This window comes from Ranitomeya variabilis, chromosome 5, assembly GCF_051348905.1.
Source record: "Ranitomeya variabilis isolate aRanVar5 chromosome 5, aRanVar5.hap1, whole genome shotgun sequence".
In the NCBI taxonomy this organism is placed as follows: Eukaryota; Metazoa; Chordata; class Amphibia; order Anura; family Dendrobatidae; genus Ranitomeya; species Ranitomeya variabilis.
Window position 1 is genome coordinate 660,169,054 of NC_135236.1, and position 288,358 is coordinate 660,457,411.

Here is a 288,358-nt window from a genome sequence, read left to right on the forward strand (position 1 = left end):
ATCGTTGTGTCTGACACGCTACTGCGATCCGGATCCCCGCTGAGAATCGTACGTCGTAGCAGATCGTTTGAAACTTTCTTTCGTCGTCTAGTGTCCCGCTGTGGCGGCATGATTGCATCGTGTGACACAGGTTGTATACGATGTGCGCACAGTAACCAACGGCTTCTACATCGCCAATACGTCATGAAATTATCGCTCCAGCGCCGTGTATTGCAACGTGTGACCGCAGTCTACGACGCTGGAGCGATAATCATACGACGCTGCAACGTCACGAATCGTGCCGTCGTAGCGATGAAAATGGCACTGTGTGACGGTACCCTAAGATTAACATCTGGTCCACAGAACAACAAATCTTCAGTTGTATTGTTCTGCCTGAGCCAAGATTAACAGCTGTCACAGAATAATTATTAAATATATGTATTGTACTGCCTGAATCAATCAAACTGTCATAGAGTAATAATAAATATTTAGCTTATTGTACTGCTTGAACTAAGATAAACAGCTGGTCCACAGAGCAACAAATAGCTATATTGTACTGCCTGAGCCAAGATAAATAGCTGTCACAGAGTAATAGTAAATAGAAAGGTGCATTGTACTGCCTGAACTAAGATAATCAGCTGGTCCATAGAACATTAAATCTTCAGCTCTATTATACTGCCTGAGCCAAGACAAACAGCTGTCACAGAATATCATAATTATTAAATAGCTGAATTTTACTGCCTGAATCAATCAACCTGTCAGAGAGTAATAATAAATAGGGACCTTATTGTACTGCCTGAACTAAAATAATCAGATGGTCAACAGGGGGACAAATAGTTCTATTGTACTGCCTCAGCCAAGATAAGCAGCTGGTCCACAGAGCAGCAAATTTTCTGCTCTACTATACTGCTTGAGCCAAAATAATCAGCTATCACAGAGTAATAATACATAGCTCTAATGTACTGCCTGAATAAAAAAAAAACAGCTGTCACAGAGTAATAATAAATAGCTGAATAGTACTGCCTGAACTAATAAACAGGTTGTCCACAGAGCAACAAATAGCTCTATTGTACTGCGTGAGCTAAGATAAGCAGCTCTCACAGAGTAATAATAAATAGTAAGTTGCACTGTACTACCTAAACTAAGATAAACAGCTGGTTCATAGAGCAGCAAATTTCCGGCTCTACTGTACTGCCTGAGCCAAGATAATCAGCTATCACAGAGTAATAATAAATAGCTGTAATGTACTGCCTGAATCAAGAAAAACAGCTGTCACAGAGTAATAATAAATAGCTGAACTGTACTACCTGAACTAAGCTAACCAGCTGGTCCACAGAACAACAAATCTTCAGCTCTATTGTACTGCCTGAGCCAAGATAAGCTGCTGTCACAGAGTAATAATAAATAGCTCTAATATACAGCCTGAATCAAGAAAAACCGCTGTCACAGAGTAATAATAAAAAGCTGAATTGTACTACCTGAACTAAGATAACCAACTTGTCCACAGAAGAACAACAACAAATCTTCACCTCTATTGTACTGCCTGAGCCAAGATAAGCTGCTGTCACACAGTAATAAAAAATAGAAGTTTTACACAGTTGAGGAGCCAGGGCTATCTGAAAGGGTTAAAGCAGCTTCAGATAATAGACTTGGGGGGCAGAACTGTCTCTAAAACATAAAACGTAAAAAAAAAATACTTTAATAGTAATAGATAAATAAAAAGCGTCCTTGTGAAACCTAATCCTGGCACATTTACCCGGAAATTCGCACATTTTATATTTTCATAAATGACCTTTAGTTTCCCACATCAGGAAAAGTAAATTTCACATCTCCTCCGCCTTAGACATAACGCAGCCCATTTATAAGCGCAGGAGGCAGTCAGACATGAAAGAAAATATTTGGGAAGTTTCCATAAATTCGCCCATAATCCTGTGTCCACGTCCATAAATATCGTAGCTTGTGGTCCGTGGTAGCGATGGGAGAGATGATACAGAGCAGGTCTTGTTTAATACCACAAGTCTGAATATATAATTTACATGGCCCTAAGAACAAATAAACAGAATATCCCCGAAACACATATTTCCCGTAAATTTCCATAGAAGGATCTGCGGTCGTTACAGTCTTCTCCTGAAGAACATGCCCGGACACTGTTCCAGGACTTGGGCGGTCAAGATTTTGTGAACACAGTGAAGTGGTTAATACCATGACCCCTGGTGGGTTCAGAGCAGTGTAGGATCAAATCATTATTCCTGGTGGTCTAGAGATCTGAAAGGGTTAATTCCAGTATTCCTGGTGGTCTATGGGAACAAAAAAGGTTAGTATAAGTGTCCCTCAATATTAAGATCAGTGATAGGTTAATTTCAGTGCCGTTGGTTCTCTAGAAGTGGAGGTCTAAGATAATATAAAGGGTGTAAGGGTTCCTGGTGGTCTAGGGTAGTAAACAGTGTAAATGTAAGTGATCCTGGAGGTCCTGGGAAGGGAATGGTTTAGCGTAGTAGGGTAGTAAAGAAGTTAATTTCAGTGTCCTTGGAGATTTTAGAGAAGTGTAGTGAGTTTGTGGTATTTTCCCTGATGGACTAGAGAAATAAAATGATTAATCATAGTATTCCTGGAGGTCTATCGCACAAAAAGGTTAATGTTAGAATCCCTGGTTGTTTAGGTCAGTGAAGAGAGAATTTCAGTATCATTGGTTCTCTAGAAGTATTCCTGGTTGTCTAATGTATTAGACAGGTCTGTGTAAGTGTCCCTGGTGGTCTGGGGTAGTAACATGGTTAATGTAAATGTTCTTGGTTGTCTAGGGTAGAAGACATGTAAATGTAAGTGTTCCTGGTGGTCTGGAGTAGTAAGCAGGTTAATGTAAATGATATTGTTTGTTGAGGGTAGGAGACAGGTCAATGTAAGTGTTCCTAGTGGGCTAGGGTAGTAAACAGGTTAATGTAAATGTTCTGACGCTGTATTTTATGATGGAGACGCAGGAGAGGTTTTCTTCTGATGACTCTTCCATGAAGGCCATATTTGTGCAGGTATCTGAACAGTAGAACAATGTACCACAACTCCAGTCTGCTAAATCTTTCTGAAGGTCTTTTGCAATCAAGCAGGGGTTCTGATTTGCCTCTCTAACAATCCTACAAGCAGCTCTCATTGAAGTTTTGCTTGGTCTTCCAGACCTTATCTTGACCTCCACTGTTCCTGGTAACTGCCAGTTCCTAATCACATTTTGAACTGAGGAAAAGGAAACTTGAAAGCGCTTTGCTATCTTCTTACAGCCTTCTCCTGCTTTGTGGGCCTCCAAAATTTCCATTTTCTGAAAGCTAGTCAGCTGCTTAGAAGAACCCATGGCTGCTGTTTTTCGGCACAAGGTTAGAGGAGGCTGGGTTTTCTTAAAGCTGGGAAATTTTCATAACCTGGTCTTACCTAACGATGATAGTGAAGAAGCCATAACCGTAACAGGCTAATTAAGGTCTGAGTGCGTTGAGTTGCGTTGAGTTTAGGCAGTGCGCGCAGTCTCTGCAGCTCAGCAACAGTGCTAGATATGCAAATCGAAGGGCGTAACGATGCACTGAAACATTGGTGACACCAAGGGCGCACCGAAGACACCCCATTTCTATGTGGATCAAAAATGAAGTTCCCTATATAAAGACACTGCCATGCAAGTGTTCATTCTTTTTGGCGTTTCGCGCTTCCTCAGGGGAAGTTTCAGAGCGGAACCCCCTGAAAAAGACACTGTGTGCATATCCAGTTAGAAAATGAAAGAGGCATAAAATGCATCATAAAAACATCCAAAACATTATATAATCAAATAATCAATCACTGGTTTACGTCCTCTGGTGGATCAAAAACATAAATGTAAAAACTACAACTAATACAGTTAAAATAACAAATAAAAAAAACTCCTATAGACCCATCAATGCAGCAATACAAGCGACCCTTTAAAAAAAAAAAAATTTCTTCCATAAAACACAATTGTGTAAAAGCAAACAATAAAAAAAGCAAAAATTCAAAGAATTATAGCTCCCTCCCCCCTCCAACCCTTCTCCAATAAAATAATAATAATAAAAAAAAGCTTAATCAATAAATTATAAGTGCTCCAAACCTCTGTCATTAAAAAATACAATTTGTTTTATACAAGATCTTCTTTGTAAAAGTGAGGTTGAAAAAAACAAAAAAACAAAACCTGTTCGTTAACGGGTTAAATCTACATTGCGCTCGCTAATTAGTGTATTATTACAGTAGTCACCAGCAGAGGGCAGCAGAGGGATTTCATTTCTTTTAATGGTATATTATCAGGTCATTTTATTATATTTTTTCTCTATTGCTGATATTTTTTTTTTTTTTTTTTTTGGGGGGGGAGTAAACCTAAGTCCCTATTAAAAAATATCAATCATGTATTTCTGACTTCAGAATACAACAATCCTTCTTAATATTGCTAGCTGCATGCCCATTAACAGTGCCGCATCCTCTCTTAACAGCGCCGTCATACACCTACCTACACTTCTCTTTAAAAAAGTCAGTCTATTGCCCTCGATAAGTGACCCCTCTACCTTCTCTTCCCTTTCTTATGTGCTCCCGACTACAAGCAGCCACCTGATATTCTTCATAACTGGTTGTTCAGTTTTTTGAGCAGACATGCAGTGTAAAGCATGGTGGAAAGACAGAACAGGAAGCCAGCTGACCTCAGGCATAAGTTGCAATCATATGATCATAGCTGCGCCACAGAACAGATGAACTCAGTAAAACAATAGCGGGTAAGTACTGTCCGGAGGTAAGAATGGCCGCCCAATATGGACCCCATGGTGAAATTTTACGGAAGGAGGGTGGATCTGTGTAATATTTCGATTCAACTATTCAACTTTTTTTACAGTGAGATCAAACTACAGAAGAAAAAAATTTGAGAACTTAAGCAGGTAAGGACACCGTATTTATACATCATCTCCAGGGCAGATAATTGGAAGGGCTATAGAGGCAAATGCCTACTGGCCATGAACTTTGTGGGGCTCCAACTCCAAGTTCCCTTATTTCTGTTTGTCATCTGTATGGGACTTTATGGACATTGTATGGCACTTCTACAAGCACTGTATAAAAATATTCAGAGCATTCATAGGACACTGCATGGCACTAATAATATGGTCACTGTATGGCAGCACTGCTTTTGCCTCTATATACACTGTTTTGGCAGTATATGACACTAATTTGTCACTTTATGGCACTGATTATGAACATTGATGTAGCAGAGCTGGACCAAAGGTGACTGATGTGGCAGAGCTGGAACAGTGATAACCAATATAGCAGATCTGGCCCATTGATGGCTGATGTAGCAGATCTGGCCCATTGATGGCTGATGTAGCAGAGATGGAACACTGATGACCAATGTAGCAGAGCTGGCCCATCAATGACTGATGTAGCAGAGCTGGAACAGTGATGACCAATGTAGCAGAGCTGGCCCATCGATGACTGATGTAGCAGAGCTGGAACAGTGATGATCAATGTAACAGATCTGGCCCATTGATGGCTGATGTAGCAGAGATGGAACAGTGATGACCAATGTAACAGATATGGCCCATCGATGACTGATGTAGCAGAGCTGGAACAGTGATGACCAATGTAGCAGAGCTGGCCCATCGATGACTGATGTAGCAGAGCTGGAACAGTGATGATCAATGTAACAGATCTGGCCCATTGATGGCTGATGTAGCAGAGATGGAATAGTGATGACCAATGTAACAGATATGGCCCATCGATGACTGATGTAGCAGAGCTGGAACAGTGATGACCAATGTAGCAGATTTGGCCCATCGATGGCTGATGTAGCAGAGCTGGAACAGTGATGACCAATGTAACAGATCTGGCCCATTGATGACTGATGTAGCAGAGCTGGAACAGGGATGACCAATGTAACAGATCTGGCCCATTGATGGCTGATGTAGCAGAGATGGAACAGTGATGACCAATGTAGCAGAGCTGGCCCATTGATGGCTGATGTAGCAGAGATGGAACAGTGAAGACCGAAGTAGCAGAGCTAGCCCATCGATGACTGATGTAGCGGAGCTGGAACAGTGATGACTAATGTAGCAGAGCTGGCCCATCGATGACTGACATAGCAGAGCTGGAACAGTGATGACCAGTGAAGTAGAGCTGGCCCATTGATGGCTGATGTAGCAGAGCTGGAACAGTGATGACCAATGTAGCAGAGCTGGCCCATTGATGGTTGATGTAGCAGAGCTGACCAAACATTTTTTCAGTAGCGGAGCTGAACAATGATGCAGCAGACTTGAGTAGCAAGGAATTCAAGAACTAAGTAGTGAAAAGAGCCGACTTAGAGAGGATCTGTCAGTAGGCTTTTGCTATTTAATTTGAGAGCAGCATAAAATAGAGCAAGACAGCCTGATTCCAGTGATGTGTTACTTATTAGGCTGTGTGCTGTAGTTTCTATACAATCAGTGTTTAATCAGCAGGAGATTATCACTGTTGGACTAGGTCTCATGTGTACAGCAGTCCAGCTAATCTGCGTAACCCTGCCCTCATCACTGATTGGCAGCCAGTACACAGGAAGCTGCCAATTAGATGTGTGGGCGGGGTTACACACAGCTCAACATTCTGATCATTGCTGTATCTACAGCAGAGAAAACAGGGATTCTATCAAAACTGCGCCAAGCAGCTCAATAAGTGATACATCGCTGGAATCAGGGTCTCAAGCCCTATGATATGCTGCTCTCAGATTACAATGACACATACACAGAAATGTCCCCAGCAGAAGGTGTAGTGATGTCACCTCCATTATACGTGTACATTGATGCCTCCCTTGGACACCGGCCAGCTTTCTTTCCGTCCCGTGGATCCTCTCTGCGGCGCAGACTCTGTAGATGTCTGAGCTTTTCTTTCTCTCGGATTGTTCTGCATTATTTCCTGTCGTCATACACACTGGATGTATAAATGAGCTGCAGAATCCTGCGTGTCCTCCTGTCAGTGAAGCTTTACAGCGTGGTTCCCATCTCATCCAGAGCATGCGCCATAAATGTATGAATGATCCTACCGGTGTCTCAAGGTGGCCCATTGATTTCCATGGACATGCAATGCTTCAGTTCCCCTACGGGGGCGCTGTTGGAAAATCGAACACTTGTTTTCACCATAGACTAGCATTGATCTGTGTTATTAGCTAACCTTTGGAGATCCCTTATAACATAAAGAGATCTCAATAGGTTCCAAACCTAAATCTTCAGCACATTTTGTTCCTGCCAAATCGTTTTTTTTTGCTGTCTGATATTCCAGAAAAAGTTAATTAAGGATTAGAAAAAAGTTCAACTATTCCCACACCGCAGAAACAGCGCCATTCTTCTCCATAGGCCGTGCCTGGTATTGCACTTCAGCCTCATTTACCTTATGAAGAAGTGCTGCAATACCAGGCACAACCTACAGTCAAGAGTGGCGCTGTTTCCACAAAAAAACAAGACAAACTTTTTTTTTTTTTTCACTAATCCTGCGGTTTAGCCCTAACTAGATGAAAATATCCAAGCTGCAATACCAGATTCGACCTGTGGTCAAGTGTGGCGCTGTTCATGAAAAATTAAAAAATTTCAGCACCTTTAATAATTTGCCACCTGTCGTCCTCCTGACACTACTTGTACTTTGTAGACATTTTAAATTTTTTTATTTTGGCAAGAACTTTGCTGTCTGCCGCGTGACGACATTGAAGACGAGTCTTATCTTCTGCGGGTCATTGTCAGTTTCCGGTAACGTCGTCTGCCGGTAATTTGTGTAATCTGGAAACGTTGCCCAATGTGGAATGTTTTATTAATAGGAACAGAATGAAGGAAAGCGAAACCGCAGTTTACTGTTACCGCTGGCCGACCATCACCTTATTGTTATCGTCACCCCGGGGAGTTTTAGCGTCTTTTATTTTTGCTCCTAGGGAAAAGAAAATTTTATTTTTGTTTAATTTCTATAATTTTATTATTTTTCTACTTTCTAAAATATATAAAATTGTGATCACTTATATGATTACTTTTCTTCAATTGTATCCTACACCGCACAAATGAGCAATTCGCTATTAGTCTTCAAATAAACAGGTTGGGAAAACGCTTGCAGTTTCAGTGTCCACCACAAGATGGCAGTATTTAACCACAAAGTGGCGAAAAGCAAATATTTGTATTGTGAAGGCGAAACAGTATAGGTAAGCCCCCCAGATGAAGCTTTCCAAGAGAAATGCATGTGGATGCCTGATTTTTAACTTTATAGCACACTTTTACTGTGGTAGCTCTGCTTTATTTGCCTTCTTCAAGGGGTGTTTTCTACTTTTTTTCACAGTGTTATCAGCCTTTCCTGATTTTGGGACCCCACACATGTTCTTGGAGTCCATTAGCGCCTTACAAACCCGTGGTTCCACTTTTATTTTCTTTACTGTTTCTCCTTGATGGCATGCAGATATTTGCATTATTGCATTTGTAGCAAATATTTCCATACTGTGAAGGAGAAACAGGACAATAAATCACCCCCAGATAAAGCTTCATAAGCGAAACGTTCACAGGCATGATATCTCCCTGCTGTTTTACCTTGTAGCATACTTTTACTACAGTAATTCTAGTTTGTGTGCCTGCTTGACGGGGTATTTACTACTTTTTTCTGAGTGTTATCAGTCTTTCCTTATTTTGGAACCCCACACATGTTCTTGGAGTGTATTAGCACCTTACAGCCCGTGGTTCCACTTTATTTTCTTTACTTTTTCTCCTTGACAGCATGCAGATATTTGCATTATTGCATTTGTGGCAAATATTTACATACTGTCAAGGAGAAACAGAACAGTAATTCACCCCCAGATGAAGCTTTCTTAGCGAAACGTTCACAGGCATGGTATGTCCCTCCTAGTTTACACCTTATAGCATACTTTTACTATGGTAGCTCTAGTTTGCGTGCCTAAATGAAGGGATATTTACAACTTTTTCCAACTATTATCAGCCTTTCCTTATTTTGGGACCCCACACATGTTCTTGGAATCGATTATTGCAGTACATCCCTTAGCTCCATTTTATTTTCTTTACTAATTCTCCTTGACAGCATGCAAATATTTGCTTTATTGCACCTGTGGCAAATATTTACATACTGTCAAGGAGAAACAGTACAGTAATTCACCCCCAGATGAAGCTTTCCCAGCGAAACGTGTGCAGGTATGTTGGATCCCGGCTGTTCTACCTTATGTAAACCTTACTGTCGTAACTCTAGTTAATGTGCCTGCTTTAAGGGGTGTTTACTACTTTTTTTTACTAGTGTTATCAGCCCTTTTCGGAGGCTTATTTCGGGACCCTACACTTGTCTTTGGAGTCGATTACTGCCTTATATCCACATTATTTTCTTTACTCATACTCGTTTCTCCTTAACAGCATGCACATACAGTATTTGCTTTTTTTTTGCGCTTACTGCCATCTCGAAATTGCAGGGTGTACATTTTTTTTATCCAGGTGTTTTCCCATACCATTTGTCTAAATTCTTGATATCTTTTGATGTCTCTATACTTAAATTAAATATGTAGTTTTATCTCTGATATTTGTTTTTTATTTGTTTGTTTTGATATAAGTTGCCTTTAAAAAAAATTAAGATATTCAGTAAATTACACCTTAAACGGGCCATCAAAATTGATGGAAAAAATAAAACGTTATGGATGTTGGAATGTGACAAGGGAAAAAAATGATTGTATAAATCCATAAGCAATAGCTCCCCCTAGTGGTGGTTGCATGCAGATAAAATTCATGTAAAATTATGTATCAAGTCAGAAAATGAAAATCTGCAATGATTCCCTCACTTCCCATGTACCATTTATAATACTGGCGTCCTCTTATAAGATTTTTGTAGATCTTTTTACCCCAGGTCCTGTGTGTGACTTCTACCTCTGCACCCCCCCTGCCAATAATATTGAATACATAGAGTGGACATCTTTCATAGGTAGAGGACTTATATATGCAGTTTATTAGAAACCTGTAGATGTAGACCAAAGATGCATTTTAAGCAGTAGTGAGATTCCAGAAAACCGATGACTTCATCCTATTATGAGGTGCAAGGATCCGCGGTATTCCAGGCATGCAGAATTTGCTAAGCAACAATGAATAATTCCAGCGATGAACCTGACAACTGAAAGCCTAATTAGAAATCAGCAGCAGATGCAATTTCTGAACTTGACTGCTTGTCCATATGAGGCCACATATAGGTGCAGTTAAATGTGTCTGTAATTTAGGATCAATATTCAGTAAGAAAACCATTAATAACTAATAAGAATGTATATTAGTTCCCTTTAAAGGGGTCTTGCCACTTGCCATAGATGTGTAATTTTTGTACCTGATGTAAACACCGCTGTTCTCCTGAATCCGGCGTTGTTTTTCTTTTGTTTCTACACCTCTCCAATCCTGAGATATGGCCTCCTCTTCCTTGTCCTGTTATCAAGTGGGTGTGGTTTCTCAACTCATCCTCATGAGAGACTACCTGATGACCACGCCCACATAGATCCAAAGACTAGATTTATATACAGGGAAGAAGGGGTCATATCTCAGAAACGGAGAGGACTAGGAACACAAGAAAAACATTGCCGGATTCAGGAGAACAGCGGCATTTACACCAGGTAAGAAAAACACATATGTAAAGAAAATGACCAGTCTACTTTAAGAGGCTGTCCAGGATTATAAAAAAAATTATTCCAAAAACAGCACCACTCTTGTCTTTAGGTTGTATGGGACATTGCAGCTCAGCCTCATACACTTCAATAGCGCTGAAATACAATACTCAAACTGTTGAGAGCAGAGGAGCTATTTGTGTAATAAATTTTGGATAATTTCTTCAACTAGCATTGACACATAAAAAGACATTAAAGAATTCTGAGATGACCAGATATGATTTAAGTAAATCCTAAGGTGTACGTGCAATATTCTGTTCTGATTAATTTCTGGCTTCCTTATAGTGGCAGGAGGACTGTTTTTTGGGCGCAGAGCTAAAAAAAAAGTCCAGTATAAACATAGACTGAGCAGAAAACTATCTACTCTGACCTCTAGAGGGAGCTCAGGAGCTTAGTAAAAAAAAGGAGTAAGTATAGTCCTGAATCAGCTCATAGTAATACTTACCAGATCATCTGGAAGGGCCCTCAGAATAAGGAGATACCTCGTGAAAAGAGTCAGCAAATCACCTTGACCTCGTTTAAATTGGTTCCAGTAGGCATATTAATTTGAGGAGGCCGAGAATGGAGTGTGGAGAGGCGGGGATCGAAGTGTGAATGGCAATGTATGGGTTATGGTTAAAAATTGACACCAACATTTTTTGTGCTCGACAAACTTCTCCTTCCCCAGGATGATGGGATTGAGAAGTTCTATGTCAAAGGGGTCTCTTTTGATGGGAAGTGGATTAATTCAGGGGTCCTGAAGCTTAAAAGTGTTTCCAGTTTAGTAAACTCATTTTTAAATACTATTCCGAGTTAATAGAGGGGCTTTGCCTATTCAGAATCCTCATCTAGAAGTCAGAATATATAAAAAAAAGTGTCTCTTACTATGGAGGACTCAATGTGTCCCTTCATTTCAATGAGAACTATGTAATTCCTAATTTCACCTGTGGAGGAGCTGTTGTAAAATTAGACACTTGCTACACAGTTCTACTTGGATAACAGTTGATTACTAAGTTTTCCGGCAGAAGATCTGTGGTTAGTTCTCCAAGATGTTTGAAACATCCTCTCGCCGAGTTCCTTCAAAAACTGAATACCTAAAAGAATGCAAATTGTGTCTTCAGAGAGGAAAAGGACTAGAACTTTAGCGCCACCTATTGGAAGTAGCAATCCTAAAAGTCAATATCGACTCCCTAACGAGCCTTGCCACATGACTTAGGATAAACGCCAAAACTAAAATCTCAATTTGCAGTTTCAGGGTACTGCTCCTCGTCAGGGCAAAGTGTGAGATCTGGTTTGGCTGGGTGAGAGTAGTCTGACCAGGATACAACGGGTAACATTTTTGCTACCTCCAATAGATGGCACTAGAGTTCTAGTCCTATTTCTATCTGAAGAGACAATTTGCATTCTTTTAGGTATTCAGTTTTTGAAGGAACTCGGCGGGAGGATGTTTCAAACATCTTGGAGAACCAACCACAGATCTTCTGCCGGAACCCTTAGTAATCAACTGTTGTCCAAGTAGAACTGTGTAGCAAGTGTCTAATTTTACGACAGCTCCTCCACAGGTGATATTAGGAATTACACAGTTCTCATTGAAATGAAGGGACACATTGAGTCCTCCATATTTCCCAGAGGAGCACTGCAAGGCTAAAAAGCCTCCTCACCTTGGCATGTCAAGCTTGACATGTCAGCCACCGCAAGGAGAAACGTTGCCCCTTGGATACCTAAAAGAAGCGATGCTGAAGGCAAAGTGTGGTCACCAAATATTGATTTTATTTTTTGTTCATTCCCTTTGAATTGTGTTAACTGATAAAAAATAAACTATTAACACTTTTATTTTATTTCCTATTTTATTTCTTACTTTTCAGCATTTTTCTCAGACCTGCCTAAAATTTTTGCAAAGCATCTATCTATATTAAAAGGACCACGTCAAGAATGGAGAGGTGGCAGCAAATATACAGCATTCGCTCCTACTTTTCTATGGGATCCCCGTTCTGGAAATCGGTTCTGGTCCCACTGGTGGGATATCGTCATGATGACAATTCTTAATGGTTTCGGAACACCTCTTTAAGAAGCCGAACGAGGTAAGTAAAACAAGGTATTTTCTCTATAGATTTTTTGCTGATGTCGGCGAAAGTGATCCGTGTGATATGGATGATATCATAGAATGGATCTACAATTTTTTAGAGAGTCATACTCTTGATCTCAAAGAGTGTCAAAATATTTTTCTATTTTTCTCTATTTTTCCATGTTATTGAAGACTATGTCCTCCTTCGAAGAATTTTTTTTTGCAGTTGAGCATACCTTTCTTCTCCCATACTTTCGATCTAGTCAATTATTGGGTCTACAATATAAAAGAATGAATGAATGACCACAATTCTCGTGGGTCTCCTGACCCGAAATAACATCCTCATATTGACCCATAAGGTTCTTAGGACAGTAGACGCTTAGATGCACCAGAAATTTGCCAAGTGCATCACTGACCGTGAAATATATTCTCGTGAATGGGCATCTGGACACTCAGAACAATACGTTTCACAAAAATTCCAGGCTAGTGGAAGTTTAAAGGAATTGTCTCATTTTGACCACCACTTTCCGATGATTGGAAAAGAGAGATGAAAAGTGGGAACTCTGGGGGAAATTTATGGTTGACGACAAATTTTGTAAATCTCAAAAATTGCAAATTTTTTTAAAATTCTATTTTAACATTTCATTATCACAGTAGAGCATACATTTCTTCTCCCATACTCTTGATCTAGTCAATTATTGGGAAGGCGCTACCGGGTCTACAATATAAAAGAATGAATGAATGACCACAATTCTCATGGGTCTCCTGACCCGAAATAACATCCTCATATAGACCGATAGGGTTCTTAGAACAGGAGACGCTTAGTTACACCAGAAATTTGCCAAGTGTATCACTGACCGTAAAATATAGTCTCGTGAATGGACATCTGGACACTCAGAACAATACGTTCTTCCTTTTCCCAAAAATTCCAGGCGAGTGGAAGATTAAAGGAATTGTATCATTGGGGCAAAAAAATTTTTTAAATCCTATTTTGGCATTTCATTATCACAGTAGAGCATACATTTCTTCTCCCATTCTCTTGATCTAGTAATTTAATGGGATGGCACTACCGGGTCTACAATATAAAAGAATGCATGAATGACCACAATTTTCATGGGTCTCCTGACCCAAAATAACATCCTCATATAGACCCAAAAGGTTCATAGGACAGGAGAGGCTTAGTTGCGCCAGAAATTTGCCAAGCCATAAAATATATTCTCGTGAATGAGAACAATACGTTCTTCCCTTTCCCAAAAATTCCAGGCTAGTGGATACTTAAAGGAATTATCTCATTTTGACCATCACTTTCCGATGATTGGAAAAGAGAGATGAAAAGTGGGAACTCTGGGGGAAATTTATGGTTGACTACAAATTTTGTAAATCTCAAAAATTGCAAAATTTTTTAAAATTCTATTTTAACATTTCATTATCATAGTGTTTAGACGACACAGCCTGCAAAATACACGTGAAATTAATTCATTATTTCTCCTCCCCCCCTTCCTGTGGATTAGCCCCCGGTGGACGGAGGATGCTTATACAGATGTTTCTGTGATTTGCCACTGACTATGCGTTTAATCCTCACAAGCACGAAACATTCAATTGGAATCACCATCCGGAAGTCGGAGAGCTTAAACTGAAACTACGCTATCTGCTCGCTCTGAATGAGCGCGGCACATAAAACATCAAGCTGTTTTAGGATTAGGAAAGTGATGAAGTAGATTGTGCGCTGACCTGTTTCACTGCACATCTTTGTAATGAGGCGACATATCGGTGCTAAATGGAGTTGCTAATGACTGTGCCGTTTAAGCCACTATTTGATAATAGAGGGGGGGTCTCCTGATTTAATGGGAAAGTATCAGTCCAGAAAGCAAAAATTAAAAACAGAATACATTTTTGGCAAAATTTAAACAAATTACATTTCTAAAAAATAATAAAATGGGTTCTTCGGGACTTTAAAACCTATCTTTAGGATATAGTATCAATGTCTGGACAGTGGCGGTCCATTCCTTGGCACTATAGTTTATCTTATTTTTACAGATGGGCCACCAAGACAATGTTCAAAATTAGGGTATGTTACTCAGAAGAGTCTAAGGGAGAAATTCCAAGCTGGTGTAAGAAGACTTTTAGGCTATGCAATGTTCCTTTGGGAATTGAAATATGCAATAGAGGAATTTATCTCTGGCGTCACCTACTGGATGTAGCAATCGTAAATCTAAGTAAGTCTAATTCGGGCATGATGGCTCGTTAAACGGTCAATATTGATTTTTAGGATTGTTGAGTCCAATACGTGGCTACAGAGATGAAGTAGTCTTTCTTCTAAAGAGGCTACTTATTCAGCAGTATAATGGCTACTTCATTGTGAATAATTCTGACATGAAGTTAGGCATGACATTGTTCCAGACCTTCTAGTCAAAAGAAGGCACAGGCAGGTAGGAAGTATTTCAACCACCACGGACTACCGGCCAGGGTCCTGCAAATCCTTTTGCTCAGCTCTAAAATGTCACCGTACTTCTTGTTCGTAGACACTGTAGATCATGGTGGATCCTTTTCTGAGACCCTCACTGTTCTACTAATTGCAGTGAATACCAGTAAGCTTTGGACAATTTGACCAGGTGAAGCCCTCTCAAGAGAGCCTGTGTGAGGGTGCATAAGAAACTGGTTGTTTCATAGATATGACCTAACTAAAAGGGTCAAGATTAAGAAGAAAACATGACTGGTCCAATTTTTTTACAAACTTCCAAAAAATGGGATTGTGATTATACGAGTCGAACTCACAGATTGGGTGGTCCGGGAACTGGGGTTAAGTGTTCTGAAATTGCCATTCAATATTGATAACTATGAGAAACAAAGCTTATGCCACTTTATAAAAATGGGGGCTTTTTGGGTTGGTTTTGGGTAAAATTATGGAGTTAACATGTCCGATAGTTCTGGATTCAGATGTCCAGGTTTGGATGATGGGTGAACGAATGGCGATGACATACGTGTAGCTACAGGAGATAGGGTGGTAGCTGTGTACCTGGATCTTGGTGCCAAGAAGGAGACCTTGAAAGCCTCTCTGCCACATACGAAACCATCAGAATTATCAGTGACGTACGGTAGATATGGGGCACGTTACATATCATGTTATGCCTCTGCTCGACCTAGTGGATTTGTCATCAAGCCAACCACAAGAAGCCTCCTGAAATGTTGAGATTTTGTGCTGATACATGTTGCCAGTGCAGCGTCAGGCCTAGCAGACTTCACAACATACCCATGCCTGTCTGGAGTTGGGTTTCCATAGAAACCATTCAAAGTAAATGGTCTCAGAGAAGCATAAACTGAAAACCAAGGATTGTGTTTAGTTACAGATTATCACTTTTTTTTTTTTACAGAATTTTTGCATCTTTACGGGATGTTGTTATTATCAGTATTCCATATCTATGTTATTACAGCTTCACAATGTAAACCACGCAATATCTGATGAGTCCGGGGTACTTGTCTGAGATAATCCATTTCTGAAAGGCCTATAATCCTGTAAGAATGTTTAAACTCAATCTCCACTCACCAAGCCTGATTGGGAATTCCTCAGTGTGCCTCCTCCCTGCTGAGACCTCACACTACTCAGCACAAGCTGTAGCAGTCAGCTTTCCTACGTGAGTGGAGATTGCATACATTGGACACATAAAATGCTCATTCTAATGGGTTATTCCCTATTCGGGACCCCGGTGATGACCTCTGCTCCATTAATTGTCTATGGGACTAACCAAAATAGGTGAGCGCAGTGCTTGGCAGGCAATGAACAGATCGGAGGCTTCACATGTGCACCTCTGCTCCATTATAGACGGGTCTGCAGAGCCCCTATCTCGGGTTTGTTGGTGGCCTCTTAATTCAGACCTTGAGGGAAGGACTCTGCAGAGAATGGATCTCCTTGTAGGTTTTGCTCTGGTGCCTTTTCATTTCCGAGGTTACCCTTGACCACCACGGACATGCCAGGATATCATGGCAGTCAGTGGGACAACCTAACCTAGTGGGTTATACGCAAGACCATAGGGTCATCTGTTGATGGTGGGTCAACGAGGGCTGGTGATACATGTCTATTTACCACCTACTATATTTAAAGCTGTAAAACTAAACCGAGCTCACTCTGTATCGGGTGACAACTTTGTAGACACTTTGATCTGTATTTCCTTCCGTGTCCAGACAACACCGGATACCCTTTTATATCTAGGTGCGTTAGTCTCTATTTATATGCCAATTTATGTCATCTGATACCCATGCCAATTATGGATCAAATACCGACTCTTGAAATTCCATATCTGTTTCTATCTCTGGTGATTAGACAACTTCTCCCAAAATTGAGGAGTTCCGTTTTATAATAATGCCCAGGGCCCGTCTTTTTTTTCCTTCCTCTGGATTTCCCGACACCTGAGACTTCTGCTTCAAGAAAAGAAAATGTATACAGTATTGGCATTTTCCGGACTGGCAGAGTGCAAGTGGTTTACGAGAACATATACATTCGTAGGGTCTATTCCTGAAACGAGGACCTGTCCATAACTGTATATAATTAGTCAACGCTCCTTCAGCAGAAGCTCATAACAATCCCCAAGGTCATTATTCCTACCGGTTGTCTCCTTCATTCATGCCAGGGGGTGAAGAGGTAGCACTTGTACTCTGGGAGGGAAAAAAAGCTTTCTGCGCCACATATTAAAATTCTGGAATTAGAATTCTGAAAAAATGATGGATTTCCAAGTTTAGAACATCCAATACGTTTGGGATGGACTCTCGGAAATCAACTAGAAGGTGATCGCAGTGGTCAACAGAGTTGCGTCTGTGCTGGATATTTTTTTCCTGTGGTCAGTTGTGTCCCTGTTTTTGGGAAAAAAACCCTCCCTTTACTTATATTTGGAAAAATCCTGCTTTTAATGATCATCTGTCATCTGCAAAGGAACCCAGTAGCAAGAGTTTCATTTCCCTGCAGTGCCTCCACAGGAGAAGCTGGGAACTACATAATTCACATTGAAGTCAAGTCATTTTTTGGTTTTATCCAAAGCAGAGATGAGGGTCCTGAATTGTGTATCTACATTTCTTAAATTATGATTTTCTAAAAAAAATAAAAATGAATTAAATAGTTGGGAAACAATCATTATCTTGTTTATATATATATATATATATATATATATATATATTTTTTTTTTAAGGTACCCCAATCACCGCATGTTTCAGGTGACTGTGGATTAAGCATTTTTTTTTATTTGCTGGGAAATTGAAGTTGGATTTTATATTCTTGATTACAAAAGTGGACGGCTTAATCCCATGGGAATTGAAAACCTAGCTCAGGGTAACTCTCTTTCCCACGCTGATTTTCGGCATTCGATGGATGTGACATCTGTTTAGCTTTTTCCAGCTCTGCCATGCATTTACATCCAACCTATTTTTCCATAACCAACTGCAGCACCCGTCCTGCACAGAATAATTCTATGTATATTCACATATTTGGCGTCAAGTACGTTCATTTATAGGGATTTGCCTTTTGCTAATCTGGAAAATGATATTAACTCTTTCCTCCTAGAAGTCCGTTGCCTGCATGATTCCCAAAGGAGTAAGTACATGACTTCACTTGGCCTAAATTAAATATGTAATAACAAAGGATAAAAAACCTTGAATAATACAAATAATAAAGTATGATGCTAACAAAAGTGCCCCCAAACACAGTATGATACCCCCACAGTGAATTCCTCCACATGCAGGGCATGATGACCCCACTGTACTCCCCTCCCACAATACTCTCGACAAAGAATGGTGACCTCATCACAGTATGATTACAGTATAGTTGCCAGAAAAAGTGCTTCATACAGTACAATGCCCTCCTATAGTGCTCCATACAGTTCAATGGACCCCACATAGTGCTCCATTCAGTATAATGGGCACAAAAAGTGATCCATACAGTATATTGGCCCCACATAGTGCTACATACAGTATAATGGCCACAAAAGTGCTCCATACAGTATAATGTCCCCATATAGTCCACCATACAGTACAATGGCCACTAAAAGTGCTCCACACAGTGTAATGGCCCCACATAGTGCTCTATGCAGTATAATGGCCCCAAATTGTGCTCTATACAGTATAATGGCCCCACATAGTGCGCCATACAGTACAATGGCCACTAAAAGTGCTCCATACAGTGTAATGGCCCCACATAGTGCTACATACAGTATAATGGCCAAGGAAGTGCTGCGTACAGTATAACGTCCCCACACAGTCCTCCATTTAGTATAATGGCCACAAAAAGTGGTCCATCCAGTATAATGGCCCCACATAGTCCTCCATGCAGTATAATGCCCCACATAGTCCTCCATACAGTGTAATGGCCCCACATAGTGCTCCATACAGTATAATGGCCCCACATAGTGCTCCATACAGTATAGTTGCCACAAAAAGTGCTCCTTACAGTACAATGGCCCCACATAGTCCTCCATGCAGTATAATAGCCCCACATATAGTGCTCCATACAGTATAATGGCCCCACATAGTGCTCTATACAGTATAATGTCCCCACATAGAGCTCCATACAGTATAATGGCCCCACATAGTGCTCCTTACAGTATAATGGCCCCACATAGTTCTCCATGCAGTGTAATGGGCCCTATATAATGCTCCATATAGTATAATGGTCCCACATAGTGCTCTATACAGTATAATGGCCCCACATAGAGCTCCATACAGTGGCTAAATGGTTTAAAAAAAAACCTCAAAAGCAACCTATAAGGCCCAAATGTTGTAAGGTTTTTATTTTAAGTTTTAAACTCCATCTTAAAGGGATTTTCTCATCATAAACATCTACCACCTGCACCTATTTCCTAATTGCATTGCAGTTATGGGAATAATAAAAAGTTTATATTGAGCAGCCAGCGAGCAAAATGATACTGTGCAATATTAGTAAGAAAATAATATGGCACTATAGTATTAATAACACACCACTACTCATACTATAAATAATAATAATATATACTATACACATATCATCATTACTAATCCTAGTATCACTATATTACCAATATACAATACTTAATAAATCAATACTACAGCGCTTCCACCAATACCAGTATCACTATATGTAACTACTACAAAACACATTATACCACTGATATCACTAATAGTAATGTATCTACTACTATACAACCACTACTACTACTAACACCAAAACCGCTACTACTACCACTATCTCCACCACCACTACTATCACCTCAACCACTACTACCACCACTACTACTTCTACTATGACCGCTACTACCACCACTACTACTACGACCACTACTACCACCTATATTACTACTAATATTACAACTACCACCACTATTATCACCATCACTACTACCACCACTACCAATCAGTACTACTATCACTATCACCACTACTACTACTACTACTACTAACACCAAAATCACTACTACTACTAAAACCACTTCTACTACTTCCACTATCACCACCACCACTACCACTACTATCACCCCGACCACTACTGCTAACACTAGTCCTACTACTGCCACCACTATTATCACCATCACTACTACCACTACCATCAGTACTACTATCACCATTACTACTACTACCACTATTACTGCTTCCATCATAACAACTACTAATACTATCACTAATATTACTAATACCATTCATAATACTACCACTTTTACTAATACCACTGCCAATATTACTACTACTACCACCACCATAACTACCAACAAAACTATTACCACCAAAATAACAACTACTGCCACTACTACTATTTCTACTGCTACTACTACCACCACTACTAGTACTACCACTATTACTACTATCATTAAAACTACTACTACCACCACTACTATTACTACTACTACCACCACTACTACTACGACTACTACCACCACTATTACTACTACTACCACCACTACTACTACCACCACTACTACTACCACCACTATTACTACTATTACTGCCACCACTATTGCTGCTACTACCACTACAACCACTACTACTACTACTACTACTACTAACACCACTACTACTACTATTACTGCCACCACTATTACTACCACCACTACTACCACTACTACTAATACTACTACTACAACAACTATTACTACTACCACCACCACTAATACTACTACTACCACCACTATTATTACTACTACCACCACTACTACTACCACCACTACTACTACTACCACTATTACTACTATCACTACTACTACCACCACTACTAATATTACTACTACCACCACTATTACTACTACTACCACCACTACTACTGCCACCACTACTGTCACCACCACTATTACTACTACTACCACCTCTAATACTACTACCACCACTATTATTACTACTACCACTATTACTACTATCACTACTACCACCACTACTACTACCACTACTACCACCACCACTAATACTACTACCAACACTATTATTACTACTACCACCAATACTACTACCAATACTACTACTATCACTATTACTATCACTACTACTACTAATAATACTACTACTACCACTATTACTACTACTGCCACCACTACTACTACTGCCACCACTATTACTACTACTACCACCAATACTACTACCAATACTACTACTATCACTATTACTACTATCACTACTACTACTACTACCACCACTACTACTGCTGCCACCACTATTACTACTACCACCACTACTACTACCACTACCACCACCACTAATACTACTACTACCACCACTATTATTACTACTACCACCACTACTACCACCACTACCACTACTACTGCTATCACTACTACTACCACTATTAATACTAGTACCAAAACTATGACTACCACTAATATTACCACTACTACCACTATTACCACCACCAATGCTACTACTTCTACCACTCCCACTAATACTACCACTGCTACTACTATCACCATGTCCACTACTACCACTACTACTACCACTACCACTATTAATGCTACCTCCGCTACTTCTGGTATCACTAATAGTAATATATCACTACTAACAGTACCACTGTTATATATTACTACCTCCACAGAGCATATTTTACCTTTTGTGTCGCCAATAGTAATACACTACGGCTACTGCAGCTGCTGCTAGTATCAATATATTACTACTGTAAAGTACAAGAAACCACCGGATTCACTAATATATCACTACTACTAATATCACTAGCATTTTAATAACATTTTACTATTGCCACATCTAATAGTGATATATTACTACTAATATCATTCCTTATATATTAATAGTACTACAAAATACATCACACCCCTGATATCAATATTATCAATATTATTAGTATATAATCACTACGACTGCTAGTATCACTATAAAATATTATGTTACCACCAAATATATTTTGCCACTGGAATCCCTAATAGTAATATATCACTACGACTAATATTACTATGATATGTTCCTATTACATCACTCTGCTGAAATCTATAGTAAGATACCACTACTATTACTACCACTATCCTATATGACTGCTACCACAAAATAAATATTATACTACTGTGAAAACATTGCTGGACGGAGACGAGTGTGAAAAGTGGTCCCTGATGAGGCCGAGACTCCTAACTGAGCCATGGCTCCTGATAAAGAGGTGAGCCCTGATGAAGCCCTGTGCGAAACACTTCTACCACTACTAATAATATATTGCTATTATTATTATTATAGTACTACTATGACCACAACTGATATATTAGTATAATAATAATAATTAATATTATTAGTAGTAGTATTAATATTATTATTATATTGTATTATTAGTATGTATTATTATTTTGCATTATTATGTATTATCATCACTACTGTCATATTGATGCTAGTAACATAATATCAGTATAATAATAATATACTAGTAGCGATAACACTGATGATAGTAATAAAAGTAGTAGTAATAATAACAGTTGTAATAAAAATTAGTAGTAGGAGTAGTAGTAATCATAATACAATAGTAGTAATGATAATAATAACAGTAGTAGTATTGATGATAATAGCAATAATAATGATAATAATAGTAGTAATAGTAATGATAATACAACAGTGTTAATTATGATAATAATAATAATATAATAGTAGTAGTAATGATTATAATAATAGTAGTAGTAGTAATGATAAAACCTAATACCGATAGTAGCAATGATAATAACAGATGTAGTAGTAATAATAGAATAATAGTACAGCTCCTACATCTAGTAATAATAACAGTGATAAGGATAATAATAACAGTAGTAGTAAAGATAATACAATAGTAGTAATAATGATAATAATAACAGTAGTAGTAATAATAATAACAACAGTATTAATGATAATAATACAATATTAGTAGTAATGATTATAATAACAACAGTATTAATGATAATAATACAATATTAGTAGTAATGATTATAATAACAACAGTATTAATGATAATAATACAATATTAGTAGTAATGATTTTAATAACAGTAGTAATAATGATGATAATATAATAGTAGTAGTAATGATAATAGAATAGTAGTAATAATGAGAATATAATAGTTGTAATGATAATAATACAACAGTAGTAATAATGATTATAATATCAGTAGTAGTAATGATAAAACCTAACACCGATAGTATCAATGATAATAACACATGTAGCAGTGATAACACAATAACAGTCCAGCTCCTACATCTAGTAATAATGATAGCACTGATAGTAGTAATTATGCTAATGAGTACAGTAGTGCTAGTAATGATAATACCTGTAGTAATGATAATAAATCATGGATGACTATTATACTTTATTTTGTCCCTTCTCCCACTGTTACTCCCGGGGATCGCTCGATCACATAGTAACCCCCAATCTGCTGGATTCCCCAGTTTGGACACTTTGCACTTGTTGCTGACCCCCCCCAGCCCCACATTTCCCCCCTGTGCACTTGTCTGTCCTCTCCTGCCCCTCTTCCATGAGAATACTTTGCATTGCAGCACAACCACTGTGAAACACAATTCCCTCTCCTCCTCCTCCTCTCCTCCTCCTCCTCCTCCCCCCTTGTCTTTTTTACAGAATAGGCAGCATTAACTACTCTGAGGCTGGGTGACATAGAGTCAGCTGAAAATAACATCCCAGAAAGGCAGCAGTGCACCTCAGATGTGTGGACAGACAGGTGTCCTCTCCTGCTGGTACCTTCACCATCAGCCTGTTGCACAGAAGTGGCCATGAAGAGCTGTCAGTCATCAGTCCATGGGGGTCTCTGTGGTTTCCCCCCTCCCTCAGGTTAGATTAATGCACAAGCTTGGAGGATAGAGAGGGAGAGAGACAGGAACAGATTGCTCTCTGGAAAAGCCAGGCATCTGCTTCATAGAGGAGCTTGGTAACTATGGATGGAGGAAAGCAGCATCCTTGACGTCAGGATTAATGATTGCTCTCTCATCTGGGTTCCTCTCCTTGTGTTGTGAGCACAGAGGTCTGCTCTGCTTCCACTCTCTTGCATATATACTCAGTATATTCCCTTTTTTTTTTTGGAGATGATCCAGCACTAATTCCCATTGCACCCACCACCCCCTCTGTGTCTCCATCTCAGGGAGGGGAGGAGGATCTGCTGTGACATCCTGCAGAATGATTGGGGCTGATGAATATTTCATGTTTGAAGAATGGAGATTGCTTTGGTGAGTTGGGAGAACGGTGGAGCTCCAGCTGTAGCTGGGAGCACAGCAGCAGCAGAAGATGGAGCCACCACCACCACCACCACCACCACCACAATGCCAGGCAGCACAGCAAGCAGGAGGGATCTGCTCCAAATCCCCAGGGCACCATCTTGGCTGAATGATTACAGTCAAGGGAGAGAAGAAGTCGGTGGGGAAAGCTGCCAGCAACGACCACAACAACATCATCATCATCAGAAGCAGCAATATCAGCCACCAGGGACTGGGCAGGCAGGAGGAGGAGGTGGTGGTGGTGGAGGTGGATGTGGAGGAGGAGGTGTGGGCGATCGCTTGCAAAGCAACAACATGATCATGAGTTATCCTGGCAGTAACATCAAGGACTGTGACATAGACACGGTGATCAGGTTGGATGAAGAAGAAGAACCCCATGCCCACCACCTCCACCACCACCACCACAACCTGCCAGAGGAGGAGGAGGACCACCACTTTGACTTGGGTATCATGGACCACGAAAATAACCAAAGGGTCATCATCAACATCGCTGGCTTGAGGTTTGAAACCCAACTGTCCACACTCAACCAGTTTCCAGATACTTTGTTAGGTGACCCCGAGAAAAGGATGAGGTTTTTTGACCCTCTGAGGAATGAATACTTCTTTGATCGTAACAGACCCAGCTTTGATGGTATCCTCTACTTTTATCAGTCTGGTGGCAAAATCAGACGCCCAGTCAACGTTTCCATTGATGTTTTTGCAGATGAAATTCGATTCTATGAGTTGGGTGAAGAAGCCATGGAGAGATTCAGAGAAGATGAGGGCTTCCTTAAAGACGAGGAGAAACCTCTTCCAGGGAATGAGTTCCAGCGCCAGGTATGGCTTATTTTTGAGTACCCAGAGAGTTCTAGTTCTGCCAGGGGTATTGCCATAGTCAGTGTGCTTGTCATCCTCATCTCTATCATCACCTTTTGCCTGGAGACCCTACCAGAGTTCAGGGATGAGAATGAGCTGCCCCCAACACTGTCCACGGTGCTGAACGACACCCAACAGCCTACTCCCCCCAGTGGACTGACAGATCCCTTCTTCATCATAGAGACAACCTGTGTCATATGGTTCACCTTTGAATTACTGGTCAGGTTCTTTGCTTGCCCCAGCAAATCTGAGTTCTCCAAGAACATCATGAACATTATTGACATTGTGGCCATCATCCCTTACTTTATAACCCTTGGCACAGAGCTGGCTGAGCAACAGACTAACAATGGACAGCAGGCCATGTCTTTGGCCATCTTGAGGGTCATCCGGTTGGTAAGGGTCTTCAGGATATTCAAGTTGTCCAGGCATTCAAAAGGACTGCAGATCTTGGGGCAGACTTTGAAGGCCAGTATGAGAGAACTGGGGTTGCTAATATTTTTCCTTTTCATTGGAGTTATACTGTTTTCCAGTGCTGTCTACTTTGCAGAAGCTGATGATCCAGAGTCTCATTTCTCTAGTATTCCTGATGCTTTTTGGTGGGCTGTGGTTACTATGACCACAGTGGGCTATGGAGATATGAGGCCAGTGACTGTTGGGGGCAAAATTGTGGGTTCCTTGTGTGCCATTGCGGGTGTACTCACCATTGCTTTACCTGTCCCTGTCATTGTCTCAAATTTCAATTACTTCTACCATAGAGAGACTGACCATGAGGAGCAGGTCATTTTGAAGGAAGAACCTAGTAGTGCTCAGGGTAGTTGTGCTGGGGATCTCAAGAGAAGTCCCAGCAAATCTTCACTCAACAAGTCTGTAGTACACTTGGCAAATGTTGAGGGCATCAACAATGGAACTGGTACCTTAGAAAAGACTAACCTCAAAGCCAAGAGTAATGTGGACCTTAGAAAGTCCTTGTATGCTCTGTGTCTGGATACAAACAGGGAAACGGACCTGTAAGAATCCTCCTTATAATCATCATCAACCAACGCAGCCCTAGAAAAAAATCACAATGGAAGAAGGGATTTTTTTTTTTTTTTTTTTTTCTAAGGATACGTTTTACAATAGAGAATTTTGTGGTCTCTAGGTAGCACCTGGACAGTATTTGCTGTTGGAGATGCTTTTTTTTTTTTTTTACTAATTTTTTGCAGTATTTCAAGTCGCTAATCTATTTTCTAACTAATTTCATTGTTAATTGTCAAAGTGATCCCCCACCCCCCTCCTTGGAATATAAAAAAAATAATATTTTTTTAAAGCCAAATTGGGAACAAAAAAAAAACCCTTATATACATTTATGAAGACTCTTTGGATAGCGAATAATTAAAAAAAAAAGAAGAAAAATCCTGAAAAAAAAAATCTATTGTATAAATATTTATTGGACAAAATTTAATTTTTAAAATATATATTTTATTTATATTTTGTGAAAATTTTCATCACCGAGGTAAGAAAAATAACTAAAAAAAACACTAAAAATTACCTACACCTGTTGTGAACAAAGTTATGGTCGACTTAGTATGTGCAGTGCATTTTGGTGCTCTTGAATATAGCAGGAATTTTTTTTTATTTACTTTGAAAAATATTGTATGGTTATATATAAATATATATATATATATTTGTGAGCCTTAATTTATTAATTGATGTAGATTTATTTCTTTACGAAAAAAAAAACCTTTATTAAAAATGTTAACGCTACCTAATCTCGGTTTAATATTCCTTATTTTATATTAAATTTTAATTACATTTTATTTAAAAAAAATATATAATAGGGATTTTTTTCCCCCCGAAAAATAAATGCACCCACTGTTAAAAAAATAAAAAAAATTATTAAAAAATAAAAAATATTTCTAATATTTTTTTAAGCCTTTGAGACACAGAGAACAAGAAATTAAAGAAAAAAATCCAAGTTTATAGCCTACAACCAAATACAGTAGCACAATGGTCTACATCAACCTTCTTCTAGGCTGCGCTGGGTTAATTTATGGTGATCGATGCTCAGCTCGATCCATGGATCAAATCCCTCTTGTTATTTTTGTGTCATACACAGAAAGTAAAGAGAACATCATTTTGCACTTGACATCCTGCTCAGTCCCATGTGGAGAAGTATGGAAGGGATAGTAAAGGAGAAGGGGGTTGGGGGTGGTTGAGTATTGCAAAAACTCATCTCAAAGTAGTCCTTCAAGCTTCAAGACACAAGATCTCCTCCCTCTGTGATTATAAAAAAAACCTTATTCCATGGATGGAAAAAAAAAATAAAAAAAATAAATGATCTTCTAGACCAATGGAATGAATTTATCCACAAAGATCCAAGAAAGCTGCTATGGCCTTCCGAAGACTTGGAAGAAGACCACTTGAATCCAGACTGATTGAGTAGAAGGACCTGCCCAAGTCCTGAGATGTGAGACAACAGGTTGGTTCATTTGTTTTCCTCTTATGTTCCTGATGTCGTGGGTGATTATTATTATCTATTGTGTATATTAGTATATGTATGTCACATGGTGATGAGGGACAATAATGACCCCGTCTGGTACATGGGGCTAAACCCATAGCTGAAGAAGGACCACAACTGGTTAATAGACCTCATACATAAAAATACAAGAGTTGCACAGTTGAGTATTTCTGCTTATTTTTGTTTGTTTCATTGGAGTCTAATATCTTGTTTTTATTTATTTATTTTTTTCTGTAGCAAATGTAAAAATAATAGAGGAGCAGGAAGCCGTGGTGTGTGCAGTTTGTAGGGCAGATCTACTCTGGAGGCCTCCGGCGCATCAGATCTAAATCTCAGCATGATGCTGATCACTGCTCATATACAGGGGGGTCACTAGAGGGGGATCTGGGCTATTGTATTCTTATCTATCTATTATCTATCTATTATCTATCTATCTATCTATCTATCTATTATCTATTATCCATCTATCTATTATCTATCTATTATCTATCTATCTATCTATCTATTATCTATCTATTATATCTATTATTCATCTATCTATTTATCTATTATCTATCTATTATCTATCTATCTATTATCTATCTATTATCTATTATCCATCTATCTATTATCTATCTATCTATCTATCTATCTATCTATCTATCTATCTATCTATATCTATTATATATCTATTATCTGTCTATTATTTATCTATTATCTATCTATCATCTATCTATCTATTATCTATTATCCATCTATCTATTATCTATCTATTATCTATTATCCATCTATCTATCTATCTATTATCTATCTACTGTATCTATCTATCTATCTATCTATCTATCTATCTATCTATCTATCTATCTATCTATCTATTATCTGTCTTTTATCTATCTATCTATCTATCTATCTATTATCTATCTTTTATCTATCTATCTATTATCTATCTAATATCTATCTATATATTATGTATCTATCGATCTATCATCTATCTATTATCTATCTATCTAGCTATATATCTATCTGTTATCTGTCTATATATTATCTATCTATTTTCTATCTACCTATCTATTATCTATCTATTATCTATCTATCTATTATGTATCTATCTATCTATTATCTATCTATCATCTATCTATTATCTATCTATCTATTATCTATTATCCATCTATCTATCTATCTATCTATCTATCTATCTATCTATCTATCTATCTATCTATCTATTATCTATCTTTCATCTATCTATCTATCTATCTATTATCTATCTACCTATCTATTATCTATCTATCTATTATGTATCTATTGATCTATCATCTATCTATCTATTATATATCTATATATCATCTATCTATCTGTTATCTATCATCTATCTATATATCTTATCTATCTATTATCTATCTATCTATCTATCTATCTATCTATCTATCTATCTATTATCTAAACATAGAAAATTGAAACAGCACTTTACCAATAGGTGGGTGCACACCTCCCAGACAAAATATCCAAGACTTGCCTCAATCCAGCCATAGGAAGAAATGCAGGCAGCACTCCATAGCTTAAAGGTGAAAAAATGGGGTTTTATTTCAAACCCACATGCTGTGGCAATTATTATCTATCATCTATTATCTATCATCTATCTATCTATCTATCTATCTATCTATCTATCTATCTATCTGTTATCTATTTATTATCTATCTATGATCTATCTATCTATTATCTATCTATCATCTATTATCTATCATCTATTGTCTATCTATCTATCATCTATTATCTATCTATCTATCTATCTATCTATTATCTATCTATCTATCTATCTATTATCTATCTATCTATTTATTATCTATCTAGCATCTATCTATCATATATTATCTATCTATCTATCTATCTATCTATCTATCTATCTATCTATCTATCTATCTATCTATTATCTATCTATTATATATCATCTATTATCTATCTATCTATCTATTATCTATCTATCTATTATCTATGTATCTATCTATCATCTATCTATCTATTATCTATCTATCTTTCTGGAGCGCCCCCACTGCCGCAGGGCCGAGGGGTACCCGGTACCGGGCCTCTCTGTCTTGGTTCTGGGATTGTCACGGTGGCTAGGCCCGGTCCGTAACCCTGCTGAGGGGCGTCCAATGAAAGTTGAGAGTGATGATGTGTAGTGCAGGGTGCGATGAATAACGAGGACACCAGGTTGCAGTCTCTTTACCTCTTTACTGAAGGTTTGGAGGTACTCAATCCAGACCACTGTTAACAGGGCTGGCTGAGACCGGCCGGTCCAACGGCACATCCGGAGTTCCCTTAGCAGGTGGGAATCAGTGTCTACCTTCTAGCGCCTACGTGTTGTAGTCCTTCCCTGCTGAGCACCCCAGGATAGTCCTCACAACTGATTCTGTCTGTCTCTGATGTTTGTTCTCTCCGTCCCCCAGATGATATGGTTAGGACGCACCCGTATGACGGGGTAGGCCTGGAGTTCTTCCGGGACTCTAGAGTTGCCCCTCTCCCACAGCTGCCTCCGTTGTCTGCTTAGGTGTTTAAGTGAGACAGCCAACCTATAATTGGCTGTCCTGCCGTGGTTTGAAGTAATGCTTGTAGTCTCTTACTTTCTCGGCGTTCCAGCCACCGACTGTTTGCGCCTCAGAAGGATGTTGCCTCGATCTTACAGCACGACTCCTTCTGGTCCTATCGCCTCTTTGCTGTATTCCCGTTTTCTCACTTTTTGTCCTTTCTTAGGAATCTGTCAGGATCCCATCCCTGACAGGTCCTCTCTCTAGCTCTTCCCAGTTACTTCTCTCTGTCTTCCTGTCCAACCCCCAGTTTTACCAGAGTGTGAGGAGTGGCCTACTAGATAGAACCACTCCCCCTGGTGGCCGGAGTGTGAAGTGTAGTGTGAGTGTTACCTGGTCAGGTGAACTCCTTTAGTGCAATCAGACGTAACATCACTCCCCTTAGTGGCAGAGCGACATTACTGCAACGACCAGGACTCTGGGCCGCTGCACTACCCCCCGGTTAAATCCAGTACTCCCGGACTGGGAAAACAAGAACAACAATACATGTTAAGAGAAAACACACACAATTTTGAAATATCATAAACAATTAAACATAACAGTGCTTCCCTTTATGGGAGGTGAGAACTCTTGAACGTTGCGAAAGTTAGGCCATGCACAGTTTATGACTCTCAGTTCAGTGGTTGAAACAGCGGGGACCCCGGGTAAACAAAGGGGTCCCCTTCTAGAAGTTTTTGGAGCAATCACTGTCCATTACTCTGTTGTCCATTTTAAAACCTGTAACAAAAGATATGCACACAAACATTTTCAACTAAATAGCAGCCCTCATTAATACCTCCAAGTTTTGTAGCGGAGGGGAGTTTGATTCTGAGTGCTGCGTGTGGACCTTCGCAGCGCAGGGGTTGCTATTGGCCTAACAGGGCCCGCTATGCTTGCTACCGCTGGTGTAGTGCACTGTCTTCTAGCTACGCTTCTAGTGAGTCTGGGTAGCACTGGCAGGCTGGAGCTCTCAGAGCTGCTGTTACCAACAGTGGGTACGGCAGGTTCGCCAATAGCAGAGGGAGGACTTGCCGGTTCAACGATTGGCATGGCTTCTTCGGGCGGGATCTGCTGAGGTTTCGGGTCCGGACGATCTGGCACCACCGTTAGTTCTAGTGGATCCGGTTGATGGAACGTTAGGACAGGTACCACGATGGCCTGATTTATCTGAGTCCAGGACTGGGGAAAATCACCAAGAACAGTGTGTATCATCTTCTCTTCTACAGGTGGGGAGGTTCTTGGATCTGTTTCCCTCTCTCTCAAATTATCAGGGCATACTTTAAGGTGGTCTCTGGATATGACCGTTGAGGTTTCTCCCCCATCTTTGCTGATGAGACAGACCTTAGTATTGTCAAAATCAGACGGCAGGATGGTATACGGTTCCGCTTCCCATTGGTCATCAAGCTTGTGTAGCCTTCTCTTCCGCTTGAGTACTTGCTCACCAGGTGGCAAGGGAATTGCAGGAGCATGCTGGTTGTAGTCCCTTTCCTGTTTTTGCCTGGCCTGAGCGAGGCTTTTTTCCACGCACTCCTGTACCTTGCGGTACCTTTGCTGCCTCTCTGTATCCCAATCGGCATCCGGCGAGATTTCTTCGGGGGTTAGGACCCCCATGTCCAGATCAACGGGTAACTTGCTAGACCTTCCTCGCATCAGGTACGCTGGAGTGCAGTTGGGCGAATTTACTGGGATGTGATTGTATATGTCCACCAAGTCAGGCAGCTTTGTTGGCCACAGGTTCCGTTCCTCTACGGGCAAGGTCTTTAATAAGTCGATCACCACTTGGTTCATCTTTTCGCACATCCCATTGGTTTGAGGATGGTACGGTGTGGTTCTGATCTTCTTACACCCGTACAGTTGGCAGAACTCTTGGAACACTTCTGCTTCGAATGCTGGTCCCTGATCGGTCAGTACCTTCTCCGGGTAGCCATGGGGCCTACAAAAGTACTGCTGGAAGGCCTTGGCGGCCGTCCTGGCCGTTAGATCCTTGACAGGTACAACCACCAAAAATCTGGAGTAGTGATCTACGATGGTAAGAGCGTAGATATAGCCTGACCGGCTAGGTGTCAGCTTCACATGATCCAGCGCGACCAGTTCGAGCGGCCGTTTGGTGATGATAGGCCGCAGGGGAGCCCGTTGGCTGCCACGGTCCTTCCTGCGTAGGCTACATGGACCACACTCCCGACACCACTTCTCAATGGCTCTCTTCATGCCAATCCAATGGAACCTCCTTCGGAGTAGCCTCTCTAGCTTCCTCCATCCGAAGTGTCCGGCTCCATCGTGGTAGGCTCCCAGAACCATGGGCGCATCTTGCCTTGGCACCACTATCTGCCATACCAATTCATGAGTACGTGGGTCGATGCTCCTCCGGCATAGCTTGCCATCATGGACAAACAGTTTGCTTCTCCCCTTCCACAGCTGTCGTGTCTCCTTCGGGTCATCGGAGCCGGGATGCAACCCTGCCTGCGTCAGGAGCTCTTTCACCCGACGGACCGCGGGGTCACCATCCGGGGTCTCCGCCCATCCGTGATGGGGCAGGGGATTCAGCGTGGCATCCTGTTGGTTCTTGTGCCTATTCTTCACATGATGGGAGTGCTGAGCGGCTTTGGGGCGATGGAATGCAGGCAGTTCTACCTCTTCAAGTGCCTCCGGGTCCTCCCCCGTTTCTGGCAAATTGGGCATTCGAGACAAGGCATCGGCATTCGCATTCTTGCGTCCTGCCCGGTACTTGATGATGAAGTCGTAGTTGGACAGCCGGGCCATCCACCGCTGTTCCAAGGCCCCGAGTTTGGCGGTATCCATGTGCGTCAGCGGATTGTTATCCGTGAAGACGGTGAATTTCGCCGACGCCAGGTAGTGTTTGAACCTCTCTGTCACTGCCCAGACGATGGCAAGGAATTCCAGCTTAAAGGAACTGTAGTTGTCAGGGTTCCTTTCCGTGGGACGGAGCTTCCTGCTGGCGTAAGCGATTACCCTCTCCTTGCCTTTCTGGACCTGGGACAGCACGGCCCCAATCCTACATTGCTGGCATCCGTATACAGCACAAACGGTTGGTTGTATTCAGGGTAGGCCAGTACCTCTTCTCCCGTCAGTGCCCACTTCAAGCAAGTGAAGGATCCTTCCAGCCCCTCGTTCCAATCAAATGGGGTGTTCCTCCCCTTGGTCTTCTTTGATTGGCCCACCAACAGGTCTTGCAAGGGCGCTGCCTTCTTAGTGAAGTCTGTCATGATCTCTGCAGGCAGAGATCATAGCAAGCCTATAGAGGGACAAGCTCTCGGAAGATGGAACTATACTGACCATGAACTAAGCCTGCCGCGCAACTAGAAATAGCCAGGTAGCATTTCCTATTTATCGCTAGATGCCCAGCTCTGGCCTAAGACCTAAATAGCTAGCAGAGGGAAATATAAGACCTGGCTCACCTCTAGAGAAATATTCCAAAGAAGACAGTAGCCCCCCACATATAATGACGGTGAGTTCAGATGAAACAACAAACGCAGCAGGAAAATAGTCTTAGCAAATTTGAGGTCCGCTTACTAGATAGCAGAAGACAGATAGTATACTTTCATGGTCAGCAGAAAAACACTAACAAAACACCATCCAGAGATAACCTTAAACTCTGGCATTAACTCATAACGCCAGAGTAGCAATCCCTGATCAACGAGAGCTTTCCAGACACAGTAACAAAACTTCAGCTGTGAACTGGAACAAATAGGCAAAACAAAACATGGACAAAAGTCCAACTTATCTAGTAGTTGTCTAGAAGCAGGAACAAGCACTGAGAGGCATCAGATAACATTGTTGACCGGCAAGAAACCACCAGAGAAATGAGCTTAAATAGCGACACCCACTACTGATGGAACCAGGTGAAACAGGAAAGAGGATGACAAGTCCAATTCCACAAGCGGCCACCGGGGGAGCCCAGAATCCAAATTCACAACAGTACCCCCCCCTCAAGGAGGGGGCACCGAACCCTCACCAGATCCACCAGGGCGACCAGGATGAGCCCTATGGAAGGCACGAACAAGATCAGAAGCATGAACATCAGATGCATTGACCCAAGAATTATCCTCCTGGCCGTAACCCTTCCAGTTGACCAGATACTGGAGTTTCCGTCTGGAAACACGAGAGTCCAAAATTTTCTCCACAACGTACTCCAACTCACCCTCAACCAACACCGGAGCAGGAGGCTCAACTGAAGGTACAACAGGTACCTCATACCTGCGCAATAACGACCGATGAAAAACGTTATGAATGGAAAAGGACGCAGGGAGGTCCAAACGGAAAGAAACAGGATTAAGAATCTCCAATATTCTATAAGGGCCGATGAAGCGAGGTTTAAACTTAGGAGAAGAGACCCTCATAGGGACAAAACGAGAAGACAACCACACTAAATCTCCAACACAAAGCCGAGAACCAACACGACGATGACGGTTGGCAAAACGCTGAGTCTTCTCCTGAGACAACTTCAAATTGTCCATAACCTGCCCCCAGATGTGATGCAATCTCTCCACCACCGCATCCACTCCAGGACAATCCGAGGATTCCACCTGACCGGAGGAAAATCGAGGGTGAAACCCCGAATTACAGAAAAACGGGGACACCAAGGTGGAAGAACTGGCCCGATTATTGAGGGCGAACTCTGCCAATGGCAAAAAAGCAACCCAATCATCCTGGTCAGCAGAGACAAAACACCTCAGATATGTCTCAAGGGTCTGATTAGTCCGCTCGGTCTGGCCATTAGTCTGAGGGTGAAAAGCAGATGAAAAAGACAAATCTATGCCCATCCTAGCACAGAATGCCCGCCAAAATCTAGACACAAATTGGGTACCTCTGTCAGAAACAATATTCTCAGGAATACCGTGCAATCGGACAACATTCTGAAAAAACAGAGGAACCAACTCAGAAGAAGAAGGCAACTTGGGCAGAGGAACCAAATGGACCATTTTAGAGAAACGGTCACAGACCACCCAGATGACAGACATCTTCTGGGAAACAGGCAGATCTGAAATAAAATCCATCGAGATGTGTGTCCAAGGCCTCTTAGGAATAGGCAAGGGCAACAGCAGTCCGCTAGCCCGAGAACTACAAGACTTGGCCCGAGCACAAACGTCACATGACTGCACAAAGACTCGCACATCTCGTGACAGGGAAGGCCACCAGAAGGATCTTGCCACCAAATCCCTGGTACCAAAAATTCCGGGATGACCTGCCAATGCAGAAGAATGTACCTCAGAGATGACTCTGCTGGTCCAATCATCCGGAACAAACAGTCTATCAGGCGGACAACGATCCGGTCTATCCGCCTGAAACTCTTGCAAGGACCGCCGCAGATCAGGAGAAACGGCCGACAAAATTACTCCCTCCCTAAGGATACCTGTGGGTTCAGAATTACCAGGAGAGTCCGGGTCAAAACTCCTAGAAAGGGCATCTGCCTTAACATTCTTAGAACCCGGTAGGTATGACACCACAAAATTAAAGCGAGAAAAAAATAAAGACCAGCGCGCCTGTCTAGGATTCAGGCGTCTGGCAGTCTCAAGATAAATCAAATTTTTGTGGTCAGTCAATACCACCACCTGATGCCTAGCCCCCTCGAGCCAATGGCGCCACTCCTCAAACGCCCACTTCATGGCCAAAAGCTCCCGATTCCCAACATCATAATTCCGCTCTGCGGGCGAAAATTTGCGAGAAAAGAAGGCACAAGGCCTAATGACGGAGCAGTCGGAACCTTTCTGCGACAACACTGCCCCAGCTCCGATCTCCGAAGCGTCAACCTCAACCTGAAAAGGCAGATTCACATCAGGCTGACGCAACACAGGGGCAGAGGCAAAACGGCGCTTAAGCTCCTGAAAGGCCTCTACAGCATGAGGGGACCAATTAGCAACATCAGCGCCTTGTCTGGTCAAATCAGTCAGTGGTTTAACGACATCCGAAAAACCAGCAATAAATCGGCGGTAAAAGTTGGCAAAGCCCAAAAATCTCTGAAGACCCTTAAGAGAGGAGGGCTGAGTCCAGTCACAAATAGCTTGCACCTTGACGGGATCCATCTCAATGGAAGAGGGAGAAAAAATATACCCCAAAAAGGAAATTTTCTGGACCCCAAAAACGCACTTAGACCCCTTCACACATAAAGAATTAGACCGCAGAACCTGAAAAACTCTCCTGACCTGCTGGACATGAGAGTCCCAGTCATCAGAAAAAATCAGAATATCATCCAGATATATTATCATAAATTTATCCAGAAAATCGCGGAAAATATCATGCATAAAAGACTGGAAAACTGAAGGGGCATTAGAAAGACCAAAAGGCATGACCAAATACTCAAAGTGGCCCTCGGGCGTATTAAATGCGGTCTTCCACTCATCCCCCTGCCTGATCCGCACCAAATTATACGCCCCACGAAGATCAATTTTAGAGAACCACTTAGCACCCTCTATACGAGCAAACAAATCAGTAAGCAATGGCAATGGGTATTGATACTTAACAGTGATCTTATTCAGAAGCCGATAATCAATACATGGTCTCAAAGAGCCGTCTTTTTTTGAGACAAAGAAAAACCCAGCTCCCAAGGGAGAAGAAGATGGACGAATATGTCCCTTTTCCAAAGACTCCTTTATATATTCCCGCATAGCAGCATGTTCCGGCACAGACAAATTAAACAAACGACCCTTTGGATATTTACAACCCGGTATCAAATCTATGGCACAATCGCACTCACGGTGCGGAGGTAACGACCCAAGCTTGGGTTCGTCAAAGACGTCTTGATAATCAGAGAGGAACTCAGGGACTTCAGAGGGAATGGACGACGAAATAGAAACCAAAGGTACGTCCCCATGAATACCCTTACATCCCCAGCTCAACACAGACATTGCTCTCCAGTCCAAGACTGGGTTGTGAGACTGCAACCATGGCAATCCCAGTACCAAATCGTCATGTAAATTATACAGCACCAGGAAACGAATAATCTCCTGGTGATCCGGATTGATACGCATGGTTACTTGTGTCCAGTATTGTGGTTTATTATTAGCCAATGGGGTGGAGTCAATCCCCTTCAGAGGAATAAGAGTCTCCAAAGGCTCTAAATCAAAACCACAACGATTGGCAAAGGACCAATCCATAAGACTCAGAGCGGCGCCAGAGTCAACATAGGCGTCCGTGGCAATGGATGACAAAGAGCAAATCAGGGTTACAGACAAAATAAACTTAGACTGAATGGTGCCAATGGAAACAGACTTATCAAGCTTCTTTGTACGCCTAGAGCATGCTGATATAACATGAGTAGAATCCCCACAATAGAAACACAATCCATTCTTCCGTCTAAAATTCTGTCGCTCGCTCCTGGACAGAATTCTATCACACTGCATACTTTCTGGCGTCTTTTCCATAGACACCGCCAGATGGTGCACCGGTTTGCGCTCCCGCAGACGCCTATCAATCTGAATAGCCATTGTCATGGACTCATTCAGACCTGCAGGCAAAGGGAACCCCACCATAACATCCTTAACGGCATCAGAGAGACCTTCTCTGAAAGTTGCCGCCAAGGCGCACTCATTCCACTGAGTAAGCACAGACCATTTACGGAATTTTTGGCAGAAAACTTCAGCTTCGTCTTGCCCCTGAGATAGTGCCATCAAAGTTTTTTCTGCCTGAAGTTCCAAATGAGGTTCCTCATAAAGCAAGCCCAAGGCCAGAAAAAACGCATCCACATCGCGTAACGCAGGATCCCCTGCTGGCAATGAGAAGGCCCAATCTTGAGGGTCACCCCTGAGCAAGGAAATCACAATCCTAACCTGCTGAGCAGGGTCTCCAGCTGAACGAGACTTCAGGGAAAAATAAAGCTTACAATTATTTCGGAAATTCTGGAAGCTAGCTCTATTCCCTGTGAAGAACTCCGGCAAAGGAATTCTCGGCTCAGATACCGGAGCATGTACCACAAAATCTTGTAAATTTTGTACTTTCGTGATGAGATTATTCAAACCCGCAGTTACACTCTGGAGATCCATTATTGTCAGGTGCACACAGAGCATACAGAGATAGGAGGAGAGAGAGAAAAAAGACTGCAGCAAGGCAGACTGGAGGAAAAAAAAAAAAAAAAAAAATTCCAGCAGACTTCTTATAACTCTCCTTTCTCAACCTGGGTCTTTAACACTTTATTGGGCCGGTCAAACTGTCATGATCTCTGCAGGCAGAGATCATAGCAAGCCTATAGAGGGACAAGCTCTCGGAAGATGGAACTATACTGACCATGAACTAAGCCTGCCGCGCAACTAGAAATAGCCAGGTAGCATTTCCTATTTATCGCTAGATGCCCAGCTCTGGCCTAAGACCTAAATAGCTAGCAGAGGGAAATATAAGACCTGGCTCACCTCTAGAGAAATATTCCAAAGAAGACAGTAGCCCCCCACATATAATGACGGTGAGTTCAGATGAAACAACAAACGCAGCAGGAAAATAGTCTTAGCAAATTTGAGGTCCGCTTACTAGATAGCAGAAGACAGATAGTATACTTTCATGGTCAGCAGAAAAACACTAACAAAACACCATCCAGAGATAACCTTAAACTCTGGCATTAACTCATAACGCCAGAGTAGCAATCCCTGATCAACGAGAGCTTTCCAGACACAGTAACAAAACTTCAGCTGTGAACTGGAACAAATAGGCAAAACAAAACATGGACAAAAGTCCAACTTATCTAGTAGTTGTCTAGAAGCAGGAACAAGCACTGAGAGGCATCAGATAACATTGTTGACCGGCAAGAAACCACCAGAGAAATGAGCTTAAATAGCGACACCCACTACTGATGGAACCAGGTGAAACAGGAAAGAGGATGACAAGTCCAATTCCACAAGCGGCCACCGGGGGAGCCCAGAATCCAAATTCACAACAGAAGTCCTTAATGAACGTCCGGTAGTAGCCTACCAGCCCGAGGAACTGCCGGACTTCGTGGAGGTTGCTGGGCTTCGGCCAGTCCTGGATCACCGTGACCTTGTCGGGGTCTGGGGCCACTCCTGCAGCGCTCACCACATGGCCCAGGTACTGCACTTTGGGTTTCAGCAGATGACATTTGGACGGTTTCACCTTTAAGCCAAAGTTGGACAGGGCTTCAAACACTTCAGCCAGGTGTTTCAGATGGTCTTCGTAGGTCTTAGAGAAGACAATGACATCATCCAAATACAGCAGTACGGTTTCAAAGTTCTTGTGCCCCAGACAGCACTCCATCATCCTCTGGAACGTCCCCGGGGCATTGCACAATCCGAAGGGCATGTAGTTGAATTCGCAGAGACCCATCGGTGTCGTGAAGGCCGTCTTCTCTTTGTCCGCCTCCGCCACGGGGACCTGCCAGTACCCACTGGTGAGATCTAAGGTAGAGAAGTAGTTAGCAGATTTTAAGGCAGCCAGAGACTCCTCTATCCTGGGCAGTGGGTATGCATCCTTATGTGTAATGCGATTCAACTGCCTGTAATCAACGCACATCCTCATTGTGCCATCTTTCTTTTTAACAAGGACTAACGGAGCTGCCCAGGGGCTACAACTGTCTCTCACCACCCCAGCCTCCTTCATTTCTCGCAACATGTCCTTGGCACACTGGTAATGAGCTGGGGGTACAAGGCGGTATCTCTCTTTTATGGGCCGGTGATCTCCCGTGGGGATATGATGTTGGATCCCCTTCACCTGTCCAAAATCTAAGGGGTGTTTGCTAAATACCCACTCGTACTCGTGAACCACCCTGTAGGCCCCCTGTTTCTGATGGGATGGGGTGGAGTCAGTGCCCACATGCAATTCCCGACACCAATCTTTCAGTTGCCCCGCAGAACCGTTGTCCTCCACCAGGTTAGACGGGGCCAAGGGTCCAGGTGTCTGTATCACACTATTATTGACAGCGAACAGTTTGGCAAGCGTGACATACTTGGTGAGGTGGACCTCTTCCTCCCCACAATTAAGGACACGTACGGGCACCCTCCCCTGGCGGACGTCGACCACCCCCCTGGCTGTCAGGAGAGTAGGCCTATTGTCTGAATACACGGGTTCTACCAGGGCCTGGTAGTCCTTTCCCCGGAGGCCTATGGCTGCCCGACACCATAATAACATCTCACTCCTGGGGGGTATCTCAATAGGGTTTGAATCACTCACAGTGACACGACCAATTTCACCACCAGTCAGCTCTACCTGCTGTCGCTGCATCAGAGCTCTGATTTCTTTTTGCAGGGCGCGTTGTTCACTGTAGCCAGCGGTTTCTGCTACCTGTTGTAACAAGACAATAACTTCTGCAAGACAATTTTCTATAACATTGGTACCGATGGTCATCATCATGCGGGGACCGGAGCTGCCCCTGCCTCCACGGCTGCGACCGCCGCCTCCGCTCCTCCCGACTCGGACATGGCTGTCCCTTCCTCCCACTAACCTGCTGGAGGTTGGAGTTCCTCTTCCAGAGTTGGCACTTTACCGCGCTTTCTTGTCCGATTCCGCCCACGAAGCTAAGGCTCCTCCCTCCGTGCGCGGCAATGGCGAATTGTGGCGGGAGCTCTTGGCGGCAATCAGCAATTCACAGTCTTTGCAATAAGTCACAGTCCAAGTACAATAAATCACAGTTCCAAGGCACACATGACCTGATTCTTCAGGCTTAAGTAGATCCTGTTCGTGACGCCAAGTTGGAGCGCCCCCACTGCCGCAGGGCCGAGGGGTACCCGGTACCGGGCTTCTCTGTCTTGGTTCTGGGATTGTCACGGTGGCTAGACCCGGTCCGTAACCCTGCTGAGGGGCGTCCAATGAAAGTTGAGAGTGATGATGTGTAGTGCAGGGTGCGATGAATAACGAGGACACAGGGTTGCAGTCTCTTTACTGAAGGTTTGGAGGTACCCAATCCAGAGCACTGTTAACAGGGCTGGCTGATACCGGCCAGTCCAACGGCACATCCGGAGTTCCCTTAGCAGGTGGGAATCAGTGTCTACCTTCTAGCGCCTGTGTGTTGTAGTCCTTCCCTGCTGAGCACCCCAGGATAGTCCTCACAACTGATTCTGTCTGTCTCTGATGTTCGACCTCTCCGTCCCCCAGGTGATATGGTAGGACGCACCCGTATGACGGGGTAGGCCTGGAGTTCTTCCGGGACCCTAGAGTTGCCCCTCTCCCACAGCTGCCTCCGTTGTCTGCTTAGGTGTTTCAGTGAGACAGCCAACCTATAATTGGCTGTCCTGCCGTGGTTTGAAGTAATGCTTGTAGTCTCTTACTTTCTCGGCGTTCCGGCCACCGACTGTTTGCGCCTCAGAAGGATGTTGCCTCGATCTTACAGCATGACTCCTTCTGGTCCTATCGCCTCTTTGCTGTATTCCCGTTTTCTCACTATTTGTCCTTTCTTAGGAATCTGTCAGGATCCCATCCCTGACAGGTCCTCTCTCTAGCTCTTCCCAGTTACTTCTCTCTGTCTTCCTGTCCAACCCCCAGTTTTACCAGAGTGTGAGGAGTGGCCTACTAGATAGAACCACCCCCCCTGGTGGCCGGAGTGTGAGGTGTAGTGTGAGTGTTACCTGGTCAGGTGAACTCCTTTAGTGCAATCAGACGTAACATCACTCTCCCTTAGTGGCAGAGCGACGTTACTGCAACGACCAGGACTCTGGGGCGCTGCATATCTATCTATTATCTATCTATTATCTATGTATCTATCTATCTATTATCTATCCATCTATTTGCCATCAGACTGTATTGTGACTTTCTCCCACTAGTCTTCCTCGCTATTTTCTTGGTGTAGGACAGCTCGCGCTCCTCTCCTCCCCTCCCCCAGATTTGCCTATATGCTGCTGTCTACTTTAATAAATGCAGTGATGACTTGAGGGAATTATAACCAGTGACAACAGTGCAGTGGGTTATATAGACGGAAGCTGCGGAAACAAATCATTGTGACATTGCCTTGCTGTGGTCTAATCTGTTCCCAGGATGTAATCCAGCACCATATGTGATGTGTGCAATGTATTTACCAGGCCAGGTCCATTACTTACATGGGACTGCTGCCACAATGTATGGCGAGGGCCAGAATGGTGATGGCTCTGATGAATAGACCATTAATTGCCCATTTGTGGGCATCCTGAGAATGGCTCCACTGGTGTTCAGGCTGCTGGTGCTTCACTATGGTGATCTATGGGAAACCAACAATACCGCTGTTAGAGGGGCTGTCCTGGGAAGAGAAAATGGGTTTAAAATAGAATCAATGTACAACTTCCTAATATGCTGAAACAGGTGAGCCAGCCCCCTTCTCTGTCACAGCCAATTCATAGACCTACAAGGGACTGACTGCTCAATTCAACAGGTGAACCAGCCCCCTTCTCTGCCACAGCCAATGCAGAAAAATGTAAGTGGGCTGACCACTCAATTCAACAGATGGGACAGTCGCCTTCTCTGCCACATTTAATGCATAGAAACACGAGGGGGCTGGCTGCTCAATTCAAGAGGTGAGGCACCTGTCTTCTCTGTCGCAGGTAATGAAAAGACATAAGAGGGGGCTGGCTTAGCTATTGATATAAGATGATAAGTCTGTCCTCTTTAGACACAGCTTTGACACAGGGAACTCTCTCATGGTCAAGCCCAAGTTGGAAGTGGCGCAGATCGGAGCTGATATCTAGAGTTTGAGACTTTTTTAATTGAAGTATGTCAGGAAGTTGTACATTATTTTATTTCAAACACATCTAAAGATAATTTTTTTTTCCGAGGTGGAAAAGACTTTTTTTTAACTATGAAAACATTTACGATCCATTAATGGGTCATGTACCTGGGCCACAACACGCTTCCGTCCAGCCGGCTTCAAACACTCTCCCCTCTCTGCAGCACGTTCCCAAAACAAAAAGACAAAACGTGATGAATTTCTTCCAGAAACAGCGGCACGACTCTCCATAGATTGTGTCCGGCATTGCAACTCAGCTCCAATGGAATGAATGGGCCTAAACTGCAATACCGCACACATCCTGTGGCTAGAGGTGGCGCTGTTTTTGTGATCTCACTTCCTGGACTTGTCCCCTTTAAATGTGGCAATGTGTCACCCAGAGTACACATCCTAATGTTTTCCCGCATTTATTTGTTTTTGTTTTGTTCAGTAAAAAAAGAAATCTTGTTTTCGTTATGTAATTATGAAGGCAGGTGCGTAATTAACGAGTCGTTCTGTGCACAGTATGGCAAAGCAGGTGCATCGGGCACAACACCGCGGTGGGACATTGCGTCAGGGTACTGCAACAAAGGGAAAACACTATCCTAGGCACTGCATGTGTATATATATATGTATGTGTGTGTGTGTGTATATATATATATATATACAGTGGGTGCGGAAAGTATTCAGACCCCTTTACATTTTTCGCTTTTTGTTTCATTGCAGCCATTTGGTAAATTCAAAAAAGTTAATTTTTTTCTCATTACTGCGCACTCTGCACCCCTCTTGACTGAAAAAAACAGAAATGTAGAAATTTTTGCATATTTATTAAAAAAGAAAAACTGAAATATCACATGGTCATAAGTATTCAGACCCTTTGCTCAGACACTCATATTTAAGTCACATACTGTCCATTTCCTTGTGATCCTCCTTGAGATGATTCTACTCCTTCATTGGAGTCCAGTTGTGTTTAATTAAACTGATAGGACTTGATTTGGAAAGGCGCACACCTGTCTATATAAGACCTCACAGCTCACAGTGCATGTCAGACCAAATGAGAATCATGAGGCCAAAGGAACTGGCCAAGGAGCTCAGAGACACAATTGTGGCAAGGCACGGATCTGGCTAAGGTTACAACAGAATTTCTGCAGTACTCAAGGTTCCTAAGAGCACAGTGGCCTCCATAATCCTTAAATGGAAGAAGCTTGGGACCACCAGAAGTCTTCCTAGACCTGGCCGTCCAGCCAAACTGAGCAATCGTGGGAGAAGAGCCTTGGTGAGAGAGGTAAAGAAGAATCCCAAGATCACTGTGGCTGAGCTCCAGAGATGCAGTAGGGAGATTGGAGAAAGTTCCACAAAGTCAACTATCACTGCAGCCCTCCACCAGTCGGGCCTTTATGGCAGAGTGGCCCTACGGAAGCCTCTCCTCAGTGCAAGACATATGAAAGCCGCATAGAGTTTGCTAAAAAAACACATGAAGGACTCCCAGACTATGAGAAATAAAATTCTCTGGTCTGATGAGCCAAAAATAGACCTTTTTGGTGATAATTCTAAGCAGTATGGGTGGAGAAAACCAGGCACTGCTCATCACCTGCCCAATACCATCCCAACAGTGAAACATGGTGGTGGCAGCATCATGCTATGGGGGTGTTTTTCAGCTGCAGGGACAGGACGACTGGTTGTCATTGAAGGAAACATGAATGCGACCAAGTACTGAGATATCCTGGATGAAAACCTCTTCCAGAGTGCTCTGGACCTCAGACTTGGCCGAAGGTTCACCTTACAACAAGACAATGACCCTAAGCACACAGCTAAAATAAAGGAGTGGCTTCAGAACAACTCTGTGACCATTCTTGACTGGCCCAGCCACAGCCCTGACCTAAACCCAACTGAGCATCTCTGGAGAAACCTGAAAATGGCGTCCACCAACGTTCACCATCCAACCTGACGGAACTGGAGAGGATCTGCAAGGAAGAATGGCCGAGGATCCCCAAATCCAGGGGTGAAAACTTGTTGCATCATTCCCAAGAAGACTCATGGCTGTACTAGCTCAAACGGTGCTTCTACTCAATACTGAGCAAAGGGTCTGAAGACTTATGACCATGTGATATTTCAGTTTTTCTTTTTTAATAAATCTGCAAAAAAAATCTACATTTCTGTTTTTTTCAGTCAAGGTCGGGTGCAGAGAGTATATTAATGAGAAAAGGCCAACGTCACACACACTACACAATATACTCTACGATCGTCCTTTTCCAAGAGTCATTTGTCCTCTGACGTCCAGTTCTTGGTCTATAACCCCGTGCTTGTGAGCAATGTAATGGCAGACATATTGGTAATAACTAAGATTCCGAAGTACAGAACAGAAGTAAAAATTGATGGACATATTATGACAAAAAGTAGGCTATCATGAAAAAATGTTGAGCAATTTTTGATATCTGAATTTTTATTAAAACACAAAATTAGTACGGTAATCATTGTAATGTTCACACTGACCACTAAAGATGTTTTAGACTCTAACTTTCTGTCCTTTCAGCAGTTTCCTTATCATCAGAGGCAGGATGACAATGACTGATAACACCTCTATATACAGTAGATAACACAGGATCCACCATTCACAATAGGAGATGTCACAGCTCACCTCCTCCTCCTGTACAATGACTGATATAACACCTCTATATACAGTAGATGACACAGGATCCACCATTCACAATAGGTGATGTCACAGCTCACCTCCTCCTCCTGTACAATGACTGATAACACCTCTATATACAGTAGATAAGACAGGATCCATCATTCACAATAGGTGATGTCACAGCTCACCTCCTCCTCCTGTACAATGACTGATAACACCTATATATACAGTAGATAACACAGGATCCATCATTCACAATAGGTGATGTCACAGCTCACCTCCTCCTCCTGTACAATGACTGATAACACCTATATGTACAGTAGATAACACAGGATCCACCATTCACAATAGGTGATGTCACAGCTCACCTCCTCCTGTAAAATGACTGATAACACCTCTATATACAGTAGATAACACAGGATCCACCATTCACAATAGGTGATATCACAGCTCACCTCCTCCTCCTGTACAATGACTGATAACACCTCTATATACAGTAGATGACACAGGATCCACCATTCACAATAGGTGATGTCACAGCTCACCTCCTCCTCCTCCTGTACAATTACTTATAACACTTCTATATACAGTAGATAACACAGGATCCACCATTCACAATAGATGATGTCACAGCTTACCTCCTCCTCCTCCTGTACAATGACTGATGACACCTCTATATACAGTAGATAACACAGGATCCACCATTCACAATAGATGATGTCACATCTTACCTCCTCCTCCTGTACAATGACTGATAACACCTCTATATACAGTAGATAACACAGGATCCACCATTCACAATAGGTGATGTCACAGCTGACCCTGGTCCCCCTCTCTTTGCGCACTCTCATTAGCTGCTATAGTACATAATATAGTGTCTGAGTCTGTTCAATGTGGCTAATGTATGTGTGCATTTCCTGAAACAACAGGAATTTGAAGTCTATAAGAGTCTCCAGTGGTCAGTGTGAAAATTGCATGCTTTCTATTCTTTTACATACAGATTGTGATATGGGGAAAAAAAAAGTATCTTTTTTTTGTAAATACAGTGGGTTTGGAAAGTATTCAGACCTCTTTGAATTTTTCCTTTAATTGTGAAACTGTGTTTCATTGAACTGAAGAATGGTCACAGAGTTGTTCTGAAGCCTCTCCTTTGTTATTTTAGCTGTCTGCTTAGGGTCATTGTCATGTTGTAAGGTGAACCTTCGGCCAAGTCTGAGGTCCAGAGCACTCTGGAAGAGGTTTTCATCCAGGATATCTCTGTACTTGGCCGCATTCATGTTTCCTTCAATGACAACAAGTCGTCCTGTCCCCTGCAGCTGAAAAACACCCCCATAGCATGATGCTGCCACCACCATGTTTCACTGTTGGGATTGTATTGGGCAGGTGATGAGCAGTGCCTGGTTTTCTCCACACATACCGCTTAGAATTATCACCAAAAAGGTCTATCTTCGTCTCATCAGACCAGAGAATCTTATTTCTCATAATCTGGGATTCCTTCACGTGTTTTTTAGCAAACTCTGTGTGGGCTGTCATATGTTTACCACTGAGGAGAAGCTTCCGTCAGGCCACTCTGCCATAAAGGCCCTACTGGTGGAGGGCTGCAGTGATAGTTGACTTTGTGGAGCTTTCTCCCATCTCCCTACTGCATCTCTGGAGCTCGGCCACAGTGATCTTGGGGTTCTTCTTTACCTCTCTCACCAAGGCTCTTCTCCCACGATTGCTCAGTTTGGCTGGTCGGCTAGGTCTAGGAAGACTTCTGGTGGTCCCAAACTTCTTCCATTTAAGGATTCTGGAGGCTACTGTGCTCTTATGAACCTTGAGTACTGCAGAAATTCTGTTGTACCCTTGGCCAGATCTGTGCCTTGCCACAATTCTGTCTCTGAGCTCCTTGGCCAGTTCCTTTGGCCTCATGATTCTCATTTGGTCTGACATGCACTGTGAGCTGTGAGGTCTTATATAGACAGGTGTGCGCCTTTCCAAATCAAGTCCTATCAGTTTAATTACACACAGCTGGACTCCAATGAAGGAGAAGAACCATCTCACGGAGGATCACAAGGAAATGGACATCATGTGACTTACATATGAGTGTCTGAGCAAAGGGGCTGAATACTTATGACCATGTGGTTTGTCAGTTTTTCTTTTTTAATAAATTTGCAAAAATTTCCACATTTCTGTTTTTTTTCAGTCAAGATGGGGTGCAGAGTGCGCAGTAATGAGAAAAAAATGAACTTTTTTGTGTTTACCAAATGGCTGCAATGAAACAAAGAGTGAAAGATTTAAAGGGGCCTGAATACTTTCCTTCCCCCTGTATATGTTACACAAAATCCTGATTTAAACAACAGATCATGTTCTGATGATCGCTTCCGTTTAAGTCGTTCATCGCTATTTTTTTGCAACTGGCATTTTAACCGGTTCTGTTTTTCAAGTACCCTATCAGCCAACGGCCGCATTTCCCGTATGTCCAGATGTTAATTAGCACAATTAATTGAGACAGTAATTAATCAACTTGTGCTCAGAAGCAGAGATCCTTAAGGCTGTGTACACTCCCTTGCTTTTAATAATCTGTGGTTTGCACAAACCAAAGTGTATGCGGCTGTATTGGGCAGCATCCCTGCCGGTTACACTGGAAATCAACAGTTCCAATAAAGAATGTTCATGGAAATGGCTGCATCCGGTAATATCGGGGGAATCCTGCCTGTTCAGGTGTTGCGTCACGGCTAGAATTGGTGAGAACTGATTCATGGGATCCAGTCCAATCTATGGCTGCCGAACGGGAGCCCTGAGAACCACCTCCTTCCTCCCAGGATCAGCGCCTCTTCTTTAGAATAGAGGTCCTGGAGCGACGTCACAGGTCGGAAGGAGATAGGGATGCTGGGAAGTAGGAGGCGAATCTCAGGGCATCCGACTTGATGGCCAAAGCTCTCCCACATGGCCGATGGACTGGGTCTTGCGAAGTAACTTATACAACTTTACTTGGATACCATGAGAAAAAATCTATAGCCTTTCCCATCATTGCCGTATTACAGAAGTACTGTACTTTGCCTCACCGGTTCCCTATATCACGTGGTGGCACATGAAGCATCTTAGGAGGCTTCAGAAATGTCATGGCGTTACTTGAAACAAATGGGAAACCATTTCATTGACACCACCTGGATTTTCTGAAGGTCAGTTCAGAAAGGTTATGCGACCAGACGAGCGCACTGTGGTGGAAGGCAAGATTCTGTGGGGGTAGAGGGTACACAAAGAGGGCCATCTGGATAAAGTCTTCGCCCATGGTCAAGCCATCATTATAATAAAATGGGTCAATCATAAAACGGCATGATCTGGTCAACAAATAGTATCTGTCTAAGTACAGTTATTGGGGGCATGGAGGATGGTGAGACAGATACATTGAAGGGGCCGAATTCTGAGAATAATTTAAAAAGGGGAACCGTGAAGAGTTAGATTAGTGAAGTGAGGTAATAGGCCTGTCAAAAGAGATGTGTTTTTAAAGCACACTTAAAAATGTGGGTGCTAGGCATTAACCAGATTGTCTGGGATAATGCATTCCAGAAAACTGGTGCAGCACAAAAGAATTCTTGAAGTGGGAGGTTCGGTTTTTGGAGGATGTTAGTTTTAGATTAGTTAAAGATCGGAGAGCACAGTAGGGTGATAGACAATGATGAAGGAGGAGATAGGGTGGTGCAGAATTGTGGAGAGCTTTATGGTTAAAGAGATAAATTGTACTCTTTAGTGGATGGGTAACCAGTGCAATGACTGGCACATGGTGGAGGCATCAGTGTAGTGGCTGGACAGAAATACCACCCTGGCTGACACATTTAAGATGGATTGGAAAGGAGAAAGTTTACTAAGAGAGAGAACCATTAGTAGAAAATTTCAATAGTCCAGACAAGAATGATCAAGGGTGACCGTAAAAGATTTTGCCATTTCAAAGGTGCGAAAAGGTCGGATTCTGGAGATGTTTTTAAGGTTCAGGTGACATTAGCGAGTAAGTGATTAGATATAGGGAATGAAGGAAATGTCTGTGTCAACTACGACCACAAGACAGTGAGCATAATGCTTGGGGTTTATGGTTGAACCACCCAAGGAAATTGCAATATAGGGTTTAGGTAGGTTAGTAGAGGACGAAAATACGTGAAGTTTCTAGTAACACTGAGGCATGCGTGGTTCTCATCAAGGAGATATTACAGGCAATGCTTTATGGGAAAAAGGATGCAAATTATCTCTCAGAAGGAGGAATAACCTTTCTAGTGACACCTATAGGTGGCTGCCATGTAAATCAATAACTGACACATAACATGGCAAAGGATATTGGCTTTCTTCCTGCTAACTTATATACTTCACAATATGTTGAACCATAACGTTGAAAGCTATTGATGACAAAAATATGAAAAAAATGGTGGCCAGGGGTGTTATAAATATGGCACATCGCTTTTATACATACTTTTTAGAGATTTTTACGTAATATCTGGGGAGGACCATGTATTCTTGGTGCCTGGTGTAATGTTGCCTACAGGTTTGAGCTTACGAGGATAGTTGCACTAATCGGACCTCAAACTGGTTCGAGGCTTAGCAAACCCATGGACCAAAAATGTTATTTTGGATGAGTTGATAGGGTCAGGGCTTAAATGTCCTAAATTCAGTGATGGTGAACATGTTGGTGCCAGGGGTAGTTCCAATATGCCTCAGTATAGAAATGCTGGGAATGGGCACTGAACTGAATTCATGTGTCAGATGAAGGAAGGCTTAGTTATGTCTTTGTTCTCACGTATCACTGTCCTCTCCGACACCTGAAACTAGAGTTGAGTGAATGGATTTGTAACTAGTCAAATTTGTTATGAATTTCCCTAAAACTTCAGATTGGCCATACTCCAAATTTTTGGGTATTTGATTTCCAGAATTCCAGCAATTTGCCACTTATTTGTACTCCATTTTGCTGGATTCTTTATAGGGCCAACAATTCGATTGTCCTAGACCTACTTCTCACCTGTCCTACAACACAGCTCCCTGTCCTCTCCTACATTTGCTTTGGACTGGACTTCTTTTCTGTCTTTACCTTGGTTTGGATCTTTTGCCTCTGACTAGGCCTCAACTGGAGCAATGCACAAGTCACGTCAAATGATTGAGGCCTAGACACCACCAGAAGATCCAGATTGAAGACCAACTTGAAGACTGATCTGAAGTGAGTGGAGGGAGAACTAGGATTTCTCTTCTGTGTTTACCTTGGTTTGGATAATCTGCCATTGAGTAGGTCTCAACTGGAGCAATGCACTCGTCACGTCAAATGATTGAGGCCTAAACAGCACCAGAAGATCCAGACTGAAGACCAATTTGAAGACTGATCTGAAGTGAGTGGAAAGAGGACTAGGACTTCTCTTCTGTCTTTACCTTGCTTTGGATCATTTGCCTCTGACTAGGCCTCAACTGTAGCAATGCACAAGTCGCGTCAAATGATTGAGGCATAGACACCACCAGAAGATCCAGATTGAAGAGCAACTTGAAGACTGATCTGAAGTGAGTTGAGGTTGGACTGGGTGGGGAACTGCGGCAACAAGACAAATAAGGAGCGGGCCTAGAACAGGTGCTTCTACCTCAAACTAATTTCTGTAGGTATGTTCATTTCCGATTTTCCCTAAATTTTCCAAACATATCTAAAAGGCATGGCAGGTGTAACCAATATAATTCCCGCTGGTACGAGCAGTCTCAGAAAAGACATGTTGACCACAGATTAGTTGTCACCTTTCGAGGTGGAGTTTTTTGCTAAGCGACCATGTTAACTAATTAAGGCCCAGCCTAGAGAGCGCACAGCCCGTATAAGTTATTCATTAGGGTGTCTGAAGGATTCCCCGGTGAATAATTAAAATGGGAGATTCTGTAGGTTTTTATTTATTTATTTTTCTTACTTCTGTTTCCCTTTAAGAAGAAGCTAAATTCGAAAATGCACATTAGAGGAGATTAGTATTCTTACAGGATTATGACATTACCAAACATTTTAAGTCTTATATAACTTAGTAAAAGAGCATTTATGCCTAAAAATACATACAGTGACCCAGAAAATCAACCTCACTCCACTTTATATTGAGGCATATCTAAATACTGTGGGGGAGTCGGAAAAAAAGGGCGACCACCGACATGGCTTGCCATTGTGACTCGTCAGTAATATTAAGAAAAATCCAATAATATAACCAACATAACTATCTAAATATATATACAGTGGGAAGAATAAGTATGTGATACGCTGCCGATTTTGCAACTTTTCCCACCTACAAAGAATGGAATGGAGGTCCTTAATTTTTATCGTAGGTCCACTTCACCTGTGAGAGACAGAATCTTAAAGTAAATCCAGAAAATCAGATTGTAGGATTTGTGTTTTCTGATCCACGTTATGCAAATGCAAATCTGCTCCAGAAACTCAAATTTCTGCCGTGAATTTTCTTTCAAATTACCGTATGTTTTTTTTTCAGCCTGAAAGATCCATTGTCTGAACATGCCCCTTAATATATATTTTTTCAAAGTTAATTTATTTCTTTGCTATTTATTTATTATGCTTGCTTATATAATCGACATGTACCTGGAGGAAACCCACGCAAACGCATGGGGAATATAAAAAGACGGCCTGCCGATGGTAACCACAATGCTAACCACTGAGCCACCATGCTGTCCTGTCATTAATTTTGGCTTTCATTGTTTACCTTATTTGATTTTTATCCTTTACTTTATTTCATCTATTGTTTCAGATTACTTTTTCTATTACCGTAAATCTTTAATTTTTTTTTATTTCCAAGTTATGTCTGTATAATTTTTATTTTTTGCAAGTTTTATTTATTGACTGTGGCTGTGCAATATACTACGTGCTCTGTGTTATATACTACGTAGCTGTGCAATATACTATGTGGCTGTGACGGTTCTGTTATATACTACGTCGACTGTGCAATATACTACGTGGCTCTGTTATATACTATGTGGCTGAACAATATACTACGTAGCTATGCAATATACTACGTTGTATATTGCACAGTCACGTTGTATATTGCCCAGCTACATAGTATATAGCACAGAGATGTAGTATATAACAGAGCCCACGCAGTATGTAACACAGCCCACGTAGTATATAGCAATGTGGGCACTATATGCGTGGTTAAAAAAGACTTAAAATAAAAAATAAACATATACTCACCTTCCGAAGGCCCCTTGAAGTCCTGGCGCCTGTGTGCGGTGCACGCGGCAGCTTCTAGTCCCAGGGTTGGTATGAGCGCAGGACCTGTGATGACGTCGCGGTCACATGACCGTGACGTCATGGCAGGTCCTTCTCACATAGCATCCTTGGCACCGGAACTTGCCGCTTGCACTGACGAGGACAGCCGCAACATCGGAAGGTGAGAATAACCTTTTTTTAAAATTATTATTTGTAACATTACATCTTTTTACTACTGATGCTGCATACGCAGCATCAATAGTAAAAAATTGGTCACATAGGGTTAATAGCTGCGTTAACGGAGTGCGTTACGCTGGCATTAACCCTGTGTGAGCGCTCAGCGCTGACTACAGGGCAGTAAAGCAGCGGCCATTTCGCTGCCAGACTATGGCCGTCGCTGATTGGTCATGGCAATGGTCGTGGGCGTTTTGCCACGACCAATCAGCGACTTGGATTTCCATGACAGACAGAGGCCGCGACCAATGAATATCCGTGACAGACAGAAAGAAAGATAGAAGGACAGACGGAAGTGACCCTTAGACAATTATATAGTATATATATATATATATATATATATATATATATATATATATATATATATATATATACGGTATATGTAATTGTAATTCTTCATTCTACAACATAATTACATACCAAATACATTACTATTTGAGATAAGTAGCAGGTATGAACGAGTGCTAAGAATTCTTTGTGACCAGCCTATAAATATTTAATACATTTTATCTTTTATCTATACGTATAGTTCGTTTTATATTTTATATAACTTTATAGTCAGTTTTGCCGCCGACGTCCATTGGGCCCCGTGAGGTTACATCCCAGGGAGGGAATGTGATAAATCACCCCAGGTGGAGGAACGTAGCATACCTGAAATAATAACCTCATTATCACTTGTTTTTACACCTCTCTTCGCGCCTACGTAAATTCGGCTCTGTTATCCTGAATTACTCTGCATAATGGGAACGATATACAGAAGGGAAAAGTGTCGGCTGCGTGACGTCCAAATGTTTAATATGGCGGCTCCCACTCAAAAGGCAAAAAAAAACTTTTACGACTCAGCGTGTGTATTTTTAGTCAAGAACATTTTCGAAACATTTTCGAAAGTAGTAAGCATACAAAAAAAAATAGGAATACAGAGAGAGCTTCATGCACATGGTGGTGTTATTGGAAATGTCATATGGTGCCTATGGAATTCTACAGGACCATACATTGTGAGCCTCCGATTGTACAGGGAAAGTAAAATGCAGCATATTCTATCATTTGCTCCTAAAAGACAACACAGTTTATCACTGAAGTGCCGTATAGCAGCATAGATCTTGCCTAGGGGTCCTCACTATGAACCTGCAGGGATTACATATGCTATCATACTGTTGCAGTTTTCAACTTTCAGCAGAATTATGTACGGTAACTTTTTTCTCTTCTTGCTTCTTAGAGAGAGCATAGTTTATCACTGAGGCACCATATAGCAGCATAGATCGTGCCTAGGGGTCTTAAGTATAGATTTGTAGGGATTGTATATGCTGTCATACTGTTGCAGATTTCAACTTCCAGCAGAAACATTTAACTTTTTTCTCTTCTTGCTTCTCAGGGAAAACATAGTTTGTCACTGAGGCACCATATAGCGGCATAGATCGTGCCTAGGTGTCTTAAGTATGGATTTGTAGGGATTGTATATGCTATCATACTGTTGTAGATTTCAGCTTTTAGCAGAATGATTCAACTTTTTTCTCTTGTTTCAACATTATTATTCAATGTTTTTTTTCTTCTTGATTCTTGGAAAGAAGATAATTTAACACTGAGGCACCGTATAGCAGGACAGAGTTGGTCCAGGAGTCTTAAGTATGGATCTATAGGATCGCATATGCGGTCATACTGTTGTTGATTTCATCTTTCAGCAGAATGATTCAACTTTCTTCTCTTGTTTTTTTCTTGCAATTAGCATAGTTTATCACTGATGCACCATATTGCAGCACAGCGGGTACTTAGGAGCCTTTATTATGGACCATTGGGATTTACATATGCTGTCATACTGTTGCACATTTCAGCTTTTAGCAGAATGATTCAACTTTTTTTCTCTTTTTGCTTCCTAGAAACAACATAGTTTATCACTGAGGCATCATATAGCAGCACAGAGATTGTCTAGGGGTCTTTAGTATGGACCTTTAGGGATTTCATATACTGTCACACTGTTGCAGATTTTAGCTTTCAACCGAAGCATTCAGTATTCCGACAATGTGGAATAATGAACTGTTTTACTTGGGACAAATAGCACCAGCGTCGGACTGGCATGTCAAATGCCCACCAGTGACATTGACGTTGAGGGTCCACTGTTCATTTACATGCAAATATTACATTACCCTAATTCACAAATTTGCCTACTCTTCTGTTTAATGAATGATGAGATGCTGCTATTTTCTGTACATCAAGAATCAAGTGTATTGCACCAGCTACCACTCATATCGAGAGGTGGCGATCCACATGAAGATTTACCTGTTTTCCAGTAGGCCAGTCTGAGCTTGTTTATTGTAGCACCCATTATCTGATCATCAAAACAGGGATGTTTACAGGAAGAACAGCACAGAAAGGTCATAAAATACAACCTGTGACACAATGCCATTTGGTTTTTGGTAAAGTTTATCCCTCCACAGCATAAGCCTGCAGCTGTTGTATATTGCATCCCGTACATGCTATGTATTGTGCATGTAGATAAAGTTGTTCTCATCCAGAAATTCTATCAAGCTGTTGTATTTGTATCTTGAAAAACTGAGTGTCAACCAATATGGACAACTCCACAGCTCCCACAATGGTTGTTGACCAACTTGTTAGCACTCCTGTTTACCCCTGTTTGACACATCTGCTCACTGAGGACTTATAGGTCCTGCACAGCAGCATACTGCTCTATATCGACCCGCAGTAAGAATCTGGTGCCCTATGGTCATGCTTACCACATCTTGAAGAATATCAGAGAGGCTCCCAGAAAAAGGGAAAGAGCTCACTGAAGAGTTGGCAACACGCTCAACAATGAGTTTAACTTTACAAAATCCTCAATGAAATCCATGTGGCGCTAGTCACTACTTACGAACATGCTGTGAGGGGGGAAGTTAGTGAGCGGTCAAAAGCCAGAAGGGTATGTCATAAACAGAGGGGTGAGATATAGTCATAGTCAGGTCACAGTCCGGGGTCAGAATTCCAAAAAAATAGTGGATCAAGAGAAAGGGGCTAGGCAAATGGATGGTCAAAGGCAAATCTAAGGTTGTTTAATAAAAGATCAAAATACTGGAAGTCACAGCAACGAGCAAACACACACCAAACTGAGCTGAGCTACAACTGGCAGAGACAAGAGACAGACATCCAGCTAAATAGCCTCGGAATCATTTCGAACAGGAGACCCCAGGAGGAAGCCCAGCACGCCGCGACTGGACTGTCACTCACCACACTGATAGTTCAGCACGCCCAAGCCTCAGATTTGGGCAGCTTGGCTGTCTATCATGATACTCACAGCTCAGCATGCCCCTGACCCAGATTGGACGGCTGAGCTGCCACTCACCACACTGAGGGGAGGAATCAAGACAATCCATTATTACCAAGGTTTTTCGTGTGTGATTCTTGGACACACCACCATCACATGGAGCCTCAGCATTTAATAGCACACTTGGGTGGTGGTGAACAGGACATCAAGGGGAGTGGGAAAAAGTGCTGGTCTCAAAAAAGGGGCATTGCTTTAGACGCCAATTGTAAAAGTTGGCAAACATGTGTATGAAGCCTCCGTAGAGAACCATAAGCCATGTTGAAGGGAACTGTGCAAGTCCAGTAGACCTGACTACAGGAGTTTTAAGTCAATTGTTGTGTGGGTCTTCTTGGTGGGTTGGGTCAACCAGTCTAAAATAGATTTTACACTTCCTACACCACAGTTTTTGGCCATGGGTAGATCCCACTTCTGCGGAAAAAAAACATTAGGATGTTGTATGGTGCTTGATCTGGTTGTTTTTCAGAAACAGCGCCACTCTTGTCTGTTGGCTGTTTCTGGTATTGCAGCTCAGCACTGGTCAAGCAAATAAGATTGTGCCACAATACCAGACAAAAGTGGCGCTGTTTCCAGATTAAAAAATTAAACATATTTTTCTACTACTGGACAACTCCTTGGAATAAAAAAAAACGATTCTAGTATAATCCCCCAATATATTTTTTTAAATTTTGCTTTTACTTTTTTCTTGTTACATTCCTGAACAAACCCTGTCACTGGGAAATCTTGCCCTGTCAGTGTGATGAATGGATTCTCAGGTTTGTCCTTTACAGGTCAGCGGGTTACATCAGACTATTGAATGACAATGCATTGTATGTCACACACTGTGTAAGATGATAAGATCATATGAGTTTCCATTGTGACGAAAAACAAACCAGAGGAGGTTTCATTTTAATCCCGACCGGCTGGAAATAAAGCCTACAAAACAGACCGTATTTTTTATATAGGCAAAAGAGGATCATACACAGGACAGAAAAGGGCAGGGGTCATAAAAAGGTCTTAAAGGGTTCTTACCATCTTCATAGATGGATATGGTGTCTGATAGCTCTTGTAAATACAAGCATTTTTGCCATTTACTGCTCATTAAAATTTGCAGCCGTTCTTGAGATATTAACACTTTTCTTTTGTTTGCAGCTGGTTGCCTAGGAGACCGACCACCGCTGCTTTCTATCTTGTAAATACTGCGCTGAAGCTGGCTGTGAGTGGGAGATATTAGTGCTCTCTAGAGATCTTGGCCAGCTCCAAAACAGTGCTTGTAAGCTCAATAGAAAAGAGCTTGTAAGAATTGTGTGTGTTCTGCTGTTTAGCAGCGGTGGTCGGCCTCCAAGGCAACAAACTGTAAACAATAGAATAATGCTAATATCTCTTGAACGGTAACAAATTTTAAGAAGCAGTAAATTGCAAAATTGCTTGTATTTACAAGAGCTATCCGACAATACCCATTTCTGAAAATGGGGAAAAAACCCTTTAAAAATAAAAATTCATATTGTAAGATCTCACAGCTTCAGGACCTAATGGTCAATAGGGTGTGGCAGCATGACAGTGGATTCCCTTATCTGATCAACAATATTGTATGTGTGATGTCACTATTGAGTGTGGAAAAGTGTGTCATGTAGGGCCCCTCTCTGTAAGGCTGGTTTCATATGGTGCATATTCATAGACTCTGCACGGATAGGAATATCTGGCCTAACCGCCGTATCGCCTGACCTGAATTAATTGCTTCATAGGCCTATGTGATACAGTCCCGGCCTGAAGGCACACGGTTTTCATTGACGTGTAAAACCAGCCTAAATGTTTAAAACCCCATTTAGTTCACAAAAAAACATACCAAATAAAAGACAGGGAAAAGTGGAGAGGAGGGAGATGCAGCTGCAGGTTCTATCATCTTGTGTGCTTGTGAGACTGCAAGCTGTGAGAGGGAGGAGAGAGCTGCCACCAAGAAACTAGGCCTGCCCTTTCTATCTCAATGTTATGAATGTGCTGCATTCTGCTGAGACTTGTAGTACATCTGAGATTAGAAGATCGTAGCGATTAGCTGAGCACGGGTCCTCTTTAAATCTACACGGCTATTTACGAATTAACAGGTTTCTTGTGGCATGGAAAGGGTTTAGAGTTCCTCGTGGTCTACTGGCTGTGCTGTTTTTGGAACCCCACCCTTCCATTATATAAACCTATGCATGGCTTCCCTCCATGCGAGCAATAGAATCTTCATTCTGTTCCTGACTTCATTGGAGAAAGTGTTCTGGAGAGTCGTTCTTGTTGTCTTGAGATTGTTGCTTGTGGTTTGTTGCGATTACCTTCTTCTTTTCCGCCTCTTTACTGTGCACCCATTTTCCCTTTGTATTTTATCCTCTGTGTCTGTCGTTTCAATGTGCCTTGGTTTCCCAGTGTGTGTCCAGCCAGTGTTACCCTTTTACTCCTGCCCCTTTCCTCCCTGGGGGTAGGGTGAGAGCAGTGAAGGATTTCGTAGGAGCACAGAGAGGTATGAGACCCAGGCTTCTCCACCTTCAGGGGTAACCCTGGGGTTAGGAATTGTCTAGGGCTTCCCTAGATAAAGAGTCAGGATAAGGTTCCTCTTCGCCGGTGTTCCTACGGTCACAGCGTGACACTCAATGGATAAGCTGGACATCTTCTCTGTCTCAAGATTAATTAAAAAATGGCTGCTGCATTCCCTGCCTCTGCTTTTATGCTGTTTTTCCTTATTGACAGTGCTATCCCACATTATATGATACCTGCAAGGTATTATGGAAAAGTTTGTGCAGCTCTGCCTGAGGCCATGTGAGGCTTCTCTGGTTGCCACTTTTGGTGAATTGCGCTAATCGAATTGTAAATTGGGCACATTAACCAGTTTCACCAAATTCATAAAAAATCATCAAAAATTCGATAGGCTCATCTTTAGTTGATTGGCAATTGATATGTTATCAGTAAGGGATTTATTACAAGTTAGTTATACTTGTATACCAAAAGTCATCCATTCAAAATATTGGATTGCTTATAATTAAAGAGCATGGTGCTTATTTTTTTTATATTGATTATGTATTATTTTATGCAGCTTGTGTTCTATTTAAGAGATTTGGGTCTTATGTGATCGCCATGTTGCGCCCAAAATAATTTTGTGAATTCTGTTCATTATTGTGACTTTCTGCTTCAAGATATTTGTATTCTTAGTAAGAATTTCTTACACACTCTTTCAAAGAAACATAACGATCTGAGTAGTCTGGAACCCCCCTATAATATCAGTCTAGAAGTGTAGTCTGGAGCCCCCCTATAGCAGCAATCTGCATATGTAGTCTGGAGCCCCCTTATAACAATAGTCTGGAAATGTAGTCTGGGGCCCCCTTATAACAACAGTCTGGAAATGTAGTCTGGGGCCCCCCTATTACAGCAGTCTAGATATGTAGTGTGGAGCCCCTTATAACAGCAGTCTGGATGTGTAGTCTGGAGCCCCCTATAACAGCACTCTGGATGTGTAGTCTGGAGACTCCTATAACAGCAGTCTGGATGTATAGTCTGGAGCCCCCCTATAACAGCAGTCTGGATGTGTAGTCTGGAGCCCCCTATAACAGCAGTCTGGATGTGTAGTCTGGAGCCCCCCCCTATAACAGCAGTCTGGATGTGTAGTCTGGAGACTCCTATAACAGCAGTCTGGATGTGTAGTCTGGAGCCCCCCCCTATAACAGCAGTCTGGATGTATGACGGCACAACATTCTATCTTAATTAAGCAGAAGTCTATTTTCAGTAAGCTAGGAGTCATTGACTGTTATCTATATGTTTACTTTTGAATTTATGTGTTTCTTTCTGGCTGGTTAAGAAAACAGACTTCTGTTGTTATAAGCTTGTAATATTGACTTGTAAATTGACATTTGATGTAGCATATTGTGCTGTTATCCTGGATGACCAGTGATGTTTGCTGATATGCTGATTACACATTGTCCAGGCCAGCTAGTTTGTTGACTTGGAAAACAGAGGAAGAAAAATGATGCAAATAGATTACGTAATTAAACAATGTGACTTGATCTCATCACCATTCTTCCCGGTACCTGTGTATGCTGACTGGAAGGACATTTGTTAACTATAAAAAGGATAGATACCTTCATATACAGAGATACCTCCAGAAGAATACAGATCTGCTCCATTGACCATCACAAATCAATGGATACGTTTGAGGTAGTCAGGATGTGGACCCACCGTTCGCCTGAGCCCCATGGATACATTTGGCGCGTCGGTGGCCTGGCTCCATGGAGGTGTTCAGAGTAGCCAGGGTGTGAATAGAGATGTTTCAGGGCGCTTCCTTCAGAGGATTCTTAACCCAATTTCAAATAAGAGGGTTATATAGCCAAAGAACCAAGTATATCTGATGTTGAATCAGATGATATTTAATTGGCTATGTGCAGCAAATAAAAAACTTTATACAAGACAATAAGAACTTATTTAAAAAAAACACAACGCCGGATGAAGACCTACAAGGCCGAAACACATTGTATTTTTTTTAAATACGCTTTTATTGCCTTTTATAAAGGTTTTTATTTGCTGCATATAGCCAATAAAAATCATCTGATTCAACATACTTGGTTCTTTGGCTATATAACCCTCTTATTCCAAATAGGGTTAAGGATCCTCTGAAACATCTTTATTCACATTCATCCACGTGGAGGAATTTTTTTCTGTGAGAGGAAAATCAACATGTTATTACAGATGGGCAGCAAATCAGTGGAAGAATCAGCCTTGTCTGCAAACTTTTGCTAGTGTTGTTGTTGTGCCTCCTTGCACAGCCACACCTGGTGAGCAAGATTCGAATGGTACTTTTGTCACCAAGCAAGATTTACTCATTTAATACGCATAGATAGTGCTCTCCCTCTTTCCCCTTTTCAGCTCTTTCCCAGGACCTCATTCACACGGAGCAGCGAGGTTGCGACCCTCCGGTCAACTGGCCCTTGTACCTCAGTGGACTGTCATCTTCCTAAGCTTGGCGTTACCTCCTCTCTGTGTGCGTGACACAGGTGGCGTAGTCGGCCCTGGAAGCTCTGAAGTAACAGCTGCTCATATCCCGGAGAGTCAGCGGAAGGGTGAGACTATGTAATTTGCACCATCTTGGGTATTTTGCTGGGGCTGTTCTATGTGTTATCTGCCTGTTTTGTGGTTCAGTAAAATATTGCCACACTGTTTTACACTCACCCAGTGTTGTCTGAGTAGTGTTACGCCCATGAGTAAGGGAGAGCGGGTGTTCGGAGGGATGATCCCAGGTCCATAAGGTATCGGCTAGCGGATCAGGGCACCAGCTGACCCCTCATGTCTCCACATCCCCAATAACAGCAGTCTGGTGCCCCCTATAACAGCAGTCTGGGTGTGTAGTCTGGAGCCCCCTATAACAGCAGTCTGGATGTGTAGTCTGGAGCCCCCTATAACAGCAGTCTGGATGTGTAGTCTGGAGCCCCCTATAAAAGCAGTCTGGATGTGTAGTCTGGAGCCCCCTTTTCCAGCAGTCTGGATGTGTAGTGTATCTCCCCCTATCATATATTTCTCTTTTCTTCTGCATCATCCCTTGAGTAATATTACATTTCCAGTGATTTTTTTCCTGACACCATTGTTCACTGCATCAAAGTGAACTTTATTACCAGAGATCAATCCAAACTACATTTTGGAGAATTATCTTTCCCTCTTTTTATTTTTCTCAGACCTTCAGATAATGACTCATCCCCATAATTAAATCGCTGTAATAATGACGGCCCAGCATTAATTCCATAAAGCAAATATTTCCTGCTGTAAGTGGATTACATATGGTGGAAGGCAGGCAGCGCTTCCTCCTTCTGGAGACATCCAATCCAATTTGTATTATAGAAAATATTATGGTTGTAAATTTTTTTTAATAATTTTTTTTACATTTCTGATAATCTCAGTAATGGCTGGGTCTGGTTTGGCCGTTGTCCTGGTGTTTGGTGCTCACGCGTGGCGCAGAGCTTTGGTTTGTGTTGAAGCGGCAGACGGCTTTGCATAAGCTCGGGAAGACTGTAAACACGTCCCTAATTCACTGCCTTTGGCACGGTGCGGAGGATGTGTTGTGTGACAGAATGAGGAGCTGCGCTGTTTTACAACATGTTTATTTGTCAAGTCCTTGCTAAAAGTACAAAAATGCCATAAAACGGAGAATTTTATGACTGAGATCTGTTTTTTTTTAAATTTCCAAGCACACATTGGCGAGAGTATGATATTGTGCTCGGAAAAGCAAGTGTCATGGTTTGGACAGGGTTCATGCCCTGCCCTCTTAGGGTTAATTGTATGTGGCCTCCTTTTGGATCTGGGAGGGATATTTATACCCGCTCTGAACCTGGATTCCCTATCAGTTATTTTATTAGTATTATTATTATTGTACATTTTTATAGCGCCATTTATTCCATGGCGCTTTCCATGTGAAAAAGGGGGCAAATATAGACAAATACATTAAACATGAGCAAAAAACAAGGCACTAACAGGTGCAGAAGGAGGGAGGACCCTGCCCGCGAGGGCTCTCAGTCTGCAGGGGATGGGTGAGGATACACTAGGAGAGGGTAGAGCTGGTTGTGCGGCGGTTCAGTAGGTTGAGGATCATTGCAGGCTGTAGGCTTGTCGGAAGAGGTGAGCCTTGAGGTTCTTTTTGAAGATTTCTATGGTAGGCGAGAGTCTGATGTGTTTGGGTAGAGTGTTCCAGAGTATGGGGGAAGCACGGGAGAAGTCTTGGATGCGGTTGTGGAAAGAAGAGATGAGAGGGGAGTAAAGAAGGAGATCTTGAGAGGATCGGAGGTTGCGTGTAGGTAAGTACCGGGAGACCATGTCACAGATATACGGAGGAGACAGGTTGTGGATGGCTTTGTATGTCATTGTAAGGGTTTTGAACTGAAGTCTCTGGGCGATAGGAAGTCAGTGAAGGGCTTGGCATAGGGGAGAGGCTGGGGAATAGCGGGGAGACAGGTAGATTAGTCAGGCAGCAGAGTGTAGGATGGATTGGAGTGGTGCCAGAGTGCTAGAGGGGAGGCCAGAGAGTAGGAGGTTGCAGTAGTCAAGGCTGGAGATAATAAGGGCATGTTTTTGTGGTGTCACGGTCAAGGAATGCGCGGATCTGGGAAATATTTTTGAGTTTGAGACGGCAGGAGGAGGCAAGGGCTTGGATGTGTGGCTTGAAAGGGAGGGCAGAGTCGAGGATCACCCCGAAGCATCGGGCGTGTGGGACTGGGGAAAGTGAGCAGCCATTGACATTGATGGATAGGTCTGGTGGAGGGGTAGAGTGAGGTGGGGGGGAAAGATGATGAATTCTGTTTTGTCCATGTTCAGTTTTAGAAAGCGAGCAGAAAAGAAGGCCGAGATAGCAGACAGACATTGTGGGATTTTGGTGAGTAAGGAGGTGAGGTCAGGTCCGGATGAGTAGATCTGCGTGTCATCAGCATAGAGATGATACTACAAACGGTGGGATTCTATGAGCTGTCCAAGGCCAAAGGTGTAGATGGAGAAGAGTAGGGGTCCTAGAACAGAGCCTTGAGGAACACTGACAGACAAGGGGCGAAATGAGGAGGTGGTGTGGGGGAGGGAGACACTGAATGTTCGGTCTGTCAGATATACTTTCATTCTGTCTATGTGTCTGACCCTCTGGTGTGCGTGTGCATACTGCGTTTGTTTGACTGTTTCCTTGGTTCTGACCTCCCGGCCTGTCTGTTTTTACCTCCCGGTTTAGACCTTGGCACTTTTGACTATTCTCCGGCTCCGTCCGGCTACCCGGCACTCCGGCACCTGCCTCCGTCTTTGGCCACTCCCCCTCAGTCACATGGTTCAGGTATATGCTTGCTGCCCGGTGAGTTCTCTGCCTCTCTGTGTGTGTCTCTCCTACATCGGCTAGCCGCACGTCTTGCGGCAGGTACACCCGGAACCCGGGGTCCGTGACTATCACCTGGCTTCCGGGGTTCGTGACATCCCACAAATGAGACTGACACATTGCATTGATGTCCCATCATCAGATTAGATCTCCTCCAGAAGGAAGGAATCTGTCTTTCTGGTGTCATTTACAGGTAGCTAGCCTGCATGCCATAAATGAGCCTCAAATACTGGGAAACTATCCAAACCTGATCCTACTGCTAAATGAAGAGATGTCTGGATATTCAGAAAGAGAAACAGTACTTCTCTGAGCTGCTAAAGGAAGAGATGGCTAGATCTTTGGAAATAATAGCAGTACTCCTTTGAGCTGGTAAAGGAAAAGATGGCTAGATCTTCAGAAAAAGAAACAGTGCTCCTCTGACCTGCTAAAGGAAAAGACAGCTAGATCTTCAGAAGGAGAAAACAGTACTCCTCTGAGCTGCTAAAGGAAGAGATGGCTAGATCTTCAGAAGGAGAAAACGGTACTCCTCTGAGCTGCTAAAGGAAGAGATGGCTAGATCTTTGGAAAGAAAACGTACTCCTTTGAGCTGCTAAAGGAAGCAATGGCTAGATCTTCAGAAAAAGAAACAGTACTCCTCTGAGCTGTTAAAGGAAGAGATGGCTGGATCTTCATAAGGAGAAAACAATACTCCTCTGAGCTTCTAATCTAAGAGGCGGCTAGATCTTTGGAAAGAAAAGCAGTACTCCTCTGAGCTGCTAAAGGAAGAGATGGCTAGATCTTCAGAAAGAGCAGCAGTACTCCTCTGAGCTGCTAAAGGAAGAGATGGCTAGATCTTCGGAAAGAGAAACAGTATTCCTGTGAGAGCAGCATAAGGGCCTCTCATCCAGCCAATCAGTACCGCGCTCTGTACCAATAAACGGTATGAAGAGTGAAACAGTTCTCGACAAATGGGTGTTTCTTCTTGTCAGAGGAGGCTTTGTTTTGGCTAAAAACATACTTCCTATGGATGAGTAAATCAAATTTGTTACAAATTTTGGGGGATTTAGTTCCCATCTTTTGAGGGCCGGAAATATGCTTAAGAGTATAGGCACACGATCTGTAAATGCTGTGGGTTTGATGTTGTGTACTTGTGCAGCGTCTAACCCACAGTGGCCTGATTTTACAGCATAGTGAATGGGATTTCAAGTAATCCCATGCCCACTATGCGTTCACAGACGCCCGCTGCTCACCCGCGGAGATGGCAGGATAATCTCTTTGGTGTCCAAAGAAGGGGCTACTCTTCATCTCAGCCATTTATACACGTACGCCCCCATTGCTACTGAGCGGTGGGTGCCGCCGGCTTGTGCTCCTCATTGATCACCCATTTTTTTAATTAAAAGGATAGGTCTAAAAGGCTATATATGAAAAGGTTTTTTAGGCATTGCTCAATAGACCACAAGCGACACTAGACCACGAGGGACATTTACACTTTGGTTGCAGTATACTTCCAGAGATTGTGCTGTATAGCTGTCCAATACACTAGACCACTGATTATGTTGTTATTGACCCATTCAAAAATTATTAACCTTTTTTTACTAGCTAAGTGTCAACTGTGATGGTATTCGGTAAGGAACGGGGGCCTCAAACTGTCCCTGGAACTGGGACCCTAACTAACCCTGTTTCGGGGTACACTTGAAGGTAGAGAGGCATTGGTCTCCGACCTTACTATGCTCCTGATAAAAACTGATCTATCCCCCTCTTCCATCCCATGAGGCCTGGGACAGAAATGTAATGTAAACAAGACACAAAGACAAAACAGGGATAACATAAAACCTGTATCATACAAAAGCACAAACCAACAATAGTGAGGAGGATAGGGACAGGGAGGAATAAGCTAAATGGAACAGGGACCAGGAGATAAACACACACGTACTACAGCAAACCACAGAACACTTCTACAACAACTCTACTTCAACCACTTAGCTTTAGCACACAGCACAGGAAGACATCTTTCACTGGCAGGGACAAGAAGGTCTGACCAGGTTATATAGGAAGAGGTAATGACCAGATCAGAAGCAGCTGAAATGGAGCTGCCTGTTTCAGAAGCACCAGAAGAAACTAAATTAATTTAATATGAGACACAAACCACACCATCTCTAAAGAAGACCTGCGATCTAGTGATGAGCGAGTGTACTCATTGCTCGGGTTTTCCCGAGCACGCTCGGGTGGTCTCTGACTATTTGTAACTGCTCGGAGATTAAGTTTTCATCGCCTCAGCAGCATGATTTGTGGCTACTAGACAGCTGGAACACATGTGGGGATTAGCTATCAACCAGGCAACCCCCACATGTACTCAGCATGGGGAGTAGCTGTAAATCATTCAGCTGCGGCAATGAAAACGAATTCACTGTACACTAGCAAATGCTCGGAGACCACCCGAGCGTGCTGGGGAAAACCCGAGCAATGAGTACACTCGCTCATCACTACTGCGATCCCTTACCCGACGTGACCATCTAACTCAAGGTTTTCCAGGGGGACGTCACACTCTTGTGACACTAAGAACCCATCAATATTGAAGGGGTTTTCTCAAGATCATAAATAACAATTTTTGGAACTCGTCTCCACTAACAGTAGCAAATGTCGAGCCATCGTTCTGGACATGGATGTGGGTCACAGTGTTGGCACTCGTCACTACCGATCATTTTTGGCATATCCTTTGGATTTGCCATGAATGTCTCAGATGGAACAAACTGCTTAATTGGCCGAAGTGAGTGAAAACATTCCTCCATATATAGCACTATATACTGGTCCTTTGGCTTGACTGGCTTACCCAGTCTTAGCATCAGGTATATACTTGGATAACGAGCTAGTGACAGAAATCCATTCCTCTCATTAGGCATTTATATTGGGCGTAAATAGATACAGGGGATTAAAAGGGAATGTTGAGCTATATACACTTTCCATTGATCAATCACACACAAATAGTTCCACATTATTGTTCCGAGAGTCACTTTTTCAGATCTACTTCTGCAATTTTTTTTAATTATTATTTTAGACTTCTAAAATGAAAATCAAGCAACTTTTTAAATAATCTTGACTGGAAATATCCCACCGTATATACCCTACAGCTCCTATCTAAATACCCTATAGTTCCTATATAAATGTGTCTCCATGGTCACAAAGTACAAACAATTCTCTGCAGTCATGCTCCGATTCATCTGTCCCTGTACCAATATAGATCTAACAAAGGAGATGTTTCTTAGGGCCCTTCTTATACAGAGGGCCCATCAATACAGAACATGTTACATCCACTTTTACTTGCATCATCATTAATAGAAACTATTTTGGTACCTCTGAGCATCCCATAAGACCCCAGCCCTAAGCCAACTTCATAGATACCTCCAAATTGAGTCATCTTTTGGAGATTCTTTGTTGCCCAATATTTTGGATTTGGAGGGCAATCTGGGTTGGGGATGGCGTTAAAAAGCAAAGAAGAGAGAATATGGAAGAATTACTGAAATGGAGCACAATTTTCAAAAATTTCCAATTTTCAAAAATAGCTGGACAGATAATTTCCTCTCACCCTCAAGTCACCTCTAGAGGGAGCTTAGTGCAGCGCCCCAGAGTCCTGGTCGTTGCAGTAATGTCACTCTTCCACCAGGGGGAGTGATATTACGTCTGATGGTACTAAAGGAGTTCACCTGATCAGGTATCACAGTCACACATTACACTTCACACTCCAGTCCACCAGGGGGAGCCTTGCTTCTATCTATTAGGGCACTCCTCACACACGGGTAAAACTGGTGGGTTGGATAGGAAGTTAGGAGAAAGCTACCTGGGTTCGACCCAGAGAGGACCTGTCAGGCAGACAGGGGGGGAAGGAGGAACATCTGAGCTGCAGACAGAGGTCCCTGTCAGGGGTGGGATCCTGACAGAGGCCAAGCACGAGACAGAACGTTACGGAGCTGCGCCTGCACCCATTGCGGCAGCATTCTAAGAAAGGACACGAAGCGAAGTGTATTGTGGAGAGTGAGAAACGAAGTCACAGTACAAGGAGATAATACCAGGAGGAGTCCTTCCCTAAGATCGGCAGCCTCCTTCTGTAGCCGGTGGCCGGAACACCGAGGGAGTAATTAACTCTACGTATTACTTCAGAAATCGGCAGGACAGTCAATTCCAAGTTGGCTTCCCGACCTTAATACCTAAGAAGACACAGAGGCAAAATTGTGGAGAGGGGCGTCTTTAGGGTCCCTATAAAAAAGCTCCAGGCCTACCCCGTCATACGGGTTGTCCTATCCATACCATCTGGGGGACAGAGAGAGAGAAGATCAGAAACATCCGCAAAAGTTGTGAGGACTATCCCGTGGTGCTCAGCAGGGAGGTACTACAACACACAGGCGCTAGTAGGAAGGCTACTGATTTCCACCTGATTAAGGGAACTCTGGATGTGCCTTCGGACCGGCCGGACTCTGCCTGCCCTGTGATCTGTGCTCTGGACTGTGGACTCTGAAGTCTTCAGTAAAAGGTAAAGAGACTGCACCTTTGTGTCCTCGTTATTCACTGTGCCTTACATCATCCACCATCACCACCTACACATCTGGGAAGCCCTGGGGATCTACTTCACCTGTGGGAAGGTAAACCATCTAGCTGCCATTCCATCACCCCAGCGGACCCCTAAGCAGCATCTGTCACCCTGACCGAGTACCACTGGTGGCGTCACGAACACCAGACAAACTACACCTTTATTTGGGCGCCCCTCAAAGGGCCACGGACCGGCTCGGGCCACCGTGACATCCCCAGAATCCAGAGAGAGAGATAGACCCGGTACCGAGTACCCCATTGCCCTAACGTGGGGGCGCCCCACTTAGGAGCTCAATTTTTCAGCCACCGGCCACCATATACATATATATTGAAGGTGGATCTGGTCCTTACGTCTGCACCAAAGTGATCTTTGCCTTTACTTGTCCCAGTGAACATGAATGGTACAGTGTAAAAAAAATTTGTGTAAAAATTAGAGATGAGCAAAAAGATTCAAACCACCCTTGCCCAGTGTCTACTTCGGTACCCAATGGCAGCCGAAATGGGGCCGATTGAACTTCCATGGGCGACATTCAGATCCCAGAAACCTGGGCACCTATTGTGATCATGGGTGTGTCGCTCTGCATGTGGCTGCAAATGGTCTCCGTTTGGCATTATAGACGCCTCTTTAATCCTTCTGAATTTTGGACCCAGCAGCAACCTCCCTTCGGCTCTACTTGACATCCCTGGACCTGGGTGTTTATAAATCCCCAGTCCGCTGCAGAGAGTCACTGGTGATATTCACATTTGGAGCTATAGCAGTCGGCTAACTTCCTCTCTGGAGCAGTTTGAAGACGTTTGTGTTACCTCTCTGAGTCTGCTCATTTTAAGTTCATTCCCCTTTTCTGTCTACCTCTTTGTCTTTAGTTTACAGTGGGGACTGACCAGTGCCAATCCCACCCCCTCCCTATCCAGGGCTTAGCTCTAGGGAAATACAGGGCTTAGGTTTCCTGCTCGGCGATTGGTGAAGAACCAATTTAGGGACGGTAAGGCAGGTAGGGTGTGATTAGATCTGCCTAAGGGTCTCCACTCACTCTTTCCCTAGTGTCTGGGATTCCTTTCCCCTCATCCCTTTGTATTGCACTTTGTCTTTCCGACACTGTGCGTGACAGCTCCCCAATGACATTTTGGTGGCGCGCCGTGCCATACTGTGCCACATTTTATCAATGCTGTGTGTGGCTCGGAAACAGGTTCTCATGTGATGTTGCAGCGGTTTAGTGATCACAAGGTGTCCAGGATGCCGGCATTTGAATATAAAGTCATTAAAAATATAGAGTCATCCAATTACATTTTCTGAGTAGGGTAACCAGTAAAAATCTGTAAAAAAAAATAAAAAATTGAATATTACAAACACATAAAATGACCTAAAAATTATCCTAAAACAGACATGTAATGTATCAAAATTAATTATAGACGATGATAAGCATTAATAAAAAGTCAATTTTAAGGTACCGTGACACTATTTGATTTAAAAAAAACAACCAGTATGTACAAAAGCATAATTTGGATGGTTAAGCATAAAAATTCTAAAAAGGTCCATAAAAGTTTTTGTATAAAAAAAGGGAAAAGAGAATTCTATTTACAAAAATAAATACTACTGCAAAACTCACATTGACAGCCCAATAAATAAAAAAATTTGTAAAAATGGCAAATTGGTGTTATAAATCCCGCAGACCTGCATTGGATTATGCATAATGCTTATAGATTAGTCTCAATAATGAAACTGTATACGGCAAACTCTTGAGCTCCCTCTTGTGGTGCCCCAAGGTACCCTAAAATTTTTATTTTATTCTATGGCTTTTTCAATAGATGTTCTTTGTATGAGAAAAATATAGCTTTTTTAATGTTTTTTTTTAGCTTTGTGCTTTTTAGGAAATTAATCTATCTGAAAAGTGTTTTTTTTTTAGTTTTTTTTCAGAATTCAGACCATTTTCTTGTATAGTTTTGATAGACGGTTCATTTTCCTATTGCTAATAAAATGCTGTCAGGAAAGCCTGGATAATGAATGTGAAAATAATTGGAAAAATGATGCACATGGTTCTGAGATGATTTTATCTTGATTGGGTAAGTTAAATAATCCAGATACTAAAACAATGGCACGTTAATGGCTACCGAGCCGTGAGCGCCCTGGAAATACTGATCTGGATTCTCACTAATGTTTACCAATTCTGTCAATCACATCTGCCTTTTTCTAAAGAAAATAATTAGATGCACAGAGGAAAGCGGAGTAATCCGGTTGTTGATAAAACAGCGCGCCGATGCATGAGGGAAAACATCATTTACCGTTTCTTATGCCGCCAATGAATTCTAATGGCAGATCATTTCGTGAGATTGCATCTAAGAATGATGGTTGTTGTCACAGTTTAAGTAGTGAAATAAAACTTCATTATTTTTTCGGTTCATTTCCCTGAATTGATAATTGGTGTACATTTATAGCTATGGAGAAAATTCCAGCTGCACAGGATTTCCCGTGGAGCTTATTTCCATCTAATGCTGTCAGTTCTGGTTTATAATGCATACATGGCGCTTCTTATGATACTACTTGTCAATTATTCAAGCAGCACACAATAAGCTGACATTTACTGGTTTTTTTACATTTTTTTAGCTTTTCTGTGTAGAATAGGACAGAGTCAGCAGAGTCACCTCAATTATCATTAGAACCCTGGAGATTTTATGATTCATTATAGCTCTATAATACTACTGGAGAACCAATTAAGGTCCTGTACGAATTTTGTTTTTGATCTTTTGTTTTTGACTACTTGTCAAGTATTTGAGTTTTCCTACTAGTCTTTGCTGCACACAATAAGCAGACATTTACTGTTTTCTCTCCTTTTCTGTGTAGACTAGGGCATGGTCTGCAGAATGATCTCGATATCATTAGAACCCTGGAGATTTTATGATTCATTATAGCTCTATAATTCTACTGGAGAACCAAGTATGGCCATGTTCGAATTTTGTTTTTGATCTTTTGTTTTTGACTACTTGTCAAGTATTTGAGTTTTCCTACTAGTCTTTGCTGCACACAATAAGCAGACATTTACTGTTTGCTCTCCTTTTCTGTGTAGACTAGGACATGGTCTGCAGAGTCACCTCGATATCATTAGAATCCTGGAGATTTTATAATTCATTATAGCTCTACAATTCTATTGGAGAACCAAGTAAGTTCATGTTCGAATTTTTTTTTTTGACTACTTGTTAAATATTTGAGTTCTCCCACTAGTCTTTGCTGCACAAAATAAGCAGACATTTACTGTTTGCTCTCCTTTTCTGTGTAGACTAGGACATGGTCTGCAGAGTCACCTCGATATCATTAGAATCCTGGAGATTTTATAATTCATTATAGCTCTACAATTCTATTGGAGAACCAAGTAAGTTCATGTTCGAATTTTTTTTTTTGACTACTTGTTAAATATTTGAGTTCTCCCACTAGTCTTTGCTGCACACAATAAGCAGACATTTACTGTTTGCTCTCCTTTTCTGTGTAGACTAGGACATGGTCTGCAGAGTGATCTCGATACCAGTAGAACACTGGAGATTTTATGATACATTATAGCTCTGTAATTCTGCTGGAAACCCAAGTAAGATCATGTTCAAATTTTGATTTTGTTTTTGACCTTATTTTAAAGCGAAACTGTCATTTCAGATGCTTCTGCCTCAAGCTCCTCCCTCCTCTCTCTCCATAGACCTTTATGAACACCACCTGTCATCTGTTATATCACTAATGGAAAAGTCTGTATTTAATGAAGGCTTATTTTTTTCCATGAATTGGGAATATTAAGAATGAAAGATGAGTCCTGGAGGAAAAATAAGTATATTTATCTGATGTGTACTATTAATTTATGAAAAAAATAAATCTTTAAAATCACTCTTTAACTACTTCTAGACTGTCCATAGACGATAAACGCCTGGGCGGTCTGCGTTTTACTCTACAGTGACATTCTAAAACATCACTGCAAAGTAGAGCAGCCCCACACAATCATGCAAATGTGGGAGCAGGTATCCAGATGTCAGACACAGCCGGACTCCCAATAGAGAAGGCAGGGATGGTTTTCTTAATGTTTCTGCCTTCTGGATCGCTGTATATATAGTGCTTAATAATGCCTCCTCCTTCTTACCCAGAGGGTATATGATTGCTGGTTCTAGGGAGGGAGCAGGAGTTTCTCAGTCCTAGGAGACCCAGTTAGCTTGGTTTTGCAGACAAGAGGCTGAAACTCCACAGTAACTAGGGCTAATATACCCAGTTACAGGGGAAATCTGGTAAAATATAAGTAATTATATATTGAAATGGTCTTTTATGACCTTATGTGGAGGCACAATATCTGAGATAAATGAAAAATGAATAAATAAAAAAGTAGTTAAAATATAAATTTTAAAAAGCCACTGTCCATCAAAATAGCTGCTAATAGCCCCACTCCCTTTGGACAAGAAGCTGCTCCTTTGCTGACATGACATCAATGGAAGCTACTGACTCTCCAGCAGAAGCGGTCACTGTGCCGGCTGAGATTGATGCCGGGCACAACAGGTAGTAGAACCTTATGGATACCATTGACACCTATGTTGGGAGCTAATCCTGGCGCATGCGCTACGTACAAGCAAAACCATAATGTGAACACGTCCTAACACTGAATAGTATCACTATACGCAGATTTGGCTCTGGATAGCTGGATTCTCACTTCCGAAATGCTGCATTTGCACTTTTCTGTCCACTACCCCCCATTCATTGCATTTTCTATTACTTTCTGTACAGACAGTACAAATGGGAAGTCTGGGTTTCTGATATGGATCTTTTCGAAATAGCTCCACTTCTGTCCATGGGCATTCAGCCAGGGACCAGTCTTGACAGATGAGATGATAATAACAATATAATAACCATCATTGTTATTTTTACTATTAATAATAATAAGAGATCGAGTCTTAGTTAAAAATAAATGACAGCACAGGCAACCCCGGAGACCGTCTACGAGCATCTTTGTTATTTCGTCTGATGTTTTGCAACTTACAAAAGCTTTTCTTATTCTGCACTTTCAGGCAATTTACAAGACATGTCAGTTTTAAATAAAACAAAGGAATTAAAATGGCATTTAGTTACGAGCAAAATGGAGAAGAACATATCTCAGAAATTACTTATCTTCCCAGCACAACCCCAACATAACAGTTAGGATGTTTGGGTCTTTTGTGGTCCAATAGTTCATCATAATGCGCAATTCCACTTTCTTTGGAGATGGCCATGGTCCCTTCAACCTTGGGCCCCTGTGTGGCTGCACAGATTGCACCAATGGTAGGTCTGCCCCTGGAAAGAACAGTACCATTGATAGATTTATAGTCACACCTGGCACAATCATATTCTGAACATTATCAATATGATTTTCCCCTGTTCGAGGCTTTAATCTATGTACATGTCATCACAAGTCCATCACGTACTGTCAGGCAGAAGTGCAGTTTTGCAGTATGCACGGGCAATGAGGAAGATCGTATCAACCCCGACTATGTATGTGATGTCACTTATGACAACATGTACATTAGGGAAGGCTTAGTTGGGGAAAATCATGTTCATGATAAGGCTGACTGTCACTAAGGCTGGTGTCACACTTGCGAGTGCAATGCGAGAAACTCACGAGAGTCTCTTGCATCAATTCCCGGCACTGCCGCCGACGGTTCGGACTGGAGCTTTCAGCTGTATAGTAGAAATACATGCAGCCGCACACTCTGGTCCTGAGTGCTGACGGCAGCGCCAGGCATTGATGCACAAGTTTCTCGCATTGCACTCGCAAGTGTGACACCGGCCTATAAGAAGGTATCGCGCATTACATGACCCAAAGTGAGAATCCCCTTTAAGCCAAACCAGCACTTTAATGCACTTACAAATGATGCAAATGGGGGAAACCACTATTCTGTTAATAGGAGGGTCCATGACATCGGTGTTTGTAGTTAGGATATGCCCCACATTCATCCATCTATCTAATCAGGCTTTGATTCCGGGAGGGGCAAAAGGGCTAAAAACGCCAAGGACTGGTGATTATTTGAACACTATACAATTTGTTATTTGGATCCTGTTGTCCCTGTTGACTTTTTTTTATATTTGATGGATGAACTTGATTTTGAACTTGACTTGGATGAATGATCTGTAGGAAGATCGATCTTATACAAGCCTAGATAGGTCCACCAGGGTCTTCTTCGCCATCGGGTTGCTGGCCTTCTTCTTCACATTGTTCTTTCTATTCTTCTGACCATGATGTCCTTCTCCAGTGATTGCTCTCTTCGTATGATGTGTCCAAAGTAGGCAAGTCGTAGCTTGGTGATCTTTTTGTCGAGTGTCTGGCTTGATTTGCTTGAAAATTGATTGTTTGTTCTTGCCATCCATGATATTGATAACATTCTTCTCCAGCACCACATTGAAAAGCCATTGATTCTTCTTCTGTCTTGTTTATGTAATCCCAGCCCAAAAAAGACCATTTAGGAGGTGTTCCCAGGGAACGTTCTAACTCTTTTCCGACACGGTGATTTTTAGTCCTTATTTTTTCTCCCCCCCTTCTTCTTTTTCTTTTGATGGACAAGTTGTACTGTTAAATGACATCATCCATTTGAAAATTTGCTAGTACATCATATTTCGGGTCCTTTTCTTTGATGCGGGGGCAGGAGCTTAGCCTACATCTACCCAGCCTCTAACAGTAGTAAGCCCTGCCCGCTGCTGTTAAACGCTGCCCGCTGCTGTTAAACGCTGCCCGCTGCTGTCAATCTTTGACCAAAAAATGCAATTGGAAGCAATTAAAGCATCATGCCTACCTCAAAATACATAAGCTTGCCACCCAAAAAAATAAACCCTCCTTTAAATCCCTCAACCCAAATACAAAAAAAGTTTAAAAAAATAGGGAAGTAAACAAATTTTTTTTTTCAAATTTCTTAATTTTTTTTTCATTACTTAAAAATATGCATTTTTGGTATCTCTGTAATTGTACAAATCATCTTTACTGCACAATAAACGCCATAAAATAAACCCCTCAAAATTTCAAAAGTGCCTTTTTCCCCCCAATTTCGTTGCCCTTGGAATTTTTTTGTAAACTATGTAGATGGAAAAATCAACAAGTTGGAAGAAGGTAAAGAAAGTCCCCCCCCCCAAAAAAAAAATGGAAAATCACCATATTGGGAAGCCATTAGGCCCATCCTCTGGGAACACCTCCTAAAAAGGCATTTTTGAGGGCTAGATTTGCATAAGTCATGCCCAATTTCAACTCTGATCATGGGAGTATGTTGGCAAAAAATAAGTTTGCTATTGAGGTCTTTTTTTTTAGTAATGGTACAGTAGGTAAGAAAAAAATAGACTAAAAGTAAAATATGCTCATGGTACTGATATAAAGTACGTCAGATGTCGAAAGGGGGTCAAGATTTTAGGCTTTGAAACATTAGTATGTAGCAGCCTTTGTACCCATATGAAAGACACAATAGTAATCATGGTGCCCATGAAAAAAATCCAAAATGGATCCTTATAATACCAAAATACTACTTCGCTAAGCAGTAACACAGCTCCTGGACTCTAAAGCCAATTCTCCAGCAGGGCCCCCAAATTACATGGGTCTTTACAAGTATTGGTCTTCTCTCTTGGGCCAGACAGAACTTTCTCCAATGTCTGGTTTCTTCTAGTTTATGCAACCCTGATTCTACGCCTCCCCTAGCTTGGTTTCAGCCAATGTCCTTGCATACTTGCCAACAGTCCCAAATTTGATAGGACTTTCCTAATTTTTCACTGTACAATCCCATCAAACTCAGGGATGACCTTGGGGCAGACACAGTTGCCAAATGTCCCAGAGTTGCTAGGACTCATGAGTTGAAAGGGGTGTGGTTTATGTAAACCCTGCCCAAAAATGGGCATATTGGGGTGGGTCAGGGCGTTCCTCGGGGGCGGCACCTTGATGCCTATTGGCATTCTTTGAGAGGCATATACTCTATGTATACTGGGACAGGGGCAGGGCTTAAATGTTGGTGGGTGCCTATCTGTTGGTTTTTTCAAGCTAAGGGCAGGTCCACAAGTGATGAATTCTTCTGCTTTAAACGTGCAGTATATCTGCAGCAAAATCCACACCTTATAGGTGAGTTTAACCGTGGATTTTGATGCTGTTATTTCAATGGATTTCCCCCCTTCTTCGTTGAAAGGGGTTGAAAATGTGCAGCAGTAATGTCACGCTCTTACCCTTTGGTAAAGATAATAAAAGAGACAGATCGTAGACCACGGGCATAACATTTATTCTCATTCCCAAAGCAGATAATGCAGCCTGACATATTGCGCACACTTGATGAAGCTCTCCAAATGACAAATGAATGAAAAAGAACAAGTCACCATAGCAACAGTATCAAACATGTCACGTGGACTCTCCGCTGTGTACAACACTTAAATCCCGGAATGTTCTCGCAAATTCAAATATTTAAGCAAAGCGTTATGTAACTGTCACAACGGGGGAAGGCAAGACGGCAAAGAAGCATTATATCGGCTGCTTAACATCCTGATGCACAATTTCTTAAGGGAACAGCCCTTCTTACCGCTTACTTTATCAAAAAAGATAATTGAAAAAAAAAATGCTTGACTATTTACAATCCAGTATGGGAGGCGGACATCTTTCCTTACAGCTTATCCGTCATTTATAATTTTAATTATTTTAATTTAATAAATCAGTATTAAAAATAAGGAATTTTGTAACATATCTGCATCTTTCTCTGCAAAACTTGATCAGTCATTATTATCAAAATTCTCAATTTTGAAATAAAATCTGTGTTCAGTGAAGACAGATTTTCCCATTACTGAGATAGGAGATGGCAGTTGCTGTGCATACAATTTTATGTAGATAGGCAGGAGAGGAGGAAGAAGGAGCTCTGTTTCTGTGTAAATCTCTGAAATAAGTTATTCAGATGGAACCCCGGCGAAAGATTCCCTATAGTGAGGCAGATGGAGTCACTGTGGACGCCGTCTGACCTGTGATCCGGCAGAGTCCATCTTTTTAGGATTGCATAAAAGCGTGAGAGGTCACAGTTTTGTTCACTTCTGAAAAGGGCACTGCTGAATAGAGACCAGATGGAGTCCAAAGTAACTCTGCGGTCTCATTATAGTGAATGGATCCCTCAGGGGTTTCATCTGAATCACGTCACTTGGAGATTTAGATGGAAACTCCCATGTAAGTGCTCAGCGTAGCGCGCAGGATAACTGTGATTCCAAATGTTTTGTAAAATGTTATCAAAAAAGGTTCTACCCAGGTCTGACATCTGTCAATGAAAACATAGGCTTTCACGTTACTGGTAGCACAAAGTCTCAGGAAAAGCAAAATGGCCCTCGCTCCCCAAAAGAATTCCAGCAAATTCTGAGCTCTCAAATCCAAATGCCCCTCTATCTTCTGAGCTCAACAGTGTACCTAAACCACATTTAGTTTTCTCATGTTTGACATTTCTATAGCGATGAGAGGTCGTCTAATTTACGAGTGCACGTCTTCAGAAGCATGAGCTGGACATAATGTACTGGTCACTACAACGTACTGGGTACTACAGCGTTCTGGTCACTACAACGTACTGGGTACTACAGCTTTCTGGTCACTACAATGTACTGGGTACTACAGCGTTCTGGTCGCTGCAACGTACTGGGTACTATAGCGTTCTGGTCACTACAATGTACTGGGCACTACACCGTTCTGGTCACTACAACGTACTGGGTACTACACTCATAGATTTGCCATTTTCACTTGGCAACATCCACTGCTACTTGTTTCTAGAAAGAAGTCATGAAGTCAAAATCATCACTAGACCTGTAGAAAAATTCCAAGTGGGATGTAATCTCCAAAATGGGGTCACTAGAGAGGGTATTCTGATTTTATGACACTTAGGGGCTCTGTATATGGAGTCCACAAGCTATTTTATGATAATTTGTTTTCCGGGAGGCAAATGGCGCTCTGTCCCTCCCGAGTCTTGACGTGTGGTTAAGCAGTGCTGTACAGATACATATGGGGTATTTCCAAGTTCAGCAGAAATTGTTTGCCAAACTTTGGTGCCATTTTTACCCATTTCTCCATGTGAAAGTGTAAAATTTGGGACTAAAACAAATTTTTTGTGAGGTAAAAATGAAATTATTTTTTCTTCACTGCCCAATAGTATAAAATTCTGTGACACCTGTGGTGTGAAAGTGATCACTGCTCCCTTAGGTGAATTTATTGAGAGGTGTTGTTTGTAAAATGGGGTCACTTATGGGGGGTTCTGCTGTTCCCGCTCTTCCAGTGGGTCATAGCACCCGCAAACCTTAACAAAATCTGCACTAAAATATGGCGCCCATACCCTTCTAAGCTTTCCACTGTGCATGAGAAGTATTTCCTGACTACATGTAGGTTATTGGCGCACTCAGGAGAAACTTCACAACAAACCGAGAGGTCCACTTTTTCCTGTTAGACCTTATAAATTTAAAATTTGGGGCTAAAACATTTTAGTGGTAAAAATGTAGTTATTTTTCCTTCATTACCCAATGGTATAAAATTCTATGAGGCACATGTGGCATCAATAAAACCAATGCACCCCTACATGAATTCATTGGGGGTGTAGTTTATAAAATGGGGTAGCTTATGGAGGTGTTCTGCTGTTCTGGCACCTCAGGGGCTCTGCCAATGTAACTTGGCACCCTCAAACCATTCCAGCAAAATCGGAACTCCAATATGGCGCTCCTTCCCTTCTGAGCATTGCATTACGTGTACTCAAGAGAATTTTGAGTAACAAATTGTACCATTCATTGTTTTCCTATTATCCCATTTGAAAATTAAAAACTTGGGGCCAAAGTGACATTTTAGTGACAAAAATAGTAATTTTCCATTTACTCAGCCTAATGTTATACCATTCTGTGATTTGTCTGAAGGTTGAAATTGCTCACTACACCCCTAGATCAATTCCTTGAGAGGTGTAGTTTCCAAAATGGGGTAACTTGTGGGAGTTTCTGCTGTTTTGGCATGTCAGGGGCTCTTCAAATGTGACATCTATTCCAGGCAAAATTGAGCACCAGAATTCAGTTGGTGCCTCTTCCCTTTCGAGCCCTGCCGTGCGCCCAAACAGTAGTTTTCCACAACATATCTGCATTCTCAGGAGAAATTGCACAACAAACTGTATGGTCCATTTTCTCCTGTTACCCTTGTGAAAATTACACATTTTGGGGTAAAACCAACATTTTTGGGGAAAAACGTATTTTGTTAATATCATGGCTCAACACTATAACATTTTTTTAAGCACCTGTGGGTTCAAGGCGCTCATCACACTTCTAAATAACACCCTTAATGGGTGTAGTTTCCAAAATTGTGAGGGTTTTCACGTTTAGGCACATCAGGGACTCTGCAAATGCGGCAGGCGTCTTCTATCTATTCCAGCCAATTTTGCACTCCAAAAGTCAAATGTTGCTTCTTCTCTTCCGAGCCCTGCCGTGCGCCTAAAGAGTAGTTTTACACCACATATGGGATATCAGTGTACTCAGGAGAAATTGCACAATAAGTTATATGGTCTATTTTATCCTGTTGCCCTTGTGAAGTGTGATTGTGGGAAAAAGTGAAATTTTCATTTTTTCCTTCCACATTGCTTTAGTTCCTGTGAAGTTTAAGGTTTAAGTCTGGTTTAAGGGTAAAAAAATTAAAAGTTTGAAAATTGTAACATTTTCAACATTTTTTTGCCAAATTTCTGATAGCTTCACAAATTGTACCACTATCATGAAGTAGAATATGTCATGAGAAAACAGACTCAGAATCACTGGGATCCGTTGACGTGAAACAGGCTTCGGGGTGACGGGGTTAAAGGGATTTTCCAAGCCAACAGCTCGATAAGGAGCTGACAATTGGCACCCACATTGATCAGTTGGTGGCCAGATGTAAAGATCATAGCTCCTTTCACAATGTAGTTGTCACATCCTGACCCAATTAATAATGATGACCTTTACCAAGGGTAGGTCATTCAATATGCTAAGCCTGGAAAACTCATATAAAGGAGTTAAAGGTTGGGTAATAAACAGTATAAAATAGTACAACAACCCCATAGGTTCTAACAAGCCCTTCAGGATTTTACTCCCCTGCTGTCTTGCCCACGTCACTGCTGCTGCCAATCACTGGCTGCAGTGGTCTTACGCCATGCAATGCTGAGGCCAACCAATGAGCTGCAGCAATAACATGGGTAGACAAGTTGTGACCTTTACAAGGAAGCACAAATAGTCCCAAAACTGTAGGGTCTCTTTTTTTTCCCAAGGACCCCTGTCCTCCTGTAACATACACTCTTGGGGAAAAACTTTCACCAAGGTTGAGAATATAAAGTCCTCAAAAGCAAAAAAAAAGCAATAAAATAATAAATATATTTTTTATTTTTGAGGTTTTAATCGAGCATAAAAAAGTTGTTCTTAATGTCACAGTGTATGAAATAAATCACTTCTAAAAAAAAGTAACCTTGGAAGAGCTGCAGATCATTATATGATTTTGTGTTTGTATGACATGTGAAAAAAAAAAGATATATATGATATTCCATAAAACTCGCAGTCTCTGTTTTACAGCCTGTTTTGCTGTTGCCATAGCTGACAGTAAGTTTGGTTTCTACGGAAAGTCAATGTTTGTGTAAACTCCAAAAGCGTTCTCGGTATACGTGAACTTAAAGACCTCGTATGTGTCGGCTTTTCCAGCCAATTACACTTGTCAGAAGTTATTGAAGAGTCTCTGGCAAGTTTAAGAATTCGGAAACTTTCTTCGGGTCAAAACAGAGCCAAAGATGAGACATTTTTTTTCTATTTTTATATATATAAAGATACTTCTCACATAATTAGAACATCATCAAAAAGTGAATTTATTTCAGTCCTTCAATACAAAAAGTGAAACTCATATTATATAGAGTCATTACACACAGAGTGATCTATTTCAAGTGTTTATTTCTGTTAATGTTGATGATTATGGCTTACAGCCAATGAAAACCCAAAAGTCATTATCTCAGTAAATTAGAATAATTAACAAAAAACACCTGCAAAGGCTTTTAAAAAGGCCCCTTAGTCTGTTTCAGTAGCTCCACAATCATGGGGAAGACTGCTGACGTGACAGATATCCAGAAGGCGGTCACTGACACACTCCACAAGGAGGGGAAGCCACGAAAGGTCATTGCTAAAGATCTGGCTGTTCACAGAGTGCTGTATCCAAGCACATTAATGGAAAGTTGAGTGGAAGGAAAAAGTGTGGTAGAAAAAGGTGCACAAGCAACAGGGATTGATGCCCCGACCAAGTATTGAGTGCATTTACTGAACATACATTTCAGTATGACAACATTTCGCATTTTAAAAATCATTTTTCAAGCTGGTGTTATAAAGTATTCTAATTTACTGAGATAATGACTTTTGGGGTTTTGTAGTATTCAGGAAGAAAATAATTTTTGCATCACCAGGAGCGAATCAGTAGCTATGCAGTGACTTGACAACATTAACAGAAATAAAGACTAGAAATAGATCACTCTGTTTGTAATGACTCTCTCTCTCTATATATATATATATATATACTAGATGGTGGCCCGATTCTAACGCATCGGGTATTCTAGAATATGCATGTCCACGTAGTATATTGCCCAGCCACGTAGTATATTGCCCAGTCACGTAGTATATTGCCCAGCCACGTAGTATATTGCCCAGCCACGTAGTATATTGCCCAGTGGCATAGTATATTGCCCAGTGACGTAGTATATTGCCCAGTGATGTAGTGTATTGCCCAGCCACGTAGTATATTGCCCAGCCACGTAGTATATTGCCCAGCCACGTAGTATATTGCCCAGCCACGTAGTATATTGCCCAGCCACGTAGTATATTGCCTAGCCACGTAGTATATTGCCCAGTGGCATAGTATATTGCCCAGTGACGTAGTATATTGCCCAGTGATGTAGTGTATTGCCCAGCCACGTAGTATATTGCCCAGCCACGTAGTATATTGCCCAGCCACGTAGTATATTGCCCAGCCACGTAGTATATTGCCCAGTCACGTAGTATATTGCCCAGCCACGTAGTATATTGCCCAGTCACGTAGTATATTGCCCAGCCCTGTAGTATATTGCCCAGCCACGTAGTATATTGCCCAGTCACGTAGTATATTGCCCAGCCCTGTAGTATATTGCCCAGCCACGTAGTATATTGCCCAGTCACGTAGTATATTGCCCAGCCCTGTAGTATATTGCCCAGCCACGTAGTATATTGCCCAGTCACGTAGTATATTGCACAGCCCTGTAGTATATTGCCCAGTCACGTAGTATATTGCCCAGTCACGTAGTATATTGCACAGCCACGTAGTATATTGCCCAGTCACGTAGTATATTGCCCAGCCACATAGTATATTGCCCAGTCACGTAGTATATTGCCCAGCCACGTAGTATATTGCCCAACCACGTAGTATATTGCCCAGTCATGTAGTATATTGCCCAGCCACATAGTATATTGCCCAGCCCTGTATTATATTGCCCAGTCACGTAGTATATTGCCCAGCCATGTAGTATATTGCCCAGTCACGTAGTATATTGCCCAGCCACATAGTATATTGCCCAGTCACGTAGTATATTGCACAGCCCTGTAGTATATTGCCCAGTCACGTAGTATATTGCCCAGTCACGTAGTATATTGCCCAGCCACGTAGTATATTGCCCAGTCACGTAGTATATTGCCCAGCCACATAGTATATTGCCCAGTCACGTAGTATATTGCCCAGCCATGTAGTATATTGCCCAACCACGTAGTATATTGCCCAGTCATGTAGTATATTGCCCAGCCACATAGTATATTGCCCAGCCCTGTATTATATTGCCCAGTCACGTAGTATATTGCCCAGCCATGTAGTATATTGCCCAGTGACATAGTATATTGCCCAGCCACGTAGTATATTGCCCAGCCACTTAGTATATTGCCCAGCCACGTAGTATATTGCCCAGTAACATAGCATATTGCCCAGCCACGTAGTATATTGCCCAGTAACGTAGTATATTGCCCAGTGACGTAGTATATTGCTCAGCCACGTAGTATATTGCCCAGTAACGTAGTATATTGCCCAGTGACGTAGTATATTGCCCAGCCACGTAGTATATTGCCCAGTAACGTAGTATATTGCCCAGTGACGTAGTATATTGCCCAGTTACGTAGTATATTGCCCAGCCACGTAGTATATTGCCCAGTGACGTAGTATATTGCCCAGTAACGTAGTATATTGCAAAGCCCATGTAGTATATTGCCCAGCCACGTAGTATATTGCCCAGTTACGTAGTATATTGCCCAGCCACATAGTATATTGCCCAGCCACGTAGTATATTGCCCAGTAACGTAGTATATTGCCCAGTGACGTAGTATATTGCCCAGCCACATAGTATATTGCCCAGCCACGTATACGCAGCATCAATAGTAAAAAGTTGGTCACACAGGGTTAATAGCTGCGTTACCGGAGTGCGTTACACCGCGCTCTGGTAACGCTGGCATTAACCCTGTATGAGGGCTGACTGGAGGGGAGTATGGAGCGGGCACTGACTGCGGGGAGGAAAGAGCGGCAATTTTGCCGCCGGACTGTGCCCATCGCTGATTGGTCGTGGCAATGGTCGTGGGCGTTTTGCCACGACCACTCAGCAACTTGGATTTCCATGACAGACAGAGGCTGCGACCAATGAATATCCGCGACAGACAGAAGGACAGACGGAAGTGACCCTTAGACAATTATATAGTCGATATATATACTTAATATTTTATTTATTTATTTGTAGATAGAATTGGGGTTAGACAAGGGGTTGAATACTGTAGAATGTTTACTTGTCAGTTTCTAGACTTGTCTTGTACCTAAATGTGACAATTTAAATTTGTGTTAGTATTTTGTAAATCCACCTTTGGCTTTCACCACTGCCTGAATCCTTCTGGGCTGCTCTCGATCAGATTCAAACATGTCTCAACTGAAATTTGATGCAAGGTCTTTTCTAAATGTTCCCAAACTTGGTGCACACTAGTCGCCTCACTTGGGTCTGTATACAGTTTTTATTCATTTCTACCCACATGTGTTCGATTGGGTTGAGGTCTGGGGACTGTACAAATTGTCCTCCTCAAGCTTAAATCCCGGCAGTACCCAACAATCTTCTTACTGAGAGAGACTCTTTGCCTTTCCCAGAAGGCACCTGAAATATGCAAATTGTCATCCTCAAGCTTCATTCCCAGGTTTGACGATTTCTTGTTGAGGAAGACTCTTTTCTTTTCCCAGAAGGCACTTGGAATATGCAAGTTGTCCTCCACAAGCTTCAATCCCTGGTTTGGCGATGCTTTCCAAGCAGTTGGTCCCGCTGTACCTAACGATCTTCTTGCTGAGGGAGACTCTTTGCTTTTCCCAGAAGACACCTGGAATATGCAAATTGTCTTCCTCAAGGTTCAATCCCTGGTTTGGCAATGCTTTCCTAGCAGTTGATCACAGCTGTACCCAACGATCTTCTTGCTGAGAGAGACTGCTTTTCCCAGAAGGCACCTGGAATATGCAAATTGTCCTCCTCAAGCTTCAATCCCTGATTTGGTGATGCTTTCCTAGCAGCTGATCCCAGCTGTACCCAACGATCTTCTTGCTGAGAGAGACTGTTTGCTTTTCCCAGAAGGCACCTGGAATATGCAAATTGTCCTCATCAAGCTTCAATCCCTGGTTCTGCAATCATTTCCTAGCAGCTGGTCCCAGCTTTTACTAATGATCTTCTTGCTGAGGGAGACTATTTGCTCTTCCCAGAAGGCACCTGGAATATGCAAATTGTCCTCATCAAGTTTCAATCCCTGATTTGGCGATGCTTTCCTAGCAGCTGATCCCAGCTGTACCCAACTACCTTCTTGCTGAGGGAGACTCTTTGCTTTTCTGAGAAGGCACCGGGAATATGCAAATTGTCCTCATCAAGCTTCAATCCCTGGTTCTGCAATCATTTCCTAGCAGCTGGTCCCAGCTTTTACTAATGATCTTCTTGCTGAGGGAGACTATTTGCTCTTCCCAGAAGGCACCTGGAATATGCAAATTGTCCTCATCAAGCTTCAATCCCTGATTTGGCGATGCTTTCCTAGCAGCTGATCCCAGCTGTACCCAACTACCTTCTTGCTGAGGGAGACTCTTTGCTTTTCTGAGAAGGCACCGGGAATATGCAAATTGTCCTCCTCAAGCTTCCATCCCTGGTTTGGCGATGCTTTCCAAACAGTTGGACCCTGCTGTAACAAACGATCTTCTTGCTGAGTGAGACTCTTTGCTTTTCCAAGACAGCACCTGGAATATCCAAATTGCCCTCCTCAAGGTTCAATCCCTGGTTTGGCAATGCTTTCCTAGCAGTTGATCACAGCTGTACCCAACAATCTTCTTGCTGAGAGAGACTGTTTGCTTTTCCCAGGAGGCACCTGGAATATGCAAATTGTCTTCATCAAGCTTCAATCCCTGGTTCGGCAATCCTTTTCTAGCAGCTGGTCCCGGCTTTTACCCAACAATCTTCTTGCTGAGGGAGACTCTGTTTTTCCCAGAAGGCACCTGGAATATTCAAATAGTCATCCTCAAACTTCAGTCCCAGGTTTGGCGATGGTTTCCAAGCAGCTGATCCCAGCTGTATCCAACGATCTTCTTGCTGAGGGAGACTCTTTGCTCTTCCCAGAAGGCACCTGGAATATGCAAATTGTCCTCATCAAGCTTCAATCCCTGATTTGGCGATGCTTTCCTAGCAGCTGATCCCGGCTGTACCCAACTACCTTCTTGCTGAGAGAGACTCTTCGCTTTTCTGAGAAGGCATCGGGAATATGCAAATCGTCCTCCTCAAGCTTCAATCCCTGGTCCCAGCTGTACCCAACAATCTTCTTGCTGAGGGAGACTCTTTGCATTTCCCAGAAGGCACCTGGAATGTGCAAATTGTCCTCAAGCTTCCTTCCCTGGGTTGGTGATGCTTTCCAAGCAGCTGGTCCCGCCCGACTGCAACAAACGATCTTCTTGCTGAGGGAGACTCTTTGCTTTTGCCAGAAGGAACTGGAATTTGCAAATTGTCCTCCTCAAGCTTCAATCCCTGGTTTTCCATCTCCTTCTGTGTTTACTTTAGCTGCAGACACCACAGACCATGTACCCCAAGTGGCATCTGGAATAAATCAGTTACCTCAATGGTCTTGGCGATATACCCCCAACCCCACCCATCAGTCACCTGATATTGGCTGCAGAGTCAGGTGGCTGGTGGTCAGAACATCATCACTTCTTAACTTGAAGGAGATCCCTGGAGTGGCAGTGCTGTAGTAGTGGGGGGTTTCTAGTGTTAATTTTTTTTCTTTCCTTTATGAAGATCCCTACCACCTGTAAACATTTCCTTCCCAAAAAAGTGGAAAGCTCTCTAAACCATGACTACAGATATCAGTCAAACGCTCATCTGTAGAGTCAGTACTTGAGTTGGGAGGATTGATTCTCAGGACCCTGGTCCATCTGCTAGGTCAGTTGTCTCTGACCACTGATCGGGGGGGGGGGGGGGGCTCATGAATCTCTTACCTTCTGGGTTCCCATCATAGCTTTTCCGTAGCTAGGAGTGACATCATCTGCACATTACCTGCGCACCATGCCATAATCATGGCATTGCTGCGGAGAACCCAGAATGTAAGAGATTTGCAAGCTTCCTGTCCATCGGCCACAGACTACTTACCTGGTTGATGAACCACAGTCTTCTGAATCAATTTGTCCAACTCTACTAAGTACCCTACTCTACTGACGAGGGTTCACTGCCCCGAAAAAGAGACGAGCGAATCCTTACGAATTTGCCAGATTCGCTGAATATGTTCTGGAATGTCAATTCACTTTAGATCGATTTGCCATAAATTAAAAATACTACAAAGCCTCTTTTTTCCTGTAAAATATATGCATGACACTGTTGTCTTTATTTCACATACTATCTGTACAGTTTATTCAGTGTTTTATGGCTTTTTCTCCATATCTCTATGGCTAAGCTGTGAGCTGTAATGTCTTCTCAATATCCAGATTCACCACAAAAAGGCTGCTGCATTCCCTGCCTCTGCTTTTATACAGGCTCTGATAGACCTAATAGGCTGTACAACACTGTCATAGCTGCAAGGCATTTTGGGGAGTCTTACCCGGTTGTGCCCAAGGTCATGTGATCCTTCTCTGGCTGATTCAATCTTCTGCAATGTCTAAATGGCAGTGGCAAATTAATCAAATTTGCTGAGTTCAGAAAACTCTTAAAATTCAACAGAAAATTCCATTTGCATCAAATCGATTCTCTCATCTCTGGTCTCTGGTTTGTCATTTTATAGTTTGGAAAACTATTATTTTTAGGGTAACCTTTCTTAGGTGGAAACTGGGAAACTTTTTAAATTCTGGATACCTAATTTGAATATATTTCCCTTGAGACTTTGCTGGTGTCCATATTCCGACCTCAAAGGAAATAAAGCACAAAAGCCGTGAATTTTATGCGCTTTTACAACTTAGTTCCCACGGTTTGCTGCTATGTAATCTGAGAGCAGCATGATGTAGGGGCTGAGACCCAGATTCCAGAGATGTGTCACTTACTGGGCCACTTGCTGTCATTTTGCTACAATCACAGTTTTCTCTGCTGCAGATTTAGCGGTGCTCAGAATGCTGAGTTGTGTATAGCTCCACCCAAACCACTGATTGGCAGTTTCCTGTGTATACTGTGCATAGGCATAAAACCTGCTGACAGATTCACTATAAATGGAATTTAGATGCAATACCAGACATAGCCATCACCTAGAGTGGTGCTGTTTCTGAAAAAAAGAGGATCTTTGGTTTTTTTCTTTCTTCTCTCCTTTAATATATAAGAAGTCTCTTCCTGGTACTAAGGTCACGGAGCGTCTGATGTGACATTTCTCCTCTGGAGTCACAGCTCAGAGCTAATTTTATTAAATCCTACCATTTAAAGTCAATGTGTGTTTGTTCTGGGAGGGTCATTAGTGGACGTCAGACCTATCAATGATGGAAAATGTTCTTCCCCCCCCAGTTTTATTTTTAGATTGAACTGAAACATTTTTCTTAGAGTTAAATTTATTTTCACATGGCGCTGAGTGCCGCCAAATTATAGTAATTCATGGTAAAGACTACAGTCGAGAAAATAAGTTAAGCTTAATTACCATGGAAAAGTGCGTGTGCCGTTTCCTCCGCAGTCACCGTCATTCATGTGTACGGTGTCTAAGTTTTCTTTTTATTATATTCTTAAAAAAGCAAAAATATTGTGAATTTTTCTCTTCTTATGTCTAGCAGAGCGCAATAGGTTGTTTTTTTTTTCTTTAGGGGGGGGGGGTTATGACTCCATTAAAGGGGTCGGTTCATCTTATTAAATGGGTAAAATTCCAAAAAGCTTGTAAACAACCCCAGCAACTTTGCAATTTACTTCTCAAGAACGTTGGGGTTTTTAATTTTATAGTTTTTGGTCATTGTCAAGGTTACTGGACGCCTTTGTAGTCATTCCAAGGTGGTCGGTGTCCTAGGCATGGAATGCAGTGCTTACAAGCTCTTGTTTTCTATGCTTTGTAAGTGCTGCTCTGAAGGTCACCAAATCGCTCCAAAGATGGTGCAAAGGCACCATGGTGCTAGCAGCACCGACTTGTCTGCATTATCGGCTAATGATTTGAGTTGCCGAGTTATAAATCTTCATAAGTGCACAATTCCCATGCAAGCAGGAAGTTGGGAGGCAGGGGAACAGTGCGCTCCAGAACAGGGGAACAATGCACTCGGGAGGCAGGGGAACAGTGCGCTCTGGAACAGGAGAACAATGCACTCGGGAGGCAGGGGAACAGTGCGCTCTGGAACCGGAGAACAATGCACTCGGGAGGCAGGGGAACAGTGCGCTCCGGAACAGGGCAACAGTGTGCTCCGAAACAGGAGAACAGTGTGGTCGTGAGGCAGGGGAACAGTGCGCCTGGAATAGGTCAACATTGCGCTCGGGACGGAGGCAGGGGAACAGTGTGCTCCAGAACAGGGGAACAGTGCATTCGAGAGGCAGGGGAACAGTGCGCTCTGGAACAGGGCAACAGTGTGCCCCATAACAGGAGAACAGTGAGGTCATGAGGCAGGGGAACATTGTGCTCCAGAACAGGGGAGCAGTGCGCTCCGGAACAGGGGAACAATGCACTCGGGAGGCAGGGGAACAGTGCGCTCTGGAACAGGGCAACAGTGTGCTCCAAAACAGGAGAACAGTGTGGTCATGAGGCAGGGGAACAGTGCACTCTGGAATAGGTCAACAATGCGCTCGGGAGGGAGGCAGAAGAAAAGTGCACTCCAGAACAGGGGAACAGTGCGTTCGGGAGGCAGGGGAACAACATGCTCTAGAACAGGGGAACCATGCGCTCCGGAGGCCTGGGAACTGTGAGCTCCAGAAAAAGGGGACAATGCTCTTGGGAGGCAGGGGAGCAGTGCGCTTCAGAACAGGGGAACAGTGCACTCGGGAGGCAGGGGAACAGTGTGCTCCGGATCAGGGGAACAGTGCGCTCTGGAGGCAGGGGAACAGTGCGCTCCAGAAAAAGGGGACAGTGTACTTGGGAGACAGGAGAGTAGTGCGCTCCAGAACAGGGGGACAGTGCGGTCAGGAGGCAGGGGAACAGTGTGCTCCGGAACAGGGAGACAGTGTGCTCGAGAGGCAGAGGAATAGTGCGCTCCAGAACAGGGGAACAGTGTGCTCGGGAGGCAGGGGAACAGTGCGCTCCAGGACAAACAACATGATAATCCTGTTTAAAAGAGAATTTCTACTTCATGCGAATGTGTCAGGTCTTCTGACATGTCTGTTTTACTAAATATTTGCATTCCCCCTGAAATAATTCTGGAGATCATTATTTAACTTCCTCTGTTGTTTCTCATGGGAATGAATGAATTAATTGACAACTGTGAGTAGCGATTCTCTCATTCTTGTGCATGGAGGAGTCAGGAGAGATATAGGCATCTTTTGGGAAGTAAATTGACTTAACACTTAAATTAGTACCTAATCAGGGGTGGATTAAGGGTAGCCAGGGCCCCGGGCTGTTCAGACACTGTGGGGCCCCCCGGTCATGTGAAGTGGGTCATGTGACGGGGGTCATGTGATACCCGAACCAGATTATTCCATAAAAATGGCCGGGCCCTACTCTACTGTAACCTATTAAATATTTGTTAAAATCTGCAATACAATTTAGGTATATTTTGACCAATAATATCACATACAAGGAACAAATACCACCGCGCCATGACCAGACCACAAATTACAACCACAGTGATCTAATAATATCACATACAAGGAACAAATACCACCGCACCATGTCAAGACCACATATTACCACCACTTGGTGACCAAATAGCACATTCAAGGGACAAATACCACAACACCATTTCCAGACCACATATTACCACCACATAGTGACTGAATACTACAATACTGATCAGTAATAATAATAATAATAATAATAATTAAAAAAAACACAATACTATCACCATAAGTGCCAGTATTCACAGGAGATCTGTACTTAGTATGCAGTGTCTGTGTAGAGGTAATACAGAGATCACTGGTGACATTATACACAGGAGCTCTGTATATAATGTATAGGTAATACAGTGATCACTGGTGACATTATATACAGGAGCTCTGTATATAGTATACAGTGTATAGTGTCAGTGTATAGGTAACACTGACTCACCAGTGACGTCTCTAGGTGAAGTCCTCCATCTTTCATCCAGCACAGCCCGCCATCATTTCTTCCAGCCAGGACTCGTTTCTGCAGGAAATAACACAGTTATCTCGGGCTCTGCTTGCAGAACACATTACTTAATTTTTCACAACTTCTACATTACACCACATGGAGAAAAAAAGGCGATATAGTGTCACTCTACACAGTAACAGGACTGCCCCCCCCATTTAAAACAGTATACTCAAAAAATAAAATAAATACATCACTGCAGTAATAATATCCCTTAATTAGCCCCTATGGTAATAATATTCCCCACCCTGGCCCCGTGTGTCTCATTCCTGGCTCCAGCCATGTTCCCCCATCCTGCACTCATGAATATCCATTCTACACCATATGATCTCCCCATCCTGCCCCATCTGTCTCCATCATATCCATCCTGCCCCATGATCCAATCCTGCCCCATGTCTTTCATTCTGCCCTGTGTCTCCAATCATGCCCCGTGTCTACATTCTGCCCATGCCTCCAGTCCTGCCCCCAGTGTGTCCAGCAATCTGCCCCAGTGTGTCCAGCATATTACCCCCAGTGTGTCAGCATAGTACCCCCAGTGTGTCCAGCAATCTGCCCCAGTATGTCCAGCATGTTGCCCCAGTGTCCAGCAATCTGCCCCAGTGTGTCCAGCATTGCCCCCAGACAGTGTCTCCAGCAATCTGCCCCAGTGTCTGACTCCAGCATATTGCCCCCAGTGTGTCCAGCATTGCCCCCAGACAGTGTGTCCAGCAATCTGCCCCAGTGTGTCCAGCATATTACCACCGGTGTGTCCAGCAATCTGCCACAGTATGTCCAGCATTGCCCCAGTGTGTCCAGCATATTACCACCAGTGTGTCCAGCAATCTGCCCCAGTATGTCCAATTGTCCAGCATTGCCCACAGTGTGTCCAGCATTGCCCCAGTGTCTCCAGCATTGCCCCAGTGTCTCCAGCATATTGCCCCAGTGTCTCCAGCATATTGACCCAGTGTCTCCAGCATTGCCCCAGTGTCTCCAGCAATCTGCCCCAGTGTGTCCTCCAGCATTGCCCCAGTGTGTCCAGCAATCTGCCCCAGTGTGTCCTCCAGTATTGCCCCCAGTGTGTCCAGCAATCTGCCCCAGTGTCTCCAGCATTGCCCCAGTGTCTCCATCAATCTGCCCCAGTGTGTCCTCCAGCATTGCCCCAGTGTGTCCAGCAATCTGCCCCAGTGTCTCCAGCATTGCCCCAGTGTCTCCAGCAATCTGCCCCAGTATCTCCAGCAATCTGCCCCAGTGTCTCCAGCATTGCCCCCAGTGTGTCCAGCATTGCCCCAGTGTCTCCATCAATCTGCCCCAGTGTGTCCTCCAGCATTGCCCCAGTGTGTCCAGCAATCTGCCCCAGTGTCTCCAGCATTGCCCCAGTGTCCAGCAATCTGCCCCAGTGTCTCCAGCATTGCCCCAGTGTCTCCAGCATTGCCCCAGTGTGTCCAGCATATTGCCCAGGGCCCCCCGGATTGCCGTTCTCAAAAAAAAACAAACAAAAAAAAGAGTTCTCCTCACCTGACCAGCGCTCCAGGCGGCGAGCTCCCTCCAGCAGCGCACACTCGCCGGCGACTGACAATGACGTCAGACGCCGGTGACGTGTGCGCTGCGGCCAACTTCAGCTGCCAGCCTCCAATTGGCTGGCAGCTGTTGTTAACTATTGACGTGCGGGCGAGCGCCCGCACGTCAATAGGAAACCGCCGCAGCACCGGAAGGGGCCCGGTGAGCAGATGAGAAGGGGCCCGATGCGGGCCCCCTCTCTCTGCCCACCGGGTCCGGGGGCACATAAATGTCGGCGGGCATTTTGTCACACTCGGGCCCAGGGCTACCGCCCATATTGACCCCCTGATAATCCGCCCCTGCACCTACTATATTACTTAGATACTGCACATTCCCTGGGCACTGTATAGCAGTATTATGCTCCATGTGTAGTATGACTTTGTCATTACATGGTGGTTTGGTGGTATTTTGGGAATGTAGAAGGCAAACCTGTTTAAAAGTACTAATGGTTGAGAACAACTTTGCTTGTTAAATGGGAAAAATGTCCTCTTTGATTTAGGTCTAAGGGGTAAGGATTCTCCTTGTGAAGAGTGACATACCAGCTCTGGCTTGTCAAGGTAAGGAGGCTTATTTGCCGGGCATGCAGTGATTTGCACTGACGAGGGCCAACAGCCCGAAACACTGTGTCTGCGAATTGAGATACTGATTTGGCTTTTATCCTATTACAAGACTCGTTAAAGGGTTGATTGTGACTTGTAGGATCGCTACTTCCAACAGGTGGCGCTATAGAGTTCAAGTCCTCTTTTTCTCTGAAGAGGCAATTTGCTTCTTTGATTTGTAGATTATATTTAAAAGGGAACCTGACTGTCAGACAGTGGTTGCATGATTCCAGCCATGTATGTTTAAGTTTGAAATGCTGCTGCGTTTCACAGAATAGCATAATTTAATAGCCACCAGGGACTAAACCCGCCCTGGAGGCTAATCAGACAGGTATGTCCCTGGTGGTATCTCCCCACTTGTTGCCGTGGAGTAATGGGTCTTTTCCTGCCTGCATGTAGAGAGCAGAGAATGTGATTCATCAATATTCCATGGCACTTGCCACTGAATTTCATCATCTGCTGGGTGAACTCAGTAGGCAGGAACTAAAGGACGGGGGGAAGTGTTTCCGGAGGAAAGAACTTGAAATGGGGCACTGGATCAGGTGTTGGCTGTGGCACAGTTGCCAAATATTAAAGGTCGGAGTGGTGAGGCAGGAAGGCAGTCAGCGCCAGCATGAGAGACAGAGAGGATGTGTGAGCTTTGTAACGCATTAGCATCCAACCCAGAAGCAGAGCAACCGAAGAGTGACTTGATACTGAAGCAGATGAGACATTGTTGGTCAAGCACTGAAGTCCAGACTTCGCTGGTCAAGACCTGAGGACCAGATTTCGTTCGTCAAGACCCGAGGCCCAGACTTCATCAGCCAAGACCCGAGGCCCAGACTTCATCAGCCAAGACCCGACATCCAGAATCCACAGGTCAAGCACCGAAGGTCAGACTCTTGCCTTAGGACAGGACAGGGCATCTACCTTGCTGATGAGGAGACCCGAGTGGACCAGAGTGTTACTTCCAGTGTAGACATACAATACGGGGTGTGGACCGGGGCTGCACTTCAGTAAACGAAGGCGGCCAGAACAATGAACGCACATGGTACTAAGTGACTCACATCTAAGGGACTTGCGGGAAGTACCAGTGACCCCCATTAGTGCTAGAATAACAATTTAAAGAGCTTGGAGAGCATACGATAACGAAGGAAACATAGGCAAATGCGACAGCACTCACCAATCCTTGTGTGGTCTAAGTCCTTTATTAAGACACGCTAAAACAACAACATCTTCTCGGCTCGGGGTAGTGCAGATGGAAAGGAGGTGAGCAGGGATCGACGACGGCCGTTTCGCGCTAACAGCACGGGTCTAAGGTGCTGGCAGAAGTATTTCCAGATGGAATACAGGCTGATGTGTTTGATACCCTGCCCTGTGGAAATAGAACTCATGGAAACCGTCATAGTGTTTTGCAAGACATAGACATAACACAGCGCCTCTCTTGTCCACAGGCTGTGCCTGATATTGCAGCTTAGTTGTAATTTCACATACAGTCAATAGGAATGAATGTAGGAAAATATCAGATCTCTGTCAGCCTCGGGTATTTCCCTCTGGATCTACAGAACGTGACAACGATTTATACCGCAGAGAAATTCCCTTCTTTAATTTACTGCGCTGTGACGTGAACACGAACCTCATGTATTTTTCTTCCTTGCTGCGCTGTGGATCTGGGATCTGCACAATCACATTGATGGAACACATCCTTTGTGTTAGAAAAGAGCACCGTCTTCTTTATGTGGAATACATTGCACTATTATGCAAATCCCGGATTTGCCGTGTTGCAGCCCAAATCCCAAGATTTAGTGTAACTCCTCAGGATACAGGCTGCTGAGTTCAAATCCTGACATTACGGCATCAATGTCTTACTACAGAATATAGTGAATACTGATCTACAAAAAAAATCCAGCCTTAAAGAAAATGTCAACAATGTTTTTTTTACCTAATCTATATAGGATTAAACTTGTGTATTGATTAATACCTTAATATATCTGTATGGTAGTCGGAGCTTAAGCTTTCATATGAAAAGCTGTAAATCCCCTTGATAGACATAAAAGATAACATTCTAGATTCCTGCAGCCGCCACAAGAGGGCGCTTACCATATGTTCTGGTTGTAAGTAGTGATGGATGAATCTGAACAGTAAAGTTTGGGGTCTGTACCCAACACCTAGTGTCCGTGCACGGACCCCGAACACAGACTTCTCCAGGAAGTCCGTGTTACTGTTCAGGTTCGGCACCACAAACACCGGCTGTTTCCAATGCTGTCATCCATGTGACAGTGCGAGAAATACTGCAGAACTGATCGGCGATCACCAGTCAGATCGCTGCTCTTCCCACGCTGTCATCCATGTGACAATGCAGGAAACACCAGTGGAACTGGTCGGCGCTAAGATAGTGGTCAGATGTCAGCATGTGAGTCAGCAGCTGTGACCAGTGGTAAAAAGGTTACCGCCGGTCACAGGCATCAGCTGATGAGAGTATTACTCTCAACATCCTATACCCGCTCTTGCTAATAGCAGCCAGAGTAAGCAAGGCTGATGTATTCATCAGCCAACACCTATGCAATACATAAATAAATAAAATTACATGGTGTGTCTTCTATTTTTGATAACCAGCGCAGGAAAAACCAACAGCTGGGGCGGCAGCCCCCAGCTGTCAGCTTTATCATGGCTGGTTATGAAGAATAGAGGGGTCCCCATTATTATTATAATAATAATAATTATTAAATTATTTAAATAAATCATTTAAAAAAATGGATTTTTGACAACCAGCCAAGCTAAAGCAGAAAGCTAGTGCTGGTATTATCAGGCTGGTAAGGACAAGAGCTATGGATATTATTCTGGCGCTTTCAACTTGACCTGGTGCAATGTTCCACAATGATCCAGATGATTTGGATAGCGATAGTGATGCGAACGTTATCCACACCAGCCGGGTCACACTGAGACAGGAGCGTGATTACACTCTTGCAGTGTGTAGGGGTGGCGTGAGAAAGGTCACCGGAGTTCATAGCTGATCACTGAATACTCTCATGAGCCTCACCTGCTCTGGCTGCTATCAGCGTGAGGATGTGTAGGATGATGAGATTACTACTCTCATCATCTGACGCCTGTAAGTGACGATAACCTTTTTACCGCCGGTCACAGCTGGTAGCTCACACACTGTCATCTGTATGAATGGCAGCTCTCTGAATAGCGGTAACAATCAGACCGCTGATCAGAGCCTGTGTTTGCCACGCTGTCATGCAGATGACAGTGTGGCAAACAACTGATGTTCAGGCCCTCCATTCATCTGAGTGGGGTCCTTGTTCGGGTTCCAGTTCGGGTACAGTTCTGGTACCTGAACCAAACTTTTTTAATATGATCAGCTGGACCCGAACATCCATGTGTTCGCCCAGCAGTAGTTGTAAGTGCTACTGAAAGATCTCTCAAATTCAAAGGTGGAGTCACTGTGTACATACATGACATTACTGATCCTGTACTGATCCTGAGTTACATCCTGTATTATACCCGAGAGCTGCACTCACTATTCTGCTGGTGCAGTCACTGTGTACATACATTACATTACTGATCCTGAGTTACATCCTGTATTATACCCGAGAGCTGCACTCACTATTCTGCTGGTGCAGTCACTGTGTACATACATTACATTACTGATCCTGAGTTACATCCTGTATTATACCCCAGAGCTGCACTCACTATTCTGCTGGTGCAGTCACTGTGTACATACATTACATTACTGATCCTGAGTTACATCCTGTATTATACCCCAGAGCTGCACTCACTATTCTGCTGGTGCAGTCACTGTGTACATACATTACATTACTGATCCTGAGTTACATCCTGTATTAAACCCCAGAGCTGCACTCACTATTCTGCTGGTGCAGTCACTGTGTACATACATTACATTACTGATCCTGAGTTACATCCTGTATTATACCCCAGAGCTGCACTCACTATTCTGCTGGTGCAGTCCCTGTGTACATACATTACATTACTGATCCTGAGTTACATGCTGTATTATACTCCAGAGCTGCACTCACTATTCTGCTGGTGCAGTCACTGTGTACATACATTACATTACTGATCCTGAGTTACATCCTGTATTATACTCCAGAGCTGCACTCACTATTCTGCTGGTGCAGTCACTGTGTACATACATTACATTACTGATCCTGAGTTACATCCTGTATTATACCCCAGAGCTGCACTCACTATTCTGCTGGTGCAGTCACTGTGTACATACATTACATTACTGATCCTGAGTTACGTCCTGTATTATACTCCAGAGCTGAACTCACTATTCTGCTGGTGCAGTCACTGTGTACATACATTACATTACTGATCCTGAGTTACATCCTATATTATACTCCAGAGCTGCACTCATAATTGTGCCAGCTTCAGAGTAGAAATCTCCCAAGATTCCTTGTTGCCTTAATATCTGATGTAAACTTTAAATGTATAGTAATAATCTAGCACTCCCAACTTTAACTTTTAAACTTGCTAAGAAGATTTATCACTATTCCCATGGAATAATCACGCATTCAGCTATTATTGAAAGTTTACTTGTATTTGACTTTTATTAGTTCTTCTGATTTTTTTTTCTTAAAAGTAGCTTAGGAGTTCACTACAGCCAATGAATAATAATGACAGCCGGGGTCAAGCTTGACATTTAGTTTGGTCCTGGGGTCAACTACTCTTGATCTTGGATAAATCCCTTTTTTTTCTAATCTCAGTACTCACATTTGATTGTTTGATATGAGGGCAAGAACTGAGAAGTGGAGAATCAAAGTATCTACACCTCTGGGTTAAATGGAATATTGCAAACAGAAAGAGATGTAACATTAATTACCTGCTGTAGAAATTTCTGGAAGCATAATCTGAGATACAGCCATGATTGGCAGCATCTGCAAGGGAGGGGTGAAGGTGCACGCAATCAGAAAGGACTGTGAAGAATCACCAAGTTGGAGATTTCACATACTGCGCTCCAAAAGAAACAAATATGAATATCTTTGCAATGGAGCGCTGCAGCACAAAACGGAAAACAGCGGCAGAATCAGAGAAGCTGATGGATTTTTCCAAGGCATTAGACTCACTTTTTTTGGCCCAAGCGATAGATCCTTTTTAAAGAGGGATTGGAAAGGTGTTTAAAAAAATTGATGCCTGCTTTTGTCAATTGATGGTAGAAAGAATAGGCGGCACTTACCACGTGCACTACTTTCTTGATTTCAACCTATAATAGCAGCATAAAGAGGCAAAGGAAATATGCAAGGCGTAATGCAGACAACAGACGATTGGCAAAATGCCACGATTCTATACTTCTTCATGTGTCATTGCATTCCTTATGATTGGAGCCACAGCCGAACGCCATCGTAAGCACAGCAAAATCAAGACAAAGGCACCAGCGCTGCCGAGGACAATGGCAGCCCATGTGCATTGAATAATCTATTACAGATTGATCAAAATTCATCTGAAGCGCGGTAGGTGTGTGTGCACAGGCTATTACATGACCGCCGAATGGCAAACAGGTAGCTGATCGGTTGTTTAGTGCAGGGGGTTAGTTGGTGTAAGTGGATCTTTAGTTTCTTTCTGTAACAATGTTTTTATTGTGCAGTATTTTTCTCAGTGACAGTGACAGTGCGCTCCCATTTTGGCTTTGATGAGAAGCTAGCAAGAGAGTGCACTATCAGTGTGAATTGCAAAGAGGCAACCCAGCGAGCAGAGACCAGCACTGCTCTACTGCGCATGCGTTGTCAATTCTGATGTATTCTCAGTACGATCTCCATTCTTACTATGCAGTGTTCTTCTCAGTGAACAGTGACAGGGTGCTCTCTCACCGGCTCTGATGAGGAGTGACAAGCTGGCTAGAGAGCGCACCGTCAGGGCGCATTGTAAAGAGATTACCCAGCGAGAAGGAAAAGTAAAAAAACAGCCCTGCCCTCCGAAATGAACATCACTTGCGGGAGTAGGTCTGGTCTCAGCTTTTCCTGTTCGCTGGGCAATCTCTTTACAATGCGTACTGGCAGTGCGCTCTCTAGACGGCTCATTATAGAATCATAGAATGTTAGAGTTGGAAGGAACCTCAGGGGTCATCGTGTCCAACCACCTGCTCAATGCGGATTCAATGGGTCACTTCTCATCAGAGCCAGTGAGGGAGCGCACTGTCACTGTGCACTGAGAAGAATATTGAATAGTAAGAAGGGAGATCATACTGAACATATGTCAGAATTGACAACCAACACATGCTCAATAGAGCAGGGACTAGCCCAGCCTATGAAACAAATGTTGTTAATGATGCTTCGTTTCAGGGTGGTGATGGCGGCTGTGGCAGTGACTGCAGCCTCTGCTCCCTGGTGACCTCCTGTTTGAGTTTCCCAGCATGCACTGGGGTTTCTCGAACAATGCGTCTTCAAACAGAAATAGGTAAAAAAAAAAAGTAAAAAAAAAAAGCAGTTAGGTTAGAGAGGGATTGATAGGGACTTTTAATGAAAAAATGTTAGAAAAACTATTATACGATTAAAATAGAGACACATTTAGGACCACTACTTTAAATGTATTTATTTTTTTCAATTTGGCTATGTTATTATTAAACATTTAACAATTTGTATTAAACATAAAGAAAATCGAAATATAGCAATTTTCACACTGGCAACCGGGACTTTTTTAAACTCTAATTTCCTGTTGTTTTAGGAAGCAACACATGAACATTAGTTACAATGGTCAGACCACGATCCTATCTTCTGTATTGAAGCATCTAATGAGCGTGTGCAAAGGTCAGGGAGAAGGAGGAGGTGAGCTGTGACACCCCCTATTGTAAATGGTGGATCTTGTGATAACACCTCTGCATACAGGAGACAAAAGTAATTGTACAGGAGGAGGAGGTGAGCTGTGACATCACCTATTGTGAATGGTGGATCCTGTGTTATTTACTGTTTATAGAGGTGTTATCAGCCATTGCACAGGAGGAGGAGGAGGTGAGCTGTGACATCGCCTATTGTGAATGGTGGATGCTGTGTTATCTACTGTATATAGAGGTGTTATCAGTCATTGTACAGGAGGAGGAGGGGGTGAGCTGTGACATCACCTATTGTGAATGGTGGATGCTGTGTTATCTACTGTATATAGAGATGTTATCAGTCATTGTACAGGAGGAGGAGGGGGTGAGCTGTGACATCACCTATTGTGAATGGTGGATCCTGTGTTATCTACTGTATATAGAGGTGTTATCAGTCATTGTACAGGAGGAGGAGGTGGTGAGCTGTGACATCATCTATTGTGAATGGTGGATCCTGTGTTATCTACTGTATATAGAGTTGTTATCAGTCATTGGACAGGAGGAGGAGGAGGTGAGATGTGACATCACCTATTGTGAATGGTGGATCCTGTGTTATCTGCTGTATATAGAGGTGTTATCAGTAATTGTACAGGAGGAGGAGGAGGTGAGCTGAGATATCACCTATTGTGAATGGTGGATCCTGTGTTATCTACTGTATATAGAGGTGTTATCAGTAGTGTTGAGCATTCCGATGCTGCAAGTATCGGGTATCGGCCGATACTTGCTGTATCGGAATTTCCGATACCGAGATCCGATATTTTTGTGATATCGGGTATCGGTATCGAAACAACATTAATGTAAAAATGTGTAAAAGAAAGAATTAAAATAAAAAATATCGCTATACTCACCTGTCCGACGCAGCCTGGACCTCAGCGAAGGAACCGGCAGCGTTGTTTGTTTAAAATTCGCGCTTTTACTTGGTTACGTGAATTCCCGGCTTGTGATTGGTCAGGGCGGCCATGTTGCCGGGACGCGGACCAATCACAGCAAGCCGTGACGAAATTACATCACGGCTTGCTGTGATTGGTCCGCGTCCCGGCAACATGGCCGCCATTAACCAATCACAAGCCGTGACGTCACGGGAGGCTGGACTTGCGCGTTTTTTTAAAAAGCGCGCGTGTCCAGCCTCCAGTGACGTCCCGGCTTATGATTGGTCACGGCGCCATGTTGCCGGGACGCGGACCAATCACAGCAAGCCGTGACGAAATTACGTCACGGCTTGCTGTGATTGGTCCGCGTCCCGGCAACATGGCCGCCATTAACCAATCACAAGCCGTGACGTCACGGGAGGCTGGACTTGCGCACTTTTTAAAAAACGCGCGTGTCCAGCCTCCAGTGACGTCCCGGCTTGTGATTGGTCAGGGTGGCCATGTTGCCGGGACGCGGACCAATCACAGCAAGCCGTGACGAAATTACGTCACGGCTTGCTGTGATTGGTCCGCGTCCCGGCAACATGGACGCCATTAACCAATCACAAGCCGTGACGTCACGGGAGGCTGGACACGCGCGTTTTTTAAAAAGTGCGCAAGTCCAGCCTCCCGTGATGTCACGGCTTGTGATTGGTTAATGGCGGCCATGTTGCCGGGACGCGGACCAATCACAGCAAGCCGTGACGTAATTTCGTCACGGCTTGCTGTGATTGGTCCGCGTCCCGGCAACATGGCCGCCCTGACCAATCACAAGCCGGGAATTCACGTAACCAAGTAAAAGCGCGAATTTTAAACAAACAACGCTGCCGGTTCCCTCGCTGAGGTCCCGGCTGCGTCGGACAGGTGAGTATAGCGATATTTTTTATTTTAATTCTTTCTTTTACACATTTATATGGTTCCCAGGGCCTGAAGGAGAGTTTCCTCTCCTTCAGACCCTGGGAACCATCAGGAATACCGTCCGATACTTGAGTCCCATTGACTTGTATTGGTATCGGGTATCGGTATCGGATTGGATCCGATACTTTGCCGGTATCGGCCGATACTTTCCGATACCGATACTTTCAAGTATCGGACGGTATCGCTCAACACTAGTTATCAGTCATTGTACAGGAGGAGGAGGAGGTGAGCTGTGACATCACCTATTGTGAATGGTGCATCCTGTGTTATCTACTGCATATAGAGGTGTTATCAGTCATTGTACAGGAGGAGGAGGTGAGCTGTGCTATCATCTATTGTGAATGGTGGATCCTGTGTTATCTACTTTATATAGAGGTGTTATTAGTCATTGTACAGGAGGAGGAGGTGAGCTGTGCTATCATCTATTGTGAATGGTGGATCCTGTGTTATCTACTTTATATAGAGGTGTTATTAGTCATTGTACAGGAGGAGGAGGTGAGCTGTGATATCACCTATTGTGAATGATGTATCCTGTGTTATCTACTGTATATATAGGTGTTATCAGTCATTGTACAGGAGGAGGAGAAGGTGAGCTGTGCTATCATCTATTGTGAAGGGTGGCTCCTTTGTTATCTACTGTATATAGAGATGTTATCAGTCATTATACAGGAGGAGGAGGAGGTGAGCTGTGACATCACTTATTGTGAACGGTGGATCCTGTGTTATCTACTGTATATAGAGGTGTTATCAGTCATTGTACAGGAGGAGGAGGTGAGCTGTGCTATCATCTATTGTGAATGGTGGATCCTGTGTTATCTACTTTATATAGAGGTGTTATTAGTCATTGTACAGGAGGAGGAGGAGGTGAGCTGTGACATCACCTATTGTGAATGGTGGATCCTGTGTTATCTACTGTATATAGAGGTGTTATCAGTAATTGTACAGGAGGAGGAGGTGAGCTGTGATATCATCTATTGTGATTGATGGATCCTGTGTTATCTACTGTATATAGAGGTGTTATCAGTCATTGTACAGGAGGAGGGGGTGAGCTGTGACATCACCTATTGTAAATGGTGGATCCTGTGTTAACTGCTGTATATAGAGGTGTTATCAGTCATTGTACAGGAGGAGGAGGTGAGCTGTGATATCACCTATTGTGAATCTTCAATCCTGTGTTATCTACTGTATATTAATAGTGTTACCTTTCATTGTAATCCTGCCTCTGATGATGAGGAGCCTGCTGAAAACTTTTCCTGAAAGGACAGATTAGTAATTTTTTTTTTAATTGCTCTGAGCAAAAAATATTATTGCCAATTAAAAATTATTATATGTAACAGAAAAAAACAGATTTAAACAATAGGTCATTTTCTTGTAATAGCTACCCTTTAAGAGAGTACTTGGCAAAGAGCGAGACCAGCAACCACAGGACATTGCCTCCTCTTGTGTCTCCCTGGTCAAATCAAACTGTTATCTCTCGTGAGAATGATGGAACCACCAAGCTCGATGCTTCGCTGGGAGGAAAGTTGTTGAAATAACATCTGTGTGTGCGTTCTTCCATCATTGCTAAGTGGAGAAACCACTCTAATGTTAGAGAATATATATTAATATTACCGTGGAGGAAGAAGGGGTTGAGGTTGCGTGGATAAGCCTGGAGTAAAGCTCGGTTTCAATTTTTGGCAGGTGGCACTTACATCTATTGAGGTCTCTGTCAACACAATTTTACCTGATGAGTGCAAAAATAAATGCATTAATTAAACGGAATTTGTAAGTTAATCAAGTAAAGCAGGTTTTCTTTGGTGCATCTCATCATGAGGTTTAATGAATTCCCACTAATTACCAAACCTCATCAGGAGCAGAGCGAACAGTCTAATCGCTGATACGCTCGTCAAGAGGGACGAGTCGTGCGGATACACTTGTTTACAGTTCTTTATGTACTTTGAGAATCCAGACATTTTACGTATCCTTGTGAGATCCATAAAGAATGTCGCAACGGGGATAGATAAAAGATAGATTTATTGGAGAAATATTGATAGCTAGAAAGCTAGCTAGATGATAATGGATATTAGATAGTCACATGAATAAATAGATGATAGATATTAGTTTGATAATAGATAGATAGATAGATAGATAGATAGATAGATAGATAGATAGATAGATTGATAGATAGATAATAGATAGATGATAGATAGAAATAGATAGATGATAGATGATAGATAATAGATAGATAATAGATAGATAGCTAGATAGATAGATAGATGATAGATAGATAATAGATAGATGATACATAATAGATATATAATAGATAGATAGATAGATGATAGACAGATAGATAGATAATAGAGAGATAGATAAATAGATAGATAATAGCTAGATAGATGATAGATAATATATAGATAAATAATTAAAAAAAGAGATAGACAATATATAATAGACAGATAATAGATAGATAATTGATAATAGATATATAGATAATAGACAGATGATAGCATATAGATAGATAGATAGATAATAGATAGATAATAGATAGATAATAGATAGATAGATAGATAGTAGATAATAGATTGATAATAGATAGTTAGATAATAGAGAGATAATAGATAAATAGATAGATATTACATAGATAATAGATACATAGATAATAGATAGATATTACATAGATAATAGATGACATCATGGAATAATTATGACATAATTGAAAAATTATGACATCATCAATTAAGCATGACATCGTATGATTACGACATCATCGGATGATTATAACATCAGTTAATTATGAACTATTATAATTAATTTATTAGAAACATTAACATTATAAACATTTTATAATATGATTATTAAAGGGAATCTCTTAGTAGGATCAACCCTCGTAAGCTGTCTATGTGGTCATGCCAGTCATAGAACTATTAATAACATGATACCTTGATATCTGTGACCCGACGTCTTATTCCAGAAAAAAACATTTTTCTTAATATGTAAATGAGCTGTTATGATCTGTGAGTGGGACATAGATTTACCTGAGAATCAGCCACCAGAGCTTATTTTATGAAAGAGTTTTACCAAAGTGAGACATGTATTGACTGACAGTCTGCTCTCCTGATCTACATGTCTCACACTGGTAATGCCCCCTTTTCATTTACAATCAGTTCTGGAGGCAGATTCTTAGGGAAATCTATGGCCCACCCATAGATCAGAACAGCTAATTTACATATTAAGAAAAACGTGTATTTCTCTGGAATAAGACATCAGATCGCAGATATCAAGGCATCATTTTATTCAGCTTCCTATTACCTGCATTCCTATGTAGATGGCTTACGAGGGTTGATCCTACTGACAGATTCTCTTTAAGGCCAAATTAACTCTCTCTCCCTTCCTATCCGGCCTCTAGGTTAGTACAATATTTTACCTTATCTCTGATATATGAAATCCTCTGTAATGTCACTCCTTCGTGGCTTACGACTCAAGGAGATTATTTCTCCAGGACACTGACGGCTCTTATTTGCACGTTCACCATGATAACTGCATGGTTGGAAACTCTCATTGTTTTTGCCTACAACGGCATAAACTGACTGTGAAAATAATGGACAAATGTGGTGCTCTGTCTAGAAAACAAAACGCAAATATCCTGGACAACCCCTTTAAGTGAAGAATATGTCCTTGGTGAAATAGGGTATTAACTTAGGGCATAATGGTTTTTTTTTGCATTCATAGACAGTATTTTTAGCTTTATCAGAGTGAGGCTTATAGGCCAAGCTCACCATATCTTTTGCTTGTATTGAGCAGTTATTTTATTTTTTTTTTTGCACAAATCAATAGTAGGCATAGAATTTAAAAAATTTGTACTATATTTTACCAGAGAATTTTGCTTCTTTCTCCCGCTGGACTGATTATTCATTCTCAATTCACTCTATTTTTCAGTGAATACAGATTTCTCCATTACTGAGATATGAGAACACAATTGGTACTTATAACATTCCATGGAGAACTTCCACTGTAAATAGCAGCAGAATGTCTGTGTCTGCCTCTAGCTCCTCCCTAGAATGTCTGTGTCTGCCTCTAGCTCCTCCCTAGAATGCCTGTGTCTGCCTCTAGCTCCTCCCTAGAATGTCTGTCAGCCTCTAGCTCCTCCCTAGAATGTCTGTGCCAGCCTCTAGCTCCTCCCTAGAATGTCTGTCTGCCTCTAGCTCCTCCCTAGAATGTCTGTGTCCACCTCTAGTTCCTCCCTAGAATGTCTGTATCTGCCTCCAGCGCCTCCCTAGAATGTATGTGTTTCTGTCTCTAGCTCCTCACTAGAATGTCTGTGTCTGCCTCCAGTGCCTCCCTAGAATGTGTGTGCAGCGCCCCAGAGTCCTGGTCGTTGCAGTACTGTGGCTCCGCCACTATGGGGAGCTATGGTGCGTCCGATGGCACTGAAGGAGTTCATCTGATCAGGTATCACAGACACCAATACATTTCACAGCCGGGCCTCCGGGGGGAGCTAAGGGTTCTATTCATTAGGCCACTCCCCACCATAGTGGGTAAACTGGGGGTCAGGCAGGAAGTTAGATCAGAAAGCTGACTGGGTTGGAACCAGGCAACACCTTGTGGCAGAGGGTGTTGCAGGGGAAGATACAGTAGGGTCTCTGTCAGGGGTGGGATCCTGACAGAGGCTTGGCAACGAGAACGAACGTAACGGGACTGTGCCTGCTCCGGGTAGCGGCGGTGCCCAAGAAAGGATAAGAAGAGAGATAGATTGTGCTGAGTGAGAAACGGGATCACGCAAAGGAGAAATACCAGTAGGAGTCGTGCTGTAAGACCGAAGCAACATCCTACTGAGGCGCACTACCGGTGGCCGGAACGCCGAGGGAGTAGAATAACATTCAGCTTCAAGCAATACTCCAAACAGCGGCAGGGCAGTCAGTCTCAGGCGGGCTGTCTAACTCAAATCACCTATGAAGTCTTGGGAGGCAATTGCGGGAGAGGGGCGTCTCTAGGGTCCCGGAAGAACTCCAGGCCTACCCGTCAAACGGGTGCCGTTCCTACCCGAACCTCAGGGAGGGACGGAGGATTAGCAGAACATCATCTAATCGAGTTGTGAGGGAACATCAGAAACAGACACAACAGTTGTGGGGTACTTTCCGTAAGCACAGCAGGGAAGGACTACAACACATAGCGCTAGGGGGAAGGCACAGATTTCCTCCTGTGAAGAGAACTCTGGAAGTGCCATTGGACCGGCCGGACTTGCGCAGCCTGGTGAACCGTATTCTGGACTGAGGACTCAGAGATCTTCAGTAAAGAGGTAAAGAGACTGCAACCTGGTGTCCTTGTTATTTACCGCGACCTGCACCCCACAACTGCACCGTTACAACACCACTTATTGCACCGGACGTCCCCCACTGGCAGACAGGGCCACGGACCGGGTCTAGCCACCGTGACAACCCCAGGACTGAGACCCAGAGGCCCGGCTCCGGGTACCCCTCGGCCCTGCGGCGGTGTGGGGGCGCTCCAAACTTGGCGTCACGAACAGGATTTACTTAAGCCTAAAGAATCAGGTCATGTGTGCCTTGGAACTGTGATTTATTGTGCTTGGATTGTACTTTATTGCAAAGACTGTGGATTGTCACTTTCCGCCAAAAGTTCGCGCCAAAACCGCCGCCATTGCAGCGCTGAGGAGAAGCGCAGGAGAAGAGAAGGGGCGTGGAGTAGGCGTAGACAAGCTGGAGAGCGCGAAAGATAATGGCCGCCCAGTCTAAATACTTCTGCACGGTGAGGACGTGTCCGTCAGCGGCAGAGATCCGCCTCCTAATCCTCAATGGAGGGCGGAGATCGAGAAAACGACACCGCCCACGAAGGAGAGAGCGGGAAAGAGACCCGGAAGCGACCCACGTGGAGGACGCCATGGCCAGCAGCTCTGAACCCGACAGTGGGGTTGAAGTGGAAATCTCCCCCGACTACCCGGATGAGCACAGCAGCCCGTCTTCCGTGGACAACACCAGATTCCTGAGGGCCGAGATGGAGGACTTATTCAACCAACTTCTCCAACTGAATGTGGAGGTCCAGGCTCCGCACCAGGCAGCGCCGGAAGAAGGCCCTCGGGCGCTGGGTCCTGCGCCGTTACCGGAGCAGCCGCTGAGACCCTTGCTGACCCCGCCGGAGGAACCCGTTGCGGAAGAAGAACCTCCACTGGCTGGTGAGTCCGCCGACCCCGTCCCGCTGGCCGAGGGTTTGCTGGTGGGTCCCGTAGCAGCACCCCCTCCCCCAGGAACCCATCGACTCCAGCGCCTGCTGCCGTGGGAGGAAGCCACGGGCATGGAACACCGTATGCGAGCCCCAATCACCCCTACTCCCCTGCTGTGTGAGATCCACGCGGAGCGCACGGTGTGCCGCTGGGTGAACCCCGGGTCCAATCTTATGGGGTTTCCTGGGGTGGAGACCCAGGAGGGAGAGAGGGTGCAGGCCCTAAGCTGGGGAGAATATCAGGCCCAGCTACAGCAGTGGTGGAGGGAGAAGGACGAGGCGTATCAGGCCGGGCTGGAGGCTTGCCATCAGAAGGACCTGGCCGTGAAAGACCGGGCCCGCAAGGACCCCACCGCTCCCCAGGCCCCGCGCAGGCAGGGCATCGTCACCACCTTTAAGCTCCGAGGAGGCTGGGGCTTCATTAAAGAGCCGGGGCTGTATGCGGAGGTTTTTGTCAACCGCCGGGATGTGGAGTCGCACCTCAGAGAGGGTCACCCTGATCGAGACCTCTACCCGGGGGACAGCGTCATCTACACCAGGCATTTCGGGGAGAAGGGGTGGTTTGCTTTGAACGTGCGCAGGGAGAAGCTGGCCCCTGTAGCCAAAGTGCCACCGTGTGACCGACCTGTGACCACCTTGGTCACCCCCACCTGTATGCCAACGGAAACTGTGGCCTGCAGTCTGACCCCCACCACCACCACTGTGGTGGCCAAGGAGGCGCCTCCTCGAGTGACCGGTGTTCCTGCTGTGCCAGCACAGAGAGAAGTGGGAACACAGACCTTGATCACCGCACACGACCTGGTTGTGCAACAGCCCCGAACCCATGGGGTGTACCTGGCAGCAGGAGTGGACCTGGAACCTGGACTGCAGGGGTTCACCCGCCAGGTGGCGCCTCGTGGGGGATTCTGAGAATGAGTAAGCATGACTGCTTTAAAAATGTATATAGTTCTTTGCTTAACTGTTTGTTTCCTGATTGTTGCTGCTAAACCCGTCCAGGGTTAATTCTTATGGATCCCTTTGCTGACCCGGGATCCTTGTTGTTTATTTATGTTCTTCAAGTTTGCACAAGTTAAAAGAACTGCAGTAATCATGGACCGTGCATGATACAAACTCTTCCTTGTAAATAGTTTACACCTTCTCAAGGGTGTCTCCTACTGGTTCTACTTAAAGACTCTTTGCGAAGATACCATACCGGAGCTTTTGCTGAGTATGGACTGGTAGCTAGAGAACAAATGCTACCTCCTAAAGACTTGGTCCCCTTTTAAAGGGGATGTTCACGTGTTGCACTTAAAGAAATGGTATTGCTTTAAGACTGATAGATAGCAATGATGTTTGATAAGAGAAAATGATGATGCTTACATGTAAAAGTTATATGTATCCAACTGGTTAACTGTAAAGAAATGCTGATAATGTTCCTTAGAAGAAAGATTGAGAGACAGAAGGAAGGTGCAGTAGGCCCCTAGGGGTAGACAGAGTGTCCTGCATAGTCGGAAGTAAGAAAGTATTAATGAAGGTTGATGATCTAAGAAGATAGTTGATAATGTTGATAAGAAACTGGGGATAGAAGGTAAACCCTGAGTCCTCCATAGAAAGTTAAGAAGAGTTAATAATGTGCTACAGAGGACAGAAAGTGAACCCGTAGGGGTTGGGTAGTGAGTCCTCCTAGGAGCTATACGTAGATGGCTCAGTGCTTCTAAAACTGAAAGTATGTTATGTCCTATACTATGTATAGCAGTTGAAAAGGCAGTAGGTCCTGGCTGAACGGGACGGTCCTGTAATAGAAAGGAGAGGCAGTAGGTCTGGTGCCGATAGGACAGGCGGTCCTGCAGATTCAAAGAAGGAGAATGAAAAGTTGATATGCCTTATAATGTGATTATAGGAAGGTCTTTGGTGGACTTAGAGTGTGTGTCCTCTAAAGACAATGTTAATGTATTATACCAATGTTTGCACTAAGTAGAATACCCGGTTGGGTAACAGGAGTTATTTATAGCCTGTAATTTATAATGTTTTAATATTTAGCCATGTTTTGTAACGTTCAAGTGTCCTCACCTCCCATAAAGGGAAGCTTGCTCAAGTATACATATTGTTATTTGCACTCAACAAAAATTGTATGTCTTTTTGCTAAACTTGTATTGTTGTTTTCTTCCCAGTCCCGGAGTACTGTGTTTAACCAGGGGGGAGTGCAGCGCCCCAGAGTCCTGGTCGTTGCAGTACTGTGGCTCCGCCACTATGGGGAGCTATGGTGCGTCCGATGGCACTGAAGGAGTTCATCTGATCAGGTATCACAGACACCAATACATTTCACAGCCGGGCCTCCGGGGGGAGCTAAGGGTGCTATTCATTAGGCCACTCCCCACCATAGTGGGTAAACTGGGGGTCAGGCAGGAAGTTAGATCAGAAAGCTGACTGGGTTGGAACCAGGCAACACCTTGTGGCAGAGGGTGTTGCAGGGGAAGATACAGTAGGGTCTCTGTCAGGGGTGGGATCCTGACAGAGGCTTGGCAACGAGAACGAACGTAACGGGACCGTGCCTGCTCCGGGTAGCGGCGGTGCCCAAGAAAGGATAAGAAGAGAGATAGATTGTGCTGAGTGAGAAACGGGATCACGCAAAGGAGAAATACCAGTAGGAGTCGTGCTGTAAGACCGAAGCAACATCCTACTGAGGCGCACTACCGGTGGCCGGAACGCCGAGGGAGTAGAATAACATTCAGCTTCAAGCAATACTCCAAACAGCGGCAGGGCAGTCAGTCTCAGGCGGGCTGTCTAACTCAAATCACCTATGAAGTCTTGGGAGGCAATTGCGGGAGAGGGGCGTCTCTAGGGTCCCGGAAGAATTCCAGGCCTACCCGTCAAACGGGTGCCGTTCCTACCCGAACCTCAGGGAGGGACGGAGGATTAGCAGAATATCATCTAATCGAGTTGTGAGGGAACATCAGAAACAGACACAACAGTTGTGGGGTACTTTCCGTAAGCACAGCAGGGAAGGACTACAACACATAGCGCTAGGGGGAAGGCACAGATTTCCTCCTGTGAAGAGAACTCTGGAAGTGCCATTGGACCGACCGGACTTGCGCAGCCTGGTGAACCGTATTCTGGACTGAGGACTCAGAGATCTTCAGTAAAGAGGTAAAGAGACTGCAACCTGGTGTCCTCGTTATTTACCGCGACCTGCACCCCACAACTGCACCGTTACAACACCACTTATTGCACCGGACGTCCCCCACTGGCAGACAGGGCCACGGACCGGGTCTAGCCACCGTGACAACCCCAGGACTGAGACCCAGAGGCCCGGCTCCGGGTACCCCTCGGCCCTGCGGCGGTGTGGGGGCGCTCCATGTGTGTCTGCCTCTAGCTCCTCCCTAGAATGTCTGTGTCTGTCTGTCTCTAACTCCTCCCTAGAATGTCTGTGTCTGCCTCTAGTGCCTCCCTGGAATGTGTGTGTTTCTGTCTCTAGCTCCTCCCAAGAATGTATGTGTCTGCCTCCAGCTCCTCCCTAGAATGTCTGTGTCTGCCTCTAGCTCCTCCCTAGAATGTCTGTGTCTGCCTCTAGCTCCTCCCTAGAATGTCTGTGTCCACCTCTAGTTCCTCCCTAGAATGTCTGTATCTGCCTCCAGCGCCTCCCTAGAATGTGTGTCTGCCTCCAGCGCCTCCCTGGAATGTGTGTGTTTCTGTCTCTAGCTCCTCCCAAGAATGTATGTGTCTGCCTCCAGCTCCTCCCTAGAATGTCTGTGTCTGCCTCTAGCGCCTCCCTAGAATGTCTGTGTCTGCCTCTAGCGCCTCCCTAGAATGTCTGTGTCTGCCTCTAGCGCCTCCCTAGAATGTCTGTGTCTGCCTCTAGCTCCTCCCGAGAATGTCTCTATCTGCCTCCGGCGCCTCCCTAGAATGTCTGTGTCTGCCTCTAGCTCCTTCCTAGAATGTCTGTGCCTTCCTCTAGCTCCTCCCTAGAATGTATGTGTCTGCCTCCAGCTCCTCCTTAGAATGTCTGTGTCTGCCTCTAGTTCCTCCCTAGAATGTCTGTGTATGCCTCCAGCTCCAACCTAGAATGTCTGTGTTTGCCTCCAGCGCCTCCCTAGAATGTCTCTGTCTATCTCTAGCTCCTCCCTAGAATGTCTGTGTCTGCCTATAACTCCTCCCTAGAATGTCTGTGTCTGCCTCTAGCTCCTCCCTAGAATGTCTGTGTCTATCTCTAGCTCCTCCCTAGAATGTCTGTGTCCACCTCTAGCTCCTCCCTAGAATGTCTGTATCTGCCTCTAGCTCCTCCCTAGAATGTCTGTCTGCCTCTAGCTCCTCCCTAGAATGTCTGTGTCTGCCTCTAGCTCCTCCCTAGAATGTCTGTGTCCACCTCTAGTTCCTCCCTATAATGTCTGTATCTGCCTCCAGCGCCTCCCTAGAATGTGTGTCTGCCTCCAGCTCCTCCCTGGAATGTGTGTGTTTCTGTCTCTAGCTCCTCACTAGAATGTCTGTGTCTGCCTCTAGCTCCTCCCTAGAATATCTGTGTCTGTCTGTCTCTAACTCCTCCCTAGAATGTCTGTGTCTGCCTCTAGTGCCTCCCTGGAATGTGTGTATTTCTGTCTCTAGCTCCTCCCAAGAATGTATGTGTCTGCCTCCAGCTCCTCCCTAGAATGTCTGTCTGCCTCTAGCTCCTCCCTAGAATGTCTGTGTCTGCCTCTAGCTCCTCTCTAGAATGTCTGTGCCTGCCTCTATCTCCTCCCTAGAATGTCTGTATCTGCCTCCAGCGCCTCCCTAGAATGTCTGTGTCTGCCTCTAGCGCCTCCCTAGAATGTCTGTGTCTGCCTCTAGCTCCTCACTAGAATGTCTGTGTCTGCCTCCAGTGCCTCCCTAGAATGTGTGTGTCTGCCTCTAGCTCCTCCCTAGAATGTCTGTGTCTGTCTGTCTCTAACTCCTCCCTAGAATGTCTGTGTCTGCCTCTAGTGCCTCCCTGGAATGTGTGTTTCTGTCTCTAGCTCCTCCCAAGAATGTATGTGTCTGCCTCCAGCTCCTCCCTAGAATGTCTGTGTCTGCCTCCAACTCCTTCCTAGAATATCTGTGTCAGCCTCTAGCGCCTCCCTAGAATGTGTGTGTCTGCCTCTAGCGCCTCCCTAGAATGTCTGTGTCTGCCTCTAGCGCCTCCCTAGAATGTCTGTGTCTGCCTCTAGCTCCTCCCTAGAATGTCTGTATCTGCCTCCGGCGCCTCCCTAGAATGTCTGTGTCTGCCTCTAGCTCCTCCCTAGAATGTCTGTGTCTGCCTCTAGCTCCTCTCTAGAATGTCTGTGCCTGCCTCTATCTCCTCCCTAGAATGTCTGTCTGCCTCCAGCACCTCCCTAGAATGTCTGTGTCTGCCTCTAGCTCCTCCCTAGAATGTCTTTGCCTCTAGCACCTCTCTAGAATGTCTGTGTCTGACTCTAGCTCCTCCATAGAATGTTTGTCTGCCTCTAGCTCCTTCCTAGAATGTCTGTGCCTTCCTCTAGCTCCTCCCTAGAATGTATGTGTCTGCCTCCAGCTCCTCCTTAGAATGTCTGTGTCTGCCTCTAGTTCCTCCCTAGAATGTCTGTGTCTGCCTCCAGCTCCAACCTAGAATGTCTGTGTTTGCCTCCAGCGCCTCCCTAGAATGTCTGTGTCTATCTCTAGCTCCTCCCTAGAATGTCTGTGTCTGCCTCTAACTCCTCCCTAGAATGTCTGTGTCTGCCTCTAGCTCCTCCCTAGAATGTCTGTGTCTATCTCTAGCTCCTCCCTAGAATGTCTGTTTGCCTCTAGCTCCTCCCTAGAATGTCTGTGTCTGCTCTAGCTCCTCCCTAGAATGTCTGTGTCTGCCTCTAGCTCCTCACTAGAATGTCTGTGTCTGCCTCTATCTCCTCCCTAGAATGTCTGTGTCTATCTCTAGCTCCTCTCTAGAATGTCTGTGTCTGCCTCTAGCTCCTCCCTAGAATGTCTGTATCTGCCTCCGGCGCCTCCCTAGAATGTCTGTGTCTGCCTCTAGCTCCTCCCTAGAATGTCTGTGTCTGCCTCTAGCTCCTCTCTAGAATGTCTGTGCCTGCCTCTATCTCCTCCCTAGAATGTCTGTGTCTGCCTCCAGCACCTCCCTAGAATGTCTGTGTCTGCCTCTAGCTCCTCCCTAGAATGTCTTTGCCTCTAGCACCTCTCTAGAATGTCTGTGTCTGACTCTAGCTCCTCCATAGAATGTTTGTGTCTGCCTCTAGCTCCTTCCTAGAATGTCTGTGCCTTCCTCTAGCTCCTCCCTAGAATGTATGTGTCTTCCTCCAGCTCCTCCTTAGAATGTCTGTGTCTGCCTCTAGTTCCTCCCTAGAATGTCTGTGTCTGCCTCCAGCTCCAACCTAGAATGTCTGTGTTTGCCCCCAGCGCCTCCCTAGAATGTCTGTGTCTATCTCTAGCTCCTCCCTAGAATGTCTGTGTCTGCCTCTAACTCCTCCCTAGAATGTCTGTGTCTGCCTCTAGCTCCTCCCTAGAATGTCTGTGTCTATCTCTAGCTCCTCCCTAGAATGGCTGTGTCTATCTCTAGCTCCTCCCTAGAATGTCTGTGTCTGCCTCTAGCTCCTCCCTAAAATGTGTGTCTGCCTCTAGCTCCTCCCTAGAATGTGTGTTTGTGTGTCTAGCTCCTCCCTAGAATGTCTGTTTGCCTCTAGCTCCTCCCTAGAATGTCTGTGTCTGCCTCTAGCTCCTCACTAGAATGTCTGTGTCTGCCTCTAGCTCCTCACTAGAATGTCTGTGTCTGCCTCTATCTCCTCCCTAGAATGTCTGTGTCTGCATCTAGCTCCTCCCTAGAATGTCTGTGTCTGCCTCTAGCTCCTCCCTAGAATGTCTGTCTCTGCCCCTAGCTCCTCACTAGAGTGTCTGTGTCTGCCTCTAGCTCCTCCCTAGAATGTCTGTGTCTGCCTCTAGCTCCTCCCTAGAATGTCTGTATCTGCCTCTAGCTCCTTCCTAGAATGTCTCTGTCTGCCTCTAGCTCCTCCCTAGAATGTCTGTGTCTGCCTCTAGCTCCCCCCTAGAATATCTGTGTCTGCCTCTAGCTCCTCCCTAGAATGTCTGTGTCTGCCTCTAGCTCCTCCCTAAAATGTCTGTGTCTGCCTCTAGCTCTTCCCTAGAATGTCTGTGTCTGCCTCTATCTCCTCCCCTTTCCATAGAATTTTAGAAGCACCAACTGTCATCTTCTATCTCAGTAATGGGGATATCTGTCTTCATCGAGTACGGATTTCACAGCTTCTACCCATGAATTGAGCATAAATGATCATTTCTGGAGGAGAATGAAGCTGATTTTTCTGATAAGATATATTACAAAGCTTCTTATTTTCATTTGAACTATTGATTTATGAAATAAAAATGAAAATGAATGTTGCACTTTAATTCTGCCCCTTTTTGGCTCAGGACATGCTTGAATATGCCTGGATTATTTCAAAAAAATCAGAACAGTCCTGGCAAATTCAAGACTTTTGGCAACTATGGTCACATTCTGGGAACCTATGGAAGTTGTAAGATTCCGTATGGCCAAACAGTTGCACACGTCAAAGGCATCCATCAGGAAATCCAACATTTATCTCCAATGTACATGGCAAACCCTACTGTAAGTTGATCATAATACCTTTAAAGGGTTAAGAAACAAAAGAATAGCAATGTAAACCCTGGCGTTTCCTATTGTAATTAGTTAGGAGGATATCTCGTAGACTCTGTTACTTCTGCCGGTTGCTTAGCAACAGCTATTACCAGTAACGAGCATCTCTGCTTTGTCGCCTCATTTAAAGAGGTTTTTGCAAAAATTTGGTGCTTCTATTTTTTATCCTTGACCCGTAGATATGAGTAATCTCAGAAAGACTGGATGCTATGGATGTTCTGTCTGACAAAATGATACGGTTGTTAGGCAGTTTCTCCATAGCAACCATAGTTTGATTGAAATGTTTGGCTAAAGCTGACAACTGTCATGGGAAGAATGACCCATGGAAGGGGCCCAGCTACACTAGGGGTAGATGTAGAAGTCATATCCAGAAAAAATTGTCAACCGAATGGCCACCATATTGATAGATTTGTTTTAGGGATGAAAAGGGATTAACAAAAAAAAATGGCCCCCTCTTCCGGCCATCACCTGTCCCTTTGCGTAGCTCTTCGCCCAGTCCTCTATTCAGTTTGCTCCCTCTGTTGCTGTCCTCTTCATCATTTCTGGTGCTCTTTAGGTCTCACGTGACATCACGAAATGGCGTAAGGTAAAGAGAGTATTGGGACATCACACATCCTGATATACTGTGAGCACCGGATGCACTAAAGATCACTGTACGGTGGACAGGATTGTGGAGCTCCGTGAAGGTACAGGTGAGGGCCAGGATTTCATTTTTGTTTTAATCCTACGAATTTCCTGAACAAATTTGAAAGAATCTGCCGATTTCCAATTCGGTCAATCATTGACAGTCTCACCGAAGAAAAAGCCATTGGTGTTTAAGCCCCATAGGAAGAAAAATGTATGACTTAGTATTTCGGGAGAGCAGTAACTCAATTATTCGAGCGTTCCAGACCTTCACTAAGAATATGAGGCCAAAAAATCAAAATTAAGGAGCCTTTATCCTGGTCTTTTCTATTGCTTGTTTTAAAAGTCTTGTTCCTGTTCCATCTTTCTTGCGGACTCACATTTTCCCCAGTGCCCATGATTAAGGAGCCCAAGCGATGACCTCCTCCTCCTTTTTTGGTGCCCCATAGCTGGCTCCATGGTAATTATGGCCTTCTATGTGTAGCAGGCTTTGGGCAAGATGGTCTTTACAATGAGCTAAAACGTCCATGTGATGTCCAATTTACTGTTGTCAAATTCCTCCTGTGACAAGCAGCACAATGAAGGTTTCCATTAAGGGACACTTGATGCCTACTCAGCTATCAGCTTCCCTTGTGAGCTTCTGCATTGTCATACCCATCATCTTTGTATGTAACCTTTGAACGTGATAACATGGACTAGCACAAATTAATTTTTTTTAGATATGGGGTCTTAAGCACTCATTCATTTTTCATTAATGAAAATGCCAAAAAGATGTAAGCTTCACATCCAGATCTTACATAATAGCACTATACACCATTCCCATAATTCTGTTGCACAAAAAGCACAGCTCTTGAAATTGGATCGCCCCCAGAGTAGGGCAATGGGGTACTCGGTACCGGATCCTTCGGTTCGGGGGATGTCACGGTAGCCTGACCCGGTCCGTGGCACTTTGAGGGGCATCCAATAAAAGGGGATAGTTTGTAAAATGTTCGTGACGCCACCTGTGGTATTCTGTTGTGAATTCTGCTCTTGGGCTCCCTCCAATGGTTGTTGGTGGTAGTGCAGTTGTCTTGGGGTTGTAATCCGGGCAGGTGTTTCTGGTGATTGCAGCTCTATTAGGTATTTAGGTGTGCAGGATCCATGAGTCCATGCCAGTTGTCCATTGTACTTGGAGGGATTGCATCTCTCTCTGGCTCCTCATGCCCTGCTGCCAATTCAGCTAAGATAAGTGTCTGTTTTTTTGTCTCTGTGCACACATGCAGTGTGCTTTGCAATTCAGTGCAATTCATTGTGTTTTTGTCCAGCTTAGACTTTGTTTGGACTTTTCAGTCATGCTGGATTCTCAGGAGATGCAGATATACTTTCTATGTCTTTAGTTAGATGTAGAATATTTGTATTATCTGCTGTGGATATTTTTAGGATTTTAATACTGACCGCTTAGAATTCTGTCCTATCCTTTTCTATTTAGCTAGAAGTGCCTCTTTTGCTAAATCCTGTTTTTCTGCCTGCGTGTGTTTTTCCTCTTATACTCACAGTCAATATTTGTGGGGGGCTGCCTATCCTTTGGGGTTCTGCTCTGAGGCAAGATAGAATTCCCATTTCCATCTATAGGGGTATTTAGTCCTCCGGCTGTGTCGAGGTGTCTAGGACTTGTTAGGTACATCCCACGGCTACTTCTAGTTGCGGTGTTAGTTTAGGGTTTGCGGTCAGTACAGGTACCACCTACTCCTGAGAAAGTCTCTCATGCGGCTCCAAGGTCACCGGATCATAACAGTATTCGGTCAGGGTGACTGACGCTGCTTAGGGGTCCGCTGGGGTGATGTTGTGGCAGCCGGATGGTATACCTTCCCACAGGTGAAGTGTATCCCCAGGGCTTCCCAGAAGTGTAGATGGTGATGGTGGATGATGTAAGGCGCAGAGAATAATGAGGACACAAGGTTGCAGTCTCTTTACCTTGTTTACTGAAGCATCCACAGTCCAGGGTACAGACCACAGGGCAGGCAGAGTCCGGCCGGTCTGAAGGCAAATCCAGAGTTCCCTTATCCAGGTGGAAATCAGTAGCCTTCCTACTAGCGCCTGTGTGTTGTAGTACCTCCCTGCTGAGCAACTCAGTAAGGTCCTCACAACTTTCGTGGATGTTCTAGATGTTGTTTCTTCCTCTCTGTCCCCCAGATGGTATGGATAGGACAAACCCGTTTGACTGATGGCCTGAGGCTGGTTTATAGGGACCCTAGAGACGCCCCGACCCCCACAATTTGACACTGTGTCTTCATAGGTATTAAGGTCGGGCAGCCAACATGGAATTGACTGTCCTGCCGGTCTCTGAAGTAATGCGTAGAGTCAATTACTCCCTCGGTGTTCCTGCCACCGGCTACACGCCTCAGAAGGAGGCAGCCTTTACAGGGCAGAACTCCTCCCGGTGTTTTCTCCTTGTGCTGTGACTTCGTTTCTCACTCTCCACAATACAATTCCTTTCTTGTCCTTTCTTAGGATGCTGCCGCACATGGGGCAGGCGCAGCTCTGTAGCTTTCTATCCCGCTAGGCCTCTGTCAGGATCCCACCCCTGACAGGGACCCTCTGTCTGCAGCTCAGATGTTCCTCCTTTTCCCCCTGTCTGCCTGACAGGTACTCTCTGGGTCAAACCCAGGCAGCGTCTGACTAACTTTCTATCCAAACCACCAGTTTTACCCTTCTGTGAGGAGTGCCCTAGTAGATAGGAGCGTAGCTCCCCCTGGTGGATTGGAGTGTGAAGTGTGGTGTATGTTTGGTGATACCTGGAAGGATGAACTCCTTTATTACATTCAGACGTAATATCACTCCCCCTGGTGGAAGAATGACATTACTGCAACGACCAGGACTCTGGGGCGCTGCATAATGGCACTGTACTAAGCCTAAATAATACTGCCTAACAATTTCTGCACAGTTCTATCAATTCAATGCCAAGTAATTTAGTACTGAGCCTACATATTATGACCATTTAGAGACCACATAATGCTGCCATACCGAATCAACACCACCACACAGCGCCCCCATGACATCACAGTGGAGGATACTCTCAAAAGTCAGTGCATTTCATTAAAATTACAAAGACCATACTTCCCATATTGGCATTGACTTTATGAGATAGGATATCTCAAGCAGTCGCACCATATGCCCAGAAATGTTCATTCCACCTAGGCTTTTGACTAGGGTTGAGCAAAAACATCGGCCAGACCCTTGCCCGGTGGCCATGTGGGTACTCTGTGGCCGTAGAAACAGAACACCGCACCTCCTACTACCTGCAACATTCTCGGTGCTTCTTATTAGTAGGTTGCCATCATGTTGACCTGGTAATACGACTGGGCACCGGCGATTTCACTGGTAGTGGGAGATCTGAGGACTACCGACATGACCAGGATCCTTCAAATTTTGGTGCTCACCTCTGTATGATATTGCAGTGAAAGTCAGAGTACTACGAGGGTCGATATCAAATCTTTTCCTACTATTTTTCAGATGAACCGATCTTTTTTTTCACTTTTGATGTTTTCTTTTCATAACACTTTCCAAAAATCCTCTGCTTCTTCCCTCAAGAGCCTGTAGGTTTCCCAGTCACGAATAACATGATCTACCATCTAGCTGGGCGTGAACTCATTGGGGCTGTCCTCTGAGATCTGAACTCTTGAGATTTCCATGGTACAATGCTATGGAAACACAAAAACCAGGCGAAAACATTTCGTTTCACAGCTAACATCTAATTTTACCCGGTGTTTGACTGACCTAAAAATACCCTGAAATGTGCACAGTGTAGACCAAAAGTCTGGCTGGACTACACCAATTTCTTTGGATTATGACATTTTCTAAAAAAAAAACTAAAAATGTCCATACAATATATTAAAAAGCTCCTATAATTTCAGGACACATTTCAGAAAAAGTGCCATATGTGTACATGAGGAATAACACTATTTCTGCCCATTATACAGTGCCTTGAAAAAGTATTCATACCCCGTAAACTTACCTACCTTCTTTCACGCTACACCCACAAAATTAAATGTATTTTATTTGGATTTTATGTCATATAACAACACAAGGTAGCAAGTGAAGTGTAAAGAAAATGATACATGGTTTTTTAAGTATTTCTAAAATATAAATTTTAAAATTGTTACATGCATATCTATTCAGCCCCCCTGTAGTCTGATACCCCTCAATAAAATCCTGAGTGACTGATTGCCTCTAGGATACAAATAATTTGTAAATTGGGTCCACCTCTGTGTAATTTATTCTCAGTATAACTACAGCTGTTCTGTGAAGGCCTTGGAGGTTTGTTTGAGAACATTAGGGATCAAACATCATCATGAAAACCAAGGAACACACCAGACAGGTCAAGGATAAAGTTATGGAAAAGAGTAAAGCAGGGTTAGGTTATAAAAAAATAGCTCAAGATCTGAACATCTCTCAGAGCATTGTTCAAGACCTGGCCCTCCACCTAAACTGACATCCCAAGCAAGCAGAGCACTAATTAGAGAAGCAGCCAAGATGCCCATGGTCACTCTGGAGGAGCTGCAGAGATCCACAGGGCAGGTGGGAGAATCTGTCCACAGGACAATTATTAGTCATAAACTCCACAAATCTGGTATTTATAGAAGAGAGGCAAAAAGCCATTTTTGAAAGCAAGCCATAACAAATCCTGTTTGTAGTTTGGGAAAAAAAACATGTAGGGGACACAGATAGCATGTAGAAAAAAATGGTCAGATGAGACCAAAGTACAGCTTTTTAGGCTAAATGCAAAACGCTATGTGTGGAGGAAAACTAACCACTGCATATCACTCTGAAAACACCATCCCCACCATCAAACATGGTGGTTGCAGCATCATGCTGTCGGGAGGCTTGTCTTCAGTGGGGACAAGCAAGCTGGTCAAAATTGATGGATGGTGCTAAATCCAGGGAAATCTGGGGGGGAAACTTGTTAGAGGCGGCAAAACTCTTGAGACTAAGGCATAGGTTCATCTTCCAACATTGACCCTAAACATACTGTGAGAGCTACAACGTATGGTGAAGATAAAAGCATATTCATGTGTGTGAACGGCCCAGACACAGTCTAGACCGAAATCCCATTGAGAATCTGGTACAAGGCATAAAAACTGCTGTTCGCAGACGCATCAATCCAACCTCACAGAGTGAGAGAAAGTGTGCAAAGAAGAATGGGCAAAACTATCACCTCTCGATGTGCAAAGCTGGTAGAGACAGACCTCCAAAGACTTCCAACGTTAATTACTCTGGGGCTGAATACAAATGCATGCCAAAATTTTCAGATTTATATTTTTTAAATACTTAGAAAACCTTATTTAATTTCCTTTTCACTTCACAAAGACTTTATGTTGGTATCACCTAAGATCCCAATAAAAAAACATTTAAATTTCTGGGTGTAATGTGAAAATTTTTCGCCAGTTTCCCGTTCTGCAGACTTTATCTTTGACCTATTTGGTGGTGACTAGCTTGTATGACTAGCACCATATTGTCATACATAGACAATAGGGATTCATGCTGCCCGGTCTCTATGTGCACAGGTGTTTCTCTAATAATTGGATATTTTACAAAATTTCTTCTGTTGAAAATTTAGACACCATCAGCCTCATATATAGTATTGCCTTTGTGCTGTTTCCTGTTCCCCCCCCCAAAATGAAGGGTTCATATCCAAAAGCTCAAAGGGAGTGCTCTTCTTATTGGGAAAGGTGTATAACAAAGATATATATATATATATATATATATATATATATATATATATATATATATATATATATATATATATATATATATATATATATATATGGGCTGAATTACAGAGAGGGCTTGCATTTTGGGGTCTCCACCACCTCGATGACCTTGGGGACCTTTAATCTTTAACATTCTCTTCCCAATCTAGTTCTTGTAATCCCATCATGCCCATATAATTGCTTAGGCATCTCCTGTTAATATGGATAGAGTAAACACTGCTCATCATTGATAAACCCACCTGACTAAGAATTCAGGTGGTCATTTGGCAATCGTAACAACGTGGAAGGGGTTGAGGTGAGATATGTGGAACGCACCAAACCTTATTTTGGCCCAGAGATAGTGCATATGCCGCTGGATGGCAGGTGGTCAAGGGTGGAAATGTGAGATTCACCTTGAGAAGTGAACCCACTAAGCCTCAGTTCTGGGTGGGTGCACGGACAATGGGTCCCAGTGCAGCTGGCACGTGGGGAGCGAAGTTGTGGCACATTCAGCAATCTTGGGAGCAGCAGGACGGATGAGATAGTAGGCGGCAAGGAATGAAGCAAGGTAAAACATGGTTTCCATCTCAATCCTAAGACACAAGTGTGTGTCCTAATGGGACTTAAGTAGGATCATGAAGATGACGTCCCTGGGCAACCTGCAAAACTTAACGTGGGGCACAACAGAAGGCAGCTAGACCAAGGTGAAGGAAGCAGAACCCGCGAATCGATACTCGAGACAAGTGTGTAACAGGAAAACTCCTTACAATAAGAAAAGTGGAGGTAAACTAACTTATTGTGGTGCACAAATGCTGGGGTGTAACTAGAAGAGGCAAGTAGGGCATGCACCTTAGGTTTGGGAGCCATGGCATGGCACCAAAAAGCCACCCTGCTTCGATCATGATATGTAGATGAAGGAGTAGAGCAGTAAAGTGATTCTTTTCCCCTCCTGGAATGAATGCTTAGCAACATCTCTGCCTAGGATTAATGACAATTTCTACATCTGCTTGTGTTGTATCGAATTTCAAAGTGCCGAAAGTTCCTTATTCACTAATTATATCCATCTTCTGCCAACGAAGAGGATTGGGAATAACGCAAAGAATCCTAATTATCTTGTAAGTGACATGTCCCATGACAGACAAGGGGCTTTTAAGCCTCATGTTGTGGAATTTAGCTTGAAAGACATTAGGAGGACCTCAGCCTCCCCCTTCCCGACACTCGTGTGATGAGTGGTGGACTTCCAGAGAAGTCACAGTCATGGGAGATATCCTGGTTTAGGACAATAAAAGCTAATAACTGCAGAAATGAAAAGTTCTAAAACATTCTCAAATACTTCGGACCTCATTTATCAAAACTGCCTAAAAACAATAATGGGCAGTGCTACTCTTCATATCGAAATGACAGCCACCATATCAGGACTGAATGGACCCCACTAAAAGACCATGCAACCAGTCTGGCGCCGTGGATGACCATTATTTGATGGATCCAGAAAACTGTAAATTAGAGGGCATATGTGGACTCCAGACTAAGACTTGTGCAGTGGCAAAACACATAACATGGTTGGGGGGGGGGGGGGGAAAGCCACAAGGTTGGGTGCCATAAACTCAAGTTTCTTAGAGGCACAAAATAATTTTTTTTATTTTGCTTCCTAAAATGTTCTAGTGTCTAAGATCTGGGACATTGCATGCAGCGCCCCAGAGTCCTGGTCGTTGCAGTACTGTGGCTCCGCCACTAAGGGGAGCCATGGTACGTCTGATGGCACTGAAGGAGTTCATCTGACCAGGTATCACAGACACCAATACATTTCACAGCCGGGCCTCCAGGGGGAGCTAAGGGTTCTATTCATTAGGCCACTCCTCACATACTGGTAAAACTGGGGGTCAGGCAGGAAGTTAGAGAGAAAGCTGACTGGGTTGGAACCAGGCAACACCTTGTGGCAGAGGGTGATGTGGGAGAAGATTCAGTAGGGTCCCTGTCAGGGGTGGGATCCTGACAGAGGCCTGGCAACTTGAAAGAACGTAACGGGACCGTGCCTGCTCAGTATAGCGGCGGTGCCCAAGGAAGGATTAGAAGCGAGATAGATTGTGCTGAGTGAGAAACGAGATCAAAGCAAGAAGGAGAATATCAGTAGGAGTCGTGCTGTAAGACCGAGGCAACATCCTACTGAGGCGCAAACAACCAGTGGCCGGAACGCCGAGGAAGTATTTCTATATACAGCTTCAGGCAATACTTCAAACCTACGGCAGGACAGTCAGTCTCAGGCGGGCTGTCTCACCTAAATCACCTATGCAGTCTTGGGGGGCAACTTGTGGAGAGGGGCGACTCTAGGGTCCCGGAAGAGCTCCGAGCCTACCCGTCAAACGGGTGCCGTCCTAACCGTAACATCAGGGAGGGACGGAGGATTAGCAGAACATCATCTAATCGAGTTGTGAGGGAACTTAAGAAACAGACACAACAGTTGTGGGGACTTTCCGTAAGCACAGCAGGGAAGGACCGCAACACATAGCGCTAGCAGGTAGGCACAGATTTCCACCTGCAAAGAGAACTCTGGAGGTGCCATTGGACCGGCCGGACTTGCGCAGCCTGGTGAACCGTATTCCGGACTGAGGACCCAGAGACCTTCAGTAAAGAGGTAAAGAGACTGCAACCTGGTGTCCTCGTTATTTACTGCGACCGGCACTACACCGCACCACTACCACCATCCACTTCTATCATATCATTCACTGCACGTCGCCTCCCCACCAGCAGGGTCATGGACCGGGCCCAGCCACCGTGACAACCCCAGAGCAGAGACTCTAGAGGCCCGGTACCGGGTGCCCCTCGGCCCTGCGGCGGTGGGGGCGCTGCAGAACTTGGCGTCATGAACAGGATCTACTTAAGCCTGAAGAATCAGGTCATGTGTGCCTTGGAACTGTGATTTATTTTGCTTGAACTGTGACTTATTGCAAAGACTGTGGATTGCCACTTGCCGCCAAAAGTTCCCGCCAAAACCGCCGCCATTGCAGCGCCACAGGGAGCGCAGAGGGAGAAGAAGGGCGTGCCATGGGAGGAGACTACCAGAGCGGCGCCAGAAGTAGCGACCGCCCCCTCCGACTCCTGCTGCGAGAGGACGACCTACCCAGCAACCGAGGAGAACCGCCCCCTGATTTGCAACGGCGGGAACGAGGTGAAGAAGGAGCTCAACCTCGGAGAAATGGCGGAGCCAGGTGCATGCATTGCCGCCGAATGCCAGACAGCGACGATGAGCAGCAAGTGCCCGAGCAACGGCGAGGTGATCCCGGCTTGCCCTCACCCATCAGAGACGGACTCGCGTCCACCGCCCGTGAAGGACCTGAACTCCCGGGAGCTGCCAGTGGAGGAGCCGAACCTACCTATCCCAGCCACGGAGCCATGGAGGGCGGAGCCACGTCAAGAGGCCACTCCGGAAGAGCCGCAGTCCAGGCTGCAGCCGATTCCAGTGTCCTCGTCAACGGAACAGATCGACATCGGTGGAATCACATGAGGCGCAGGTATGGACGCCACCCTTACTCCCCCGGCCGATTCTGCTCTCCCGACTCATCCGGCTCCCCTGACCGATCCCGCTCCTGTGACCGCTCCTCACCCCAGCAATAATAATCGCGCCTTTACGGTGGAGCGGGTGATCCTCACCCCCGACGCGATGGGGGAGCTGGTACCTCCACTACCGACCAAGATGGGCGAGCCCATGGATGTGGGCCCAGATGGGGTGATCCTCCGGTGGGACACCCCCTGGACCGGGCCAGATGGAGCCCGGGAAGACGGCCTCACCCTTGCTGTGCTCACTTGGGAACAGTATAAACAATGTCTGATCCAACGTTGGAAAAACCGAGACAAAACAGAACAATCTGACATGCTGAAAACGCAACGCAGGAAGCCTGCGCACAACAGGAAAGATGTGGTAAAGCGGGGGACTGTGCTAGCCTTCCACCCGAAGAGGGGTTGGGGCTCCATACAGGAACCGGAATGTTGTGAATTTGGTTTTTGGGCTCCCCCGGTGGTCACTGGTGGTACTGGACTTATGTGCTTTTCTTTCTCTGTTCACCTGTTTCCATCTGGATATGGGTGTATCCTATTTAGCCTTGCTGCTCAGTCATTCTGGCGCCGGCCATCTATGTAACCAGAGTCTTTCTGTTGCATGTACCTGCTCCTGTCTTCTGATCAGCTAAGTTGGACTATTTAGTCCTTGGTTTATTTTTGCATGTTTTGTCCAGCGTGCAGTATGTGACTCTCTGCAGCTGGAAGCTCTTGTGGACTGAAATTACCACTCCGGTGTCATGAGTTGACACATGAGTTTAAGGTAATTTCAGGATGGTATTTTCTAGGGTTTTGTAGCTGACCGCGAAGCCCCCTTTTGTATTTTTCTGCTATCTAGTTAAGTGGGCCTCGCTGTGCTAAATCTGCTTTCATACTACGTGTGTCTTTTCATCTGAATTCACCGTCATTATATGTGGGGGGCTGCTATCAACTTTTGGGGTTTTCTCTGGAGGCAAGCCAGGTCTGTGTTTCTTCTACCAGGGGTAGTTAGATCTCCGGCTGGCGCGAGGCGTCTAGAGAAAACGCAGGCACGCTCCCCGGCTACTTTTAGTTGCGTTAATAGGTTTAGTATCGCGGTCAGCTCCAGTTTCCATCACCCGAGAGCTTGTCCGTTTATTCTTATGCTCCCAACGTTCCCCTGCCATTGGGAACCATGACAGTATGGCCGGCCAAGGGTTAAAACTGTTGGCAGAAGAAAGGAGAGGAAAAGAAGTCTGCAGATTTTATTTTTTTTTTCTCCACCTCTGAGCTTGCTCTATAGTTGACTCAGTTGCATTTCTGCTCTAATTTGCAGCCTTTGTCTCTCTCTCTCCTTCTAATCCTTGAATGGCTCTGATCGCACCTGATTAAAATGGATCCTCAGAGTTTGACTGCAGGTTTGAATAATCTTGCTACTAAGGTTCAGAATTTACAGGATTTTGTTGTTCATGCTCCTATGTCTGAACCTAGAATTCCTATACCAGAGTTTTTCTCCGGGGATAGATCTCGTTTTCTGAATTTCAAATATAATTGTAAATTGTTTCTTTCTCTGAGATCTCGCTCCGCTGGAGATCCCGCACAGCAGGTTAGGATTGTGATTTCCTTACTGCGGGGTGACCCTCAAGATTGGGCATTTGCATTGGCACCAGGGGACCCTGCGTTGCTCAATGTGGATGCGTTTTTTCTGGCTTTGGGGTTGCTTTATGAGGAACCTAATTTAGAGATTCAGGCTGAAAAAGCCTTGATGGCCCTATCTCAAGGGCAAGATGAAGCTGAAATATACTGCCAAAAATTTCGTAAATGGTCTGTGCTTACTCAGTGGAATGAGTGCGCCCTGGCGGCGAATTTCAGAGAGGGTCTCTCTGATGCCATTAAAGATGTTATGGTGGGGTTTCCTCCGCCGACAGGTCTGAATGAGTCCATGACAATGGCTATTCAGATTGATCAGCGTTTGCGAGAGCGCAAACCTGTGCACCATTTGGCGGTACCTTCTGAGAAGGCGCCAGAGAATATGCAATGTGATAGAATTCTGTCCAGAAGTGAATGGCAGAATCTTAGGCGAAGAAATGGGTTGTGCTTTTATTGTGGTGATTCAACTCATGTTATATCAGCATGCTCTAAACGTACAAAAAAGGTTGATAAATCTATTTCAATTTGCACTTTACAGTCTAAGTTTATTCTATCTGTGACCTTGATTTGTTCATTATCGTCATTTACCGCGGACGCCTATGTCGACTCTGGCGCCGCTTTGAGTCTTATGGATTGGTCCTTTGCCAGGCGCTGTGGGTTTAATCTAGAGCCGCTGGAAGTTCCTATACCTCTGAAGGGTATTGACTCTACGCCATTGGCTAGTAATAAACCACAATACTGGACACAAGTGACTATGCGTATGAATCCAGACCATCAGGAGACGATTCGCTTCCTTGTATTGTACAATTTACATGATGTTTTGGTGCTCGGATTGCCATGGTTACAATCTCATAACCCAGTCCTTGACTGGAAAGCAATGTCTGTGTTAAGCTGGGGATGTCAGGGGGCTCATGGGGACGTACCTTTGGTTTCCATTTCGTCATCTATTCCCTCTGAGATTCCGGAATTTTTATCTGATTATCGTGATGTTTTTGAGGAGCCTAAGCTTGGTTCACTACCTCCTCACAGAGATTGCGATTGTACCATAGATCTGATTCCGGGCAGTAAATTTCCAAAGGGTCGTTTGTTTAATCTATCTGTACCTGAACATGCTGCTATGCGAGAATATATTAAGGAGTCCCTGGAAAAGGGACATATTCGTCCTTCTTCATCTCCCTTAGGAGCCGGTTTTTTCTTTGTAGCTAAAAAAGATGGCTCTTTGAGGCCGTGTATCGATTATCGACTCTTGAATAAAATTACAGTCAAATATCAGTATCCTCTGCCACTGCTGACTGATTTGTTTGTTCGAATAAAGGGGGCTAAGTGGTTCTCTAAGATTGATCTCCGTGGGGCGTATAATTTGGTGCGAATTAAGCAGGGGGATGAGTGGAAAACCGCATTTAATACGCCCGAGGGCCATTTTGAGTATTTGGTGATGCCTTTTTGTCTTTCAAATGCCCCTTCAGTCTTTCAGTCCTTTATGCATAACATTTTCCGTGAATATTTGGATAAATTTATGATTGTGTATCTGGACGATATTTTGATTTTTTCGGATGACTGGGACTCTCATGTCCAACAGGTCAGGAGGGTTTTTCAGGTTTTGCGGGCTAATTCCTTGTGTGTGAAGGGTTCTAAGTGTGTTTTTGGGGTTCAAAAGATTTCTTTTTTGGGGTACATTTTTTCCCCCTCTTCCATCGAGATGGATCCTGTCAAGGTTCGGGCTATTTGTGATTGGACGCAACCTTCTTCTCTTAAGAGCCTTCAGAGATTTTTGGGCTTTGCTAATTTTTATCGTCGTTTTATATCTGGTTTTTCTGATGTTGCTAAACCTTTGACTGATTTGACTAAAAAGGGTGCTGATGTTGCTGATTGGTCCCCTGCTGCTGTGGAGGCCTTTCGGGAGCTTAAGCGCCGCTTTTCCTCTGCCCCTGTGTTGCGTCAGCCTGATGTTGCTCTTCCTTTTCAGGTTGAGGTCGACGCTTCCGAGATCGGAGCTGGGGCGGTTTTGTAGCAGAAAAGTTCAGACTGCTCCGTGATGAGACCTTGTGCTTTCTTTTCTCGAAAATTTTCGCCCGCCGAGCGAAATTATGATATTGGTAATCGGGAGCTTTTGGCTATGAAGTGGGCTTTTGAGGAGTGGCGTCATTTGCTTGAGGGGGCCAGACATCAGGTGGTGGTATTGACCGATCACAAGAATTTGATTTATCTTGAGTCTGCCAGGCGCCTGAATCCTAGACAGGCGCGCTGGTCGTTGTTTTTCTCTCGGTTTAATTTTGTGGTCTCATACCTACCAGGTTCTAAAAATGTGAAGGCAGATGCCCTTTCTAGGAGTTTTGAGCCTGATTCCCCTGGTGATTCTGAACCTATAGGTATCCTTAAGGATGGGGTGATATTGTCTGCTGTTTCCCCAGACCTGCGACGGGCTTTGCAGGAGTTTCAGGCGGATAGACCTGATCGTTGCCCGCCTGGTAGACTGTTTGTTCCTGATGATTGGACCAGTAGAGTCATCTCGGAGGTTCATTCTTCTGCGTTGGCAGGTCATCCTGGAATCTTTGGTACCAGGGATTTAGTGGCTAGGTCCTTCTGGTGGCCTTCCCTGTCTCGAGATGTACAAGTTTTTGTGCAGTCTTGTGATGTTTGTGCTCGGGCCAAGCCTTGTTGTTCTCGGGCTAGTGGATTGTTGTTATCCTTGCCTATTCCGAAGAGGCCTTGGACTCACATCTCTATGGATTTTATTTCTGATCTCCCTGTTTCCCAGAAAATGTCTGTCATCTGGGTGGTGTGTGACCGTTTTTCAAAGATGGTTCATTTGGTACCCTTGCCTAAGTTGCCTTCCTCATCCGAATTGGTTCCTCTGTTTTTTCAAAATGTGGTTCGCTTGCATGGTATTCCTGAGAATATCGTTTCTGATAGGGGGACCCAGTTCGTGTCTAGATTTTGGCGAGCGTTCTGTGCTAGGATGGGCATTGATTTGTCTTTTTCGTCTGCGTTCCATCCTCAGACTAATGGCCAGACTGAGCGAACTAATCAGACCTTGGAGACTTATTTGAGGTGTTTTGTGTCTGCGGATCAGGATGACTGGGTTGCCTTTTTGCCGTTGGCGGAGTTTGCCCTCAATAATCGGGCTAGTTCTGCCACTTTGGTTTCTCCTTTCTTTTGCAATTCGGGGTTTCATCCTCGTTTTTCTTCCGGTCAGGTGGAGTCTTCGGATTGTCCTGGAGTGGATACTGTGGTGGATAGGTTGCATCAGATTTGGGGACAGGTGGTGGACAATTTGGAGTTGTCCCAGGAGAAGACTCAGCGTTTTGCTAACCGCCGTCGTCGTGTTGGTCCTCGTCTTCGTGTTGGGGACTTGGTGTGGTTGTCTTCTCGTTTTGTCCCTATGAGGGTTTCTTCTCCTAAGTTTAAGCCTCGGTTCATCGGCCCGTATAAGATTTTGGAGATTCTTAACCCTGTGTCCTTTCGTTTGGACCTCCCAGCATCTTTTTCTATCCATAATGTCTTCCATCGGTCATTATTGCGCAGGTATGAGGTACCGGTTGTGCCTTCCGTTGAGCCTCCTGCTCCGGTGTTGGTTGAGGGTGAATTGGAGTACGTTGTGGAGAAGATCTTGGACTCCCGTGTTTCCAGACGGAAACTTCAGTATCTGGTCAAGTGGAAGAGCTACGGTCAGGAGGATAACTCTTGGGTGACAGCCTCTGATGTTCATGCCTCTGATTTGGTCCGTGCCTTTCATAGGGCTCATCCTGATTGCCCTGGTGGTTCTTGTGAGGGTTCGGTGCCCCCTCCTTGAGGGGGGGGTACTGTTGTGAATTTGGTTTTTGGGCTCCCCCGGTGGTCACTGGTGGTACTGGACTTATGTGCTTTTCTTTCTCTGTTCACCTGTTTCCATCTGGATATGGGTGTATCCTATTTAGCCTTGCTGCTCAGTCATTCTGGCGCCGGCCATCTATGTAACCAGAGTCTTTCTGTTGCATGTACCTGCTCCTGTCTTCTGATCAGCTAAGTTGGACTATTTAGTCCTTGGTTTATTTTTGCATGTTTTGTCCAGCGTGCAGTATGTGACTCTCTGCAGCTGGAAGCTCTTGTGGACTGAAATTACCACTCCGGTGTCATGAGTTGACACATGAGTTTAAGGTAATTTCAGGATGGTATTTTCTAGGGTTTTGTAGCTGACCGCGAAGCCCCCTTTTGTATTTTTCTGCTATCTAGTTAAGTGGGCCTCGCTGTGCTAAATCTGCTTTCATACTACGTGTGTCTTTTCATCTGAATTCACCGTCATTATATGTGGGGGGCTGCTATCAACTTTTGGGGTTTTCTCTGGAGGCAAGCCAGGTCTGTGTTTCTTCTACCAGGGGTAGTTAGATCTCCGGCTGGCGCGAGGCGTCTAGAGAAAACGCAGGCACGCTCCCCGGCTACTTTTAGTTGCGTTAATAGGTTTAGTATCGCGGTCAGCTCCAGTTTCCATCACCCGAGAGCTTGTCCGTTTATTCTTATGCTCCCAACGTTCCCCTGCCATTGGGAACCATGACACCGGGACTACCAACTGACGTCTTCGTTACCAGTTACAACGTGAAAACTCCCTGCTGCAGCCGAAATGGTGACCCATTGCAAAGGGGGGATCAGGTGACCTACACTCGCCACCGGAATGCAAAAGGATGGTGCGCTCGGAACGTCCACCGGTGTGAGCCTGAAGGAGCGTCACCTGTTGCCCCGATCATGACGGATACAGATTTGACAGATCTTGTTACTATCACCACCGTCCGCCTGGTAGCAGCCACCGAGCTTGCAAGTAGGGTTAGCCTCCAAATCCAGACACCGGCTGATCTGACGGCACCTGAGAGACCAACCACCAGCACGGACATTGCATCGGCCGGGGATCCAAGACCACCCCCTACACTATAAGACTGAGTAAGCAAGAACGCTTTACCAATGTAAATAGTTACTGTTCTACTGTTTTGCTGCTAAACCCGTCCAGGGTTAACTCTTAAAGGGATCCATTTGTTGACCCGGGATCCCTATTGCTCTTTGGTTATTTTCTATCTTTTCTATGTTATCAAGAACTGCCGCAATCATGAACAGTGCATGATACAAACTGCTTGTAAATAGTTTGCACCTTCTTAAAGGTGCTCCCTACTGGTTTTACTTAAAGAAGGACTCTTTGCGAAGATACCGCACCGGAGCCTTTGCTGAGTATGGACTGGTAGCTTGAGAAGATGCGCTACCTCATAGAGACTTGGTTGTTGTGAATTGACCTTTTGGCTCCCTCTTGTGGTCACTAGTGATATTACACTTTGATATTCCTTCCCTTGCTTGGTACCCACCTGGCCTCGTTAGTCCAGGGGTGTCGCTATTTGAACTTCCTGGATTTTCAGTCTGGTGCCTGGCATCGTTGTAATCAGATCCTTCTGTTTGCTCCTATCTGCTGGTCCTGGTTCTATGCAAAATTAAGCTAAGTCCTGCTTTCTTGTTTTTGGTTATTTTCTGTGCTCTTATTTTTGTCCAGCTTGTACTAAATGTGATTCCTGATATTGCTGGAAGCTCTAGGGTGCGGATGTTCTCCCCCCGTGCCGTTAGACGGTTCGGGGGTTCTTGAATATTCCGCATGGAGTTTTTTGTGAGGGTTTTCGCTGACCATATAAGTCATCTTCTTATATTCTGCTATTAGTTAGCGGGCCTCTCTTTGCTAAAACCTAGTTCATTTCTTGCGTTTGTCTTTTCTTCTTACCTCACCGTTATTATTTGTTGGGGGCTTGTATCCAACTTTTTGGGGTATTTCCTCTGGAGGCAAGAAAGGTCTTTCTTTTCCCTGCTAGGGTTAGTTAGTTCTCCGGCTGGCGCGAGACGTCTAGAATCAACGTAGGTACGTTCCCCGGCTGCTGTTATTTGAGTGCTAGGTTCAGGTATATGGTCAGCCCAGTTACCACTGCCCTATGAGCTGGGTTTTATGTTTGCAGACTTCGCTATTTGTCTCTGAGACCCCCTGCCATTGGGGTCATAACAGTATGCCAGGCCATAAGTGAATATTTAATGCATTGCAGAAGTGGGATTATAAGAAAGGAAATTCTGAGTTGTTTTTTTTTTTTTTTTTCCTTTCTTTCCTCCCCTTTATCTCAGAGTGGCTGGAGCCTTGCTGCAGACATGAATATCCAGACCTTGATTACTAGGGTGGATCAGCTTGCTGCTCGTGTGCAGAGTATTCAAGATTTTGTTACTAGCAGTCCAATGTCAGAACCTAAAATACCTATTCCAGAATTGTTCTCTGGAGACCGATTTAAATTTAGAAATTTCAGGAATAATTGTAAATTGTTTCTATCTCTGAGACCTCGTTCGTCTGGAGACTCAGCTCAGCAAGTAAAAATTGTTATCTCTTTCTTACGGGGCGACCCTCAGGATTGGGCTTTCTCGTTGGCGTCAGGCGATCCGACTTTGGCAGATGTTGATGCGTTTTTTCTGGCGCTTGGGTTGCTATACGAGGAGCCCAATCTTGAAATTCAGGCAGAAAAAGCTTTGCTGGCTATCTCTCAGGGCCAGGATGAAGCTGAAGTTTATTGCCAAAAATTTTGGAAATGGTCCGTGCTTACTCAGTGGAATGAGTGTGCTCTGGCCGCAAATTTCAGAAATGGCCTTTCTGAAGCCATTAAGAATGTGATGGTGGGTTTCTCCGTTCCTACAAGTCTGAATGACTCCATGGCGTTGGCTATTCAAATTGACCGGCGTTTACGGGAGCGCAAAGTCGCTAATTCCCTGGTGGTGTTGTCTGAACAGACACCTGAGTTATTGCAATGTGATAGAGTTCAGACTAGAATTGAACGGAAAAATCATAGACGTCAGAATGGGTTGTGTTTCTACTGTGGTGATTCTACACATGTTATATCAGCATGCTCTAAACGCTTAACAAAGGTGGTTAGTCCGGTCGCCATTGGTAATTTGCAACCTAAATTTATTTTGTCTGTGACTTTAATTTGCTCATTGTCTTCCTATCCTGTTATGGCGTTTGTGGAATCAGGTGCTGCCCTGAGTCTTGTGGATCTGTCGTTTGCCAAGCGCTGTGGTTTTGTTCTGGAGCCTTTGGTTAATCCTATTCCTCTGAGAGGTATTGATGCTATGCCATTGGCGGAAAATAAGCCGCAGTTTTGGACACAGGTGACCATGTGCATGTCTCCTGAACATCGAGAGGTGATTCGTTTTCTTGTTTTGCATAAAATGCATGATTTGGTCGTTCTGGGTCTGCCATGGTTACAAACTCACAATCCAGTTTTGGATTGGAAGGCTATGTCTGTGTCAAGTTGGGGCTGTCAGGGAATTCATTGCGATTCCCCGCCGGTGTCTATTGCTTCCTCTACTCCTTCGGATGTTCCTGAGTATTTGTCTGATTATCAGGATGTATTCAGCGAGTCCAGGTCCAGTGCTCTTCCTCCTCATAGGGACTGTGACTGCGCTATAGATTTGATTCCAGGTAGTAAGTTTCCTAAGGGAAGATTATTTAATCTGTCTGTACCTGAGCATACCGCAATGCGTTCGTATATTAAGGAGTCTCTGGAGAAGGGGCATATCCGTCCATCCTCTTCCCCTCTTGGTGCGGGATTTTTCTTTGTGGCCAAGAAGGACGGATCTTTGAGACCTTGTATAGACTATCGACTTCTGAATAAAATCACTGTTAAATTTCAGTATCCTTTGCCTCTGTTGTCAGACTTGTTTGCCCGGATTAAGGGTGCCAAGTGGTTCACCAAGATAGACCTTCGTGGTGCGTACAACCTTGTGCGCATTAAGCAGGGAGATGAATGGAAAACTGCATTTAATACGCCCGAAGGTCATTTTGAGTACTTGGTGATGCCTTTTGGGCTCTCTAATGCTCCTTCAGTGTTTCAGTCCTTTATGCATGACATCTTCCGGAAGTATCTGGATAAATTTATGATTGTTTATCTGGATGATATTCTGGTTTTTTCTGATGATTGGGACTCCCATGTAAGGCAGGTCAGGATGGTGTTTCAGGTTTTGCGTGAGAATGCTTTGTTTATTAAGGGCTCAAAGTGTCTCTTTGGTGTGCAGAAGGTTCCCTTTTTGGGTTTTATCTTCTCCCCTTCTGCTGTGGAGATGGACCCAGTCAAGGTCCGAGCTATTCATGATTGGACTCAGCCCACATCGGTTAAGAGTCTTCAGAAGTTCTTGGGTTTTGCTAACTTCTACCGTCGTTTTATCGCTAATTTTTCTAGCGTTGTTAAACCTTTGGTGGATATGACCAAGAAAGGTTCTGATGTTGCTAACTGGGCTCCTGCAGCCGTGGAGGCTTTTCAGGAGCTGAAGCGCCGGTTTACTTCGGCGCCTGTTTTGTGTCAGCCTGATGTCTCGCTTCCCTTTCAGGTTGAAGTGGATGCTTCTGAGATCGGTGCAGGGGCCGTTTTGTCGCAGAGAAGCCCTGGTTGCTCAGTAATGAGACCATGTGCTTTTTTTTCTAGGAAATTTTCGCCTGCTGAGCGGAATTATGATGTTGGCAATCGGGAGTTGTTGGCCATGAAGTGGGCATTTGAGGAGTGGCGTCATTGGCTCGAGGGTGCTAAGCATCGTGTGGTGGTTATGACTGATCACAAAAATCTGATGTATCTCGAGTCTGCTAAACGCCTGAATCCTAGACAGGCCCGTTGGTCATTATTTTTCTCCCGTTTTGACTTCGTGGTCTCGTACCTGCCTGGTTCGAAGAATGTTAAGGCTGATGCTCTTTCTAGGAGCTTTGTGCCTGACTCTCCTGGAGCCTCAGAGCCAGTTGGTATTCTTAAAGAGGGAGTAATCTTGTCGGCCATTTCTCCGGATTTGCGACGTGTGTTGCAGAGATTTCAGGCTGATAGACCTGACTCTTGTCCACCTGACAGACTGTTTGTTCCTGATAAATGGACCAGTAGAGTCATTTCCGAGGTTCACTCCTCGGTGTTGTCAGGGCATCCGGGTATTTTTGGCACCAGAGATTTGGTGGCTAGGTCCTTTTGGTGGCCTTCCTTGTCACGGGATGTGCGGTCATTTGTGCAGTCCTGTGGGACTTGTGCTCGGGCTAAGCCTTGCTGTTCTCGTGCCAGCGGGTTGCTTTTGCCCTTGCCTGGCCCGAAGAGGCCTTGGACACACATTTCCATGGATTTCATTTCAGATCTTCCAGTGTCTCGGGGCATGTCTGTCATCTGGGTGGTATGTGATCGCTTTTCCAAGTTGGTCCATTTGGTGCCCTTGCCTAAGCTGCCTTCCTCTTCTGATCTGGTTCCGTTATTCTTTCAGAATGTGGTTCGTTTGCAAGGCATTCCTGAGAATATCGTGTCTGACAGAGGATCCCAGTTTGTTTCCAGGTTCTGGCGATCCTTTTGTGCTAGGATGGGCATTGATTTGTCGTTTTCATCTGCCTTTCATCCTCAGACTAATGGCCAAACTGAGCGAACAAATCAGACTCTAGAGGCTTATTTGAGATGTTTTGTTTCTGCAGATCAGGATGATTGGGTGACCTTCTTGCCGTTGGCTGAGTTTGCCCTTAATAATCGGGCTAGTTCCGCTACCTTGGTTTCGCCATTTTTCTGCAACTCTGGTTTCCATCCTCGTTTTTCCTCGGGACATGTGGAGCCGTCTGACTGTCCTGGGGTGGATTCTGTGGTGGATAGGTTGCAGCGGATTTGGGATCATGTGGTGGACAACTTGAAGTTGTCACAGGAGAAGGCTCAGCGTTTTGCCAACCGCCGCCGCGGTGTGGGTCCCCGACTTCGCGTTGGGGATTTGGTGTGGCTGTCTTCTCGCTTTGTTCCTATGAAGGTCTCCTCTCCTAAATTTAAGCCTCGCTTCATCGGTCCTTATAAGATTTTGGAAATTCTTAATCCAGTGTCCTTTCGCTTGGAACTTCCTGTGTCGTTTGCCATTCACAACGTGTTCCATAGGTCCTTGTTGCGGCGGTACGTTGTGCCTGTGGTTCCTTCTGTTGAGCCTCCTGCTCCGGTGTTGGTTGGGGGCGAGTTGGAGTACGTGGTGGAAAAGATCTTGGATTCTCGTCTCTCCAGGCGGAGGCTTCAGTATCTGGTCAAGTGGAAGGGCTATGGTCAGGAGGATAATTCCTGGGTGGTCGCCTCTGATGTGCATGCGGCCGATTTGGTTCGTGCCTTTCACGCTGCTCATCCTGATCGCCCTGGTGGTCCTGGTGAGGGTTCGGTGACCCCTCCTTAAGGGGGGGGTACTGTTGTGAATTGACCTTTTGGCTCCCTCTTGTGGTCACTAGTGATATTACACTTTGATATTCCTTCCCTTGCTTGGTACCCACCTGGCCTCGTTAGTCCAGGGGTGTCGCTATTTGAACTTCCTGGATTTTCAGTCTGGTGCCTGGCATCGTTGTAATCAGATCCTTCTGTTTGCTCCTATCTGCTGGTCCTGGTTCTATGCAAAATTAAGCTAAGTCCTGCTTTCTTGTTTTTGGTTATTTTCTGTGCTCTTATTTTTGTCCAGCTTGTACTAAATGTGATTCCTGATATTGCTGGAAGCTCTAGGGTGCGGATGTTCTCCCCCCGTGCCGTTAGACGGTTCGGGGGTTCTTGAATATTCCGCGTGGAGTTTTTTGTGAGGGTTTTCGCTGACCATATAAGTCATCTTCTTATATTCTGCTATTAGTTAGCGGGCCTCTCTTTGCTAAAACCTAGTTCATTTCTTGCGTTTGTCTTTTCTTCTTACCTCACCGTTATTATTTGTTGGGGGCTTGTATCCAACTTTTTGGGGTATTTCCTCTGGAGGCAAGAAAGGTCTTTCTTTTCCCTGCTAGGGTTAGTTAGTTCTCCGGCTGGCGCGAGACGTCTAGAATCAACGTAGGTACGTTCCCCGGCTGCTGTTATTTGAGTGCTAGGTTCAGGTATATGGTCAGCCCAGTTACCACTGCCCTATGAGCTGGGTTTTATGTTTGCAGACTTCGCTATTTGTCTCTGAGACCCCCTGCCATTGGGGTCATAACAGTATGCCAGGCCATAAGTGAATATTTAATGCATTGCAGAAGTGGGATTATAAGAAAGGAAATTCTGAGTTTTTTTTTTTTTTTTTTTTCCTTTCTTTCCTCCCCTTTATCTCAGAGTGGCTGGAGCCTTGCTGCAGACATGAATGTCCAGACCTTGATTACTAGGGTGGATCAGCTTGCTGCTCGTGTGCAGAGTATTCAAGATTTTGTTACTAGCAGTCCAATGTCAGAACCTAAAATACCTATTCCAGAATTGTTCTCTGGAGACCGATTTAAATTTAGAAATTTCAGGAATAATTGTAAATTGTTTCTATCTCTGAGACCTCGTTCGTCTGGAGACTCAGCTCAGCAAGTAAAAATTGTTATCTCTTTCTTACGGGGCGACCCTCAGGATTGGGCTTTCTCGTTGGCGTCAGGCGATCCGACTTTGGCAGATGTTGATGCGTTTTTTCTGGCGCTTGGGTTGCTATACGAGGAGCCCAATCTTGAAATTCAGGCAGAAAAAGCTTTGCTGGCTATCTCTCAGGGCCAGGATGAAGCTGAAGTTTATTGCCAAAAATTTTGGAAATGGTCCGTGCTTACTCAGTGGAATGAGTGTGCTCTGGCCGCAAATTTCAGAAATGGCCTTTCTGAAGCCATTAAGAATGTGATGGTGGGTTTCTCCGTTCCTACAAGTCTGAATGACTCCATGGCGTTGGCTATTCAAATTGACCGGCGTTTACGGGAGCGCAAAGTCGCTAATTCCCTGGTGGTGTTGTCTGAACAGACACCTGAGTTATTGCAATGTGATAGAGTTCAGACTAGAATTGAACGGAAAAATCATAGACGTCAGAATGGGTTGTGTTTCTACTGTGGTGATTCTACACATGTTATATCAGCATGCTCTAAACGCTTAACAAAGGTGGTTAGTCCGGTCGCCATTGGTAATTTGCAACCTAAATTTATTTTGTCTGTGACTTTAATTTGCTCATTGTCTTCCTATCCTGTTATGGCGTTTGTGGAATCAGGTGCTGCCCTGAGTCTTGTGGATCTGTCGTTTGCCAAGCGCTGTGGTTTTGTTCTGGAGCCTTTGGTTAATCCTATTCCTCTGAGAGGTATTGATGCTATGCCATTGGCGGAAAATAAGCCGCAGTTTTGGACACAGGTGACCATGTGCATGTCTCCTGAACATCGAGAGGTGATTCGTTTTCTTGTTTTGCATAAAATGCATGATTTGGTCGTTCTGGGTCTGCCATGGTTACAAACTCACAATCCAGTTTTGGATTGGAAGGCTATGTCTGTGTCAAGTTGGGGCTGTCAGGGAATTCATTGCGATTCCCCGCCGGTGTCTATTGCTTCCTCTACTCCTTCGGATGTTCCTGAGTATTTGTCTGATTATCAGGATGTATTCAGCGAGTCCAGGTCCAGTGCTCTTCCTCCTCATAGGGACTGTGACTGCGCTATAGATTTGATTCCAGGTAGTAAGTTTCCTAAGGGAAGATTATTTAATCTGTCTGTACCTGAGCATACCGCAATGCGTTCGTATATTAAGGAGTCTCTGGAGAAGGGGCATATCCGTCCATCCTCTTCCCCTCTTGGTGCGGGATTTTTCTTTGTGGCCAAGAAGGACGGATCTTTGAGACCTTGTATAGACTATCGACTTCTGAATAAAATCACTGTTAAATTTCAGTATCCTTTGCCTCTGTTGTCAGACTTGTTTGCCCGGATTAAGGGTGCCAAGTGGTTCACCAAGATAGACCTTCGTGGTGCGTACAACCTTGTGCGCATTAAGCAGGGAGATGAATGGAAAACTGCATTTAATACGCCCGAAGGTCATTTTGAGTACTTGGTGATGCCTTTTGGGCTCTCTAATGCTCCTTCAGTGTTTCAGTCCTTTATGCATGACATCTTCCGGAAGTATCTGGATAAATTTATGATTGTTTATCTGGATGATATTCTGGTTTTTTCTGATGATTGGGACTCCCATGTAAGGCAGGTCAGGATGGTGTTTCAGGTTTTGCGTGAGAATGCTTTGTTTATTAAGGGCTCAAAGTGTCTCTTTGGTGTGCAGAAGGTTCCCTTTTTGGGTTTTATCTTCTCCCCTTCTGCTGTGGAGATGGACCCAGTCAAGGTCCGAGCTATTCATGATTGGACTCAGCCCACATCGGTTAAGAGTCTTCAGAAGTTCTTGGGTTTTGCTAACTTCTACCGTCGTTTTATCGCTAATTTTTCTAGCGTTGTTAAACCTTTGGTGGATATGACCAAGAAAGGTTCTGATGTTGCTAACTGGGCTCCTGCAGCCGTGGAGGCTTTTCAGGAGCTGAAGCGCCGGTTTACTTCGGCGCCTGTTTTGTGTCAGCCTGATGTCTCGCTTCCCTTTCAGGTTGAAGTGGATGCTTCTGAGATCGGTGCAGGGGCCGTTTTGTCGCAGAGAAGCCCTGGTTGCTCAGTAATGAGACCATGTGCTTTTTTTTCTAGGAAATTTTCGCCTGCTGAGCGGAATTATGATGTTGGCAATCGGGAGTTGTTGGCCATGAAGTGGGCATTTGAGGAGTGGCGTCATTGGCTCGAGGGTGCTAAGCATCGTGTGGTGGTTATGACTGATCACAAAAATCTGATGTATCTCGAGTCTGCTAAACGCCTGAATCCTAGACAGGCCCGTTGGTCATTATTTTTCTCCCGTTTTGACTTCGTGGTCTCGTACCTGCCTGGTTCGAAGAATGTTAAGGCTGATGCTCTTTCTAGGAGCTTTGTGCCTGACTCTCCTGGAGCCTCAGAGCCAGTTGGTATTCTTAAAGAGGGAGTAATCTTGTCGGCCATTTCTCCGGATTTGCGACGTGTGTTGCAGAGATTTCAGGCTGATAGACCTGACTCTTGTCCACCTGACAGACTGTTTGTTCCTGATAAATGGACCAGTAGAGTCATTTCCGAGGTTCACTCCTCGGTGTTGTCAGGGCATCCGGGTATTTTTGGCACCAGAGATTTGGTGGCTAGGTCCTTTTGGTGGCCTTCCTTGTCACGGGATGTGCGGTCATTTGTGCAGTCCTGTGGGACTTGTGCTCGGGCTAAGCCTTGCTGTTCTCGTGCCAGCGGGTTGCTTTTGCCCTTGCCTGGCCCGAAGAGGCCTTGGACACACATTTCCATGGATTTCATTTCAGATCTTCCAGTGTCTCGGGGCATGTCTGTCATCTGGGTGGTATGTGATCGCTTTTCCAAGTTGGTCCATTTGGTGCCCTTGCCTAAGCTGCCTTCATCTTCTGATCTGGTTCCGTTATTCTTTCAGAATGTGGTTCGTTTGCAAGGCATTCCTGAGAATATCGTGTCTGACAGAGGATCCCAGTTTGTTTCCAGGTTCTGGCGATCCTTTTGTGCTAGGATGGGCATTGATTTGTCGTTTTCATCTGCCTTTCATCCTCAGACTAATGGCCAAACTGAGCGAACAAATCAGACTCTAGAGGCTTATTTGAGATGTTTTGTTTCTGCAGATCAGGATGATTGGGTGACCTTCTTGCCGTTGGCTGAGTTTGCCCTTAATAATCGGGCTAGTTCCGCTACCTTGGTTTCGCCATTTTTCTGCAACTCTGGTTTCCATCCTCGTTTTTCCTCGGGACATGTGGAGCCGTCTGACTGTCCTGGGGTGGATTCTGTGGTGGATAGGTTGCAGCGGATTTGGGATCATGTGGTGGACAACTTGAAGTTGTCACAGGAGAAGGCTCAGCGTTTTGCCAACCGCCGCCGCGGTGTGGGTCCCCGACTTCGCGTTGGGGATTTGGTGTGGCTGTCTTCTCGCTTTGTTCCTATGAAGGTCTCCTCTCCTAAATTTAAGCCTCGCTTCATCGGTCCTTATAAGATTTTGGAAATTCTTAATCCAGTGTCCTTTCGCTTGGAACTTCCTGTGTCGTTTGCCATTCACAACGTGTTCCATAGGTCCTTGTTGCGGCGGTACGTTGTGCCTGTGGTTCCTTCTGTTGAGCCTCCTGCTCCGGTGTTGGTTGGGGGCGAGTTGGAGTACGTGGTGGAAAAGATCTTGGATTCTCGTCTCTCCAGGCGGAGGCTTCAGTATCTGGTCAAGTGGAAGGGCTATGGTCAGGAGGATAATTCCTGGGTGGTCGCCTCTGATGTGCATGCGGCCGATTTGGTTCGTGCCTTTCACGCTGCTCATCCTGATCGCCCTGGTGGTCCTGGTGAGGGTTCGGTGACCCCTCCTTAAGGGGGGGGTACTGTTGTGAATTGACCTTTTGGCTCCCTCTTGTGGTCACTAGTGATATTACACTTTGATATTCCTTCCCTTGCTTGGTACCCACCTGGCCTCGTTAGTCCAGGGGTGTCGCTATTTGAACTTCCTGGATTTTCAGTCTGGTGCCTGGCATCGTTGTAATCAGATCCTTCTGTTTGCTCCTATCTGCTGGTCCTGGTTCTATGCAAAATTAAGCTAAGTCCTGCTTTCTTGTTTTTGGTTATTTTCTGTGCTCTTATTTTTGTCCAGCTTGTACTAAATGTGATTCCTGATATTGCTGGAAGCTCTAGGGTGCGGATGTTCTCCCCCCGTGCCGTTAGACGGTTCGGGGGTTCTTGAATATTCCGCGTGGAGTTTTTTGTGAGGGTTTTCGCTGACCATATAAGTCATCTTCTTATATTCTGCTATTAGTTAGCGGGCCTCTCTTTGCTAAAACCTAGTTCATTTCTTGCGTTTGTCTTTTCTTCTTACCTCACCGTTATTATTTGTTGGGGGCTTGTATCCAACTTTTTGGGGTATTTCCTCTGGAGGCAAGAAAGGTCTTTCTTTTCCCTGCTAGGGTTAGTTAGTTCTCCGGCTGGCGCGAGACGTCTAGAATCAACGTAGGTACGTTCCCCGGCTGCTGTTATTTGAGTGCTAGGTTCAGGTATATGGTCAGCCCAGTTACCACTGCCCTATGAGCTGGGTGTTATGTTTGCAGACTTCGCTATTTGTCTCTGAGACCCCCTGCCATTGGGGTCATAACACTTGGTCCCCTCTTAAAGGGGACGTTCACATTTTTGCACTTATGAACAGTGTTGCCTTGAGATGGTTAAGATGGCAGTAATGTTTTGAAAGAAAGTTAGAAGAAAGATGCAGCAGACCCGTAGGGGTAGACATAGCGTCCTGCATATTTGTCAGTAAGAAAGTAATGATGGAAGTTTAATGTTTTAAGAAAATGTATGATGTGTTAAAGAATGAGGACAGGAAGTGAACCCGTAGGGGTTAGTGGCGAGTCCTCCTAAGAGCCATATAGAGATGGCTCAGTGATTTCAAACTGAAAGTAATGTTATGTTCTATACTGTGTATGGTAGTTGAAAAGGCAGTAGGCCCGGGCTGAAAGGGGCGGTCCTGTAAAGAAAGGAGAGGCAGCAGGCCTGGAGCAGTTAGGACAGGCGGTCCTGCAGACGTAAAGTAGGAGAATGTAGCACAGTTGCTCAAGCCTTATAATGTGTTATAAGAAGGTCTTTAGTGGATTTAGAGTGTACATCCTTAAAGGCAATGTTAAATTATTGTTCAACAATTTTGCACTAAGTAGAATACCCGGTTGGGTAACAGGAGTTGTTTATAGCCTGTAATTTATAATATTTAACCATGTTTGTAACGTTCAAGTGTCCTCACCTCCCATAAAGGGAAGCTCTGTTCAAATATGCTTATTGTTATTGCACTCAACAAAATTGTATGTCTTTTTGCTAACCTGTATTGTTGTTTTCTTCCCAGTCCAGGAGTACTGGATTTAACCGGGGGGGAGTGCAGCGCCCCAGAGTCCTGGTCGTTGCAGTACTGTGGCTCCGCCACTAAGGGGAGCCATGGTACGTCTGATGGCACTGAAGGAGTTCATCTGACCAGGTATCACAGACACCAATACATTTCACAGCCGGGCCTCCAGGGGGAGCTAAGGGTTCTATTCATTAGGCCACTCCTCACATACTGGTAAAACTGGGGGTCAGGCAGGAAGTTAGAGAGAAAGCTGACTGGGTTGGAACCAGGCAACACCTTGTGGCAGAGGGTGTTGTGGGAGAAGATTCAGTAGGGTCCCTGTCAGGGGTGGGATCCTGACAGAGGCCTGGCAACTTGAAAGAACGTAACGGGACCGTGCCTGCTCAGTATAGCGGCGGTGCCCAAGGAAGGATTAGAAGCGAGATAGATTGTGCTGAGTGAGAAACGAGATCAAAGCAAGAAGGAGAATACCAGTAGGAGTCGTGCTGTAAGACCGAGGCAACATCCTACTGAGGCGCAAACAACCGGTGGCCGGAACGCCGAGGAAGTATTTCTATATACAGCTTCAGGCAATACTTCAAACCTACGGCAGGACAGTCAGTCTCAGGCGGGCTGTCTCACCTAAATCACCTATGCAGTCTTGGGGGGCAACTTGTGGAGAGGGGCGTCTCTAGGGTCCCGGAAGAGCTCCGAGCCTACCCGTCAAACGGGTGCCGTCCTAACCGTAACATCAGGGAGGGGCGGAGGATTAGCAGAACATCATCGAATCGAGTTGTGAGGGAACTTAAGAAACAGACACAACAGTTGTGGGGACTTTCCGTAAGCACAGCAGGGAAGGACCGCAACACATAGCGCTAGCAGGTAGGCACAGATTTCCACCTGCAAAGAGAACTCTGGAGGTGCCATTGGACCGGCCGGACTTGCGCAGCCTGGTGAACCGTATTCCGGACTGAGGACCCAGAGACCTTCAGTAAAGAGGTAAAGAGACTGCAACCTGGTGTCCTCGTTATTTACTGCGATCGGCACTACACCGCACCACTACCACCATCCACTTCTATCATATCATTCACTGCACGTCGCCTCCCCACCAGCAGGGTCACGGACCGGGCCCAGCCACCGTGACAACCCCAGAGCAGAGACTCTAGAGGCCCGGTACCGGGTGCCCCTCGGCCCTGCGGCGGTGGGGGCGCTGAATTGCACATGCCCTCGATTCGTGGCCAGGTGCCCCAGATCTCCAGCGAGAGCCAAATTTAGCATTAACATTGCCCTAGGCTCTTTCCTTCCATCCTCGAAACCATTTGCTACTGTAAGTCTGCATCCTACAAGATGTCAGCATAGCGGCACAGGTGCCGTGGTCCGTCACTGCATTGTGCCGCCTGTACCAGCTCGCTCTGCATGCATGGGAGAAGAAGACTAGGACTTTTGTGTTAGATGGTTAGAAACTTTATTTTTTCGGAGAGGGGTAGCATGGAGAGGAAAATCAGGGAGCATCATTAGCTTCTAAAAGGGGGTACTACAAACAGGTTTACTGCCTCTCACCGAAACAATAGTGTATTTCACAGGAAGAATTTATCATCGACTGCGCAATAGTTTTTTTGGCACTATAAAATGTGCAAATCTTCGCGCAAGCCACACTTGTACCAAAAGTGCCAAGGACGACAATTCTTCATAACTTCATAACTGGTGTAGATTTGATTTCATTGACCTCGGAGAGCTTAAAGATGCACCAAGTTTGTTAAAAGGTTCAACCTCTTGATACATTTGGGGCTTAGTTCAGTGGATTTTTGTTCAATTTACATCAAAGTAAATCAAAGGTTGTAACTTTTCTACCATCCATTCATGAGATAGGGGATAGCTTATTGATTTCCAACAATCCCGAGAACTTGGTCCTACAGAGCCCCGCCTGCTCGGAGCCGAGCCCCATCAAGCCCCCTCTCCTGCTCTATTCATTCTACGAGATTCTTTAAGTTCAAGGCTTGGCTTCTTCTACCACTGGTTGTGTGCACGTTCGACCTCCACTAGGGCTCTGAAGAACCTTGCTTTTGGGACTCCCAAGGATCAGAACTCCATCGATCGGTAAATTATTCCTTACACACTGAATAGTTTCAAACTTACATTTTTGAGAATCTGCTAGAACTTAACCTTCTTGAAACAAAGCTCACGCTCAAATCTAAACTTCTGGAGTACTCGGCCAGGACAACTCTTCCCCAACGTCTTCTACATGGCGTAAGATGGCACACATATCACTCAGCCTTTTTAGTACCACCATGGACCTTTGCTTAGAGGGTGCATCTTGCCTTGTGAAATTGCACTAGTATTCGATTTTGTCTTACCTCCCGGTATCTAATTATGGTGAATCCCTTCGTTGCTGTGTCTCGTCTATGAACATTCATGTTTCCTTTAGGGTTTCCCTGGAGGATTGCTGGAGCTGTCACTTATATTTTACTGTATACATTGTTTGCATTTCCAGGAATCAGGTGCATAGATCTTGCAGACGTCTTTGGAATTTAGCGACATCTGTTCCATCAGCAGCTTGTAAGGAAATCTGCTTCTGTGGTTTATGTCTTCGTTATGCTCCTGTGTTTTCTTAGCTCTTGGGTTGTTGATTAGCTACCACTTCTGCGTACTGTAGAGCCACAGATTAGCTCTCTCCCAGAAGGAGGAAAGACAATCTTGTTAGCATCTTCTACTATACAGAATTAACTAGTTAGTTGACTTATGGGGCACTAGCAAGATACAGTCCCCTCTCCCGCTCTCTGACCACAACCTTCTTTCATTCTCTATCAAGAACTGCCACCTCGCTCAGGTCACCCCCACTTTCCACACTTATAGAAACATACAGGCCATTAACACCCAGAAACTTATGAAGAACTTGCAGTCCTCATTGGCCCCAATCTCCTCCATCTCATGTCCTGATTCTGCTCTGAAGCATTACAATGAAACCCTGCAAAGTGCCCTGGATGAAGCTGCACCTCCTATACATAGAACAACTCAGCACAGACGACGACAACCGTGGCACACGCTGCAAACACGTTTCCTGCAGTGGTGCTCCAGGTGCGCCGAACGTCTGTGGAGAAAATCTAATCTACCCGAAGATTTCATCCATTATAAGTTCATGCTAAAAACATACAACTCTGCCCTTCACCTCTCCAAACAAACCTATTTCAACACCCTCATCACCTCACTGTCAAATAACCCTAAACGTCTCTTTGACACTTTCCAGTCCCTACTCAACCCAAGAGAGCAGGCCCTAACCACAGATCTCCGCGCTGACGATCTGGCCAATTACTTCAAAGAAAAAATTGACCACATTCGACAGAAAATCATCTCCCAATCTCTTCATACCATGCCCTGTCCTCCCTCCCCCACTGTATCTAGTTCACTCTCTGACTTTGAACCAGTTACAGAAGAAGAAGTAAGCAGGCTCCTTGCATCTTCTCGCCCGACCACTTGCACCAGTGACCCCATTCCGTCACATCTCCTCCAGTCCCTTTTCCCGGCTGTCACCTCTCACCTAACAAAAATATTCAACCTTTCCCTCACTTCCGGTATTTTTCCCTCCTCATTTAAGCATGCCATCATACATCCATTACTTAAAAACCCTCCCTCGACCAAAATTGTGCCGCTAATTATAGACCTGTCTCTAATCTTCCCTTCATCTCTAAACTCCTCGAACGCCTGGTCCACTCCCGTCTTACCCGCTATCTCTATCTCTATCTCTTCTCGACCCTCTTCAATCTGGCTTCCGCTCTTTACACTCTACTGAAACTGCCCTCACTAAAGTCTCTAATGACCTACTAACAGCTAAATCTAATGGTCACTACTCCATGCTGATTCTCTTGGATCTCTCCGCAGCATTCGACACTGTGGATCATCAGCTCCTCCTCACTGTGCTCCGCTCCATCGGCATCAAGGACACCGTTCTCTCTTGGTTCTCCTCCTATCTCTCTGACCGATCCTTCACTGTATGTTTTGCTGGTTCCTCCTCTCACCTTCCCCTTACTGTTGGGGTTCCTCAAGGATCAGTCCTAGGCCCCCTTCTCTTCTCTTTGTATACTGCCCCTATTGGACAAACAATCAGTAGATTTGGTTTCCATTACCATCTCTATGCTGACGACACCCAATTATACACCTCTTCTCCTGTTATCACGCCGACCTTTTTTTAGAAAACACCAGTGATTGTCTTACCGCTGTCTCTAACATCATGTCCTCCCTCTATCTGAAACTGAACCTGTCAAAAACTGAACTCCTCGTGTTCTCTCCCTCTACTAACCTACCTTTGCCTGACATTGCCATCTCCGTGTGCGGTTCCACCATTACTCCCAAGCAGCATGCCCGCTGCCTTGGGGTCATCCTTGATTCTGAGCTTTCATTCACCCCCCACATCCGATCACCGGCTCGCTCTTCTTATCTGCATCTCAAAAACATTTCTAGAATTCGCCCTTTTCTTACTTTCGACTCTGCAAAAACTCTTACTGTCTCACTTATTCATTCTCGTCTGGACTATTGTAACTCTCTACTAATCGGCCTCCCGCTTACCAAACTCTCCCCGCTCCAATCTGTCCTGAATCCAGCTACCCATCCACTCCAGAATCCAGTACAAAACTACTAGCCTCATCCACAAAGCACTCCATGGCTCAGCACCACCCTACATCTCCTCTCTGGTCTCAGTCTGCCACCCTACTCTTGCCCTCCGCTCCGCTAATGACCTCAGGTTAGCATCCTCAATAATCAGAACCTCCCATTCCCGTCTCCAAGACTTTACACGTGCTGCGCCGATTCTTTGGAATGCACTACCTAGGTTAATACGATTAATCCCCAATCCCCACAGTTTTAAGCGTGCCCTAAAAACTTATTTGTTCAGACTGGCCTACCAGCCCAATGCATTGACCTAACCATCCCTGTGTGGCCCATTCCAAAAAAAAAAAAAAAAAACATAATCAGGTTCTTCATATCATGTTCTCATACACTTTATGCAGTTAATAGCCCTCTGTGTCTGTACTGCTACATACTTAGGCAGTTAACTGGTTCATGCAGCTTTACATGAACACCCGAGCCTTACACTATGGCTGGTCCAAATTACTAAAGCAATTGTTACCATCCACCTCTCGTGTCTCCCCTTTTCCTCATAGTTTGTACGCTTGCGAGCAGGGTCCTCATTCCTCCTGGTATCTGTTTTGAACTGTGATTTCTGTTATGATGTAATGTCTATTGTCTGTATAAGTCCCCTCTATAAGTTGTAAAGCGCTGCAGAATATGTTGGCGCTATATAAATAAAAATTATTATTATTATTACAGTGCGTACGGAAAGTATTCAGGCCCCTTTACATTTTTCACTTTTTGTTTCATTGCAGCCATTTGGTAAATTCAAAAAAGTTCATTTTTTTCTCACTAATGTTCACTCTGCACCCCATCTTGACTGAAAAAAACCCCAGAAATGTAGAAAGTTTTGCAAATTTATTAAAAAAGAGAAACTGAAATATCACATGGTCATAAGTCTTCAGACCCTTTGCTCAGTATTGAGTAGAAGCACCTTTTGAGCTAGTACAGCCATGAGTCTTCTTGGGAATGATGCAACAAGTTTTTCACACCTGGATTTGGGAATCCTCGGCCATTCTTCCTTGCAGATCCTCTCTAGTTCCGTCAGGTTGGATGGTGAACGTTGGTGGACGCCATTTTCAGGTCTCTCCAGAGATGCTCAATTGGGTTTAGGTCAGGGCTCTGGCTGGGCCACTCAAGAATGGTCACAGAGTTGTTCTGAAGCCACTCCTTTATTTTAGCTGTGTGCTTAGGGTCATTGTCTTGTTGGAAGGTGAAACTTCGGCCAAGTCTGAGGTCCAGAGCATTCTGGAAGAGGTTTTCATCCAGGATATCTCTGTACTTGGCCGCATTCATGTTTCCTTCAATGACAACCAGTCGTCCTGTCCCTGAAGCTGAAAAACACCCACATAGCATGATGCTGCCACCACCATGTTTCACTGTTGGGATTGTATTGGGCAGGTGATGAGCAGTGCCTGGTTTTATCTACACATACCGCTTAGAATTATCACCAAAAAGGTCTATCTTAGTCTCATCAGACCAGAGAATTTTATTTCTCATAGTCTGGGAGTCCTTCATGTGTGTTTTTAGCAAACTCTATGCGGGCTTTCATATGTCTTGCACTGAGGAGAGGCTTCCGTTGGGCCGCTCTGCAATAAAGGCCTGACTGGTGGAGGGCTGCAGTGATAGTTGACTTTGTGGAACTTTCTCCCATCTCCCTACTGCATCTCTGGAGCTCAGCCACAGTGATTTTGGGGTTCTTCTTTACCTCTCTCACCAAAGCTCTTCTCCCTCGATTGCTCAGTTTGGCTGGATGGCCAGGTCTAGGAACACGTTTGGTGGTCCCAAACTTCTTCCATTTAAGGATTGTGGAGGCCACTGTGCTCTTAGGAACCTTGAGTACTGCAGACATTCTGTTGTAACCTTGGCCAGATCTCTGCCTTGCCATAGTTCTGTCTCTGAGCTCCTTGGCCATATATACCCAGTCTCCTTAAAGGGGACTTATCACCTAGTCAAAAGTGTCCTTTTTTTGCTCTTATTTTATTCCTGCTGTTTCCCTGATTATTCCGCTTTTTTCTTTTTTTAAAATCGTGCATACAGTCCCATAGATTTTGGCCTTTTTATTTAGTTCTAATTTCCTGGGTCTTTACAAGGAGGCGTGGCTCACAGGATACTCTGGGGGCGTGTCATTAAGCTGCTCTGCATTATTACACTGTGAGCCACGCCCCCTTATTGAAGACCATAAACGGTAGCACTAAATTAAAAGGTCTATATCTCTGGAACCGTATGGCGGATTTTATAAAAATTTGAAGTGGAATACTCTGGGGAGCAGCGGGAATAATATAAGAGCAAAACAGGACACTTTTGATCTGGTCACCGGTCCCCTTTAAGTCTATAAAATTCCTTTAATATGGCATCCAGTAATCCAGAAGGTCTGATAATGTGGCTCTTAAAGTGGTATTCCAGTCTGAATCTGTTATCATAAATCTGCTGAATAGGTGATAAATTAAAGATTGATGGGGGGGACTGACTACATGGACCATCACTTACCACCATATTAGGAGACCCTAATCCCCGTTTTTCACAGCCAGGGGCACATGTGTGGCCGGCGCTCCATTCAAACTGCTCCTAGGTGCAGACTTATGATCAAAGTGAATGGGGTTAACAGTGATCACACCCCGACCAATTTGCATTTATCAACTGTTTAATGTATAGGAGATAATATTCTAAATGTTCTCAAAGCTGGGCACATTTTTAAGGCTAATTATTAAGCGCTACCCTTTAAAAGTTTCTCTACCCCTATAGGTGATGAGAAGCTCTCCTGAATTAGATAGTGCTTATGGCACACTACACAGCTTACCGAAATTCTGGTTATCAGCAGCCACCGCTAGAGGGAGCTCAGGAGGTTACTGCATACATTTATATTTTGCACCCAATATTGAAACAGTCTCTGTGATGATTTATTAAGAGACTATTAACACTAGGACTACTGGACTCGTGACCCCGCCTAGAACTACTGAAAGGAGTCATTTTGACTCCTTGCTTGTTTTCGTTTATTTTTAGAGTTTCATTTGTGGTTATTTATTAATAATTATATTTTTTGTAATGTATTATTATTGTGAGATCCAACAGTAATGCTTTTGATTGCTTTTTTTCTGCTTTTCTTATTTTTCTACAGAAAATAACAATAATTATAAGACGTTTTTCAAACTTTTTTTTTATTCAAGTGCACACATATAAACAACAACTGAAGAACAAAAAGCAGAGAAAATGTAGGTGGAGGAGCATAAAAATGAAAATATGGTGCAGAATTCACCTTCTAAACATTTGGTGTTTCGCATTTTAGGCATTGCCTTTGATTTATGGCAGTACATTGCCCACACAAAGACTTACCACAAGTCTTACAATTGCCGACAGATCTATTTTTCTTGCACTTTTCTTTGATCTGGCAAAATTTTGTTTGAACCATCACTTCTGAACATGTAGAAACTTGGGACGTGGAACCCTTTTCCCTATCTGTGACATAAGGACCACTCAACTCTCTCACAAGCGTTTGCAAAAATGCCTTGCGTGACATTTTTTGGTGGGTAATCTCCTTGAATATTATACATGCATTTATACCCGCAAAGTCTAAGGCATTTTCAAATGCATGAACAGGCCATCTCCTTGTGGATGTTCGTGTGGTATATTTTCGTGCCATCTGATCCACTACATCTACTCCATATTTTGTTTCATTGTAAAACTTTACCGTTTCTGGAGTTTTTTTAGCGGAATCAGACGCAACAACAACATCTGGATGGACGGAACTCAAAATGACAACATTTTTGTTGGGCTTTCCTTGATATACTGTAAGTGTAAAATTGTCTTCATTTCTAAACACTTTAGTGTTGTACAATTCCTCTTTCATGGATTTTATTTCTTTAGGCACTTCTCGCCTTATCTTATTCAGTGTTCCCACGATGGTTGTTCCTTTGCTTTTTAGCTGTTTAGCTAATTTTACTGAAGTAAAATAATTATCGGTTGTAACATTGCGACCTTTTTTCAAAAACGGGTCCAATAACTTAATTACCACATGGTCAGCTAAACGGTCCTCAGCACGGCGTGTGTCATCTTTGCCTAGATAAGGGAAGCCATTTGCCAGATATTTGCTCTCCTTATCAACAGCTAGCCAATATTTGTGGCCATATTTATCTGGTTTGGAAGGCATGTACTGCGTGAATGGACACCTAGTTTTGCTTGGGAAAAGTTGCTCATCCACCGTTATGTATGGGCCAGGTTTGTAACACGCAATACAATTTGCAATAAACCTGTCCCACACAGTAGAAAATAGAGCAAACTTGTCCGTTTGCAGTCTCTCCGATCGAGTAGATTTCTCATCAAATCTGAGAAACCTCATAATTTCAACAAAGCGGTCCCTAGACATTGTCGCTTTGCAAAACGGTATTCCCCAGTCATTACACCAAATACTGCTAATCGAGTGACGGTTCGTGCCAGATATTCCACGAGCATAGAATATCGCAATGAATGCATCTAGCTCCTCATCAGATAGAGTAAACTGTAAATTATTGTTCCTGCATGCTTCTGCAAGCGTACAGTTCTTTATATGTGTCAATATATATGAATCAAAAAATAAACGCCATGCGCTCAAAGGACTATCGATAATGATATTTCTTCTGGCGTATCCTGTAGGGCCAGGTGCTTCTCGAAGAATATTTTGGCTGTCACGCCTACCAGGCAAGTGTTGTCCAATTTCAACAGGTTTCCATTGAATACCATCCTCTGAAACTAGTATTCCTTCAGATTCGCCTTCTCTGGTGTTTGTTGTTGCATTACGTTCGCCGCCATCGTTATCTGTTGTTCTTTCATTTCTGGGACGTTTTGCTGATTTTTTCTGTCCACGACCAGGAGGATGGTCACGAGGCAACATAACTGCATGAGCCCGATCCCCAGTTGATGTGCTTGGAATATCTGGAAAAAAGTTGATGAATATTTAGAATTTTTGTTTTGTAAGGGTCCGTGCATACTGGCTGGATTAGCGGCGGAATATCCGACCGGATATTCTCACCACAATCCGGCCCGTACCTGCCCGCTCAGGTACAGAGCGGAGTTTCATACCTGAAGCTCCGCTCCGAACCCCGGGCTGGAGCCGCTGTCTGGGACGGAGCCGTGCTCGCGCGTAAGCAAGCGCTGCTCTGTCCCTGACAGCGGCTCCAGCCCGGGGTTCGGAGCGGAGCTTCAGGCATGAGCGGGCAGGTATGGCCTGTATTGCGGCAAGAATATCCAGATGGCTATTCAGCCAGAATTCTGCTAGTGTGCACAGGCCCTAACTCAGTGTGTGGAAGAACAAATAAATACACATAACTACTTACCTTCTGGATTTGTTCCTTCTGAGTCTTCAGATTCACTTGATATGTTCTGAGGAATGAAATCTTCATCACTGTCAGAATCAAATACATGTTCCTGCAATTCGGATTCCGATTCATCCTCCGGTATGGATTGCAAAGTAGCCAGAATATCCTGAGGCTTTATCAAACGTCTTCTCTCCATATTCCTCACAAATTCCATAATTCTATATAGTTCCCTGCTGAAAAATAGAAATGAAATGAAAACTAAAAGAAATAATAACTGTTCTGCCACCTTCAAAAGTAGGTGGGCTGAATCAGTTGACAGACAGCTAAACTATTTCATAACAATTCATACCTGTATGAGTCTTCAGAGCTCGTATGTCTGCGTCTGTTCTCTTTGTCTCTTCAGCTGAACTGAAAGTAAAGTTACTATCCAGAATACTGTCTCCTGCTAGGACCTTAGACAAACACCACCCTTCATTAGCATAAGATAAGAGCCTAGAGTAAACAAGCTATTTTGTTCAGCATTACACAGTAATACAAGCAGGTAAAACACAAGGAAAATGTGAAAAGTTGACATGTAAATTGAACTACATCTATATGAACATCAGGGTAAATAAGACAGAGTGAAAAAATTATGCACAAAACTTTATAGCAACATTTAGTGACAAAAGGACCTCAAAATATAGTAGGGAGTCAAAATGACTCCCTTCAGTAGTTCTTGGTAAATTTTGAAAAAAACGCGCAAATTTTTTACCAAAATTATTTATTCTCACAAAATCTTTTTTTACATCATATTTGAGGAAAAGTCACCGAGTTTCAAGCCGGAATTCTGAAAAATGTAGTCACAGAAGAGAAATAAAAAACGAAAGGAGTCAAAATGACTCCATCAGTAGTTCTAGTGTTAAGCAGAAAATTTTAGGGGTTTTTAAATTAAAAAAAAAAACATTTTTGCATTTTTATAGTCAAATGAAATACAAGATTGAAATCATCAAGAGGATATTACTAAAACTAACGAATACCCAATATTCCCATAATCTCCTCCCTCTGGGACTGAGTGTGAAATATACATGAGACTGAATTCCCCTAGAAGATTTCAGATGCTGAAAGCTTCACTGGAACCCGGCTCCTCGCATTAAATATTCCTTTCATATGGAAATGACTGACACGGTATAAGATGTACGGTCTACGGCTCACTTTATAACATACAGGATGCCAGCAGGGGGCGTCTTGAGGGAGCTTTTATATTTGGGTACATGGCACAAGTGCATAGACTATACATACTGTATAGATCACTCTTGCCAACTTTGGATCGTTGGCATACAGAAAATGGCTAGTGGGGGCAGCTCTCAATAGCAAATTCCATTCAAAAATCTGGAGTATTTGACCAATGTGAACAGGTGGCAATGTTTGGGCTGAAGACATTAATGCCATTGACTCGTCTTCACATGTCCCAGATCTTGACCAACTGAGAACCTCCGGGACTTTACGTATCAAGACATCTGGCACTGTTAAGTAGCGCTACGGACTGTTAAGGGGGACATTTTGGGGATAATCCAAGTAGCACTATGGATTGTCTAGGGGAACATTTTTGGGGACATTCCAAGTAGCGCTATGGACTGTTTAGGAGAACATTTTAGGGAACATTCCAAGTAGCGCTACGGACTGTCTAGGGGAACATTTTGGGGGACATTCCAAGGAGCACTACGGACTGTCTAGGGGAACATTTTTGGGGACATTCCAAGTAGCGCTATGGACTGTCTAGGAGAACATTTTTGGGGACATTCCAAGTAGCGCTATGGACTGTCTAGGGGAACATTTTAGGGAACATTCCAAGTAGCCCTACGGACTGTCTAGGGGAACATTTTGGGGGACATTCCAAGGAGCACTACGGACTGTCTAGTAGAACATTTTAGGGGACATTCCAAGTAGCGCTATGGACTGTCTAGTAGAACATTTTAGGGGACATTCCAAGTAGCGCTACGGACTGTCTAGGGGAATATTTTGGGAGACATTCCAAGTAGCGCTATGGACTGTCTACACTATGTTCCAAATTATTATGCAAATTACAATTTTATCAGATTTTCCTAAATGCTTGGTGCAAATGACAGTCAGTCCAATAAAAGTCATCACCCATTAGATTATTAATCAAATTTTATTGAAGAAACCTCCCAATGATAACAGTATAATCTCCAAAATGAATAAAAACGTAAAATGTACTGTTCCAAATTATTATGCACAATAGAATTTCTAAACATTTGATATGTTTTAAAGAACTGAAAATGCTCATTTGTGGAATTTGCAGCATTAGGAGGTCACATTCACTGAACAAAAAAGCTATTTAACGCCAAAACATCCCAACAGGCCAAGTTACATGGTAACATAGGACCCTTCTTTGATGTCACCTTCACAATTCTTGCATCCATTGAACTTGTGAATTTTTGTAGAGTTTCTGCTTGTATTTCTTTGCATGAAGTTGGAATAGCCTCCCAGAGCTGCTGTTTGGATGTGAACTGCCTCCCACCCTCATAGATCTTTTGCTTGATGATCCTCTGAAGGTTCTCTGTAGGGTTGAGGTCAGGGGAAGATGGTGGCCACACCATGAGTTTATCTCCTTTCATGCCCATAGCAGCCAATGACTCAGAGGTATTCTTTGCAGCATGAGATGGGGCATTGTCAGCATGAAGATGATTTTGCTCCTGAAGGCACGTTTCTGCTTTTTAGACCATAGAAGAAAGTTGTCAGTCAGAAACTCTATATACTTTGCAGAGGTCATTTTCACACCTTTAGGAACCTTAAAGGGCCTTACCAGCTGTTTCCCATGATCCTGGCCCAAAACATGACTCCTCCACCTCCTCGCTGACGTTGCAGCCTTGTTGGGACATGGTGGCCATCCACCAACCATCCACTACTCCATCCATCTGGACCATCCAGGGTTGCTCGACACTCATCAGTAAACAAGAATGTTTGGAAATTAGTCTTCATGTATGTGTGGGCCCAATACAATCATTTCTGCTTGTGAACACTGTTTAAGGGGTGGCCGAATAGTAGGTTTATGCACCACAGAAAGCCTTTGAAGGAGCCTACACCTTGAGGTTCGAGGGACTCCAGAGGCACCAGCAGCTTCAAATATCTGTTTGCTGCTTTGTAATGGCTTTTTAGCAGCTGCTCTCTTAATCCGATGAACTTGCCTGGCAGAAATCTTCCTCATTATGCCTTTATCGGCACAAACACATTTGTGCTCAGATACAGCCACAAATCTCTTAACAGTACGATGATCACGCTTATGTTTTTGGAAAATTTCTAATGTTTTCATCCCTTCACCAAGGCATTGCACTATTTGATGCTTTTCAGCAGCAGAGAGATCCCATGTTACTTGAAAACTGTGATCTGCTTAATAATGTGGAACATCATTTATAAGTAGTTTTCCTTTAATTAGAATCACCTGGAAAACTAATTATCACGTGTTTAAGATTGATTTCAGTGATCCATTGAGCCCTGAGACACAATACCATCCACGAGATTATTTGAAAAACAAAACAATTAAATCTTTATGACACTTAAATCCAATTTGCATAATAATTTGGAACACAGTGTAGGGGAACATTTTGGGGAACATTTCAAGTAGCGTTATGGACTGTCTAGGAGAACATTTTAGGGGACATTCCAAGTAGCGCTATGGACTGTCAAGGAGAACATTTTAGGGGACATTCCAAGTAGTGCTACGGACAGTCTAGGGGAACATTTTGGGGGACATTCCAAGTAGAGCTACGGACTGTCTAGGGGGACATTTTGGGGGACATTCCAAGTAGCAGTATGGACTGTCTGGGGGAACATTTTAGGGACATTCCAAGTAGCGCTATGGACTGTCTAGGAGAACATTTCGGGGGACATTCCAAGTAGCGCTATGGACTGTCTAGGAGAACATTTTAGGGGACATTCCAAGTAGCGCTATGGACTGTCTAGGGGAACATATTTGGGGACATTCCAAGTAGCGCTATGGACTGTCAAGGGGAACATTTTTGGGGTCATTCCAAGTAGAGCTACGGACTGTCTAGGGGGACATTTTGGGGGACATTCCAAGTAGCACTACGGACTGTCTGGGGAACATTTTGGGGGACATTCCAAATAGCGCTATGAACTGTCTAGGAGAACATTTTAGGGGACATTCCAAGTAGCGCTATGGACTGTCTAGGGGAACATTTTGGGGGACATTCCAAGTAGCGCTATGGACTGTCTAGGGGAACATTTTTGGGGACATTCCAAGTATCGCTACGGACTGTCTAGGGGAACATTTTTGGGGACATTCCAAGTAGCGCTATGGACTGTCTAGGGGAACATTTTTGGGGACATTCCAAGTAGCGCTATGGACTGTCTAGGGGAACATTTTTGGGGACATTCCAAGTAGCACTATGGACTGTCTGCGGAACATTTTAGGGGACATTCCAAGTAGTGCTATGGACTGTCTAGGAGAACATTTTAGGGGACATTCCAAGTAGCGCTATGGACTGTCTAGGGGAACATTTTTGGGGACAGTCCAAGTAGCGCTACGGACTGTCTAGCGGAACATTTTGGGGGACATTCCAAGTAGTGCTATGGACTGTCTAGGGAACAGTTTGGGGGACATTCCAAGTAGCGCTATGGACTGTCTAGGGGAACATTTTTGGGGACATTCCAAGTAGCGCTATGGACTGTCTAGGGGAACATTTTTGGGGACATTCCAAGTAGCACTATGGACTGTCTGCGGAACATTTTAGGGGACATTCCAAGTAGTGCTATGGACTGTCTGCGGAACATTTTAGGGGACATTCCAAGTAGTGCTATGGACTGTCTAGGAGAACATTTTAGGGGACATTCCAAGTAGCGCTATGGACTGTCTAGGGGAACATTTTTGGGGACAGTCCAAGTAGCGCTACGGACTGTCTAGCGGAACATTTTGGGGGACATTCCAAGTAGAGCTACGGACTGTCTAGGGGACAGTTTGGGGGACATTCCAAGTAGTGCTATGGACTTTCTAGAGGAACATTTTGGGGGACATTCCAATTAGCACCAAGGACTGTCTAGGAGAACATTTTTGGGGACATTCCAAGTAGACTACGGACTGTCTAGGGGGACATTTTGGGAGACATTCCAAGTAGCACTACGGACTGTCTGGGGGACAGTTTGAGGGACAATCCAAGTAGCGCTATGGACTTTCTAGGGGAACATTTTGGGGGACATTCCAAGTAGTGCTATGGACTGTCTAGGGAACAGTTTGGGGGACATTCCAAGTAATGCTATGGACTTTCTAGGGGAACATTTTGGGGGACATTCCAAGTAGTGCTATGGACTGTCTAGGGGACAGTTTGGGGGACATTCCAAGTAGTGCTATGGACTTTCTAGGGGAACATTTTGGGGGCCATTCCAAGTAGCGCTATGGACTGTCTAGGGAAACATTTTGGGGGACATTCGAATTCCATATTATGGGATGTCAGGAGAACGTGCAGGCACGTGGGGCCATACACACTACTGATCACATTATGGGATGTCAGGAGTACATGCAGGTATGTGGGGGCCACAAACACTGCAGATCACATTATGGGATGTCGGGAGTACATACAAACATGTGTGGGCCATGCACACTACTGATCACATTATGGGATGTCAGAAGTACATACAGACACGTGGGGGCCATTCACACTACTGATCACATTATGGGATGTCAGAAGTACATGCAAACACGTGGGGTCATATACACTACTGATCACATTATGGGATGTCAGAAGTACATACAGACACATGGGGGCCATACACACTACTGATCACATTATGGGATGTCAGAAGTACATACAAACACGTGGGGTCATACACACTACTGATCACATTATGGGATGTCAGAAGTATCTGATACATTACTGTAAGCATACATAGATGCACAATTGTTATATTTTTTTATGTCCAGGACTCAGATACACAGGGCTTTTTTTCTCCATTTTGGCCCATTTTCCTTGGAGCACACCATCAGTCTTAGGTAACATGACCTTGAGGGTGTCCACCCCCCAGTATAACATTGGCGTGTAAGGCAGAGGGTCTCCCCGGTGTCTATTTAAGGAAAGGAATATTCTCTGCAGGCCGCAGGATTAGTATGTCACTGAAATGGCACCACCGGCGTCATTATATTTCAGCTATTCCTGGAGACACACGGTGTGAGGAGTCCTCCACAGCGCCCCCAATGGCCGCCAAGAGTAATGTGCGTGCAAGGAGGCAGCCCCTCGTATTGTCATAAGCAAAAAATACCTGTAAATGCTCAGTCCTCATTGGAAACATGACTGAAATAAAGATATCTGCAGAATCAGGACTGACTGCTAACTGAGAAGGGCATTATCAAGGTCTGACCAGTTATTATTGTGTTTTCCTCTCAATTTTCCCTACTTTTCCCATTTTCCCCAATTATCTCTATAATTACATGAAGGTGAAACATTGTGGAAGCGAAATGTCAGGTTTCTGATAGATGATAGAAGCTAAAGAGAAATCTCAGTGCAAAACCCGGGAATTGTTACCATGGACACATAAATCACCGACCTATAGACTGTAACTACTGCATGTTCTCAGCGGAATGTGTGTATAATGTGTCCGGCCTGATTATAGTATGTTCTATCTATCTATCATCTATCTATTATCTATCTATCTATCTATCTATCTATCTATCTATCTATCTATCTATCTATTATCTATCTATCTATCTATCTATCTATCTATCATCTATCTATTATCTATCTATCATCTATTACTGTATCTATCTATCTATCTGTTATCGATCTATCTATTATCTATCTATCTATATATCTGTCTATTTATCTATTATCTATCTATTATCGATCTATTATCTATCTATATATATATCTGTCTATCTATTTATCTATCTATCTATTATCTATCTATCTATCTATTATCTATCTATCTATCTATCTATCTATCATTCTTTTATCTATCTATCATCTATTACTGTATCTATCTATCTGTTATCGATCTATCTATTATCTATCTATATATCTGTCTATTTATCTATTATCTATCTAGTATCTATCTATTATCGATCTATTATCTATCTATATATATATCTGTCTATCTATTTATCTATCTATGTATTATTTATCTATCATCTATCTATCATCTATTATCTGTCTATTATCTATCTATCATCTATCTATTATCTATCTATCTATCTATTATCTATCTGTCTATCTATCTATCTATCTATCTATCTATCTATTATCTATAATCTATCTATTATTTATCTATCTATTATCTATCTATCTGTCTATCTTTCTATCTATCTATTATCTATCTATCTATCTATCATCTATTATCTATCTATCTATTATCTATCTTTCTATCTATCTGTCTATCTATGTATCTATCTATCTATCTATCTATCTATCTATCTATCTATCTATCTATTATCTATCTATTATCTATATGTCTATCTATCTATCTATCTATTATTTATCTATCATCTATCTATCATCTATCTATTATCTATTATCTATCTACCATCTATTATCTATCTATCTATCTATTATCTATCTATCATCTAGTATCTATCTATCTATCTATCTATCTATCTATTATCTATCTACCATCTATTATCTATCTATCATCTATCTATTATCTATTATCTATCTACCATCTATTATCTATCTATCTATCTATCTATCTATTATCTATCTATCATCTATCTATTATCTATCTATCATCTATTATCTATCTATCTATCTATCTATCTATCTATCTATCTATTATCTATCTATCATCTATTATCTATCTATCTATTATCTATCTATCATCTATCTATTATATATCTATTATTTATCTATCTATCTATCTATTATTATATAATCTATTATCTATCTATTATTTATCTATCTATTATCTATCATCTATCTATCTGTCTATCTTTCTATCTATCTGAGCACAAAAAGAGAAAAGAAACGCTGCACTCACCGTTGTAAGTGATCAAATCTTCTTTATTGCGACATGTATTAGTACATCTTCACGGCACAGGGGAGTTTAGTGAGAGCAGGACGTGTGAGGCGGGACCCGTGAAGATGTACTAATACATGTCGCAATAAAGAAGATTTGATCACTTACAACGGTGAGTGCAGCGTTTCTTTTCTCTTTTTGTGCTCAGTACCTTGAAACTATTTTCTCACGCTAGCACCGCCGCTGTATATACGTCTATGGGTGTGCAATCTGCAAGAAACTCCGAAGTTGAGTTGTGCCACTTTACTTTTTTCTACTAATGTATTGAACCCTTTCTATCTATCTATTATCTATCTATCTATCTATCTATTATCTATCTATTATCTATCTGTCTACCTATCTATCTATCTATCTATTATTTATCTATCATCTATCTATCTATTATCTATCTATTATTTATCTATCATCTATCTATCTATCTATCATCTATTATCTATCTATCTATTATCTATCTATCTATCTATCTATCTATCTATCTATCTATCTATCTATCTATCATCTATCTATTATCTATCTATCATCTAGTATCTATCTATCTATCTATCTATCTATCTATCTATCTATCTATCATCTATCTATCTATCTATTATCTATCTATCATCTATTATCTATCTATCTATTATCTATCTTTCTATCTATCTATTATTTATCTATCTATCTATTATCTATCTATTATCTATAATCTATTATCTATCTATTATTTATCTATGTATTATCTATCATCTATCTAGCTGTCTTTCTATCTATCTATCTATCTATCTATCTATTTATCTATCTATTATCTATCTATTATCTATCTGTCTTTCTATGTATCTATGTATCTATCTATCTATCTATTATCTATCTATTATTTATCTATCATCTATCTATCATCTATCTATCTATCTATTATCTATCTATCATCTATTATCTATCTATCTATAATCTATCTATTATCTATCTATCTATCTATCTATCTATCTATCTATCTATCTATCTATCTATCTATCTATTATCTATCTATCATCTATTATCTATCTATCTATCTATCTATCTATCTATCTATCTATTATCTATCTATCTATCTATAATCTATCTATTATCTATCTATCTATCATCTAGTATCTATCTATCTATCTATCTATCTATCTATCTATCTATCTATCTATCTATCTATTATCTATCTATCTATTATCTATCTATCTATCTATCTATTATCTATCTATCTATCTATCTATCTATCTATCTATCTATCTATCTATCTATCTATCTATTATCTATCTTTCTATCTATCTATTATATATCTATTATTTATCTATCTATCTATCTATCTATCTATCTATCTATCTATCTATCTATCTATCTATCTATTATCTATCATCTATCTATCTGTCTATCTTTCTATCTATCTATTATCTATCTATCTATCTATCTATCTAGTAGCTATCTTATATCTCTATTTTTGGTAGCTATTACTGCTGCCCCCACTTCTGATCTTGTCACCCAGTTTGCCCCGTGGCTGGTGATGGGTGGGTGCTGGGGCTTTCGATCTGCTATTGTAATCGTACTCCTTCCGGAATGTTACAGTGTATTTCTCTTACACTTGTTTGGAAAGGTTAATGGCCGCACATTCCATGGACATCAGATATCACCGTGTGCCCAGGAACAGAAGAACGGTATATTTTTAGTTCTCACGCTCTTTACCCAAGCTGCCAACAATGGCAATCCTGGGAACCTGTCATCGGGTTTTTTTTATACCCCATACTAATGCCATCTATATAAAGCCGCTGATTACTCCCATACCTTTATTTTAGAAAACTGATTTTATATTTTTTCTTGTTGAATTGTTATACCGAGTGCAGTGAGGCGAACACTGCACCTACAACTCTGCTGCTTCTCGACCGTATTCCCCGCCCACCACCTGTCTCCTTTCAGTGATTGACAGGTCACTCTTGTTTCAGTGACATGCCTCTCTCTTCGGAGATCTAATGCAAGCGCCATCATTCCTTGGGGTGGTGCATACTCAGCAAGGTCCTGACTGGCCAGACATGGTCTTCTCTAACATTTTAAAGACCTTCAAGCCCATACATGTGGTTTTGGAAGGGGTTGGATGTGGGATTGATCAACAGGTATGCTGACATTTGCAATCATTGCTCTTTGCCTAATCTTTTGCAAATAATCTTGATTAATAATTTCTTATTCGCATCCACAGCTCCAGCACAGACCTATGTGTCTCCATGGTTACAGACTACAAACAAACCCTTTGTAGTCAGGTTCTGCTGTCATGTATTGCACTTTTGCTTTTTGCCAATCATTTGAATGTTGATGATATTTTTCTGATTGTTTCCCTCTTTTTTTCCAGATGCAGATTGATGTGTGGAAATTCAACTGCAATGTCCTGAAAGATAATAAGTGGTGGAAAGATGCAGGGTAAGTCAGTTCTTCTGATACACCAGCGCCCGCATGTTTACAGGGTATGATCACCTGGGAGGAAATTGCTATCTAAAAATATTTTTATCCTTCTAAGACCTTGATTTTCTATGAATCAGCCTATGTCTTATGTTCTATGTCTTTATGAGCCCTTTATCTGGTTTAGGAACCCCTTCTATTAGTCCCTAGGAACGAGCGAATCAATTCTAAACTAATCACGCTCCCTAGTGATTTCCTCAAAAATTCAGATTCATACAAATCCAAATTTTTTGGGAATTGCATTTTTCCGAATCCATCAGGTTGTAGTTTTGCACTCCAAAATGGAGTTCAAAAAATCAAACTTGTACACTCTCTTTTATTCAGCCCTACCCATACCTGTCTTTTTGCCATTGTTCTTGGCCCTTTCACCCACTCGACTCCTCCTCAGTCTTCCCCTCATTTAGGGTTATCAGGCAGGGCTCCATGTGTCCCATGGGCCATGACCCACATTTCATCCCATGTGACTGTGTGGGGCACAATGCAAAACATTAATGTGTTTATTAAAGGTCTGAGCTGGGAGCGGAGTTGGGAAAAGTATTAAGAGGGCTTTCTAACCCCTTTCTAGTAGAATTTGTTCTACGCAAATCAAATCTCCAGCTTGAGTTGAGCAACTGTGATCAAATCAAATTTTGGAGAATTATCTCAACTACCTAAGGGGGAAATTAAGGATTACAGGGAAAATTTAACAACTCCATGAACATTGTCCCCAAAATTGAAAAAGTCTCACCTTTAAAATCCCCCTTACTTTCTTGCTTTGCCAGTCACTATGGAACCAAACCAATCCATGGTGATTCTGACATGTGATCATTCAAGCAAATCAAAGCTGTAACCATTGGTAGAATGTAACATCTTTCAGAGGTCATAAGTATGTTCTGTTAAAATTATTTAATATGCAAATTGCCTCCACGGGCCACTGATCTAGTGACAGTTAGTTAGCTAGTTGCTAGTGGTCCTAACCATGGATACCTTAGGTCCTGCAAATGAGGAAACACATAGCAAATCCAAAAAACTATACTACATTTCTAATTGGAGGTATTTGCTAATTTTATTATTATTACACCTACTATATATTGGGATGGGATCTTGGAGATGGGAATACCCCTTTAAGTTAAAATAAAGGGTAAGAAAGCCACATGCAAATACATGTATTAAGAAGACATAAGAGCATATTTAGCTTCTGGGATCCAATGGGGTAGTTGTGGACCCCGTTACTGTACCATATTGATGACTAACACAAAAACACCTTTGTGTAACCTGTTAAAATATCATATAGTTTCTATTTAGGAAATTGTTAAATTATATATACACACTGTATATATATATATAGATAATAGATAGATAATAGATACACAGATAATAGATGATAGATAATAGATAAGATATAGATTAAAGATAGATAGATAGATAGATAATAGATAGATAATAGATAATAAATAGATAATAGATAGATGATAAATAATAGATAGATGATCGATTAAAGATAGATAGTTAGGTAGATAATAGATAGATAGATAGATAATAGATAGATAATAGATAATTGATAGATGATAGATAGATAAATAGATAGATTGATAATAGATAGATAATAGATAGATGATAGATAATAAATAGATTGATAATACAGTCATATGAAAAAGTTTGGGCACCCCTATTAATCTTAAGCTTAATGTTTTATAAAAATTGGTTTTTTTGCATCAGCTATTTCAGTTTCATATATCTAATAACTGTTGGACACAGTAATGTTTCTGCCTTGAAATGAGGTTTATTGTACTAACAGAAAATGTGCAATCTGCATTCAAACAAAATTTGACAGGTGCATAAGTATGGGCACCCTTATCATTTTCTTGTTTTAAATACTCGTACCTACTTTTTACTGACTTACTAAAGCACTTTTTTTGGTTTTGTAACCTCATTGAGCTTTGAACTTCATAGCTAGGTGTATGCAATCATGAGAAAAGCTACTTAAAGTGGCCACTTGCAAGTTGTTCTCCTGTTTGAATCTCCTCTGAAGAGTGGCATCATGGACTCCTCAAAACAACTGTCAAATGATCTGAAAACAAAGATTATTCAACATAGTTGTTCAGGGGAAGGATACAAAAAGCTGTCTCAGAGATTTAACCTGTCAATTTCCACTGTGAGGAACATAGTAAGGAAATGGAAGAACACAGGTACAGTTCTTGTTAAGGCCAGAAGTGGCAGGCCAAGAAAAACATCAGAAAGGCAGAGAAGAAGAATGGTGAGATCAGTCAAGGACAATCCTCAGACCACCTCCAGAGAGCTGCAGCATCAACTTGCTGCAGATGGTGTCACTGTGCATCGGTCAACTATACAACGCACTGTGTTTTTTTGCTGCCATGCATAACACCTTTTTGTATTACCAAACAACTCAATCTTGGTTTCATGAGTCCACAGGACCTTCTTCCAAAAATAAATTGGCTTCTCCAAATGTGCTTTTGCATACCTCAGCCGACTCTGTTTGTGGCGTGCTTGCAGAAACGGCTTCTTTCGCATCACTCTCCCATACAGCTTCTCCTTGTGCAAAGTGCGTTGTATAGTTGACCGATGCACAGTGACACCATCTGCAGCAAGTTGATGCTGCAGCTCTCTGGAGGTGGTCTGAGGATTGTCCTTGACTGATCTCACCATTCTTCTTCTCTGCCTTTCTGATGTTTTTCTTGGCCTGCCACTTCTGGCCTTAACAAGAACTGTACCTGTGTTCTTCCATTTCCTTACTATGTTCCTCACAGTGGAAATTGACAGGTTAAATCTCTGAGACAGCTTTTTGTATCCTTCCCCTGAACAACTATGTTGAATAATCTTTGTTTTCAGATCATTTGACAGTTGTTTTGAGGAGCCCATGATGCCACTCTTCAGAGGAGATTCAAACAGGAGAACAACTTGCAAGTGGCCACTTTAAGTAGCTTTTCTCATGATTGCATACACCTGGCTATGAAGTTCAAAGCTCAATGAGGATACAAAACCAAAAAAGTGCTTTAGTAAGTCAGTAAAAAGTAGGTAGGAGTATTTAAAACAAGAAAATGATAAGGGTGCCCATACTTATGCACCTGTCAAATTTTGTTTGAATGCAGATTGCACATTTTCTGTTAGTACAATAAACCTCATTTCAAGGCAGAAACATTACTGTGTCCAACAGTTATTAGATATATGAAACTGAAATAGCTGTTGCAAAAAAAAACAATTTTTATAAAACATTAAGCTGAAGATTAATAGGGGTGCCCAAACTTTTTCATATGACTGTAGATAGATAGAGCTTGACAAAGGCTCACTTGCTCTCGAGATTAAATAAATGGGCCAATAAATAGACATTTTTTGCATGAAATTTGCTATTGAGTGCTACTACCCATTTTTTCTGTTTGTTTATGTACCATAGGTTGATGGGTTGCATCCTATGGGCTGGCACCTATACCTGCACTTTTGCTTGTGCTGCTCCATTTTTTTTACTAGATAGATAGAAGTTACATTTTAAATTATAAGGAAAGTTGTTTGACCAGAAAGTAGTCACGCTCACTTGCTAAAGCCTTATTGGTAGCACGTAAACCAGCCATACACTAAAACGCTTCCTTACAGTGGATTACAACCAGTTGGAAATTGTTCACTAGTCCCATTGATACAGACTACTTTCTTCTTGCACATACTCAGCTGGGGAAATTGCCTCTTCAGAGAGGAAACAGACATAAACTCTAGCGCCACCTATTGGAAGTAGCTATGAATTACCGTGGTGTAAACTGTAGCAGTTTTATGGTAATGGATCGCCCTCTGGTGGATGACAGCTGTAAACTATTTCTTATATTTGTAATTTTACATTTATTTTAACCTTTTTTTTTATTTTATTTTTTTCAGGACAAAAATCCAGTCTTCACCGAGTCACCTGATCAAAGATTTTTCATTGTGCACAAAGACACTTCTGGCGACGAAGAGCGTCTGTGACATCGGCTTTGTTTGTTTTTCATGGACTGCATAATTTATATTTAATTTATTGGGATATTCCTCTACGGTGAATTTTTTTTTTTTTAATATTTAAATATCAACACGTACCTCGCCTTTTAATTTATGGAAATTGTAATTTATTAAATCTTTTTTAGGTGCCATTTTTCTTCACACGGATTTTTTTTTTTCACGGTTCGGTTTATTTTCACATTTGATCACTGTTCGCTCTAAATAAATTAAATATTGAAAACATTCAGAGTTTTAAGGTTTTTTTTTTTTTTTACTTTTCTGGTGTATTCTCCCTAGTATTTAGGATGCCGATTAGCAAAATTTGAGTGCAACTAAAATATGTTTGACATTGTCATGTCCCACGACTTGGGAAATCATTCAGTGTTTGCATTGTTTGTGTTTTATCCTTCTTTCTAGGCAGAAGTTTGCTTTTCCCTGTATTTTGTCCCAACTCTCTCACTGTAGTCCTGTGATGTATGTTTGTTCACGCCCTTATTCTCCATTTTGTCATCATCACCATATCTGTATGCATCCTACTGCATGTACTCTGTTGAATATTCCTTTTTACCTGCTACTTTCATCATAATACAAGAATTTCGGTTAAAGCAATCCTCTTTTCCTGGAGTCTTCTTACATGAGATCGTGGCTGAGTTAAGCTATCTGATAAATCGGTATGAACGTGAGTACAGGTCAATACGGAAGCGCCCAAAAGAAAGGCCTATCCAGGCACCACTGCGTTCTACATATCCATGAGTCAGAATAGTAAAAAGGAATATCCTGCCTTCAGAGACAGTAACTCAAGGTCTGTGCTGAACCCCAGTGGAAAAGGACATTTCCCAGATACACAGTAACCCAGTTCCCAGCCAGACCCCAGTGTGCATAGAAGCACACACTGCAGATAAACAGTGAGAAGTATAACCCTCATCATCCACTCTTCCTGCCTGCAAACAAATCATGTCTGAAGAGAGGTATACAATGTCCCTACCAGACTTACAAACACAGGAAAGAGACCTAGATCCCCATCCACCAGCTAGTGAAAGAGGAAAACGTACAGTTAAACCTACATGGAAAGTCATGGAGAATTTAGAGACTGAAAAATGTGTTGTATATAGTGATGTGTCTTCACTATGGGAGAAAGTGCTGAGTCACATAGACACTGTATCAAGGCCTGCTTCTCATGAGTTACCACTAGAGGGAGTCCTAGAACAATTATGCACAGCATACCAAAGGTATATGGAGAAGACTGACCAATACATTATTCTCCTGAAGAAACTGAATCTGCCAGAGACTTTAAAAGAATTGCAAAGTTTCCAGCAGCTTAATTCTGAAAGGGACTGCACCGTACGTGACATTAAAACCAAGATAGAGGCTAAAATTGCACGGACACCAGATGCATCATCTCGCTCATCCAAATCGTCTAAGCACTCAAAACGCTCATCTAGGTCAAGTTCATCAAAATATTCCACTCTCAGCCAGCAGCTTATAAGGGCACGTGCTAAGGCAGAAACGTCTAAGATACAAGCAGCCTTTGCGCAAAAGAGAGCAGAAATGGATGCAGCCACAGCACAAAAGAGAGCAGAAATAGAAGCAGCCAGAGCAGAAATGGATGCAGCCACAGCACAAAAGAGAGCAGAAATGGAGGCAGCCACAGCACAAAAGAGAGCAGAAATGGAGGCAGCCACAGCACAAAAGAGAGCAGAAATGGATGCGGACGCAGCACGCAAGGAAGCTCTGGAGAAGGAATGTGAGCACGCAACAGCCATGGCGGAGTTAAGGATCCTGGAGCGAGCTATCAGTGGGAGTCAAAGAGACAGCATCAGTTTGTGTGAAGTGGAGGCGGAGGACCCTATTGAACGCACAAGAGACTACGTGCTAAGCCAAAATGGCGAACAGCAGATCATCACTAACACTCCTGATGGCGTTCATGCTTCTCCAGGACACCAGGATGCCGATCCACTTACAGAACCCTACACTCAAGGTCAGTACAATGCTCCCAAACTTGAACTTCCTTCGTATTCCAGTATGCGCCAAGACCATGCATCTCATCAAACTCCACAGGCTATTATCTACACGCAACCCAATATACCGGCAGGTCATTATACTCTCGACAACCGCACAGTACCAGCTCCGCATGTAGCAGAGACTATACCCACCAAACCGGTTGCTGGACTAAATGCATATGCCACTCCATACTTACCCACATTTCAAGGCCAAGACGTCTCCACTCCTATGTACAACACCGCTCAGCCCACATTCGTGCATCCTAAGTCAGAAAGAACAGACATGTCCGACTTCGCAAGGTACATGATTCGCCGCGAACTTACTAAAACCGGTCTCACAAGGTTTGACGACCAACCTGAAAATTACAGAGGTTGGAAAAATGCCTTTAGAACCGTAACTAGTGACCTTGGCATCACTGCTGCCGAAGAGCTGGACCTGCTAATCAGATGGCTAGGACCACAATCCACAGAGCGTGTCAAGAGACTCAGGTCTGTATATACCAGTAATCCAATGGCTGGTCTCATGGCTGCATGGGAAAGACTAGAGAAAAACTTTGGCAGTCCAGAAGCCATAGAGGATGCACTGTTCAAGCGTCTACAGAGTTTTCCAAAGATATCAAGCAAAGACAGTTCAAAGTTCCTGGAGCTCAGTGACTTGCTGTTAGAGCTCCATCTGGCCAAGGCAGACACCCACCTACCTGGCCTCAGCTATCTGGACACTGCTCGTGGAGTAAATCCCATTATCTCCAAGCTACCGTACAACGTACAAGAAAAGTGGACTACACTAGGGTCAAAATACAAGAAAGACCATCAAGTGTCATTTCCTCCGTTCTCCTACTTCTGTGAGTTTATAAAAGATGTGGCAGAGCGCAAGAACGACCCAAGCTTTTCCTACCAAGAATCCAGTGGCCCAGCTTCACCTCCTTCTAAATACGTCAGCGCACGCTCGAACGACAGAAACCGCAGGGGTCCAGTGTCAGTGAAGAAGACGGATATTCTTCCCTTACCAACACCAGCCCCAGACAAGAGTAACAAAGGTGAAAAGATAGAGAACCCAAATCGTGAATGTCCCATCCACAAGAAGCCACATCCCTTAAAAAAGTGCATCGGCTTCAGGAAGAAACCGCTCCTAGAACGCAAGGAGCTTCTAAAGAAGTTCGGGGTATGCTACAGATGTTGTGCTTCTACTGAACACCTTGCTAAAGACTGTAAAACTACAATTAAGTGCATGGAGTGTGACAGTGAGGACCACGTACAAGCACTCCACCCATTCCGTCCTGACTCTACACTTACTCCTTCCCCCACCACGAGCCATGGCGGGGAGGACGCAGCTCAAACTGCAAGCCATACCACAATATCTTCTTCATGCACAGAAGTCTGCGGAGAAGACCTCTGGGACAAGTCCTGTGCGAAGATTTGCCTGGTGAACGTATATCCCAACGGTCACCCAGAGAAAGCCGTGAAGGTGTACGTCCTTCTGGATGATCAGAGCAACCGATCACTTGCAAGGTCAGAACTCTTTGATATGTTTAACTTAAAGGGAAATGCCTACCCTTACACCTTAGGTACCTGCAGTGGTGTTACAGAGGTTTATGGGAGAAGGGCCAGTGGTCTTACAGCGACATCTCTCGAGAACACCGTCGAGATACCGTTACCTACACTGGTCGAGTGCAACCAGATTCCATCCAATCGAGAAGAGATCCCAACGCCAGAGGCTGCTCTTCATCACCAACATCTCAAGGGGATAGCAAACAAGATACCAGCCCTCAACAACAGTGCAGATATCCTGATTCTGCTAGGCAGAGACATCCTCCGGCTGCACAAGGTGCGTCAGCAAATTAATGGACCACACGATGCACCATTTGCCCAACGCTTAGATCTAGGCTGGGTAATCATAGGCAATGTTTGCATACACAAGATGAAGAGACCTAACAACATCTCCTCTTACAAGACACACATCTTGTCAAATGGTCGCAGCACCCATTTCCAACCATGCCCACATCACTACTGGGTGAAAGAGAAAGTGAGCAACATCAAGTGGCAACAGGAATCCTTCAACAACATGAACACACTCCAGTCCTGGGAAGAAAACCTCGGGTCATCAGTGTTCGATTCCACAAGTAATGACAACAAGTTGGCACCCACAAGGGAAGATAAAGAATTTATAAAGGTTATGGATAAAGAATTTGTTCAAGACGACTCCAACAGTTGGGTAGCTCCTTTACCCTTTCGTTTCCCAAGAGTGAGGTTGCCGAACAACCTGCAGCAAGCAACTGCAAGGTTCTCATCCTTAAAGCGTACCCTAAAGAGGAAACCAGAGATGGAGAAGCATTTCATTGACTTTATGCAGAACATCTTTGACAGAAATCATGCTGAACCTGCGCCACCACTGAGGGAGGGAGAAGAATGTTGGTATCTTCCATCCTTTGGTGTCTATCACCCTCGCAAGCCTAATCAGATCAGAGTGGTGTTTGACTCCAGTGCTCAGTTTGAAGGCCTCTCTCTCAATAACCTGCTCCTAACTGGGCCCAACCTGAACAACAGCCTCCTTGGAGTATTGATCCGCTTCAGACAAGAACCTGTTGCCATAATGGCCGACATTCAGCAGATGTTTCATTGCTTCATTGTGAAAGAAGACAACAGAAACTATCTTAGGTTCCTATGGCACAAGGACAACAACGTCAACAATCAGGTCATAGACTACCGGATGAAGGTCCATGTCTTCGGCAACAGTCCCTCACCTGCTGTGGCGATCTATGGACTGAGACGGACAGCCCAGGAAGGTGAGAGAGAGTACGGTTCCGATGCTCGGCAATTTGTAGAGAAGAACTTCTACGTGGACGATGGGCTCAAGTCCTTGCCCACAAGCGAAGATGCAATTGACCTACTCTCCAGAACACAGGAAATGCTATCCACATCAAACCTCAGACTCCACAAGATTATCTCTAACAGTCAAGAGGTAATGAACGCGTTTCCATCTGAGGACCATGCCTCAAACCTAAAGGACCTCATCTTGGGTTCCGATGTTCCTCCAACACAGCGCAGCCTTGGTCTACTGTGGGATATCAAACGGGACACCTTCACTTTCCAAGTGTCACCCTATGACAAACCCTTTACCAAACGAGGAGTCCTATCTGTCATAAATAGCATCTATGATCCTCTCGGGTTCGTAGCACCCATCACTATTCAAGGCAAGATACTGTTAAGACAGCTTACGGCCGAGAACACGGATTGGGACACCCCGCTCCCAACTCAGAAACAGCAAAGGTGGGAGGCGTGGAAGAAGTCTCTGAAGTTCTTAGAGCAGCTCCAAGTCCCACGTTGTTATTCTCCAAGATCACCTTTGACTGCAATCAGAAGAGAAGTTCATATTTTCTCTGACGCATCTACAGAAGCCATAGCCGCAGTAGCTTATCTGATGACCTTAGGAGCTAACAAGGTACACTGTGGTTTCATCCTGGGTAAAGCCAAGTTAACTCCAAAGCCTGCACACTCTGTACCCAGACTCGAGCTTTGCGCTGCGGTATTGGCAGTAGAAATTGCTGAAGTTGTACAAGACGTAATGAACGCGTTTCCATCTGAGGACCACGCCACAAACCTAAAGGACCTCAACTTGGGTTCTGATGTTTCTCCAGCCACACTTCTCACACAGAAGATTGGAGCTGCTACAGTTCCGCCTGGGAACTTCGATAATAAGGACATTTACAGACGTCAGTGGAGGCAAGTACAACACCTGGCTAACGTGTTTTGGCATCGATGGAAGACCAAATATTTACACTTGCTTCAAAACCGTCACAAATGGCAGACGCCCAGTCCCAATCTCCAAGAAGGAGACCTTGTTCTCTTAAAGGATACAGAGGCTCATCGTAATGACTGGCCAATGGGACTTATCACCAAGGTCCTACCCGGTGAGGACGGAAAGACTCGTAAGATAGAAGTTAAGGTGACAAAAGGGGGCTCTACCCGAACCTTCTTCCGCCCGGTCACTGAACTCGTGCTGCTTCTACGTAAGGAGGATACCACATGAACTGAACATGCTCCTGGACGTTGTTCACGGCGGGGAGCATTCCTCCTCATTCCCCAGTTTATTGAATGTTGACATTTTCCATTGGATTGAACCCTTAACATTCCCATTGGATTCTGGGTTGGTGGAAGAGTTTGCATGTTTGCGGCTTCCCCAATCTGAAGATGGGTTTTATATACTTGAACTTATCTTTCGGTGTGATCTACGGGTCAACAACAACGAGTTGGACTTAAAAATCTTTTATGTTTTATTATTGCATGCACGTTTTTCTTCCTCTTGTTTTTTCAGGTTCGAACGACTTCGAAGAATTACGGACATCGTGAAATCCAAGGATTTCAGACGGGGAGTGTCATGTCCCACGACTTGGGAAATCATTCAGTGTTTGCATTGTTTGTGTTTTATCCTTCTTTCTAGGCAGAAGTTTGCTTTTCCCTGTATTTTGTCCCAACTCTCTCACTGTAGTCCTGTGATGTATGTTTGTTCACGCCCTTATTCTCCATTTTGTCATCATCACCATATCTGTATGCATCCTACTGCATGTACTCTGTTGAATATTCCTTTTTACCTGCTACTTTCATCATAATACAAGAATTTCGGTTAAAGCAATCCTCTTTTCCTGGAGTCTTCTTACATGAGATCGTGGCTGAGTTAAGCTATCTGATAAATCGGTATGAACGTGAGTACAGGTCAATACGGAAGCGCCCAAAAGAAAGGCCTATCCAGGCACCACTGCGTTCTACATATCCATGAGTCAGAATAGACATATATTTAATTAAATGGGTAGTATGCTATAGTCCTGTTCTGGGAGATCAATAATCAGCTCTCATTAAAGGGATTATTCCCATCTTAATAACTGGGTATTGTAAATAAAAGCACTTTTGCAATTTACTGCTTATTAAAATCTTTAGCCATTCTTGAGATATTAACACTTTTTTTCTTGTTTTACAGCTCGTTGCCTTGGAGACCGACCACCGCTGCTAGACAGAACAAGCGCAGAGTTTAAAACCTCAGCAGTGGTCGGTTTCCTAGGAAATGAGCTGTGAACAAAAGAAAAATCTTAATATCTCAAGGAGGGCTGCAAATTTTACTAAGCAGTAAATTACAAAAGTGCTTGCTATTACAAGAGCTATCCAACACGATATCCATCTATAAAGATGGGAATAACTCTTTAAAGGAACACATACAGTAATAAGCTAAAACACACAAAAAAATCATCCCAGCACCTCTTTCTTTAATGCTCTCATGTCTTTTATCCTATTTTGCCGTATTACAATTAAAACAGAAAATATATCTAAAGAAATCTTCTTTACACGTCTCCTACGTGCGGTTTTAAAACAACGGCGTCACCAGGATCCTCCCCCCTTCTGCTGTGTCTGCAGTAGGACAAAAGATCACTTCCTCGACAGACGGAGGAGCTTAAATGTTGCCATCCTGGGCACCTCTTGTGATGACCAACATCATGAGTTCCGTCATATACTCCGGACCATGGTCCTTCAAATCTTTTTGCTCTACCCTAGTGTGAAGACCTGAGGTTGTGTGATGTAATAATCACTTAGGCAGGTTCATGATACAACTATATTTTATTCCGTGCATCCATAGTTTTACAACAACTCCTGGTAGATGGCCTCCAGTCCACAAAAACCCCTCTCGGGGGCCGGTAGTCCCACTGCCCCCGTACCAGGCGACACTCACTGTCTTCCAACTTTTGGTTGACCTATAGGTTTCTTATCTCCCACCAGTTTAGTCTGTAGTCACAGTCCACGCTCCTCCAGACGACAAATATCGCAACCGATGCCCATGTATGCAGGAGGAACAATCGTCAAGAACGTTCCTTAAATCCTGACGACAGATCCCTCAACCAGCCAAGCTGATAACGGATCTCCAAACTCCATAGGCCATCCATCCATGGGCTTCAGGACCATAGCCTAGATCCTCGCCTCTCCACGACACTCCAACAACTCCTTGACTAGACGTGTGACTTCTTGTTCTCCCTCCCTGGGATCAACCCCCTGGATGGGCAGAAGTGTTCACGCCCTCCCCCATAAAGATTCACTTTTATCTCAAGGAATGAAGAATAAGCCCATCACCTGGGACTGTATGTGAGACCCCCTGTGGTGATGGCGCCATTGGGTCTACTATCCCCATCCACACAATGGGACTACTGGCTGGGAGAACAATGGAATGATTTAGTTCCTTGATGACTAGTCTTGGGCCTAGCCTTATGTTTGTAGCCTGCACGTCTTCCTCTGCTTCCACTGAATGCAAACATTGATTTCTGATGATGAACCGAGGAGCAAGGAAATCTCATGACTTTGGTCCAATAGTCTTAGAACAAGGCCAGCTCCTCCTTACAATAATTGGTGCAAAAATTAAGTGACCCATGCAGAGAGAGTGACCCATTTTTCTACCATGGCCCCATCGTCATTGTCTCCCATGTAAGAAGACAGCAGAATAATAAATGCACCATGATGGTTGGAGGCGCTGGTATTAGATTTTGCCTCGAACTTCAAATTATTTTTGCCTGGACAGGACGTTTTTGGGTAAGGAGCAGAGGCAGTGTAGACATTTATTTGCCTGTGATATATAAAACATGCAACATCTTCTATTTTAACTCACTTTAAAAAAAAAAAATAAGAACAAGTGGTGGATGCCAGGATCCTAACATTTGCCATATGCTTTATTTGCATATAGAGGAGAAACAATGACTGCTGCGTCCTGCCATGTGTAGAATAAATAACACAATGAGAAACTCTGGGACAAAAATATTGGACACGCAGCGCCATCTTCTGGTATAACATCATAGTGCAGAGGTCCAAAAACTAAATTTGTTAGTTTGTAAAAACTTTTTTTTTACTGTAATGCATATCAATGTTCAACGTTGACTTTAGAGCAAGACTTAAGAGTTTCTTAGTTCGGAATCCTCCTGTTTTCCGGCTGCAGGTGTCCAGATCACCATCGTGTCATTGAGATGCAGATCGGAGCAACGTTTCAGCCCAGTTGCCAGCATTGGAAAACAATAAAGGATTAGTCCGACTTCACAAATGAACAATCTTCATAATTAAGGGTGTCAGGAGCACCTGACATGCGTAGATATTACAAAGATTTTAACATGTTATTCATTTTTTTTCTCATATTTAAATAAATTAAGATTGTTGGAAGACCATTTCCGGTGACTACCTCTTGAAGCTCATCAAGAGAATGCCAAGAGAGTGCAAAGCAGTCATCAAAGCAAAAGGTGGCTACTTTGAAGAACCTAGAATCTAAGACATATTTTCAGTTGTTTCACACTTTTTTGTTAAGTATACAATTCCACATGTGTTAATTCATAGTTTTGATGCCTTCAGTGTGAATGTACAATTTTCATAGTCATGAAAATACAGAAAAATCTTTTAATGAGGAGGTGTGTCCAAACTTTTGGTCTGTACTGTATATACTGTCCTTGGTACTGTCACCATTAAGAAAATCTAGCTGCCGCCACCAGTCGTTTATTCAGGCTGTTTGGACACCCATGACCGGTAATGTATGACCTCACAAGGTTTCAGGGATGTGGTTTATAGAGCAAGAGGAACAGAGTTATTAATATAATTAATATAAATATATATATATATATATATATATATATATATATATATGTATATATATATATATATGTATATATATATATATATATTTATTAAATTGGAAAAGTAGGCAGTGTTTATAAAAATATACAAAAGATATTACAAAAGGAGTCAAAACAATAATGTATATACAATTATATAAAATAAAATGGGATACCAAAAGAAAAGTACTAGACTCGAAGTCACAAAAATGGCTCAGATCTTAGCAGAGGGGAGTGCTCCGATTGACATATGGAACAATCCTACAGTGAACGGTGTCTCCCAGAATCCCAGAATTCAGAATCTGCATTCATTAGGTAAGAGTCACATCCACATACCTCCCCTTGGTGAGCTCAGATCAAGGCTGGTCAATGGGATGGAGCTGGGTCACAAAAAATTATGGGATCTCCGATCTTCATTACATCTGCCCATCTGGAGGTCCCAGGTGTGAGATATTAATACCATATCTCCCATCATGATTTTAGGTTTGCATAGATAGAAAACATGGCTCCTGACTCCCAGATCACTACAGAGAACAATGGTGTCATATTTTTACTCCAGTTTAAGGAGTAACAATAAAACATTCCAAAGTGATGAGAAATTGCAATTTACAGGAAAAAAAAAATGTTAAGAAACCACAGAGTTTTTTGAGGGTTGTATACCAATGAAATGTACTCCAGACCACAGAATAGTCTATAGGTGAGCATTATAATAGAGATAAAATTTTGAGCAAGTTTTGAACAAGTTTTTGAGGCTTTTATAGCAACTAAATGTAGCAAAGAAGATGTAATACCCTATGGATGAGCAATATACTATCGATACATTTTTAACAAGTTTTTTTGAGGGTCATCTACCAATGAAATGTAGCCAGCAACATGTTTAACCCTATGGGTCAGCAATGTAATATCGATAAATTTTGTAAACAAGTTTTGAGAGGTTTATATACCAATGAAATGTACTCCAGACCACGGACTAGTCGATGGATGAGCAATATAATGCCGATAAAATTTTAAACAATTTGTTACACTTATATAGCAACAAAATTTACTCAACAAGATGTAATAATCTATGGATGAGCAATATAATACCAGTAAATTTTGAAGGTTTTTTGAGGGTTACTGTATACACCAAGAAAATGTAACCAAGAACACGTAATACTGTATGGCAAAGAAATGTAACCCAGCAAATTTGGAATTTTTTTTAGTGTTATGTATCACAAAAATGTACCCCAGAACACGGAATAGTGTATGAGTAAGAAATGTGAAGAAACAAGCAACATTTTCAAATGCTTTTTTCTACCACCAAAATGTGACAGAAAGCACGTAATACTGTATGGATGCATAATCTAATCCTAAAATTTTTTTTTTACTTTGTTTCTAAGTTTCACCTACCATCATAATGCAACAATAACTGTGTTAAAACTTTATGGATGAGTCATTGACTCCCTAAATGAAAATATTTTGAAAGTGTAATTGATGTAGTTTATACAGTCATAAAGGCTTTACAGAAAGTGCCAAGCCTTACAGAAATTATGAGGAGAGTCATTCATAGACCCTCAAAAGGCAACAACTGGCAAGCCTCATCAAAATATTGAATACTGCAAACACTTTATGTGCTGTTGTCATCTGGTGGTGTAGAAAAGTCTGGGCTAATTCAGGCTTTCTTCATTTTTATGAGAATGAGCTTATCTGCATTGTCTTTTGACAAGAGAAAGTGCAGGTCTATTATGACCCCCTCGGTGGCACTAAAAGCCCACTCAGACCAAACACTAGCTTTGAGACTCAATAGTGGAAAGTTGTAAAGAAATTAGGGAGAACGCTGGATTGGCTGGCCAGGTATTGCTTGACCATCTTTAATAACTTTTCCCTTCTTGTCAAAAATTCAAGAAGGGAATACAGCTGGTCCCTAGCTGTCACCTCACTTAACTCTGGCTAGTGCATGGTGGCAGGGGGAAGGACCCGCATAGGGCGTTAAGGGAGCTTTGGGATAGGCACAGGCTGAGTTAGGAGGTGCCCCATTCTTTTCCTACCATTAGGGCCTTCCTCCCCCTTTTCCCATCCCGTTGCTGGTGTTTGTTGTGCCGTCCGCTGTACCTTTCTGGTCGTGACATACTGCCTCCCTCTACCTCACCTAGTAACCATGCCACCCACTATTCCCCTCTAATCCCAACTAGGAGATCCTTTTACCCATTGTTTTCAATAATCATCACCAAGAGACCTTGTAATCCATGTTCTCTCTCTACTCCCCAGCACGAGCAAATGAAACCCACTTTCCTTTTCTAATACCCATCAAGAGCCTCTGCCACCCACTGTCTCGCTCTAATCCCCACCAAGAGCCCCTGCAACCCACTGTCTCCCTCTAATCCCCACAAAGAGCCCCTACCGCCCACTGTCTCCCTCTGATTTCCACCAGGAACACCTATCACCCACTGTCTCCTTCTAATCTCCTCCAGGAGCACCTGTCACCCACTGTCTCCTTCTAATCTCCACCAGGAGCACCTGTCACCCACTGTCTCCTTCTAATCTCCACCAGGAGCACCTGACACCCACTGTCTCCTTCTAATCTCCACCAGGAGCACCTGTCACCCACTGTCTCCTTCTAATCTCCACCAGGAGCACCTGTCACCCACTGTCTCCTTCTAATCTCCACCAGGAGCACCTGACACCCACTGTCTCCTTCTAATCTCCACCAGGAGCACCTGTCACCCACTGTCTCCTTCTAATCTCCACCAGGAGCACCTGTCACCCACTGTCTCCTTCTAAACTCCACCAGGAGCACCTAACACCCACTGTCTCCTTCTAATCTCCACCAGGAGCACCTAACACCCACTGTCTCCTTCTAATCTCCACCAGGAGCACCTGACACCCACTGTCTCCTTCTAATCTCCACCAGGAGCACCTGCCACCCAATCTCTCACTCTTATCCTCACCAAGAGCCCCTGCCATCCACTGGGTTCCTCTAGTCTCCACTCAAATGCCCCTGCTGCCCACTGTCCTTTAATGTCCACCAAAGGCCCCTGCAGCTACTAGAGATGGACAGGTTAATTCACGAGACTCTGTTGCATTGTTCAGGTCAGTAGTCATTGGCTGCAGGACAGGAGGATAGCAATTTCCTTACCTTCCGTGATCTCTAGCACAACTTTTGATTATCAGGGCTGGGATGATGTCATCTATGTCATACAATTCAATGACGATGCTGCTCCAGACCGGCCAATCAAATGTTGTGCCGGGAATCCTTAAAGGTAAGAGATTCTCGATCCTCCCATCCAGGTGCTAGAAACTAAAGACCTGACCAATGGGCTGGAGTCCTGAAAATCAATCTGCCCATCTTTACCTGCAACCCACCATCTCCATCTCACTGAGGTTCTACGACAGGAGCCCCTGCCTCCTACTATCTCCGTTTAATCCTTATCAAGAGCCCTAGACAACCACACTCTCCCTCTAAATGCCACCAAGAGCCCTATGCAAAGCACTGGGTGAGGTTAGGGCATACCTAAGAACTTTTGAAGAACGGAAAGAGGAATAATGTATGCGGCAAATTTTGGTCTCGCTGCTAGCCACACCCAAATCCATGCCCATGTACTATTTCTTTCTATCCTGGCAGGGGGAGATGTTAGAGTGGCCTTGGCAATGATGGCAAGAGATTCTGCACTTAAAAAAGTAACCACAGTTTTTTACATGCTCTTTTTATGCTCTCCATAGAAGCTTCTAGAGAAAAAAAGCACCAAAACCGCACAGTTCAGCAGCGTCTTTGGACGCACAGGGGGAGCAGTTTTCATGAAATCACATGTACTTTGCTCGGACAGTTAAATAAAGCAGAATTTCTGTGCCAAAAAAGCAGCAGAAAATACACAGCAATTACGCTACATGTGAACAGAACCTAAATATCTAAGCAATGCGGATGTGATTTCATGAAATTTCCACCCTCAGATGCTGCTGAACTGTGCGGTTTTGATGATGTTTTTCTCTACAGGCTTTTATGTGGAGCCTGAAAAAATCGCAAGGGAAAAAAATGATGGGGACATAGAAATACACTGTTTTATACAATATATCCCTATGACCAAGTATGATCTGCCTGTGGGTTTGGTGCCTGCAATACAGAGTAAGTATACAGAATTCTCCTCTTGACATCACTGGCGCTTGTGGCTCAACAGCTTTAGCTGTTGTCTACAATTATGAAGGTTGTGGGTTGATGTCCCAGGGAGACTTGCAAAAGAGAATATTGGCCAAAAAAATGTGACTTTTTCTTCACATCTAGAATAGAGGGATATAGAGACACACTGCTATATACAATGTATCTCCATGCACCTGTATAATCTCATTCTGGGGTCACTGTCTACAATACAGCTCAAGATTACCAAATTCCCCTACGTTTATCATTGTGGGCTGTGGCTCATTGCTAGAACTGTGCCTGCCCAAAATGAGATCTTGAGTTCAAGTATCAGGGAGACCAGAGCGGAAAATTGTTTTTTTCAACTAATGCCAATGCAGAGAGATGTGGCCCCGCCCCTGAGGAATCACGGATCGATGACGAGATTGTAGAGAACTGAATATTAAAAGTCAGGACAGTCCCTCTGAATCCAGGATGGTTGGGAGCTATAGCTTAGGGTACTGGTCTATTGTAAAATAAAAATTACCACTGCGCCGTATTTGTGCCTCTTTCTTATTCCTCAAAGTTTAGAGGTATGTGAGGGGAAACTTAACGATTGGAACATCTGTGATAATGGAAGTATATTAATATGCCGTATACCTTGCAGCTTTTGTATAATTTAGTCTATCAAGTCAACACCATCATGTAGGAATTATACAGACAGTATTGTTTTATCATACTGTCGCTATTATGCTATCGTGCATAGGGTTTGCCCCTTTTGAAAGTTCCCCTCCCTCTCTCCATGTGACTCTGATGTATTTCTGATTTAGAATAAGTTCTTTTTACCTACTGTATTTGTGCATTACTACAAGAAGTCAGCTGGAGGATAAATCTTCTTCTGGAATCTTTATATGTGCCCCTGCAGTTGAGTCAAGCTATCTGATGAAATACTAAGTGTGAGTAATGATACATAGAGACAGCCATAGAAACCGTGTCTCAAAGGTGCTACACTTGCAGGCTCGTTATTCAGTCAGAATAGTAATAGTAATAGAATTTAAGTGGTTAAGTGGATAAGTGGTTATCCAAATAGCTATAGAGCTTACCAAACAGCTGAATCAGGGACCCGGATAACCTGGAGAGCTCCCGATAAACAGCTGTTTGGTGCCGCAGCTGCATGTGTTACGGCTGTTTGACAGTCACAACACATGTATGGAGTCCAGCAAACAGGCTTGGTCAGGGCCCCTATACTTGTGATACTCACCTCTCCCCATTCCTGCGCTGCGGCTAGTGTTGAGCGACACCTTCCGATATCGGAAAGTATCGGTATCGGATTGGATCGGCCGATATCGGCAAAATATCGGATCTCGCCGATACCGATACCCGATACCAATGCAAGTCAATGGGACGAAAATATCGGAATTAAAATAAACCCTTTCTTTCCTTGTAGGTTCATTCTACATGAAGGAAAACAAATAAGAATAATGTAGGATGTATTGGGGGAGGTGGCGGAGACATTAAAGGCACAGAGGTTTAGCCCAATCAAATAGAATAGCAGGAATTTTAATTTTTTTTTAAGACGGTCGGAGTTACAAAGATATTGACTATGTTAAGATTTTTTTTATTTTGTCAGATATTGATGTTTCACTACTTCCACGCCCTTCACCTTCTTTTTTACTTCTCCCACACTTTCTTCTTCATCATCCTCAGCAGCAGCATCTTTGACATCAACTTCTTCTTCACCTTATTCATCTTCTTCTTCATCTTCTACCTATTATTTTTTTTGTTACATTGTTCATATTCTTTTTATTTAACTATTATTCTTCTTCATATTCTACTTCTTCATCATATTCTTATTTGTGACAGGCATTCCTGTAGTTGTTATCTCTAAAAGTTTGAAGATTACACCTTCCGTTCTGCCTGTCACAAAAGAGTTACAACAGGATTTGTCCGCGTTCAGTTTGGCCTGCAGCAGCAGGCTTTATCCAGGGGCACCACGAGGAGGAACGGACTCACCCCCATACACTGCTTAGTCTTCTTCTGCTTATAATTCAGATAATATCTTTTGCTCTGATGTTTAGTGTTATGCTTAATGTTCTTCTGCTCTTTGTTCTGCAGCCTCTTGTTCTTCTGCTTCTCGGTCTTCCATGTCGTCGTCTCCAGGGTCGTCGTCTCCAGGGTCGTCGTCGTCGTCATCGGGGTGGTCTTCAGAGTCATCGTCTCCAGGGTCGTCGTCATCTCAGTGGTTGTCGTCTCTGGTGTCGTCGTCATCTTAGGGGTGGTCTTCCGGGTCGTCGTCTTTAGGGTCTTGAACTTGGAAATGTAGCAGAAGGTACAAGAAGGCTGAGAAAATGCCGAGAACCAGCTGATGGAACTGGAATTCGGATGGCTACCCGAAGGTCCAAGAGCCAATGGAACTACCGAGGACCAGCTGACGTTACTGGAACCCGGTTACTAAGCAGGAGGTACCCGTGCCAGAAAGCACTACCAAGGACCACCTGACATTGGTGGAACTCGGATACCCAGAAGGAGGCACCTAAGCCAAAGGCTCTGCCCGGAACCAGCTGACGGTACTGGAACCAGGATGGGGAGCAGAAGGTACAAGAGCAAAAGACACTGCCGAGAACCAGCTGACGGTACTGGAACCCGGATGGGTAGCCGAAGGTCCAAGAGCCAATGGAACTACAGAGGACCAGCTGACGTTACTGGAACCCGGTTACTAAGCAGGAGGTACCCGTGCCTGAAAGCACTACCAAGGACCACCTGACGTTGGTGGAACTCGGATACCCAGAAGGAGGCACCTAAGCCAAAGGCTCTACCCGGAACCAGCTGACGTTACTGGAACCTGGATGGGGACCTATTCAAGATTGTCTTCCTAGAGCCCCAACTAGCGATGTTGGAGCAAAGGGTCAGCAGAAGGAGCAGAGTGTAGGCCGAAGCCTGCACTGGTGGCAGCTTTGTGTCTGCGTGGCGTTTGCAGGACACGATGCCGGCTACACAGCAGGGGAACAGCTGGCGTTGCTGAACCCCACTGACACATTGGCGGGTGTTTTTCTCTGTACAGCTAGCACTTCCGGGCACCAACTGGAGGTGTTAGAGCCCAGGGTCAGCAGGAGGAGCAGAGGAGCAGAGTGTAGGCCGAAGCCTGCACTGGCGGCAGCTTTGTCTCTGCGTGGCATTTGCAGGACACGTTGCCGGCTACACAGCAGGGGCACAGCTGGCGTTACTGAACCCCACTGACACATTGACGGGTGTTTTTCTCTGTGCAGCCAGCACTTCCGGGCACCAACTGGCGGTGTTAGAGCCCAGGGACAGCAGGAGGAGCAGAGTGTAGGCCGAAGCCTAATTGAACCAATTTTAAAGGGAACCTTTAAACCCCCCTCAGGTGTTACAAACTAGAAGAGCCACACCTTGTGCAGCAGTAATGCTGCACAAGTAAAAGGTTGCTCTTTCAATTTTGTTCCTTGCACACGCTGAATGAAACACGTTTAAAATTTAGCCCCTTATACAGTCAAACTGTCTTGGAGGCGTGACTTTCCTTCTTAATCAGATGCAGCACAGCTGTCAAAACTACCACCTTGGTGCTGGGCGCAGCCTCCTGAGCGTCGCTTTTTGCTGTACAGGAGTCTGCGCTGTTGTGTTATCCCTTGGCCCTGCGCTGTTAGCGCTGCCCGTCTTCTGACATCATTTCATGTCGGCCGGTGCGGTTCGCGATGCCCATGAATCCCAGCCCCGCAGTGTCTTTTCATTAATTCACACTGCGGGACTGGGATTCATGGCCTTGCGCAGTAAATATGGTCGCCTCTCACTCATGTCCTTACACCTGCTTCAGACTGTGCGGCGTCAGCTGATCCCTTATCGCATGCCACGGCCATGAAGCCGCACCGTCTGAAGAAGGCGGAAAGAGATGAGTGACAGGCGAAGATATACACTGCTCATGCCCATCAAACACACCCTCGCTGTCAAAATAAATAAGACACCGAGGGGCGTTGTGTCGGGCAGGGCGGCCGCACAGGCGCAGCCAGCCAACCAATGATGTCAGAAGATGGGCAGCGCTGCGAAGGGGGTTGCTGCGTGTCATTACAAAGGAAAGTCAAACCTCAGGGACAGTTTAATGGTCTCAGGGGACACATTTTATACGTGTTGAGTTCGACGTGTGCAAGGAGAATAACTTAATGAGCCACCTTGTACAAATGCAGCATTACTGCTGTACAAGGTGGCTGTTATACATACAAATGCCCAGGGGGGAAGGGTCAGGTTCCCTTCAATTTCAGTTGTTGTGTCTGCGTGGCGTTTGCAGGACACGATGCCGGCTACACAGCAGGGGAACAGCTGGCATTACTGAACCCCACTGACACATTGGCTGGTGTTTTTCTCTGTGCAGCCAGCACTTCCGGGCACCAACTGGCGGTGTTAGAGCCCAGGGACAGCAGGAGGAGAGGGAGCAGAGTGTAGGCCGAAGCCTGCACTGGAGGCAGTTTTAGGTCTGTTGTGTCTGCGTGGCGTTTGCAGGACACGATGCCGGCTACACAGCAGGGGAACAGCTGGCGTTGCTGAACCCCACTGACACATTGGCGGGTGTTTTTCTCTGTGCAGCTAGCACTTCCGGGCACCAACTGGCGGTGTTAGAGCCCAGGGTCAGCAGGAGGAGCAGAGGAGCAGAGTGTAGGCCGAAGCCTGCACTGGCGGCAGCTTTGTGTCTGTGTGGCGTTTGCAGGACACGTTGCCGGCTACACAGCAGGGGCACAGCTGACGTTACTGAACCCCACTGACACATTGGCTGGTGTTTTTCTCTGTGCAGCCAGCACTTCCAGGCACCAACTGGCGGTGTTAGAGCCCAGGGACAGCAGGAGGAGCATAGTGTAGGCCGAAGCCTGCACTGGAGCAAGTTGAAAGGGAACCTTTAACCCCCCAGGCGTTTGTTGCTGAAAGAGCCATCTTGTACAGCACTAATGCTGCAAAAGGAAAAGGTGGCTCTTTTAATTATGCTCCTTGCAAATGCTGAACTAGACACTTATGAAATGTGTCCCCTCACACCGTAAAACTGTCCCGGAGGTGGGACTTTCCTTCGTAATGGGACGCAGCACAGCCATCATTCCTACCCCCTTGGTGCCGTGTGCCGCCTCCTCAGCGTTGTTTGATTCTGTCCCGGAGCCTGCGCTGTTATGTTATCCCTTGGCCAGGCGCACTTAGCGCTGCCCGTCTTCTGACATCATTTGGTGTCAGGCTGGCTGCGCCTGTGCGGCCGCGCTGCCCGAGATCCCGCCTCGCAGTGTCGTCTAATGTAATCCCACTGCGGGCCTGGGATCCATGGGCATGCGCAGTGCATATCCTCGCCTCTCACTCCCCTCCCTCCGGCTTCTTCAGACTGTGCGGCGTCCCGGCCGTGGCATGCTATTAGGGATCAGCTGACGGCACACAGTTTGAAGAAGGCGGAGGGAGATGAGTGAGAGCCTGAGGTGAAGATATGCACTGCGCATGTCCATGGATCACAGGCCCGCAGTGGGATTAAATCCGAAGACACTACGAGGCGGGATCTCGTCCAGCGCGGCCGCACAGGCGCAGCCAGCCTGACACCAAATGATGTCAGAAGACGGGCAGCACAAAATGTGTGCATGGCCAAGGGATAACATAACAGCGCAGACTCCGGGACAGATTCAAACAACGCTGAGGAGGCACCAACTGGCGGTGTTAGAGCCCAGGGACAGCAGGAGGAGCAGATTGGAGGTATTGCCGCACACACAGCTGGGGAACAGCTGACGTTACTGAACACCAATAACAGAGGAGCGACTGTTGACTGTGCAGACAGCACTTCCAGGCACCAACTGGCGGTGTTAGAGCCCAGGGACAGCAGGAGGAGAAGGAAAAGGTGGCTCTTTTAACTATGCTCCTTGCAAACACAGAACTAAACACTTATAAAATGTGTCCCCTGATACCGTGAGACCGTCCCGGAGGTGGGACTTTCCTTCGTAATGGGACGTCATTCCTACCCCCTTGGTGCCGTGCGCCGCCTCCTCAGCGTTGTTTGATTCTGTCCCGAAGCCTGCGCTGTTATGTTATCCCTTGGCCAGGCGCACTTAGTGCTGCCCGGCTTCTGACATCATTTGGTGTCAGGCTGGCTGCGCCTGTGCAGCAGCGCTGCCCGAGATCCCGCCTCGCAGTGTCGTCTAAAGTAATCCCACTGCGGGCCTGGGATCCATGGGCATGCGCAGTGCATATCCTCGCCTCTCACTCCCCTCCCTCCGACTTCTTCAGACTGTGTGGCGTCCCGGCCGTGGCATGCTATTAGGGATCAGCTGACGGCGCACAGTCTGAAGAAGGCGGAGGGAGATGAGTGAGAGCCTGAGGTGAAGATATGCACTGCGCCTGCCCATGGATCCCAGGCCCGCAGTGTGATTAAATGAGAAGACACTGCGAGGCGGGATCTCGGGCAGCGCGGCCGCACAGGCGCAGCCAGCCTGACACCAAATGATGTCAGAAGACGGGCAGCGCTAATGTAGCGCCCCCACTGCCGCAGGGCCGAGGGGTACCCAGTACCGGGCCTCTGAGTCTCTGCTCTGGGGTTGTCACGGTGGCTAGACCCAGTCCGTGACCCTGCTGAGGGGCGCCCAATGAAAGGTGTGGGTGGTGATGCTGTAGTGGTGCGGTGCAGGTCGCAGTAAATAACGAGGACACCAGGTTGCAGTCTCTTTACCTCTTTACTGAAGGCTTCAGGATCCTCGGTCCGGAATACGGTTAACCGGGCTGTGGGAGTCCGGCCGGTCCAATGGCACCTCCAGAGTTCCCTTTGCAGGTGGAAATCTGTGCCTACCCTCTAGCGCTTGTGTGTTGTGGTCCTCCCCTGATGTGCTTACGGGATAGTCCCCACAACTGTTGTGTCTGTTTCTGAAGTTCCCTCACAACTCGATTATGATGTTCTTCTTCGTCCCCCGGATGATATGGCTAGGACGCACCCGTATGACGGGTAGGCCCGGAGCTCTTCCTGGACCCTAGTGTCGCCCCTCTCCTGTTGTTGCCCCCTATGTCTTCTTAGGTGATTTGGGTGAGACAGCCCGCCTATAACTGACTGTCCTGCCGTAGGTTTGAAGTTAGGCCTGGAGCTCTATACTTCCTCGGCGTTCCGGCCACCGGCTGCGTGCCTCAGTAGGATGTTGCCTCGTCTTCCAGCACGACTCCTACTGGTGTTTCTCCTTGTTGCGTTGATTTCGTTTCTCACTCAGCACAATAAACCTCGCTTCTTGTTCTTTCTTAGGGTACCGCCGCGATCAGGTGCAGGCGCGGTCCCTTAACGTTCTCTCAGTTCGCTAGGCCTCTGTCAGGATCCCACCCCTGACAGGGACCCCCCTGAATCTTCCCCTGCAACACCCTCTGCCACAGGATGTTGCCTGGTTCCAACCCAGTCAGCTTCTAACTAACTTCCTATCCAACCCCCAGTTTTACCAGATTGTGAGGAGTGGCCTAATACATAGCACCCTTAGCTCCCCCTGGAGGCCAGACTGTGAAGTGTATTGGTGTCTGTGATACCTGGTCAGGTGAACTCCTTCAGTGCCATCAGACGTACCATAGCCCCCCTTAGCAGCGGAGCATCAGTACTGCAACGACCAGGACTCTGGAGCACTGCACTCCCCCCCGGTTAAATCCAGTACTCCTGGACTGGGAAGAAAACAACAATACATGTCAGCAAAAAGACATACAATTTTGAAACACAGTAACAATAAGCAAATTTGAACAGAGCTTCCCTTTATGGGAGGTGAGGACACTTGAACGTTACAAACATGGTTAAATACTTTAAATAACGTACTATAAATAACTTTTTCTTACCCAACCGGGTATTCTACTAAGTGCAAATTTTTGAACAATAATTTAACGTTGCCTTTAAGGATGTACACTGTTATGACCCCAATGGCGAGGGTCTCAGAGGAACGTGGAAGTCTGCAGAATACAAAAATCCAGCTCATAGGGCAGTGGTAACTGGGTTGACCATATATCTACTCCTAACGCCAACACTAGAAGTAGCCGGGGATCATTCCTACGTTGATTCTAGATGACACGCGCCAGCCGGAGAATCTAGCTACCCCTAGTAGAGGAAAACAAAGACCTTTCTTGCCTCCAGAGAAGGGGACCCCAAAGCTGGATAGAAGCCCCCCACAAATAATGACGGTGAGGTAAGAGGAAATGACAAACACAGAAATGAATCAGGTTTAGCACAGAGAGGCCCGCTTACTGATAGCAGAATAAAGAAAGGTAACTTATATGGTCAACAAAAACCCTATCAAAATCCACACTGGAAATTCAAGAACCCCCGAACCGTCTAACGGTCCGGGGGGAGAACACCAGCCCCCTAGAGCTTCCAGCAAAGGTCAGGATATAGATTAGGAACAAGCTGGACAAAAATACAAAACCAAAACAAATAGCAAAAAGCAAAAGGCAGACTTAGCTGATATAACTGGAACCAGGATCAGTAGACAAGAGCACAGCAGACTAGCTCTGATAACTACGTTGCCAGGCATTGAACTGAAGGTCCAGGGAGCTTATATAGCAACACCCCTAACTAACGACCCAGGTGCGGATAAAAGGAATGACAGAAAAACCAGAGTCAAAAAACTAGTAACCACTAGAGGGAGCAAAAAGCAAATTCACAACAGTACCCCCCCCTTAGTGAGGGGTCACCGAACCCTCACCACGACCACCAGGGCGATCAGGATGAGCGGCATGAAAGGCACGAACTAAATCGGCCGCATGAACATCAGAGGCGACCACCCAGGAATTATCCTCCTGACCATAGCCCTTCCACTTGACCAGGTACTGAAGCCTCCGCCTGGAGAGGCGAGAATCCAAGATCTTCTCCACCACGTACTCCAACTCGCCCTCAACCAACACCGGAGCAGGAGGCTCAGCAGAAGGAACTACAGGCACAATGTACCGCCGCAACAAGGACCTATGAAATACATTGTGAATAGCAAACGACACAGGAAGATCCAGACGAAAAGATACAGGATTAAGGATTTCCAATATCTTGTAAGGCCCAATAAAACGAGGTTTAAATTTGGGAGAGGAGACCTTCATAGGAACAAAGCGGGAAGAAAGCCATACCAAATCCCCAACGCGTAGTCGGGGACCCACACCGCGGCGGCGGTTGGCAAAGCACTGAGCCTTCTCCTGTGACAACTTCAAGTTGTCCACCACATGATTCCAGATCTGCTGCAACCTATCCACCACAGAATCCACCCCAGGACAGTCAGAAGGCTCCACATGACCCGAAGAAAATCGAGGATGGAAACCAGAGTTGCAGAAAAAAGGCGAAACCAAGGTGGCGGAACTAGCCCGATTATTAAGGGCAAACTCAGCCAACGGCAAGAATGTCACCCAATCGTCCTGATCAGCAGAGACAAAACACCTCAAATAAGCCTCCAAAGTCTGATTGGTTCGCTCCGTCTGTCCATTAGTCTGAGGATGGAAAGCAGACGAAAACGACAAATCAATGCCCATCCTACTACAAAAGGATCGCCAGAACCTGGAAACGAACTGGGATCCTCTGTCTGACACAATATTCTCAGGGATGCCGTGCAAACGAACCACGTTCTGGAAAAACACAGGAACCAGATCGGAAGAGGAAGGCAGCTTAGGCAAAGGAACCAAATGGACCATCTTGGAGAAGCGATCACATATCACCCAGATAACGGACATGCCCTGAGATAGCGGAAGATCAGAAATGAAATCCATGGAGATATGTGTCCAAGGTCTCTTCGGGACAGGCAAGGGCAAGAGCAAACCGCTGGCACGAGAACAGCAAGGCTTAGCTCGAGCACAAGTCCCACAGGACTGCACAAATGACCGCACATCCCTTGACAAGGAAGGCCACCAAAAGGACCTGGCCACCAGATCTCTGGTGCCAAAAATTCCCGGGTGACCTGCCAACACCGAGGAATGAACCTCGGAAATGACTCTGCTGGTCCACTTATCCGGGACAAACAGTCTGTCAGGTGGACAAGACTCAGGCCTATCAGCCTGAAATCTCTGCAACACACGTCGCAGATCCGGAGAAATAGCTGACAAGATAACTCCATCTTTAAGAATACCAACAGGATCAGCGACTCCAGGAGCATCAGGCACAAAGCTCCTAGAAAGAGCATCGGCCTTCACATTCTTTGAACCTGGTAAATACGAGACAACAAAATCAAAGCGGGAGAAAAACAATGACCAGCGGGCCTGTCTCGGATTAAGGCGTTTAGCAGACTCGAGATACATCAGATTTTTGTGATCAGTCAAGACCACCACACGATGCTTAGCACCCTCGAGCCAATGACGCCACTCCTCAAATGCCCATTTCATGGCCAACAACTCCCGATTGCCCACATCATAATTTCGCTCGGCAGGCGAAAACTTCCTAGAGAAAAAGGCACAAGGTTTCATAACAGAGCAACCAGGGCCTCTCTGCGACAAAACGGCCCCTGCCCCAATCTCCGAAGCATCCACCTCAACCTGAAAGGGAAGTGAGACGTCAGGCTGGCACAAAACAGGCGCCGAAGTAAACCGGCGTTTCAACTCCTGGAAAGCCTCCACGGCAGCAAGAGCCCAGTTAGCTACATCGGAGCCCTTCTTGGTCATATCCGTCAAAGGTTTCACAATGCTAGAAAAATTAGCAATAAAACGACGGTAGAAGTTAGCGAAGCCCAAGAACTTCTGAAGACTCTTAACTGACGAGGGCTGAGTCCAATCAAGAATAGCTCGGACCTTGACTGGGTCCATCTCCACAGCAGAAGGGGAAAAAATGAACCCCAAAAAGGGAACCTTCTGTACACCAAAGAGACACTTTGAGCCCTTGACAAACAAAGAATTTTCACGCAAAATTTTAAAGACCAACCTGACCTGCTCCACATGCGAATCCCAATTATCAGAAAAAACCAAAATATCATCCAGATAAACAATCAAAAATTTATCCAGATACTTCCGGAAAATGTCATGCATAAAGGACTGAAAAACTGAAGGCGCATTGGAGAGCCCAAAAGGCATCACCAAGTACTCAAAATGACCTTCGGGCGTATTGAATGCGGTTTTCCATTCATCACCTTGCTTAATGCGCACAAGGTTGTACGCACCACGAAGGTCTATCTTGGTGAACCACTTGGCACCCTTAATCCGGGCAAACAAGTCAGACAACAGCGGTAAAGGATACTGAAATTTGACAGTGATCTTATTTAAAAGCCGATAATCAATACAAGGTCTCAAAGATCCGTCCTTTTTTGCCACAAAAAAGAATCCCGCACCAAGAGGGGAAGAAGACGGACGAATATGTCCTTTCTCCAGAGACTCCTTGATATATGAACGCATAGCGGTATGTTCAGGTACCGACAGATTAAACAGTCTTCCCTTAGGAAACTTACTGCCTGGGATCAAATCTATAGCACAGTCACAGTCCCTATGAGGAGGCAGTGCACTGGACTCAGACTCACTGAAGACATCCTGATAATCAGACAAATACTCCGGAACTTCCGAAGGCGTAGAAGAAGCAATAGACACAGGCAGGGAATCCCCATGAATACCACGACAGCCCCAACTTGAGACTGACATAGCCTTCCAGTCCAGGACTGGATTATGGGTCTGTAACCATGGCAGCCCTAAAACAACCAAATCATGCATTTTATGTAAAACCAGGAAACGTATCACCTCGCGGTGTTCAGGAGTCATGCACATGGTAACCTGTGTCCAATACTGCGGTTTATTTGCTGCCAATGGTGTAGCATCAATACCCCTAAGAGGAATAGGATTTTCTAATGGTTCAAGAGAAAAACCACAGCGCTTAGCAAATGAGAGATCCATGAGACTCAGGGCAGCACCTGAATCTACAAATGCCATGACAGGATAAGATGACAGTGAGCAAATCAAAGTTACAGACAGAATAAATTTAGGTTGCAAATTACCAACGGTGACAGGACTAACAACCTTAGCTATACGTTTAGAGCATGCTGAGATAACATGTGTAGCATCACCACAGTAGTAGCACAAGCCATTCCGGCGTCTATGAATTTTCCGCTCATTTCTAGTCAGGATTCTATCACATTGCATTAAATCAGGTGTCCGTTCAGACAACACCATGAGGGAATTTGCGGTTTTTCTATCACATTGCACCGAATTAGGTGTCTGTTCAGACAACACCATGAGGGAATTTGCGGTTTTGCGCTCCCGCAACCGCCGGTCAATTTGAATAGCCAGTGCCATAGTATCATTCAGACCTGTGGGAATGGGAAAACCCACCATAACATTCTTAATGGCTTCAGAAAGGCCATTTCTAAAATTAGCGGCCAGTGCACACTCGTTCCAATGTGTCAGCACGGACCATTTCCGAAATTTTTGGCAATACACTTCAGCCTCGTCCTGCCCCTGAGACATAGCCAGCAAGGCCTTTTCTGCCTGAATCTCAAGATTGGGTTCCTCATAAAGTAAACCGAGCGCCAGAAAAAACGCATCAATATCAGCCAATGCCGGATCTCCTGGCGCCAGCGAAAAAGCCCAATCCTGAGGGTCGCCCCGTAAGAACGAAATAACAATTTTTACTTGCTGAGCAGAATCTCCAGATGAACAGGGTCTCAGGGACAAAAACAATTTACAATTATTCACGAAATTCCTAAACTTAAACCTGTCTCCGGAAAACAGTTCAGGAATCGGTATTTTAGGTTCTGACCTAGGATTTCTGATAACATAGTCTTGTATGCCCTGCACACGAGTAGCCAGCTGGTCCACACTTGTAATCAAGGTCTGGACATTCATGTCTGCAGCAAGCATAGCCACTCTGAGGTAAAGGGGAAAAAGAAAAAAAAAACTCAGAATCTTCTTTCTTATAATCCCTCTTCTGCAATGCATTAAACATTTAATACTGGCCTGGCAAACTGTTATGACCCCAATGGCGAGGGTCTCAGAGGAACGTGGAAGTCTGCAGAATACAAAAATCCAGCTCATAGGGCAGTGGTAACTGGGTTGACCATATATCTACTCCTAACGCCAACACTAGAAGTAGCCGGGGATCATTCCTACGTTGATTCTAGATGACACGCGCCAGCCGGAGAATCTAGCTACCCCTAGTAGAGGAAAACAAAGACCTTTCTTGCCTCCAGAGAAGGGGACCCCAAAGCTGGATAGAAGCCCCCCACAAATAATGACGGTGAGGTAAGAGGAAATGACAAACACAGAAATGAATCAGGTTTAGCACAGAGAGGCCCGCTTACTGATAGCAGAATAAAGAAAGGTAACTTATATGGTCAACAAAAACCCTATCAAAATCCACACTGGAAATTCAAGAACCCCCGAACCGTCTAACGGTCCGGGGGGAGAACACGAGCCCCCTAGAGCTTCCAGCAAAGGTCAGGATATAGATTAGGAACAAGCTGGACAAAAATACAAAACCAAAACAAATAGCAAAAAGCAAAAGGCAGACTTAGCTGATATAACTGGAACCAGGATCAGTAGACAAGAGCACAGCAGACTAGCTCTGATAACTACGTTGCCAGGCATTGAACTGAAGGTCCAGGGAGCTTATATAGCAACACCCCTAACTAACGACCCAGGTGCGGATAAAAGGAATGACAGAAAAACCAGAGTCAAAAAACTAGTAACCACTAGAGGGAGCAAAAAGCAAATTCACAACAGTACACACTGAATCCACTAAAGACCTTCTTATAAAACACTATAAGGCTAATCAACTTTTCCTTCATTTTCCATCCTTACATCTGCAGGACCGCCTGTCTATCTGCCCCAGGCCTACTGCCTCTCGTTCTGTTGCAGGACCGCCCCTTTCTGCCCGGGCCTACTGCCTTTCTGCTACTATACACAGTATAGAACGTATAATCCATCTCTCAGTTCAAGATCACTGAGCCATCTCTGTATGGCTCCTAAGAGGACTCACCGACTAACCCCGTACGGGTCCACTTCCTGTCCTCATTCTCTGACACATCATTAAACATTTCTTACTATCAACTGTCTGACTACATATAACTTTACATGTAAGCATTATCACTATTTCTCTTAAGGCATCATTATACTTTAAGTGCTATGGGTGAACGTTCCCTTTAAGAGGGGACCAAGTCTCTATGAGGTCGTGCAACTTCTCAAGCTGCAAGTCCGTACGCAGCAAGGACTCCGGTACTGCTTCCAGGAACAGTTTCTTCACAAAGAGTCCTTTTCTTTGTAAAACCAGTAGAGGGCACCTTTAAGAAGGTGCAAACTATTTACAATGAGTTTGTAATCATGCAGTGTTCATGATCCAGCAGTTCTTTTAACAATGATAAAACAGGAAACAAAAGCAGGAGAAAGGGATCCCGGGTAAACAAAGGGATCCCTTTAAGAGTAACCCTGATCGGGTCATAGCAGCAAAACAGCAAAAAGACAAACAGTTAACTATTTACATGTTCAAAAGATTAGGACATCTACTTGAACCACTCAGGAGGCAGCACCGGCGGAGGCAACCCCTTTGGATATTGCCCGCCGCCTGGTACTGCGTAAGGGGGAGCGTTGTCCCATCTGGGTGTCTGCGTACCCACTGTCTTCAGTCCTGGGACAGCAGAGGCACCGACCACCTGAGGAGGCGCCTCCTTGGCCACAACGGTGGTTGAGGTTCCGGCCACCGGCTGCGCGCCTCAGTAGGATGTTGCCTCGTCTTACAGCACGACTCCTACTGGTGTTTCTCCTTGTTGCGTTGATCTCGTTTCTCACTCAGCACAATAAACCTCGCTTCTTGTCCTTTCTTAGGGTACCGCCGCGATCAGGTGCAGGCGTGTTCCCGTAACGTTCTCTCAGTTCGCTAGGCCTCTGTCAGGATCCCACCCCTGACAGGGACCCCCCTGAATCTTCCCCTGCAACACCCTCTGCCACAGGATGTTGCCTGGTTCCAACCCAGTCAGCTTCTAACTAACTTCCTATCCAACCCCCAGTTTTACCAGATTGTGAGGAGTGGCCTAACACATAGCACCCTTAGCTCCCCCTGGAGGCCAGACTGTGAAGTGTATTGGTGTCTGTGATACCTGGTCAGGTGAACTCCTTCAGTGCCATCAGACGTACCATAGCCCCCCTTAGCGGCGGAGCATCAGTACTGCAATGACCAGGACTCTGGGGCGCTGCACTAAGTGTGCCTGGCCAAGGGATAACATAACAACGCAGGCTCCGGGACAGAATCAAACAACGCTGAGGAGGCGGCGCACGGCACCAAGGGGGTCGGAATGACGGCTGTGCAGCGTCACATTACGAAGGAAAGTCCCACCTCTGGGACGGTTTTACGGTATCAGTGGACACATTTTATAAGTGTTAAGTTCTGCGTGTGCAAGGAGCTAAACTAAAAGAGCTACCTTTTCCTTGTGCAGCATTACTACTGCACAAGGTGGCTCTTTCAGTAACAAACGGCTGGGGGGGACAGGTTCCCTTAAATTTCAGTTGTTGTGTCAGCGTGGCGGTCGCAGGACACATTGCCGGCTACACAGCTGGGGATCAGCTGACGTTACTGAAACCCAATAACACTGGGTCGTATGTTTTGACTGTGCAGACGGCACTTCTGAGCCTCAACTGGCGGTGTTGGAGACCAGGAATTATAGTTCAGGTGGTAGAAAGATGAACACAACAGGAGACCTGGATACTGTAGACAGTCACCCAATTATTTAATCAGGAAGAGGAGTGGCAAATTCCTGCGGGATCCAGGCCTTGTTCATTTTCAGGAAAGTAAGCCGGTCAACGTTATCGGAGGATAGTCGCATGCGACGGTCTGTTAGTACACCACCTGCAGCACTAAAGACGCGTTCCGATAATACACTAGCCGCAGGGCAAGCCAGCACCTCCAATGCATACTGGCTTAGCTCTGGCCATGTATCCAGCTTAGAGACCCAAAACTTGAAAGGGGAAGAGCCGTCTGGGAGTACAGTAAGAGGGCAAGACATGTAGTCTGTCACCATCTGACGGAACCGTTGCCTCCTGCTGACTGGAGCCGCCTGTGATGGTGTAGACATTTGTGGCGGGCACACAAAACTGTGCCACAGTTGGGCCATACTGGTCTTGCCTTGGGCAGAGGCACTGCTTCTGCTCCCTCTTTGGGCAGAGCCTCCTCCACTGCCTGGACGTACTGAGCTGCTTTGTAAAGCACTAGCAGCACTGCTCTCAGTTGGACTGGAGAAGATGATGGAATTCACCAGTGTGTCTTGGTACTCCTGCATTTTACGCTCCCGGTTCAACGGTGTGATGAGGCTTTGTACATTGTCCCGGTAGCGAGGATCGAGGAGGGTGTACACCCAATAATCAGCCATGTTGAGAATGTGGGTGATGCGGCGGTCGTTTCTCAGGCACTGCAGCGTGTAATCAACCATGTGCTGCAGACTGCCAACTGGCCAAAAAACGCTGTCCCCTGCTTGAGGCGTGATTTCTGCCCGCTCTTCATCACCCCACCCTCGCTGTACACACTGACTACTGGACAATTGTGTAACTCCCTCCTCTGGACGGATGTCTTCGTCCTCCATTGACTCCTCCTCATCCTCCTCACAAAGTGTCCCCTGCCTACGCCTTTGTGAGGAATGACGTGGTGCTGACTGTCCAGAAGCTGATGGAAATGGTGACTCCTTATCCTCCACCTCTTCCACAACATCATCCCTTAGCACTTGCAGTGTTTGTTGAAGCAAGCAGATAAGGGGGACAGTCATGCTGACTAGTGCATCATCTGCACTCGCCATCCGCGTGGAATAATCGAAGGGACGCAAAACCTGGCAGACGTCCTTCATAGTGGCCCACTCTGTGGTTGTGAAGTCTGAACGGCGCGGAGTGCGACTTCTTAGCGCCTGATGCAGCTGGTACTCCATTACTGCTTGCTGCTGCTCACACAACTGCTCCAACATATGTAACGTGGAATTCCACCTGGTTGGTAGGTCACATATGATGCGATGTTCCGGAAGGCGGAATCGGCGCTGCAGAGCCGCAATGCGCGATCTTGCTGTGCTGGAACGCCGCAAGTGAGCACACTCTAGGCGGACCTTGTGCAGCAGTGCATCAAGATCCGGATAGTCCCTCAAAAAACTCTGCACGACCAAGTTGAGCACATGTGCCAGACATGGGATGTGAGTGAGGTTGCCGAGGCCCAGAGCTGCCACCAGATTTCGGCCATTATCACACACTACCAGGCCTGGCTGGAGATTCGCTGGCACAAACCACACATCGCTCTCCTGCTTGATGGCATTCCAGAGCTCCTGCGCTGTGTGGCTTCGATTCCCCAAAGAAATTAATTTCAAGACGGCCTGTTGACGTTTGGCCATGGCTGTGCTCATGTCGGTCGTAACAGGTAAACGTTCACGGGTCCATGTGGAGGTGGACTCTGACGGCTCCTGCAGCGATGATTCTGAGGAACTTGTGTATGAGGAGGAGTCAATGCGTACAGACTGGATTCCTGCAATCCTTGGAGTGGGCAGGACACGTCCTGCGCGACTCGCACGATCTGTACCCGGCTCAACAACATTAACCCAATGGGCAGTGAGGGAAAGGTATCGCCCCTGTCCATGGTGACTGGTCCACGCATCGGTGGTGAGGTGGACCTTGCTACTGACGGCGTTCAGTAGCGCGTGTTTTATGTGTCCCTCCACATGCTTGTGCAGGGGAGGGACGGCTTGCCTGCTGAAATAAAAGCGGCTAGGCACATTGTACTGTGGGACTGCCAATGCCATCAAGTCACGGAAGCTGTCAGTCTCCACCAGCCTGAATGAGAGCATTTCAAGGGACAGTAGTTTTGCAATGCCAGCATTCAGAGCCTGTGCTCGGGGGTGGTTTGCCGAGAATGGCCGCCTTTTCTCCCATGCCTGTACTACCGATGGCTGTAGACTGGGCTGGGAGTGTGAGGATGACTGGGAACGTGGTGCTGTGGGTGGAATTACAGTGGGTCTCTGGACAACAGTGCCAGAGGTTCTTCCATGGCGATCCTGGGAGGAAGCCGAACCAGCTGTGTGTGAGCTGGAGGAAGAGGCAACACGAGCTGAAGAGGTGGTAGCTGCCGCTGTTGGTTGGCCTAGGTCTTCAGTGTGTTTTTGTAACTCCAACGCGTGCCTGGTCCGCACATGTTTCCACATATTTGAGGTATTGAGGTTGCTGACATTTCTCCCTCTTTTGATTTTATGATGACACACCTTGCATTTGACAAAGCAAATGTCATCTGCAACTGTGTCAAAAAAGGACCAGGCACTGCAAGTCTTGGGAGCGCCCTTTTTGGCTTTTGGAAGAGGCATGCTCCTAACGGGTGCCGAAGTGGAGGCTACAGGCTTCGCAGTCTTCCCCCTCCCTCTCCCTCTTTGGCCCGTTCGGGGAATCTCTTCCTCAGAGCTGCTCCCACCACCTTCCTGTCCCTCACGCCACGATGGGTCAAGGACCTCATCATCTGCACTACCCTCTGCCACCAACTGCTCCTCCTGGGTAGTCTCAGCAGCACAACACGCACCTGAAAGTGGCACCTGAGTGTCATCATCGGATGCGTACTGCGGTGTGGTGACCGGAGGCACTGGCCCACCCGCCTCTTCAGAGTCAGAGAGACAAAGCTGTTGGGCATCACTGCACACTGCCTCTTCTTCCATTTCTCCAATGCTGCTTGGCTGGCCCCCTGTTTCCAAGCCAAGAGATTCAGAGAACATAAGTAGAGATGGCTCCTGTCCTGGGCTCTCTGACTGCCTGGGCAATTTGGCAGGTGGTGAAGAGACAGATGGGTGCTCTCCAGTGCTCTGTGCCTGAGAGGATGTGGCACTAATTGAAGTCGATGCATTAGCTGCCATCCATCTGACAACGGCTTCAATTTGCTCTTCACGCAGCTCTCCTACAAAGCTGCGCATGAAGGACTGTTCCCTGCTGAAACTGGGTGATGACGAGTCACCGGTGCCCGCAGCAGGCACAGAATCCCCCAGTCCTCTCCCTGCTCCGCGCCCACGCCCACGTGCCTTACTCCTTGCCTTCTTCATCTTGGTTGACTGATAAAGATAAGCAGAAAAGTACTAAGGGCTTAGTGTGCTTATTCCTGAACAGCTCCTAACAGGTATAAGAAACACTAATTTTCTAAAGTGTGGACTAGACTTTAATATGAGCTAATGTGGCCTACACAACTGTAAAGTGGTGTGTTTGGTGAACTTTATTATTATTTTTTTTTTTTTTGGCAGAACTGACTACAGAGCGAGCTGCACTCACACGGAGACCGTGCAGACAGCCGTAAACGGCGCTGCAAGGCCCAAAAAACCTCCTCTACATTATCCTATGTAGTGTTTTTCCACAATTTAGCTGGATATGGGTGGAAAGCCACTAATAGGAAATATTAGAAAAAATGTGCAGCAGGCTGCACTATTTGAAAAAAAGGACAATGTATTTTACGGTATGAGGCAGTGACGCACCCTGACCTGAATACAACCGGCTGTGGCTGCACACAGACTACAGGGCGAGCTGCACTCACACGGAGACCGTGCAGACAGCTGTAAACGGCGCTGCAAGGCCCAAAAAACCTCCTCTACGTTATCTTATGTAGTGTTTTTCCACAATTTAGCTGGATACGGGTGGAAAGCCACTAATAGGAAATATTAGAAAAAATGTGCAGCAGGCTGCACTGTTTGAAAAAAGGACAATGTATTTTACGGTATGAGGCAGTGACACACCCTGACCTGAATACAACCGGCAGTGGCTGCACACAGACTACAGGGCGAGCTGCACTCACACAGAGACCGTGCAGACAGCTGTAAACGGCGCTGCAAGGCCCAAAAAACCTCCTCTACGTTATCCTATGTAGTGTTTTTCCACAATTTAGCTGGATACAGGTGGAAAGCCACTAATAGGAAATATTTGAAAAAATGAGCAGCAGGCTGCACTATTTGAAAAAAAGGACAATGTATTTTACGGTATGAGGCAGTGACGCACCCTGACCTGAATACAACCGGCTGTGGCTGCACACAGACTACAGGGCGAGCTGCACTCACACGGAGACAGTGCAGACAGCCGTAAACGGCGCTGCAAGGCCAAAAAAACCTCCTCTACGTTATCCTATGTAGTGTTTTTCCACAATTTAGCTGGATACGGGTGGAAAGCCACTAATAGGAAATATTTGAAAAAAATGTGCAGCAGGCTGCACTAATAGCAAAAAAGGACAATGGATAGAACAGTATGAGGCAGTGAACCACCCTGAGCTGAATACAACCGGCTGTGGCTGCACACAGACTAGAGAGTGGTCTGCACTCACACACACACACACACACACAGAGACCTTGCAGATCGCTGTGAAAACAGCGCTGCAAGGCAAAAGCAAGGTTCTCATGCAGCGGTTGCTAAATTAGCCTGGGAAAAGCACAATGAAGCAAATCGCTATCTCAGCTGGCCCTCAGTCAGAACACAGCGTCCTATGCCTAACTGAATTCACAGCAGAGTGAGCCCGAAATGGCGGCAGCGTTTTTTATAGTGCATCATGACATCATTTCAGCAGGCAATCACAGCCTTGCCAGTAGTTACATGCCCACCATGCAGAACAGGGTGTGCCCACACTTGTAATCATTCCTCCCTCATTGGCTGAATTCGTGCAGTTAGAATTCTGGGAACTTCCGATTCTGGTATCTGATATGCGGTAAATATCGGAACTCGGTATCGGAATTCCGATACCGCAAATATCGGCCGATACCCGATACTTGTGGTATCGGAATGCTCAACACTAGCTGCGGCGTATTCCGCATCTTGTGACTCTGACGTTTCAGGTCAGAGGGCACGATGAGGTGACTAATGTGAGCACTCTGCCAGAGAGACAGAAGATGCTGAGGAGTCCGAAGCAGAGCAGCGGCCAGCGAGGAGAGGGGAGGATTTCATATATTTTTTTATGTTTGAAGCAATATATGAGGCCCATCACATACTGGAGCATCATATATGGGGCCCATTATATATGGAGCATTATATGGGGCCCATCATATACTAGAGCATTATATGGGCCCCATCATATACTGGAGCATCATATGGGGCCCATTATGGCGCAATATATGGGGCCCATTCTGTATAGATCCATTATATACTGGATCATTATATGGGGCCCATCATGTGCTGTATGGACTGTATAGAGCATTATATGGGGCTTAGTATGTATGGAGCAATATATGGAGCCCATTATATACTGCATGGAGCATTATATGTTCCCATTATGTATGGAGCATTATATGGGACCCTTTATACTGTATGGCGCAATATATGTGGTCCATTATTCTGTATGGAGCAATATATGGGGCTCATTATACTTTATGGAGCACTAGGTGGTGCCCATAATACTGTATGGAGCATTATATGGGGCTCATTATTCTGTATGTAGCAATATATGGGGCTCATTATACTTTATGGAGCACTAGGTGGTGCCCATAATACTGTATGGAGCATTATATGGGGCTCATTATTCTGTATGTAGCAATATATGGGGCTCATTATACTGTGTGAAGCACTATGTGATGCCCATAATACTGTATGGAGCACTATGTGGTGCCCATAAAACTGTATGGAGCAATATATGTGGGGCTCATCATTCTGTATGGAGCAATATTTGGGGCTCATTATACGGTATGGAGCACTATGTGGTGCCCATAATACTGTATGGAGCAATATATGGGGCTCATTATACTGTATGAAGCACTATGTGATGCCCATAATACTGTATGGAGCACTATGTGGTGCCCATAAAACTGTATGGAGCAATATATGTGGGGCTCATCATTCTGTATGGAGCAATATTTGGGGCTCATTATACAGTATGGAGAACTATGTGGTGCCCATAACACTGTATGGAGCAATTTATGGGGCTCATTATACTGTATGAAGCACTATGTGATGCCCATAATACTGTACGGAGCACTATGTGGTGCCCATAATACTGTATGGAGCAATATATGGGGCTCATTATACTGTATGGTGCACTAGGTGGTGCCCATAATACTGTATGTCCGGTTTCTGAGCTTTTATAAAATTTACAATAGATATCACTCATGTAATGTAAGAAGTGAAATCTTTGGCTTTGTACTATACCTATATTTCTTTGCCATATCTGTGCATCATGAATTGTGGCATGTGTTAAAGGGGCCACTGAGACTCTTTCGCCCAGGGTCCACGAAAACCTGCAGGCGGCCCTGGAGTCACCCTTACCCACTCTCATTGAATGCAAACAGATACAATCATACAGGGAGGAGATCCCAACAATAATCTCTTCATCATCCTCACCTAAAGACTATAGCCAACAAGATATCGGCCCTTGACAACAGTGCAGAAATCCTTATTCTGCTCCTAGTTATGGAGTCAGAATAACCATGGAGACAAAGTCCATGTAATTTAGTCCAACTTATTTTCTTTCCTCTGACCAGTAGGGGGCGGCATTAACACATCCACGTCCCGCTACTCTATACTGACTAATGGCAAAGAAATGAAATATGTGGATGTCATCATTGTGGTTCCTGCTGTTTTACAGCCTCAATTCAGATTTTATCTTTTTTTGGATAATAGATAAAGCTACGCATCTCCTTACACAAATCGTTTCTGGTCCATATCCAACGTTATTAAAGCAGGAAGCTGATAACTACATTGTGCGTGGATATTACATATGACAATGAATTTGGCAATAAGAGGATGTTTTTAGGGTTTGATGAAACTCCAGTAACTCTACAGATAAGTGCAATTCATATAGTGCAAAGTGCATCAGCAGACCCCAACGGGGCAATTGCTTCAGTATCTGGTCATTTCCTTGCCCCACGTGAAGGTATGAATGTGGTCAGTGTAGTCTAAATCCGCTGCTAGGGCACATGGAATAGAGGTTTTACTTAAAGGGGTTTTTCACGTTTATTTTTTCTCCATATGCCTAAGCAAGTGATATGGACCCCATGAATAGACTCCCGTCTCCATTATAAATGTAAGATGCCAAAGCAATAGCTTCCGCCCCTTGTAGTCTGAGTCCATCTTTCCCTCTAGCTTCACAGGCTGAGTGTGCCCCAGGCCCCCCACGTCCATCTCGAGGTTGCCCCAGGACCTTTAGATGGAATCACAAGGAAAAGGTATTTTCGGGAATCCACTGCCCCGAGTATTAGGCCCACGCTGTCCCTAGCAGCCTCTTGTCCCAGGCCTCCTACTTCACTCACTGCTGTCCACATACTGACTGGCCCTGTCACTTTCTGGACCTGCTATCAACTCTCAATTCACCCTCCCACACTGGGTCGGCCACTACAGTTAACCCTGTCTCAGCTAACTGAAGCCCCAGTGGGTATCATGCCTTTATCACATACATCAACATCAAATGCATTTAACTCTTGGAATGCCAGGGAGCAATCCATTAGCCCCCACCACTGCTACATAGACTCAGTAAGATGATGGATAACATGATCACCCTTTTTTTACTGGGCACCATGTCATGTCACATTTGCCAGAGTTCTGCTGCATAATGTAATAGAGCTCAATATTATGCCCCATACACATTGTTAATCAAAGTTTAAGGAGTATCTGTCAGAGATGCCGGTAAACTTTTCTTCATCCAGGTGTAGCAATGCCAGGTAGGCTAGGGTTAAATCCTAGCTCGGCAGGCTTTGAATAGAGCACCTGGCTATCCCTGCATTTAACTAGGCTAGCTGTTCTCAGGGAAGCTGACCAGAGGGGATTTGTATTGGAGCTGAAGAAAGAGACAATCCAGAATCTCTCTCTTGAGAAGAGACTGCACAGGCCGTGTGCACCAAACTACAAGTATCAGTAGTTGCTATGGACAATAGCTGTTTTGTTTGACCGGATTGGGACTAGCTCAGCTGTGTATGATTAGCTAGGGTCTATTTTGTTTAGTTAGTGCCTCAACAAGGCTAGGGTTTCATGTTTATGGTTTTGTTTGGTATTGTGCAACCAGTGGAAAATAAACATCACTATTTTTATGTAGGAACCCAGTGCCTGTGTGAACTCTACCTACTACTTACCTGAGAGCATGAAACCCGTACAATTGGTTGAAGCAATGAGGGTGTGAAGTCCCAAAGAGCAAGTGGAATTGAAAGGTAAAAATTAATGTCCTGTGTAAAGGCAGCTATAGCATTGAAATCACAGTCTGAAAGCATGGAGGAGTTTGCTAAACAATTAGTCTGGCGCAGCAGCAGACCCAACAGGAGACTAATAAACTCCTGATTCAGCAGTTTCAACAGCAGCAGAAATAGTTGTGGCAGCAGTTACAACAGCAACAGCATCAGCAGCAGTTACAACAGGTTCAGCATCAGTAGATGGCTCTCTTGGTAGAAACTGTCCAGGCCAGGGAGATGGGAACACCCACCAGCCAAAGTGAAGTTAGCCGTGTGAGGCAATCGGTACGGGAGACCTTACAGAAGATAACTCTGAAGGATGACGTTGAGGCTTTCCTGACTGTATTTGAGAGGGTGGAAGACAGAGGGAAAATCCCCCAGAGCAATAGGCAGTGGTCTTAGCTCCATACCTTACCGGGGAATCACAGAAAAAGTACTACGACCTTGCCCAGCATGATGCCAAGGAATACGACAAGCTGAAGGCAGAGATTATGGCATGTTTGGGCATTACCTTGGCAATCCAAGCACAACAGGTGCACCTTTGGTGCTACCAAACGGACAAACCAGGTTCAAAAATGGCTGCAGCCCGAGACCTGCTCTCCAGCACAGATGGTCGCAAGAGTGGTAGTGGACTGATTTATCCACTCACTCCCAAAAAGCCGTGAAAAGGTGCGTTGCCCAAGGAGATCCCCAGAACACAAAAAACCTAGTGAGCATGGTGGAAAGATACTGAGCCATGAAGAATTCCCTGAGCAATCAAGAGAGCCTGAGGTGACATTTCTTTGAGACCTAAAAGAAGGTGATTAAGGCCACGTCTGAGGGGCGCACAAAGACCCAGGAGAGGTCAGATCTGGATTTAAGAGGTACATATCATAATATTGTCTGCTGGAGATGTGGACTCCCGGGTCATATTTCTGCCAATTGTCCCTTCACCTTGGAACCTATGGACTGCAGCATAGGCCGGCGCTTCTCCTGCGTCACTTACCCTGCCAGAAGTGCTGTTGCCCATCATGGTGAGTCGCCTCAGTAATGCCAGGTGACTGTGAACAGTGTCCAACTGACAGAACTTCTGGACTCTGGGAGTTTGGTGATCCTGGCAAGGGCGACACTTTCACACGTGCTAGTTCCTGCGGAGGGGGTGAGGGCAAGTTGTATACATGGAGACGCCAATACTTATCCCATGGCTCAAATTGACGTATGCACAGACTGTGGTTCCGTGTCCTACCAAGTAGGACTGATCAAGGAGTTTTTGCATGCTATTGTTATCGGTTGAGATTTTCTTTTGTTCTGCATCTTATGGGCTATGTAGCACCCATTAATCCAGTATGCTGCCAGGAGTCGGCTATGGTAACAAAGTCACCAGATGAAAACAGTGAATTTTCAATCTCTGTATGAGCTATAAAGGAGGATAAGGAAGCATCCGCTGAAGCCAATATCCCTGACCTGGAGGAAACTCAGGACAACTATGGGATTGGCCAGCTCAGGAACTTAACAGTAAAAGGTACACTGGAAAATTTAAGTGTATTAAATGGGGTTCCCCATGAGAGGGGAGATGATAATCGGTTTCCACAATAGACCAGGCATAATGATCGGTTGGGTCATCATGAGACCGAAGTGAAGAGACAGGTAAAAGAGCGCCTCCTCAAATTCCAAGAAGAAAAATTCAGAGGGTATAATTGGTCTGCTCGAGTGAGACTATTTAATCCTGGGGATTGGGTAATTGTATTAGTGCCAACAGGGGAGAATAGGCTCTTTAACCCAGTGGCAGGGACCCTATAAGGTGGTGGAAAAGGTAGTAGAGATCAGTTATAAATTACACTGACCAGGGAAAAGGAAGCCCTTTCCCATATATTATGGCAGCCTGTTAAACCCCTGGAAGGATAGGAATCTCCTTGAAACCCCTTGCTCGTTAGCCCAGATAGAAGCTAATGTTCCAATTGTCAAAGTAGCATGAAATTTGTCACCTTCCCAAAGACAACATGACCATAATTTACCACCCATTAATAGAGGCAGGTTCACACTCGTGTCATCAAGCATGAGACTCTCGTTTGGGTCGATTTAACGCCCTGTAGAATTCCTGAGACCTACCAGGAGGCCGTCTCAGGGAAAGCAATACAGAACTGACCATGCCCCCTCACGAAGTCCGTTTTGGTAAAGTGGCCCCTGTAGGCACGGTGGGCTAGCAGATGGTGCTCAAACCTCGACTTTGGGCAGAGGGGGATGGTATGTAGCAATGCCAGGTTGGCTAAGGTTAAATCCTAGCTCTGCAGGCTTTGATTAGTACACCTGGCTAGCCCTGCATATAACCAGGCTAGCTGTTCACAGGGAAGCTGACCACAGTGGATTGGTGTTGGAGCTGAAAAGAGAGACAAGCCAGAATCTCTCTCTTGAGAAGAAACTACACAGGCCGTGTGCACCAAACTGCAAGTATCAGCAGTTGCTATGGACAATAGCTGCTTTGTTTGACCGGACTGGGACTAGCTCAGCTGTGTATGATTAGCCAGGGTCTATTTTGTTTAGTTAGCGCCTCGATAAGACCAAGGATTTATGTTTAAAAATCACTTTGTTTTGATGCAAGAATCCAGTAGTGCCTGTGTGAACGCAACCTACTGCCTACCAGACAGCGTGAAACACCTACATGCTAATGATTCAGTCCTCTGCCCGTGCTCCTTATACTGTGGCCAAAACATACAATCTTGTTGGCACTTCCATTGGCAGACAGTACTGAGAGAGCATGCCTGGCCGGTCCTCCATAACTACAGTTCTTGTGTCCAAATAGTAAGATACAGTCAGCCAGAGTGTGACCCCATATACAGTGTTGGTCAGAGAGAGTACCCTAACATACAGTGCAATACCAAACAGAAAGTGACCTCCTATACAATATACATTATCAGACAGATTGTGAACCCATATACAAATAATGCCCCTATATCCATTACTGGACATGGAGGCCTCCAATATACAGTGTTAGGCAGAGATATGAGCACCAAATACAGTATCAGACAGAAGATGTCACCATAAGTATGAATCGGAGAGTGTTCCCATATTTAGTGTCAGACAGAACGAACCCTCATATGCAATGCCAGAGAGTGCCAGACAGAGTGCTCCCATATACAGTGTCAGACAGAGGGTACTCATATACAGTGCCAGACAGAGTGCTCCCATATACAGTGCCAGACAGAGTGCTCCCATATACAGTGCCAGACAGAGGGTACTCATATACAGTGCCAGACAGAGTGCTCCCATATACAGTGCCAGACAGAGTGCTCCCATATACAGTGTCAGACAGAGGGTACTCATATACAGTGCCAGACAGAGTGCTCCCATATACAGTGCCAGACAGAGGGTACTCATATACAGTGCCAGACAGAGTGCTCCCATATACAGTGCCAGACAGAGGGTACTCATATACAGTGCCAGACAGAGTGCTCCCATATACAGTGCCAGACAGAGGGTACTCATATACAGTGCCAGACAGAGTGCTCCCATATACAGTGCCAGACAGAGTGCTCCCATATACAGTGCCAGACAGAGTGCTCCCATATACAGTGTCAGACAGAGGGTACTCATATACAGTGCCAGACAGAGTGCTCCCATATACAGTGCCAGACAGAGGGTACTCATATACAGTGCCAGACAGAGTGCTCCCATATACAGTGCCAGACAGAGGGTACTCATATACAGTGCCAGACAGAGTGCTCCCATATACAGTGCCAGACAGAGGGTACTCATATACAGTGCCAGACAGAGTGCTCCCATATACAGTGCCAGACAGAGTGCTCCCATATACAGTGCCAGACAGAGTGCTCCCATATACAGTGTCAGACAGAGGGTACTCATATACAGTGCCAGACAGAGTGCTCCCATATACAATGCCAGACAGAGTGCTCCCATATACAGTGCCAGACAGAGGGTACTCATATACAGTGCCAGACAGAGTGCTCCCATATACAGTGCCAGACAGAGGGTACTCATATACAGTGCCAGACAGAGTGCTCCCATATACAGTGCCAGACAGAGGGTACTCATATACAGTGCCAGACAGAGTGCTCCCATATACAGTGCCAGACAGAGGGTACTCATATACAGTGCCAGACAGAGTGCTCCCATATACAGTGTCAGACAGAGGGTACTCATATACAGTGCCAGACAGAGTGCTCCCATATACAGTGCCAGACAGAGGGTACTCATATACAGTGCCAGACAGAGTGCTCCCATATACAGTGCCAGACAGAGGGTACTCATATACAGTGCCAGACAGAGTGCTCCCATATACAGTGCCAGACAGAGGGTACTCATATACAGTGCCAGACAGAGTGCTCCCATATACAGTGCCAGACAGAGTGCTCCCATATACAGTGCCAGACAGAGGGTACTCATATACAGTGCCAGACAGAGTGCTCCCATATACAGTGCCAGACAGAGTGCTCCCATATACAGTGCCAGACAGAGGGTACTCATATACAGTGCCAGACAGAGGGTACTCATATACAGTGCCAGACAGAGTGCTCCCATATACAGTGCCAGACAGAGTGCTCCCATATACAGTGCCAGACAGAGGGTACTCATATACAGTGCCAGAGTGCTCCCATATACAGTGCCAGACAGAGTGCTCCCATATACAGTGCCAGACAGAGTGCTCCCATATACAGTGCCAGACAGAGTGCTCCCATATACAGTGCCAGACAGAGGGTACTCATATACAGTGCCAGACAGAGTGCTCCCATATACAGTGCCAGACAGAGGGTACTCATATACAGTGCCAGACAGAGTGCTCCCATATACAGTGCCAGACAGAGTGCTCCCATATACAGTGCCAGACAGAGGGTACTCATATACAGTGCCAGACAGAGTGCTCCCATATACAGTGCCAGACAGAGTGCTCCCATATACAGTGCCAGACAGAGGGTACTCATATACAGTGCCAGACAGAGTGCTCCCATATACAGTGCCAGACAGAGGGTACTCATATACAGTGCCAGACAGAGGGTACTCATATACAGTGCCAGACAGAGTGCTCCCATATACAGTGCCAGACAGAGTGCTCCCATATACAGTGCCAGACAGAGGGTACTCATATACAGTGCCAGAGTGCTCCCATATACAGTGCCAGACAGAGTGCTCCCATATACAGTGCCAGACAGAGGGTACTCATATACACAGTGTCAGACAGAGTGCTCCCATATACAGTGCCAGACAGAGGGTACTCATATACAGTGCCAGAGTGCTCCCATATACAGTGCCAGACAGAGTGCTCCCATATACAGTGCCAGACAGAGGGTACTCATATACACAGTGTCAGACAGAGTGCTCCCATATACAGTGCCAGACAGAGTGCTCCCATATACAGTGCCAGACAGAGGGTACTCATATACACAGTGTCACAGAGGGCTCCCGTACATGCTAGAAGACGGAGAGTACCCTATATACAATATAAGACAGAGTTTACATATATACAGTACTAAACAGGAGGTGTCGCTATATACAGTATCTGTTAGACTGCCCCATGTGAATTGTTAAGCAGTGCTCTCATATACAGTATTAGAGACAGTACCTCCATATACAATGCTATCCAGAGATTGCCCACATAAAAGTGCAAGCCAGAGAGTACCCCCAAATACAGTGTCAGGTAAGAGTACCCCTACATACAGTGCTAGTCAAAAAGTGTTTCCAGAAGAGAGTTCCCCTATATATAGTATCAGAGTGCCACAAAAATGCAAAGATACAAAGCTGGTGCCCCCATTATTACAGCACTAGACTGATGATGCCGCCATATACAACGCTAGATAGACACAATATGCCACATACAATATCAGACAGAGAGATATAACCCTAAGAGAGACTAACCCTAACCCTTATATACAGTATCAGACAGAGACCACCACCATACAGAGAGTGACCCCATATACACTGCCGGACAGATAGTGCCCCATATACAGTGTGAGATCAAGTGGCCCATATTCTAGTATCAGAGAGTGGCCCTATATACAATGTCAGGGTGCCCCATATACATGCAGCGCCCCAGAGTCCTGTTCGTTGCAGTAACGTCACTCTGCCGCTAAGGGGAGTGATGGTACGTCTGATGGCACTAAAGGAGTTCACCTGACCAGGTATCACAGTCACACATTACACTTCACACTCTGGCCACCAGGGGGAGCAAAAGGTTCTATGTATTAGGGTGACCAGAAAAATGCCCACAGGAAAATTGCCCACATGAAAAATGCCCACAGGAAAAATGCCCACAGGAAAATTCCTCACATGGAAAATTCCCCACACGGAAAATTCCCCACACGGAAAATTGCCAATTACAGCATCACAAAAGTTTCAGATCTATGATATTTCAGGTGCAAGGTGAGGATGTTCACATAATATGTGATCAACTTGTGATTTACAGTTGACCTAGTGCGAAACTGCAAAAATGATGATCTGTGGTTTGCAGCAGTCTGTCATTATCAGCACTAGATAGATCTAGTCTGCTCTCTTCTCTCACTGATTCTGCCTTACTCCTCCCACCAGCCCAAAACAGCAGCACATGCAGAACCAGCAGCAGTGTGATCCAGAGGAGCCATCACTGCTATCAGTACCCACAAAAGTATCACTGCTGCTGGCAGAGATAGTTGGTCCTGGAAGCCCAGAAGGCACCGCAGAAAGGTGAGATTCTGTCACTTGTACCACTTTGTGTTCTTGCTGAGAATGTATGATGTGCTTTTGCAGTGGAGTCCGATGGGCCCCAGTGCGAAATTTGGCCCTCCCCCCCCCACACACACATTGGTCAGATGTATGGGCCCCTGTAGTGTTCTAAATTCTATAAAGACGTATGAATTGCCCCCCCCCCCCTTCATTATGTAGTAATGTCCCCCATACTGGTATATATGCCCATCATCCTGGTGAATATGTCTGCATCCTGGTATATACGTCCTAATGCTGGTATATATGGTCCCCATCCTAGTATGTATGGTCCACATGATCTCCATCCTGGTATTTATGCCCCCTTTCTGGTATATATGCCCCTATCCTGGTTTACATGGTCCCCAATCCTAGGCTATGTGCACACGTAGGAAATGTGGTGCAGAATTTTCTGCACTAAATCTGCATCTCCTGGCAGAATCCACAGGTGCGTTTTTATGCGTTTTTTAATGTTTCCTCACACGGACAAAAACCGCATAAAAAACGCACTAAAAACGCACTAAAAAACGCACCTGTGGATTCTGCCAGGAGATGCAGATTTAGTGCAGAAAATTCTGCACCACATTTCCTACGTGTGCACATAGCCTAGGATTGGGGACCATGTAAACCAGGATAGGGGCATATATACCAGAAAGGGGGCATAAATACCAGGATGGAGATCATGTGGACCATACATACTAGGATGGGGACCATATATACCAGCATTAGGACATATATACCAGGATGCAGACATATTCACCAGGATGATGGGCATATATACCAGTATGGGGGACATTACTACATAATGAAGGGGGAGGGGGGCAATTCATAAGTCTTTATAGAATTTAGAACACTACAGGGGCCCATACATCTGACCAACGTGTGTGTGGGGGGGGGGAGGGCCAAATTTCGCACTGGGGCCCATCGGACTCCACTGCAAAAGCACATCATACATTCTCAGCAAGAACACAAAGTGGTACAAGTGACAGAATCTCACCTTTCTGCGGTGCCTTCTGGGCTTCCAGGACCAAATATCTCTGCCAGCAGCAGTGATTCTTTTGTGGGTACTGATAGCAGTGATGGCTCCTCTGGATCACACTGCTGCTGGTTCTGCATGTGCTGCTGTTCTTGGCTGGTGGGAGGAGTAAGGCAGAATCAGTGAGAGATGACAGCAGACTAGATCTATCTATTGCTGAGAATGACAGACTGCTACAAACCACAGATCATCATTTTTGCAGTTTTGCACTAGGTCAACTGTAAATCACAAGTTGATCACATATTATGTGAACATCCTCACCTTGCACCTGAAATATCATAGATCTGAAACTTTTGTGATGCTGTAATTGGCAATTTTCCGTGTGGGGAATTTTCCGTGTGGGGAATTTTCCGTGTGGGCAATTTTCCTGTGGGCATTTTTCCTGTGTGCATTTTTCATGTGGGCAATTTTCCTGTGGGCAATTTTCCTGTGGGCATTTTTCAGGGAGCCATGTATTAGGCCACTCCTCACACTCTGGTAAAACTGGGGGTTGGATAGGAAGTTAGGGAGAAGCTGACTGGGTTTTGCCCAGGTAACATCTAGTGAGAGGAGAGCGTTACTTGGGAAGATTCAGGGGGGTGTTGTGAATTCTGCCCTTGGGCTCCCTCCAGTGGTTGTAAGTGGTAGCGCTGCTGTCTCTGAATCTCAGCATTTATCAGGTGTATTCACTTTTTGTAATTCTGACTGGGCTATTTAGTCTTGCCTGCCCTTTAGTCAGTGCCAGTTGTCCATTGTTCCTGGAGGATTCACATCCCTGCCTGGTCTCTCCTGCTTTGCTGTTCATTTCAACAAAGATAAGTTCTGGCCTTGATTTTTTGCTGTCCACATGTTGTGGCCTTGTTGTTCTTTTCCATGTTTTTGTCTTGTCCAGCTTGGTCTGTATAAGGATTTGTTTAGCCAAGCTGGTATCTCTGGAGATGCAGATATACCCTCCATATCTTTAGTTAGCTGTGGAGATTTTGTATTTTCTGTGGTGGATATTTTCTAGTGTTTTAATACTGACCGCATAGTACTCTGTCCTATCCTTTCTATTTAGCTAGAAGTGGCCTCCTTTGCTAAATTCTGATTTCAGTCTGTGTATGTTTTTTCCCTCTCCTCTCACAGTCAATATTTGTGGGGGGCGCGTCTATCCTTTGGGGATTTTCTCTGAGGCAAGATAGTTTTCCCTTTTCTATCTCTAGGGGTAATTAGTCCTCCGGCTGTGTCGAGATGTCTAGGGAGTGATAGGTACATTCCACGGCTACTTCTAGTTGCGGTGTTAAGTTCAGGGTCTGCGGTCAGTACAGGTACCACCTTCTCCAGAGTACTTCTCATGCTGCTCTTAGGCCACCAGATCATAACAGTACAACTGGCCAACAATGAGTTAACTGCATCTCAAAAGAAGGGAAGGAAAGTGCTGAGCCATTTTTTTTTCTGTAGTCTGTTGTGTTTTTTTTTTTTCTTCCCTCTTTACCTCTGGGTGGCTCAGGAGTTCAGCGCTGGTATGGATGTTCAGGGATTGGCTTCTCGTGTGGATCAACTTGCTGCTAGAGTACAGGGTATTTCCGATTATATCGTTCAGACTCTGGTTTTAGAGCCTAGAATTCCAACTCCTGATTTGTTTTTTGGGGACAGGTCCTAATTTTTGAGCTTTAAAAATAACTGTAAACTGTTTTTTGCTCTGAAACCCCGTTCCTCTGGTGATCCCATCCAGCAGGTTAAAATTGTTATATCTCTGCTGCGTGGTGACCCCCAGGATTGGGCATTTGCCCTGGAACCTGGGAATCCGGCGTTGCTTAATGTAGACACCTTTTTTCAGGCGCTTGGGTTATTGTATGACGAACCTAATTCAGTGGATCATGCTGAGAAGACCTTGTTGGCCCTGTCTCAGGGTCAAGAAGCGGCAGAATCATATTGCCAGAAGTTTAGAAAATGGTCTGTACTGACTAAATGGAATGAGGATGCCTTGGCGGCAATCTTCAGAAAGGGTCTTTCTGAATCCGTTAAAGATGTTATGGTGGGGTTCCCCACGCCTGCTGGTCTGAGTGATTCTATGTCTCTGGCCATTCAGATTGATCGGCGCTTGCGCGAGCGCAGAGTTGTGCACACTATGGCATTGTCTTCCGAGCGGAGTCCTGAGCCTATGCAGTGTGATAGGATTGTGTCTAGAGCTGAACGACAAGGATTCAGACGTCAGAATAGGTTGTGTTTTTACTGCGGCGATTCTGCTCATGTTATTTCTGATTGCCCTAAGCGTATCAAGAGAATCGCTAGTTCTGTTACCATCAGTACTGTACAACCTAAATTTCTGTTATCTGTGACCCTGATCTGCTCATTATCGTCATTTTCTGTTATGGCATTTGTGGATTCAGGCACCGCTCTAAACTTAATGGACTTAGAATTTGCCAGACGTTGTGGTTTCCCCTTGCAGCCTTTGCAGAGTCCTATTCCTTTGAGGGGCATTGATGCTACACCATTGGCTAAAAATAAACCTCAGTTTTGGACACAGCTGACCATGTGCATGGCGCCAGCCCATCAGGAAGATTGTCGTTTTCTGGTGTTGCATAATTTGCATGATGCTATTGTGCTGGGTTTCCCATGGTTACAGGTGCATAATCCGGTATTAGATTGGAAAGCTATGTCTGTGACTAGTTGGGGTTGTCAGGGGGTTCATGGTGACGTTCCTTTGATGTCAATTGCCTCCTCCCCCTCTTCTGAAATTCCTGAGTTTTTGTCAGATTTCCAGGATGTATTCAATGAGCCCAAGTCCAGTTCCCTTCCACCGCATAGGGACTGTGATTGTGCTATTGACTTGATTCCAGGCTGTAAGTTCCCTAAGGGCCGACTTTTCAACTTGTCTGTGCCTGAACATACCGCCATGCGGAGTTATGTTAAGGAGTCCTTGGAGAAGGGGCATATTCGGCCATCTTCTTCACCATTGGGAGCAGGTTTTTTTTTTGTTGCCAAAAAAGATGGCTCCTTGAGACCCTGTATTGATTATCGCCTCTTGAATAAGATAACGGTCAAATTCCAATACCCTTTGCCTTTGCTTTCTGATCTGTTTGCTAGGATTAAGGGGGCTAGTTGGTTTACTAAGATTGACCTTCGAGGGGCATATAATCTTGTTCGTATTAAGCAGGGTGACGAATGGAAAACTGCGTTTAATACGCCCGAAGGCCATTTTGAATACCTTGTGATGCCATTCGGACTCTCTAATGCTCCATCTGTGTTTCAGTCCTTCATGCATGATATATTTCGGAATTATCTTGATAAATTCATGATTGTATATTTGGATGATATTTTGATTTTTTCAGATGATTGGGAGTCTCATGTGAAACAAGTCAGGATGGTATTTCAGATCCTTCGTGATAATGCCTTGTTTGTGAAGGGGTCTAAGTGCCTCTTTGGAGTACAGAAGATTTCTTTTTTGGGCTTCATTTTTTCTCCCTCATCTATAGAAATGGATCCGGTTAAGGTTCAGGCCATTCATGATTGGATCCAGCCCACATCCGTGATGAGCCTTCAGAAATTTTTGGGCTTTGCTAATTTTTATCGCCGTTTCATTGCCAACTTCTCCAGTGTGGTTAAACCCCTGACCGATTTGACGAAGAAAGGCGCTGATGTGACGAATTGGTCCTCTGTGGCTGTTTCTGCCTTTTAGGAGCTTAAATGCCGATTTACTTCTGCCCCTGTGTTGCGTCAGCCGGATGTTTCTCTTCCTTTTCAGGTTGAGGTTGACACTTCTGAGATTGGGGCAGGGGCCGTTTTGTCTCAGAGGAATTCTGATGGTTCCTTGATGAAACCGTGTGCCTTCTTTTCTCGAAAGTTTTCACCTGCAGAACGCAATTATGATGTCGGCAATTGTGAGTTGTTGGCTATGAAGTGGGCATTTGAGGAGTGGCGACATTGGCTTGAGGGGGCCAAGCACCGTATTGTGGTCTTGACCGATCATAAGAATCTGATTTACCTCGAGTCTGCCAAACGGCTGAATCCTAGACAGGCCCGATGGTCCCTGTTTTTCTCCCGTTTTGATTTTGTAGTCTCGTATCTTCTGGGTTCTAAGAATGTTAAGGCTGATGCCCTCTCTAGGAGCTTTTTGCCTGATTCTCCTGGGGTCCTTGAGCCGGTCGGCATTCTGAAGGAAGGGGTGATTCTTTCTGCCATCTCCCCTGATTTACGACGGGTTCTTCAGGAATTTCAGGCTGATAAACCTGACCGCTGTCCAGTGGGGAAACTGTTTGTTCCTGACAGATGGACTAGTAAAGTGATTTGGGAGGTTCATTGTTCTGTGTTGGCTGGTCATCCTGGGATTTTTGGTACCAGAGATTTGGTTGGTAGGTCCTTTTGGTGGCCTTCTTTGTCACGGGATGTGCGTTCTTTTGTGCAGTCCTGTGGGACTTGTGCGCGGGCCAAGCCTTGCTGTTCCCGTGCTAGTGGGTTGCTTTTGCCTTTGCCGGTCCCTGAGAGGCCTTGGACGCATATTTCTATGGATTTTATTTTGCATCTTCCGGTTTCCCAGAGGATGTCAGTTATCTGGGTGGTTTGTGACCGGTTTTCTAAGATGGTTCATTTGGTACCTTTGCCTAAGTTGCCTTCCTCTTCTGATTTGGTTCCGTTGTTTTTTCAGCATGTGGTTCGTTTGCATGGCATTCCGGAGAATATTGTGTCCGATAGAGGTTCCCAGTTTGTTTCTAGGTTTTGGCGGGCCTTTTGTGCTAGGCTGGGCATTGATTTGTCTTTTTCTTCCGCATTTCATCCTCAGACAAATGGCCAAACCGAGCGAACTAATCAGACTTTGGAAACTTATTTGAGATGCTTTGTGTCTGCTGATCAGGATGATTGGGTGGCTTTCTTGCCATTGGCCGAGATTGCCCTTAATAATCGGGCTAGTTCTGCTACCTTGGTTTCACCCTTCTTTTGTAACTCTGGTTTTCATCCTCGTTTTTCTTTGGGGCAGGTTGAGCCTTCTGATTGTCCTGGGGTGGACTCTGTAGTTGACAGGTTGCAGCAAATTTGGGCTCATGTTGACAATTTGGTGTTGTCTCAGGAGGGGGCTCAGCATTTTGCTAACCATCGTCGGTGTGTTGGTTCCCGGCTTCGGGTTGGGGATTTGGTCTGGTTGTCTTCCCGTCATGTTCCTATGAAGGTTTCTTCCCCTAAGTTTAAGCCTCGGTTTATTGGCCCTTATAGGATTTCTGAGATTATCAATCCAGTGTCTTTTCGTTTGGCCCTTCCAGCCTCTTTTTCCATCCATAATGTTTTTCATAGATCCTTGTTGCGGAAATATGTGGTGCCCGTTGTTCCCTCTGTTGATCCTCCTGCCCCGGTGTTGATTGATGGGGAGTTGGAGTATGTGGTTGAGAAGATTTTGGATTCTCGTTTTTCGAGGCGGAAGCTTCAGTATCTTGTCAAATAGAAGGGTTATGGCCAGGAGGATAATTCTTGGGTTGTTGCCTCCGATGTTCATGCTGAGGATTTGGTTCGTGCCTTTCATTTGGCTCGTCCGGATCGGCCTGGGGGCTCTGGTGAGGGTTCGGTGACCCCTCCTCAAGGGGGGGGTACTGTTGTGAATTCTGCTCTTGGGCTCCCTCCGGTGGTTGTAAGTGGTAGCGCTGCTGTCTCTGAATCTCAGCATTTATCAGGTGTGTTCACTTTTTGTAATTCTGACTGGGCTATTTAGTCTTGCCTGACCCTTTAGTCAGTGCCAGTTGTCCATTGTTCCTGGAGGATTCACATCCCTGCCTGGTCTCTCCGGCTTTGCTGTTCATTTCAACAAAGATAAGTTCTGGCCTTGATTTTTTGCTGTCCACATGTTGTGGCCTTGTTGTTCAGTTCTTTTCCATGTTTTTGTCTTGTCCAGCTTGGTCTGTATAAGGATTTTTTTTAGCCAAGCTGGTATCTCTGGAGATGCAGATATACCCTCCATATCTTTAGTTAGCTGTGGAGATTTTGTATTTTCTGTGGTGGATATTTTCTAGTGTTTTAATACCGCATAGTACTCTGTCCTATCCTTTCTATTTAGCTAGAAGTGGCCTCCTTTGCTAAATTCTGATTTCAGTCTGTGTATGTTTTTTCCCTCTCCTCTCACAGTAAATATTTGTGGGGGGCTGTCTATCCTTTGGGGATTTTCTCTGAGGCAAGATAGTTTTCCCTTTTCTATCTCTAGGGGTAATTAGTCCTCCGGCTGTGTCGAGATGTCTAGGGAGTGATAGGTACATTCCACGGCTACTTCTAGTTGCGGTGTTAAGTTCAGGGTCTGCGGTCAGTACAGGTACCACCTTCTCCAGAGTACTTCTCATACTGCTCTTAGGCCACCAGATCATAACAGGGGGGTCCCTGTCAGGGGTGGGATCCTGACAGTGGCCTAGCAAAAGGACAGATTGTTACGGAGCCATGCCTGCACTTCATTGCGGCGGCATCTTAAGAAAGGACAAGAAGCGAAGTATATTGTGGAGAAGTGAAAAATGAGATCACAGCACAAAGGCAATAGAACCAGAAGGAGTCGTGCCCCAAGATCGGCAACATCCTTCTGAGGTGCGTAGCCGGCGGCCGGAACGCCGAGGAAGTAATAGACTCTACGCATTACTTTGAACTACGGCAGGGCAGTTAACTCTAGGTTGGCTGTCTCACCTTTTACACCTAATGAAGACAACGGAGGCAATTGTGGGAGAGGGGCGTCTCTAGGGTCCCTATAAAATAACTCCAGGCCTACCCCATCATACGGGTGCGTCCTATCCATATCATCTGGGGGACGGAGAGAGAAAGAACAGAAACATACACGACAGTTGTGAGGACTATCCCGTGGTGCTTAGCAGAGAAGTACTACAACACCCAGGCGCTAGTAGGTAGGCTACTGATTTCCACCTGCAAAGGGAACTCTGGATGTGCCTTCGGACCGGCCGGTCTCAGCCAGCCCTGTTAGCAGTACTCTGGATTGCAGATGCTGAAGCCTTCAGTAAAGAGGTAAAGAGACTGCAACCCTGTGTCCTCGTTATTTACTGCGACCTACACCACCACCTACACCTTTTATTGGGCGCCCCTTAGCAGGGCCACGGACCGGGTCAGGCCACCATGACATCCCCAGAACCGAGAGACCCGGTACCGAGTACCCCGCTGCCCTGCATCTGGGGGCCGCTCCATACAGAATATAGAATTCACACAGAGTGGCCCATATACAGTATTAGACAGAGCGTTCCCCATATACAGTGTGAGGCAAAGTGCCCCATATATCGTGTCTGCTGTTGTGAATTTACCTTTTGGCTCCCTCTAGTGGCTACTAGTGATTTCACTCTGGGTATGTCATTCATCCCTTGTATGCTCACCTGGGTCGTTAGGTCAGGGGTGTTGCTATATAAGCTCCCTGGACCTTCAGTTCAATGCCTGGCAACGTTGATATCAGAGCTAATCTGTAGTGCTCTGGTCTTCTGATCCTGGTTCCTGCTTGATTAAGCTAAGTCTGCTTTCTTGCTTTTTGCTATTTGTTTTTGTTTGCATTTTTGTCCAGCTTGTATATTATCTGTTTCCTGACCTTGCTGGAAGCTCTAGGGTGGCTGGTGTTCTCCCCCCGGGCCGTTAGACGGTTCGGGGGTTCTTGAATCTCCAGCGTGGATTTTGATAGGGTTTTTGTTGACCATATAAGTTATCTTACTACATTCTGCTATTAGTAAAGTGGGCCTCTCTTTGCTAAAATCTAGTTCATCTCTGTGTTTGTCATTTCCTCTTACCTCACCGTTATTATTTGTGGGGGGCTACTATCCTACTTTTGGGGTCTATTCTCTGGAGGCAAGAGAGGTCTTTGTTTTCCTCTTCTAGGGGTAGTTAGTCCTCCGGCTGGCGCGAGACATCTAGCGACCAACGTAGGCATGTTCCCCGGCTACTGCTAGTGTTGGCGTTAGGAGTAGATATATGGTCAACCCAGTTACCACTGCCCTATGAGCTGGATTTTTGTACGTCGCAGACTTACTTGTTTCTCTGAGACCCTCGCCATTGGGGTCATAACAGTCTCCGTACCCTCATATAAAGTAATATAAAGTATTAGGCAGAGTTCCCCCATATACAGTATCAGTCAGAGAATGCCCTAAGTTACAGGAATCGTAATTCAGCACACCTCATGGTGGTCGCGCCGAGTGTGACCTGCGGCTTTACACAATACTCCACACAACCTTTTGCATTAATCTTTTATTTTTGACTCCTCCATAACAGGCCGCTACGTATCTTACCTCCGCGTGACGTGTAATTCCATCCCGGAAGAGCAATGATTATTGTAATGTGAACCCGCTAATATCAGGTGTCCTCATTTCAGAGGTCACGCCGAATCGTCTATCTGTACACAGTACGCCCATGTATACAAAGCGGAATTAGGGTCGACCACATGAAATGCTCACCTGGTGCCATCCCCTTATACGCGGTCGGTCATGCGGCACCACATTTGTTTTTTGTTTTTTTTTCCCAGTCAACTTTCTGGAGAAAAAAAGGGCATTGTTCAACATAAAACAGGAGGGCGACATCAAAACCCTGAATTATCCCAGTGTACATGGGAAGAGAATGAGCGAGGCTTGTCGGGGCTCGGCTGAGCAGATGATGGCTGTGACCTTGTCAGAGCCTCCGAATACAATGAAGGGTACACAGTGCTGACATGTCAGACCTCAGCTTCGCTGTTTAATTAATGCATGCGCCTTGTAGGACCTTTGACATTCATTAACCTTCTCAGGGCCACACAGACTACCTGTGAAACGTTTGTCAAGCTGGAATTTTTGGAGATTTTGTGTAAAAACCTCATTAGGTCTCAGATATTTAACGCTTCTCGTAACTTATTAGAATTATATTTATTTAGGTTTTGAGAAGTGTCTGGACAAAATGTTCTTCAGGTCCCTCCATTGCTTCCTTTTGTTCTTGTCGTTTAAAGCATAACTATTGCCGCCCAGTCGCGGATTATAATGAGGTCAATCTGGGTGGTAGCCCAGGGCCCAGTGGTGTGGGGGGGCCCTGGGCAACCACTGGGATTGACCGCTACCATCAGGACATTACTGCCCTGACTGGCGTATGGGGCACGGTGGGCAGGGGGGTCCGCATCTAGCTCCGTCTCATCTGCTCACCGGACCCCTACCGGCGCTGCGGCAGTTTAACGCTATTGACGTACGGCCGCACGCCCGCACATCAATAGTTAACAGCCGCCAGCCAATGGGAGGCTGGCAGCTGAAGTCAGCCGCAGCATGCACGTCGCCAGCGTCTGATGTCATTGTCAGTCGCAGGCGAGTGCGCGCTGCTGGAGGGAGCATCGCCGAAGGAGCGCGGACAGGTGAGGAGAACTAGGTTTGTTTGTTTTTTATTGGGAATGGCAATCCGGGGGGCCCACGCCAGAATGCTGGACACACTGGGGGCAATATGCTGGACACACTGGGAGCAATATGCTGGACACACTGGGAGCAATATGCTGGACACACTGGGGGCAATATGCTGGACACACTGGGGCTGAATGCTGGACACACTGGGGGCAGAATGCTGGACACACTGGGGGCAATATGCTGGACACACTGGGGGCAATATGCTGGACACACTGGGGGCTGAGTGCTGGAGAAACTGGGGGCTGAATGCTATCTCTGCCCCCAGTGTCCAACATCTCTGCCCCCATTGTCCAGCATCTTTGCCCCCAGTGTCCAGCATCTCTGCCCCAGTGTGTCCAGCATCTCTGCCCCCAGTGTCCAGCATCTCTGCCCCAGTGTCCAGCATCTCTGCCCCCAATGTCCAGCATCTCTGCCCCCAATGTGTCCAGCATCCTGCCCCCAATGTCCAGCATCTCTGCCCCCAGTGTCCAGCATCTCTGCCCCCATGTGTCCAGCATCTCTGCCCCAGTGTCCAGCATCTCTGCCCCCAATGTCCAGCATCTCTGCCCCCAATGTGTCAACATCCTGCCCCAATGTCCAGCATCTCTGCCCCAATGTGTCCAGCATCCTGCCCCCAGTGTGTCCAGCATCCTGCCCCCAGTGGGGCAGAGATGGGTGAGGAGCGAATAAGCGTGGAGGAGAGGAGGAGGTCTTTGGAGGACCGGAGATTACGTGAGGGAAGATATTGAGAGATTAGTTTGGAAATATACGAAGGAGAAAGGTGATGGATGGCTTTGTAGGTCAGTGTTAGTAATTTAAAACTGGATACGCTGGGAAATTGGGAGCCAGTGAAGGGATTTGCAAAGAGGGGAAGCAGGAGTGTAGAGAGGAGAGAGATTAATTAGTCGGGCAGCAGGGTTAAGGATGGACTGGAGGGGTGCGAGAGTGTTAGAAGGTAGGCCACAGAGGAGTATGTTGCAGTAGTTGAGGCGGGAGATGATTAGGGCATGCTCGAGCATTTTGGTAGAGTGTGGGATGAGGAAAGGACGGATTCTGGAAATATTTTTGAGCTGGAGGCGACAGGAGGTGGCGAGAGCTTGGATGTGCAGTTTGAAGGATAGGGCAGAGTCAAGGGTTACTCCGAGGCAGCGGATTTTGGGGACAGGGGAAAATGTGATTTCATTTATTTTGATAGCTAGATCAGGTAGGGAAGATATGCGTGATGGAGGAAAGATAATGAGTTCAGATTTGTCCACATTGAGCTTGAGGAAGCGAGAGGAGAAGAAGGAGGATGTAGCTGATAGACACTCAGGGATTCTGGAGAGCAGAAAGGTGACATCTGGGCCCAAGAGGTAGATCTGAGTGTCATCAGCATATAGATGGTACTGGAGGCCATAGGACCTTATGAGTTGTCCCAGGCCGAGTGTATAGATTGAGAAGAGTAAGGGTCCTAGGACAGAGCCTTGGGGGACACCAACAGAGAAGGGGCGAGATGAAGAGGGGAGTAGGAAACGCTAAATGTGCGGTTGGCAAGGTATGAGGAGATCCAAGATAGGGGAAGGTCTTTGACCCCAAAGGAAGAGAGGATCTGTAGTAGGAGGCAGTGGTCAACTGTGTCAAAGGCAGAGGACAGGTCTAGGAGGAGGAGTATAGAGAATTGTCTGTAAGCTTTGGCTGTAAGTAAGTCGTTAGTAATTTTGGTCAGGGCAGTCTCAGTGGAATGGTGGGGACGGAAGCCAGATTGTAGGCTGTCTAAGAGAGAGTTAGATGCAAAGTGAGAGGAAAGTTCAGCATGGACGTGCTGCTCAAGGAGTTTGGAAGCAAATGGGAGCAAAGATATGGGGCGATAGCTGGACATAGTGCTTGGGTCAAGAGATGGCTTTTTGAGGATAGGTGTGATTGTGGCATGTTTGAAGGCAGAGGGGAAGGTACCAAAAGTTAGTGAAAGGTTGAAGAGATGGATTAGGGATGGGATTAGTGTGGTGGTGAAGTTGGGGAGGAGGTGGGATGGGATGGGGTCAAGTGCACAAGTGGTGAGGTGTGATTTGGAGAGAAGATGAGCAAGCTCCCCTTCAGAGATTTTGGAGAGTGAAGTTATGGGGTTTGGGCATTTGTCTCTCATACAAAGGGGTTGTGGTGGTTGGACAACAAAGACTTACCTTGTTTCTATCTTATTTTTGAAGTGCGTGGCAAAGTCCTCGGAAACGATTAGGGTACTTGGAGGGGGCAGTGGTGGGCGGAGGAGGGAGTTAAAAGTGTTGAACAACTGTTTGGGGTTGTGGGATAAGGAAGATACGAGGGTTGTGAAGTAGGCCTGTTTAGCAGAGGTGAGAGCTGATTTGAATGCGAGTGTTGCTTGTTTGAGTGCTGTGAAATCATCTTGTGAATACGTTTTCTTCCAACGCCGTTCCGCAATTCTGGATACTTGCCAAAGCGTTTTAGTGATGTTATTGTGCCAGGGTTGTCTATTGGTTTGTCGCACTCTGCTATGCATGACAGGGGCGACCGTGTCAATAGCTGATGCAAGAGTGGAATTGTAGAAAGCAGTGGCAGTGTCTGTGTCGTGGAGTGAGGATATAGAGGACAGTGGTAGGATAGAGTCAGAGAGTGTGTGGGTGTCTAGGTGTGCGAGGTTCCTGCGTGGGTGCTCATGGTGCTGGACATGGGTGACAGGTGAGGGTGACAGGTGAGGAGGACAGGGATGAGAAAGTGAGTAGATGGTGGTCAGATAGAGGGAGAGGGGAGGTTGTGAAGTTAGATAGGGAGCATAAACGGGTGAAGACCAGGTCTAATATGTGTCCGTCTGTGTGGGTGGCTGAGGAGGACTACCACCATACAGTGCATCAACAATATTACTATAAGGCTATTAAATAATACCACCATACAGTGCATCAACAATATTACTATAAGGCTATTAAATAATACCACCATACAGTGCATCAACAACCTACTATATAATTTTCTAAGGGTACTTCCGTCTGTCTGTCCTTCTGTCTGTCGCGGTTATTCGTTCGCTGATTGGTCTCGCCAGCTGCCTGTCATGGCTGCCGCGACCAATCAGCGACGCGCACAGTCCATAAAAAAATGGCCGCTCCTTACTCCCCGCACTGTTGTGAACTCTATTTTTGGGCTCCCTCTAGTGGTCACAAGCGGAACTGTGTAGTGTTGTCTTTCTGCAGGTTGGCTTCATCACCTGGTTCGTTATCCTTGGTTGGTTTCCTATTTAGCTCACCTGGATACTCAGTTCCTTGCCTGCTATCAATGTATTCAGTGCTCTTCAGATTCCTGGTGACTACCTTGCTCCCAGTCTCTCCAAGAAAGCTAAGTTTTTGTTTGTTCAGTTTCTGATTATCAGCGTTCATCATGTTTTTTGTCCAGCTTGTTAAAATGTGATTTCTTACTTGCTGGTTGCTCTAGGGGACTGAGTTTCTCCCCTCACACCGTTAGTTGGTGTGGGGGTTCTTGAAATCTCAGTGTGGATATTTTGTAAGGGTTTTTTACTGACCGCATAGACCCCTTTTCTATTTTCTGCTATCTAGAATTAGTGGGCCTCTTTTGCTGAATCTGCTTTCACCCCTGTGTATGTGCCTTCCTCTTACCTCACCGTTATTATCTGTTGGGGGCTTCTATATCTTTTGGGGATTATTTCTCTGGAGGCAAGAGAGGTCTTTCTTTCTCTCTAGGGGTAGATAGTTCCTCAGGCTGGCTCGAGACGTCTAGGATTTTAGACACCTTCATTGGCTGCCTCTAGTGTGGTTGGATAGGTTCAGTTTTGCGGTCAGTCCAGTTTTCCACCTCCCTAGAGCTTGTCCTATGTTTAGTCACCTTGCTGGAGTAATTTGTGATCCTCAACCACTAAGGATCATAACAGTATAGCAGGCCAAAAAGTGTTTTATGCATCGCAAAAGTGGGATTAAAAGAAGACCTGAGTATATATATATATATTTTTTGTGCTGCAGTCTGTCTAGCTTCTTTCATCCCCTTGAACTCTGAGTGGTTTTGAGCTCAGCTGCAGACATGGATGTTCAGACTCTGACTTCTAGTGTGGATCATCTTGCTGCATGGGTACAAAGTATTCAGGATTTTGTTATTCATAGCCCTATGTCAGAACCAAAGATACCCATTCCTGAGTTGTTTTCTGGAGATAGATCTAGGTTTCAGAATTTTAAGAATAATTGTAAGTTATTTCTATCTCTGAGACCTCGTTCCTCTGGTGATTCCACTCAGCAAGTAAAAATTGTTATCTCCTTGTTGCGTGGCGACCCGCAGGATTGGGCTTTCTCTCTGGCGCCAGGAGATCCTGCATTGCTTAATGTGGATGCGTTTTTTCTGGCTCTTGGATTGCTTTATGAGGAGCCTAATCTTGAGAATCAGGCAGAAAAAGCGTTGCTGGCCCTCTCTCAAGGGCAGGATGAAGCAGAGGTGTATTGTCAAAAATTTCGGAAATGGTCAGTGCTTACTCAATGGAATGAGTGTGCCCTGGCTGCAAATTTCAGAGAAGGTCTTTCTGAAGCCATTAAGGATGTTATGGTGGGGTTCCCCACCCCTACAAGTCTGAGTGATTCTATGGCTTTAGCCATTCAGGTTGATCGGCGTTTGCGGGAGCGCAAATCTGCTCATCCTTTGGCGGTATTTTCTGAACAGGGACCTGAGTCTATGCAATGTGATCGAACCCTGACCAGAATTGAGCGACATAGTCATAGACGTCAAAATGGGTTGTGCTTTTACTGTGGTGATTCTGCTCCTGTTATCTCAGCATGCTCTAAACGCTTAAAAAAGGTTGCTAAACCTGTCTCCATTGGTACTTTACAGCCTAAATTTATTTTGTCTGTTACTTTGATTTGTTCTTTGTCGTCCTACTCGGTTATAACTTATGGCCTTTGTGGATTTGGGTGCTGCCCTGAATCTGATGGATTTGTCATTTGCCAGGCGCTGTGGTTTTGTCCTGGAGCCTTTGGAATTTCCTATTCCTCTGAGGGGAATTGATGCTACGCCATTGGCTGAGAATAAACCTCAGTATTGGACGCAAATGACCATGTGCATGACTCCCGTTCATCAGGAGGTGATTCGCTTTCTTGTTCTGCATAATTTACATGATGTTGTCGTTTTGGGTCTGCCATGGCTGCAGGCTCATAATCCAATTTTAGATTGGAAAGCTATGTCTGTGTCTAGTTGGGGTTGTCAGGGAATTCATGGCGATACTCCTTTGGTGTCAATTGCTTCTTCCACTCCTTCTGTGGTCCCTGAGTTTTTGTCTGACTACCAGGATGTATTTGATGAGCCCAGGTCCAGTGTCCTGCCCCCTCATAGGGATTGTGACTGTGCTATAAATTTAATTCCTGGTAGTAAATTCCCTAAGGGACGACTTTTTAATTTGTCTATACCAGAGCATGCCGCGATGCGGAGTTATATAAAGGAATCTTTGGAGAAGGGACCTATTCGCCCATCCTCTTCCCCTCTTGGTGCAGGATTCTTTTTTGTGGCCAAGAAGGACGGTTCTTTGAGACCGTGTATAGATTATCACCTTCTGAATAAAATCACAGTCAAATTTCAGTATCCTTTGCCACTATTGTCTGATTTGTTTGCTTGGATTAAGGGTGCCAGTTGGTTCACCAAGATAGATCTCCGTGGTGCGTATAATCTTGTGCGCATTAAGCAGGGAGATGAATGGAAAACAGCATTTAATACGCCCGAAGGCCATTTTGAGTACTTGGTGATGCCTTTTGGACTCTCTAACGCTCCTTCTGTGTTTCAGTCCTTCATGCATGACATTTTCCGAGAATATCTGGATAAATTTATGATTGTTTATCTGGATGACATTTTGGTTTTTTCTGATGATTGGGAGTCCCATGTGAAGCAGGTCAGGATGGTGTTTCAGGTCCTGCGTGCTAATGCTTTATTTGTGAAGGGCTCAAAATGCCTCTTCGGAGTACAGAAGGTCTCCTTTTTGGGTTTTATTTTTTCTCCTTCTACTGTGGAGATGGACCCAGTCAAGGTCCAGGCTATTCATGACTGGACTCAGCCCACGTCTGTTAAGAGTCTTCAGAAGTTCTTGGGTTTTGCTAATTTTTACCGTCGTTTCATCGCTAATTTTTCTAGTGTGGTTAAACCTTTGACGGATTTGACCAAGAAGGGTTCTGATGTGACTAATTGGTCTCCTGCGGCCGTGGAGGCCTTTCGGGAGCTTAAGCACCGGTTTTCTTCAGCTCCAGTCTTATGTCAGCCAGATGTCTCTCTCCCCTTCCAGGTCGAGGTTGATGCTTCCGAGATTGGAGCAGGGGCTGTTTTGTCGCAGAGAAGCTCTGAGGGCTCTGTGATGAAGCCGTGTGCTTTCTTTTCAAGAAAGTTTTCGCCTGCCGAGCGAAATTATGATGTTGGTAATCGGGAGTTGTTGGCTATGAAGTGGGCATTTGAGGAGTGGCGACATTGGCTCGAAGGAGCTAAACATCGTGTGGTGGTCCTGACTGATCACAAAAATCTGATTTACCTCGAGTCTGCCAAGCGCCTGAATCCTAGACAGGCTCGTTGGTCGTTGTTTTTCTCCCGTTTCAACTTCGTGGTCTCGTACCTGCCTGGTTCGAAGAACGTGAAAGCTGATGCACTTTCTAGGAGTTTTGTGCCTGACTCTCCGGGAGTTTCTGAGCTGACTGGTATTCTCAGAGAGGGAGTGATTTTGTCTGCCATTTCTCCAGATTTGCGACGAGTGCTGCAGAAATTTCAGGCGGATAGACCTGACCGTTGTCCACCAGAGAGACTGTTTGTCCCAGATAGATGGACCAGCAGAGTTATTTCCGAGGTTCATTCTTCGGTGTTGGCGGGTCATCCTGGGATTTTTGGTACCAGAGATTTGGTGGCTAGGTCCTTCTGGTGGCCTTCCTTGTCGCGGGATGTGCGTTCCTTTGTGCAGTCTTGTGGGATTTGTGCTCGGGCTAAGCCTTGCTGTTCTCGTGCCAGCGGTTTGCTTTTGCCTTTGCCTGTCCCGAAAAGGCCTTGGACGCACATTTCCATGGATTTTATTTCGGATCTGCCAGTATCTCAGAAAATGTCTGTCATCTGGGTGGTGTGTGAATTTGGAGCGCCCCCACACCGCCGCAGGGCCGAGGGGTACCCGGAGCCGGGCCTCTGGGTCTCAGTCCTGGGGTTGTCACGGTGGCTAGACCCGGTCCGTGGCCCTGTCTGTCAGTGGGGGACGTCCGGTGCAATAAGTGGTGTTGTAACGGTGCAGTTGTGGGGTGCAGGTCGCGGTAAATAACGAGGAAACCAGATTGCAGTCTCTTTACCTCTTTACTGAAGGTGTTGGAGACCTCAGTCCAGAGCGCTGTTAACTGGGTTGTCAGAGACCGGCCGGTCCAAAGGCACATCAGGAGTTCACTTCACAGGTGGGAATCAGTGTCTACCTTCTAGCGCTGGGTGTTGTAGTTCTTCCCTGCTGAGCTCCCGGGATAGTCCTCACAACTGTTTCTGTCTGTCTCTATTGTTCGTTCTCTTCGTCCTCCAGGTGATATGGTAGGACGCACCCGTATGACGGGGTAGGCCTGGAGTTCTTCCGGGACCCTAGAGTCGCCCCTCTCCCACAGCTGCCTCCGTTGTCTGCTTAGGTGTTAAGTGAGACAGCCAACCTGTAATTAGCTGTCCGGCCGTGGTTTGCAGTGTACTTAAAGTCTCTTACTTGCTCGGCGTTCCGGCCACCGACTGTTTGCGCCTCAGAAGGATGTTGCCTCGGTCTAACAGCAAGACTCCTTCTGGTCCCAATCCTTCTTTACTGTATTCCCGTTATCACTGGTTAGTTCTGCTCTGAGGAGTCTGCCAGGATCCCATCCCTGACAGGTCCTCTCACTAGCTCTTCCCAGCTACTTCTCCCTGTCTTCCTGTCCAACCCCCAGTTTTACCAGAGTTGTGAGGAGTGGCCTACTAGATAGGACCACCCCCCCTGGTGGCCGGAGTGTGAAGTGTGGTGTCAGTGTACCTGGTCAGAGAAACTCCTTAGTGCAATCAGACGTACCATAGCTCCCCATAGTGGCGGAGCCACAGTACTGCAACAACCAGGACTCTGGGGTGCTGCACTTTCCCCCCGGTTAAATCCAGTACTCCGGGACTGGGAAAACAAGAACAATAATACATGTTAACAGAAAACACACAAATTTTTGAAATAGCATAACAATTGAACATAACAAAGCTTCCCTTTATGGGAGGTGAGGATTCTTGAACGTTGCAAAAGTTAGGTCATGCACAGTTTATGACTCTCAGTTCAGTGGTTGAAACAGCGGGGACCCCGGGTAAACAAAGGGGTCCCCCTTATGAAAGTTTTTGAGCAATTCACCGTCCATTACTCTAGTGTCCATTTAAAAACCTGTAACAAAAAGATATATATACAACCATTTACAATTAAATAGCAGCCCTTATTAATACCTCCAAGTTTTGTAGCGGAGGGGAGTTTGGTTTTGAGTGCTGCGTGTGGACCTTCGCAGCGCAGGGGTTGCTATTGGCCTAACAGGGCCCGCTATGCTTGCTACCGCTGGTGTAGTGCGCTGCCTTCTAACTACACTTCTAGTGAGTCTGGGTAGCACTGGCAGGTTGGGGCTCTCAGAGCTGCGGTTATCAACAGTGGGTACAGCAGATTCACTGATAGCAGAGGGAGGACCTGCCGGTTCAACGATTGGCAGGGCTTCATCAGGTAAGGCTTGTTGAGGTAGTGGAGCCAGATGATCTGGTACCACCATTGTTTCTGGCGGGTCCGGCTGTTGAAACATTACGACAGGTACCACAACGGCTTGGTTTATCTGAGTCCAGGACTGGGGAAAGTCACCAAGGATAGTATGGAACATTTTCTCCTTTTCCACCGGCGGGGAGATTTCTGGGGCCGTGCCCCTCTCTTTCAACTTATCGGGGCAGACCTTAAGGTGATCCCTGGATACCGCTGTCGAGGTCTCCCCTCTGTCCTTGCTGATGAGACAGACCTTAGTGTTGTCGAAGTCGGATGGCAAGATGGTATACGGTTCCGCTTCCCATTGGTCATCGAGCTTATGTAACCTCCTTTTTCGTTTAAGCACTTGCTCACCAGGTGACAGGGGAATTGCAGGAGCATGTTGATTGTAGTCCCTTTCTTGTTTCTGCCTAGCCTGGGCGAGACTTCTCTCTACACACTCCTGTACTTCGCGGTATCTTCGCTGCCTTTCTGTATCCCAATCTGCCTCCGGCGAGGTATCTTCGGGTACTAGGACCCCCATGTCCAGATCAACGGGTAACCGACTAGACCTTCCTCGCATCAGGTACGCTGGAGTACAGTTGGTGGAACTTACTGGGATGTGGTTGTACATATCCACCAGGTCAGGCAATTTTGTCGGCCACAGGTTCCGTTCCTCCACAGGCAAGGTCTTCAATAAATCGATTACTACCTGGTTCATCTTCTCGCACATCCCGTTGGTTTGAGGGTGGTACGGGGTGGTTCTGATCTTCTTACACCCGTACAGCTGGCAGAATTCTTGGAACACTTCCGCTTCGAATGCAGGCCCCTGATCGGTCAGTACTTTCTCTGGGTAGCCATGGGGCCTACAAAAGTGCTGCTGGAAGGCCCTGGAGGCAGTCCTAGCCGTTAGATCCTTGACAGGCACAACCACCAAAAACCTGGAGTAGTGGTCCACGATGGTAAGGGCGTAGATATAGCCCGACCGGCTAGGTGTCAGCTTCACATGATCCAGCGCGACCAATTCGAGCGGCCGTTTGGTGATGATAGGCCGCAGGGGAGCCCGTTGACTGTCACGGTCCTTCCTGCGCAGACTACATGGACCACACTCCCGACACCACTTCTCAATGGTTCTCTTCATGCCAATCCAATAGAACCTCCCTCGGAGCAGCTTCTCTAGCTTCCTCCATCCGAAGTGTCCGGCTCCATCATGGTAGGCTCCCAGAACCATGGGCGCATCTCGCCTTGGCACCACTATCTGCCACACCAATTCATGAGTACGTGGGTCGATGCTCCTCCTGCACAACTTGCCATCATGGATAAACAGTTTGCTTCTCCCCTTCCACAGCTGTTGGGTTTCTTGTGGATCATCTGGGCCAGGGTGCAACCCAGCCTGCGTCAAGAGCTCCTTCACCTGACGGACCGCGGGGTCACTATCCTGGGTCTCTGCCCATCCGTGGTGGGGCAGGGGATTGAGCGTGGCATCCGGTTGGTTCTTGTGCCTATTCTTCACCTGATGAGAGTTTTGGGTGGCTTTGGGGTGATGGAATGCAGGCAGCTCCACCTCTTCAAGTGCCTCCGGGTCTTCTCCCACTTCTGGTAAATTGGGCATTTGGGACAGAGCATCGGCATTGGCATTCTGGTGTCCTGCCCGATATTTGATGGTGAAATCATAGTTGGACAGCCGGGCCATCCACCGCTGTTCCAAAGCCCCGAGTTTGGCAGTACCCAGATGCGTTAGCGGATTGTTGTCCGTAAAGACGGTGAATTTCGTGGAGGCCAGGTAGTGCTTAAACCTCTCTGTCACTGCCCAGACAAGGGCAAGGAATTCCAGTTTGAAGGAACTGTAGTTGTCAGGGTTCCTTTCCGTGGGACGGAGTTTCCTGCTGGCGTAAGCGATCACTCTTTCCTTGCCTTTCTGGACTTGAGACAGCACGGCTCCTAGTCCCACATTACTGGCATCTGTGTACAGCACAAACGGTTGGTCGTATTCGGGGTAAGCCAGTACCTCTTCTCCCGTCAGTGCCGACTTCAAACAGGTGAAGGATTCCTCCAGCTCTTCATTCCAATCAAAGGGGGTGTTCCTCCCCTTGGTCTTCTTTGGTTGGCCCACCAACAGGTTTTGCAAGGGTGCGGCCTTCTTGGTGAAGTCCTTAATGAACCTCCGGTAATAGCCTACCAGCCCGAGGAACTGCCGGACTTCGTGGAGGTCACTGGGCTTTGGCCAGTCCTTAATCACTGTGACCTTGTCGGGGTCTGGGGCCACTCCTTCAGCGCTCACCACATGGCCCAGGTACTACACTTTAGGTTTCAGCAGATGACACTTGGACGGTTTCACCTTTAAGCCAAAGTTGGATAGGGCTTCAAACACCTCGGCCAGGTGCTTCAGGTGGTCTTCGTAGGTCTTAGAGAAGACAATGACATCATCCAAATATAGCAGCACGGTTTCAAAGTTCAGGTGTCCCAGGCAGCACTCCATCATCCTCTGGAACGTTCCGGGAGCATTGCACAATCCGAAGGGCATGTAGTTGAACTCACAGAGACCCATTGGCGTCGTGAAGGCCGTCTTCTCTTTGTCCGCCTCCGCTACAGGAACCTGCCAGTACCCACTGGTGAGATCTAAGGTAGAGAAGTAGTTAGCAGATTTTAAGGCAGCCAGAGACTCCTCTATCCTAGCAGTGGGTATGCGTCCTTATGTGTAATGCGATTCAACTGCCTGTAATCAACACACATCCTCATTGTACCATCTTTCTTTTTAACAAGGACTAACGGAGCTGCCCAGGGGCTACAGCTGTCTCTCACCACCCCAGCCTCCTTCATTTCCCGCAACATGTCCTTGGCACACTGGTAATGAGCTGGGGGTACAGGGCGATATCTCTCTTTTATGGGTCGGTGATCTCCCGTGGGGATGTGATGTTGGATCCCTTTCACCTGCCCAAAATCTGAGGGGTGTTTGCTGAATATCTGCTCGTACTCGTGTACCACCCTGTAGGCCCCCTGTTTTTGATGGGATGGGGTAGAGTCAGTGCCCACATGCAATTCCCGACACCAGTCCTTCGAGGGCTCTGCAGAACCTTTGTTCTCTGCCAAGTTTGACGGGACCAAGGGTTCAGGTGTCTGTATCACATTATTATTGACAGTGAACAATTTGGCGAGCGTGGTATACTTGGTGAGGTGAACCTCTTCCTCCCCACAATTGAGGACACGTACGGGCACTCTCCCCTGACGGACGTCGACCACCCCCCGGGCTGTCAGAACAGTAGGCCTATTGTCTGAATATACGGGTTCTACCAAGGCCTGGTAGTCCTTACCCCTGAGGCCTATGGCTGCTCGACACCATATTAACATTTCACTCTTGGGGGGTATCGCGATGGGGTTTGAATCACTCACAGTGACACGACCAATCTCACCACCAGTCAGCTCTACCTGCTGTCTCTGCATCAGAGCTCTGATTTCCTTCTGCAGGGCACGTTGCTCACTGTGGCCAGCGGTTTCTGCCACCTGTTGCAACAAAACAATCACTTCTGCAAGACAATTTTCTATAACATTAGTACCAAGAGTCATCATGGGATTACATTCTCGACGATCAATATCAACAATCACAATCCCTTGGGCTTTCAATTCCACCCGCCCCACTTTGATGGTGACCTCCTTATACCCCACTTGTGGCAACGGCTGACCATTACTGGCGATTATGGTGAAATCATCGTCAGGGCCACGAGTAATATCAGCGTCCTCCCAATACCGTTTGTAGAGCACGTAAGGTATAGTCGTCACCTGAGAACCGGTGTCCAGCAAAGCATTCAAGGGGATTCCATCAATCACTACAGGGAGAACTGGTCGTCCTCCAATATACTTGGTTCTCCAATGCTGCGGGCCTGACCTTCCTACTCCTGGGGGTTGGCCCTTTGCCCCAGGGGTTGCTCGTTTAAAGGACAGTACCTTGCAAGATGGCCCACCTGGTGACATCGGCGGCAGATGGGTCGTCCGTCCTGATGGAAACGATCGCTGTCCCGGCCTCTGGTCGGTGGGGTCCTCTTCTGTCGCGTCCAGGGAACATCCTCTGGTCCGGAGGCTAGCTGGATCTTTTTCTTGGGGGCCTCCTGTAGGGACTGCACCGTCCGGGCTAGGGCAGCAACGTTCTTGGTCAGCTCCTGCATCTGAAGACGGAGTCCTGCAGGGGAGTCGTCCTCGAAGCTCTGGGCGTCGGCCTCCGCGGCAACTGGGGTATCCGATGCCACCTCCTGGTGGTATGTGAGAGCGGGGCGCCTGGGTGGTATTGCGCGGCTGGGCTGTCGCTCCTGCAATGCCTGGATAGCTTTATCTTTGAACTGCGCAAAAGTCAAGTCTGGATTTTGCATGGCCAGGAAGTGCAATTGGCCCCGCTGGTGACTGCACAGGAGCCCCTCAATGAACCGCTCCTTCAGAAGTTTATCCTCATCCTGCATGCTGCCGGGGTCACTCTGCTTAATGGCCCGCATAGCCTCCTGGAGATTAAGGGCATAGTCCCGTAAGCTATCCTGTGGCCTCTGTTTGCATCCATAAAAAGTCAGTTTAATTTCTGTAGCAGTGCGAGTATCAAAGGTGGCTTTAAGCTTGGCAAAAATCTGTTGTGCAGTTCCTTTATCCTCAGCGGGCCAGGATTTCAATTCTCTCAGAGCCGCCCCAAAGAGTTGGCCGGTTATCATATGAACCTTCTGGGGCTCTGTCAGGGGATAGAACTCGAGCAGGCTGCAGAGCCCTTCCTTAAAGTCAGTGAATGTATGCGACTCCCCAGAGTATCGTGGGAGCCAGGCCGCTCCGGGCAGGTACGGCATAGAAAAGGGCATTATGGCTTTTGTGTTAGCGGCAGTGTCCAGCTGGCTGAGGGGAACAGCGGGTTCTGCGGCAACCGGTGGTGGTATTAGGGCCGCGGCTTCGCCCGCTGCGTGGACCGGAGCTGCCCCTACGTCCGCGGCTGCGACCGCCACCTCCTCTCCTCCCGACTCAGACATGGCTGTCCCTTCCTCCCACTAACCTGCTGGAGGTCGGGGTTCCTCTTCCGGGATTGGCGCCTTACCGCGCTTTCCGTTCCGCGCTTCTTTTGGCTGGTTCCGCCCGCGTAGCTAGGGCTCCTCCCTCCGTGCGCGGCAATGGCGAATTTTGGCGGTAAATGGCACAGCACACAGTCTTTTCAATAGTCCAAGCACAATAAATCACAGTTCCAAGGCACACATGACCTGATTCTTCAGGCTTAAGTAAATCCTGTTCGTGATGCCAAATTTGGAGCGCCCCCACACCGCCGCAGGGCCGAGGGGTACCCGGAGCCGGGCCTCTGGGTCTCAGTCCTGGGGTTGTCACGGTGGCTAGACCCGGTCCGTGGCCCTGTCTGTCAGTGGGGGACGTCCGGTGCAATAAGTGGTGTTGTAACGGTGCAGTTGTGGGGTGCAGGTCGCGGTAAATAACGAGGAAACCAGATTGCAGTCTCTTTACCTCTTTACTGAAGGTGTTGGAGACCTCAGTCCAGAGCGCTGTTAACTGGGTTGTCAGAGACCGGCCGGTCCAAAGGCACATCAGGAGTTCACTTCACAGGTGGGAATCAGTGTCTACCTTCTAGCGCTGGGTGTTGTAGTTCTTCCCTGCTGAGCTCCCGGGATAGTCCTCACAACTGTTTCTGTCTGTCTCTATTGTTCGTTCTCTTCGTCCTCCAGGTGATATGGTAGGACGCACCCGTATGACGGGGTAGGCCTGGAGTTCTTCCGGGACCCTAGAGTCGCCCCTCTCCCACAGCTGCCTCCGTTGTCTGCTTAGGTGTTAAGTGAGACAGCCAACCTGTAATTAGCTGTCCGGCCGTGGTTTGCAGTGTACTTAAAGTCTCTTACTTGCTCGGCGTTCCGGCCACCGACTGTTTGCGCCTCAGAAGGATGTTGCCTCGGTCTAACAGCAAGACTCCTTCTGGTCCCAATCCTTCTTTACTGTATTCCCGTTATCACTGGTTAGTTCTGCTCTGAGGAGTCTGCCAGGATCCCATCCCTGACAGGTCCTCTCACTAGCTCTTCCCAGCTACTTCTCCCTGTCTTCCTGTCCAACCCCCAGTTTTACCAGAGTTGTGAGGAGTGGCCTACTAGATAGGACCACCCCCCCTGGTGGCCGGAGTGTGAAGTGTGGTGTCAGTGTACCTGGTCAGAGAAACTCCTTAGTGCAATCAGACGTACCATAGCTCCCCATAGTGGCGGAGCCACAGTACTGCAACAACCAGGACTCTGGGGTGCTGCAATCGTTTTTCCAAGATGGTCCATTTGGTGCCCTTGCCTAAGCAGCCTTCCTCCTCCGATTTGGTTCCTCTATTTTTTCAGAATGTGGTTCGCTTGCACGGCATTCCTGAAAATATTGTGTCTGATAGAGGATCCCAGTTTGTGTCCAGGTTTTGGCGAACTTTTTGTGCTAAGATGGGCATTGATTTGTCTTTTTCGTCGGCCTTCCATCCTCAGACTAATGGCCAAACCGAGCGAACTAATCAGACGTTGGAGACTTATTTGAGATGTTTTGTTTCTGCTGATCAGGATGATTGGGTTACTTTTTTGCCATTGGCCGAGTTTGCCCTTAATAATCGGGCTAGTTCTGCTACCTTGGTTTCGCCTTTTTTCTGCAATTCTGGTTTCCATCCTCGTTTTTCCTCGGGTCAGGTTGAGTCTTCTGACTGTCCTGGGGTGGATTCTGTGGTGGATAGGTTGCAGCAGATTTGGAGCCATGTGGTGGACAATCTGAAATTGTCACAGGAGAGGGCTCAGCGCTTTGCCAACCGCCGCTGCGGTGTGGGTCCCCGACTTCGTGTTGGGGATTTGGTGTGGCTGTCTTCTCGGTATGTTCCTATGAAGGTTTCATCTCCTAAGTTTAAGCCTCGCTTCATCGGTCCTTATAAGATCTTGGAAATCCTTAACCCGGTGTCTTTTCGTTTGGATCTCCCGGCATCGTTTGCCATCCATAATGTGTTCCATAGGTCTTTGTTACGGAGGTATGTGGTACCTGTGGTTCCTTCTGTTGAGCCTACTGCTCCGGTGCTGGTCGAGGGCGAATTGGAGTACGTGGTGGAGAAGATTTTGGATTCTCGTATCTCTAGACGGAGACTTCAGTATCTGGTTAAGTGGAAGGGCTATGGTCAGGAGGATAATTCCTGGGTTGTCGCCTCTGATGTTCATGCGGCCGATTTGGTTCGTGCCTTCCACGCAGCTCGTCCTGATCGCCCTGGGGGTCTTGATGAGGGTTCGGTGACCCCTCCTCAAGGGGGGGGTACTGCTGTGAACTCTATTTTTGGGCTCCCTCTAGTGGTCACAAGCGGTACTGTGTAATGTTGTCTTTCTGCAGGTTGGCTTCATCACCTGGTTCGTTATCCTTGGTTGGTTTCCTATTTAGCTCACCTGGATACTCAGTTCCTTGCCTGCTCTCAATGTATTCAGTGCTCTTCAGATTCCTGGTGACTACCTTGCTCCCAGTCTCTCCAAGACAAGCTAAGTTTTTGTTTGTTCAGTTTCTGATTATCAGCGTTCATCATGTTTTTTGTCCAGCTTGTTACAATGTGATTTCTTACTTGCTGGTTGCTCTAGGGGACTGAGTTTCTCCCCTCACACCGTTAGTTGGTGTGGGGGTTCTTGAAATCTCAGTGTGGATATTTTGTAAGGGTTTTTTACTGACCGCATAGACCCCTTTTCTATTTTCTGCTATCTAGAATTAGTGGGCCTCTTTTGCTGAATCTGCTTTCACCCCTGTGTATGTGCCTTCCTCTTACCTCACCGTTATTATCTGTTGAGGGCTTCTATATCTTTTGGGGATTATTTCTCTGGAGGCAAGAGAGGTCTTTCTTTCTCTCTAGGGGTAGTTAGTTCCTCAGGCTGGCTCGAGACGTCTAGGATTTTAGACACGTTCACCGGCTGCCTCTAGTGTGGTTGGATAGGTTCAGTTTTGCGGTCAGTCCAGTTTTCCACCTCCCTAGAGCTTGTCCTATGTTTAGTCACCTTGCTGGAGTAATTTGTGATCCTCAACCACTAAGGATCATAACACCGCACTCACTGCCCGGCGCCCGCATACACCCCTCCGGTCACCGCTCACACAGGGTTAATGCCGGCGGTAACGGACCGCGTTATGCCGCGGGTAACGCACTCCGTTACCGCCGCTATTAACCCTGTGTGTCCCCAACTTTGTACTATTGACGCTGCCTATGCGGCATCAATAGTACAAAATGTAATGTTAAAAAAAAAAACCTGCTATACTCACCCTCTGTAGTCCGCTGAGCCGCTCGCGCAGCCCGCCATCTTCCGTTGCAGGTTGCGGTGGCAAAGATGGTATGGCAGAAGGACCTGCCATGACGTCACGGTCATGTGACCGCGACGTCATCACAAGTCCTGCGCGCCTGCGCGGAAAGGACCTGATGTGACGTCACAGTCATGTGACCGTCACACGGTCATGTGACCGCGACGTCATCACAGGTCCTGCGCTCAGACCAACACTGGGACCGGAAGCTGCCGTGGACTACAAGGGGCCCTCGGAAAGGTGAGTATATGTTTATTTTTTATTTTTTAACCTGTGACAAACGTGGCTGGGCAATATACTACGTGACTGGCCAATATACTATGTGGCTCTGTGCTGTATACTACTTCGCTGTGCAATATACTACGTGGCTCTGTGCTGTATACTACGTCACTGGGAAATATACTACGTAATTGGGCAATATACTACGTCGCTGGGCAATATACTACGTAATTGGGCAATATACTACGTCACTGGGAAATATACTACGTAATTGGGCAATATACTACGTCGCTGGGCAATATACTACATAATTGGGCAATATACTACGTCACTGGGCAATATACTACGTCGCTGGGCAATATACTACGTGACTTGGCAATATACTACGTGCCTGGACAATATACTACGTGGCTGGGCAATATACTACGTGGCTGGGCAATATACTACGTGGCTGGGCAATATACTACGTGGCTGGGCAATATACTACGTGACTGGGCAATATACTACGTGGCTGGGCAATATACTACATGACTGGGCAATATACTACGTGGCTGGGCAATATACTACGTGACTGGGCAATATACTACGTGGCTGGGCAATATACTACGTGGACATGCATATTCTAGAATACCCGATGCGTTAGAATCGGGCCACCATCTAGTATTACTATAAGGCTATTAAATAATACCACCATACAATGCATCAACAATATTACTAGAAGGCTATTAAATATTACCACCATACAGTGGACCAACAACTCCGCTATAAAGTTTTCAAATTGTTGTCACCATAAAGATCTCAGATGATATTAACATACAGTGCACAAATAAGATCACCATAAAGTTCTCAAGTGGTACCACCATAGACTGCAACAACAGTAAAACAAGTAATTAAATAATACCACCATACAGTGCACCAACAATATCATGATAAATCTATGAAATAATACCACCATACCATACAGTGAACCAACAATATCACTATAGTTATTAAATACCACCATAAAGTGCACCAAAAATATCACAATAAATCTATGAAATAATACCACCATACTGTGCACCAACAATATCACGATAAATCTATGTAATAATACCACCATACAGTGCACCAACAATATCACAATAAAGCTATTAAATAACACCACCATACAGTGCACCAATAATATTACAATAAAGCTGTGAAATCATACCACCATACAGTGCACCAATAATAACACAATCAAGTTATTAAATAATACCACCATAGAGTGCACCAGCAATATAATGATAACGTTATTAAGTAATGCCACCATACAGTGCATCAACAATGTTACTATAAGGCTATTAAATAATACCACCATACAGTTCACCAATAATATCACAGTGCAACTATTAAACAATACCAGCATAGAGTGCACCAACAATATCACGATAAAGCTATTAAATAATACCACCATACAGTTCACCAATAATAACACTGTAATATTTTCAAAAAGTACTAGCATAGAATATCACTAATAATATCTCTATAGACTGCACTTTCAATATCATGATAAAGTTATGAAATATTACTAAAAAAAGCAACCATACAGTGCACTAATAACATCAGTATTAAGTTTTGAAATAATACCGCCATAGAGTGCACAAACAACATTACCATAAAGTTCTCAAATAATATCACAATAATAACATGACCATAAAGTTCTCAAATAGTACCACCACACAGTGCACCAAAAATACCACCTTGAAATTCTTAAATAATACCGCCATACAGTACGATAAATAATACCGTAAATAATATAAAGTTAACACTAAAAAATGCACCAACAACACCACCATAAAGTTATAAAATAATAACTCAATATATACCGTATTGTCCAATTAGCCATACAGTGCAAAAAGAGAAAACTTCTACACTGAACGCAAATAGTGCGCTTTTATCATGTGCGCCATTTATAGTACTGCTGTTCTTATGGTAGAGACGCTGTTGGGGAACCTTCCGGTGCCTTCCATTTTGCAATGTATAAAAGTAATGGTTCTCACTCCATGACGATAAAATAAGAAAAAGATGGCTGAAGTGATTTACCGAAATCCCGATACTGTCACATGTAATATAATCTCCCGTGACCAAAACTTCCAGGATCATTTATTTTCTTTAATGCATCTCAGTAAAATATCTTGGCGCGATGCCCACCAGGCCTGTCCAATAACGTCCCGCGTTTTCTAAAAGAAGACATTTATCTGATTAAAATAGCAAAAGCCAGCAATGTCACCTTCAGCTACTCCCAGTAATTAAGAAAGAAATTGCCTGGGATTAAGTCATCCCATCCGAAATGATAAAATATCGTTGAGCTGTTAAATGGCTTTAAATCATCGGCAGTGCGACCGTAATATGTGAGATGTAGCCTCTATAACTGTATATTGCGGTATAACACATTTTTTTTTTTAAAGGAACAGTCCAGAATAAAGCGATACAATTTATTATGCTTAAGCAGGCTCCTCAGGGGCGGGGCATGATGCAAGGATTCAAAGAACACCAATGAGAAATTCATGTATCATTCTCCACTCATCAGCGGTCATGTTTTGCTCATATTTTATTTCCACTGCTCTCCCGAGTGTTTTAAGTTTTTTTTTGTTTTTTTTTTAATGGTCCATATGGTTACGAAGATAGGGGCTTTTTAATTTTGTGCTAATTTTTAGTCTTTACAAATGGGCGTGGCTTACTGTGTAATTAAGCAGAGCAGTGTAATGACACGCCCCCGAGGATCCTGAGCCACACCTTCTTCTTAAAGACCATAAAAGTTAGCTGCCAACAAAAAGGCTCCTATCTGTGGATGTCCGATTGTGAAAAAAACAAATAACAGGAGCAGTGGGAATAACATAAGAGCATATACTGGCCTATTTTGACCCGGTGACAGGACTGCTTTAAAGGAACACTCCTGGCTACACGGATACACTGAGTCTTAATTTAGTTTCTGATGGGTGGAGCATGACACATGAATTTCTCATTGGTGTTCTTTGAATCTTTGTGTTATGCTCCGCCCCCTAGGAGCCTGGGCATTTTTCACCTTGTGACAAGTCCTCTTTAAGAGTGAGGAACTGTGTCTACTTGCCAACCGTCACAATTTTCCATCAAAATGGGTGGAATTTATGTAAATGTGGATGAAAAACAAGGTCATTCTGAGTGAAAAAGAGCTAGGGATTAAAAATGTCTTGTGATTTGAACATCTGAGAACATACAACCAAATATTCGCTTTTGCCTCCTCTTTGAGTTATGGATTACTTGCACAGATCCCGTTACAGTGAAAATTCACTTTCCTATCCAGGATTCCATTTTTGTCCATAGGGGGCAGTATTGTAGTAGAAAGAAAGCAGGCTAAATATGTCTGACAACTACTTTTTGGACCAGAAATGAATACTGTAGAGGTTAAATTCTGGGGCAAAAAAAATTACATGGGGCAAAACATAAATTTTCTTAAATATGTGTAATATATTTTAAGGAATTATTGGAGTGAAAAAAAAATGGTTACTATTCCACCTGGTATGAGAAATGCTCCCTGGTAGGAAGTATGCAAATGAACTGGCCTCCAGCAGGAAAATAAACCTCTATTTTTTACTACTTATGAGTATCATGAACATTGATTTACAGATTAGCAACTAACAGGTGGCGCTGAGGACACCGTTTTCTACCCTCTGAAGGAGAGATAATTAAAAGGGAATCTGTTACCAGGTTTTTAGTATGTAATCTGAGAGCAGTACAATGTAGGGGCAGAGATCCTGATTCCAGGGATGTGTCACTTGCTGAGCCGCTTGCTGTAGATTCATTACTATCATCGTTTTATCATTGCAGGACTAGGTGTCACATGCAAGGTAGTCTAGCTAGTCTCTTTAACCACGCCCCCATCACCGATTGGCAGGAGTTTACCAATCAGTGGTGTGGGCGGGGTTACACAGAGCTCAGCATTCTGACCACTGCTAGATCTACACAAGATAAAACAGGGATTCTATCAAAACAGCAATTAGCAGCCCAGCAAGTGACACATCCCTGGAATGAGGGTCTCAGCCCCAACATCATGCTGCTCTCAGATTACATAAAAAGCTGCTGACAGATTCCCTTTGAAAATGTTTATCTCATCTTACCAACCGATGTAATTATAATGGGGGCTACCTAGGAAATAATACTTGGCCTTAATAAACTTGATAGAAAAGAGTCAGTTCTTCCATTGCTGCACCTTCATCAACAAGTTATTTAAAGGGGTCTTAATCTATAAAATATCCTTTATAAGGTATTCTACTAAACACCTAACTATGCGCAAAAGCGTAACGGTATAACCACGTAAGAGTGATGGTACTAGTGGCCCCAGAGATACAGTTATTACATTGTATCACCCAGTTCTATCTCTAGAGGGCAGCAGATCTAGCTGTATGAGTGTAGCAGAGCTGAATTCGTCCTTGATCTGGATAATTATTCATTATTATTATTTATTATTATGGCGCCATTTATTCTATGACACTTTACATGTGAAAGGGGTATACATAATGCAAAAAAAATGGATGAAGCATTAGGGGAGCATGCGCCACTATCTAGGAAGGTTGACACTGGCGGTAATAACTAGTTCAGGCACCTGTTTTATCAATATATTGCACCCGCTATAGCTTTATAATGTGTCTCCCGTACCTTTATAATATGCTATATTCTATGAGCTACTATATATCTGTATGATTTTCCGATATCTCAGTAAGTCGCTTGCCTTTCCTCTATAATGTACCTGCTATATACCTATAATAAACCTGCAATATGTTTATAAAAGTGTTATATTCCTATAATAAATGTTATATCTGTGCACTAAACTTTCTTCATTTCTATAAGCCTGCTATATTTCTGTAAAGTTATATATCGCTATAATAAACCCACTATACCCTTATAATAAACCTGCTACATCTCTATAATAAACCCACTATACCCTAATAATAAACCTGCTACATCTCTATAATAAACCCACTATACCCTAATAATAAACCTGCTACATCTCTATAATAAACCCACTATACCCTAATAATAAACCTGCTACATCTCTATAATAAACCCACTATACCCTAATAATAAACCTGCTACATCTCTATAATAAACCCACTATACCCTAATAATAAACCTGCTACATCTCTATAATAAACCCACTATACCCTAATAATAAACCTGCTACATCTCTATAATAAACCCACTATACCCTAATAATAAACCTGCTACATCTCTATAATAAACCCACTATACCCTAATAATAAACCTGCTACATCTCTATAATAAACCCACTATACCCTAATAATAAACCTGCTACATCTCTATAATAAACCCACTATACCCTAATAATAAACCTGCTACATCTCTATAATAAACCCACTATACCCTAATAATAAACCTGCTACATCTCTATAATAAACCCACTATACCCTAATAATAAACCTGCTACATCTCTATAATAAACCCACTATACCCTAATAATAAACCTGCTACATCTCTATAATAAACCCACTATACCCTAATAATAAACCTGCTACATCTCTATAATAAACCCACTATACCCTAATAATAAACCTGCTACATCTCTATAATAAACCCACTATACCCTAATAATAAACCTGCTACATCTCTATAATAAACCCACTATACCCTAATAATAAACCTGCTACATCTCTATAATAAACCCACTATACCCTAATAATAAACCTGCTACATCTCTATAATAAACCCACTATACCCTAATAATAAACCTGCTACATCTCTATAATAAACCCACTATACCCTTATAATAAACCTGCTACATCTCTATAATAAACCCACTATACCCTTATAATAAACCTGCTATCTATATATATATATATATATATATATATATATATATATAGCTGAGTGTATGTGTGTATAAAGCCACACCCACTCCGCATAGCCACACTCACTCCACATGTAATGCCCCATCCACACAGCCCACGTTGTTAGCGCACATGGGTGGAGACACATTCACCTTGAAAGCCACTCTCTGCAAAACTCACTGGCTTCGATGTCCCAGCCGCTACGAGCTACAATCAGGGCCGCTGCCTTCAGAGTATCAGTGCGCAGCAGGCACAGGCCACATCTAGCTCCGTCGTATCTAGAATGGAGTTGCTTCTGTGAGACATGACGTCAAGGGAAAGGGAGGATCCTTATGGATTACACCACTGTGCTCATAACAGGAAGTTGCTGTGCACGTGTGAGGGGAAGAGAGGCGTGAGGGGAAAATGAGAGGAGTGAGAAGAAAATGAGAGGAGTGAGGTGAAAATGAGAGGAGTGAGGAGAAAATAGTGGAGTGAGGGGAAAATATTGGAGTGAGGGGAAATTGAGAGGTATGAGGGGGAAAATGAGAGGATGGAGGGGAAAATAGTGGAGTGAGGAGAAAATATTGGAGTGAGGGGAAAATGAGAGGTGTGAGGGGGAAAATGAGAGGAGTGAGGGGAAAATAGTGGAATGAGGGGAAAATAGTGGAGTGAGGGGAAAATATTGGAGTGAGGGGAAAATGAAGAGGTGTGAGTGGAAAATGAGAGGAGTGAGGGGAAAATAGTGGAGTGATTGAAAAATGACAGGTATGAGGTCAAAATGACAGGTGTGAGGGGGAAAATGAGAGAAGTGAGAGGAAAATGAGAGAAGTGAGGGGAAAATGAGAGGCATGATGGGAAAATGAGAGAAGTGAGGAGCTGGTGCAGTATGAGGCTGTGTATAGAGAAGAGTGAGGCGCTGCAGGTGGAGGCTGTGTTTACGTTCAGTATTTGGTCAGTATTTATAAGCCAAAACCACGCGTGGGAGAAAAATACAGAAGTGGTGACGTGTTTCTAATATACTTTTCCTCTGATTGTTTTACTCCAAGTTTTATACTACAAATACTGAGGTAAAAATACTGACGAAATAACGTGTGAACGAGGTCTAAAGGTGAAAAGTGCGGTGCTGCAGAAGAAGTAGGCTGTGTATACGATTCGCTTTATTGCAATTAGTGCAATTCCTCTCGGGATCAAGTGTTTCCAATTGTATATGGAAGAGGAGTGTGAGGTGCTGCCGGAGGAGGCGACTATAAGGCCGGCATCACACTGGCGTATTGCATCCGATGCGAGATCATCGGATGCGATATGCTAATGACACTCGGCTCCTGCTCGCAGCAGAGCAGGAGCCGAGTGTCATGCGTCTGTGCTCCGATTCTCTCGCACAGGGAGGATCGGAGCACAGCTGCGGAGGAGGCGGAGAAATGAATTTCTCCATCTCCTCCATTGCTGGGGTCCGCTTATAACGCACAGCACTCGGATGATATCCGAGTGCTGTGCGCTGTCTCACTTGCGCTCATAGGCTTATATGGGTGCGAGTGAGCCGAGAGTTTTCCTCGGTCCGAGACAATCGCATGCTGCGATTGTCTCGGACCGAGGAATACGGCCGACAAAAAAATCGGCTGGTGGGAGCTGCCCAATAGCTGAACATTGGTCCGAGTGCAGTGCGATTTTTTATTGCATTGCACTCGGACGTTTAAAACGTCAGTGTGACGCCGGCCTAAAGGAGAAAAGCTGTGCTGCAGAAAAATGCCGTGCATAAAGGAGGAACGTGAAGTGCAGGAGGAGGCTGTGTAAAAGAAGGAGCGTGAGGTGCAGGAGGAATAAGGCCCCTTAACTGCTGCTGTTAAAAGTCGTATCGGCAGTCGTTAAGGGATTCATATTGTGTTAAAAGAGATTTTATGTGCAATATAATCATTAAAATTTGTTATAACTAACCACAGTTAGTTACTATGCCCAGGCAACGCCGGGCTCTTCAGCTAGTATCTCTATAATAAACCCACAATACCCTTATGATAATCCTGCTATGTCTCTATAATATACCTACTATACCCTTGTAATAAACCTGCTATGTCTCTATAATAAACCCACTATACCCTTATAATACCTGCTATATCTCTATAATAAACCCACTATACCCTTATAATACCTGCTATATCTCTATAATAAACCCACTATACCCTTATAATACCTGCTATATCTCTATAATAAACCCACTATACCCATAGAATAAACCTGCTATGTCTCTATAATAAACCTACTATACCCTTATAATACCTGCTATATCTCTATAATAAACCCACTATACCCATAGAATAAACCTGCTATGTCTCTATAATAAATCTACTATACCCTTATGATAAACCTGCTATATCTGTATAGTAAACCCACTATACCCTTATAATACCTACTATACCCTTATAATACCTGCTATATCTCTATAATAAACCCACTATACCCACAGAATAAACCTGCTATGTCTCTATAATAAACCTACTATACCCTTATGATAAACCTGCTGTCTCTATAATAAACCTACTATACCCTTATAATAAACCACTATATATATGTAATAAACCTACTATGCCCTTATAATAAGCCTGCTATATCTCTATAATAAACCTACTATACCCTTATAATAATATAAAATATAAGCCTGTTACATATCTGCTCTACACTTACTATATCTCAATAATAAACCTATCATCTGTATAAACCCATTATAGCTATATAATAAACCCACTATAACTCTGTAATAAACCTGCTATACTGTACAGTATATCTGCACTACATCTGCTATATCTCTATAATAAATCCACTATTATCTTATCTCTATAATAAACCCAATATATCTCTGTAATAAACCTGCCCTGCCCTACACCTACTACAGTAGGGAAAATAAGTATTGATACACTGCCGATTTTGCAACTTTTCCCACCCAAAGAATGGAGAGATCTGCCTACTCTGCACTCATTATCTGTATTAATTTCACCTGCTTGAACTTGTTAGGCCTCTTTCACACTTCCGTCATTTAGATCCCGTTGAAATCCGTTGATTTTTGAGAAAACAGGATCCTGCAAATTTTTCTGCAGGATCCTGCATTTTCCCATAGACTTGTATTAGCGACAGATTGTGACGGATGGCCATCCGTTTCATCCGTCGTGCACTGGATCTGTCGGAAAATCGCTGTCCGTCGGGCGGAGAAAACGTTCAGAGGTTTTTTCTGCACGTCGGAAAATCGGCCAGCGACGGGTCCTGCACTGTCCGTCGTTGGCTATAATGAAAGCCTATGGACACAGGATCCGTCGCTGACCATCAAAAACTGGAATCCAGTGACGTATCCCGTTTTTCTATTCTGAGCATGCCTGGAAGGATTTTCTAGTCTCTCCCTCATTGAAATTCAGGCAGCGCCTAGTTGGACGCATCCGTCAGGACACAGGATGCGTTACATCCGTTTTTCACTATTTTTAAGACATCTGTCGATACGTCACAACGACGCATTCTGACGGGCGCCTAATGACGGAAGTGTGAAAGAAGCCTTACCTGTAAAAAAGACACCTGTCCACACACACTCAATCACATTCCAACCTCTCCACCATGGCCAAAACCAAAGACCTGTCTAAGGACACCAGGGACAAAATTGGAGACCTGAACAGGAGAATAGGCAAGTAGCTTGGTGAGAAGGCAACAACTGTGCACACATTATTAGAAAATGGAAGAAACACAAGATGACTGCCAAGCTTTTTCGGTCTGGGGCTCCATGCAAGTTCTCACCTCGTGGGGTAAGGATGATCTTGAGAAAGGTCAGGAATCAGTCCAGAAGTGTACGAGAGGACCTGGTCAATAACCTGAAGAGATCTGGGACCACAGTCTCAAACATTACCGCTAGTGACACACTACGCCGTTACATTTGAAGCTCACCAATGACCATCTGGATGATCCAGAGGAGGCATGGGAGAAGGTCATGTGGTCAGATGGGACCACAATAGAACTTTTTAGTATCAACTACACTTGCCATGTTTGGAGGAAGAAGAAGGATAAGTACAACCCTAAGAACACCGTCCCAACCATGAAGCATGGTGGAGGAAACATCATACTTTGGGGGTGCTTTTCTGCAAATGGGACAGGACAACGGTACCGTATTGAAGGGAGGATGGATGGCATCATGTATCGCGAGATTTTGGCCAACAACCTCCTTCCCTCAGTAAGAGCATTGAAGATGGGTCATGGCTGGGTCTTCCAGCATGACAATGACCCGAAACACACAGCCAGGACTACTAAGGAGTGGCTCCATAAGAAATATTTCAAGGTCATGGAGTGGCCTAGCCAGTTTCCAGACCAGAACCTAATAGAAAATATTTGGAGGGAGCCGGAACTCAATGTTGCCCAACGACAGCCCCGAAACCTGAAAGATCTGGAGAAGATCTATTAATTATGTAAAAATCATACAATGTGATTTTTTGGTTTTTATTCTTAGGTTCTATATTTTTATATTATTATCTATACATATATTTTTTATATAATCCATGAAAATATATAAAAATAAATTTCTACCATGAGACAGAAGACAGACCGCCTTGTCTTAGCCCAAGCCATAAGTGACGTTTCCATCGGAAACATCTCTGTGAGGACTCAACTTATGGTGGTGGTGACGTGTTGGCACAAGGTGTAGACAGTATCACTATAGGTGGATATTCCATAGTGTGAAGAACCTGATTATGGGGGGTTATGGAGGGTTCTTGGTGTCTGCTGCTGCTCTCATTCATTTTTAGGAGATAAGAGTGGGATATCCATGGGTAGACCACCATGATCAAATCATTTTTTGTGGGGTTTTTTGGTTAGATCCAGAGACTTGACCCTGAGAGTACAACTTTAAAAAGGGATTGTATCAAAATTTTACATAGATGAACCCACTTATCAGATGACCTTACTAATTAGCAGACCAAGGTGCATCAGAGTTCATGAAAAATTGCACCGCTGGAACAGCAGCTTAGCCACACTGCTCACTATGCTACATCAGTACCTTCACTATTGCAATATACTAGAAAAAAGTGAATGACCTATCATAAAACTTTTGACATGTTGCTAGGGTTGATAGATGGAGGCCAGGTTGCTGAGATCCCTACTCACTGAAATGAATGAGCAGAAGTTCCAAACCTGCTGCGATTAGCTTTACTTGAATTTTCATCAGTAGGTGGGATTAGTGGAGTATTATGAATTCATAGAAATCTGTGAATACATAATAGCTAACCCTGCCCCTGAGGAGCATCGAGCAGCACAAATATTAAGCAATGGAGCATGTTTTAAGCTGAGAGCTTCTGATACCTTTTTTTCAGTCATTTGTAGGATTAGAGTCATATGAGTTCATAGAAATCTGTGGATACATAATAGCTAACCCTGCCCCCGAGGAGCACCGAGCAACGCAACTTATATGCAATGGAGCATAGTTTTAAGCTGAGAGCTCCTGATACTTTTTTCATTGATCTGTAGGATTAGAGTCATATGAGTTCGTAGAAATCTGTGGATACATAATAACGAACCCCGCCCCTGAGGAGCACCGAGCAACGCAACTCTTATGCAATGGAGCATAGTTTTAAGCTGAGAGCTCCTGATACTTTTTTCAGTGATCTGTAGGATTAGTGTCATATGAGTTCATAGAAATCTGTGAATACGAAAGAGCTAACACTGCCCCTGAGGAGCACCGAGCAACGCAACTCTTATGCAATGGAGCATGGTTTTAAGCTGAGAGCTTCTGATACTTTTTTCAGTGATCTGTAGAATTAATGTCATATTATTCCATAGAAATCTGTGAATACATAATAGCTAAACCCCACCCATGAGGAGCATTGAGCAAAGCAAATCTTAGGCAATGAAGCATGGTTTTAAGCTAAGAGCTTATGATACTTTTTTAAGTGATCTGTAGGATTAATGTCATATGAGTTCAAAGAAATCTGTAAATGCATAATAACTAACCCCGCCCCTAAGGAGCATCAATCAAAGCAAATCTTAGGCAATGGAGCAAGGTTTTAAGCTGAGAGCTTCTGATACTTTCTTCAGTGATCTTTAGGATTAGTGTCATATGAGTTTATAGAAATCTGTGAATGCACAATAGCTAACCCCGCCCCTGAGGAGCATCAATCAAAGCAAATCTTAGGCAATGGAGCATGGTTTTAAGCTGAGAGCTTCTGATACTTGTTTAGTGATCTGTGAGATTAGTGTCATATGATTTAATAGAAATCTGTGAATATATACTAGCTAACTTCGTCCCTGAGGTGCAACGAGCGCAGAAAATCCCAGGCACTGGTGCATGGTTTTCAGCTTCTGATCTGTACGGTCTTAGACTCAGGCCGGCCACAAAACAATGTTTTTTTTTCATGACACGATAACATTTAAAAAATTTTAATAAAAGTCAGTTGCCCTTTTAAAAGGTTTTATTGTTACTTTACCAACAGAGTGAAACACTAACAGTTGTGGCTTTACTTGGTACTGCAATTGCTCACTTGATTAAGCGATGCTACATTTATATCTTCACTAAATGGGTATACTAGTTAAAGGGGTCTTTCTAGGACTTTAAGAACACAGCGCCATACATAAGATTGTGGCCGTGCCTGGTACTGCACGTTAATGCATGGAACTGAAGTGCAATATAAGCAATGAAAGGGATGTGGCACTTCTTGGCACCCATTAATTTTTTGGGGTGTTAATTATTATTAATCAAATATTAAGGTAACACAATTTTTTTTTTTTTTTTTTTTTTTTTAAAACATCTATTCCTATAATTTTGGAATTTTCTTCAGACAGAATATTTTCAAAGCTTTTTTCACCCAAATTAAATGTTGTCCCAAAACCAATCTTGTGATTATTGCTAAGTCTTAAGAATCTGTACGTGCCGCAACAGTGTCCTATAATGAGGGGCTGCTAAAATCTGCTGTCATCGTCCTTGATATCAAAAGCCTCCAGAGCCCGAGGACACACAGTGCACAATATGAGGTTTGCAGTGCATTATGGGACGTGGTACAATGCACACAGATCGCATACATTTCACATCTTACAAGCCGTGGCCTTTACATGACTTTCCGAAGAAATGCGTCCAACGTATATAGAATCTCTGCACGGAGGAGGGAAAAATATCTCAACAGTATGAGTATTGAAAAAAAAATCCTAGCGGAATGTCATGGACTGTAAGAAAAGTGGGGAAAAAACATCTAAAAATTGGAGGTTGTGATGTGAGAGGAGAAGAATGGAAAATTCTGCAAAAGTGATAAAAAATATCTGGGTGGTCTACAGCAGTGAAAGGGTTAATGATAATATCCCAGGTGGGCTAGAGAAGTATGCGAAGTCTATGGCCGAAAAGGAGGTCGCTTTATTGAAGGGTGAACAAGTTTGTACTCTCCCTATTATCTATTATCTAACTATTATCTGTTATCTATCTATTATCTATTATCTATCTATTATCTATTATCTAACTATCTATTATCTATCAATTATCTATTATCTATCTATCTATCTATCTATCTATTATCTATTATCTATCTATCTATTATCTATCTATTATCTATCTCTCTATCTATATATTATCTACTGTATTATCTATCTATTATCTATCTGCCTATCTATCTATCTATCTATCTATCTATTATCTATCTATCTATCTATCTATTATCTATCTATCATCTATCTATCATCTATCTATTATCTATCTATCTATCTATCTATCATCTATCTATTATCTAACTATCTATTATCTATCTATTATCTATTATCTATCTATCTATTATCTATCTATTATCTATCTCTCTATCTATATATTATCTACTGTATTATCTATCTATTATCTATCTGCCTATCTATCTATCTATCTATCTATCTATCTATTATCTATCTATCATCTATCTAACATCTATCTATTATCTATCTATCTATCATCTATCTATTATCTATCTATTATCTATCTATCATCTATCTATCATCTATCTATTTATTATCTATCTATTATCTATCTATCGATCTATCTATCTATTATCTATCTATCTATTATCTATTTATCTATCTATCTATCTATTGTCTATCTATCTATCTATCTATCTATCTATCTATCTATCTATTATCTATCTATCTATTATCTATCATTCATCTATCTATCTATCTATCTATCTATCTATCTATCTATCTACCTATTATCTATCTATTATCTATCTATTATCTATCTATTATCTATAATCTATCTATTATCTATATATTATCTATCTATCTATCTATCTATTATCTATCTATTATCTATAATCTATCTATCTATCTATCTATCATCTATCTATTTATCTATCTATCTATTTATCTATTATCTATCTATTATCTATCTATTATCTATCTATTACCTATCTATATATTATCTAGTATCTATCTATCTATCTATCTATCTATCTATCTATCTATCTATCTATCTATCTATCTATCTATCTATCTCTCCCATACATAACACAGGAGTGCCCTCTTGAATGCTGTACCTTTTCTTCTGCACCTTTTATGATGATTTATTTCGCTCTCTCCTAGGAGACTTTTTATGGTGAATTAGCTCAGTATAATTCCATATTAATAACGTCTCAGGAATTTTATCAGTGATAGAAGCTAATTTATTATTTGTTACTACAATAACGAGAGGTTTGGGCTGTAATCTGTATATGTAGGTGGTCAGAGGGACCCCACACACAGACAGTGGGGGGAAACAAGCCGTCAGTGGCAGACTTGGAGTCATACTTGGACGCCACATACTTGGAAGACTTGTGACTTCTGGGAAGATATTTGTCTAATGGAACAGAACACCGGCATTAAAACTAATTTTCTGTTCATCATCATGAAAAGGTTGGAATCTTCCGTGTGCTGCGGCCGGTATGCAATGAAAACAGCGTGACGCTCACTGATAAGTGCAGGGAAGCATCACACTAGACCACCAGGGATGTGGACAAAAATTTCTTAATATTCTACACCACAAAGGACGTTAATGTTAAATTCTGACCGCTTAAAGACGACAAACAATGATTACATTAATTCCAAATTTTGACATCACCTCTTAATACTCTAGACAACCAGGGATGCTGAAAGTAACACCTATGTACCACAGACAATGAGGCATGATGACATTGCCTCCTTAGTGCATAGCTCCATTCAGGATGTTTGATTTGATCTTTTCAAAACCCCGTGCCACAAATCATTTTGCTTTTACACTTTCAGTACACTAGACCACCAGGGATGTTGACATGAAATTCTTTCCGTCCTAGAGGAATAGGGGTGTTAATATTAAACTTTCCTTTCTTTTGACCACCGATGATATTAACATTAAGCCCTTATTGTCTTAGACCACCAGAAACTCTGACATTAACTCTTACTGCTTTAGACCACCAGGGATGTTGAAAGTAACTATTTTCTATCCCAGACAGCCAGGCATTGTTTTCTTATAGACCAAAACCATAAAATATGTTTTCATTTGCCTCTTCAAAACCCTGCCCTACCAAGTATATTATTTTTAGATTTTCTGTTCTACCCTAGACCACCAGGGATATTAACATTAACTGATTACTGCAATAGACCATTAGTGAGGTTAATATTAAATCATTACTGCCCTAGACAACCAGGGATGTTGATCTTAAAACTTTACTGCCCTAGACGGCCAAGGATGTAAACAGTGAATCTCTCGTACCCTAGACCACCAGGGATTATGACAATAATTTTTTAATGCCCTAGACAACCAGAGATGTTGACATTAAATTGTTACTGCCCTAGACCATCAAGGAGGTTGACATTAAATCTCTACTGTCCTAGACCACTAGAAATATTTGCATTAAATCCTTACTGCTCTAGACCATAAATGATGCTGACCTACTACTGTCTATCTACTGCCCTAGACCACCAGGGATGTTGACATTAAAGCTTACTGCCCTAGACCACCAGGGATATTGACATTAAAGCTTCCTGTCCTAGACCACCAGGGATGTTGACATTAAAGCTTACTGGCCTAGACCACCAGGAATATTGACATTAAAGCTTACTGCCCTAGACCACCAGGGATATTGACATTAAAGCTTCCTGCCCTAGACCACCAGGGATGTTGACATTAAAGCTTACTGCCCTAGACCACCAGGAATATTGACATTAAAGCTTACTGCCCTAGACCTCCAGGAATGTTGACATTAAAGCTTTCTGCCCAAGACCACCAGGAATGTTGATATTAAAGCTTACTGCCCTAGACCACCAGGAATGTTGACATTAAAGCTCACTGCCCTAGACCTCCAGGAATGTTGACATTAAAGCTTTCTGCCCAAGACCTCCAGGAATGTTGACATTAAAGCTTTCTGCCCTAGACCACCAGGAATGTTTATATTAAATTCATATGTCACTAAATGACTGAAGTGTTGACATAAAATCCTTCCTGCCCTGGACCACCAGGAATGTTTAATTCTTAATACCCTAGGCCACCAGGGATGTTGACATTAAATTCTTACTGCCACAAGGGATGCTAAATCCCTAAGGTAAGCATGGATACTGACATTAACCCATTGGCCACTAGAATTGTTTTAAGTGACCTCTTCAAAATCCGGTACCACCAAGAATATTGCCTTCACCAGTTCAGTAATCAGGCCACAGGAATAATTCACATTTATTTCTTAACTACCCTGGACCACAAGATGAACTGAGGGCAGCGTAGAGGCTGTGGGAATAAATATGTCACTTTGGTGGAATAGTTGATTCTTATGTATAAAAGTGTAAAAATAAGTAGTATTTAAAAAAATATAATAAAAAAATAAAAGGTCTAGTAATAAACATATCATCATTATTACTAGTAGTTATAGTCGCTGAGCTTTAGTTATTGTCATTTTTTTAGAAAAAAAAAGAAAAAAGAAAATAAATATTAAAAAATATCTTGGCTATGTTAATTGCTCATTACTTTAGGCATGAGAAACCCATCAGGCAATACAGTGAGGTGTTTTCTGAAGCTATGACGGATTTAAAGGTTAGCTGGTCTGAGACACTCATAAAATTTTATGGAAAAAGTATGTGAACCAGCTTTATAAAAACTTAGCCTCCTCTAACCTTGTCAAAAAACAGCAGCCATGGGTTCTTCTAAGCAGCTGCGTAGAACTCTGAAAATGAATATGGTGGAGACCCACAAAGCAGGAGAAGGCTATAAGGAGATAGCAAAGCGTTTTCAAGTTGTCCTTTCCTCAGTTCAAAATGTAATTAAGAAATGGAAATTACCAGGAACAGTAGAGGTCAAGAAAAGGTCTGGAAGACCAAGCAAAATTTCAGTGAAAGCTGCTCGTAGGATTGCCAGAGAGCCAAATCAGAACCCCTGCTTGACCGCAAAAGACCTTCAGAAAGACTTAGCAGATTCTGAAGTTGTTGTACATTGTTATACTGTTCAGAGACACCTGCTCAAATATCGATCTTCATGGAAGAGTCATCAGAAGAAAACCTCTCCTGTGTCCTCATCATAAAATTCAGCTTCAGAAGCATGCAAAAGAACATATAAACAAGCCTGATGCAATTTGGAAACAAGTCCTGTGCACCAATGAGTTTAAAATAGAACTCTTTGGCCACAATGATCATAGGTATGTGTGGAGAAAAAAAGGACACAGAATTTCAGGAAAAGATCATCTCGCCAACCATTAAGCATGGAGGTGGATAGATCATGCTTTGGGGTTGTGTTGCAGCCAATGGCACGGGGAACATTTCACTGGTAGAGGAAAAAATGGATTCAATGAAATTTCAACACATTATTCATGCAAACATAACACCATCTGTAAAAAAAAAATGCTGAAGTTGAAAAGAGGATGGCTTCTATAAATGGATAATGATCCTAAACACAAGGCAAAATCCACCATAGACTACCTCAAAAGGCACAAGCTGAAGGTTTTACAATGGCCCTCACAGTCCCCTGATCTAAACATCATTGATAATCTGTGACTAGATCTTAAAATAGCAGAGGATGCAAGACGAACCAGGAATCTAACAGAACTGGAGGAATTCTCCAAAGAACGATGGATGAAAATCCCTCAAACAAGAATTGAAAGACTCTGGTCTGGCTCCAAAAAGTAAAATGGAGTAATGTTGTTAAAAGCGGAATGAGACTTTAATTTTCTGTTCCGGGTGGAGTAACCCCTAAAAAAACAATTTTAGAAGCAATTTATTTCTCGTGGAGATTTCAGCCAACCACATCCCTATTTTTAGACATCTAATTTTCTTTCTCTCCATTCTGGGTCATAAAATAAAGTGTATTTTCTGGGAAAACGCAAAACTTTTTTTTTTAAATGAAAACCACTCAGCAGCTGAACGCCAGAGACAAGTGAACAATAAATCCCGGTCCCCGGATCATTGAATGGAAACGTCTCTCGGCTTCCTTAGATGTAATCTCCCAGCGTTTCTCTTGAGGATCTGATCCAGAGAATATTGGACCACGTCAGTACGAGCCGGGGAAACCACTCATTAAGGATGATTGCTACTTCAAGAATCGTCCGCTGTCCCTGAGGCGAGAATCTGCGTGCTGAAGGATTCAAGAAAGCACATGCCACAGGAATGCCGTATGACCAGGAGGCAAATACTTTTTTATGCTTCGGTGTTTCAAAGGAAGCTCATTACTATAAGCCAATATAAGGGCAATTCTCTGAATGCGGCATTGAAGTCTCATGTTTGTTTTCTTTCCTCTTTTTTTTATAAATAAAATGTGTAAATTATGGAACAATTGTAAAATCCGTCTGAAGAATAATCCTCTAATTACTTTCAAGATGTAACTGAAGGCGGGGGGTCTGATTGGTCGTCAGGATAAATGCAGGGGTATTATATACTTAAGGTATCATGTGTTAGGCTAAGATTATAATGTGTTGTTATTATGACATGAACATGAGATTGATAGATGGATGGATAGATAGATGATAGATAGATAATAGATAGATAGATAATAGATAGATGATAGATAGATAATAGATAGATAGATAATAGATAGATAGATAGATAGAAATATAATAGATAGATAATAGATAGATAGATAATAGATCGATAATTGATAGATAGATGATAGATAGATAGATAGATAGATTGATAGATAGATAATGGACATATAATAGATAGATAGATATATAGATAGACAGATAATGGACATATAATAGATAGATAGATAGATAGATAAATAGATAGATAGATAGATAGATAGATAGATAGATAGAAATATAATAGATAGATAATAGATAGATAGATAATAGATCGATAATTGATAGATGATAGATAGATTGATAGATAGATAGATAGATAGATAGATAGATAGATAGATAGATAATGGACATATAATAGATAGATAGATAGATAGATAGATAGATAGATAGATAGATAGATAATGGATATATAATAGATAGACAGATAGATAGATAGATAGATAGATAGATAATAGATAGATAAAAGAGAGATAATAGATACATAGATAGATAAAAGATAGATAGATAGATAGACAATAGATAGATAATAGACAGATAATAGATATATAGATAATAGATATATGGTAGTTAGCTAGATAGATAGATAGATAAATAATAGAGAGATAATAGATAGATAGATAATAGATATATGATAGATAGATAGATAGATAACTAATAGATAATAGATATATGATAGATAATAGATGATAGATGGATAGATGGATAGATAGATAATAGATAGATAATGGATAGATAATAGATAGATAGATAGACAATGGATAGATATTAGATAGATAGATAATAGATAGATAATGGATAATGGATAGATAGATAATAATCAAAAAACAAGTAACAGTAGGGTGCAAGGATTCATAGGCACACACCAAACCTTATGAATAAAGTAATAAAAAGTTAAAGCAGCACTCCATAATGTAGTTGTAAGGTGCTGTTTTTTGGTCATGTGGCCACTTTTCGGTCCTTTGTACAGACCTTTCTCAAGCCAAGGCAAAGTATGGAGAATTTGGATTCATGTACTGACAGTGGATCTGGTAATGGATTCATGTACTGACCATGGTCTTAATAATGTACAAATATACCAATCCATAACTGATCAGAGGTCGTCGTCACCCAACTGAGGAGGTCACCTTTCTGCCGCTCGTTCCCTACTGTGGCTGTCACCCTGCTGCTGAAGTGGGAAAAGTAAGCGCCATATAGAGCCAAAGGTTATAGGGACTTTTTTTTTGTATAAGAGGGATGTTAATGTGAAAGCACAGTATAGTGTGGACAGTATGCAGAGGAGGAAAAGTGTGGTTCTAGTGTTGTATTCATCTACTGATGGTGATTCTGGCACTGCATTCATTTAACAATAGTGGTTCTAGTGCTGCATTCATGTACTGACTGTGGTTCTTGTGCAGCATTCATGTACTGATGGTGGTTCTGTGTATAAGGGAGCTGTGGACCCATCATACTGTGTATAGAGAGGCAGTGGGGCATTGTATTGTGTATTGGGGATCTATGGGTCCATCATACTGGAAGAAGTTGTCATGTCGGTCTGGGCCCGATGGGAAAATGTACTACTCCACCAGAAAAGACATCAGTTATAAATTACTATATTTAACCCTTCTATATTAATTACTTGTATGATCTGCAGGTCTGGTATCTACCACCATATGGCGGTAATATCAGTGTTGGTCTTGGTGTAGAGATTTATTTTCAGTAACTGCATGGTCATCTGCTGAAGGTCTTCCACCCACGATCAGGGTTCAACAACGTAGTTGTACACATGGTTACTTAGTTAGGGGCCCACTCAAATGTTTTGCTCTCTCCTGAGCAGAACCCCTAGCTATGCCTCTGCTCAGGACTATCCATAATGGGCAAACGTGAGCCACAACAACAAAGGTTCATTGGAAGTACTAACATAAGAAACATCAAATAGTAAAAATCGGTAGCCTTCTTACCCTCTTCTAGACCATTGCAAATGAGTCTCTTTACATGACACGTCTTTATTTGCCTAGTTACATCACAGTGAGTAGTAAAAATAAAACACAAGAGTTACAAAACACATTTGGACTAAAAAGAAATAAAGAAATCCACAAGTAAGCCAACAAATCTCTTTAATCAAAAAAAGAATTCCTAAATATTTTTATTATTTGCAGAGATTTCTGTTTAATGGAACCATGCTTTCAAAATTGCAAACATGCCCCAAAACTAATAAAAACACACAAGTAATGAAAAGGGAACCCACCCTAAAAAAAATGTAAACTATGCAATAAAAGCACAGCGGGGGAAGAATTAGTAAGAAAGGGAACAATACGAGGAACGACTTCACAAACACGAAACACGAACATAAAGTAGGACAAAAGTAGCAAAATGAACGACATCAAAAAGGGTAAAAAAGTGAGTTAGAGGACAGTTGGAAACTAGTTTAGTACAATTTTCAGAAGTATAATTGCTGAAGGTAAAAATAATTTTGGGGATATAGTTTTTGTTGTAGGCTACACAGAATCTTTCGGTTGTAGTCAGTGTGGGGTATTACCACGACTAAAGTAGCCAAAAGGTTTCCCTACGGAGCACAAAGCTACGGACGGCCTTCCACCATCCAAAACTCAAAGGAGAAGATCAAGGTCCAGGTGGGCACACAGGCCGTGGGTGTCGGTGCAGCAGATTTGTTGGGGCACATGGGACATGGATGTAGGAAACCGCAGGCAGATGGGAGACGTCCAGCAGACCACAGGCAAGATGACGGGATGCTGGAAACTGCTGGTAGGTGGGAGATGTCCAGGAATCTACAGGCAGTCGGGAAACATCTAGGATACCGCGGACAAGTCATCCAGGAGACAGCAGTAAGGTAAGCGGGAGATATCTAGGAGACACAAGGCAAGCTGGAAGGAGAAGTCCAGGAGACCACAGATAGGCATGTCAGAGATGTTCCTTAGATGGAAGATAGCAGCTGAGCAGGTCAAGATGTGTAGAGCAAGCCAGAGTCTACCAATGATGAAGTCTTAATACCAAGACACAGGTGTGTGTTTATAGTCCCAGGCGAATTCTCTCATGGGATCACACCAGGCCATCTGCAAAGCCCGATGTGGAGGACAGCAGAGTCTAGTAGGGCGAGGAAAACAAGGCACAGATCTGGGACAGGTGTGTAATATCTACCTATTCAAAGCATAGCGTGACACTATACGAGCATCTTCATAAAGTCATGGCCGAAAGTGTTGGAACCCTTGAAATTGTTCCAGAAAATTAAGTATTTCTCACAGAAAATTATTGCAATTACACATGTTTTATTATAAACATGCTAATTTCCTTTGTGTGTATTGGAACAACACAAAAAACAGCAAAAAAAAGTCAAACTGGACATAGTTTCTCACAAATCCACCAAAATGGGTGTGGAGACACAAGGGTCAGTGGGTGGTCTCGTCCTCTGGCCTGGCTGTCCCTAGAAAGACTGCATGGAACAGGGCTCATCCCACTAAATGCCCGTACTTTGTTCCCGTGGGCAGAATACTACTCAGATAACACAGATAACAGATACTGTACATATATTCAGTTCTCAGCATACATAGGTACGTCCCAAGAGATTTGTCCTAAAACCTTTCGTTTCTTTTCAGAATCAACATTTTCTATGTGATTCCATATTACAAAATGCTCACACAAATGTGAGTAAACTGATTGGAAGCAAGATTTCTTATACTGCGCACCCCAAAAATAATTTTTCCTTACAAATTAATTCAAAGCTCTGTTGCAAAAATGAGTACACTCCAATGGAAGTATTAGGAGTTAAGCTACAATTCTAAACTACAAAGTTTCTAATTAACAAGAATTCAACCAGAAGTAAGTCTAATTATTCATTACACTAATGTCGAGCAGACAAGTGACTATAAAAGGCTGTTACTTATGAAAGAAAACCCTTTCCCATTTCATGTCAGCAATGGCACCACATAGAAGAGAAATGTCATGAAAACCTGAAATAGAAAATAATTTCTTTACACAAGAAAGGCGATGGCTACAAGAAGATCAGCAAAGCTTTACTTATTAGTCAGATACTGTGGCAAAAGTGATACAAAAATATAAGAAAGATGGAACTACAACCATCTGACAGAGACACCTCGACCGATGCTGGAAGGTAACACCTAAACTGAAGCGTCTCCTGGTGAGAAGGGTTGAAGAAAAGTGACATGCAAATTCACTGCAGTTAGCTTAAGAAAAGAAAGACAAACTGGGCTGAGAGTTTCCCATGACACAATACGGCATACAGTGTAGAGGAATGGCATCCATGGGTATCGTTCAGGAAGGAGGCCTCTACAATTTGCCCAAGTGGAAAAATATATGAAAAGTACTGAGACTCTATACTCTGGAGTGATAACAAATATAAATGTTTTTGGCAACTTATGGCTTTAAAATTGTATGGTGCTGCAAAAATGAGAAGTACAAAGAATATGCAGGATGCCTACAGTGAAACATGGTGGTGGCAGTGCAGCAGGATGAGGGAAGACAAGAAGGTTGAGGAGTATGGAAGAGAGTAGGCAAGGAATGAGAAGCAAAGAGAAGGAAGAGAGGAACATAGGAATGGGAGAGAAGAGGAGGAAGAAGAGCATGAGGAGAGGAGGGAAGGAGTAAGGTGCAGAGGGAAGGGAAGGAAGAGGAGCGAGAAACAGATGAAAGAGAGTGAAGAGGGTGAAGAGCAATATGAGGAAAGAAAGGAGAAGTGATGAATACAGTGAGGAGAGTGAGAGTGGGGCAAGGTGGTTAGGAGCAAATGGATGTGAGAAAAGATGAGTGGAACAAGGAGAAACAGAAAGGGGAGAGGATTGTGGAGGGGCAAGAAAAAAGGAAGAGGAGAGTGGTGAGGAGCAGCGGTTTAAAAAGTGATGAGTGAAGAACAGAGGGGACAGAAGAGGAGAGTGGTAAGGAACAGGGGGAAGGAGAAGTGACGAGCAGAGGGAAGAGGAGAAGACAGGAGTGAGGAGCAAGAGAAGAGCAGATAATTCATGAGCCGAGAGGAGGGAGAGTAGAGGGATGAAGAGGAGAGGGGATGGGAGGAAGCGTAAAGCAGAGGAGAGGTGATATAAAGAACAATACCATATGAAGTAGTAACACCAGTCTGACTGATTTGTATTCTGACAGCATCGATTACTTTGGCCGCCTCTACCTCCCCACGGAGCGTTTAGCTGTGAGTACTTGGCTGAGCTTAAATATTAAACTTTATGGAGCCAGTAATAATATACAGACATTACAATCTGAGCGAAGCTGATAGTGAAATAACATTCTATATTTGTATAGAATCGACTCTTTGAGGATTTAGAAAGGCTACTGAACTGGATTGAGAAAACAAAGCTTTGCAAGACATCGGGGGAATGACTTTAAATAAGAAGATTAGCGCTGCCAAAATTTCCAAAAATTAGTAGTGAAACACCAATTTCTAGTATAATAAAAAGTAAAATCTGGAACTGAGATTTTAATGTAAAATGAAATATACACGCAGACACTTTGAGGGATCTCATTTAGTAATTACTCACATTCCCCATTAAATGAGAATACTATATAATCTGTTCTTAGAACTCATTGTTTTTTAACCTCTGTTATTCCTCCTGAAAGTATATACTTTGACAAGTGGGCGTTAGCATTTCCCTTGACCCAACCTACTCTTACACTCTTAGCACCGATTTGACACAGAACGAGTAGGAAAACACCCCCTTTTTCATTTACCCATTGATTGGTCCAAACAACTTTTGGAGAAGAGGCAAGAACCGCACCCTACAGAAACAATTTTTCATTGTTTGTTACCTTTGTTGTTCCTCCTGAAAGTATATACTTTGACAAGTGGGCGTTAGTATTCCCCTCGACCCAACCTACTCTTACAATCTTAGCACCGATTGGACACAGAACGAGTAGGAACACACACCCTTTTTCATATACCCATTGACTGGTCCAAACATCTTTTGGAGAAGAGGCAAGGACCGCACCCTACAGGAACAATTTTTCATTGTTTGTTACCTTTGTTGTTCCTCCTGAAAGTATATACTTTGACAACTGGGCATTAGCATTCCCCTCGACCCAACATACTCTTTCACTCTTAGCACCGATTGGACACAGAACGAGTATGAACACACCCCCTTTTTCATATAACTATTGATTGGTCCAAACAACTTTTGGAGAAGAGGCAAGGACCACACCCTACAGAAACAATTTTTCCAATAATAATATCCTACAGGGCCCAAATAATAATCATTCTGAGGAGGGTGGTAAGATCCTTATGTTATTAAGGCCTGGAGCCCTTGTACCTTTTACACTCCTTAGAATTTGACCCTTTTGGCTATTTGTGAATCCTCCATAAGAAATAGGTTCTCCTAGTGACCAGAAATTGTCACTAAGACCATCTCTAAATGTGGATTTCTTCTGCTGGACCTTTGTGGCCCACTATTTTATCTGAGCCTTGACTTTGGATATGATAGTATTCTGGTGGGCCAGTAAAACCATGGACTAGGGTTGAGCGAAACGGGTCGATCATTTTCAAAAGTCGCCGACTTTTGGCTAAGTCGGCGTCTCATGAAACCCGGTCCGACCCCTGTGCTTGTCGGCCATGCGGTACGCGACTTTCGCGCCAAAGTCGCGTTTCAATGACGCGAAAAGCGCCATTTCTCAGCCAATGAAGGTGAACGCAGAGTGTGGGCAGCGTGATGACATAGATCCTGGTCCCCACCATCTTAGAGAAGGGCATTGCAGTGATTGGCTTGCTGTCTGCGGCGTCACAGGGGCTATAAAGGGGCGTTCCCGCCGACCGCCATCTTACTGCTGCTGATCTGAGCTTAGGGAGAGGTTGCTGCCGCTTCGTCAGAAGCAGGGAGAGCGTTAGGCAGGGTCCACTAACCACCAAACCGCTTGTGCTGTAGCGATTTCCACTGTCCAACACCACCTTCGGTGTGCAGGAACAGTGGAAGCTATTTTTTTTTTTTTTTCCTCAGCGCTGTAGCTCATTGGGCTGCCCTAGAAGGCTCCGTGATAGCTGTATTGCTGTGTGTACGCCACTGTGGAAACCAACTGCTTTTTTCAAAGCACATATCCTCTTGTTCCTTCCTTTCTGCACAGCTATCTTTTTTGTTTGTCCACACTTTTTATTTAATTTGTGCATCAGTCCACTCCTATTGCTGCCTGCCATACCTGGCTTACATTACTGCAGGGAGATAGTAATTGTAGGACAGTCCCTGTTTTTTTTTTTTTTTTTTTTTTGTGGGAGATTAAGATTGGCATTTCTGCTACAGTGCCATCCCTGTGTGTGCCATCTCTCACTGAGTGGGCCATAGAAAGCCTATTTATTTTTTTGGTTTTTTTAATATTATTTGGTTTCTAAAGTCTCCCTGAAAAAAAAAAAAACATAAAAAAACAGTGGGAGAGTAATATTGCCCTTTCAGCTTGTGTGCCAGTCTTGACTCCTGGGTGTGCCACCTCTCTCATTCAGTGGGCCATAGAAAGCCTATTTATTTTTTTTTTTAAATATTATTGGGTTTCTAAAGTCTCCCTTAAAAAACAAAAAATACATAAAAAAACAGTGGGAGAGTAATATTGCCCTTTCAGCTTGTGTGCCAGTCTTGACTCCTGGGTGTGCCACCTCTCTCTCTCATTCAGTGGGCCATAGAAAGGCTATTTATTTTTTTGTTTTTTTTAATATTATTTGGTTTCTAAAGTCTCCCTGAAAAAAAAAAAAAATAAATTAGGTGGGAGATTAATATTGACATTAGTGCTTGAGTGACAGTCCTGCGTGTGTGTCATCTCTGTGATTTTGTGCCACAGAAAACAGAGTGTGTAACATTGTGCCTGATTTTCCTTGTGGTCTCACCAACCTGTTAAGGGATATTGAAATCATACTGAAGTTATAGCTCACCGTGTAAGTTGTTTGACAGCAACAAATAAAGTTACTTTGGTTAAGATTTTAAAACAATGAGGAAGTCTGGTGCAAGAGGTCGTCGTGGGCGTTCATTGTCAGCTGGTAATGATGGTAGTGGTAGTGGAGCATCAGGTGGTCGTGGGGATAAAAATATTCCACCTAAGTCTGGAGCTGTGGAGCCAGTTTCGTCGTCAGGCTACACAAGGCCTCGAACGCTCTCTTTTCTGGGAGTAGGAAAACCGCTTTTAAAGGCGGAGCAGCAACAGCAAGTTTTGGCTTACATTGCAGACTCAGCCTCTAGCTCTTTTGCCTCCTCTTCCAAAACTGGTAAATGTAAAAGCAGCGCGTCGCTTGTGGATGTTCACGGTCAGGGACAAGTCGCTTCCTTGTCCTCCTCAGCAAAAACTACAACAAGAGAGAAGGATGCAGCAGGCGACACAACGGGTCACTCCATGGAGCTCTTTACACATACCGTCCCTGGCTTAGAAAGTGAAACATTTAACAGGCCATGCCCATTACAAGTATATTCTGACATGGAGTGCACTGATGCACAGCCACAGCCAGAGTACTATGCTGCTCCTTTGACTCAGACCACCACATTGCCCTCTCAGGGTACAGATCCACAATCAGACCCTGATGAGACTATGTTGCCCCGCCACAAACGCTATACCACCGACCGACACAGTGACACAGACGAAGTTGCACACGAGCTCGAAGAGGAGGTAATAGATGACCCAGTTATTGACCCCGATTGGCAGCCATTGGGGGAACAGGGTGCAGGCGGCAGTAGTTCAGAAGCGGAGGTGGAGGAGGGGCCGCAGCAGGCATCAACATCGCAACAGGTTCCATCTGCCGGGCCCGTATCTGGCCCAAAACGCGTGTCAAAGCCAAAACCTGTTGGAGGACAGCGTGGCCATCCGGTTAAAGCTCAGTCTGCAATCCCTGAAAAGGGATCCGAGTCTAGGAAGAGTGCAGTCTGGCATTTTTTTAAACAACATCCAACTGATCAGCGCAAAGTCATCTGTCAAAAATGTTCAACTAGCTTAAGCAGAGGTCAGAATCTGAAAAGTCTAAATACTAGTTGCATGCATAGACACTTAACCACCATGCATTTTCAAGCCTGGACTAACTACCAAACGTCCCTTAAGGTTGTAGCACCCTCGGCCAATGAAGCTAGTCAGCAACGCAACATCCCTTCCGTCACTGTAAGGCCACCATTTTCCGCACCACCGGCAGTATCTGTGCAGGTTTCTTTGCCAGCCAAAAGCAGTCAGGGTCAGGGAACCACCAGTTTTGTAGGAGGAAATATTGCATCTAGGGCACCGGCGGAAACAATACCGTCTCCAACCGTCTCTCAGTCTGCCATGTACACCGGCACACCCGAAAGTTCCACGATCTCCAGCTCTCCAGTCCAGCTCACCCTACATGAGACTCTGGTTAGAAAAAGGAAGTACTTATCCTCGCATCCGCGTACACAGGGTTTTAACGCCCACATAGCTAGACTAATCTCGTTAGAGATGATGCCCTACCGGTTAGTTGAAAGCGAAGCTTTCAAAGCCCTGATGGAGTACGCTGAACCACGATACGAGCTACCCAGTCGACACTTTTTTTCCAGAAAAGCCATCCCAGCCCTGCACCAGCATGTTAAACAGCGCATCGTCCATGCACTCAGGCAATCTGTGAGTACAAAGGTGCACCTGACTACAGATGCATGGACCAGTAGGCATGGCCAGGGACGTTATGTGTCCATCACGGCACACTGGGTGAATGTGGTGGATGCAGGGTCCACAGGCGACATCAATTTAGGGACAGTTGTGCCTAGCCCACGGTCTAGGAAACAGTTGGCTGTAGGCGTTCGCACCCCCTCCTCCTCCTCCTCCTCGTCCTCCTGCAGAAGCTACAGCTCTTCCACAGAACGCAGTCTGCCAACCACTCCATCGGCAGATGACACTGTTGCACACCAGTTGTCCCATTATGGGCTAGCTACTGCCAAGCGTCAGCAGGCTGTATTGGCTATGAAGTGTTTGGGCGACAACAGACACACCGCGGAAGTTCTATCCGAGTTCTTGCAACAAGAAACGCAGTCGTGGCTGGGCACAGTAGATCTTGAGGCAGGCAAGGTAGTGAGTGATAACGGAAGGAATTTCATGGCTGCCATCTCCCTTTCCCAACTGAAACACATTCCTTGCCTGGCTCACACCTTAAACCTGGTGGTGCAGTGCTTATTGAAAACTTATCCTGGGTTCTCCGACCTGCTCCTCAAAGTGCGTGCACTTTGCTCACATATCCGACGTTCGCCTGTACACGCCAGCCGTATGCAGACCTATCAGCGGTCTTTGAACCTTCCCCAGCATCGCCTAATCATAGACGTTGCAACAAGGTGGAACTCAACACTGCACATGCTTCAGAGACTGTGCGAACAGAGGCGTGCTATTATTTATTTGTGGGAGGATACACGGGCAGGCAGTAGGATGGCAGACATGGAGTTGTCAGGTGTGCAGTGGTCTAAGATACAAGATGTGTCAAGTCCTTCAGTGTTTTGAGGAATGCACACGGCTGGTTAGTGCAGACAACGCCGTAATAAGCATGAGCATCCCCCTAATGCGTCTGCTGATGCAAAGTTTGACGCACATAAAGGAGCAGGCGTCTGCACCAGAGGAAGAGGAAAGCCTTGATGACAGTCAGCCATTGTCTGGTCAGGGCAGTGTACAGGACGAGGTAGCGGGCGAAGAGGAGGTGGAGGACGAGGAGGATGATGGGGATGAGTATATTTTTAATGCCGAACCTTTCCCGGGGGCACAGGAAATTGGTTGCGTGTCACGGCCGGGTTCTGGTTTTTTGAGGGACACAAGTGACGTAGATTTGCCTGCAACTGCCCCTCAACCAATCACAACCGGAGATTTGACAACTGGAACTTTGGCCCACATGGCGGATTATGCCTTACGTATCCTAAAAAGGGACACACGCATTACGAAAATGATGAACGATGACGATTACTGGTTGGCCTGCCTCCTTGATCCACGCTATAAAGGCAAATTGCAAAATATTATGCCACATGAGAACTTGGAACTAATATTAGCAACCAAACAATCAACTCTTGTTGACCATTTGCTTCAGGCATTCCCAGCACACAGCGCACGTGATCGTTCTCACACGAGCTCCAGGGGGCAGCAGACTAGGAGTGTTAGGGGTGCACACATCAGAAGTGGCGTTGGACAGAGGGGTTTTCTGACCAGGTTGTGGAGTGATTTTGCTATGACCGCAGACAGGACAGGTACTGCTGCATCAATTGAAAGTGACAGGAGACAACATTTGTCCAGTATGGTTACTAACTATTTTTCATCCCTTATCGATGTTCTCCCTCAACCGTCATTCCCATTTGATTACTGGGCCTCCAAATTAGACACCTGGCCAGAATTGGCAGAATATGCATTGCAGGAGCTTGCTTGCCCGGCAGCAAGTGTCCTATCAGAAAGAGTATTCAGTGCTGCAGGTTCAATATTAACCGAAAAAAGGACTCGTCTGGCTACCCAAAATGTTGACGATCTAACATTCATTAAAATGAACCACAACTGGATTTCGAAATATTTTGCCCCACCTTGCCCGGCCGACACCTAGCTTTCCTATGAAAAGCTCTTGCCTGTGAATTACTTTTCTAATGTCTAATTTGCTGCAGCTGATTGTACAGCATACGACATGTTTACACCTCCCTAAATGGCAAAACTCCCCACACGGGGCCGTGGTATCGCGACTTGGCGCAAGCACCCGTGAGACTGCTGTTTGTCTGAAGAGGTGGGTGTGCTCGCTTTTGGTTGACGGCATTGCTACTGGGTCCCTCATAGTACAATGTAGTGTCTCTGGCGGTGGTGGTGCGCACCCAACGTCAGACACACCGTTGTAACATGAGGGGCCCTGGGGCGGTCCCGCCGGCCTCAAGAGAGTTCCCCCCTACCCCAGCTCAAAATGTGCTCTACCACGTGCAAAATTATGTCGCACAGCTCCACCAATCTTTAGTCTATTCGCTGACATCATTCAATGTCTGGCACTGACAATACAAATTTGTAGACATCTATGATGCAACTTAAAGTAGTCTGTGTCTGTGTCCTATATTGGCACCATTAAATAGTTACTGCCAAATTACTATGTCAGAAACTCAGTAGATGAGCCCACCCCTGTACCTAAGTATGCCACCTTTTTTTTTGTTTTGGTTGTTTTGCGAGACATTAACATCTATTTATATTTTGGGAGTACTGGGACAGACACTCCTTGCACTACTCCTCCACTCACCACCAAGCTGCCCGTGTATCCATGTAACCGCTGTAAAACTGCCATGAGCCTATTGTTTGTTATTTTAGGCCTTTGATAGCCTGTCTGCGGTCCCTACTTTAAATACTCCTCCACTGACCACTAAGCTGCCTGCCCGTGTATCCATGTAACCGCTGTAAAACTGCCATAAGCCTATTGTTTGTTATTTTAGGCCTTTGATAGCCTGTCTGCGGTCCCTACTTTAAATACTCCTCCACTCACCACCAAGCTGCCTGTGTATCCATGTAACCGCTGTAAAGCTGCCATGAGCCTATTGTTTGTTATTTTAGGCCTTTGATAGCCTGTCTGCGGTCCCTACTTTAAATACTCCTCCACTCACCACCAAGCTGCCTGTGTATCCATGTAACCGATGTAAAACTGCAGTATTTTGCTTATAAAAAAGAAAATACTGGAGAGATATCAAATGCAGACATTTTAACATTAAAAACAAAAACACATACAACAAAAAACTGGTACAGTACAAAAATTGGCCACCAGCTACAAAAACTTTCTCCTGCAAGTAGTTAACTGAAAGGTTTTTTTCCATTGAAAACACAGATATGGCATCCACCGAGTGTTGTCCTGTCGCGTCTTCTTTATATTATTGCCAAGAAGCTGCAACTGAATAAAGCTGAGCTTCTACCTTCTGCCTCTTATTAACTGCTTTTTTTTAAAAAAATTGTCCACCAGCTACAAAAACTTGCTCCTGCAAGTAGTTAACTGAAAGGTTTTTTTCCATTGAAAACACAGATATGGCATCCACCGAGTGTTGTCCTGTCGCGTCTTCTTTATATTATTGCCAAGAAGCTGCAACTGAATAAAGCTGAGCTTCTACCTTCTGCCTCTTATTAACTGCTTTTTTTTTTATAAAATTGTCTGTTCCGGCCTACTAAAGGTGTCTGTCTGCCCCTGCCTGGTGTTGTCCTCAACTGAATAAAGCTGAGCTTCAACCTTCTGTTCCAAATTACCATTTTTAAAAATGCAATTGGCTGTTCCGGCCTACTAAAGGTGAATGTCTGCCCCTGCCTGGTGTTGTCCTCAACTGAATAAAGCTGAGCTTCTACCTTCTGTTCCAAATTACCATTTTTAAAAATGCAATTGGCTGTTCCGGCCTACTAAAGGTGAATGTCTGCCCCTGCCTGGTGTTGTCCTCAACTGAATAAAGCTGAGCTTCTACCTTCTGTTCCAAATTACCATTTCTAAAAATGCCATTGGCTGTTCCGGCCTACTAAAGGTGAATGTCTGCCCCTGCCTGGTGTTGTCCTCAACTGAATAAAGCTGAGCTTCTACCTTCTGTTCCAAATTACCATTTCTAAAAATGCCATTGGCTGTTCCGGCCTACTAAAGGTGAATGTCTGCCCCTGCCTGGTGTTGTCCTCAACTGAATAAAGCTGAGCTTCTACCTTCTGTTCCAAATTACCATTTCTAAAAATGCCATTGGCTGTTCCGGCCTACTAAAGGTGTCTGTCTGCCCCTGCCTGGTGTTGTCCTCAACTGAATAAAGCTGAGCTTCAACCTTCAGTTCCAAATTACCATTTTTAAAAATGCAATTGGCTGTTCCGGCCTACTAAAGGTGAATGTCTGCCCCTGCCTGGTGTTGTCCTCAACTGAATAAAGCTGAGCTTCTACCTTCTGTTCCAAATTACCATTTTTAAAAATGCCATTGGCTGTTCCGGCCTACTAAAGGTGTCTGTCTGCCCCTGCCTGGTGTTGTCCTCAACTGAATAAAGCTGAGCTTCAACCTTCAGTTCCAAATTACCATTTTTAAAAATGCAATTGGCTGTTCCGGCCTACTAAAGGTGTCTGTCTGCCCCTGCCTGGTGTTGTCCTCAACTGAATAAAGCTGAGCTTCTACCTTCTGCCTCTTACTAACTGCTGTTTTTTTAAAAAATTGGCTGTTCCGGCCTACTAAAGGTGTCTGTCTGCCCCTGCCTGGTGTTGTCCTCAACTGAATAAAGCTGAGCTTCAACCTTCTGTTCCAAATTACCATTTTTAAAAATGCAATTGGCTGTTCCGGCCTACTAAAGGTGTCTGTCTGCCCCTGCCTGGTGTTGTCCTCAACTGAATAAAGCTGAGCTTCTACCTTCTGCCTCTTACTAACTGCTGTTTTTTTAAAAAATTGGCTGTTCCGGCCTACTAAAGGTGTCTGTCTGCCCCTGCCTGGTGTTGTCCTCAACTGAATAAAGCTGAGCTTCAACCTTCTGTTCCAAATTACCATTTTTAAAAATGCAATTGGCTGTTCCGGCCTACTAAAGGTGTCTGTCTGCCCCTGCCTGGTGTTGTCCTCAACTGAATAAAGCTGAGCTTCTACCTTCTGCCTCTTACTAACTGCTGTTTTTTTAAAAAATTGGCTGTTCCGGCCTACTAAAGGTGTCTGTCTGCCCCTGCCTGGTGTTGTCCTCAACTGAATAAAGCTGAGCTTCAACCTTCAGTTCCAAATTACCATTTTTAAAAATGCAATTGGCTGTTCCGGCCTACTAAAGGTGAATGTCTGCCCCTGCCTGGTGTTGTCCTCAACTGAATAAAGCTGAGCTTCTACCTTCTGTTCCAAATTACCATTTTTAAAAATGCCATTGGCTGTTCCGGCCTACTAAAGGTGTCTGTCTGCCCCTGCCTGGTGTTGTCCTCAACTGAATAAAGCTGAGCTTCAACCTTCAGTTCCAAATTACCATTTTTAAAAATGCAATTGGCTGTTCCGGCCTACTAAAGGTGAATGTCTGCCCCTGCCTGGTGTTGTCCTCAACTGAATAAAGCTGAGCTTCTACCTTCTGTTCCAAATTACCATTTTTAAAAATGCCATTGGCTGTTCCGGCCTACTAAAGGTGTCTGTCTGCCCCTGCCTGGTGTTGTCCTCAACTGAATAAAGCTGAGCTTCAACCTTCTGCCTCTTACTAACTGCTGTTTTTTTAAAAAATTGGCTGTTCCGGCCTACTAAAGGTGTCTGTCTGCCCCTGCCTGGTGTTGTCCTCAACTGAACAAAGCTGAGCTTCCACATTCTGGCTTTTGCCCTATACTATCAGATATTAAACTGCATTTGGCCTACTAGTGTGGTTATGCCCTTGAAACAGTGTCTGCTGCTCTTGGGTTTGCTACTCCACTGAACAAAGCAATGCCGCCTGTTTAGTCCTGTTACCAATTTTGAACTGCATTTAGCCTACTTTATTCTTTGGCCCTATATCTGTTTCCTCCTCATCCTGCCCATTGCCCAGCCACTGCTAGATGAGTCTGCTGGTACATTGACCTAGACCACTACATTCCCCTTATACTCTACACAGCCAGAATCTGACCCTGCTGAAAGTAAGGTTCCCCTTCCCGCATGTTATACCACCTTACACAGGGACAGAGAGGAAGGTGCAGATGAAAGTGCAGGTTCCTTCATCAGGTGGGGGGGCATACTCGTTGGCGACGTCACTGGCACAGGGCCCCTCAGAGTACGCAAAAGTGTCGCTGCTGGTGGGAGGCGCCCCCGCCATGCAAACACACATCGCTGTACTTTGAGGGGCCCTGTGCCAGTGCCAATGCGAACGAGTGGGCCCCCCCTGCTTGCTCAGGATCACAGCACTTGCAACGTTGAAATACTTACCTTTCCCTGCAACACCGCCGTGACGTAGTCCGCATTTCCTGGGCCCACGAAAAACTTGAGCCGGCCCTACTCCCCCCACAACTTTTGCCAAATGACCCCCAATTCCCTATGCCCAACTATTATTATAAAGTTAATTAAGATTGACAAGCTTCAGAAACAAGAATGGATGTTTTTGGCATTAAAATGGGCACTGTAGGTGTTTTCCTGGCCTCCACTCACTGCCGACTATGCTTCCCCATTGACTTGCATTGGGTTTCGTGTTTCGGTCGATCCCCGACTTTTAGCGATAATCGGCCGACTGCACTCGACTCGACTCTGGACAAAATCGGGTTTCACAAAACCCGACTCGATCTTAAAAAAATGAAAGTCGCTCAACTCTACCATGGACTCCTGTAATTCATTTCACACGGATTCACCTTGCTGCTACCATTTTAGAGAAGGATCAAAGGATTGCCCAAAATACCTTATAGATATCACGTCAGACAATCAAAAAAGTCTATTACAGCCTGTATAAAAGCCAAGGCAGGGAATGCAGTAGCCATTTTGTGGCAAATCTGGATAGTGAGAGGACGTCAGAGCTTGTAGATTAGCAATGGAAATAGGGAGAGAAAGCCATAAAATACTGAAGAAACTGCACAGATAGTGTTTGACAGGACTACAGTGAAGATTAGTGTGTGAGGAAAAGAGAATAATACAGATTTAGTTGATAGGAAGAGCATGATAGGAGAGTCACTGTGCCTGCGAGGCAGGAGAGTCACTGTATTTGTGAGACAGAGCCAGGGAGTGACAGATATTTAGTGTGGATTTAGAGCTGTTGCGATTCAATCAGACATTAAGGGAAATTGGAGGTTTTTCGAATACTTTCAATTTGAGTCAAATTAATTCACGGCAAATTTAAACTCCTTGCAAAATTTTGCAAACCTGGTGAAAATGAGTGGCAATATTCTACGTTGAATACAGCTCATGTCGTACTTATGTTGAATGTAGTATGTTGTCAATGTTTTAGTTCCTTATGATCCTCCTTGACCATCATGTGGACAAACCCTTATTTAGGATCAGCTCACATTTTTGTGCTGTCATCTTGATCTGGGTCTTAACCTCGTTGACCTCTACTTTTATCACATTTCACTCTTCTTCTTGAAATCTAGCTGCCCATAACCTCTACTTTCTTACAGTGTAAGGGATACGCTATTTAAGTCATATTTGAAAACACGATAAACCATAATTAACACTTGTACAAAGACGGAGGTTATAGTCCTTTACATAAAGCAGCTTAGTGGTCCACCTGAGGCTGATTGAGGAAAACAATAAGATCTTCAAAGCTTTTTGGGAAAGGTTAGAACAAGAACTGTGAAAAGAAAAGATGACATCTGTTACTGGTCCATTTTATCACAACCACCCAAAACCTACCAAAGAGTGGAGGACGATGTGAAAACTCAAAGTGACACAAATAAAAGGTCTTCTCCCAGCCACCAGAACAATGAGCTTTTATTCTCAAGCATAGCGAAGGGTTGAGGGAGTCGCCACCAGGAGTAAATTCAACAGACGTGGAATGTAGGACTTCATTTTAGATACAGGTATTAATATATTTAACCCAATGAATCAGGGAGATAACAAATGCCTTGCATAGGAATTTATGTTGCCCTCCCTTGGATCAGAAGTCCTTAGATTTCACAATTTGCTCAACTTTTTGACTTTTTTTAACCTTTCCTGGTTAAACAACTATGGACCCGACTGACATTTTGCATTTGAGTAAATGTGCAAAAAGTATGCAACAGTTCAAGAAGTTTTGTGTAATGAGTGCAAAGAATTTCCAACTTTTTTTGGGGTAAAATCCTTGTGGCAGTACCATGTTATATGCTTTCTTGTAAAGTGTGTGCCAGGATTAGGCACAGATCCCAAAGTTAGGTTGATGGTCCACCACCTGCCATTGTTGGAGACACTTCTGAGTGTATCATCTCCAATAGCACTAATCTGGTCTTGCTGAAGATGTGTGTGGTAGAGCTCAGGTTTGTCAAATTATCTTGATGGAAACACTTGCCAACAGAACAGTCCCTCTTTAAAGGGGTTTTCCACTACTCGGACAACCCCTTTTCAATTTATGTCAGGGGTTTACAGCGAAAGAGAGGAGCCAGAAGACCGCAGTGTCTGATTTCTCCTACTCCTGCACTGATTAGAAGCACTTCACCTTCATATTAAATTGTGCAGATTTCTTTTAGCATTGCAGGGGTTAAGATGCTCAGTTGAGATCTCCTGGAAGCTTTCTTGCAGTAAGGTTCTCAGCTGTGCACTGTTAGCCACTCCCATCTCCTATGTAATCTTGGTAGCTTATGCTGTATGGCTGGGGGTTGCTGGCTGCTATTTGAGAAGGCCTTGGTGGCATTATCTGTGATTATTGCTAGGTTTTGGGTGTGCGCTATTTCCGCTTCTCCTATTTAGGTTTTACCCCATCCTCCACTTCCCAGTGTTTACCTCTGTTGTTTGTGTGTGTATATTTGTATGATTTGTACTTTCCTTTTTCCCTGTTTGTATTACTTTGTTAGTCTGGTTGGCGTATTATGGTGCATTACTGCTCCCCTCTTCCCTGGGTGGGGGAAGGGTGGGGGAAGGGTACAGACTGAGGGAGGATTCAGGCAGGAGCTGAGGCAAGGTACATGGCCCTGGTGTCTTCACCATCAGAAGTAATCCGGTGAACAGGGTGAGCTAGGGCACCCCTAGCAATAGGGACAGGGAAGGAGCTCCTGGTCCTGGGACACTCAACAACAGAGTCGTGACAATCTATTTGTTCCCCCATTGTAAAATAATAATGCTTTTGCTTAACTCCAGTGCCAGCAAGCATAAAAAACCCGCACTTGCGCTACAAGTACGCGCAAGCAGCGTTCACTGCTGAACTCTGTGTGCACATGCATTATTATTATTATTATTACTACTATTATTATACATTTTTATAGCGCCATTTATTCCATGGCGCTTTACACATGAAAGGGGCAAATATAGACAAGTACAATAGACATGAGCAAAAAAAGGCACACAGAAGTACAGAAGGAGAAAGGCATTAATGTATTACCGTACGTCATCACGCTGGCCTGTGTGCTCCTATCCCACAAAATCAAAGAGCAGCAGCAACCCCACTGTCCGCGGTAATGTCTATGCCCCCCAGCCCTCCCCAGTAATGTATATACCCCCCAGTGATGTATATGCCTCCCGAGTGATGTATATGCCACCCATTACCCTAGTGATGTTTATGTCCCAAAGAGATGCATGTGTCCCAAGCCCTCCCATGATTTCAATGCCCCCAGCCCTCCTTAGCGATGCATATAACACAAGCATCTCCTGTGATGTATATACAGCAGTCTCAGTATCTCCTATGTGAAGTATAAACAGCAGTTCCAGCATCTCCGATATGATGTATACACAGCAGTCCTAGTGTCTCCTTTGTAATGTATAAACAGCAGTTCCAGCGTCTCCTATGTGATGTAAGTACAACAGTAAAAGGTGTCTCATTTGTGATTCATATACAGCAGTCCCAGTATCTCCTATGTGAAGTATAAACAGCAGTCCCAGCATCTCCGATGTGATGTATATACAGCAGTCCCAGCATCCCGGATGTGATGTATATACAGCAGTCCCAGCATCTCCTATGTGATGTAAATACAACAGTCCCGGTGTCTCATTTGTGATTCATATACAGCAGTCCCAGTATCTCCTATGTGAAGTATAAACAGCAGTCCCAGCATCTCCGATGTGATATATATACAGCAGTCCCAGCGTCTCCTATATGATGTATATACAGCAGTCTGTTATGATCCTAGTGGCAAGGATCGCAGGTCGGACTAGCTAAGTAACTGAACAGACTACTAGCTCTGGGGAAGTGGTAACTAGATTGACCGCAACCTGATCCTATCCGCAAACAACTATAGGCAGCCGTGGAACGTTACCTAAAAAATCCTAGACGTCTCGTCACGGCCTGAGAAACTGACTATTCCTGGAGGGAAAGAAAGTCCTCACTTGCCTCAGTGGAAGACCCCAAAGATATAGAATAGCCCCCCACAAATATTAATGGTGAGTTAAGGGGAAAGCACAAACGCAGAGATGAAATCAGATTTAGCAAATGAGGCCCGCTAATACTAGATAGCAGAAAATAGGAAGGAAACTGTGCGGTCAATAAAAAACCCTATTCAAAATATCCACGCAGAGATTGCTCGAGCCCCCGCACCAACTAACGGTGCGGGGGAAGCAACTCCGTACCCCAGAGCTTACCAGCAAAAAGAAATCACATGTTAGCAAGCTGGACTAGACTCCTCATACACAGAAATCATATTGCAGGCAGATGAGCAAAAAATATTCAAACAGAACTTAGCTTATCCTGAAGAGGCAGAAAACGAGATAATCAGGAGTAATCAGAATAGCACTGAATACATTGACAGCCGGCAACAAGTGGAAGTGAAGCAGAGCTAAATAGGAGCCTCCCTGGTGAATAACGAGGCAGCTGATCCAGCAGACCCGCAGGATAATAAACCAAACCACCAGGGGGAGCCAAAAAACCAAAGTCACACAATACCATCTGTGACCACAAGAGGGAGCCTGAAAACGGAGTTCACAACAGTACCCCCCCTTGAGGAGGGGTCACCGAACCCTCATCAAAACCCCCAGGGCGATCAGGGTGAGCCACATGGAAGGCACGAACCAAATCGGCCCCATGAACATCAGAGGCGACAACCCAGGAATTATCCTCCTGACCATAGCCTTTCCACTTAACCAAATACTGAAGCCTCCGTCTAGAAACACGAGAATCCAAGATCTTCTCCACCACGTATTCCAATTCTCCCTCAACCAGCACAGGGGCAGGAGGCTCAACCGAAGGAACCACAAGCACCACATACCTCCGCAACAACGACCGATGGAACACATTATGAATAGCAAACGATGCCGGGAGGTCCAAACGAAATGACACAGGGTTAAGGACTTCCAAAATCTTATAAGGACCGATAAACCGAGGCTTAAACTTAGGAGAGGAGACCTTCATAGGAACAAAGCGAGAAGACAACCACACCAAATCCCCAACGCGAAGTCGGGGACCCACACAGCAACGGCGGTTGGCAAAGCGCTGAGCCTTCTCTTGTGACAGCTTCAAATTGTCCACCACATGATTCCAAATCTGATGCAACCTATCCACCACAACATCCACTCCAGGACAGTCAGAAGACTCCACCTGACCCGAGGAAAAACGAGGATGAAACCCTGAATTACAAAAAACAGGTGAAACCAAAGTAGCAGAACTAGCCCGATTATTAAGGGCAAACTCGGCCAATGGCAAAAAAGCCACCCAGTCGTCCTGATCAGCAGAAACAAAACATCTTAAATAGGTTTCCAAAGTCTGATTAGTGCGCTCTGTTTGGCCATTCGTCTGAGGATGGAAGGCCGACTAAAAAGACAAATTAATGCCCATCTTAGCACAAAAGGTCCGCCAAAATCTAGACACAAACTGGGATCCTCTGTCGGAAACAATATTTTTAGGGATCCCGTGCAAACGAACCACATTTTGAAAAAACAGAGGAACCAACTCGGAGGAAGGCAACTTAGGCAAGGGCACCAAATGGACCATTTTAGAAAAACGATCACACACCACCCAAATGACCGACATTCTCTGAGAGACAGGGAGATCTGAAATAAAATCCATGGAAATGTGCGTCCAAGGCCTCTTCGGGACAGGCAAAAGCAACAACAAGCCACTGGCACGAGAACAGCAAGGCTTAGCCCGAGCACAAATTCCACAAGCCTGCACAAAGGAACGCACATCCCGCGACAAGGAAGGCCACCAGAAGGACTTAGCCACCAAATCTCTGGTACCAAAAATCCCAGGATGGCCTGCCAACACCGAAGAATGAACCTTGGAAATAACTCTGCTGGTCCATCTATCCGGGACAAACAGTCTCTCCGGTGGACAACGGTCAGGTCTATCCACCTGAAACTCCTGCAGCACTCGTCGCAAATCTGGGGAGATGGCAGACAAAATCACCCCTTCTCTGAGGATACCAGCTGGCTCTGAATCACCAGGAGAGTCAGGCACAAAACTCCTAGAAAGAGCATCAGCCTTCACATTCTTCGAACCAGGCAGGTATGAGACCACGAAATCAAAACGAGAGAAAAACAACGACCAACGAGCTTGTCTAGGATTCAGCCGCTTGGCCGACTCGAGATAAATCAAATTCTTGTGATCAGTCAAGACCACCACACGATGCTTAGCTCCCTCGAGCCAATGTCACCACTCCTCAAATGCCCACTTCATAGCCAACAACTCCCGATTACCAACATCATAATTCCGCTCGGCAGGCGAAAACTTTCTTGAAAAGAAAGCACAAGGTTTCATCACAGAGCAATCAGAGCTTCTCTGCGACAAAACAGCCCCCGCTCCAATCTCAGAAGCATAAACCTCGACCTGGAAAGGAAGGGAGACGTCTGGCTGACATAAGACCGGAGCCGAAGAAAACAGGCGCTTCAGCTCCCGAAAGGCCTCCACAGCCGCAGGAGACCAATTAGTAACATCAGAACCCTTCTTGGTCAAATCCGTCAATGGCTTAACAACACCAGAAAAATTAGCGATGAAGCGACGGTAAAAATTAGCAAAACCCAAGAACTTCTGAAGACTCTTAACAGATGTAGGCTGAGTCCAGTCATGAATAGCCTGAACCTTGACTGGGTCCATCTCAATAGCAGAAGGAGAAAAAATGAAACCCCAAAAAGAGACCTTCTGGACTCCAAAAAGACATTTTGAGCCCTTCACAAATAAAGCATTGGCACGCAGGACCTGAAACACCATCCTGACCTGCTTAACATGGGACTCCCAATCATCCGAAAAAAACAGAATATCATCCAGATACACAATCATAAATTTATCCAGATATTCGCGGAAGATGTCGTGCATAAAGGACTGAAAGACAGAAGGAGCGTTAGAAAGTCCAAAAGGCATCACCAAGTACTCAAAATGGCCTTCGGGCGTATTAAATGCAGTTTTCCATTCATCACCCTGCTTAATACGCACAAGGTTATACGCACCACGAAGGTCTATCTTGGTGAACCAACTAGACCCCTTAATGCGAGCAAACAGATCAGATAACAATGGCAAAGGATACTGAAATTTGACCGTGATTTTGTTTAGAAGGCGATAATCAATACAAGGTCTCAAGGAACCATCCTTCTTAGCCACAAAAAAGAACCCCGCACCAAGAGGGGAGGAGGAGGGGCGAATAAGTCCTTTCTCCAAAGACTCCTTTATATAACTCCACATAGCAGCATGCTCCGGCACTGACAAATTCGTCCCTTAGGAAACTTACTACCAGGAATCAAATTTATAGCACAATCACAATCCCTATGAGGAGGTAGAGAACTGAGTTTGGGCTCATCAAATACATCCTGGTAATCTGACAAAAACGCAGGGACCTCAGAAGGAGTGGATGAAGCAATTGACACCACAGGAGCATCGCCATGAATTCCCTGACAACCCCAACTTGACACAGACATTACTTTCCAATCCAGGACTGGATTATGAGTCTGCAACCATGGCAGGCCCAACACGACAACATCATGCAAATTATGCAATACAAGAAAGCGAATCACCTCCTGATGAACAGGAGTCATGCACATGGTCACTTGTGTCCAGTACTGAGGTTTATTCGTAGCCAATGGTGTAGCATCAATTCCCCTTAGTGGAATAGGGAATTTTAAAGGCTCCAAAACAAAACCACAGCGCCTGGCAAATGACAAATCCATCAGACTCAGGGCAGCACCTGAATCCACAAAAGCCATAACCGGGTAAGATGACAGGGAACAAATCAGGGTAACAGACAAAATAAACTTAGGCTGTAAAGTACCGATGGTGACAGATTTATCAATCTTTTTTGTGCGCTTAGAGCATGCTGAGATAACATGAGCTGAGTCACCACAGTAAAAGCACAACCCATTTTGCCGTCTATAATTTTGCCGTTCACTTCTGGTCAGAATTCTATCACATTGCATAGACTCAGGTGTCTGTTCAGAAGACACCGCCAAATGGTGCGCAGGTTTGCGCTCCCGCAAATGCCGATCAATCTGAATGGACAGAGTCATTGACTCATTCAGACCTGCAGGCGTAGGGAACCCCACCATGACATTCTTAATGGCTTCAGAAAGACCTTTTCTGAAATTTGCAGCCAGGGCACACTCATTCCATTGAGTAAGCAAAGACCATTTCCGAAATTTCTGGCAGTACACCTCTGCATCATCTTGCCCCTGAGAGAGGGCCAACAACGCTTTTTCAGCCTGGTTCTCAAGATTAGGTTCCTCATAGAGCAATCCAAGGGCCAGAAAAAACGCATCCACACTGAGCAACGCAGGATCCCCTGGAGCCAATGCGAAAGCCCAATCTTGAGGATCGCCACGCAAGAAAGAAATAATAATCTTAACTTGCTGAACAGAATCCCCAGAGGAACGAGGTTTCAAAGAAAGAAACAACTTGCAATTGTTCTTAAAATTCAGGAACCTAGATCTATCTCCAGAAAACAACTCCGGAATAGGTATTCTAGGCTCTGACATAGGACTGTGCAGAACAAAATCCTGAATACTTTGTACCCTTGCAGCAAGATGATCTACACTGGAGGCTAAACTCTGGATATCCATATCAGCAGCTGAACTCAGAGCCACACCAAGATTAAGAGGAGGAGAGAAGCCAGACACACAGCAGCTAGACACACGGCAGCAAAAAAAAAAAATATATATATCTCCAAGCTTCTTTTCTCCTGCTTCTGCCATGCAATTAACACTTTATAGGCCGCTGTACTGTTATGATCCTAGTGGCAAGGATCGCAGGTCGGACTAGCTAAGTAACTGAACAGACTACTAGCTCTGGGGAAGTGGTAACTAGATTGACCGCAACCTGACCCTATCCGCAAACAACTATAGGCAGCCGTGGAACGTTACCTAAAAAATCCTAGACGTCTCGTCACGGCCTGAGAAACTGACTATTCCTGGAGGGAAAGAAAGTCCTCACTTGCCTCAGTGGAAGACCCCAAAGATATAGAATAGCCCCCCACAAATATTAACGGTGAGTTAAGGGGAAAGCACAAACGCAGAGATGAAATCAGATTTAGCAAATGAGGCCCGCTAATACTAGATAGCAGAAAATAGGAAGGAAACTGTGCGGTCAATAAAAAAACCCTATTCAAAATATCCACGCAGAGATTGCTTGAGCCCCTGCACCAACTAACGGTGCGGGGGAAGCAACTCCGTACCCCAGAGCTTACCAGCAAAAAGAAATCATATGTTAGCAAGCTGGACTAGACTCCTCATACACAGAAATCATATTGCAGGCAGATGAGCAAAAAATATTCAAACAGAACTTAGCTTATCCTGAAGAGGCAGAAAACGAGATAATCAGGAGTAATCAGAATAGCACTGAATACATTGACAGCCGGCAACAAGTGGAAGTGAAGCAGAGCTAAATAGGAGCCTCCCTGATGAATAACGAGGCAGCTGATCCAGCAGACCCACAGGATAATAAACCAAACCACCAGGGGGAGCCAAAAAACCAAAGTCACACAATACCATCTGTGACCACAAGAGGGAGCCTGAAAACGGAGTTCACAACAGCAGTCCCAGCGTTTCCTATGTGATGTATATACAGCAGTCCCAGCGTCTCCTATATGATGTATATACAGCAGTCCCAGTGTCTCCTACGTGATGTACAAGCTTTAACACTAGGACTACCGGACTGGTTATCCTCCCTAGAACTACCGAATAGAGTCATTTTGACTCCCGGCTTGTTTTCGTTTTTTTTTTAGAGTTTCTTGCTCCTGGTATTGTTGTATCTTTAATTTATAGAATGTATAGAATGTATATAGAATGTATAAAATGCAAAATAGCAAGAATATCTTCAGGCTTTAGCGGACCTCTTCTAGCCATATTAGCAATTAGCAAAACTGCAGGCCGTAGTCTACAGAAATGATGTAGTCCACTCGAGAGTTCACTGGTTCACTGACGGATGTCCTGTATATGTCCTGTGTATGTCAAGTATATTTGCAAAAATGCTAATTATTCTAAGACTAAGCCAACATTTATTCCAAACATACAAGAAAATGAAAACTAAAAGAAATAATTACATTTAGCGACAAAGACTAACAAGATATAGTAGGGAGTCAAAATGACTCCCTTTGGTAATTAAAGGTAAATTTTTGTTCAAAAATGATTTATTTTCACAAAATCTTTTTTCCGCATCATAAAGGAGTAAAAGTCACCAGGTCTCAAGCTAGAATTTGGAATATTGTAGCTACAGAAGAGAAATAAAAACAGCGAGGAGTCAAAATGACACCATCGGTAGTTCTAGTGTTAAAAAACGTATTATCACAAAGAGGGGACTGAGCTCCAGGCTGGCGCAACCTTGAAAAGCAAATGCTCAACATCACCTTACATCAAAGCTGCAGCAAACAGAAGCAGCTTCAACCACCACATTAGGGGTGAGTTAACTGTTTTACCAACTATAGTACAGAAAGTTTCAAGTTGATAATTTTGGGTGGCCCCTGATTGATTTCAGAAATGTCCAAATGGCTATTGGCAGAAAAAAAGGTTCCCCACCCCATGTGTTATTGTATCAGTCTCTTTTTTTCCCTTTAGCGTAAAAGAAAATAGCAGAAACCACTGAGAAAAATGAACCGTGGGTAAGTAAATTCTGTGGGGGATGGATGAATGAACACAAATGATATTATGTTAGTGTTAAGTACCGCCCCCTCGGAACCAGCACTAGATCTAATATAGTGAATAAGTTTTGCGGCATTCTTGGCATATTGAAAGAATATAAAATAAATGTCCAATACATGTAGATAGAGGCCCACATCTACCTTAAGAATGGGCCAGCGCATGCTCTCTTTGGTGTTTTTGTTTAATTCTTTACCGAATAGAAGTCTCTTCAATATAAGGATTTAGTGTTCACAGCCAGGCACTGAATCATCACGGATCACTGTCATAGTAAACACTCCAGGTGGTAAATATCTTCACCCATGGTTCATATTTCTTTAATCCTTCGGTTCATGTTTTGATGTTTCTGCTGATTGGATAATCCGGGTGTCTTGTTGACAGGTGATGATAGACATTTAAATTTTCCAGTACATTTTCATTGCGATTAGGCTTTGGAACCTGAAGTCTACTGCTGAGAAAAGAATCCACATTTTAACCCCTTCCCACAACAGAAAAAAAATCAAAGAAGTGCAAAAAGATAACATTTAGTGGTTATGTGTAAGATCCCAGTGATGTAGCAGAGCTGGGTGGGTGAGTGTTAAGTGACAATATAGCTGGGTATATCAAGAGGCACTCAGTGGCTGTGTAGAAGAGCCCAGTGATGTAGCAGATTTGTGTATGCCGGGAGGAATGTAGTGGCTATGTAGAAGAGCCCAGTGAAGTAGCAGAGCTGGGTATGTCAGGAAGCACTCAGTGGCTATGTAGTAGAGCCCAGCGATGTAGCAGATTTCAGTATGTAAGGAGGAATATAGTGGATATGTAGAAGAGCCCAATGAAGTAGCAGAGCTGGGTATGTCAGGAAGCACTCAGTGGCTATATAGAAGAGCCCAGCGATGTAGCAGAGCTTGGTATGTGAGGAGGAATGTAGTGGATATGTAGAAGGGCCCAGTGATGTAGCAGAGCTTGGTATGCCAGGAAGCACTCAGAGTCAGTGGCCATGTAGAAGAGCCCATCGATGTAGCAGAGCTTGGTATGTCAGGAAGCACTCAGTGGCTATGTAGTAGAGCCCATCGACGTAGCAGAGCTTGGTATGTCAGGAAGCACTCAGTGACTATGCAGAAGAGCCCATCGACGTAGCAGACCTTGGTATGTCAGGAAGCACTCAGTGGCCATGTAGAAGAGCGCATCGACGTAGCAGAGCTTGGTATGCCAGGAAGCACTCAGTGGCTATGTAGAAGAGCCCATCGACGTAGCAGAGCTTGGTATGTCAGGAAGCACTCAGTGGCTATGTAGTAGAGCCCATCGACGTAGCAGAGCTTGGTATGTCAGGAAGCACTCAGTGGCTATGTAGAAGAGCCCATCGACGTAGCAGAGCTTGGTATGTCAGGAAGCACTCAGTGGCTATGTAGAAGAGCCCATTGATGTAGCAGACCTTGGTATGTCAGGAAGCACTCAGTGGCCATGTAGAAGAGCCCATTGACGTAGCAGAGCTTGGTATGCCAGGAAGCACTCAGTGGCTATGTAGTAGAGCCCATCGACGATGTAGAAGAGCCCATCGATGTAGCAGAGCTTGGTATGTCAGGAAGCACTCAGTGGCTATGTAGTAGAGCCCATCGACGTAGCAGAGCTTGGTATGTCAGGAAGCACTCAGTGGCTATGGAGAAGAGCCCATCGACGTAGCAGACCTTGGTATGTCAGGAAGCACTCAGTGGCTATGTAGAAGAGCCCATCGACGTAGCAGAGCTTGGTATGTCAGGAAGCACTCAGTGGCTATGTAGTAGAGCCCTTCGACGTAGCAGAGCTTGGTATGTCAGGAAGCACTCAGTGGCTATGTAGAAGAGCCCATCGACGTAGCAGAGTTTGGTATGTCAGAAAGCACTCAGTGGCTATGTAGTAGAGCCCATCGATGTAGCAGATTTTGGTATGTTAGGAGGAATGTAATGGATATGTAAAAGAGCCCAGTGAAGTAGCAGAGTTGGGTACGTCAGGATGCACTTAATAGCTACGTGGAAGAGCCCAGCGATCTAGCAGAGCTGGTTATGTCAGGAGGTACCCAGTAGCTATATAGAAGAATCCAGCAATGTAGCAGAGCTTGATATGTCAGGAGGCACCCAGTGGCTTTGTAGAAGAGCCCAGGGATGTAGCAGAGGCACACTCTGACAGCGTAGCATAGCTGAGTATGTCAGAAGGTACAGCATTAGCAGTGATGGCGTGGGTGCAAACTCCCTGAATTCTCAGGCCACTTCTTGCTGCCTGAGCTGGCTAAATGGTCCGCATGAGTGACAACAGGGGAGCAGAGAGGGCCAGTGGCTGCAGAGTGAAGATGGAGGTCTCAGTACTGGATCCATGGGTGGTAACAGTCTGATATTTACCCCGGTGTTTGGAATAGAGTTGAGCTGCTATAACACATGCACCCCTAATTATAAGGTTGGTGCTACTTCTGGAAGAAAGCAATTTTTCCAATATCAGCCAATGCTTTTAATTTATTTTATACTTGTTCCTGCCACTCCCCTTATGCATCCCAAGTGTACTCATAGAGCTGAAAAATTCTGGACCACGATTTGATGCCGATCCCAATGATTTCAGTTCCTCGACATCGCTGCTCATAACCATTACGAGTTCAGATACTTTGCAGATGTCTATTTGACTTCTCTAATATGCATTATCATACACAAAACAATATATTTTCTATTATATCTTAACAAATTCCTTTATATCTGAAGTTTTTTCTTTTTTTTTTTTT

General features: G+C 44.3%; 1 protein-coding gene across 2 annotated transcripts; it reads left to right on the forward strand.

Moving 5' to 3' along the window:
- The first annotated feature begins 23,738 nt into the window (after positions 1-23,738).
- Positions 23,739-168,768, forward strand: LOC143776783 (potassium voltage-gated channel subfamily A member 1-like). Of its 2 annotated transcripts, XR_013215908.1 has the most exons (3): positions 98,810-98,924; positions 164,361-164,428; positions 168,329-168,768. XR_013215908.1 is itself a non-coding variant. In XM_077266524.1 (2 exons), exon 1 carries the CDS (start codon positions 24,290-24,292, stop codon positions 26,216-26,218), a length of 1,929 nt encoding a protein of 642 aa, XP_077122639.1. In that variant the 5' UTR covers positions 23,739-24,289; the 3' UTR covers positions 26,219-27,665; positions 164,361-164,429. The 2 variants fall into 2 exon arrangements, 1 of the variants encoding a protein (XP_077122639.1); XM_077266524.1 differs by lacking the exons at positions 98,810-98,924; positions 168,329-168,768 and adding an exon at positions 23,739-27,665 and having other exon boundaries at positions 164,361-164,429.
- The last annotated feature ends 119,590 nt before the right edge of the window (positions 168,769-288,358 follow it).

Coding starts and splice junctions, on each gene's coding strand:
- LOC143776783 (XM_077266524.1), top strand. CDS start 24,290: ATGGAGATTGCTTTGGTGAGTTGGGAGAACGGTGGAGCTCCAGCTGTA.